This window comes from Serinus canaria, chromosome 3, assembly GCF_022539315.1.
Source record: "Serinus canaria isolate serCan28SL12 chromosome 3, serCan2020, whole genome shotgun sequence".
In the NCBI taxonomy this organism is placed as follows: Eukaryota; Metazoa; Chordata; class Aves; order Passeriformes; family Fringillidae; genus Serinus; species Serinus canaria.
In genome coordinates this window covers 5,108,252-5,358,936 of record NC_066316.1, presented here as the reverse complement: position 1 = coordinate 5,358,936, position 250,685 = coordinate 5,108,252, and the positions used below count along the sequence as shown (strand labels likewise).

At 46.2% G+C, this 250,685-nt stretch overlaps 4 protein-coding genes and 2 long non-coding RNA genes across 7 annotated transcripts; 4 read left to right on the top strand and 2 right to left on the bottom strand.

Annotated features, from left to right (window-relative positions):
* Positions 1–24,474: 24,474 nt before the first annotated feature.
* On the bottom strand, positions 24,475–35,795 carry CRNKL1 (crooked neck pre-mRNA splicing factor 1). The gene is made up of 14 exons (XM_009093743.4): positions 35,663–35,795; positions 35,319–35,471; positions 34,747–34,838; positions 34,488–34,646; positions 33,974–34,140; positions 33,343–33,521; positions 32,649–32,819; positions 31,317–31,508; positions 30,246–30,305; positions 29,113–29,193; positions 27,554–27,793; positions 26,284–26,385; positions 25,215–25,466; positions 24,475–24,727 (listed from the first exon to the last, which is right to left on the bottom strand). Exons 1-14 carry the CDS (start codon positions 35,708–35,710, stop codon positions 24,560–24,562), a joined length of 2,064 nt encoding a protein of 687 aa, XP_009091991.2. The 5' UTR covers positions 35,711–35,795; the 3' UTR covers positions 24,475–24,559.
* Positions 35,796–36,383: 588 nt separating this feature from the next.
* CFAP61 (cilia and flagella associated protein 61) lies at positions 36,384–125,654 on the top strand. Its single transcript, XM_050972031.1, has 27 exons — positions 36,384–36,578; positions 37,906–38,061; positions 38,692–38,842; positions 40,858–40,934; positions 41,353–41,420; positions 42,459–42,600; positions 46,653–46,785; positions 48,728–48,881; positions 52,449–52,540; positions 52,882–53,048; positions 56,114–56,153; positions 57,323–57,462; positions 61,081–61,207; positions 61,541–61,618; positions 62,744–62,950; positions 64,787–64,921; positions 77,151–77,278; positions 86,346–86,444; positions 89,811–89,976; positions 91,759–91,915; positions 96,779–97,068; positions 100,927–101,254; positions 101,479–101,570; positions 103,249–103,454; positions 114,840–114,930; positions 117,334–117,469; positions 124,825–125,654. Exons 2-27 carry the CDS (start codon positions 37,919–37,921, stop codon positions 124,905–124,907), a joined length of 3,630 nt encoding a protein of 1,209 aa, XP_050827988.1. The 5' UTR covers positions 36,384–36,578; positions 37,906–37,918; the 3' UTR covers positions 124,908–125,654.
* Positions 118,882–120,320, top strand: INSM1 (INSM transcriptional repressor 1). The gene is given in 2 exon segments (XM_030236248.2): positions 118,882–118,939; positions 118,942–120,320. Coding segments are annotated over 2 exon segments (1,437 nt in total).
* Positions 125,655–125,673: 19 nt separating the features above from the next.
* Positions 125,674–132,668, top strand: LOC127059365 (uncharacterized). The gene is made up of 5 exons (XR_007777058.1): positions 125,674–128,076; positions 128,422–130,085; positions 130,303–130,387; positions 130,752–130,958; positions 131,766–132,668. It is a non-coding gene; the product is annotated as an uncharacterized LOC127059365 (long non-coding RNA).
* RALGAPA2 (Ral GTPase activating protein catalytic subunit alpha 2) lies at positions 129,671–222,196 on the bottom strand. Of its 2 annotated transcripts, none has more exons than XM_050972029.1 (40): positions 222,008–222,196; positions 217,251–217,361; positions 216,721–216,770; positions 209,697–209,754; positions 208,407–208,450; positions 207,750–207,924; positions 206,787–206,902; positions 205,434–205,572; positions 204,813–205,012; positions 202,573–202,809; positions 201,741–201,914; positions 200,772–200,909; positions 200,025–200,173; positions 199,737–199,848; positions 198,835–199,072; positions 198,157–198,321; positions 195,464–195,601; positions 194,864–194,946; positions 193,954–194,044; positions 193,645–193,824; positions 191,430–191,623; positions 190,859–190,957; positions 190,469–190,624; positions 182,503–182,631; positions 181,101–181,229; positions 180,363–180,421; positions 179,957–180,065; positions 179,334–179,444; positions 178,918–178,986; positions 178,613–178,750; positions 177,975–178,161; positions 176,429–177,200; positions 176,093–176,164; positions 174,997–175,120; positions 174,075–174,230; positions 167,519–167,677; positions 163,429–163,556; positions 139,192–139,313; positions 132,032–132,070; positions 129,671–129,817 (listed from the first exon to the last, which is right to left on the bottom strand). In XM_050972029.1, the coding sequence occupies exons 1-39, from the start codon at positions 222,111–222,113 to the stop codon at positions 132,066–132,068; spliced, it is 5,622 nt and encodes a 1,873-aa protein (XP_050827986.1). In that variant the 5' UTR covers positions 222,114–222,196; the 3' UTR covers positions 129,671–129,817; positions 132,032–132,065. The 2 variants fall into 2 exon arrangements, with proteins under 2 accessions (XP_050827986.1, XP_050827987.1); XM_050972030.1 differs by lacking the exon at positions 132,032–132,070 and adding an exon at positions 196,871–197,011 and having other exon boundaries at positions 129,672–129,817.
* A 145-nt stretch (positions 222,197–222,341) lies between these two features.
* Positions 222,342–234,305, top strand: LOC108962562 (uncharacterized). The gene is made up of 3 exons (XR_003945647.2): positions 222,342–222,532; positions 223,564–223,672; positions 233,866–234,305. It is a non-coding gene; the product is annotated as an uncharacterized LOC108962562 (long non-coding RNA).
* The last annotated feature ends 16,380 nt before the right edge of the window (positions 234,306–250,685 follow it).

Genomic DNA, 250,685 nt, shown 5'->3' with positions numbered 1-250,685 from the left:
TGCTCCTTCACACAACTTTAACAACACAGGTGTCTCTGTTGGCCCGGGGTAGGCAGAGCCAGCTCCCACCCAGCCAGTAAACGGAGCTGAGAACTGGCCTAGGATATAACTATGGAAGAAGGTTTTTGTTTTGGTTTGTGTTTTTTCCGGGTAGGATACACTCCCTTCCCCCTGGCAGGGCAGGTTTTATCCCATGGTAAACAGCTCTGAATCCTGCAGCACTGTCAAACACTACAGCAAGTCACTCCAGCTGAGGAAAGGGATCCTGACTGTCACCGATTGATGCCATGGGAAAGCAATCAACCCACTGCGGAGTGAGAGGGGCCTGGGGGTGAAAGCCCCTGTTGCTGACAGGGCAGAACACTGTTACAGTGCTCCTGAAGTACTCTCTTTACATTTAAATGTCCCTTTGAAGTCTGTAACTTCTTGAAAATGTGACCCTGAGAGTCACTGCAAAATCATTATTCATGCCTCCATCATAAGCTTCTTCTGGTCACTTTGCAGGGCTGCTTGTAAATACTAGGTGAGAGCTCACTGTCTTGGGAATGGAGACTGGGACTATCCGGGAAGCTCAGGAACAAATTTTCCACTCAGAATCACAAGTTAGTGAATGCCTTACTAGTGTAGTGAGTACTAGCTCCTGAAGCATGTGCATTTCTGGGGAGCAGGAGACAGGAGAATTCCCTCTTCTCTCCCACTGATAAGCTGGTGTGTGGGTGGAGCAGGCTTTGAGCGGCTCCGTCTGCTGGAAGAAACAGAAGGAAGGGAACCATGGTGGATGCTACTCTTCTAAAAGAAACACTCTATATTTACCTTCTACAGAAGTCTTCTGCACAAAAAAAACCTGCTAAAGACCAGATGTGACTAGCATGCTGATGAGGGCTACAGGATTTGCTTTGTGGCACCTCTGCCATGCTTGCTTGGTGCCATGCAGAGCTTTCTCCACAGAGGGCCACGGTGGCTCTGGAGAGGGGCCCTTGGAAGATTCCCACAGAGCTGCCTCTCAGAGGGGCAGAAAGATGCTCTTTTGTTCCTTCCACAGTGCAAAATCACATAAAGCACTGGGACAAAACTGTGTAAATCACAGGATACAGATGTGCAGAGATGACAGCCAGATGTGCCTTAGCGGAGCTGAGGAGCAGTCGTGACTGTTGCAGGGAGAGCAAACAGCCCTCGCGTACTTGGCATCTTCCCCCACAAGCCACGCCAAGTTCTGAGCTTCAGACCAAACAGAGATTTTTCTTCTGTTTGGACTTGCAGATTATGCTCACAAAGAGCTTTCAACCCTGGAGAAAAATATTTGGGATTCAAGCAGAGCACAATCGATGTACATTGGCCGGGCAGAATCCAGCTGCCAGCGAGGGTGATCCCCAGCTGGCAGGCAGCACCCCAAGCCAGTTTGAAGGGTTGAAAGGAGCTGCACTTCAGAGTGCCAACATGGACAGGGGCACCATGAGGCTGGGGCTGGGCAGTGCTGCCCAGCAGAGAGCACCTGCATGGCAGAATCACCAAGTCTCACTGCTGCTGCATTCCACATGCAGGGAACTGCTGCGGAGACCCACCTGCGGCACTCCGGCTGGGTCACAGAGGACAGGGGAAGGGTTCCCTGCCTTGGGTTCCAGTCCTGGGCCCTGCCTTTGCATCACAGCTCCTGTACCCTCCCTGCCAGTGTCTGCCTACACAAAAAGCTGCACCCTCACCTCCGGTGTGTGCTGCTGGATGTGTTAGTTACTTGTTCCTCCTCCCCAAGTGGTTCGGTGCCAGGGCTGTGGCTGAGCACAGCTCCAGTTCCAGCTTAAAAGCAGCAGCAAGGGTGGCTTGGCATGGTTGCCTCTCCTGTGAGGTAAGAGGGGCTGGCCCAAACCAGCTGTTTAAGCCACAAACCTTCGACACACACATGCATCCTCTGCAAGGCACAGAGAGGATACAACTAAACACGCTGCTGATTACTACTGCTCTTTCCTTCCTGCCTGCTCAGTGAGCAGAAAGCCTGCCCAAGTGCCCTGCTCCCAGGTCGAGCTGTTAAAAATGGGAACAGACTCCTGGTACTACAGTGATTTCAGCTTTTATTATAATAAAAAGAAAGGCCTAAAGCATGGGGGCTTGCAGGCTGAGTGTTCCTGTCGAGGATGCTGCAGCGCCAACAATGGGCCTTCTTCAGCAGCCATGTCCCTGATGTTCCAGGTAGAACGGCACTGCTTCCCTGGATCAGATGCCTCTTTTTATCCTGTTTCCTGTTACTTTGGATTGGTTTCTTTTTGGATCCTTCATTTGCATGAAGGTTTTAGGCCCTTGATTCACCCATTACAGTTCTGTCCAGGTTGGCCTGAGTCGTGCACTTTACTTGTGTGTAATATGGTATGTACCATAATTCTTATAACTACCCTTTTAACCCCTTTTACAATATAACAGCCAAACTAACAGTACATGCTTAACAGTTATCAACTGTTTTACAGCAGTTTCTAACCTATTTTTAACAGAGCTGCCCATGAGAATGAGCTGGTTTCAGCAAATCCAGCCAGCCGTGCCCCGAGGGAGCCCAGGGATGTCATTGCAGCTGAAGGAGGGATGCTTTTGGTCAGCTCCAGGCAGTGCCTCATGCAGTGAGGACAAACCTCCTCCTCCCAGTCACCCACACCCGTACTCCAGGTTCAGGCTGGTTCAAAAGGCTGCCCAGCTGATGCAATTTTAATGTAAAAATAGTTTACAGGAGTTTAGGCTACGCCTGCTCCCATTTTATTTAAGAACATTTAAATAAGTTTGCATCTGCTTAGATAAAACAGTTTGAGGTCACAGCCTTGGATAAAGCTGGGTGTCCTCCTCCTGAAGGCTGGCAGCTCTCTCCTCTCTCTGAAAAGCTTGAACTAAAGTGTTTGTACTTCCAGGCTTTGTGGTGAGCTCAGGGTTTCAGGGATGCCTGTGGTACGGGAGGGAGCAGAGGGGACACACTCACCATGTTTCAGCTCTCTGGGAAAACAAACTGGGCTGTGACAGAGCTGGTTTCTGGCTCTCCTTGTGCCACAGGGTTTGGGGGTCTTTGGCTGTTAAAGGAAAGCAGCAGCATCCAGCTTGCTCACTCCTTTTCTGGTCTGTACCCTTTCCCTAGGGTACAGATTTTTCTAAAGCTTTCCACGTCCTCTCTTCTTGATCCACAGCTAAACACACACATGAGCAAACAGACTAAAGAAGCTGTGTACACTGTATTTGTATGTGTATTGGTCCCTTTTTTGAGGCTTGGAGGTATTTTCTCCTGCAACCCTGTTTTTTGAATGCTGTTTTCTCTTACCAAGGCCAGTGGGGTGGGAGTCAGTGAGGCAGGATGGAGCAGGACAGCCCTCCCCTGTTGGAGCTGCTTGTTCCAGCAATTAACTCTCTGCTACTGCTGAATCTTTGGGAATATCTTGTGCTTCAGTGGTGAGAAGCAATTACCAAATTGAGTATGCAGTGCATAAAAGCCAACTAGGGTTCTTTCTGGATGAAAGAGGCAATAAAAACGCTGGTATTTATAGAAAAATATTTATTACTTCATGGGATATCAGGGCTTCCTGTGGTTTGAGGCTGTGCCTTGCATAGCTCATTGCTGAATGCCTCAGGATGACACTTTCTTTTTTTTTTTTTTTTTTCCTTTCAGCAGCAGCCTGTTTGCTCTCCAGTCAATGGTCAGGTTTACAAACAGAGTGATTCTGTGTCCCCTTATGGGCTGTCCTGCCCTTCTGTGGGCACAGGGCAGGCTGGTGATGTGTGGGTGTGGGTGTGTGTACATCCCACCTTGGGAAAGTCCAGGGAATCACAACTGCTCCAGAGAAAAGCTCTGCTCTTCTACCTGCCTGACGGCACTGGAAAAAAAAAGCAACACTTAATAAAATTAAAGGGCAGACAATTCAAAACAAATGCAAATGAAACCCCATTACATGCAGTGAAATTGCCCTGGAGGACCCTTTGCCACAGGAAGATGTTTCTGAAGCCAAAAAGAAATTCAGAAATGGAGAAGAAGGATGGGTAGCTCTGTAAATATTGAAAATAGCAATGTCAGAATGAATCCTAACATTGGTCTATCCAGAGCTCACAGTTTACAGCTTGTAAAAGTCTGAGAAAACAAAAAAAAAAGACCATGAAATCTAATATAAATCTTGGATCATCACCAATGCTTCTGCCCCCCTTTACTGCTGGACCCCTCCCCAGTGGCCTGCCTGTGAGGGATGCTGTCCTCCAAAAAGCACCATCACCCTGGGCTGCTCTGGAGGGTGCCATGGCAAGCACATGGGAGGGCTTTGCCCTCCACAAAAGGGACACATCCAGCACTTGGTTCCTGCCAGCCCACTGCTCCTCCTCGTGCCCTGAATGGCAGCCCTGCCTCCTTCCTGCATTCTGGTCAGTTCCCCAGCTTGGGAATGCCCTTGGGCTTGCCAGGAGCATGCTCTGACCATCCCCAGGTCTCTCATAAGGACTGAGCAGCACCAGCCTGTGAGCCTGTGACCCCTCCAGGGTCTCCATCGCCTCAGCTCTGCAGAGGTGGCCCTGGGGTGATTCCAGTGGCCTCTCCCAGGCCACTCTGTGTGCCTTCCATTCCTCTCCTCCTTCCCCTCCACCCTCCCAGCAGCGTGCCTGGATTGAGGGAAGGCTGGAAAGGGCCACTGCCAGCAGGAGAGGAGCACAGGGTTTACAGTGGAGGTGCAAGAGCCTCCAGCACTGTTTGTTCCCTTAGCACTGGAAGGACCTGTACAGAGCTCCCTGAGATCCCTGGGACTGTCTTGGGTCCCCATCTGAAACCAGCTCATCAGCACTTCACACATGAGCTGATGCAATCGGAGTGCAGGGCTGCAGCTCCCTGAGATAATTCACAATTACAAGGAGGAGAAGTGCTGCTGCTTGGCTGAGGGAGCTGAACTTACTGGCCCAGCCACAGTGGCTTAATTAAAATCATTGGAAGAGAAGCTGTGATCATCCTTTCTGTGAGCAGAGATATGGTTTATTGCTTACCATTTATTTTTCTCATTTCCAGATAGAGAAGATGGAGGGGTGGTTTATGTAGAAAGCTTTGTTGGCATCCTAAACTGTGAGTGAAACCTCCCTGGGTTGACAGAAGACCAAGAGAGAGTTCACTGGGATGTTTCCCTCTGCCCAGCAGGGAAAGCCTAACCCTAACCCTCACTTCTCTGCCTAAATGTGTTACATGACAGAATTTGTCACCAATTCTCATCAACAAAGCATGCTGCAGAGATGGGTTCTCATTTCCAGAAGAGGCACTGTCAGCATGCAAACAGGCCAGCTCCTGCTTGGACTCAGTTCCAGCCCCGTTCCAGTCCCGGATTTATCAGGCGGTGAATCTCAGGTTGCTCCTGGAGACATCTAGTGAGGCATCAGCGTAATGCAAACCAGCACAGCCACCCAAAAATGTCCCTGGGGGGAGGGAGAGCTGCTGTGGGAGAGCTCTTGTACAATGCTGGTGAAGCAGCTCCATCACTTCTGGTCTCTGAGCCCTTCAGCACCCCAGAAACAGCAAATGCCAGTGTCTCACAGCCACTGTTTGGGCATGTCATGGAGGAAGGAGAAGGAAGGAGTGATGAATGAGGTAATGATGATGAAGGAAGTAAGGAATAATTTACTTAAGGAATTAGTGTAATCCATTACTTCCGTTAATACTGAAGTTCCCTGCCGTCCTTCCATTCCTTCCCTTCCTTCCTTCCTTCCTTCTTCCTTCCCTTCCTTCCGGCCTTCCTTCCGTCCTTCCCTGCCGTCCTTCCTTCCTATCCTTCCATGTCCTAGTCCGTGTTCCTTCCTCCCGTTCCTTCCTTTCCTCCCTTCCTTGCGTCCGTTCCTTCCTTCCTTCCTTCTTCCTGTCCCTTCCATTCCGTCCTTACCGCTTGCCTTGTCGCTTTCCTTCCTGTCCTTCCTGTTCCTTCGTCCTTCCTTCCTCCTTCACTTCCTGTCCCTCCCTCCCTGCCCCCTCCCGCCCTCCGTGACCCCCTCCCTCCCCTCCCGCCCCCGCCCCCTCCCCGCCCTCCCTCCGCCCCCGTCCCGTCCCGCCCTCCCGCCCTGCCCTCCCTCCCGCCCTCCCGCCCGCCCTCCGCCCTCCCTCCCGCCCTCCCTCCCCGACCGCCACTAACTCCCGAAGACACGACAGCAAGAAAGAAGAAAGAAAGAAAGACAGAAAGCAAGCAATAACGCACCAAGACAGAACAGAATAACGACAGAACTCACGAAAGAAAGAAAGAAAGAACTCTCTTGCTTCTCCTCAGCGCCCCCTACTTTAGCAAAACTATTGGCCCAGGTTCTGACACACAGTGTGCTTCAGATGTCAGGAGGTGACAGTTTGGAGCAACACTTTGTCACTTTCCTAAATGGCGTGGCCTGACCTACATAAAACAACTACACTCTGACATACATTACTGTTTTGTTTAACTAGATTGACACCAGTTCTCAGGCATAACTGTATCTGCAATTTAGCCAAATTAATTTCAAATCTTTTTCGTAAAATTAAATTTTATTTCCAAAGTCTCTCAGAAATTAATATCCAAGTGCAAAAGCTGTGCTCTGTTTTCAGGAGTTCCTGTTACCAGCACGTTTTCAGCATGCAGCACAGCCCTCTGGCACTTCTAGCCACAGGGAAGAGGGCAGCAGCCCTGAGAGGAGCTGATAATCCCGGGCTGGCTCCCAGCCGGCCAGCACCACCGTTCCCCATTCCCAACACATTATCACGGCCAGCAGGAACCAGCCAGCACATCCAGCCCAAACAACGAGCTCTGCTGCCAGCCAGGGAAGTCTGTGAGCCCTGGGCTTGTTCCTCGTATCCCTTTTCATGTAACAGCTCTCACAAGCTGGGCTGTTCTGCCCAAGGAGCTGTGGCACTGAACTGCCCAGGGCTGGCACTTGCCAGGGAGACCCTGATGTGACACAGCCTCAAGTTCTGCCAGGGGAGGTTTAGGGTGGGTATTAGGAAAAATATCTTCATGGAAAGGGCTGTCCAGCCTTGGGATAGGCCACCCTGGGCAGTGTCAGAGTCCCCATCCCTGGCAGGATTTAAAAGCCATATGGATGTGGCACCTGGGGACATGGTGGCCTTGGCCATGGTTGGGGGAATGGTTGGACTCGATGGTCTCAGAGGGCTTGTCCTACCTAAGTGATTCAGTGTAAAGAAGCTGTGTTGGAAAAGCAGCACAGTCAATCCCTACTTCATAGAGGTTAATTTGTGGTGAAATGAACTCCTAATGAAGCATCCAGGATCCCACTTGCTTGCACTACTAAACAAAACTTCTGCTCACCTGAAGGACAACACTTTTACCATCTCCTGAGTGAGCAGCCCCACCAAGAAGAAAGGCAGCCACATCACCCACTTGTGCTCTTGTTTGTTTCAGTGACAAATTAGCCCCAGTTCTTCTGGGGGACCTGGAACAGCCTGCCATGCAAACACCACGTGTAAGGAGCTGGCACTCATCAGGACACTTTTTGTATTTTGTAAAAAAACAGATAAAGAAGTATTTTGAAGGCAGGTGGGACCGTGAAATCACTTGAGACCCTTGCCCAGCTGCTGCAGTGGGTACTGCCTCAGGGACAGTCTCTGGACTTGCTTCAAATTCTTCTCCTATGTACTGCATTTTTCCCCAAATAAACATGTGCTGTATTTCTACTGGCTGTTTAGAAAGGAGAGAAATAAAACCTCATCCAGACCATGACTTCATGCTCCCAAATTTATATTTTGTATTTAATTTCACACTTTGGAAGCCAGCACTGTGATTTGTGTACGTGGATTTCATTCTGCTGGTGGCACACAGCTCCACCAGGGTGAAGCAGGATGGGTTAGAAAGCACTGCAAGGTCTTACCTAGACAGACTTGCTCAGGAAAAATAATCTAAATTAAGTCACTGCTTGACTTTAAGTGGATTAGTTAAAATGCATTCAATCCCTCAATGCAAGTTCTTATTCAGAAGCGAAATGACCTAAATTTGATTTACCTCCAGTCATTTCCAAACTTAAATAATATTAACACAGCTTTCAATCAGAGAGGACTGACCCCGTGTATGTTAAATTCAGTTTAAGCAATCCACTTACACAGACAAGAAAAAAAAACAAAAACAAACCAGAAACAAAACAGGAAAATATTTCCAAGCTCTAAGCATTAAACTGCTAATTGCTGGGCCTGCTTTTCCATGAGTTCAGTGGTTCATGGTGGGTGCTGAACAGCCTTGCAGATGTATGGCTAGTGTCATGTGTGGGTTGGGGTGAGGAGAAGGCGTTGGAACTTGGATTATTCCTTTGTCTGGGACAGAGATGGCAGAGCAATTACCATATTTGGGTCTGCCTACAAGCTTGCTGCTGTATTTTCTCAAATAAATGATGAATGCTGCAGAAATCTAAACATGACTTTTTATAGTCACTCCTCCAGGCACACAGCTATTAAATGCTGAGCTGTCAGCCCCAGCTATGCAGAAATTATTGTCAAGCCCCCCAAATCCTGGGGCTCCCTTCAGGGCTGTGAGATTCACAAAGCAAGGCTCATTCTTCATGTTCCACAAGCTTTAGAGGGAGGGAAGGGATGGGGATAAGTGCTCAAAAGCAACAGAATGGATCCAGAAAAGGAGCACCTGATCCCTGCTCACTCCCAGGCTGGTCCCTGGAATTATGCTGATACAATTTCCTGAGTGTCTCTTTTCCTGTTAATCTTCTCTGCTGAAGCAAAACAGCCTTCAGAGAGGGCAGAGTCATTACACACCTTAGGGTTTTGTTCTCCTTATGCCAAAAGAAGCAACAAACAGCTTCCTGTTTGGCACCAAAGAAGAAACAGCAAATCTTTCTAAGAAGCAGAGGTGCCATGACCCAAAATCTCCCCTGCCTGCAATAACCAACATGCCTGAAGCCTTGTCAGGGATGTGCTGCTTTGCCCTGCAGCTCCATGAACTCCCTTCCCTGTCCCACTTCCCAGGACTAAATTCACTTGATTTGTAAAGGAAAAACAGATCAGCTCAGGCTGATGTGTTTTTCCATGGCCAGTAGGCATGGCTGGAAAAGCTCAGGGATCAAAGCCACAGGGTCAGGAAGGAGAGGGTGAATGTTTATACCCTGCCACAAGGAACAAAGGACATTTCCGCTGCTTGGGAGCACAGGGAGCAGCCCAAATAAGTGAAGGCATCCATGTGCTAGCTCTGCTCCTTATGTGGCCAGCCAGCTACATAAGGGGACTTCATTTTACCCCTAATGATCTCTCCAGCCAGTGTCTCAGGGCTTGACACAACTTGAGGCCGTTGCCTCTTTTCCTGCCACTTCTAAGCAGGAGAAGAGGCTGAGCCCCACCTGTGCTCACAGCCTCCTTTCAAGTAGCTGCAGAGAGGGAGAAGATCTCTCAATGTTTGGAAAAAATTACGAAATTTGCTCTTAAATCTGCCCCAAGCCTTATTCCAGCCCCTCACTGTCCTTTTGTTTATAAGCCTTCTCCTTGTGCTTAACAAACTGCCTCAGGCAAGATCCCAGCCCATCCCATTCTTTCCCTACCCGCAATAAAAACTCATAGAAAACAGCAGTGTTTCATTTTGGAGCTATTTTGTAAAGGAATGTAATCTCCAAGGAACAGATTAATGTCAGAAAGTGACCAAACAACACCATAAATTGCACTTAGAGCTCCAGAAGTGTCCAGGCTGAGCACTGGGCTCCAGCAAGTCCCTGTGAGCAGTGACACAGGAAAACTTCTTGAAGCTGTGGCTAACACTCCAAGAGCAGATTTTAACATTCCAAGAGAAGATTTTAACACTGCAAGTGAAGATTTTAGCACTCCAAGATCAGATTTTCAGGCTCCTGGATGGGAGGCAGCAGTGCAACAGGAGGAAATGGGGCTGCCTGAATTCAGCAGGCATTTCCCTGCCTGCCTCCAGAGCTGCTCTTCACAGTCTTTAGGGAACTGAACAACTTCCCCACAGCCTCTCTGGCACTGGGAAGGAGTCTCCCTTGGGATCACTGGACACACTCTGGGTTTTTATCAGTACAAACAGGGTTTAAGCCTCTACTTTAAATCCCTGTTTGCCCGTGGAAGTGGCCACGAGGCTGGGCAGCAGTATGAGCTCCTAGAGCTCAAAATCCAGGACTGTCTGTCCTGGGAGCTTCCCTGCTTGGAGAGCAGCAGGATCTCCAAGCTGCCCACACTGGGAGGCACCAGCTGTGGGGAAACCCCTCAGGAAGAATCCTGTGGGAGAGGCTGGGACTGCAAGGAACATCCCTCTGCTGGTCCAGGTTTGTTCACTGCTGTCCTGGATTGCCAAGCAAACTGTATTCTGTTTGCCATCTGTGTGGCAGTTCTCTTCTGTTCAGTGGGCAGTTGTCCTTATCTCTTCCACACCCACTCCTCCCTCCAAGGAGACACCAGCTGATAAGAGGCCATTGAATGTCACTGCATGGCTGATAAGAACTACAGCATCCCATTGGGAGCTGTGAGCCCAGAGGGAGGAGCCAAGCATTCCTACCTGGATATAATCTGGAGGTCCTGGAACACCAGCACAGCTTCTCCACTGGATTTCCCAGAGGAACAGCAGCTGCCTCTTCTTCCACTGGATCCTCAGAGGAAGACTACACCCTTTTCTACAGGATCCCTGCTCCAGCAGAACTACACCTGACACTCCAGGAGGGCTGCAGCCACAATTCCAATGGGGCTGCTTCCAACACCCTGATCCACAGGGTGTCAGGTTGTGTTCTGACTCTGTCAGTGCTGTTTCAGTTTACTGCATTGTTGATTTTATCTTTTTATTTTTTTCCCTAATAAAGAACTGTTTTTCCTGCTCCCTTATTTTTGCCTGAGGAGCCCCCTTAATTTCAAATTTATAACAATTCAGAGGGAGAGTTTTACATTTTTCCATTTCAGGGGAGGCTCCTGCCTTCCTTAGCAGACACCTGTCATTCCAAACCAAGACAGAGACCTTGCTCCAAGGGTGTCACTGAAACTGAGGCTAAAAACAAAAACTCTCCAACAGCAATTTTTAGAGTTAGAGAATGAAGGCATTATTTTATTTTGTCCAGGATGTTTTTCTGGCCAGGATGTGCAACACTAATCATTTAATCCACACATTGCCTGGGTTGTGCAGAGAATATCATTCCATCACACGGAATTTTTTACTAGATCTTTCCCATACTTACACAGTCTAAACCCAGAGAAATTAATTGGTTCATTGCTCATTGATCCCAAGTTACACAGTTTGTACTGTTTGGTTTCCTACTGGTTATTGATCCCTTTACCTTTGATGTTAATTAGGTTCTCATTCTTCTAGGACAGAGGCTCCAGAGTAACAGCCAACCTGGAGCAGCTGGGATGGATGCAGTGGGATGCCCAAGGCCTGTGTGTTCCCTAAAAACCTCTGCCCTGGAGATGAGAGTCATTTCCATCAGCACATGTACTTTTCTTGAAGTTCTTTTCTTGGGAAGAGTAACTCACTTGCAATATCCATCTGAAACGGAAACGTTCTCTTGAGGTATTTTTAGACAACAGTAGTGGTGGTCCAGTGAGTCATGGCTCTAGCACTGCCCATTAATGCAGAAATTCCTGGGATCCAGGGCAATGGATTGCTGTCCAGGGCTGCTTCCATGGAGCTCTGCCTCACCAGTATGCCAGCCTTCCTTCCACTACCGTGTTTGAATATATTCCTATTCCCAGCAGGGAAGATGTTTAAAAGCCCCAACAACCTCTCTGGACAAGCTGGACAACAGGAGGACAGTTCTAAAGGAAGGAGCAGAAGAAAGGAGCTCATGGAGACCTGAGATGAGGTGGTGGTGCCAACCCTGCCCTGGGGCACTGGTTCCTCTTTCCCATTTCCATTCCCATTCCAGTTGCCCTAAAGCAGCCAGAGTTCTCTCTGCACTGCTATGCACCCTGGGAACACTTCATTTCAGCAGGAAATTACAGCATGCTTTCAGACAAACAGCTGCCCTGGTTTAGGGGAACACCTGGAGATTGATTTTAGGGCAGTGCCACAAATGAAGGTGAGACAGAAACCCATTTGTCACACAGCCACTGGTGTGGGATGGAGAGGGGCAGCTGATGCTCCCAACAGGGATCAAACATGAGCCACACCTGTGGCAGCAGCTCTCTGAAAGGCTGTGAGAAGATCAGAGAAAAGAGTGATGAACAATTCTTATCTTCACTTGCTTCACCTGTTGCTGTGAACATGTGGAATGTGCTATGGAGATTTGTTTACCAAAGGCTGGTTTCTTAATTAGCCAGTGGTAATGGTGTTTGGATTGGAGGACCAATTGGGTCTACCTGTATTGTAACTGTCTATAAAAGCAATGTGTTTCTTAATAATAATAATAATAATAATAATAATAATAATAATAATAATAATAATAATAATAATAATAATAATAATAATAATAACAATATAAAGAGAGATTGATCAGCTTTCTGTGAATCATGGAGTCTATGTTAACTATTACCCGGCCACTACAATGCACACCCTGTGTAAATCAGACCATTTTTTAATTCCTTGCTCACACTGTCCTAAGGATTGGAACCTGCAAACTCATCCATTCCACCTTAATCATGGCACTTGGAGATTGGTCTTATTGACTGAGAGCCAGAAGTTATTTCCCTTTCAGTCCATCAAATTAATTTATGGATCAAATTAAACACCTCCAATCCTTTTTACCAGTATCTTTGGCCTGCCAGAGCAACATCATTTCTTCATGCTGTTCCACCCTTAAAATCCTGCTTTTTGGAGCAAAATGGCCCTTCAATTCAGCACCTGGACTGAAACATTTGGGAGATACCAACTGATCAGGATTTTTTACTGCTAAGATTATTTTCTCTTCCAAGAGTCCATGAAAACCAGCAGCACATTTTCATAGGACCCCTAACATAATCTCTGGTTACCATGGAGATTTCCTTGAGGAATTTTCTATTCAGAAAATAAAAACAGTTTTTAAAGAAAACTACAATAAATTGCACAAGCAGGAATGCGAATGTGAATTTCAATAGCAGTAATTTGCAGCCACTCTGTGGTTTGCCAGCACTTAACAGAAGTCCTAAAAAAGGTTTGTATTCAGATTGGCACTGTGTTGGTAACTGGTGGGCATTTCCAGCAGGAAAACTGCCTGCCTGGCACACGTGAGCACCACAGGGGCTCACAGACACCCCACCAAGAGGCCCTGTCAGAGTTTTAAGAATGTGAAAAATGCCTATCACTTGTTTTTAAAATTTTAAAAGTCTAATAGTAATAAAATAGTTTATATAATAATAAAAATTATTATATAAAAATAGTAATAAAAAATAACGACTGTTTCCAGACTCTCGACACAGCTTGGCCCTGATTTGCCATTGAGTCAAAACAACTCCCAGCAGAATCCAATGGAACCATCACCTATGGGTAAACAATCTCCAAACACATTCCACATGTGAGCACAACACAGGAGAAGCAAATGAGATAAGAATTGTTTTCTTTTTCTCTAAGGCTTCCCAGCTTCCCAGGAGAAAAATCCTGGGTGAAGGGATTTTTTCAGAGAATGTGAATGGCACAGCCCAGTGATAACCCTCTGCATCCAGAAACGGCCACAGGGACAGGCAGGATGTGGCACTTCAGAGTGGGACTCGGCATGGAGTGTGCTTGGCAGTGCTCAGGATTGAAGTTTAAGGAAAAACTGGGATTTATGTCTGAAGCAGAGCATGTGCAGCAGGAGCCCTTCTCCCAGCAGTAGCTGCCTGCAGACATCTTCTTGCTGCTCTCAGCCATGAGCCCGTGAGAAATAGCTACTCAATTTTCATAGTTTTGGAAGGTTTATCAAACCTTATCAAAAATACAACGGAAGACTGAATAAAGAAAAAATGTTACAGCACTGGGAGCAAAAGATTTTCCCCGCCATGTGCTCAGCCCCCTCACAATGGAGGTTTTGCCTTTTTAACCCTTTAACCCCTCCCAAAGTTCTGTCCATCAACACCTTCTTCGTTGTCCAAGGATGGAGATCTTTCCCTCAAATCCTGATTGGAGGTCAGATGTCACCACAGTGACAAGCCAGCCCTCCTAGATGTCCCAACCCCAGCTGTCCCTTGGTAACCACTTGAGGGGGTAAAACATAACTATAAACCTATAAAACTTTTCTTAACCTACATACATGCTATTTGTCCATTAATTGTGAGAGTCAATCATTGCATTGCTCATCTATCACAAGCCCAGCACCTGGTTTGGGGCATTCCAGCACCCTGAGAAAGGTGTGGCCTTCTCAGATCCTGCTGCTTCCTTCCTCATTTTCTTCTATCCCTTTCCAAAGGGCCCCTAGGGGAGCAGTGGCCAGGCCTCCTGCCAACCCTTCAAGGGTCCTTTGGAGATCCTGCATGAGGAAGAGCTGCAGAGAAGCAAACAGAAAAAGGGGGAAATGGGATTATTTCAGCTGAAAAAAAGCATCTTATTGTCATGGCATGAAAAGCAGTGCTGAACTATTACTTAACATTCCTAAAGCATTCCCTGTTTCCATGCATTTAAATGCAGATGGGAGGAAGAGCCTGATGGCAGTGCTCTGTTCCCAGCAGACATCCAGCAGCAGTGAGGGAAGCCCCAGCAGCTGCTGAGCAGAGGTGCCTTTTTCCCCTCTGTTTTCTGAGGTAACCTTCCCCTTCCCAGCAGGACCCTGGCCTGGAGAGGAGCACAGATGATCCTGCTGGCTGCAGAGCACAAAGCCCACGGGAGCAGGAGCCCATGCAGCTGCTGTGTTACACAACTGCAATGCCACAGCCAGTCCAGGGAATAAGCAGCCCTTCCCAAGTGGCCAGGGCTGCTCCCTGAGCCTAAGGAAAACAGGAGCAGTGGCTTGGAAGTTGTCCTGATTCCTTCTGAAACTCCATCCAGAACAAGTTCTTGCCTTCCCAGAAGTCCACTCAACACCTTGTGCGAATTCATTCAAATTGATGCCACACAGAGATGACCCCGTGTACAAACAGGCATCTCCCCCCCCACCATCTCTGACTGCCAGGGAGGATTTAAAAAGGAATAAAGAATAAAATTCCCAGCAGCTTTGTGAGCAGTGTTTGATGTTGGGCTGTGTAAATCACAGCCCAGACTGAGCTGCACGTATGGGAATAGGAAGGAAGGGTTTGATGAGCAGCTCAGTGGAGCTCAGATCCAACTGTGCAGCCAGCTGAGAGTTTAATTACCCAGATGAGAGAAGCACTGATCCCTCAGTGCCTGGCACCGTTTCCATGCATGTTTGACAGTCTGAAATCAGGGATGTTGTAGCAGAGGACGAGGGGCTGGAAGGGACCGGGGGCATCCTCAAGCAGCCGGGAGGCATCGGGCATAGTGCAGGAAGGGCTGCCTCTGCAACCCTCACAAGGGTTTCCATTTTGGTTCCTCATGTTAGGAAAATTAATCCACAAACATCAGAGGTTTATGTCCAAAAAAGGACACAGAGGAGTTCTTTTACTTTATTCAAATAAAGGGAGAGGCCATGGGGCATTCCCCTGGGATCTCTTGAATTTTTGGAGGACGCAGCTTCCCTTTTATCCCAATTTCCCAGCCACACTTCCCTTCTCTCTTTCCCCATTGGCTGAGGTACTTGAGAGGTACAGACTCCCTGACATGCCTGATACCAGAGATTTCTCTCTAATGTTTAACCCTCCCTTTAATTTTTAATTCCTTTGGAATTTGGAGGCTTTTCTTCCCCATTGTTTCTTTCATCTTTCATTGTCGAATTTTGTTTATCAGCAAACCTAAAGTTTATATGTAAGACCAAATATCTTTTTCCATTCATCAATCAGTGGAATGCTTCCCATTGTTTCTTTTATCTTCCAGAGCTAGTTTTATCTACCAGGAGACCCACAGCTTGTTTGAAAAGACAAATCTGCTATTCCTCTCACTCGGGAAGGACAGAGAGCTGGACAGAGGGCTGGACAAGTCACCTGCCCAGACATAAATGCTGAAAGCACAGGGAGGTGGAACCAGGTGGACTTTGGGGTCCCTTTCAACCCAAACCATGCCATGACTCCATGGACACCTCCACTAACGAGGAGCAGTTCAAGTCCAAAGGACACCAGACTCAGGGGGCAGGAATTGCTTTCAAAAGGAAAGGGGGGTAGTTATTAATTTCCAAACATCAAACTTAGACATCTGAGGAACAAAAATATAGGGCTCCCAAGGATTTCCAATGATTTTGAAAGCAGCAGTACTGTAACACCCCAGGGGCTGGAACATGAGCAATATTCCCAGAAGGAGCTCCCAAATTGCTCTGATGAACAGTGGGCTGTTTACTGCAGGCTTTCTGAGCTTTTGGCATGAGTCATCTGGCAGAACTGAAGCCAGATGAGGGAACCAATAAGTGAAAATACACAGGCATCCTTAGCAAAAGCTAGGAAAAAGGAAGATGTTCTGCTTTCATGCACTTTGGGGAGCTGACAGACTTTTTAGAGATTGAAATACACAGCTCTCCTTTACTTCCAGAGATCATGGCACCTTCTTCCAGGGGGGTCAGGAGCAGCCCACCCTGAGGCTTGCTCTGGAGTCAGCAGAGGAGAGGCCCACTCAGGCATCTCCACCGGTTTTAGAGAGCAGGTGGGAACAAGTTTAACACCTAAAATTAGATCGGAGCATGGATGATCTTCAAATTTGAAGTTTAAATTACATTTTGAATGCCCAGGTTTAGATGTTCTGATTCAAGAGAAAGCCTCAAATCCATACAATTCATTACCTCTGAGCCTGAGAAGACAGCCTGGCACCTGCTGAATGTACAGGTGCTTTTCAGCTCTCTTCCCAGTCTGAAACTCTCACGTGCCAGCCCCTTTGCAGGGGCTTGGTTTCCTGAACACAAAAATTGTACAGACAGAAGTCACCAACAACTCCTGGGCGTGTATCAGCAACATTAGCAACTTAGATTGGGTAGTGAAGGTGTAAAGGTAATACCTGGCCTTGTCTGCACAGAAACACTCTCATTTCACCCTTAAAAATGTCAAAAGCACATTAGAGAGGAACAAGACGGGGGATTAAGTGTTCTCCTGTAATGGTCCTAGACTGTGTTTGCTTACATTGCTGGCTTAACAAGCAAGATTAATGAACTGGATTTCATTACATGCTTGAGAAAATTAATACAAAATTAAATGAATGCCATTTTTTACAATACTGAAACAGAGCAAAATGCAAAAGGAGCAAAGTTTTTAAGTGGTAAAAGGGCAACGTATTCCTTCTTCAAATACAGAAAATTATAGTTAGGAAACCACTTAAATTGGAAAAGACATCTCAGACCATAGAGTCCAACTATTAACTCAGCAATGAAGTTAAAAATAAATCATTTTAGCTCCCCTTTAAATGAAATTCACATCAGCCTCATGAAGGAACAAGCAAATTTATTTCCTGCCCACAGCCTGTGGCAGCTTAGACATCTGAGTTTGCAGAGATTGTCCTGGGACTCCAAAACATTATGTAAACCAGGAAATAAGCCAGTTGGGTTCTAGACAGCCATAAACCAGCCCCACGAGCACCCCCCCAGCTTTATATGCTGGCATTTGGATGAGGCACATCCCTGATGAGGAAAGGGAAGAAGTCCGGGTGGATGACGTGGCGTCACAGCGTCATTCCCAGCGGGGACGCGCGCGGATGCAGCAGCTGCCGGATAATCTCCCTGATTAATGCCCAAGAGCCCTTGTATCCAGCTCTGCTGCTCTTACAGGACACAACAGCCACGGGCCAGATCAGCAGGACCACTCCAGAGCACAAGAGATGCAGTTCTGTCCTCTTCCCATCCCTTTGTGAAAAATGTGTATTTTATGATTGGCTTTTCACAAATATTAAAATGAATGTTACATGTGTTGTGTTGGAAAGTTATGCTGTATTAATTCTCTTCAGTAGTGTATTAAATATAGTTTTAGGTTATAACATAATATTAAAACAGAAACTATGCTATCTAGGATACTTTTTTCTAAAGAAAGGACTCGCATGGAGACAGCAGCCACAGGTCACCTGAATCTTTCCGAGAAAGAGAATTTATTGGTCCATTATCAGCAGAAATGAACTTCTTCCTGCTTCACTCAGCCCTGAAGGCACCGTTTAGGATTAAGAGGAAGAAGTTGACACTGACCAGACAGAATCCTGTGTTTGAATGGAATTTTTGCACCATGTTTGAGGTGTATGAACATGCAACAGGCTGTTGCTTTCAAGGGTTAATCCTCTGTTAACGTGGGACCTTTTTCAGGCTTATTTTGCCCAGAAAGAGGTTCCTGGACTGTCAGTAACTCTTTGTTTCTATTGTCTCATATTGTCCTAATTCAAATTGTCCAAATTATTATTACTCCAATTGTATTACTATTTTTATAACCATTTTATTACTATTAAACTTTTAAAATTTTAAAAACAAGTGATTGGCGTTTTTCCCACCTTCTAGGGGCAAAAGACACCCAGGTTTTGCTGCAGTTTAACCTCCAGCTTGCATGGTTACTTTGAAAAGAGAAATGTGTAAAACTACAGACTTTTATTTCTAAAATCCACTTAGTATGTGTTTGCTTTGACTTCCAAAGGATTAAGCAAATGATGTTGTGAGAAATAGCTACTCACTTTTCATAGTTTAGGAAGGTTTATCAAACCTTATCAAAAATACAACGGAAGACTGAATAAAGAATAAAGGTTACAGCGCTGGGAGCAAAAGATTTTCCTGGCCACGTGCTCAGCCCCCTCACAATGGAGGTTTTGCCTTTTTAACCCTTTAACCCCTCCCAAAGTTCTGTCCTTCTTCTCTGTCCAGGGGTGGAGCTCTTTCCCTCAAATCCTGATTGGAGGTCAGATGTCACCACAGTGACAAGCCAGCCCTCCCGGATGTCCCAACCCTGGCTGTCCCTTGGTAACCACTTGAGGGTGTAAAACATAACTATAAACCTATAAAACTTTTCTTAACCTATATATATGATATTTGTCCATTAATTGTGAGAGTCAATCATTGCATTGCTCATCTGTCACAATGTGTTGGACTTTGGGCTCCCAGAGCTGTGCAAACCCAACCGAGGATGCTAAACTAGCCCCGCTGGTGGCCAAAGCTCTGCTCCTGGTGAAAGCATCTCCTCATCATCTCCTTGTCCATAGTAATGCCCCAGAACTGAGCCTGAAGCTCATGGGGATCCTGGAGCCTGCTCCAGGAGCAGCCCAGCTGGCCCCCAGCCATGTCCCTCAGCAGCAGCCAGGTTCTGGGATACCTGGCACGGATGTCCCAACCCAGCTGCATGCTGCAGGCTCAGGATGCACGGAGGGAGGGAGCTCACTGTCAGACGAGCCTGCTGGAATCAGGACTGGCTTTCTACAGTGGCTTTCTAGGGATGGCTGTAAGATGGGCAGAAAAGCCCTCTGGGATTCCAGGAGCTTTGCTACAGCCGCCTCAGCACCCAGTGCTTCAGCCTTTGTTTATCCTTCAATGTAGCGCATTAATTCATGGCCAAATTAAATCAGTTTCAGTTAAAAATTGATTTTTATGTCAAGGAGTTTTTGGGTTTCCAAGAGGTTTTTGGTAGAGCAGTGGCCAGCCCAACAACATCTGCTCTAAGATGTTTCATCAATAGCACACACACAGGGCTGGAACACAGATGTATGGATTGAATCATTCAATAATTTCCATAAAGAACAAAGGCAACTCACACTGGAGCAATAATCAGGCCTTCAGTGAAAGCCTTCCTAAATAGTTCTGTAACTCAGGAACACTTTATTTTTTTCCCTCTTTTTAATTTTGAAGTTGCCCTTGTTTTCTGCCATTATTGGTTCTCACATTGTGATTCCCTGAGCCTTCCACAGAAAGAATGCTTGATCACTTCTTCTAAAAACCACCAATAAGAAAATTAAATCCCTTTGGCATCACTGCACAGAGTAGTTGCATAACAAACCGAGTATATATAGAAATTCCTTTCCAAGTATTTACATAAGAGCTTGGAATAACACAGATGTAAAAAAAAAAAAAATCCAACTAAATTTACAAACCAGCCCTGCAGTGCTTTTGTGTCTGATAAAGTGAAGTGAGCGAATCAGCTTACCAGTGGTACACAGGGAATATTAGTCTGGTGCTATTTACATAACTGGAAAAGAAAGATTAAAATGGGGCAGACAAGTGTGTATGAAGGGTGATTTCCTTATCTTGGAGAAGATCCTCTGTCTGGTCAGAGACTGGCATAGAAGATGATGCTTTAAAATACCCCAAGCAGTCCAAATCTCCTCTGGTCTTTCTGTGCAAGTTGATGCCCATTCTGAGATCAGAACTCCACAGACACGTCTGCAAACTCTTCTCAACAGTCTCAGTCACAACACCCAACAAGAAACCCCAGGTTTGTTCTACCAAATCTCTAAAGAGTGAGCAGCACAGTCATTTGTCTCCAAAATGTTCCCATAATTCAAGTTCTGGGACTTGGAGCATGCTGGACACCAGGCACATCAGTTCAACCAAATGTAAAATCCCCTTATGGATAAAAAGGCTCCTCTTGAGGACCTTTAGATTTTGAGCTCAGCCTAAGGGTGCTGTGCACACTCCCAAAGGAGAGCAGCACTCACTGGTGCTGGTTTTAACTAAGCTGCACCTTGGGCATGTTATGTTGGTGTCACCCCAACATCAACCCTCTAAAACCCATCTTTCCTTCTCCTGATCTCTCCCTCTGCAGCATCTGGGTCCAAATAGAACAGAACAGAATTTAGAATTTGATAGAATCTAATTTATTTCCTTCTGGACAGTAATGGAACAAACAGGCCTGTGGAGATCAGTTCAGCCTTCTATTACTGTCCATGCATTAAACATTAGAACTGCTATACTCCTCCTGGCAGGGAGATGAAAAATGCACAGAACATGCCCAATTTGAATTTCACAGTTATCCATAATGCTCTCAAAGGTTTCTATTCTTTTCAGATGTCACCATGTCACTTTCCTGAGAAACCTCATAAACTTCTCCCTCTTCCCTTTCTCACTGGCTGCCTCTCACCAGGCACAAATTCCTCACAAAACAGACAGATTCCACCACTCCCAGCCTCCCCCAAATGGGAAGAATCAAAAATCATTCTGGGCAGAGCCAGCCTTAGCTGAGCCCTACGTGGACATTCATGGGGAGAGCAGAGACATTTGCTACAGCCTCTGGATCCAGATCCCATCCCACAGCTGCTGCCCCAGGTCCTTGCTCTCTCCATGAAAACCAGCATTTTCCAGTGTTATCCAAATGGATACTCCCAAAAAGCATTCTCTGAACCCACTTCACAGAGTAATGCTGGGAGCTGCAAAGCTGCTGCAGACCATTAACAGACATGTGACATTTTCTGTATCACAGCCAGGAGCAAAAAGAAATCCCTGATCTTCCCCTCTCTGGAAGATTCTTGGGAATTATCCTATGGGGATTTGCCCACCCTTGTGCCCGTGGCACAGGTAGGAGGAAACAGCTCAAATTACCCTAAATTGCCACCAACCAGGGCTCCAGAGTGACAGAAGCCCTCACCTCCCACCTGCACAGGGCTCAGCTCCCACTGAGGAAGGATATTCCATACTGTCCTTGGATTTATCTCGCTCCTGAGCTCTTGTAGCAGCAGATAAACCACCCACTAATAGAGCACAACTTCCAAGCACAGACAAGCATTTATCTTCTTTCAAGTGCAGCATTTTATTGACCGATGGTATCTACAGAAGTGGAACGAACACAAACACTTTAAATCCTTCATGAAGAAGGATATTTTTTCCATAAAAACAGGTGAAAAGGCAGCTTCACAAAAGATACCGTGCAGAACAGAATCAGGAAATCAAAAATATGCTCCCTAAAAACCCAAGGGTGGCCTGCAGCCTGTGAACTCCTTAATTTCCAGACCCCAACACAGCAGCAGCTGTTGCTCCGTTGGTGGGAGACAGGGACAAGTTAAGTTGGGCCACACAAGTTCCAGAGCATAAAATCTGTTTACTCCTTACTTAGTGATGGAGTCAGCCCTCTCTTAAACAAGCAATTCTATGAACAAATCTGGTTTGAAATAGCTGTCCCAGAATAAATACATCCTAAATCCTAACACCTTTCCATTGCCCACCCTGTGGACCAGGTAGCAGGTGAGCTGATCACATTTCCACTACACAAATCCAGTCTCTATTCCCTCTTCCACATGAAAACCTGATTTTTGCAAAAAATCTTGATTTTTGCAAGATCTAAAAGCATGCCATTCTCCCAAAGCCCCTCAGGTATCAGGCTGCTGCAGGGTTAAACCTTTGGGTGCCATTTCCCCAGTGGGGTGTCCCCCTTCTCCTCTCCCTGCTGGAAGCCTTTCCAGCAGGAGTGTTTCTCTTCCCCCCAGCCTGGTGATAAATCCAGGCAGGCCAGGCACGAGCCAGGAGGGCACTGGGGTTTCATAAGTTAAACATGAGAACAGCAGCTCTGCAGGAGAGAGGCAAATGGACATCAATCAAATGGGCAGGAATATCTCAGCACCTCTTAGAGCACAAACTCAGAGAGGACAGAGGCTCCAGAGAGTCAGCAGGGCACAAAGCACTGAGAGAGCCCCACAATGGTTTGGGTGGGAAGGGGCCTTAAAACTCATCCAGTGCCACCCCTGCCATGGGCAAGGACATCTTCCACTATCCCAGGGTGCTCCAAGCCCCATCCAACCTGGCCTGGGACACTTCTAGGGATACAGAGGCAGCCACAGCTTCTCTGGGCATCCTGTGCCAGGGCCTCCCCACCCTCACAGGGAAGAATTCCTTCCTTCCTCAGTTCAGCAATGTAAAGTCTGAGTGAGGGAAAACTGTTGCTGCAGATCCCTGGAAAACAGAGTTCCACTGCTGAGCTTGGCTTCCCCATCTTGGAAGTGTGCAAAAGATTAATGCTGAAATTGTTCAGAGAGCACCTCAGGTTCATGTTTGGTCTAACAGAGGCATGAGTCTGGGCAAGTGCTCCTGGAGAGCAGGGCATCTCTGGCACAAAGCTTCTGCTTCCCAGGTGCCTCACACATTCCAAGGGAAAAGAGGGCAGACATCTGCATCCACTATCACTCCTGAGGTAATGCTTCAACCACGGAACCATTCACTGCCCAGAAGGCACAGGAGCAGATATGTTTTGTTTTACTTGTTATGGAATAAAAAGCTCCTGTTTGCCCTTTTCAGGATGGGCTTGTAACGGGAGGGCAGAGGGAGAGAAATGGGGTGGGAACATGGCTGTGGAAGGAGAAAAATCCATTGAACCCCCAAGTCCCACTAGTGCTCCAAAGGGGGAATAGTTTTACTCCTGGAACTGCTGCATTCAGGGTGTCAGTCCAGATCACTCCTCACAGGAGTTTCAGGGCTTGAAAAGGCAAAAAACCCCAAATCCTGTTCTTACAAACAACCACCCCACGATAATCAACCCAGCTTGAAAATCCAGAATTCTTGGGTTTTTAACTCAGAGTAACAATGGCTCTTCCCCTGCAAGACCCTGTGCCTTGCAGCCCTGCTGCTTTCTGGAGAGCTGCTAAGGCTCTCTGTGCTGGCACAGACAAGATGCTCACCTGAGCCCCTGCTGACAGCCTCACTATTGGCCTTATCAAGAGAGATAATCCCAGCAACTGGCAGAGTATGCAACAAAGCTGGCAAAAAAAGAGACAAGGTTCCACCTTCAAAAAATGAAGGAATTCCTGGCAAATGCCATGCTCAGAGAATGAAGCAATACAAGAACAGAAACTAAATAAAAGCCATCTAAAAAAACCTCCCCAAAATATACACAAGAAAACAATCTTAACACTGCTGAAAACTCCGTAACAAATTCAATGAAATGAAATTAAAAAGCAGAGATAGGGAGTAGGACAGAGGGAAACACCAAAATGAAGTGTGAAAAGCAATGGAGCACAGAGCAGCAGGAGGGATTGAAAGACGGAAAATAGAAATGGGATTTACAATGTGATGGGCTGTGGGTCAGCAGAAACACTCAGGGATGAGAGGGCAGGGGAGGGGAGACACGTGTTATTAGAGCTGCAGCTGGGGCAGAAAAAAGTTGCTCTGGCCACAGCTGGACAGGCCAGAGTGATGCTCAGCCCAGAGCAGTGACACAGTTCTGCTGGGGTCTGCCAGCACATGGAAGTGTTCAAACACAGCCTGACTGCGTGGTACTGATCTCTACAGCTTTGTTCTCCAGGGCCTGCTTTCAGCGTATGAAACTTCTAACATTGTCTCCCCTTACAGTTTTCTGGGATAAAAGCATCCTTCCTTGGATAGGAAGTTGGGTTTTTTGTTTCTAACTATTCTCACAATAGTCATATTAAACAGAATTACTGGAGAATTCATCAGGGATGATGGTTGGAGAGGTCTCTCTCACTCCAGGTCTGCTGCCCTGGCACATACATGTCCTTGAGCAGTGCTGGGATAGGCTGTGGGAGCCTTGGACAGGTCCTTGTGCTGGAAGTGAAGTCATTGCCCAATTCTCCCAGTTCTGCTGTCACTGGTGCCAGCTGCAGAGCCCTGCACTGCTCCCAGGGCCTCTCCTTTAACTGATGGACACCTGCAGGACTGTTAAAGGGAATCCACCCCAAGATGGTGCTTGTCTTCCACACAAAATCCATCACAAGTCAGTAATACTAAAACTCTCCAAATACATTTATTTATCACCAATGAAAATACTGTACAATGGCCCAAGAAAGGGGAGGGAAAAGGCAAGGAATTAAGTCTGGCTTTCATCAATGTCCTTGTCAGGATCCATGGCTGCAGCTTCGCTCTCCTGCTGCTGTTTCTTCCAGAGCTTTGCCATAGCCAGGAGTTTGAGGTTGGGCTGATTGGCAGTGTCTTCTGGGAAAATGTAATCATAGTACTCCTCCCATCCAGCATCAGACTAGAGAGGAAAATACCACAAAGTGAGTTTAACTTGCATGTTAACGTTGGCTATTAGGAGGTGCTTCTAACAAGAAAGAGAAATTAGAGTGTCACTACAGGACATGAAACAATGCAATGTGCACACATGGCTGTTCTCAAGGTGAAAAAAGGGAAGTGTAATTTCTGACTCTAACATTTACAGATTTCCAAAAGTGACAGTGGATTGGAGGGTGAAAGTGCCACCACTCCAATGACACTAGACAAACCAACAGTGCATCAAATTTCTCTTCTTCTATAAAAGAGAAGAGAAATTTGATAAAACAATAAGTTCTTTACAGAAAGTGTGTGAGAAAGTTTGTTACAAGAATGTAAACATCAGAAGGCTTAGAAAATCTTAAAAAAATCAGGGTGACATGAGAGAAATAACAGAAAATTAAAGCCCATGTTTGCACACAGGCACAAAGCCACAAGGGCTCACACCCACTACTGCCATCACTTTTCCTTACCCCATCTTCAGCCTGCAGCTTCCTCCTCTTCTTTATTTTCTCAGGCATCAGCTTATCTATCCTCTCCTTCGTGGCATCATTGCCAAACTCCTCCTCGAAGCTCCTCCAGGACTCGAGCAGCATGACCCTCTCCTCCTTCTCCTCGCAGCTGCGCATGGCCTTGTTGGCCTCCTCGTAGATCTGCCGGCAGCGCTGCAGCCGCTCCCCCTGCCCCGCCGCCGACAGCTCAAACTGCGCCAGGCTGATCCACACCTGCGGGCACAGCACACAAAGACCAGCTCCACCTCTGCTCTGCGCCACCACAGACAGGGCAGAGGCTAAAAACAACAAAGCAGCAAAGGAAAAAAGCAAAGGTCAACGGCAACAGGTGCCCAGAAAATCAGGGTTTCTTCACATGAGTGAGATTGGCCCTGCTTCAGCAGGACACAGCATCCATTTAAGGCATGTATGTGGATACCATGGGACAGAGAAAGAGAAACAGCAAGTTTCTCACAGGGGCTTGTGAGAACTTCTAGGGAGTTGTAAGGATGTGGTAACTTGTTAACTATAAGCCATCTGCAGGTAGTGTTTCTCTACTTTGTCTCTCTGTTCTCCTCAAGGATGGAGTATGAGGAAGGATTTTTGTTAGCCAGCCAATCAAACAGAATCTATATCACTCTATAAAACCACGTGTTTCTCTTGATAAAGCCTTCTTTTGCTCCTTCTACACTACTGCCTCCTGCCTGTTCCTGTGTCATTCTCGGCACAAGAGTGACACATGTGGATCAGTTTCTTGTGGCTGTTCCAAGACATGAGAAATCTGTGTGAATTTTGTCAATGACAGCACCAAGCGACACTGGAAAAGTCAGTTTTCCTTGCAATGTTTTAGCAACCAAAGCTGCTCAGCAAAGAGGGCTGCTTGGAAAAGCTCCTTTCGCCTGAGATAGGCCTGTTGTGGTATGGAATTCAGGAACTTCCTTCCCCCCTTCAGAACCTGAACCTGGGCTGATCTGAGCCAAGGCAGCTCAGGCTTTCCCTGCCCAGGGGCCAAGTCCTGGGCTGGCTCAGAGTCCTGGGTGCCCACACACACCTTGACGTGCTGCGTGCGCTGCAGCAACCGCCGGTAAAGATTCCTGGTCTTCTCATACTCCTCTTGCTCAATCTCAAAGTCAATGTAGGATTTCCAAAGCACCTGCAACAGAGAAGCCTCTCATCATGTCCATTCCTTAGTGCAATGGGAGGGGAAAAGAACAGATAAAGGTAAAATTTCCAAAGGAAATGTCACCATCATATTTTCTGAAAAATCCCTTTGCCAGGATTTCTTCTCCTGGGAAGCTGAGAAGCCTCAGAGAAAAATGGAAACAATAGTTATCTGATTTGCTTCTCCTGTGTTTTGCTGCTTTGGAATGTGCTTTGGACATTGTTTACCAACTGGTCATTGTTTCATTGGTTTCATGTGAATTGTATTAACTTAATGACCAATCACGGTCAGGCTGTTCATTATTATCTTTGAGCTTTCTGTAAGTATCATTTCTCTATTCTTTAGTTTAGTTTAGTATAGCATTTTTTATATAATATAATATAATATAATATCATAAAATAATAAATGAGCCTTCTAAGAACATGGAGTCAGATCCAATAATTTCTTCCCAATGATGGGGAACTCTGAAAATACCACAAGAAAAGGTTCAGGGACCAGGGTGTTTGGTGGCACAGGATGGGATTAGTGCTGAGCAGCACCAAAATGGTGCCCATCAACCACTCAGCTTTCACTTCATGTTTCATCTGGTGGATTATTGACATTGAGAGGAATAGCAGATTTGTCTTTAAAAACAAGCTGTGGGTCTGCTGGTAGATAAAACTAGCACTGGGAGATAAAAGAAACAATGGGAAGCATTCCACTGATTGATGAATGGAAAAAGATATTTGGTCTTACATATAAACATAAGGTTTGCTGGTAAACAAAATTCGACATTGAAAGATGAAAGAAACAATGGGGAAGAAAAAACCCTAAATTCCAAAGGAATTAAAAATTAAAAGGGAGGGTTATACATTAGAGAGAAATCTCTGGTATCAGGTGTATCAGGGAGTCTGTATCTCTCAAGTACCTCAGCCAATGGGGAAAGAGAGAAGGGAAGTGTGGCTGGGAAATTGGGATAAAAGGGAAGCTGTGTCCTACAAAAATTCGAGAGATCCCAGGGGAATGCCCCATGGCCTCTCCCTTTATTCAAATAAAGTAAAAGGACTCCTCTGTCTCCTTTTTGGACATAAACCTCTGGTGTTTGTGGATTAGTTTCCTAACAACACGTTCATCAGCCCCACTGCAATAAATACCTTACACTCAGTCCCTCCCTGCTCACCTCAGGCATGTCCAGCCGGGGCTGGCCGATAGCCAGCTCGTAGATGGCCCGGGCACGGTCAATGTCCCCAAGGATGGTCTCCAGCTCAGCAAACTTAATCCAGGATGTGCAGTTTTCTGGAGCAAACTCCAGGAATTTTTCATACAACTTTCGGCAACGGTCAAATTCACGCAGCTGTAACTCCAGCTCAATGTAACCTTTAAACAGTTTGTTTTTTGGACATTTACCTATGGACGTCCCCTGTTGTGCATTGAAAAAAAAAAAAAACAAAACAAAACTTAGTGATCTTGCAGGAATTAAAACCCTCACTTGGTTTTTTAAGTGTTTGAATTACATTTTGGTTTTTTGCACAGTACCAGTCTGTAGCAGCAGAGCAGTTCCCAAGCCTCTCATTAAATAAATGATACCAAACAAACTGTGGTCCCACACTGTTCCTCCTGGCACAGAGAATGGCTGCCCACCCTGCCTGCTGGCTGGCAGCAATGGACAAGTGGAGAATAATGTCTTCACAAAGTACTTCCTTCCTGATGCACCTCAGTCTCTGAAGAAAACTGTCTGTCCTGAGCCAAGCTGTGAGAGGAAATTCTGGATTCTTAGTGTGGGAAACTCTTAAAACAAGAGTTAAGAATGGGCACACCTGAGACAGGCTGTAGTGAGCTTGGCCTTGGAGTCACTTCTATAGACAGGTATTGTTTACTAACCAATGTGGCTCCTGCTCCGTCAAGCCAATGTGAGGAAGTCCCTTCCCACAGTTCTCCTGCACAATGTTCCTACATGTTTAGTACCTTGGAATTTATGAAAAATGGAGGAAACCACTGCTTGGGATTATCAGTTTGGTCACTGTTATGGGCCTCCAGCTCTGCAGATGCCTCTGGTACTTCAGAATATGCTCAGTTCTCCTCCATGTGCCCTCCATCACTGTTTGGGTGGTAACCCCATCAGTTTGCTCTTGAAAGTCAAACCATCTCAACTGCTACCAACACTGGCTATCTCTGAGCTTACTAAGAATATCTGAACTGAAAGAAAAGGAAGTTTTTCACTTCAAAAGGTGCCATTTCTTGCTGCCTCATCACACCCTGCTCTCCCCTCGTGCTGACATTCAGAGTGAACCTGCCCAACAGCTCCTGAGCCTGCCCTAAGTCCCTCTGATTGCTTTTGTCAGCAGCTGGGACTGGCACACAGTTTGGCAGGTCCTTACTTCCTCGAGGCAAACCTCCCATTAATCTACAACGCTTTTAAAAACACTATTGTTAGAACAAGTATCACTGTAAGCCATCAGCAGCAGCTAAGAACTTGTAAGAGCACTGAGCTGATGTGGGTGCTCTGCATTCAGAGCAGCACTCTGTCGTTTCTGCCCGGGGCTAATTCATCAGAACTAGCTACATTTCTTTTTAAATCATACATGACAGTAAATGCTGGCCCCTACAGACTTCTTGGATGCTTTATTTTAAGTGGATTAAATCAGCTATTTAAAAAGGACAATTTAAGATCTTTTAATGCCTGTGTTCCTGTGTTACTATTAGTTAGTGAAGTCAATTATGGCTCTGACAAAAGCTTACCAAAGCTCTTCTGGCAAGGGGGAGGTTTTTCTGGCGAATTTCAAACTGTGCATACAGCAGCCACATTTTAGCAAATGTAAACTGGAAGAAAAAAGAACAAAGTGCTATTTAGGCTGGAAAGTCAGTATATAATACTGTACACGTTGCTTAAAAAAATAAGCATTCTGTCTATACAAGATATGACTGCTACTGCAGGTAATCTCATTTGATCTCAGTGTTTTCCTGCTGAAAGGTTTAGGGTTCATTATGTAAAACAGCCTCTACGACAGGACAATATATTGGGATGAAAGCAAAAATGGCCAGGACAGAATGCAAAAAATAGTTTAAGCCAATCATCAACTGGCAAAACATAAGCTATTGCTGAATCAATTAATAGTTAATCAGCTCTTAATAACTGGAGATTAATCTGACACTCAAATGACACAATAGATGACAAACTAGAAAAAGAACGTGAACAAGGATTTTCCAACATTCCAAGGCAATACAGTTGTAAGGGTTTGGCCACACGGATATTTTAGTTAAAGTTCACAAGCAAAAAGAAACCCAGAAAACCCCAATCAATCGGCCTTGAAGACCAATGGTAATAGCGAAGACAAAGCTGTTTTGTCAAACTGCCTCAGGGGTGGTGACCATGGAGGCCACTGGATGCTGTAAAAGGTGTTAACCCAGTTAAGCAGAGCCTCAAGTGCCCTACAAGAGCCTGGGCTGTGAGCAGCTACAAACTATCCTGCCCAGAAGGAATGCAAGCAAGCAAAATCTACGTGGTCTGCCCCAATTTCTGACTATATGTAATGTTATCTTTTTAAGGGCTACTTAGTAATTTGAAAATACTGGAAAAAACCCTTGTGCCTCATGCGTATGTGGGCATCCTGACACCAGTGCTTGTCCTGCAGTTTCCCTCTGTGATGAAAATTACAAACATCTTGCACTCTAGCTTGAAAACCATTTTGGAAGGTGGACGTTTTGAGAAACTGGAAGGGATACTTGAAGTTTCAAGCAAAGTCTTCATCAACCCACTAGCAGCCGTTTGAAGCTGCTTACACCCCTGAATGTAGCAGGGGAAGAGAACTAAAGGATCTTTATCTGGGGCACTTTAACCCAAAACTCAAGCCAGACTGATGGAGGAGCCATACCTTCTTGTGGGGCAGGAGCTCAAGGCATGCCTGGTACACCTGTCTGGTTCTCTCTGCATCCTGTAAGAACAGGCAGCATGTAAAACACTTTGTTAATGCTGAGATCATGCTGAATTTGAATCTTGCAGTGAATTTGAATTTGAAACTGAAGTCAAGCTGGTTAGAATCAGCAATGCTTATCTACTTAGTGTGCACAGTTCAAAGGTGGTAGCTTCTGAATCAACAAGACTCACTTTCTCAAAGCAAGGTTCAGTGCTAGGAACCCGACAATAAAACGAGGAGTGTCCCGGTTGTGGGAGGAAAAATAAGTCTTTTCCTTTAACAGACACTGAACTCGTTTTCTGTACTCAGAGCAGCTCTAATGTTCCAATAAATACTTGTACAGCCTCTGAGGTCACAATAGCAACAATGTGGCTGCTTCACAAATAGTTTTTGTTAACTATAAAACTGTTTCACAAGCTCAGGTAACAGTCTGCCATGGGCAGTTCAGCCACAGCCACCAGAAATCCCCACTCCTGCTTTTGTTATCAGTGTGTTTCTGAATGAATTGGGGTGCCACCCTGTTTTTTAAAGTTTTTCTACGCCTTCTGATGTTTCTTGTAACAAATTTTCTCAGGCACTTTATGTAAAAAACTTACTGTTTTTCATTCTTTTATGGAGGAGGAGAAATTTGATGGACTGTTGGATTGTCCAGTGTCATTGAAGAGGTGGCACTGTCATCCTCCAATCCACTGTCACTTTTTGGAAATCTATAAATGTTGGGAGTCAGAAATTAAACTGCCTCTTTTTTACCTTGGAGAGCTGCGTGTCTGCATCCTTTTATTTCGTGTCCTATAGCAACACTGGGATAAAACAAATTTGTTTTTTTCCCTCCCTATGGCCCAGGAGGGAAAACTGGAAGGGGAAAAATTATCTGTATTTAAACAGTAAATCCTGTAACATGTTACACAAAACTAGTAACACAGAGAATACTTAGCTCTTGGTTTTTACTATTAGCTCTTGGTTTTCCTGTTAAAATACCAGCAGCTATTTCCTATAAGGAAAGGGAAACCTGGAATTGTCACTACTTGCCTTTGCCTCCAGCTCCTCATAGAGAGCATAGTTAATCCAGAGGTAGATGTACCTCTTCCAGTGGCGTTTCTCCTGGATGGGGGGCACGTTGGCGATGGCTCTCTCGTACACCTCCCGCACGGTCTCGGCGTCCGTGTCGCTCTCCACCAGCCGCAGGTAATCGAACCACGCGTCGTAGTTGTGGGGGTTTGCCTTCCAGAGGCAGGGGAGGGGGGCAACAGCAAACAAACTGCAGTCACTACAACAAACAGAGCCTCCATCCTTTACTTAGAGAAGTAAATTCCCCTTTCAGTTTCCCCTTTAAAACGGATCACTGGAATATTAATGAAAACTGTCAGTCTTGAGGCAGCTTTGCTTTAAATTTTGTTTTTATGTTGCCCTCAGCATTGTCTCAATGAAGGCAATCCAAGTGTCAGAAGGGATGAGGAATGATGAAACACACAGTGTGGACTGAACAGCAGACAGGTGTGATAATAATAGGTTAGAAAATGTTGTGAAATAGTTGATAATTGTTAAGCATGTGCTGTTAGTTGGTTATTGTAAAAGGGGTTAAAAGGGTAGTTATAAGAATTATAACTATATATATAGTGTATATATATATATTCTAATTGTATATTACACCTAAGTAAAGTGCACCACTCCCCAAGCAAAAGGAGCCAACCTGGAGAGAAAGGGCCAATGAAGTGCCTAAAATTCACGCAAATGACGGATCCAAAAAGAAAACAATATAAAGGGACAAAAAACAGGATAAAAAGGGCCATCTGACCCAGGAAATCAGTGCTGCTCCACCTGGAACTTCAGAGACATCACTGCAGAAGAAGCCCCAGTGGTGGACCCTCAACAGGAACGCTCCTCCTTGACCCACAAGCCCCCATGCTTCAGGCCTTTCTTTTTATTATAATAAATGCTGAAATCACTTTAGTACCACAAGTCTGTTCCCGTTTCTAACAGGTGTGGCACTGGTGTTTTCTCACAAAACGGTATTTATGCACAGGTGAGATGTTCTGTAATGGATATTCCCTAACTTAAGTAGTAACTACAAGCTAAACTGCATTATCCTTAAGGATACCAAGCCTTGAGTTCAATCCATAACCCTCACCTGCACAATCTAGATCAGAAAGCAGAAACAAAAAAAGCAGTAAATGCAGGTATCATTCTCTTCCCCAGAGATGGAATTCTGGCTCTAAAATGAACATTCCTTTGTGGTTTTTTTGGACTGACTTTCAAGGGTAACTTGAAACTCATCAGCCTCATCAGATATCACAAAATACTTGTGTCCCTTAAGCACCAGCTGGCCATACAATGAGCCTGGAGGGTACCTGTCCCACATACCTTCACCTCCTCCTCATACTGGAATCTCCTCTTGCTGACAATGATGTCCTCAATTCCCCTCCTGTCTCCAAACTTCTTCTCAAAGATGGTGTAATTCTTGAAGAGATTCTGGGCATCCTGCTTTGGAATTCTATCCAAGGCATACTTGTAGATGACCCTCACTCTTTCAAACTGAAAATATGAAATATAATTTGAAAAATATTTACAAAGAAGTTTCTGTCCTCCCTGACAGTTTTTCAACGAGCTTTTGGCAATATTTAATAGAATACAGAACTGTGGGACATTCCAATGTAAGCAATTGTTTTCGAACAGGACTAACAGAGATCCCCCTGAAGAGTAAACTTTGAGGGGGGAAAAAATAAACCTGAAAATGCCAGCCCCCATCATCTCTTATTCATTTACAGGTTTAAAATATTTAAACCAATTTAAGAGGTTGTGGTTTGGAGTTCACAGAATGCCTTCAATTTCACAACAACCTGGGAACCTTAGAGACTGTGAAAAACATCTGGACCAATACAGTTTTGTATCATGCAGGCCCATAACCTCTCAAACCAGAGGTGAGCAGAAAACTGTCCCCCTAACTCAGACTGCAGTCACGAGGTGCTGGGAACTGCAAGTACTGCAGTGAAGGTTAAATGCCTTCAGCTTTGATACTCAAGGAGAAACACTGGCAGGACTCAGATGAAGATCTTACCTCTTTCTGGTTCTCCTCAAACTTGGCAAAGGCCACGTACAAGTGCTCATCCATGTGCTCCTCCCCGAAGAACTCCACTGCCCTCTCGTACACCTTCCTGGCGTGGGCAAAGTAGCTGTGCTTCTCCTCGAAGCGTGCATACTTGATCCAGTTCTTCACCTCGGGGTGAACCAGGACAAGTACAGCTCTTGTTAAAGAAACAGCATTGCCTGAGTGGCACATCCCGGGGACATCTCCCAGCATGGCACACGTGGGGAACACTAAGTGCAGCTGGGAAGAAGACACTGACAGGTATAAGCATGCAAAAGGTTTTGTGCCTTATTGTGAATTTAAAAAGGGATAAGGGTCAGGGAAAATCTGAGGAGAAACCTGAAACTGTATGAAAACTGCATGAGCAGTGCAGTTGAACAGACACTGTTGTGCCAGGACCAGCAGCCACTGAACTGCACCTGGAGGCTTTCACTAAATATGCTTTTTACACCTCCTCCTGGCTCCCAGGGTGGTGGCTCATTCCCAGCACATCACAGAGAAAAGGAGTACAGCGACCTCGCCAGACACGGAATACTTGGGAAGAAAATAAAGAATGGAGATCTTAACCCAGGCAGGAGTCACAAGGTTCTGCAAAGGATATATCTCTCGTAAATGCTTCGTGCTCTGTCCACCTCCTTGTATCTGAGCTCAAAGTTGATGTAGGAATGCCAGGCTTGCTCCTCTGGCTGCCACTCCATCCACCGTTCAAAGACCTGGCGCGAGCCAGCGACGTTCCCCAGCATCTCCTCCATGTATGTGTACTTGTACCTGGGCAAGGGAGATGGAGTTTCTGCAACCACGTGGTGAACACCTCCACTCAGGGATTTCTGGAGTGTTTCCCAAGAGCATCCCTGAGCTCCCCTCACCTATTTCCTCCCACCCCAGAAATGCCTGTTAGCACACCAGTGACAGGCAACATCCAGGCACACAAACATCCTTCTCTCCCAAGGCTCTTGCCACTTAAAAAGTACAAAACCTTTCCAAAAATTAAAAAAATTCAGCCTTCCTCCATTTTTTTCCAGACTAGCCTGAAGACTTGGAGATGCAGGATAATCTGCATAACCCCAGGGGGGTCTTTGGGTCTAGAAGGGGATCTCAGTGCTCAGCCACCATACCAGAACTGGTTCACCCTGGGCAGGGTGGTGATGGCCCGGTCCCAGATGTTCCTGGCGTGGTTGACCTGGCGGTTCTTCATCTCCATCTCGGCATATTTCAGCCAGAGGGTGACGTTCCTGTAGTCCACATCCAGGGCACGCTCGTAAATGGAACGGGCTCTGGAAAACACAAGCACAGGGCAGGTAAAATGTGCCTCCCAGACTTTGGTGTGTGTCTAAAAAGGCTTGTAAGAGATGCCTGCAGCCGCATCATCCTTACCTCTGGATTTCCTTCAGGCTTTCCTCCCATTGTGCGTACTTTATCCAGTTACTGATAACAGTCCTGTTCTTTCTTATGTTATCTTCAAAAGTCTGAGGAAAAAGATACACCTGTAAGTCAGAAATCCTTCTGCAGACCCCATTCACATCAAAAAAAGCTTATTATATATAACCACTATAATAAACATTAGGAATATGCTTGCTTTGTTTAGGCATTTTTGAAGCAAAAAGCCAAGTAAAACCATGGGTAAATCCACAGCCAAGCAATTATTTCAAAAGAAGATTTATAACTTGAAGAAAACACCTATTAATCATGTAAGTAATTACCCTTTCAGTGTTCTGAACACAGGCACGGGGGGAGATGTTGCTTGCTACCAGATTTTGTCGAGCAACACATCTGTAAATTGTAGGTTCTACTAAAGAGTAGCATGAAAAAGGGGTTTTAAAGAATTGCTGTCTACCTGGAAAATCCACAAGGAATAGGGCCTACATCTTGTTTAAGAACAAGTGGAATTGTCGTGCTTTATGTGAGTGTCGAGATTAAACCAGTTTGTTTGGGTTTTTTTACTGTACCTTCCTCTTCCGGAGTTTATAGTCATTTAGCTCTTCAACATCTGTGATCTTCTGCTGCGGAGGCGGTGGGAGAAGCTCGAGTTCCCTCTCCTTTGCCTCTCTCAGAAGCTGCTCCGCTGTGATCTGAACTTCGGCGGGTGCTTTGTTTTTCACCTGCAAGACAAATACAAGGGGGGCTCGGCTCGCGTTCCCTAACGCAGCACCGAGACCATCAAATTTCCTCCGGCGCCTCGCTACGCGCGGTGCCCGCCGCGGGCGGCACCGGAGCCCGCCGGGACGCGACGGCCCGGGGCGAATGGGGATCGAGGGGGATCGAGGGGTGGCGGGGGGTCCCCGCCGCCCACCTTGGCCACTTTGGGGATGCGCTGCTTCCCAGCCGCCGTGGACGCCATCTTGCCGCCGCTGCGCGCGCAGGCCCCGCCCCGGCACCCCTGACCTCACGCAGCACCGCCCGAGCGTCGTTGCCGCGGTAACGGAGACGCGTCCCCGGGCGTCGGCGGCGGCGGCGGCGGCGGCGGCGGGACTGTCCGTTCCGTCCGCGGGGTCGCCTGTTCGGCCTGTCTCGTCCGTGGGCTCGTCTGTTCCATCTGTCCGGTCTTTCCTGTCCTTGGGAGGCTCTGTGGCCGGGGACAAGGAAGGTGAGTGCCCGGCGCTGCGCCCGAGCGGCGCGCGCGCTCCGCGGGGCGCCCCCTGGCGGCTCGGCGGTGCCGGTCTGTCCGCGTGCGGGGGCGTGGCCCGCCTGACTGAGGGGGTCGCTCGCGCCCGGGGGTCCGTGAGGCCGCCTCGGGGGTGTCCATGGTCATCCCCCTGTGTCCATCCCCCTGTGTCCATCCCCCTGTGTCCATCCCCCGGTGTCCAGCCCCCGGTGTCCAGCCCCCGGTGTCCAGCCCCCGGTGTCCAGCCCCCGCCCTACCCCGCGGTACCGCCCCTGGCCCCACCCCTGCCTGGTCCGCCCCCGCCCCGAGCCACCGGGGGTCCCCCCTAAGAGCCGCAACCTTCCGCGGCTCTTCTAAGCCCTCCTAAGGTATGTGTGCGTTCGGTGCGCTCTGGGCTACAAACAACAACAACAGGAAAAAAACCCGCGTGGAATCTTGCTTATGCTTCAAGAGAGTGTTTGCATGAGGAGGAGGGAGGGAGCTGCTCTGAGTTCGGGAGGGGAACGCCCTCCTCTGCTCGTTCTGTCGGCTGTCTCTGGGATACTGCTCCGCGGGACGAGTACAGGAGCTGCTGTAGGAACAGAGCATTTTTTTTACGAGAATGGTAAAATTTTACTGTGAAAATACTGGTTTTTCTGCCTGCGGGAGCGTTTAGGGGAGCTGGTGGAGAGGCGGGCGTATTTTTGTTTTTTTGCCTTAAGTTAAACAATTGACTGAAAGTGTGGCAAGCGGTTTTCCACAGTTGAAATCGTCTTGGTGCGCTAAACCTCAGTCGGTGAATGGCCCTTTAAAGTTCGTGTTAGTTTTCGTTTTTTAAATTGACGCGTGTTTGCAGAGGATGTGTCGCTTAAGGTTAATTTCAGGACCCGCGCTGGAATGTCTTGTTTGTCTGTGAAAGATGTAGGAGTCTATGTGACTCTATCTGTGTTTAAAAGGTGTGAGAATCTGCGTTTCTTTTGGTTTTTCGTTTTAGTTCGGAATTGCGCTGCCTAACAACTGAGCATCACATTAGCATTTGGAGTCACTGTTGGAAGTGGCTGTTGTGTTTGGCAGAATAGTGAGATTGCTCTGCTGGTCTAGGTGTGTTGGTTTAGGCTTTTTTTTTTCCTAGTTAGTACTACTCTATTTTGCACATATATTTTAAGAAATTGCGGGAAGCCATTGTTTGGTCGCTTTATTTCACGTGCCTGATTGTTGGCTGCTGTACTGAGCAGCTAAAGGGTGTTCGACCCGAGGGGTTGGTCACAGGTGCTTTGAGAAGCTGCTGCCCCGTGTGTTCTAAAGTTTCTGGGAGGATCAACAAATCAGCTGTGCCTGGCACATTTTTGTCAATTCGGAACCACAAAAAAAAAAAAAAAAAAAAAAAACACCCTTTTTTTTACTTCTTAACTTTTTTTTTTTTTTTCTGCGTAGGAAAGCAGTAGAACTTTGAATAGCCACAGAACTTTGAATTCCTTTAGAAATTTAAGCCCTGCTGTTGACCTCAACAGAAATTCGATGAGTTGTTTCGGACAAAGTACAGTTAACTCACCTGAAGCTGCTGATTTAATCAGCTGTTGTGTCCCTGATTGTTTGCAGCTGAGCCTCCTGACTGCCCACAGCTGAACCTCCCACTGAAGGGCTTTGAGTTTGAAGTTCTTGGTGATGAGCTGGTTAGCATGCTAATGAATAAACAGGAAAGCAGCTGTAACCTGTTAAAACAATTCATTTGCTCTGTAGGATCCAGACCTCAGGAGTGATTGTCTGCTGCATTTCAGGTGTGCACTGGACAGGCAGTGCATATCTATGTAGAGGTATGCAGGACCCAGACACCCAATCCATAGAAGCTGCCCCAATTTAGAGTTGTTATGAAACCCCCCCTGAAATAACTGTGTTGGGCAGGGGGTGGCAAGGGGATGGCTGGAGCCAGCAGTGTTTTCCTTGGTTCTCAGGACAGCCGATGGGATGGCCGTGGTAACCTCCTCAAAGGAAAATACAGATGTGTTCATTGTCAGAAGGACAGAGTCAGGTGATGTCCCAGGCATTATCAGCCTCTTCAGCCCTGTCACAGAAGATGTCTTTGGAAGGATTGACGTCACTTATCTCTTGTAAGTAATGGTGTTCTAGGTTGTCACCTTTCGGGGAAATTACACTAAAAATAGCAGAAAACATTCTGAGCCTTGACATGGAGTGACATAATGACTTTTTGTGCTGTTTCTAAAAATGGAAAGAAAATCTACTTTCATGTCTGTCATATGCATGACTTTGCAAACCTGGGTCTCTGCCATGGTGAACAAGGTTTGATTCTATAGTAGCTTCCTTTTGTAAAAGCTCAGAAGAAATGCTGCAGGAAAACCACTATCAGCAGACAGGCTTGTGACAGACAGGTACTGGTGGGTGACTGGTTTTTCCCCCTTAATAGCAAAAATCCCAGTTAGCAGCTCTTTGGGGGAAAAGAGATATGTGAAGAAACATAATGGAAGGGAATGTTTAAGTCTTGCTCTCAAATTTACTAATACGATTAAAGATTTGAAAATTCACCTGAATTTTTATAGTGTTAGAACACAAATATGTGGAACTGAAGCAAAAATTCCAAGTTATGAAGTTTTATTGAGGTCTGATCCTGGGAACCCTCTTGAACATGACTAATTTTGCTGTTCCAGCAGGCTAAATTCACAGTCAGTCTCTTTTCAATGTGGAGTTTCTTCAACTTGTGCAAAATTAAATTGTTTTTATAGAGAATTATCCAATCTTGCTTTGACACTCTGCAATGAGAAGAATGAGGTTATAGCCCATGCCGCCTTTCTGGACTATCCAAACTGGAATATCACCGATCAGGCTGAATGGGAACCATTCCTGAATGAAAACTATCCTGACAATAAGTGCACTGTAAGTTGAGTTTTAGTTGATTTTAGTTGAGTTTTCATTTAAGGCTCAGGTATGGCAAGTACACATGGGTGTCTATAGTCTGTTTCCAGTAGATTTGAGGCATTCAGGATACAGAAGGTGATGGAGTCCTTGTCCAACCCTGCTGACAAGGGGAACCTTAGTTCTGTAGTGGACTTGTTCAGTGCTAGTGGGGAGGCTGCTACTTAGGCAAGATTGTGACTTTCTGGTAGGATCTACAGACTGGAAACAGGCCCTTATGAGTTTAGCACTCAAATGCTCCCCTATCACCAAGTCCAGCTGGGAACTAGATCGTGGGATTGTTAAGAAAATACAGAAAATGTTGAACCCCAAGCACCCTAAGGTGTGGAGCACATGCCATAATAAGGTGTTGGCCGTGCTGCAGTTATCTCTGGGTGTCTTGTTCATCAGTTTCCCAGGGTCCTCTGTGATGTTAAGCAATGGCTTGGAGGTAAACTGACAAAAGCAGTGTTTGAAAATGTGTGCTCTTAAAGGAAATGCCACCAGTACAGCCAAAGGGAGCATGCAAAAAGGACCTGTGATTTCCTTGTCATGGACTTTTTGTCCCTTGAGCAGCACTTGTGGGCAGCCACTTAATTCAGGGTACAGCTGCAGCTGCTCTGCAGGTTCTGCTGTGCTGTGATCTCCCTCCCTCAGGCTGTCTGGTGGCTCTGCAGATCTGCTGTAGGGGCCTACAGAGAAAAGACAAGAAAAATTAATTACTGCTCAAAACCAGTAGTGAAAAACACTGTGAAACAGACAGGCAGCATTCTGTTTTTCTAGAATTAAGTTTATTTGCTAAAGTAGCTGTAGAAGATTCAGTGTTTTATGCTTCTGCATTGGCAGAAGCTCTGAAAATTTTCTGGGGTATAACTTGATGAGAGGATGTTGGTGAACTGTAGGTTAAATCCATGCAGGAGGGCTTTTCAAAACTGAGGTCATCTGAACATAGGATTCTGTGAAGTATAGTTGACCTGTCTTTTTCCTAGTGTACAGAAAAAATTTCAGAGTCTGAAGTGGGAGTTGACTTGTGCAGAAAGAAATAAGTGAAGATGCTTTACTGGATTGTCTGGTTACCAGCACTATTCAGAAACAGTTGCAATCCATGTCTGGCTTACTTGGTGTCCTCTCAGACCTCAACAGTAATATATTTTTTCATTTCTTCCCTTTACTTCTAAGAAAACAAACAAACTGCCCAATGTTTAGGGCTGTCTTTAGATGTTTGTTACAATAGCTTGTTGTCCTGATGCTGGTCCATGTTCTGCAGCTTCTATTGAAATCATTGTTGCTCTTAAATTGCTGAAGTTTGTTGGTGCCTCTAGCTATGGTGTTTTAACTGAATATTATACTATTCAGGAGATCTCAGGTTTTCCATTTTAAGTATTTTTATCTACAGGCAGACCTTCACTGACCCAGCGCTTGTAATGAATATGCTAGAGAGCAGCTGATTTAATAGCCCTTGCCACTCCAGCACAGGGGTTTTCCATGTTTACTGGAAGGTGCACAGGATTAAGGTGTCTGTTAGTCTGCCCTGTTTCTGCCTGGTATTTGTGTGTCTAATGATGTCATCTTAAAATATGTAATTTTTCTTACTACCTTTAAAGAAAAACCGCTTTAGGATTATGAGAAGCAGGTCAGCTTTTGGTTTGAGGTTACTTTTTTAACCCTAAAAGAATGTCAGACACCTGTTGAATATTTAATGTGGTTGAATGTTGTCAGTCAAGAATTAACAATGTTCAATGTACGAAATGTACAGTGTATATTGCAGTCAAACAATAATAAACTGAATAGAAAGAAAAAATGTTGCAGAATCACAAAATTTTATGAAGCAATTTAATCACATAACTTTACCCACACATGCTTTGAAGTCACTTATGTGTATTTTGCTCCTTGAGTGCAGATTACATATGTTGGAAATGTATATGTGTACTAATACTCGGGCTGATGGAATGAACATGAGCTGCATGGTGTGTAGACTTTCACTCCTTATTTTGTAGCCCTTGAACACGCTCTTTGTGCATCTCTTTGTGGCAAAGGAAGGTTATGCAGCTGGATGTTCCCAAGAAATTGTTAGGTGAGTTCCTGTGTAGCCTTGGGTAGTGAGGCATGTGCCCTCTCCTGCTGTCAAATCACATCTGTCAGGTCAAGCAGTCTCACCCAGATGCCCTGATCTCTGACAGAGATCTGCCAGCAGAGGCCTGATATCTTAAATATTTCACCACTGGGAAGCTGCTAAAAAAAAAAGAGGATGTTTGAAATGTAAAGATTGGGAAATATGAAAGAAATAAGGTAAGAAAAAACAGTCAAAATTACCCAGATAAATTTCACATGATATTGTTTTTCAGAAATGTTTTAATTGTTGAGCCATGTGGTCTTATGAAGGAAGGTTAGAGACACTGGAGGAAAAAAAAGTATATATTAAAAAAGATAGCTGCTGTCTGTGATTGATGGGTGTATTAATGAAAGACTGAATATGTTTGTTATTTGTCTAGGAAAGCTTTCATCTTACTACCAGATCTGCAATTTATACTTCTCTTTTTACCAGCTGAGAAGAGGTTAGGTAAGAGCTTAAAACTGCTTTATTCTTGAAGTGAGAGCAATTCCACACCTAATTAATATGCACTGACAGCTTGTTGTGGTGTTCTCTTTTTTAATACTGAGAACAGTTATCAGTTTCAAGACATGTGAAAAACATTGTCTAAAAGTATCTTCTTGTGAGGATCCCATGTGCAAGAGGTACCTGTGGTTCCATGCTCATTCCAGCAGCCATTCAGCAGTCTGTCCATTCCCTGCAATCTTTATATTTGCCAGAAACAGGACATCAGAAAAGAGTAAAGATCTCAAAAATCAATACCTACAGGTTTTGTGAAGATTTCTTGTTGAATAGAGCTAAGAGACTTGAAATTGGGCATCTTCTCTTACTTAGCCAAGCCAGTCCAGATTGGAAGAGGACCCTTTGGTGAGGCTTGGGGGGTGGCTGCTGGAGACATAGAAGGAAACTCAGATTATTTCCTCTAGAAGAGATGTACAAAAGTAGAGAATACACAAGTTAGGCAGAGAACAGCACCAGATGTGGAATTTAGAATTTTGGTCCTGAATTCTGACTGATAAACCAAGCATGCACTTGATTGAGCTGAAAAGGGAGCTAGAACTTTTCTGGTATGCTGGCTCCTATGCATTGGTTCCAAGTCACACTAAAAGACTGTAGTGGTGTGTCAATTACAGAAAACAGGTCTGGAATTCAGGGTTTTGTCAAATCCACCCTGGCAACCAACATCAGCTTTCCTTCAGTATTGTGAGTCCTGAGAGAGATTCTCCAGAGGCGTAGAGAATTGGCTGTATTATTCTTATAGGGATTGTTTTCTGCCAATTTCTGGTTGCTTTGAAGCTTATTCAGGTTTGGATTGCTGGGTTAATTAGATGACTTCGGTGACAATTCTCACACATTTATGCTGCTGTCATTTAAGTCTCATTGCCTAACTTAAAAGACGTGGAATATTTTGCTATCTGTGGTTTAAGTTTGAAGCTCCATTTTCCTCAGACAGTTTTGCTGCTAATTTAAAGCTTGCATAATGAAGTTTCTCTGTTGCCTTGACAGGTTTTTGTCATTCAGAGCTGGACTTGGGAAATGTCTTTGAAAGGATCGTGCCTGTTCCACGCTCACAGGTGGAGAGACATTTCACCTTGCTGGCATGCCCGAGGCATTGGTGTCACCCACGGCTGTACGTGCGCCAAGCAAGGTAACACAGCTCCTTGCTTCTGCTTCCCTGAGCACATCTGGCTGGGGGAAACTGAAGCAGTTTCCTTCTTTGGTTTGCAGCATCAGTAGCTTAGCTTGGCTGCTCTAAAACAGTTAATATGCTTTTGCTTTGTGTGATTGGTCAAAAAACTTTTAGAGTAAGTTGTAACGTTAAGGTCTTTGCTGCCTGGGATGTGAGCTGATGGCATCTTCCCATTGTCATAACCATGTAATGAGAGCAATGCTGGAAAATGAAACAGCTCAAGGCACGTTCCTAGCAGTCCCGTCCTGCTCATGGTTTGTACACTGCCCCCAGCTAGAGATAGTTTTCTGTGACAACCAAACTAGGTAGTTCTAGGATTATGCTGGTTTTGTTTTATTTCATCACAACATGTATTTTTTCAAATGCTAGTTAGCTATGTAGGAAAACTATTTTTTTGTCAGTGATATTTATTCTGTGATCTGCTGGCTGAACTAGACAGCTGTTGGCACTCTTGGTTTTTCCAGCCATGTGTGTTCTGCCTGTACCAGTGTTGCATCCAGGACGTAAGAAATGCTAAGTTTCTGACCCAGGGGCCTGGAGATTTTCCTGTTGTTGTAGCTGTGGAGATGCTTCCTTGTAGTGTGGTTGAAATAGAACATGAAATTTTGGGTTACTTGCTGCCCTCTTCACCGTGGGAAGACTGCTGGTAGGGTAATGTTTTAGGAAGCAGTGGTTTGATTTAACTCTTATTTATTCAGGAGTTTTTGCAGGTAGTAAATGTAAACGCTAATTTAATCACCACTCTGCTACCTATGGCTAGGTAGCAGAGTGGTGATTAAATTAGCGTTTCTGATGCCTGCCGTGGAGACTGGAGTTTGGGAAAAAACGTATTCCTTGGAGACTCTAGCACATGGTATGGATTTGGGGGGTTCTGTACTGACCAGTGCCTGCAGATGGTGATGCCATGTTGAGTGTGTCTAATTGGTAAAGCCACGCTGTTTGTTTATGGCTGGTTCATGCTGCCAGCTTGGGCTGCATTCTAAAAGAAGCTTGTCTCTGAGGTGCTTTATTGCATATATTGAATTTTCCCACATGGGTCTGAAGCAAATCTGCAGCTTGTGCTCTTCCTGTTGCTTGACTTTTGAGCATTTTAAGAAAAAAGCATTAGGCCTGACCTTTGCTGCTTTGCATCCTCCTACTGTAGCTCTGGATATTTCAGTATGTTAAAAACCTCTCTCATACTAACTAGATGTACAGTTGTTAGGCTTTTTGAGTATATCACCTATAACTAAGTTAATGGACTTTTATACAGAGAAGGTATCAGTAGGTGAGTTAATGCCTGAAGATTAAAAGTCTTTCCATATGTCTTAGTTCTGACTATCATGTTTGTCTTTTTTTTCAGTTTAGGCTGGGTTTTTTTTGGTTTGTTTTTTGGTGGCCATTGGATATTGTCAATTCAAATGTTCTTTTGCATGGCTGGAAATGTCACTTAGGCCATAGCAATATTCCTGATAAGAGCTGCCATCTTGTCTGGGATTTTGGTAGTTTGTTATAAAAAGTAAAAATTTCTTCAGCTTTGGTGTTAATAGAAAATTAACTGGGAAATTGGTTTTCCTCTGAAATTATACAGTGGTGATACAAAATTTATACTTCAGTGTTGCCCATCAGTGGATAACAGGTAAGGCTAATTTCTGTTTGCAGAAGGAGCTCTGCCTTTCCCTTTCCTCTGCATTCACCTCTGTGCTTCACTGGCATCCATAGTAACAGTCAGTGGGAGCCCTTAGAGACTCCTCTGTGGATGTTGTCTGCAGCCACCTGCCTAGCAACATATTCTGGGGCAGTGAGAGGAGATTAGCCTAATCTCTGTCCCCTCTTCCCTTGCTTACAGAGGGGAAAAGCAGCTGTAAACCGATACTTTGTTTAGCCATCGATTTCCAAATTACTCTGTCTGGCCTCTATAATGTGAGAATGTGTCAGAATACAGCCCACTAAACTTTGATATTTAAGGTTCTTGCTGGTGTCTTGTCCATATCCTGCTGTTCTTGGGTTTGTGCCCTGTAGGCAAGAGTCAAATTTGCAGCTCTGTGCTTGCACTCGCAGTAGAAGAATTTTGTGGCATTTTTATATTGGAAAGCTTACTGGGGTTTGGAGGGTTTCTTTACTTTGTTTAATATTGTGGTAGTGGTGGAAGATACTAAAAGCAGAATAAACAAGTTAAAATGGTTGTGTTCCTACGGAGTAGTGTGCAGGGAGATGAATGGGGGTGTGGAGAGTCCCATTGACTGTCTCAGGGTCAGGCTTCAGGAATTGTCATCTGTACCTTTGTTTGGGATCTTGTCCTGTGTCCCACAGAGCAGAATGACATGGGGCACTCAAAACACTTGGCACAATGTTCCATTTGGAGGAGGTGTGCATCTCTTATGGACTCCACGAAATAACAGGGTTCAATTAGGTTACAGTCTCATTTTGTTACCCCTCTTTTTTTTGTTTTTTGAGGTTTGAGAGCTTATTAACAGATTTGCTGTACTAATTAATTGTGCTGAGGTGGTGATGTTCTGATAATAGAAAACCTCACTGCAGATTTCCTGTGAAGTAGATGAGGGTAACCATTTTGGTTTGAGGGTAAGGAATTAGTTACTATAAGTTTTTATGGAGCTTTCATTGCTGCTGGAGCTTCATTTTAGTTGAGGGGGGGAAAAAAAAAAGCAGAAACAAGGTCAGAATCCAAGGGCTCCTTAGCCTTGGTTACAAAGGTGGTCTTACGCAGAGGTTACATCCATTCTGGTGTGCAGGAGCAGAAAAAGCATCCAGAGACCCCCTGACCACCTCTCCTGTGCCGGAGTCAGGCAGTGCTTAGGAACTTGGACAGTGTTTGATACAATGAGAAACAGAACCTCTTTTGCCCGGCTGTGTTTTCTTTAAAGCTCCTTCCAAATCCAGACACACATAAAGAGTAGCACTGAGAATCTGTTTATTGTTTCTGGGTTCCTGCCTGTGAGGAACAATTATCTCCAGCTTAGAGGTATCACATACAGGTACTTCCCTACCTGAGCAGTGGGACCCTGGGAACACAACAGGAGTTTCCCCCAAAACCCCGGGAAGTTCTTGAGGTTCCTGGTTCTCCCTGGCCCAGCACGTTTGTGCATCCCTGACAAGCGAGGGAAGCGCCGCGGGCCGGTCCCGGTTCCCGAGCAGGAAGAGGAGGAGGTTTGTGCATCCTAAGTAAGCGAAGGAGCCGCTGCCCTTGCCTGGCGGGGCCGCCGGGTGGCGGCAGAGACCGCGCGGGGCTCTGTCAGCCCCGGTGTCGCCGCGCGGGGCCGGAGCCGAGCCCTACTCGTCGGGACGGTCAGCGCGAGTGTTCCTGGGGTGTCGGTGTGATAGCCGAGGTAGCTGCCCGCTCCCGGCCCAGAGCGGGGAGGGTTTTCCCTGCAGATTGTTGCAGTTGTTCCTTCTGGCAGCCCAATGCAGCCGAAGTTTCCTCTCTGCTGCTTTTGGTTGCACCACTCAATTCCGGCATTTTTCCAAGAGATAAATACAAGTGGCTTCATGTTATTGATAGCAGTTGAGTGCTAAAGCTGGTTTGCCACCTGCCTTTGTGCCATAGTCTCAGCATGGGTGACTGATGAATTCTGCCACCGTTCTGGTAAAAGCGCTGGATTTTCTTATTCAGAGTTATGTTGAACCTGGCTATAAATGGGAAAGAGTCTCTGTTGCCTGTTTAAATAAAAATACATGTAGGTTGGGACCTGTATGAGTGCTCCACAACAGTTGTAGGAGAGTGAGGCAGGAGAATTTTGAGCTGGGGTTCCCATATACTTTCTTAGGGCAACAGAAGCATCTCCACTGAGCAGTATAGATTTTGGTGGGTTCTGCTGGCTTTTGGGTTGTCTCTCTGGTGCTGGCTCTCACTTTAGTGTGCACTGGGAATGTGTCCTAGGTGAAGCGATTTGTGGGTGCAGGCTTTGAACAAGTATTTGTAATATTTTTCCGTATGTTAATGGAGTAGAACAGAAGTATCAGGGCCTATTAATGGCAGAGCCATAGGACATTACCTGATCTCTGTTTTGTAGGATGGAAGATTATGATGATCTCATGCTAATCTGGACACCTCAAAGTGAGTCTCTGAAGGAAACCTATGGTGAATATCTCCTTGTTGATCTCCTAGAACGTGAAGGTGAAGAAAATCAGGCAGCTGTTTGTGAGGTCAGTCTGCCATGACCTCTGGTTTTGTCTGATTGTAGCCTTAGTGATGTCCTGTGTGACAGCTTACTCCATCTCAGGGCATAAAATCAGCAGCCCACCTGTGAAAAGAATTCATGCTCTATACCCACACAGTGAGTACCCTTCTCAATGTAGTTTGTGTCTGTCCTCAGGAGTGATGTTTCCAGTTCAGAAATGAAGCAGCAATTCCCAGTAATTTTCAAGTAATTTGGACAGACTGTCTTGATGAAGCCATGTTGTCATTTCAGACATTTGCGTTATAGCTGACCTGTTTTCATTCCCAGTGAAAGCTAAAATTGCATGTGAAAATGAGTAGCCAGTAATCCTTTCACAGTTTTAAGTCCTCTAGATAATTTTTCTTTCTCTTGGATCAAACAAATTTTTGCTGAAATGTAGACAAACCCAGGAATTAATTTAAATAAGAAAAGAGTGGTAATAGTTCTCCTGAAAATTCTTAAGATTTTCACGTGTTGGTAATTGTGCATGGTAGTGCAAGCTGATAGGCAATATAACCTCCTTAATTCCTGAAATCTGCTTTTTGTGGCAAATGGTTTTATAAAATTGCAACATGTAATCACTGCCATTGGGAGCCAAATAGGAAACAATGCACCATTAGTGTAATGGCACATTGCAGAAGGCTGTTGCTATAAATAAGATATTCCAGCGGCATGTTCAGAGCTCAAAGTGAGACCACCAAAAGGTGTTCCAAGCCCCCAGTTTATCCCAGCTGCTACTGCCATGGCGGGCTGGGAAAGCACCTCCACGCAAACCATGATGGATGCCAGCTTCCCCTGCAGAGAAGGAAGCTGGCAGCCTCTTTTTGCACATATGGTAGATGGATTGGTTAATCAGCCTCTGCTGAGCCTTGGGCCTGAAATTACACAGCAGCCAGGCAACTGTGGCACCCTGGCTTTGTTGGTTACGCAAACAAGGCAAACAAACAATCACTTGTTGTTTGAGGGCAGAAAAATTAAACGTCACACTTTTTCAAGTCTTTATTGATGTGCTGATGGCTTGATAAAACAGCTGTACAAATCCAGCATGTGAGTTTTCATTAGGTTTATAAAGGCTTTCATTATGTGTATTGAGGAGGAACAAAAATATGTTTTGATAATGTGTTTCACCAGAAAGTTGCATACACTATTAAAAATTTAAGAGCTTCCTTCTTCTAGACTTGTCCCAGGTTAAAGCCAGAAGCTCTCCAGATGCCAGTTCTCCCTGGTCCCACTGTGTGTCATGCTGAAAGCTCCAGCAGCAATCAGGCATCCAGAGTGCCATGGGTGCCAGCATTGCAGGAATCCCATCACTTTCATGTTTGCCAGAGCATTTGGGTTTTAAGACTAGCTCTTGGATTTTTTTCAGAACACAGACATAGTTGGGGTTTACAAGTGCTGCAAATAATAAGTACTGCATTAGGTACTCCTTATATTATACATAATTGATTTCTTGAGTTAATTTCTTAGGAGAGTTAAATACACCCTTCAGTCTGACCCCAATTTGGGTCCAAATCAGTGTTCAGTAATGAGCCAACTATTATAGCTAACTGAATGCAGGTTCTACTTCAGCTGCACTGTAACTTTTTAAACAAAATGATACATTTTTGGAAGTATATTGTGTATTTGGCCTAACAAATGTTTTACTGAAACTCCAGGTCATTATTTGGCCTTTATATATAAACCTAATACTCTTGCAAGTCATAGCAAAAAAAAGAATTAGAGCATCTGCTCTAGAAATCCTAGTACATATGTTACAGGAAAAAATAAAAGAGGATCTTTAACTTTTGCTGAAATAGTTCCTTTATAGTTTTCCATTATGCACAGTCAGAGATGAAACATAACATAGAAGTTGATGTTTCAGATTTGTTCAGTTTTTTTTGCCCTTTCCTAGAATGACAGGTTCATGTGACATGGCTTTTATCTTCCAGGTTGGTGGCACTGCAGTAGGATTCATGAGCTTATGTTCTGACGTGAACATTTCCTTGTTTCAAGAGTGTTTTGACTTGGGGCCTTTCCATGGACTCTGTAAGCCACATCCTGAGGATATTCTTGAAGTGCCACGGAAGCCAAGCATTCAAGAAGGTATCTATATTCTAAAGTGCTAAATAAATTCAAGGTGTGTTTGTGTCGAACTTGTGAGTAGGTTTTGCAGAAGGTTGGAAAAGGATATATAGGTTTACTAGGAAGAAAACAGAAATTAACATACCTGGTTTTGAAATAGGATGCCTGGTGTTTTTTAATTGAGGAGGGGAATTTTGATAGCCCCTGGTATCTGACTCAGAAGTGATTGTTTGTGGGGAGTTGGCCTATACCAATTGTGGGATAAATGTGGGCTTGAAGTTTCAGAAAGACAGTATATGCCACACAGCAGCTATCAGATAGAGTTGTGCTGGTAAAGGAAGCTGTGATTGTAAAATCTGGTGGTGAGGTGAGGTCTGTTGGTAGCTGAGCAGCTGGCTAACTGTGCCTGTTACATTGTCCTGTTGACTTATGTCATCTTTTTTCCTTGTGGTTCAGCTTCTGCTCTTTGCTTATTGTTTGCAGTCTCCTGGGTTACAAGATTTTGGGAGATCAGGGAACTGTCTCTTTATTCTGCCTTTATATTGGGCCCAATATAGCAACACATGTGCAAGCCACTTCCTGTGAGTGATAAAAACCAGGAGCACAAATATGTCACCTGTTTGTAGAACAGAAGTGTCATGTAAATGATTTACAGTTGTTGTCTCTTTTTTTCAATGTCAAAGGGCATTTTGTGCAGAAGGGCAGCATCTTGCTATCTACTAATTATTAGTGGAATAAAGCACCTCCACCACTAGGTTATGTGTCTGCTTTTCTGAATACAAAGCAGCAGGCAAAAAAGGCAACCAGGGTGCTGCAGGGCTGTCACCAGCTGTTACCTCGAAGCTGGCAGTCACAGAACAGACAAGGGAGAGAAACAGGTCTTGTAGCTGCTCCTGTGGACTTCCCCTCCCCTGCAAGGAAGCATCTTGCATGTAGGAGATGGAGGAAGCTGCCTGTCTCCTGTTTGATCCTGTGCTCCTGCAGCTCCAGGAGTATTAGTTCAGAAGAGGTGACAGGTAGGAGGAGGAATGAGACTGAGGAGGGAGAGAGATCACTCAGGAGCCAGAGCCCAGTCCTGGGCTGTCTGCTCTGGGTGACCCTGCTTGAGTAGAGGCTTGGGCAAGGTGACCGACCACCAGGCTTCAATGTCACAGTGAGTCAGCTGCCTGGGAAAGGAAAAATCTGCTTGCAGTGTGAAAGGTCTCTCCCATACCTTACAGCTATCTCACAGCTGCTTTCATGGGCTTTGTCAACTTATTAGGGTGCTATTTTAAGGATGAGCTGTTCTAGCACAAAAACAAGAGAGTTTTTCCCAAGCTTCCTTAGTTTTTAAATGTGCTTTTCCACAGGGGCGTGTTTAACTCCTTCAAGTGGTGTAACTGGATGTCAAATCTCCAAACTTAGCCAGCTGATTGGCCCTTCAAAACCAGCCAGTTCATTAGCTCTGACAGATCCCCACAGGGAAACAGCCTGCTCCTCCCCAGCTGAAAAAACAGGATTTTGTTAAACCATGACAATGATCTTGGATGTGTGAGGAGAAACTTGAGTATCATAAGATGAGAGCCTGACTGGTGCTATTCCTAGAGAGAGACGCTAGAAACCTAATAGCAAAGTTGTCTATTCACTGCTCAGGAACATTAATTCTGTTATCGTGGAATAGTAGTTAAAATTTTTGTTGTAGCTTTGCACAATTTAGAATAGAAGAGTTGCATCCCTGTTAAGCCTTTCCAACATAAAGGCCAGCCCATGTCCTTCAAATCTGTTGTGGTGTTAGTCCCATATAATTTGCATTTGTGGATATTGCAAAGCCATGCCCGTTCCATGAAGACTGCTTTAGTGGCTGCATTGAGAACTTGCTGCTGGATGGTGTCCTGCTGTGAGAGCAGAGCAGGTTCAGTGACCTAACATCAATAGAAGGTCTGGACTTGGCTTTATGGAATCTGAAGGCTGGAAATTTTAAAATGTAAGCTGCATTCCTTTGTAATTTTATGTTCCTACATATAAAAAGGTTATTTTTTCAAGCTCTTTAGCTTTAAGTAGAGACCACAGGTTGATATTTTTTTTCCTTTCAAAATGTAATGCTGAATAATAATGAAAGAGTGTACCACAGTCTGTACTGATATGCCACTTAGGTTTCAGGGTAATTACAGTAATTTGGTTGTTACTCTATATGGTGTCATGAATTAGTTGCTAGAAAACATGATGCAGTGGGAATGATTCAAGGGCTTTTCATCAGGCCTCATGGTGAACTGGCTTCTTGATCCTGATGACTGTACCTCAGCTAACAACCCAGCAATCACAGAATTATTTTAATTTTCTTTGTTTATGGTCTTTACTTGATTTAGTGATAGTATTGCAGTTCTTCACATCACTCGTGTACAGCATGTCTGTAAACATCAATGCAGCCATGTCTGACAGAAATGGATGGTGGAGCCATTAAGGATTTGCATTTTAGTATAAAGTCAGAAACAACATATCAATATTTACATGACAACAAGAGAGTTGTATTAATTAACTTCTGACACCTGCAAGGCTGTTGGTAATGAGAAATGGAGCTGGTTAATCAAGACGACATTTGATAATTTCTGTGAAGGCTCACATCTGTGATACCCCCAGAGAATCCATGATTCCTAACCCCTGCATTTCTCCTTGCCCTGCATGTTGCATCTGCACTCTTTTCTTGACAGAGGAACAGATTTTGAGACAAGATTTTCTTTTTTCTAATTACTGCTGGCTAAATTATTTTAAACCTTTGAGGTTTTGTTTGTTTTAAAGTGCCCATTACTGTGTGAAGAAATGCTTCTGTCTATGAATGTAGCTTACATGGGTGTCCCAAGGCAGAGTTCAGAGGGAGAAGGGATGAATTCTGTTGTTTTCTGAAGCTTATTTTGTGTTCTTCTTGGAGCTCAGAAACGTTGATTTCCTTAATGTTACTGGATTTTCCAAATGCAAGTGTGTCCCTGATTGATGTGTTTTCTTCAGCAGTAACACTTACACCTCAAGAGTTTATTGTGTAAAACTTGCAAAGGAGTTACAATCCCTGTTTCTTGTCTCTTACTGCACCAGTAGGAGCTCTGGTTTGACTTGGATTTAACCTGAATTTCAATTATTTTAGGAGAACTAATCTGAGAATGAAGAGCCCTTGCTTGTCCTTGTGATCACCAGAAAGCAAGTTAGCAACACGTGGGATTTAAGATATCAGTCAATACACTGGCTCCTGTTTTTCAGTTCAGATGGGGTAAAGATTTGACACAGGGATAAACACAAGTTAGGAATTGCCTCCAAGGTTGTTCAGATCTTATTTTACAACCAATTCCCTGGATTTTTGATGGTTGTTTGGTTTGGTTTTTGGGGTTTTTTTGGGGTTTTTTTTGGTTTTTTTTTGTTTTTTGGTTTTTTGGGTTTTTTTGCTTTGAGATCAAGTAGTCTAATGAAGCTCTAGCCAAGTAACTGTAGGAGGGTCTGCTTTAAATGTTAAAATGAAACCTTTCAATAAAGGTAGCCTGGCCCACTCCAGCTATTACTGTGATTCTGAGAGTAAAGCTCACATTATTAAACCTTGTGCACTTTCTCTTTTACTTTACTCAGATGAAGATGAAAGCAACCAAACAAGTCAAAAGCCAGACCCTGTTTCTTCTCAAAACTTGGAACATGTTCCTGGTGCAGATGCAGCACTGCAGGTAATGCTGCTACACCCAGCAGTGCTGCTGGCTCTCAGCTGATACAGAGCAAGGCTGGCGGAGATGAGGACAAGCAAATACTGCTGTTTTTCTCCTGCCCTGTCCTCTGCTCTGGCCCATGTGTGCCTCTGCTGTGGGGCATGGGTCAGAAGCTGCTCTGGCTGGGGTCTGGAGGGAGGGGATCAGAGTTATTGGTCAGGGTGAGTTTACTCATCCAATTCCCCATGAGCAGCCATCAGGGTGGGAAGAAAGGGTCACAGAGAGGAGAGAGAGGATGGGGCTTAACTAATGAAGATACATTGTCAAGTGTTGTAAGTGAGCCCTGTCTGTCATTGTTGCAGAAAGATGGAGCTGTTACCGTTTCCCCCACTGAACCACTGGTAGGTAATGTCATCAACATAGGCTCAGCAGCACCTCTGCTGGAGACTGAGGAGGGGGATTTGAACGGAGGAACTTCAAATGTTTTCAGTATCCGTCTGTTTTGTATAGATAAGGAGTATGAAACTAGGTAAGTATAGAGGAAGAGTCACTGCTTTCCCATTAAAAACCATTTTTAAAGTTTTAAGGTCAAATCAGAAAGTGACAGCACCTGCAGTGGTTAGAGGCCAGAAAAAATCCCATCTTTCTTGTCTGCTTCTTTTATCTTCAATAATAATGTTTCAACCTCCACTTGCAACTTCCTAGCTCTGACAGGTCTATAGGGGCAAAATGTGAAGAATTAATTTTTGTTGGAAAAAATGTGAGTTGAGGTTGTGGAAAAAGGCTGCTGTTTCCTTCTATGGAGACACTCATTGTGAAGCTGGCTAGCTGCAAGAGGAGCTAGATGTTACAGTAGTTTTCATCTCATTGCATGGGGCAATAAAACTGTTCTTAGCTCTGCAGGTAAATGTTCCCATTCTAAACACTGTCTCCAGTCACTGAAAGAAATTGTTGTTTTCTAGAATTCTCTACATCTGGGGGAGACAAAGGGATTTTCTCTTAACATGATTGCTGCTGCTGAACTCACTCTTAGATCCTGGTGTATTAGGATAGGGCTGTAAATGGGTTTAGACTTTTTTTTTTCCTAAAATTTCTCTCCACACTTGAATATGTTCAGCCTTATCAGCAGAAACTTCTCCAGGAACTTTTTCCTTTTCAATGTGATGGTAGAAAGAAAGATACAGGATAGATGAAGCAGCTGAGCACACCCAGGATCTTCCATGCTTTCAAATCCATGTCATATGTGCAGACAGCAGGCATCAGGATAAGGGCTTGATAGATGAGTTGAACATGTGTGGTACAGTTTGAAAAAACATCTGTCTACTCAGTCATTGGTGAGTAGCAACTTCTGAACTCTGGCTTAAAAGAGGTGTAAGAGTAAACTTCACTGAGAAGAAAAATGAGAATTCCTTAAAAACTGGTTCTACTTGTTGAGCAGTTTCTTGATTAAGGAGGGCACCTACCCAAGGGGATTAAACACTGAATCTGCTGCAAATGCAAATATACAAAGTCACCAAATCAAAGCAAAGACACTGCCTTTTGTGTACATATTTCCAAAGTGATATACCCAGTAACAGAGCTCAAGTTTAAGAACTACTTTAATTAGTGAAGTGCAGGAAGTCAACATAGAAGATCTGTGTTGTACTTAAAAACACTGACCAACTAATGTGTGATGAGAACTGTGTGATGCACTGCTGAGAGACTGTTCCAGAGCAGTTAATTGAGGGACAATCTAGTGTAAAAAATCAAGCAAGATTAGTTATTGCAGAATAATAAAGCTTTGTATTAAAATATTAGTGAGGCAAGGCGTGTGGTCTGTAATGATTCCATTGTACTGAAACAGCAGTTCAGAGCTTTGCTAGAGATTTATGTCAGTAAATAATCTCACTGTAGGCTTCTTGAGTTCTCTGCTCATAACTTCCTGTCCTAAGGATCTGCCTGTTTTTTGCCTCCTGAGCTCTGTGCTTTGTTTGTGTTTCTGTTCAAGACATTTCTCACTGCATTTATCATTCAATGCTGTGCTCTCAGGTTTTTTTTTACCTGGAGACATCTGTGGAGCAGTGTGGATTTGAAGAAGGGTATCTTGAGGAGGCCACATTCCTGTCTGAAGACTTTTCCTAAGATTACCTCATGCAGAGTTGAGGAATCTGTAGATCTTGGTGTTTTCAAACATTTTGCTTGTATGCTTCTCTGGCTTGCCTTTACTTGATCCACCTGCCTGTAGAAGAAATATTAGCAAAGCAAATAGATGTAAAGGAGGGCACAAGGTGATGCTGGCTGCCTCCTGGAATCTTGTCCTGAGGGAGTTCCTGCTGGCCTTGTGCAGCATGGACCCAGAAATAGAAGCTGGCTTGAAGTGTAGGTGTGATTACATTTTAGCCCTGAGGGAAGTTTGCTCCTTGGGATTTGTTACCCACTAAAGCTGCTAAATATTTCCATCTCCTAAACCCAGAGCTGTTATGTGGCTGGTCAGAGCATTGAGAGTGAAATGGGAAGGAACTGAACTGCTGGTTTGTCTGGTGATACTTGATGCTTTTCTAAGCCCCTTGAAAAATCTCCTACCTCAATTCCTGTGGTCAACAAGGTCCTGGATGCCAGAGAGAAAATTACAATTCAGTATAGTTGCAATGTCATTTTCCTTTCTCCTGATAAGTTATTCTGTTAAGTAGTCTTAGTTATGTATTATAAAGGTGAATATATAATGCCCACATCCTGATCTTTACTTGCAGCTTTAAGTTTACATTCAGGCATGGATATTGCAACTAGAAATTATTTTGCTTTTAAGTAATATTATTAAAGAGGTAAAAGGGAGCTTAATTACAGTTCTGAAAGGAGAAGATGATTTATCAGTATTTATAAGGTAACATATATCTGTATGAATTTCTTCAAAACATACATCTTGTGTGGTGGAAAATGTTTTATGAAACTTCAGCATAACTGGGTTTTGAGCTCTTTGATAGCCTTAGACATGGGAGAAACAGCAGGGCTTTGGTGAGATTTCTCTAGTCTTTTTACACTGAAATGTCACAATTTGCTGTCACCATGGAGAAGAGACTGGGACAGCTCTAAGTCAGTGGGTGAGAAGTGAAAAGAAGTGTTTAAAAACAATTCTAAGTATTGATGTTCCTGTTAGTCTGTCAGAGCACATCGGGCAGGTTTTCCTGAGTGGAAAGTCACAGAGCCCTTGGTGCTGGCTGAAAGTACTGTAGAACATAGCAACAACTGTTAGTAACCTAAAGTAATATTTGCTATATACTAATGCTGCTGTGATAGTCCAAGAATGGCTTCTGAAGAGGAAGGAGTCAGCAACATGAGAGCCAATGTTTTGTTAGTTCCTCCCCCTACCCTTTTAGTGAGGAGCCTCATGTATTATATCAAACATCCTGGTTATTCTTGTTAATAACAATGCTTTAAGCACTAGAAGTCAGAAACTGCTGTGCAGCATGCAACATCAGCAGTTGATTATTGATGATTTATTGGGATTGTCTGATCAGCTCTGAATAAATGCTCCTGCACTTGCAGGGATGTCAATATCATAGTGTACCAGATCATTCTGATATGTGCTTTATTTGCCAACATTTGCTCTTGTTGCAGGTCACTGGATTTTTTGCATTATGCTTTCAGTGTTTTCCCAGTGAGTATAACAAAAGTTGGAATGATTTTGTGCGGTGGGACGGCAGTGTGGCTGGCAGCCGGGGATGTGGGTCTACTGCTCCAGTGAGTCTGTCCCACATGACTGTGCTGGGCCTGGTTACCCTGGGCTGCTTCTGGACTTCATGGAATGCATACCTAAGTCCTCTGTTTATCCTAGAATCCTGGAATGGTTTGGGTTGGAAAGGAACATAAAGATCATCCAGATACACCCCTGCAATAGGCAGGACACCTTCCACTAGACCAGATTCCTCCAAGCCTTTTCCAACCTGGCTTTGGACACTTCCAGTGATGGAGCAGCCACATCTTCTCTGGGCTTCCTCACACTGACAGGGAAGAATTTTTCTGTACCATGTAATCTAAACCTGCTCTCTGTCAGTGTGAAGGCATTTCCCTGCCACTGTGTGCTCTGGTAAATAGTCTCCCTAGTTTATGTTCCATAGGGACTTTTCTAAGATGCAGATTTAGAAAAAGAAATGCTACAAACTCCTTTAAAACCATGTACAGATCCAGACTGTACCTACATTAAAAACAAATTCAGCAACATTTATTAAAGGAGATGGAGTAAAAAGCCCTATAAAACAATGGTAATAAGGAGATTCATAATATTTACCTACAGACTGAACAGTGGCACTGTGGATTCACAATGCAGCTGCTATTTCCCATTCATGCCCTGTGTGATCACTCTGAGGTAATACAGTCCACTTTGAGACTTTCTTAATGCACACCAATGTTGTAAAGTCATGTTACAAAATACTGCATGGCAGTGTGCCTTGGGTACCAGAGACACTGTCTTGGCCCTAAGAAGCAGCACACTTAAAACCACTGCTTACCACCAAAGAGAGTTCCTAGAGAGAGCCGACCCAGAAAGCATTTCAAATTTACATGATCTATCCATCCAACAATGTCAGTCGTTGAAATAAAATGTCACAATGGAATTACCAGATGTAGTAAGGAATGTTCATCCCATAGTTTGCTTAAAGTGAAGCCATTTCTGAGCTGTCAGTTCCTTGGTGCTGCCCAGGCAGAGCAGTGCTTGGTGGGGTGTGGTGTAAACCCCCCATTCAGGGCTGCCTGTCCCCTCAGAAGACTTTGGGTAAAGCTTAGAGAACACTTCTTCTGCCAATTTTATTGCCTGCCCTTATCTTTCAGGACAGAGACTTGTGTGTCATCCTGGTGCCACATCATGTCCCAGAGTTCCCCCTGATCCGGCGCTTTGTTCGGGCTGTCCCTTCCTGCACGTCCAGGCTGGGTCGGGAGCTGTACGTGTTCCATCGGGCAGGATTGCTCACGTGAGTCATGCCTTGGGACAGCCCTGCTGTGCTCTGGGCTGCTGTGGGACACACCTGCCAATGTTGTAGGGAGTGTCTTCTCAGTAGAACCCAAGCAGTTCCCTGATTGTGGGCCAAGGCCATCAGAGAAGTGTGGTGCTGTGTTTCGCCTTGGGGATGTGGGTCAGGCTGTGTGACACTGGCACCTGATAGCCTGGTGTGGGTTTAATTCTTCAAAATCTGTTGTAGCTTTCTTAAGAGAACTGTAGTCATGTGTTTATGGGACATACAGATCACAGCAGGAACACTGAGTATCTGTTCTATAAAATTTCTTTTTTACTTTAGGTGTTGAATAATTGATTTCACACCTTCAGTTTCTGTGATCCTCTGAACACTTCTGTAGGCTGAGATCAGTTAACTGCAACACCAAACCTTTCTTGCTCTGATTTCTGTTACGTGAATGAGTTTTCCAAAGCTTTGCTTGTATATCAAGCCTATTCTGGCCCAAAAACCAAGCTTAAATTGTGGTATAGTTAGAGATCTTTTTTTGGTTTTGGTCCTAATGTACCTAAATACTGTGTGGTTTTAGCGAAGTACTTCTAGGTTTAATTGTGTACCTAATCACCTCTGGTGGTACACAAATACTTCATGCAGGAGTTGGCCAGCTTCTCTTGGACTGAGGTAGAAGCTTTTTGCCCTCGGATGAAACTTCTCCTTCTGGGTCCTGAGTAAAAATCCAGCTGGCTGGAGAGAGAGCTGCTGGAGTAATTCCTGGTAATCTCAGGCCCAGCTGCTCAGTAATCCACCAGTAGAGCTGGGAGTCATATGTCTCTTGCAGTTTTGGGCAAAATTCAAGTTGTTATCAAGGCTCTTTTAAAAAAAAAGTTACCATCCTGATTACATTGTGCATATTCCAAATGACACCAGTCCTTTCATGGAAACAAAATAGGGTCACCAGTAGACTTTTCCAAATCCCCCTGCAGCTTTGCAGGAAAGTAAGGGAAAATAGCTGCTCATTGAGGTTCAGGATCAGAAAAGCTTTGGGAGAAACCAGAGTAAGCTTTTGGAAAGTTTCTGCAGAACAATACCCACAGGGTGCAACAGCAGATACCTTCTTAGAAATAACCAAAATCTGTGAAAGTGAAAGATCAACACACTGTACTTGCACCTACGGCTTTCAAAAGCATGTGAGTGAAAAGGAAGTCACAGAAAATGGACTAAAAAAAAACAGGGTAAGAAGAGAGGAATAGGAGGATGTGAAAGGGTGAAGTCAGAAGAGGCAAAGGCACAAAATGAGCTCTTGATTAGTACAGGTAGTAAAAAGGAATAAGAAAAAGTGTTAAGTACACAAAAAGCAAGAGTGCAGCAAATGGAACTATGAGTCTTCTACTTAACACTGAAGGAGAAAAAAATAACAGATGACAAGGCATAGACTGAGGTTCTTAATGGGTACTTTCCCTCAATTTTCACTAAAAAGCATAATAATAATGGTGTCCTTGTTTCTCAGCAGTCAAAGGACTTGAGCATCTAGAATGAGTTAATTCATTGCTGGGAGAGAAACGAGTACAGACCTTGGATAGTCCTTCCTCCTGTTCCATAATCCCATTGGAGCTGGTGGATCTGCTTATTAAAAAAAAAAAACAACAGTTTCAACTTTTCACATTTCTGTTTTTGTCATGCTGAAGATGCAGTGCCCTGTAGGCACAGCTGCTTTCCCTGGGTCATGGGTGGGGCAAAGCTGCTGGGCTGGGCTGGGCAGGGGTGGGAGGAGGGCTGCAGAGTGTGAAAAACACCAATCACTTGTTTTTAGATTTTTAAAAGTTTTATAGTAATAAAATGGTTATAAAAATAGTAATATGATTATGAGTAATAAAAATTTGAACATTTGGGGTTAGGACAATATGAGACAATAAAAACAAAGAGTTACAGACAGTCCAGCTACCTCTTTCTGGGCAAAATAAGCCTGAAAAAGGACTCACATTAACAAAGGAATAACTTTTAAAGGCAATAACCTGTTGCATATTCATACGTCTCATACATTATGCATAAATTCTATTCCAACAAAGGATTCTTTCTGGTCAGTGTCAGCTTCTTCTTAATCTTGATGGTGTCTTCAGGGCTGAGTGAGGCAGGAAGAAGTTTGTTTCTCCTGGTAATGGAGCAATAAATTATTTTTCTCTGAAAGATTCAGGTGTCCTGGGGCTGCTGTCTTGGTGTGAGTACCTCATTCCTTTCTTTAAAAAAATATCCCACATACATAGTTTCTATTTTAACTACAAAAGTTACATTTTAGCTACAAAACTACATTTACCATACTATTAAATATTAATACAGCACTACTAATCAATACAACATAATACCTATAGTAAATATCTGCATAGAGTCATATAATATGTACTTTACACAAGAGTGAGCTGCAGCTCTCAGCGCTGTTGGGTCTTGCAATCAACATTGGAAATGTGTGAGAAGCTGCAGAAGCTTGGCTGATGCTCGCTTAGGTCAGGATTAGTTTGTAATTTAGTAACCAAATGTGTGCATTTGAGCACTCAAAAAATGGTCAGTGAATTCAGCTGTGAAATTTCTCATAACATACCAGAATCTTCATTTTTTTAAGGTACCAGTGCCATTCATTAAGCTTGTGTTCCACAAGATGCCTCTCAGTGGGACTGAGGCTGAAGAATAGCACATCTGCTTTTAAATTGAAAGCCAGAAGAACAGGAATAAAAAGATTATACTACATGAATCACAACTTTTACTCTGTGGGTGAAATAACTTATTTCTTCGAACTGAAGCTGTAGTTCAGCTTCTTGAACAGCACTCCACAAGTGTGGGTTGACGAGCTGTGTGTATCTAGGAAGGGGTTGCTGCCTTTGACAGATGCTGGGAGAGCTCCTCAGCTGCTGTAGACTGTCAGTGTGAAGTGAATTTTCTTCCTAACTGCTAGGTGAGAAGATGTTTGCTAATAGTCTGTAAATGAGCTAAGTGCCATGTTACTGCTGTCTGTAAGTAAGGTGTTCCATGTGTGGCACAGGCATTCTGGTACCAAGTCACTACTGTGTCATTACAAACTGGCACTCCACACCTAGCAGAGGTGTTGCAGTTGTGTAAGTTTATCCTCATGTGTTACTGCTTGAGGCACCAAGGCCTAACACAAAAATTAGTAATTTTTTTCTCAGAGAAATTATGTTCCTGCTTTGCTTTGTACCATGGCAGCTGGTTCAGTTTTATTTTTTCTCTGTCCTTTTCTCATTTTTTCTTGCCTTTCCCTGTTTTAATCTAGCTCTTTTCCCCATGTGCCACAATGTGCAGCTAGAGAGTCCACATTCATTTTATGGTTCTTTGCCTCCCTTTATTGCTTACTTTTACTCACTTGAGGAAGGTGGTACCTGGGGTTATAGATTGGGCTGAGTGTTTAAGAGCAGATAAAGCAGGATTCTGGAGTTGTCTCATGTAGATGCTCTAATAATTTCTATTACCATGCAATAATTCATATCTGCCTTTGGAACAAGTGTCATTTAGCAATCAGTTACAATTTCTGAATGGTGTTGTTGGTGTTTGTGAAGGGTGTGTTGTCTTATGCTTGGCAGTTGTCCTTATTTTGTCACAGTCAGCTTTAATTCTTTTTTTGTCCTATTTTAGGTCATTTAATGTAAGAAAAGCAGCAACCAGTGACTTACAGGGTGTCAAAATGCTCATTGAAACTCTTAGCTTGAATGAAGAGATGTGGAATGACTCAAAGATATTCACTGAGACTCGCAAGGATCCAGTGAGTATTTGTTGGTGATATATGTTGAATTCTGTCCCAAGATCAGGACTTAACCCAGGACTGAAGCAGTGGCTGAACTTGCAGCACTCCTGCAGCAGCTGTACCCAAACAGAAGTGTCAGTGAGGTAAGGTCTGTGTGGTCCAGAGTCCAGCCACACACCTGGCTCAAACAGGGCCCTCTTGGGAAGCAGGCTGGCTAAACTGGGATGGTGCCTGGGAGCTGCATGGGGAGGAGAGTGTTTTAACTGGGATTCTGTAGTGAAATACACAGTTACCATTAGAAAAAGATTCTGCTGAAACTGGAAATGTGCATCTGTTGCCTTTACCTTGCAGGATGGGATGCCAGTACAGGCTTTTGTAGCAGAAGTTTTGGATCAAATCGTCGGTGTTTCTGTCACCAGGGATGAAATGGTAAATTCAGTTTGTGTTCCATGAGCTCTGTGGTGCTTGGTGCTCACAGTAAGGCTGAGTTTTGTGCTGGGCACTGTACTTGTGCCTAACAAAGTGTCTGTAAAAATACTGCTTTTAGAAGCTGTCTAGCCTATGCCCACAGTATTATTTCTCTGCTCATAGATAATGATTGACATACAGATGAAAAAAAAAAGATCCTGTTACTTTCAAGAAGCTGCTGCTATGTCCTGAAAGTTTTCCTCCTGCACTTTTTTGGTACTTCAGCACAAAGCCATTCTGTCTCTAAATAGGTGTTTAATCACCTCCTTCCCTTCTACTTTCCAAGTCAATAAGCAGCTTTGCCACAAATCCTGCAAAGAGCAGTAATTCTTCTTCTAGATTTGCTTTCATAAGTTTTTTATCCAACAGTAGAGTCTAAGTGATTGTGAATCATGTACTTGTAAACAAAAGCCTATTCCCTGATGGAGTAAAAAAAGACATTGCCCATTATTATTGAATAGTAAACATTCTCCAAGTCTTGCTTTTGTGGCATTCTGCTAGGACTGAAAAGGTGGATTTTAGGTTGTTCAGCCGTTCTAATGCTTAGTTTTCACAATGGAACAGTCATTCCTGTTTCTGAGAGTAATTCTCTTGATTGTATTAAGAGCTAAGAGGATAGATTGAGTGAATCAATGTGCAAAAATATCAGCTTATCACTTCAACAGGGAAGACTTGTCAGAGGGCATTTCTTACACAGCTCTGCTCTGTGGAATTCCCTTTTTCAGCTGGAGTTTGGTGAGAGGGACAGCCTGGGCTTCTGTGCCTTGAATGCAGAAAAACAGTTGGTTTTTGTTTTTTTTCCTTCCACCTTGGATGTCTGTTAACTTGTATCAGGCATTGTGGGGTAAGGGTCGGGTGTGCATTCTTGTAAGGGTAAGCTGCAAGGAGAGGTTTTGATACAAGATTTTTGAGAAAAATCTGTTCAGTTAGTGCCCTTCAATTGAGGACAGCTCTCAAAGACACTTGATTTCAGTTTTCAAATGTAGTTCCCTGATTGATAGGTTGTAACTCATTGGTTGGTATTTGCTAAACTGCTGCCAAGGTAGCTGCTGATCACTGCTGACTCACAAATTCCTAATTTTCCAGGATACTGAGTATATTCGATCACATTATGATATTGAGGACTTCATTCATTTTAATCACCACCAGCAAGAGGAACATGGACATCTTTGCCACTTTGTCTTGAATCCTGTATTTCATCACTATGCAAAGTACTTTCTAAAGGAGATTCTTCGCTTGGGTCACAAATCTTCTCTTTACTACCCTATTTATCCAGAATATGTGGAGGACAAGGTAAGGAGAGTGATTAGTATTTCTTGTATTAAATATTGCCATACTTTCTCACTTTATTTTTTCTTTGCTTCCATGAATGACTGCAAACAGGGATTTTCTTGTCAACCTGCAGCAAACTGTACCTTCTTTTCTTCCTGCCTGACATATTCTGGACCCATGGACACAGCTCTTGCATAGCAGGGCTCTGATCCGTGGTGTCCATCAGTGTCTTCAGGAAGTGTGGTGGGGAGCAGGGAGTGGAAATGGCCTTGGCTCCCTGCCTAGCACAAGTGCAATGCAGCCTGAGTAAATGCAAGGGGATCATCCTGAACACCATCCACATGGCATATAAAAAGCCTTCCAAAGTGATTCAGGTACTCTAGACTGTGTTTTACCAAAAGTCAGTGGGACCTGGGCACCTCATTGGCTTTTGAAGGAGGGGACTTGCAGGAACACAAGTGTCATGCGAGAACTGTAAGAACTGAACTTCCAATGGAGAAAATCCATTTCCAAGAAGAATGTAATTCAGAAGCACTCACATATGTGTTTTGTCATCAGTCTCAAGTCAAAAAAGCAACACAAGGTAAAATTTGCAAGCTGTCTGAAGCTGCTGTCAGTCCTGAGCAATCATGTGGGCTCCTGGCACCTCTGATGGAAACACACAGTGCACCCCAAGGGCAGTTCATCCCTCAGTCATACCTGGCTGTTTTGAGACAGATGGAATTTTCCCCTGGAGACTGACCACCAGCTCAGGCTTCTGCCAGCCTGGCTCAACTGGGCACCTGGTGTTTAGATGGTGACTGAGATGAGTTCTGTCCTTGATGACTTGGGTGGTTTTGAAACCACCACTGGCTTTCACATGGGAACTCTTTGACAGGTTAGACTTGGGGACATTTGCAGAAGGATGTGTTTTCCCATGCACTTTTGTGGAGCTCTAAGTGTTCCCGTGAGGAACCAATGTTCCTGTGTAACATTAGGCTCTCAGATTCTGAAGAGGCACTCACAAAAATGCAGTTTAATGGCACTGGATGGAAAAGAAGCTAAATCTTACCAGTGATTCCAGTTTTGACTGTTTCCAGGCTACCAGGCTACAGAGTTACTCTAAGTTACATAAGCTTATCTAATATTATTATCTAAGAAGTGCTAAGTGTGATATTTTACTTAGTTCTCAACATAGTAACCTCAAGTTTTTAGTATTTGTGGATGGAATGGCACTTGAGTGTAATTTAGTTTGCATTAATGTTAATTCTGTATTTCCTGTAATTCTTCTATTTTCTTCCCTTTCATGTTGTCAGTTTTGCCAGAGGCAGTCATGGTGTAATAGACAGATACAGCTATTTCTAATGATCAAGGCTGTTCAGATGAGCATTAGAGTTTTGTTCATTTCAAATTTCTGACAGTTTATTAACATTTATCACTTGGATGAACCAGACATTTTAGTCGGTATAGAATTTCTATATAAATTCATCTCCGTTCCTTGCCAGGCGAGCAAAGGTTAGCAGTGAGCAGATAACACAGCTTAATGAGGTCAAATCAAGCTGATTCATGATCACTATGGAGAAAAATATCCTCCTGGGGAAAATACTTGTGCTGAAAAATCCCATAAACCAAACCACTTGTTTATCTGTCATTCCCACAGAGATAGTAATGTAATTACTCTCATAATTATCTTCATTAGTGTCAGGAATTATCTGCGATTCATTTCTCTGCTCTGAGTATGTTTGTTTATTTGCTGATTTTTGTCTCAGATTTAGCCAACAGAACTAAGAATCGTGTGTTTGTGAAGCCATGCAGCAGACATCTGTGATGCACTGCTCTGACATTCTCTCTGCTGAAATATGGATTGCTGTCTTTCAGTTCCAGCATCCCTGTGCTCATTCCCTGACATCTGCCCTTCATTACATGGCTCCCGTGCGGCCGAGACGACAGATTGTCTATCCTCTGCAAGAGCTTGGCGTGAGCGCTCCATCGGAGCAAGTCTCCAAGGATCAGGTGGGTAACAGCAGTGGCAGCAGGCGGGAGGCACAGTGCCAGCTCGTGCAGGACCTGGCAGATGGGCTGGCATTAACCTCCCAGTGCTCACGGGCTGCTCCTTAATTACAGCAGCCGCGCTGGCTGCCCGATCCCCATCCCGCTCTGCTGCCACGCCCGGCACACGCGGCAGCCGCTGGAGCAGAGCCCTTCCCGCTCCGCTGCCCACCATGGCAGCGCTTTGTCATGGCCTCCCAGCGTCTTCTAAATGCTCTGCCTGCTGCTGAGCCCTTGCTCCTGCTGGCTTCATTTAGGTGTCGTGCTCTGCAAGTGGAAGAAAGAGTCAACAGCATGACATTGTCTTTCTGTAGAGATTGTTTTGGTACATTTTATTTTTCAGTCCCAAAGTCAGGTTTCTTCCATGCATGACACCCTTAAAACACCAAGTGATTTAACAGCAAAGGAAAAGGTTGTTTTCACTAGCAAATGGTTTACTTGCACAGAACTGGTGCAGCCTGGAGGTTCTAAATGAAAAGTCTCTTTAAATTTCATTTCTTAAATAACTTGCACCCCATTTTCTTACGTTTTTTAAGTAACTAAAATTTGGCGTGAAGGTGATTCCTCAAACAAGTAACTAGTGAAGCTGAAATATTAGGAAAAACACGATTAGTGATGGATTCTCTCAGTAGGTAGTCGTAATTTTGTGGAGAAACATAATTAGGGAGCTTTATGTCTGTCTACTAACTTCCAGTTGGCTGAGATGGGCTTCCATATAATATTTTTAGAGCTGTCCTTTTCTCAGTTAGGCAGTAGGTTTTGGCACCTAAAACTCTTAATTAGGCAGCAGCTGGCAAAGCGAAATCCAGAACATGGCTAAGGCTGTTGGTTTGGGTTTGGCTTTGTTCAACAGTCTTCCCTTCACATGCACGTCCCTGCCTTTCTCTTCTCTGCAGAATGAACTCTGATGCTTTTCTTTAAACTGCTTCTTATTCCTAATCTCTAAAGTGATTGTTCTCTTCCTAAAAGGGCTTATTTTTGCATTTTTGTTGAAGCTGGAAAATCACAGACATCCTGTGTTTGAAAATTTGCAAATCTTTTCTCTGCTCATGTTCTTCCTGAGGTTTTCTGAGCTTCTCTGTAGTTAGTGGCATAATGGTTAGAAATCTCAGATTCAGATTTCTATTTAATAGAATGTGTGAAATTTTTGCTAAGAAGTTAAACTGGAAAAACCCCAACTCAAGGCCAGCCAAGTATCCATGCATCTGCCTCTGCATGAATTATAGATTGTTGACAGACTGTGCTCTATCAGAATGGACATCTGGGGCTAAGTGCTGGGTCGTAACTTGAGGATAAAGCTAGTCTGCTGCTGCTGCTGGCTTCTCTGAAATACCAAGAACTTGAAACCATGTAAAGCTAAATTGACTCTTCTGCAGAGTGAATGAAGCGACCTTTGGCCACTCTACGTTGGGAAGCTGTGTAACATAAGGAGCAGGCTGCCATGGGAAACTGAGTGTACTCATGAGTAAGGAGGTGGTGCTGCTTTTAGACCTTGGGTTGCAGCCAGGCACAAGACACTTGCCCTCTCTCTGCTCAGATGCCTCATAAAGGAAGATTGATCCCCATCAATGATCTTGCACTACCTTGCCAAATACTGTGCTGAAGTTACAAATAAATTGAGGTGTCTTATAAATTAATATAACAGAGTTTCAGAAGGCACAATATTATCTTTCTGCCTTTTTGTAGAGATTAAAAGTCTTCTCAGAGCTACTGTAAGCAGTAAGGTGCAATCTGTGAGGCAGAGAAGAACCTGTCTCACCAAGGAGGTAAATGTGCTAGCTCTGCAGAATGGAAAGCCTGAGAAGTGTCACCTTATGAAATACAGTGAGCCAAGGTGAAACACATTTTGGTTGTAGAAGATGCTAATGGTCTGGGAAGTGAGGGAAAAAGGACATGGGAGAACAACATTGTGAGGAAACTGTGGAGAAGAGAGGGTGAAAGGTAGTCTGGAGTAAGAATTGGTGAGAAGATGTCTGAGGCCAGCACCTGCAGAGGAGTAAGGAGAAAATGTCTCCTATCATCTTTGTTTTGGTGGTTTCAAATGAGATCAGGGCAGGATCTTGTGAGATGTTTAGACTGGGCAAGCAGGGATTCCAGGCATTTGAGACCACTTCTCATTTCTTTATCCCATGTCTCTATCCCAGCTCACCAAGCTGGTTTAAACCCAAGGGAGCATTGCCCTCTCCTATTTGAAAGCAGCTCCTCTAGAGGTGAATCTGTGCCCACTTTGTTCCCCTGAGCTGGAGGGCAGGTTATCACTGTAATTGCTGCTTTAGAGTGCTCTGCAGTTGTGGCAGGAACTACAGGATGAGGATTGTAAATGCAAGTTGATTTCAGAAATGTAAAATTTTCATTGATTGCCTGCCCTAATTGGTTGCTTGAGTATCTGTTGCTGGTAATGGGGATAATTGTGGTGATATTCTTGCTTTGATACCCACAAGATGCCCCTTGATATCTAGTAATCAACAAATCAACATCTGCCTCTCATCTGCTGCTTCTTCAGTTGCCTTCCTCTTGTTCCAGCCCTTCTTGAGCTCTTACTCCCCTTTTCTAGCTGCATAGTGTCTTTTTTGCCCAGTAAGAGCTTGGGGCTGAGCAGCTCAGCAGTTCTGTGTGGGGGCACAGCTCCTGATTTGTGTGTGGATGTCTGGGGGCTGTCAGCAGCTCTGAATCTCAGCAAGTGTGGGTGGGAGCCCTGGAGCTCTGTCAGTCATTGTCTCCCCAGGACATTCCAGCCTGCTTAGGGCACAAAGGGAATTCACTCATACAGATCCAGGGCATGCACAGGCTCTTTCCTACTTCCTTCTTCCAAAACCAGAAGAGAAACCATCTATCTAAACCACAGGAGCTCTGCTCTCAACTAATTCCTGAGCACTGCCAGTCCACATGGATCTCGTCTGTGCTGGAGAGGTGCTTTTCCTGCAGGTCTGGATCAGCTGAGCACAGTGTGTGGTAACTTGTTCATGTTGTCCGTCTGTCAACTTTCTCTATTTTCCTGTGGTGTCTGGAAAAACCACCAAAGGGGAAGTGCCATGTGTTGCTCTCCCATGGATTCCTGGCCTGCTCCCTCCTGTCTCATGCAGGGAGCATGAGCTGTTTCTTGTGGTTTTAAAGGAAGCATAGATCCTTCCTCCTTCTCTCTGGCAGCACTAGATGTCAGCTGGAGAAAGGTACTCCTAAACTCCAGGAACTTGCCCTATGACTCCATAGCCAGCTGTTACCTGTGTGGCCATTTACCTGCAGTTCTCCACTCACCCTGTTCTCTCCAGGCCCTTGTGGCATTTCCCCTGGTTCAGTCTTGTTTCTGGTTTGAGACAGGCTTTTGGTGTGTGTTGTGACTTATTGCTAAAATGACTATGACTCCAGAGAAATACAGAGCATAGGAGCTCTCCCTGCTTCTCCCCTATTTGCCACCCTTTTCATTAATGCTTTGCTGTAGGTTTTAAGGCTATCACACGTTTTTTCACTTATTCTCTTAAACCACAGTTCTGTGCTGCTTCATCTTTGCCTCAAACCCCGTCACCCCCAAGCAGTGGCTCAATTTCCTGAAGGGCTGTAAATTCTTCCTTACTTTGAGATGGGAAGTACATTTGGAAATGTATTTTGCTGCTGATTTTGTGTGTCTGTTCCTACTGAACTCCGTCTCTCATTGCTCTGCTGGAGAGATTTGGGTAAATTGGGTAAGACTAGTCTGAGAAGGCACAAAACAGGAGATGTTAAACTTGCCTCCCATTAAGTCCTGCAGCCCTCTGGAATGACACAGTTGATGATTTGCATCTGGTCTTGAGGTGTCCAGATTTTAGGATACCTGTTGAGCAGCAAGTGTGGCAGAGGTGCCACATCCTGGCTTAGAATTGCATCGGCCACACATCTGCTCTTCTGGGGTTCAGGGCACAGACCTGACAGAGCTCCTGCCTACTCATTAGATCAAACACTTTGTACAGCTGTGCCAGAGCAAAAGGAAATCTCTAATTTTTGTATTCTGGATCAGCAACCAGTGCTGGAGTGCCAACTGGCAGGAGATCCAAAGATCCAAACTCTTAATTCCCTCAGTGTTAAAACAGGTTCGATTATTATTCTGGTTTGCACATCTGTCAGTCACTGCAGTCATGTTACATGAAAAACAGTTGGTTTCAACAGAATCCTGAATATCTTATAAAGTGCTCCTGGCCTTCACGATGCATGTCATTATTGGTGGAGTAGAAAGCTATAGGTAATGAAATAATTCTTAATTATTTCTTCATAAATAAACAATTTATAAACTTGTTTGCTTTCTCACCATCTGGGAGCATTCTGTTCTCCATCTGCTTCATGTAATTATCAATGTAAGGGAAGAATAGGTGATATAATTAACAAGAATAACTGATCCACAATGAAGAACAAAAATGGCACACATCTGTTGAATTATTTCCTTGTTTTTGCCCTTTTATTATTTTTCATGCTATTGGGTTTATTATGTTTTTATTTCATGGCTGCATTCAAGCTGTCAGGCTCTATTGCACCGTTTAGAATTGTTTTTCCTGCTCCAGCTCATAAAAAGACAGAACAGTTGCTGAAGCCCATGAAGTGTTGTATAAATTTAGTTAGTTCAGTGTGAGGTTCAAATAGAAAATGGAGGCCAAGGCACTGTAAAGTCAACAGTTTCCAGGGCAGTGTGGTGGTATTTCTGTGTTTTTGTCTGATTCCATGATGATGGTTATGGTAAAGGCTATGAGTAAATGGCCTGAGAGCAGTTTAAAATAATAATTAAAACAAGAACATGAGAGGAAAATACATCCTTGCTTTTAGATTCATCCTAGGACTAGTTCCATTGCAGTGTATGTTCACAACTGCATACTCAAATGTGAATGTAGGAGCCATCCTGGAGGATTCTCTGTTCTCTGAGCTTTTAATGTCCATTATAAAATTGCAGGACTTTAAAAGAGTATATATTTACCTTGCTTTGTAAAAAGAAAAGGAGAAATTAACTATCAGGTAAAAACAGAAAAAAAAAATCTGAAATGTTTTTGAACTTGACAAACTTTCTCTTCTGGGGAAGCTTGTTTAAAAACAAAAATGAAACTGATCTATAGGAGTGTCTCTATAGAAAACTCATCCCTAGATGCTGGTGTCCCCTCCAACAAACTCCCGGGGCTCCACTTTATTTACTTACTCTCTGTGGCTTCTACTTTCTGGTGTTTAGACCTGTTCATTACCAGCTGTCTGAACCTTTCATTAGTGTCCAGACTGTGCACAAGCCTTTACCTTGACCTCTGCAGGCAAAGGAACAGAAAGGACTCAGAACTGATTATTTGACTGTTATCAACACCTTCCTGTCCAGTCCCAGCCAGTCCACAGTGTACAGCCTGAAAATTTTAGTTCAGTTGTATTCAAAGGTAATAAAAACAAGGACTTAAAATTTTAAAACATGGGGGACAGGCTGCTCACAGAGACTGCCACAGAACAATCTGTTCTGAGCAAAAGTTCTCTGCAGCTGAGAGTGCAAACTGCATGGTTTGTCACCTTATGTGTCCAGAGAAAAATGTCAAGAAGGTGGAGAGGGAGAGGCACAAGTTCTGTGAAGCAGCAGAGCCTCTGCTTTGAAGTGTATGCCCATCCTGGGCACTGGCCATTCCCTGTTCTGGTCTGCAGGCACAACCACAGGAACAGCCAACTCTGCTCCTAGAAGTGCTTCTGGAACAGCAGTGCCTGAGGTAACACAGGGGAAGCAGTCACTGCTGTTTTACCCTCTGTCTGCCTTGGAGCTGAGTCTGTGCTAGCTTGGTAGAATACCTGTAGCAAATAAAGGTTGTTTCTGGCAGTTTCAGTTCTATTTATTGTAGTTGAAGCACTGGAATGTACTGAATATTGGTAAAACACGGAAGGTTTTTCAGGGTTTGGGGTTTATTTTCATCATTAGGCCTCTACTAAGATAAAAAGCAAATATAGCAGAGAGCTTAGGGAGGATGGGCAAGAGAATTCCCTGCATTTTAAATATCAAGGCTCATGTATCAAAGTTAAAACAGCAGAGTTCCTTTGTGTTACAATTTGTGTGTGGACACTGGGATTACAAACAAAGGCTTGCTGTGGATAGTTTTCACTTAACCAGGGGAGTAGTATTAATTTTTAAAGTGTAACTGTTGCTTAAGATGTTCATGTGCTTGAATAATGAATTTTTAATGCTTTTTGTAGTATGTGCATGGATGAAAATCCATTATTTATTGTTCTTCCCCTTGACTGGTGAAGGTGATGGTTTTATGGCACCAGTAGGCACACAAACAGGCGTTCTGAAGTGACTCTGATAACAAATTTCCTCACTGTAAATGTCAGTGGGGTTTGTGCAATGCTGCCATTACATTTTGTTTGGAAGGCTGAGTGTCACACCGTTGTGGGAGGCACCAGATGGCATCATTAACAGGAATGTTTACCACTTATGTGCATGTGTGAAATTAAAAGTAAGATGACCTATCTTTGTTTTGAAAGCATGGTGTCAGTGCTGTACAGGTGTTAATGACATTTGCAGTAAACTGAAATAGGCACTTCTGCTTAGAAACAGGTCAGACTTGGCTTAAAGCTTTTTCAAAGCTGTTTGTTAGATTGATAAATCCAGTTTATAAGGAGGAAACAGATATTTTTGCCACAAAAGGTAATGTTTACCATTAAAAAGTGGAGAAGTATGTCTGCTTTCACTAAAACATGATTTTCTGACCCTACAAATCAATCTCCCTTCATAATCTAGGCTATTATTTGTTACCTCATGTCCATTATTTTCAGTATGAAATGTTAAGATTTTTATTCTGTTTTTTTCAAGCTTTTCACTTCATACCTCTCTTATGTTTTTCAATGAGTTCAGTATGTTTGAATTGCTGCCTCTGTTGCCTTGAGTCTGTACATGAGGTGCCTGTGCTTTCTCTTGCTCTGGTTCCACTCTGTCGCTGGTGTGTGGGCAGCTGCCTCTGCAGGCTGGCTCAGTGTGCCCAGAGACCAGTGCAAGCTGCCCCTTGTCTGCTGCTCCTGTGCTCAGCCCAGGAGGGTCCTTGTTGGGCTCCTTTCCCCAGGGACTGCCAGGCATGCTTCTGTCTCAGAGGGATGTGGAGCTAATGGAGTCAGTCCTTGGCCAAAGCCCAAGTTTGTATTTGCCACTCTCTTTCCTCCTGCCTTGAAGAATAAGTCATAGAGAGATGACCTGGGAAGCAATAGCTGCTGTCAGAGGACTGGAGCCAGCCATGTGCATTACCCCCTTGCCAGCTTCAATGCTTTGATTGAATTCCTGTGCCTTCCCTTTCTTCCCAGAAGAACAGGGGAGAACTGACCTCTCTGAAAGTGGCGCCATTCTGAGTTCATTTCTTTGAAGCAGAGCAGCAAGCAGTAGTCAGGTCCTTACGGGAGTGTGAACTGCCCAGCTCTCTTTGGGCTGGGGATCCAAATGTCAGTGCTCAAAGGGAAAAAGAGCATCATTTTACCATGGTAACAGTGGCTCTGTGAGGAAATTAAATAGATGTGTCCATGCTCTGCTCTCTTCTGCTGTTGGTTGGAGTCGAGCAGGAAATCCCTGGTTTCATATGGAGCCATAGGGACTGGCATATGGTTGATCATGAATATAGAGGTGGTGTTTTCCAGAAGTTGAAGATCAGCATTTACCCACAAAGGCATAATAATGGTGTAATTATACTGACTTCAGTCATAAAGGCTTTGGGCATCTGTGGATGGAAATATTCTGTAAAGGTGAGCTGTTATCTGTCTGAGCCACAGTTCCTAAAAATGAGTTCTTTGATGAAGACAAAACAATTAAGGCTGCACTCTTCATCACTGTTTCTTTTACTTCTGTTTCTGGTGTTAGTGTAAATCTGCGAATGCTTGGAAACAGTTTTTGAAAACATGTTTGCAGAGATTTCTAATGAGGCTTTTTGGAATGTAGCTAGTATTTGGAAAACAATTCCTAATGCAGGCTGGAAAAGCATGCATTTTCCAATCAGTCTTGTTCATATTGTCTTGGTAAACATTGATGTTTCTTTTTTTAACTTGTGGTTCAAATGGAGCTTGAAATTAAAATAGCTCTGTTTGCTCACCTTCTTGTTTGCCTGTCACTGTTGCTGAGCTCAGCACTACTCTGCTAACAGGTTTGTTAATTGCTTTCACTGCTTCTGATGGATTTTGCAGTAACAGTTCAGATCATGTGGATCCTCTAGAGCAGTAACAATCACTGGGATTTCTCAGTAACAAGTGTTAAAGTAAAACAAAAGCACTGCAGGCAGATGTAGAACCCCACAAGCCAGTGCTGGGAGGGCCCCTCCAAGCAGTAGTGAGGGATCAGTGAAGGTGCCAAGAACATAACAAATGAGGCTGCCCTGTGTTTGCCATGCAGTGCCCCGAGCAGCCCTTCTGAATGTGGACCACTGCTAGGTACTTGAACTGCAGCCAACACTTCAGTGCATTTAGCTGGGCAAAGTCCAAGTCCTCAGGGGCTAATAAAGTCAAGTCTAAGTTTAGTGGTCAGTGTTGATGGCCTTAAAGGTCTTTTCCAAATGAAAGGATTGTGTGATGCTGCAAGTTCTGCAGCATTATGGAGCCTTTGCATGAGGAGTCCCAGAGAGGACTGCAGCAGCTCTGACACACTACTGAGTGTTACTGGGATAGACTTTCCAGTGCCCAGTTCAGAACACAGTGCTGTTTTCTTCCTGTCAGGGCTGAAATACTTAATCTAAATTTTTGGTTTTGTATTTTTGGGTGTTCAATTTCCATGGTTTTGTTTGTTACAATGAAGCTAATGTAAACCCTGACTTATTGTAGAACAATTATTATAAATATATGTTGAAAACCTATAGTTATCCCAAGGTCCAATGTTTAAAATCAGAACTAAAAGGAGCCTCAAAATATTCTGGATGTGAGTTTGTACCATCAACATCTAATATAAAATCATGGATAAATGTACCATGAATCCATTCCCAAGGCATGTGCAAAGCAAACAGAAAAGCTGGACGTGAAGCTCTATGTGGTTGGAAAGTGCAAAGGAAATAATGTGTTTGCTGAAACCTAATCAATATTTCATGACTCTTTTTCCATTGGTTGCTTGGGATAGAAGGATGTGTGAATTCTGGATGCCATGGATTAATCCTGCTCTGGCCCATATTGTGTTGTGAAATTGTAAGTGAAAGCCATGGTTCCATGCAGGGTGTGTGCTGTCAGTGTCTGGGGGCTGCATCAGTGTTTTAACAAGGTCCAGTGGGAAGGCTCAGAGTGATGGCACTGGCTATGTGCAGGAATAGCTCCATGGGCTGATGCCAAAGGGCCACACCTGCCAGCTCCTCTGTCCCTCTACACCTCTGAACAACATAGGGGGTAGGGGTGCCTGTACCCCAAATAATCATTTGATAACCAAAGAAAATCCTCCTTTCTCCATATGCCTTTTCTACCAATGGCAATTAATGCTTTTTCCCTCGCATTAGTTAATGATTGCTGGTTTATTTAATAGATTGGATACAAAACAAACATGTTAGTTTGCTATTGACCTATCAGTTATGATGTCTCATTACCCCTCTGGAGAGCACAGGTAGCTGTTTGTCGTGATATTTTGTTAAAATAGGTGGTATTGTGGGACCAGTCCACCTAATTCCTCATTCCCTGGGGCTCTTTAGTGTACTTAGCTGTAGAAAGGTGATTTCTGGAGCATGACAGCTGTTGGTGCTGGGGCTGTTGTGTGGGGAACAAACCAGGTTATATTCTGCTTGTAGGCTGCCTTTGTGTCACTGATGCAGGAGCCGTTTTGTAAATTAGACAACTCTTTCCAGGGAAATTGTATTCCTGCTTTCATTACTGCAGTGCATTAAAATAAACCACCAGCACAACAGCAGAAGGAGATGTTTGAGCTTGGTATTGCCTTGAGGGTTGGTTTGTTTGCTACTGGTATTCCTGCCTGTTTTCATGGATTGGGTACATTTCTTTTCATGGTTTTTACCATTTTATTAATTTATTAAGAGCTGCATTTCAACACAAATATCACTTAAACATTTTTCCTCCAGAAGGAGGAAAACTCTTGCTTTTCAGTTGCAAGTCAGTGTGTGCAGCAAAAAACCAGCCTGTCAGAATTTCTATCTGCCAATCCCAGGAATGTGGATACTGAGGTGAGGATGCAGAGTCCTCCATGGCTGATTGTAGGACTGGGAGAGCTCCACACATGTCAGCATTGGCAGAGCAACAGCTCCTGTAGCTTGGGCATAACCATTTTGCATGTTGTAAGAAACACAGTCTGAGTTTGATTTTAACTGATGGGGGATATCTGTAATACTTGGCACTGGTTCTTCTTGTTTCCTAAATCTCTTCTAAAGATGTACACTTGCAGGGAAATACAAAGGGCTTTTTCATCTTCTGAAATGTGGAAATGTTACAGGTGTAGTCTGTTTTATTTAATTCATGATTAAAACCCTTTTTGCTGGTGGATCCTTGTGTTAAGGTGTGTTCAACCATTTCAAGAGCACTGGCTTTAAATGGGATAATGGAGGTTCTCTGTAGGGACTTGCCTGTGTCCTGTGCAAACCTGGTTTGGAGTAGTAGGATGGTTCTGTCCCTCACCCAGGCATTCTTCACTGTCGGCCTGTGCTGGCGGCCACACAGCTGGCCACCATTAAGCAGCCATCCTGGGCTGGCATACCTTTTGAGATATCTTCTGGAATTTTCCCAGGGCAGTCCAGTCCCTGAGATGAATCTAGCTCACCACTGGATGTCATCGTTGCACTGTGGTGAACTGCAGCTCAAAGAACATTTATCTGGCCGTAAAAAATAATGTTGCCTGACCAAAGGTGACATTTAATTTTGCCACATTCTGACTGACTTGCTGTGCAGTCATGACATTGGGCAGGGAATTGATCCATAATGCTTCCTTAAGGGAGCTGGACAGCACTCTAGTGAGTTATACAGTGTAGCGGGGCTGTGCTGAAACCTCAGCTGTGGAGCTCTACCAGACATGGTAGAGACATGGCATTAAAGACCTCTTGGGGATCTCAGTGTGCTATGTACTTATTGAGAAGGCCCATGTAATTACCACAGCTTTTAAAGAAAGTACTCTTCATTGAGTGAGTTCCTCTGTCAGCTGATATATAGAGAATATATTTCTACTGTACTTCTATAGGAGGAATTTAGAGGACTTAATTTTACTGTGCTGTCTCCAATTTGTAGTAGAGTAAAACCTGTTAGAAGCCTTAGATTGCTTCCTTCTTGAGTGCCACAGCAGGAATTTATAGAAGTGTCTGACAAATAACAAAAGTGGCTCCATTTTGTATTGGTCTTCCCAGTGCATTTATGAACCTGCAGTTACCCATTCTGTGAAATGGGAATATAGGCAACCCGTAGCAGTAGGAAAAATGCAAAGTGTGTTGTACTGTGAGATGGAAAGTATTTCCTTGTCTTTCATCAGAAATTTGAAAGCTAAATATAGTCAAGGTGAAAAAAACCCCAACCTGTCAAATGCAATATCTCTTGTCTCTTAGCTGTGTATTTGTTTTGAGAATCTCTGTTAGGTAGTGAGACCCAGAGACACATGGAAAAAACCCACATGGAGTTTATTCCCCTAGCCAGAATGTGCATGAAGTGATGTGGAAGCTCAGATTAGTAACTACCAACATGATAGTAAGATTTATGACTGGAGTACTGGTCCCAGTGGCATTGAGCTTTCCTTTTACTTGTGTGGCAACCTGGCTTTCCAGGTAGCTGCTCTGTACTTAAGAAAAGAGAGTGATAATTTTGGAAAGGGAGTTTTAAATTAAACACAAAACCACTCAAAACATAAGTTCCTAATTAATTTGCAAGTAAAACCATTTCCATAAATAAACCAGCAAGAGTAAAAACTGCTCTAGGAGGTATAAAAATGGCCTTAGCAGTATGTAAATACAAGTTCTTGAGGTGTTTGATAAATGGCAGTGAGTGATAGCAGAGGCAGTGTTTTGTCCTCTCCTGCAAGGATTAGAGAGCATCTTACTCAGGAGAAACCAGACCATTCAGCTCTTGTAATTTTCTGTGACCTATTAAACATGCACATATTCCTCATATTTTAGTACCACTTATCTGGTGCTGTGCACAGAAAAATGGTATTAGTCATGTCAGTGAGCCATAAGAAGTTTTGTGTGAATGCAAGGTAATGCATCACTGAGAGTTTAATGATTCCTAGCAGGCTTTAACTGTTTTTTAAATGCATTTCTATGTCTTATGTATTTTTTAACAGCTGAAATATTCTTTGAACCACATAAATCGAAAGCTGGTGCTGGAATCAAAAGTGTGTATCAACACTAGAATTGTGGTTGTTGGTGCATCTGATGTTGGAATCTCTTTTCTGGAAACACTGATTTTTTGGTAAGTTTTTAATTTTATTTCCTTTGCTGAAGAGGATGTGCTCCCTTTTGTATGAAGGGGGTTGTTTCTTACATTTAATGCATTCCTTGAGTCTTTCTCATTGTACTGGGTGTTAAATGTCTGAGCACGTGTGGATGGGAGAGATGGGTGCTGGCATCCTGGATGCCTTGGGACTCACAGGATTCCAAGCAACTCGTGGACCCTTTAAGGTGAAGGCATGCTGAAAATGTGTGTTGAAAACACCTAGAGTTGCTTTGGCCATTGTTCTTAAACTGCAGTCTTGTGAGGGGAGGTGGAGTCAATGGCACCAAGCAGTATTGTCCTTTAAAGCCAGTTGTCCCTGGTGGAATTCCAAACCTGTCTGAATCCCCCTTTCCCTAAGTCTAAGGCAGGGAAACCTATGGATGAGTTCTGCTGTTTAACAGCCTTTCCAACCACAAGGACAGAGTGCTCTCTCTGATGTCTCACTGTTGTACTCCCCAGGGGCTTACTGGGCAGTCAGACTGTGAGAATGCAGTTCCTTTGATGCAGAGTTTAATCACACATACTAAAAGACATGTAGAAATGAATATAAAATTCAAAATCTGAACATGATTCTTACAAGATGCAACAAGAACAAAGAGAGTTGTCTGGTGCTTTTATGAGGGATGGAGAATGGAAAATTCTGCCTTTTTTTTTTTTTCAGTTAAGCCAGGAGTTTGTATTTCTACAACAACCATTGATAACATCACAAATGATATTTTCAATACATCAAGAGAGAAATAAGTTTAAGTGCTTTATAGATGATGTATTGCTGGAGCAGTGTAGAAGAAAATTTCTGCTTCTTGCCCTTCTCTTAGTTCTTGAGTTCTGTAAGGCATCCCATTTCAAGGTAAATAGTTTCCCCTCATCTTCTTGCTCTCAGCACCTTTTAGCTTTCAGTTCCACCCCAAATTCAGTTAAACCTGACCTTTAGAGCTGAGTCTGTCTATAGTGAACAGGCCTTTGCAGGTGTTGCCCTCGGAGCTCCCTTGGTCGAGCCTTTGCATCCAGGGCTTGAATTTGAACCAAACTGTGGCAAAGTTGCTGCAGGATACATCCTCCTTGAGCTTGTTTTGGCACCCAGCCTCAGACATGGGGTGCTGCTTGGAGAGCCACAGAGCCAGCACTTAGTGTAGTGTCACAAAATTTATATTAATAGAGGGATAAATTTGCAAAAGATTAGGTTTTAATTTTCACATCAGCTGCAAATAGCCTCCTGATCAGTGTGAAGGCCTTTTAAAACAATTTAGTTTAATTTACTCATAATTTTCTAATATTCCCTGCAAAGGTTACATGCACTAAAAATAGCTGGACTGAATCAATTTGTGAGCCCTAATCCTTAAAAAGAGGAAGTAGTTTTCTCATCATTATTCTTCATACTTAATTATTTTACATTACCAGTCACCATGGAAACACATAAATGTAATTCACTTACTGATGTGGCAATTATTGGAACTCGATCTTGCAAGTGTTTTCAACTTCTTAGAGACTGAAGAGATCCATTTTTCATTAAGCAGAGAAATGACCCTGAGAGTGAGCTCTGCTGCCCTGTGGCAGGACACCTCCCGCTGTGCCATGGGCAGCACATCCCAGGGTGCAGTGCCACAGAGCCATGGCACCACTGCTCACCCACCCAAACTCCAAAGGAGCTTTAGACTTTTCCATGCTGCATGTGCTGGTATATGTTTTCAGCTGTAGAGCTGCTTTTCTTGAGGATGCACAGGGATTTTTTGGGTTTTTTTGCTGGAGGGCCAGGTGCCCAGTGGAGGCAGCAGTGCTGCAGTAGCAGGGGCAGACCCGTGGCCTGGCCAGCTCTTGGTGTGACAGCAGCTCTGGGGGTGCAGGTGTGACAGTGGGTGGGTTCTTATTTGTTTGGTTGGTTTTGTTTTGGTTTTTTTTTTCCTTCATTCCTTTGCTGGGTTCAAAGGGATGGGCAGGGCAGCAGGGTTAGACCAGAAGGACATAGGGTTACAAACCCCAATGTTTCTACTTAATCCCAATGCCCAGTTCTTGGAGCAGAATGCAGGGATGGAAGTGTGGCTTAAGGATCGTGGAGCTTGCTCCCAGCTCTTGTCGCTGGTTCCAGTGCAGGGAACCCATTGGTTTTTATCCACGTCTTTGCATATAGCTGTGGAAATTACTATTGTCTTTGATTACAGGGAAAACCATATTTAATCTGTGGTCTTGAAATCCAAACCCTGATGCATACAATGACTTCTTCTCTGAGGACATTTGAATTTACAGAACATGCTCCATCAGATAGCCATAAATGAATGGTGCCTAAAATCACAATATATAATGTGAAATTGTTATGAAATTTATTTCCTTCTCCCTATGGGCACATGAAAATAATTATTGCATTTAAGAACCAGACGGAATTAAGTACATTTTTATCAAAGGCCTGATTTTTTTTCTCAAAAGTAGAATTGGAATCCAGCACAGTAAGCCTGAGTTTTTTACTGCAGGACAGTGTCTCCTGCTGGGAGCTTGGGGTACCCAGGATCAGCTCCGAGGTGGCAGGGTTTGAACAGGGTTCCTGTCAGAGCCCGTTATCTGGCAGCACTGGGGCACACAATATCCCACACATCTGGCCTGTTTGGCTGTAGTTAGCATAATGCTTGATCGTTAATTAGGCTTTTTATCTTTGCATTTGTCTGGGAACATCTGCAGCCTTCCATGTTGCCTGTCACTAATTAGTTGACTAATTAAATAGTTAGTGCTTACTTGCTGATCACAGAGCTAACATGCAATGAATGGGTTAGTGATGCCCACTGTTTTGTCCTGTCTTTGCCACATAAGCTGACACACATGTGCTTCCCTCTGCCTTCCCTTCAGAGCAAGGCGAGCCCAGGCCATGTGCTCAGTGTCACCGAGCTGCATCTCTCAGTCATTGTTGCCTTCCATCACTTCTGGTGAGCAGAGCTCAAGTTGTGACAGAGATAAATCAGATGGGTCAGAGCTGGCCTTGTCACACAGTCGGCGTCACAATGAACGCTGGCAGTGACTGATACAAGCCATAATCAGGGGGGAGAGGATGTGGGTCAGGAGCAGCCTCTGCCAGAAAGTGCAACTCAATTAGCATCAATATGGCCTCATTTTATAGTTACCATCTTGCTTTTGAGACTGTCTGCAGTTTTAAATAAGATTATTTCTACTTGAAATATTTGCCCTTGGAACATATGCAAACACGTCTCTGAGCCCAAACTGTTCTTTCACACTTGAAATTTGTAAGTATTTGTAGATTTTTTTTTTCTTGTTACTATTTATATTTGACTACTCCTTACTTCTTGGTGAGTATTAAAGCTGATCTTGGAAATAGTAGTTTTCTTATAAAAAGCCTGCTCAAAATTGGAATGAGTCACAAGGGTTTTTATAGAATGCTGGGCTGCATCCATCATCTCCTCCTGGTGACTCAGCAGGACATCCACAGCTCTGAGCCTGGTAACCTGGTGCCTCTGATTGATGCAGTTCAGAGCAAATACAGCAGCATTCCAAGTGCAAGCCCTGCACTGAGGTTCTCCAGCTGTCTGCTAAAGCTGTGGAGGAGATGTCACCACTTTCTCTTCTGTTCATTGGTTTGAAGTTTGTCCCCAGAGCTGTGGAGAAAGTGGAGTGCTGAGCCCTCCAGAGCAGTCTCCAGGCTGCCTGAGGGTTGGCTTGGAAGCACAGCAGACTGGGCAAACTGCTGCAGTGGAGAAAAAGTGACTTGTCTGACTAAGCTGGGATCCTTCTCAGTAGTGATTACTGTGGATTTGATTCCTGTTTGTGTGTGTGTTACTCACTGCAGCACTCGCACAGCAGTGGGTAAAGTGATGAAGTTTCTACTACACTTTAGTTTTACTGCCCAATTTATGGTACCTTTTGTTTGTGGGAAATGGTGTTGATGTCTCTCAGCTGTGGTTTGGAATCTGCAAGGTGATTAAACAGCAAGAGACTGTAACTGCCAAGGCCATCATCAGATATCCCTTGTTTTCTGTCTCGAAAAGTAATTGCCATTTTTGTAGAAAATGAAATGCTGGAACACTTGTGGAAGGGAAGTTGTAATTTTAGGAAGTGCTCTCACTGAAGCAGTGGTTGGATAATACTTTGATTAGGTCAGACTCAAAGCTAACTTAGATTTGGGATGGCAGGGCTGCCCTTGTGAATGCTGTAACTGTGGAAGGATATGGATGGGTCTGATTTAGCTGTATGTTTTCAGTTGGCAAGGAAAAGAGCTCTTTAGTTTTCCCTGCCCTGTTTCAGAGCAGCTCATACTGTAGAAACTTTGCCATGCTGGTTTTAGTAACCTAGATTTGGGAAATGCCACATATCTTGAGTGAATGCTCTAGTTTTTGTAAGCAAAACCAGCTTCTGGGAAGTGAGAGGTGACTGGAAGGGACAAAAGCAGTGAAGCCACAGGAGGGGGCTGAGGTGTTTCAGAGTAATGAGCTATAAGTATAAGGTGGATGGGAGTTCAAAAGAAGAAACTGAAAAAAGACATGTTTGGTAATGTTCAGCAAGAAATCAAGATTGTAGACTGATGTAAAGCCATCTAAAAAACTAGGAATTAATAAAGGAATTGGAAGGCAACAGAGTCAGAGTTGCTGGTGTTTTTAATTATATTGCCTAGGAAAAGGATCAGCACAGAGGATGAGAGACCAGCAATATAACCACAGTAAAAATAATCACAGAGAAGGAAATCTAGGGCTAATCACTTGAAGGGGGAAGAGTGAGAGGAGTAGACCTAGCAGGAGAATCCAAATTTAGCTGGAGAGGAACAGCTTCTAAGACAGGATTGCCCTGGGTTTGGCTGGGATAGTTAATTTGCTTTCTAGTAGCCATGTTTGGATTGAGTATGAGAATAATGTTGATAACTCACTGATGTAATTGTTACTAAGTAGTGAACCATCAAGTTCAAAGTTTGGTGAGAGACCCAGCTACCAGTGGTGGAGAGAGAAGCATTCCCAAGCATCCCTGAAGGGCATTAGTCAAAGGGTGAAGGAAATGTTCTTTAGCTCTTCAATGGATTCTTGGCTTTCATGGCCTGGGCTTAGAGGTTGCTCTTAGGATGACAGCATTTGATAAAATTACCAATAAACCTGGCAGGAAGTTTCTGAAAAAAAAAAAAAAAAAACAAAACCAAAAGCACTGTTTCATCAAAATAGAAGTTTTTGAAGGAAGCGTGTTGTTTTAATACCAGGAGGAAGCAGCTGGGGCATGATGAAATATTTGGCTGAGAGAGGAGGAGTTTTCATGGGCCAGGTTGTGTGGAAAGCCCCTCTTTGACCCTTGCATTGACAAGTGTCCCAGTAAACACTGTGCTGTTATCCCTTCTTTTGTTGAGCAAATTCATTCCCAATTTAAACACTTTTTCCTAAGGTCAATCCAAGGGAGAACTGCCCAATATTTGTTTACTGGTAGTTGAAGAGAGATGTCTTGGAAATGAACATCTGTTGGTCAGCAGTGAATCTGGAATCGTGCTGTAATTGATGCCCTCGGAGAAGGTTCTTGAGAAGAGGTGCTTTTGGTAGGTGTTGATACAAAAACAAACCCTTCTGCTGCTGCAGCTGCAGCTAAGTGTGGCTGTCTGGGGAGGCAGAGGCTGCAGAGGGAAAGGAAAACACTGGGGCTGGCAAAGGAATTCAGTGGAGAGACAGCATGGGAGCACATTGCTTGGGGAGGGGCTGCAAGCAAGGCTGTAGTACTGAGTAGCACATTTATCCTAGAGGGACAATCAAGTGAGGGGGGTTTCTTTCTAGATATTTGAATGGGCAACCTTAGTTAAGCTGTGTGAGTTTGGTGTAGAGCTTGGAAATCTGTTAGTATACCCTTTTCCTTTTGGAGAAGTGTCTTCTCCAACTTACATCCTGACTGCTGTGTTCTTGAAATGTTTTCTTAAAAAAAAGTCCTGCTTTGGATAAATTGTTACATTTGTGGGGGAAAGGAGACCTGTCTTCATCTGCCTTCTACAGTGAGTGTGACACCTGGACATGCTGAGTTCCTGTGCCTTGACCACAGGTTATGGCCTGATGGGACTCTAATCATCATCTCTGCTTCTGGGCTCTTTCCTTCCTGCAAAAATTTAGTGCTCCTTTTTTGTTTCAGGACAGAGAATTTTCTGATTTCAAAGTTTTGTTAATGCAAGACTTTATCACATCTTACTTTTCAGTGTTGAGTGAAGTCAGATTTTTTTTTTTTTTTACATTTTCAGAATGATCTTGAGCTGCCATTTTTATAAGGGCTCTGCTACAGTGAAGCTGAGGATCCAGTGTCATTAGGACTTTACTTTTGGATAGGTTATAATTTCAGATATTATTGTTTAAAGATTATGTACACAGGAGAACAGTTCACATAGTTACCAACTTTAGGAGACAGATAAAGCATTATCTTCTGTCACTCCTTTTAGTTTTTTTTTTGGTAACTGGGAAAATAATCTGATAAAATGCAAGATTTCAAATAAATTGAGATCTCGGGTTCATGGAGACTGCTTTGCTGCACTTTATTTTTTGTAAAAAAAGTGGTTTGACTTGTGATAATGAGGGGTTAAATGAAAGCAAGTAATTAAATTATTTGCTCAGGCAGTTTCCACCATCTAAGCCTCCATCATTATGCCACACACAGAAGGAAAAAAAAAAGCCCAGATAGAAAGACATCAGGCAAAAAAATCCAGCAAAATAAGCAAGGAATACTCTTAACAAATTGACAAACACCAGGATATATGTAAAAACTGTACTAAAACTTTTCTGTGTCCTTTTGATTATGCTCAATCAATTGGTAACCCTGTTTTATTTTGAGGACAAGAGTGTTGAGATTCTTTTTGTAGCTGTCCTCTAGAGCTCTGCACTGAAACCTAACACCTTTTACTTATTTCCCTAGATACTCTAATCCCTCCCTGCTTTACCAGTATCTTTGAGCTGTTCTTCCCTCTGTATCCACAGCAACGTGAATCCCTGCTGGAATTATTTGCTTCTAAAATGCAGGTGCACTTGTTTAACGTTGCACTGGTACAGGCTCTTAACTTGAAGACTTTTTTATCGAATGGGAATCTCCACTTTGTCCTGTTTCATGTTGGGCATTGTTATTAGCAGCATCTAAGTCAGTCCCTGTCCTGAAACCACTGCCCATGTCCAGGCCTTGATTATTTTTCAGTTAAGAGCTTTTAGGCACCGCTAAGGAGACCAAAGCTGTAGTAAATGAGCCTTCCTTTTGTTAGCCTGGAAATAATAAAGCACAAAATCCCCCACCTGTCACCCTGTGGTGACTCTGCCAGTGCCAGCAGGAGCTGCAGCTCCCCTCTAGTGCTCAGGCTTGTCCTTAAGTGCCTGTGTGTGTGTGTAAATGTATTTTAAATCCAGGGGTCACACGTGCCAGCTACACTTCTGGAGCCAGGCCTTTGGAACACATGATACAACATTTGTTACTTATTCAAAGGTTCTGATCATTTGCACAAAAACATTGACCAAATTCTGACAGTTAGCAGCAGCAGGGGTTTGCCTCTGTGTGTGGAGATGGGGCTGTTGTTTGTGTGGGGCTGCAGGGGCCACCCCAGCAGCTCTGCAGCTCTGTCCCTGAACCACCCTGCCCTTGGGGAGCTGCCAGCCACCGTGCTTTGTGCCTGGCTTTTCCTCAGTGTGAAGGGGAAATCAAAGATTCGACTCGTTTTGTCTCATTTCATCCAAGAAGATGCTAATCATCATTTTGATGCCTACAAGATGAATGAGTGGGAAACATGAATTAATATGGGGATGCCATGGGAGTGCTGAGGTAGAAGTAAATCATTAGTTAGTAACTCGTACTGACTGAAAGGTCTGATTGAAGCCTCCCACTCAGTGGGGAAGAAGGGAACAAATACCATGTGACTGGGGAAATCCTGGATGTCTGTGTGGGGACTCAATAGAGGTAGACCATCTGCAGAGGAAAATGGTATGTGACCAGATCAATAAAGTGCATCATCGTGCAGTCATGCAAAAGAGGCACATTGATAGTGCCTAGAACTTTGATTATGCCATATTTTTGATGCTGGCTCACAAGGTTTCCATCCTAAATATTAACAGTACTTAAATGTAATGTTAGTGTAACCCCTGGATGTGAGCACCTGTTGGTAAGAGACCATGCAGCATGTACAGATGACTCCAGCTCCTCACTGACATGAGATCTCCTTGCTGTCAGGTTGGGAGGATGTCTAGGGTGTTTATGTAATTGATCCCATGTAAATAAATGCCAAGGAGCTGTGCTCTGTTGGTGTGTGAAGTTCCTGTAGTTGTTGTTCACACCCCACGAGCGACATTCCCGGTGTGCAGATGGCATCACTTTAACACTCTGCTTTCAGCTTTGTGGATCAGGCTCACTCTCATTTACATGAAGACCATTTTGTATCACTCAGGCAGCATAAGGTGGCCATAAATGAAAAGCAAATTCTATTTACATCCACCTTTTCAGAGTGACCTTAATTTAAATGAGAATCAGGCCCATAATCTGTATAAATATATGCACTCTGTTACATTAAGGTTATTTATTACTTTGTGTTTGGCCTGAGTATGCATGGAGATTTACCACAGATAATCCATAATCCAGAATTAAACTATTAATATGCATTTTGAGAGGGGCAGCCATAACCTTGAAATTCCTTGGTTTAAGTATGACCTTTAACTTTGTTTGAATATATTTTTTAAATGTATGAATAACAAATTAACATTGGTTGATAAAAAACATTCTGATTCCTTTGTACCGTTTGCATCAGTCCATCCTTAACTTACAGAAAGCCTTGAAGATTAGAAGGCTTAATCACTCATCATATTTACTTGTTTTCAAATGTCAGATCACATTTAGTTCAACATGCTGTCAGTCTTGTCCCCCTCCTCGCCCCGGCATTACTGAAACTGTGGTGGAAATTATTCTTCTCTTTGTATCCGGAGACACCTGCATCTGGGCAGAGTGAAGCACTTTGACCCTGTGTAAAGGAATTGCTTTCTGTATCCTCCTGAACATGGAATTCTGAGCTATACTGTTCCTTGGATGTGCCCTCCAAATTTCTTCCAACTGGGGCTGTTTGCTTTTCTTTCCACAGGCCACGTCTGAAGTTCAACAACCTGACTTTGATTTCCATTCACGGCCTTCCAGGAAAAGACCCACTGAGCTCCAAGTATAGAAGATTTTTAATTAACAGGTTTGACTTCATGTCTAAACACTTCCATAACTCCTGCAGAAAACTTAACACTCTGTAATTCTTGTGAACTTGTTCTAAATTTTAGATACATCCGTAGAGAGCCCCAAAATACTCCAGTCTGTCTATCCAGCATGCACTCACCTGCAAGAGGAGTTGGATAGAATTAGGAGTAGGGAAATAGTGCCAAACCAGTAACCTCAGGACAGCAATCCACTGTGTTATACCTGGACAGTGGGCCCTGCTTTCTGAGGCTTTTTAGATTGTTTAAATCTTCAGGCTGAAGACAAATGACACAAGATGTCTGCTTGCTTTTTAAATCTTGTTTGGTTTTTAACTTTCTAAAATAATGATGAACCAAAGAATGCACAAGAATTAATGTTGGTAATGTGACAAGGACTGACTTAGGGCAGTGTGTGGTGGGATGCAGAGCCCACCAGTGCTGGTGGGGATTTTGCTGGGTATGAAGGGAATTGTTGCTGTTGATCAGTTTGGCAGAACTGTTCTGCATCAGTTCTGCTGCTCATGGGCTGTGAGTGCCAGTCCCTGGGCTGTGGCAGTCTGTCCCCATTCTCAGCCACAGCGCTGTCCTACAGGGCTGTGTACAGCTGGAGGGAAGCGGTGGAAGAGCCTTGTCTATGGACTGTCAAACACTTTTCAGGCATCCTTGTTTGCCAGTAAATGTAACAGCTTCCATTTAGTCAGATAATATCTTACCTCTTTAAAATTCACAGTACATAATTCTCATTTAAATACAGTAGTTTTGGGTTTTATTTGGACTAAATAGTTGCTGTGGACTTGAACATGACTGTTTTGAACATTGAGAAGCATAGAATTAAAATGAATCAGTTATTGTGAATAGCTGGGGAATGAACTTAGTATAAGTTATTTAGATTTGGCATGTGAATCTTTGGAGCCTTTACATTGTATTTTACCAAATCTTTTCCTCCATGAGCTGCAACGCACTAAAGGGCAGGCTCTCTAAATGACAAAACAGCTCCATGTCTGCTTGCTGAAACTTACAAATGGAATCTCTACAAAGATGTGAAAATAATGTACTGGGAACCTGTTTAAAACCATCTGATCTCTTTTTACCCTGACAAGACATTTTGTAAAAGTAGTTGCATGTATTACTTTTTGTACTGTAGAAAGGGGTGTGCTCAAGTGCAAATCTAGCAAATGAAGGAATTATATGCTCGCATAAATGCACGTAGTCTCTTTCTGAAGTTCACTGTAGAAAGGAGTTGTACTAACAAAGCATCCTTCCTGACAGAAAGTTGCAGTTCAGAGCCACCTCAACAGATTTAGCTGTTAAATTCTGAAAGTAGATTAAGAGTGAAAATTGAACTCTGCAGGGTATGATTTCTAAAAGCATCTCTGTGATTTTGGAGTGTCAGTCTCCTGGGAGCTGTGCACCTCAATTATAGAGGTGCTTTTGAAAACCTTCCTCTGTCCTTAATGTCCATTTTATTTATAGATTTTTGCATTACTACAGTTCAGAATTGTCAGTGGTTTTCTTCCCATTTTTTTCCCCTCTTGTATCTCTGAGCACAGAGGATGCAGAGCATCACAGAAAGCTTGGCAATTCAATCCTAAAATTCCCCAGGTTGTGAAATCAACTGTATTTGTTCCTGTGGCACCCTGAATGCCAGTTTTGGGAGTTTGGTAGCAACAATTAACATGGAACCAGAAGCTCATGTGTGTCCTGGTATTAACAGCAGAGCAGCAGCTGTCAGTGCTGGTCTCTGTCTGCACTCTCTGCTGCAGCTGCTGGTGCCACAGAAAAGCATCAAATGCTTGAGCATGTGCCCAGCCCCTTATGTTTAATCACTTTGAGGCCTGTGGGAGAAAGTGGAATATTTTTCATCACTATGTCTACATAGAAAGTAAAGTTTTGGGGCCTCTAAATGGCCATGTATTTTTCATGGTGTCTTGAGCTGACAGCCTGGGTGAAGCCCAGGGTCTCTGTCCTGGCCATTCCCCTCCTGAGGTCCTTGCAGGGGTGAGACTCAACTTTTTTTGCTAGATCCTGTGGCTTTGTTGCTCTATAAAGCTATAAATGGGTTTGTCCAGTTCTATTGAAAGAACCTAACTTATAAGATTTGCCTGGTGCAGGTTTTCAGTATTGGGGAGGGATGGAGCTGAGCCCAGCTGGATCTGCACAGTTGCCAGCAACCTCTTGTGCATTTCCATGCTGAGCCATTGCCAGGCTCAGTGGCATTCAGAGGTCATGATGGACCTAGTTGGGAATGTTCTCCTCATATTTTATAGTGATGTGTCTGTTGCACAGCTGTAGGGAAGTATTTTATCTTCAGGAATCTTTGTCCTCTTTAAGCAGAGGGTGGTACAAATGCAGTAATAAGTAAGTATCTTGGTATTTACTTGGTTGGGCATCCTTGGTGGAGACACATTCCGAGCCTTTGGAAATAATTGTAATTTTCATTTTTGAGGCATTTAAGGAGGTTTTGTTCCATTTGGATTTTGCTTTAAAATTGGCTTTTTAAGTAGCATCTTCCAGATCTTTTATACTTTTCTCACACATAGGGATATCCAATGCTTTTTGCTTGGATCAGGCTGTAACACCACTAAAACATGAGAAAAGCAAACCTTGTCTGAGACTGTCAAAGCCAACATGTGATTTTTAGGGTACTGATTTGGAATTCACACTGTCAGAGCACCTTGCTTGTGTTGTGTGCTCTGTGCACACCCAGAACATCTTGGAGTGCACCACTCAGGACCAGTTTACTGTGCTTTCAGTATTTGTTATTCTTGCATTGTGGAAAAGTTCTTTTGGAAAAGGGCCACCAATAGGAGATTTGAGATCTCTGCCCTTTTGCTTCTAGCTCTAACAACTGTTTTCCTAACTATTTATTTTTAAACTTTTTGGACTAATACTTTGGAATACAGATGCTAAAATGGTAGGGTGCATTCCCTGCATTTGTGTCTCACCTTAGCTACGACTGGTGAAGTTGAATAGCAAAGGAAGGAAAGTTGAAGAAAAGCTGAATGAAAAAGTCTTGTCTTGGAGAAAGAGTTGGACTGTTGAATTATTTTCTTTGGAGGTTCAAAAGCTTCTACCTCCCGTCAGCCTGCACAGGAAAAGCAGAGTAAAGCATAGATTTCTGATTTTGTTCTTAAATGACATGATTGTAAGGCCCAGTGCTGGAAGGCCTTGTTTGGGTTCAGCAGAAAGCTGTCAATTTGTAACTGAGTATTTCCTAATGCCTAATCTTTTACCATAGGCTGCAGTAAACTCACAGCAAGGGAGCAGGCGGAACCACTGGGGGCCTGGGCTGAGCTCACCAGATGTCTAATTAATGCCCGCTGTCAGCTGCCGAAATGTCACTTACAGATATTTTTTCTTTGCAGCCACTGTTTTAATGATGAAGATTATGCACAGATGTCACTTTGTTCCTGGGTTAATGTTGTGGTTGGTAAAATGACGAGCATAAACCGCAGTGCCAAATATGTTGTTGTATCCGAGGAGAAAGTGCCTTACGATTACCTGGTTTTGTGCACGGGACAGAGCTACCAGGTGAGCTGTGTGCAGAGTGAACAGCACAGTATTCCCAGGTTTTCTACACTGAGTGGTGTTCCTGGGATTAGGCAGGGCAGCCTTAGCAAGGGTAGCACCAGCAGCTGGCAGCCCTGTAGTGCAGCAGGTTGTAGGGCTGTGTCAGTGGTGCTGCTGAAGCTGGAGGAGAGGAAGGTTGGACAGAGTTTCCCACCAGCAGTTTACTGCTCAGGGTTGGGCAGGAGGCAAAGCTGCCAGTGTTTTTGCCACCATAACCATTAAACCTGCTAAGGAGCAGGCTCAACTGACATGTGGTCCCAGCCACAGGAGACTTAACTCCAGCTGGTCTAACACCATTTGACCTAGTTTTGGAAATGGAGAGAATTCCTTATCAAATTAATTACTCATCTCATGTGATAACCATGCCTAGGCACATCCATGGTGCTGCCTGGTATTGTAGCACCCAGTGAGTTTCCAGTTAGATTGAAGCAGACCCTTAGCTGTGTGTAAGATGTGGAATCAAGTTGAGCTCCAGCCCCACAGGGTCAGCTTCCACTCAGACTCCCTGGGCAGGCTGGCTTCTGCCTCCTGTGTCCCCATGAGGCCATCAGGCCCCATAACCAAACGGGCAGCTTGGTACAGCCCCTTTGTTGCAGGGCTTTGTCTTACCTGGGTAGCTTGGGGTAGAAGTTGTGAGCAAGGCATTTTGTCTTTAAAATCAGGAGATGGATGTGAGCAATGTGTGCAGTGTTGTACCACATCTCACAGCAGTGTCTGGCTGCCTGTGTGCAGCAGGCTGTGTGGTCTGTGATCCCTTCTCATACCAGAGGCACACTTAGCAGAGATGAAACAAAAGCTGAAGTGTGGGCTGGAAAAGTGCTCCTAGGAAAATGTGTTTGGAGGTAACTCTGACTTGCAAAATAATTTATGGCAAGTAACTGCAGTGGGGGAGAAAGCTAAAGATAGCAAGGGAAAAGGCAGGTTTTATCTGCCTTTGAGAAGAAATTCCATCATTATCTATTCTCACTTTCAAGCTATACAAAAGGATAAGAAGAATTGAATAGCTTCTGGTTTATTACACAGAGGTTTAGTCCATTCTTTTTGTAAGTTGTTCCTTACTTGGTAAGCAGTCAAATTAATGTTCAGTAAAACATTATGTGTTATGATTTAGAGATTTAGTCATTGAGTAAAATCTTTTGGTGTCATGCCAGGTTTTATATGACCCAGCAGTATTTCAGTTCATCTGGCTGGCAGTGAGACCAGGATTCAAGACATGGCTCAGTGGTGCTGAGGAAGTCAGAGATGAGATTCCCTTTTTGCTTTGTACAGCTCAAACTGAGTTTGTTATTGTAAAGCAGCATTACACAGTGAACATGTTACTGAATCTTCACATTTGAGCTGTCAAGCAGGTTTTGATCCCTTTCTCTGGGACAAAATCTGTCATTTTAGAAGGTTGACTTTTGCCCCCAAAAGGTGGAGGCAGAGCCATTAAAAGTGATCTGTTATTCAGAGAGCTGCTGAGATCCCCTGCTGATTGTTGGGAGATTTCTGCTGTTTGCTGGCAGTCCCTGGCGTTTGCACTTGCACTGACAGCACTGTTTGAAGTGGTCACCTGCATCCCATAGGAAATAGGGAACACAGGCACACATGTACACTCCATGTTCCCCGTGGCCATGGGTGTGTTTGCTGCTGCTGAGTGTGACAAAGGATTGGAATGTGCTTGGGTAGCTAAAGGTAGAGTGTCATTGAGTTTTAACATCTCCAAGGTCTGTGCCATATCCACTCACCAACTCATTTCTCCAGGCCTTGGCTCCCATGGGAGAATATATCAGTGAAGTCACGAGCCCGTGGCCACAGAGATACACAGAGAAAGTCCCTTCCAATCACTTCACTCTCAATGATGCCCAGGACTGCTTGGAGGCAGCACTCTGGATGGAGAAAAACCTCATGCGCTCCACAGGTAAGGGACTTCGTTAGCACACACACTTACAGAAATGTTTCCTAGGCTTATTATTTCCTTTATGCCCTGGTATAATTGGTGCCTGATGAGTTCTAACAGTCTTTCATCTGCTGTGCTTTGTTTTCCAGATTAATTTAGAATTTTTCGTTATTTTTGATACCCAGCATATTTAGCTGGGAAAGAAAGGTTTGAGATAGATTAATTATCTGCAGTTATTATAGAAAACCAAATGAGTCCCAAATGCAAATCTGTCTGGAGTCATTAATTCACCAGTGAAATAATAATTTAATTAGTGGATGTGGTTTTCTACTGTATAGAAAAATATCTAGATTTGTGGCATCACGCAAAGAAAGTAAGCCTAAATTAGGAAGTGTCTGTCAGCATTGTATTCAGTTGCATCAGTGACAGATTTTCACATAGCACTGCAAGCTCCTGGTACTTTTTAACCCTTAAAATCAGACATTTATGCTGATGTGCACCATCCCTATATTTCCTCAGCCTTGTTGTGTGTGCTGTGTTTGTACATTCACTAGTTCATCCACTGTGTGTGCACTGTGGGAAATACCTGGGACCATCCAGGTTTCTGAGCCAACTTTGAACTAGAAAAACAGAGACCAAAGAGTCAGTGAATTAATGAAATGTCAGTTCCTGCTGGCTCCGAGTCAGGACAGTTCAGAGCAGAAAAGCTGTCCTTGTGGGGAATTCCTGCTGGCAGAGTGCAAGAGCAGGACTTTGCTGAAGATGTGTTTTACCTGCCTTGTTTGTGGAGCGTGATGAGATTTGGCAGTGTTTTGGTATGGTGCAAGGTTCACACCTGTTTGGCAGTCCTTTAGGGAAGTTCAGAAAGCATTGGGAATTCCTTTATTGTCCTCCAGGTCTTGCTGTGATCAGCACAGGGGTTCATAAACATGGCAGTGTTTCTAGGCCAGCTCCACCTGTCCTCCAGCTGGTACCAGCCCTGCCCACATAGCCTTACCTGGTATCCAGCTGCTACAGCAGCTGACTTTGCACAGGCAGATGAGGGTGTTAGCTTTCCCTGCTTCCTGCTGCTAGTCCTTCATGTAACTGCCTGTGTGCCCAGTCCTGGAATGTGCTCCAGTGCCCCTGTGCAGGATTGTGTGTGGGAGCAGCCAGTGGCTGGGATGCACAGTGCCAGGAGGATCAGTCACTCTGGAGCAAATGGCACAATCACGTTTTCTCACCTGCCTTGGCATGGGTGCAACTGCTCCAGCAGCAGTGCTGGAGTCATGGGATGTTCATCTTCACTTTGTTATTGCTGCTGGCCTTGGCTGCATCCCTTAATGAGGCCCTGGCCCGGCTTCATGGGTAGAGAAAGTAAATTCACACCACCCTGAGGTTGGTCTGGAGGCACTTTTGGAGATATGGTCTAAGAGAGATATGACACCTTCCCCTTTCCCCCTGCTCTGGCTTCAGTTCCCTCTCCTTGCTCTTCCCATCATGTTCTCTACTGCTGTGCAGAGTGTCCAGCTGGAGAGGTCTTCCTCCACTGATCTCAGTTTCTCTTATTCCTCACCCTGCTTCTTCTTCCAGCTGTGTTTCTTACAAACATCCTTCCTTCAGTCTTGACAATTGTGCCAGGGCTCTGGGAGGGCTCTCTGCTGCTGAGGGCCTGGGAGCAGGACAAGCAGTGGCCCCATGGCTGCCACTGTGGTTTATTGATGAAACCCAGCCACCTAATGCATGGAACCTATTACAGCTGTAATTGGGACTAATTGAAATTCATCTCCTATTTGCTCTGCACTTTCCATGAAAATAAAAGTAGGATGGAAGTAAAGTAAGGAACAAAACTGCTTTAATGGCCCAAAATGAAGCAATTACTTTTTTTCTCTTCACCTAAGCATAGTTTACTGCCTTATTAAAAGTGTGTTTTTAGTAATACTCTTGCATTAAAATTCCAGTGCATGAATCACTGACTGGAGTGTGTCACCAATGCTTTAGCTCATACTGGGATTCTCCTTTAGCTTTTGCAAACTGCAAAGATTCAGGTCACATTAAGGTCACTGAAATGTTGTGCTTGTTACTTGTGGAAAATTAATGAGTCTGCTCTGCAGCAGGACACTGACATTCAGGTAATAAATGATAAAACTATTGTAATGATCTTTATTTATGGCTGTTTTTTATGTAGAAGGTTATTATGTTTACTCACAGATACATACATTTTCATGTAGTTAAATAATAAAAGCATCCTGAGGAACTGCTCTCTGTTCAGTGGACATAATTTCAGTCCATAATGAATATCTGCAGTTCCTAGACTACTAGCACTGTCATCTAAAAAGCCACTAATATTGTAATAAGTAGAAGCAGTAAATTGTTGATTTACAAGAGGTCAATAAAGGAGCATTGCTTTCCCTGATCTAATGCAGTTGTATTTAATATTACCATATAAACAAGAATTTTAACTTTCCTTGAGAAATGTAGGACTCTCATCTGAACTTGTCCAACCCCAAATGCCAGTGTCTACTGCAGGAACTGAGCTTCTCTCTGAGGGGGCTGTGCTGCCCAAGGGTGAAGGGTCTCAGCCCAGCCTTGCCCTGTAGTCAGAATGGAGCTTTTCTCAGCTGTGCCTCAGGGAAGCCCTTCTCATCCTCCTTTTCCAGGCACAGCATCCTCTTCACTCCTCATATGTTTCACTCCCTGCAAGTTGAAAACGTAAATGTACCACGAGGCTGTCGGCACCTGCACACCACATCCTGGCCTGCACTGTCAGCACATGGTGTTAATAAAAATGAGTATAGCAAAGCTGGTCTTTACCCACGGGTTCTGCTAGGCTGCTTCTTGCATTACACCCAGCTGTAGCAGGGAAAAAACAATCAGGTTTACATCTGTCTTCTCTTTTGGCACTCTCCTGAGGCCAGTGTAGCTGCAGATAGGTGTCCTGGCAGACACAAGCTATGGGATAGATTCTTCTGGTTTGGGAAGTCAGGCCAGTGATGGAAACACTGGAGCATTCCTGTATTCTATATGATATTTAGGGAAGTAGTAAGATCTCTTTCTTCTTATGTTTCCAAATGGGTACATTTGCAGGTAAAATGGTTCTGTCCCTTGGGTCATTGCTGTGAACAGTAGAAACATGTTTTCTGTCACTGGTGTGCAGTGTCCTCATGGGGCAAGTCTTTTCTCTGGCAGCTATGAAGAGAGATGTTTCTTTGGCGCCTACAAGTAGCCAAACTGATGGGGACGAATGAAATAACCTTGTAGTCAAAGGGGTATAGTAGAACATCTGTTAACATTTTTATCCTTAATATTCTTGGGAGCTGGGACTGTGTGCATGCTCAGATTAGTATTGCCCTGCATCTCATGCAGTAAAACATGGTCCAGTGAGATTAGTTTAGCCCATGGAATAGTACAGTTCAGGGCATTGGGGATGCTGTCACTTGTGGCAAGACAGAAATGCCACCGCTGAGACAAATGTTGGTTGGTTGCAGCACTGCCAAGGTGAGAGGCATGAAAGAACTGGGAAGGTGATTTTTGGGCATCCTTGTACTGACAGGACACATCTGAAACACAGGAGCTGATGTGGGCACGGGCAGGCAGGTGGAGGTGTTCCTCCTCCCTCTAGACCCTGCCACTTGCTCAGGGCTGGGGCAGTTGAGTGTGGCATGGCTGTGAGGTGTGTGGTGCACGGAGAGCTTGCAGGTCTGGGCTCTGGCCCTCACATGAGGGTCCTTAGCACCAGAAGAGGAGCTCATTTTGCCTGGGTTGCTTAAAGGCTTAGTGAATCACACAACAGACAAATGCTTCCTGCTTCAAGAAGAGGGCAGAGGGAATGAAGGGGAGAGGAGCACATCTCAGTCTTGCACAGAGGAATGTCGGTGTTTTGTATAAAACCATCCTGAGATAAAACACACAGCTGCTCTGCTGCTTCCCAGCTCTGCCTCTTATTGTCAGGAGGGCTTTAGCCCTTAGGCTAGAGAGCCCTATCATGCTCACACAGAACAGACCCTCCCCTCCTCATGTTCCTGCTCAGCTCTGACTGTACCGTTTTAAGTGGCAGCAGTTCAGAACAAGAATGAGCAGGGCCCTGGCCTGCAGCTGTGCAGTGCCAGGCAGGAGGGATTGATCAGGTCTGAGCTCCCTTTGCCCAGGGCAGGAGGATGGAGCTGGGTTCAGGAGTTGTTTCTGTGCTGGTGCTCAGCAGAAGGAGCAGCAGTTCCTACATGCTGCTGTCATGGCAGCTGCTCGGATGAATGGATGGCTGCCTGCAGCTTGCTGAGCTCCCAGCAGTGAGCAGGGATGGAACTGGCTCTGGGCTGGGCATTGTGCCATGAGCAGCTGCCTTCAGAGTTGTGCCGAGCTCTCCTCACCACCAGGGACAGGTACCTCTGTGGGGCCATCCCCATCCTCTGGAGATCAGGCTTTGGCAGAAGGGAGTGGCAGCACTGGTGACCTCCATGTGGCACAAGGGCTTGTTTTCTATAATTTGGCCTTTCCATGGTTTGTGGGGGTTTTTCTGAATGCTGTATTGAATTTGATTCTGACCACACCCCCCTCCATCAGCCCTTTGAACGAGCAAAATTAGGGAGAGGGGGAGAACAAAATAAAAATGGTTATTTATTTATTTATTTACCCCTAGAGGCTTTTCAATCAAAATAATTCAGATTATGGGGTCAGGATGAATATCATACTTCTGTGTTAAGTACTTGCCTACTTTGTGGGATGTTTTGTACAGATTCTTCACTAAATTATCTTAGCTGCTGTTGCTAGGTAACATTGTTTGCTTCATAGCATCAGAGAAACAAGAGGGTCAAAGAGTGCAATTCCATGTTATTATCATCTGAGTTATACTAATAAGGTTTTCATTGTATGTCTTAGAAATCTTTCGCCCTTTTTTTTTCCTCTTAGGGAACATCATTGTCTATGGGAATACAATTGACACATACACCACGGTAGAAGCCCTCTTATCCTCTGGGATTGATGGCTCCCGCATCCATCTCGTGCGGGCTCCACTGGGCTCTGCCAGCCCCTGCCTGCCCGAGGCCGCCCTGGAGTGCGTGGTGGGGGAGGTCCTGGCAGGGGCAGGTGTGACCGTGCACCCCGACAGCATCCTGGCACAGTGGGGCCAGGGGCACCATGGCCTCATCACCTGGGCTGCCTTCACCACTGCCTCCAGCCTCCTCCACCTGCAGTGCTCAGTAAGTACAAGCTTCCCGTGCCTTTCCTTCAGGCTGGTTTTTTAACGCAAAAGCTGTTGCGTTGTGATTTCAGGGTTTACCTCAGAACCTCGGGTCCCTCTCCTGAAGATTCCCTCCCAGGTGTATCAGTCACCTCTCCTTTGCACTCCCTGACCCCTGCCAAGCACTGTCTGTCAGTCCTAGAATTCCAGAAGGGCATTGAGTGACTGGTAGATTCAAAGGATGTCCTCTACCCCTAGGGGGGGCATTAGGCCATCCAGGTGTCCTTTGTCCCTTGAGACCTCCCCTCCTGTACCTGGTTGGTGGGCTTCCTACCTCTTCCCTCCCCCTCCTCCCTGGGGCTAAAAAGAACAGCAACCCCGAGGTTAGGGAGTTCTGTTGGATCCATTGCTGGATTCAGAGGCCTGTGGGCCAGAATAAAGCTCTGGATGGAAACCCTCCATCAGAACCGCCTCCTTCACCATCCCCTTAAAGCTTCTCCGCCAGAGGGAAACCTGAGGAGCAGACCCTCTTAAAGGAGGAGGCTCCATCCCACCATCCCCAGAGCTCCTGCATGCCTGGACTTGTCTCCAAGCGCCCAGCTGCAGCATCCAGCCAGCCAAAAGTGTCTCTGGGGTGAAACACCCCAGTGCCGCTCTTTGGTTCAGCAGCGAGGGCTGGACAAGCTCAGGCACGTCCCGTCCGGCTGTATTGGTAAATTCCAATAAAAAGCCATCACATTTACCTGCTCCCTCACAGATGTATCTATTTCCTCATTGTCTCTAGGATATTGAATGTTCGCTTGTTAGTCTCAATGATTATTTTTTTAAAAAATCCAAATAACCCTATTGTTAATGTCCTGACTGATTTGGATTAAAATGTATTTTAGTCACCTGACACACAAGTAATTGTGACTGCTGAGTGACAAATAGTCTTAATTAATTTTCAAAGTAATTCTAGAAATGCTTTTCTTATTTAAATGTGCAGTTACTCCTGTCTATAGTTATGTGCATTTAATTGTCGTAGTAGAAGCAAAAAACATTGGGATAGCATGTAACTTAATGAAAATATATTTTAAGTGAGTTCCTTTCCCTCTACATCAATGATTGCAGTTTTTTTCTCTTCCAGTACCAATATCTTATGGAAGCTGTCAACATGTTCACAGCTGTGGCTCTGCTCTGAGACTGGGGGCAGGTTCTAGCCTTTCCTAAGGGTCAGCATGGTTCTGTTTACCTTTATCTGGCTAATACACAGGAATGAGTCACTTCAAAACCTGCATCCATAGGGAGCCACCAAGACTCTCCACACTCCCTGCTGTGGTTGCCCTCCTCTGTGCAGCTGTTGGGGTTAACTGTGGAGAGGGTGAGCCCTGTGCCTCTCCCAGAGAGCTCCCCAGGTGTCGGGGTCCCTGCTGGCCCCCCCTGCTCTGTAGCCCTTTTCTTTTTCACATAGGGATGGCCCTTTGTGTTGGGGGTGAAGACCTCATACAGCACTTTTATCCATAGCTGTCTCCTGACTTTTGTCTCCATATCAGTAGTGATGTTCCTCCCACTCTCTCCCTATATGCAGCTTTTAAAATTCTCTCCTTTTTCCTTGAAATCTCAATTTTTATCCTTCCACAAAGGTCTCAAACGTGAGTCTTGCTTTTGCAACTTGTTATCCACTGACCAGCTCCCCTCCAGCCCCCTCCTTTTCCCCACCACTTTGTCTGCATGGCCTACACTGTTCCTTCAGATGCCTCTTGCCTTGGGGTTTCTTTCTCCTGCCCATTTGTGCCCCATGCTCCTCCTTCCTCCATCCACAGTCCTTCCTTCTGGAGGTCTCTCTTTCACAGCCTCTAAGATGAAAGACCTCAATTGCTTGTGATGTCAAGGGCTTTGTATTCTCCAAAACCAGTTCAGCTGCCATGCAAGGCTCCTGCGTCTGCCTCCAGCCCTGTGGGAGGCTGGACTCAGAGGAGGAGCGGGCTCTGGAGAGCAGCTCCACCAGGAAGGCAGCTGCATTCATGAGAGACCAGGCTCTGCAGGAATTGACTCTGCAGCAGCTCTGGGCCTTTTGGGATTTCAGCAGTATCAACTGTTGATTGGCAGTTCTTGGCGACTTAATTTGTTGATTCCTGCAGAATAAAAACAACAGGAGAAAATCTCTTCTTTCCCTAAAGCATCAGCCTCCCTCTTCCCTACCTCCTGCCCAGGCTGACAGATGGCTCCCACCTGGAGGCTGCAGCCCTCTCCTCTAGTGACACTGTCCTGCCTGTCAGCCAGCAGAATGTGGGGCTGTGTGGTCCTCTTGCCCTCATGGGCAGAGCTTCCTTGATTTTTGGCTCCCTGAGATGGTCAAAATTCCCTTAGCTGTGCATAGTTTATCTATGAACAAGCCCAGGGGCTCTGGCTCCTTCACTGCTTATGCCAGTGCTGCTAAAATTTCCAGCTCCCTCTGCCTTTTCTTTCAGTCAGTCGAGTATCTGACACTTGCTCTTAGTCCCCAAGAAAGCTCTTTGGGGGTACAACTGGGTAACAACTTTACCCCAGTCACAGATTTGTCCTGAGCTGGTGCTAAGGGAATGACAGATTACAGATGCTGCTTTGGCCTGGCACAATGAAGCCTTGGGTTGCTCAGAATGAAGGCAGCAAGGGAAAATCTCATCTGAGATCCTTCCACCCTTTCCTCAGCCAGCAAAGGAATATTTCTTGCTGGAGGGGCAGCAACTAGTTGTCTGATGGTTTTAAAAGCTGAGGGCACACACAGTATGTGTGCTGAGTGCACTGAAACTCATTCCTGTGAGTTTCACTGACATGGGAAAAGCTTTGTGTGAGGGCTCTGGGACTTCACAAACCCTTGGAGCAGTGGGACAGTCAGTCTTCATCTGGGCCCTTTGCAGACTGTGGTCTTGTTCAAAATATCTCTCAGCCTTGTCATTCTTACTCCTTTGACCCCTCTGTGGCCAGTGGGCACTCTTGACTCACACTCATTCAGGGATTGTGTTGTGCCAGCTCTCAGTTTATCCTTTGCCAGAGAAACCTTTGAGGATGCTGCTCATGGTTGTTGCTTCTCCCCCATCTGCTGTCTGCTCCCAGCACCACCTGCTTTGCAGTGCTTGTCATGCTGTCCCAGCTACTGTGGGGGGAGATGAGCTCTGCTTCCTTGTGCCCTAGGACAGGGACTGTGCCCATGCCATGAGAAAACAAAAGGAGAGAATTAGCACTTGATTTTATATTTTTCTTTGAAACTTAGAGCAGGAATTTATGGATTTAGGGTCCTTGGCCTCTGCAGTTTCCGCTGACTGAAATTCTGCTGCTATAGCTGGAATTAGGATGACATTTCCTTCTGAAAAAGTTTAATTTCTGATCTTTCAATTCATTGACTGTCCCTGTGCTGGTTAGCCAAAGTAACTCAGTTTGTTGGTAAACAGGCTCGACAGTTGGGAAAACACTTGTAATACACAATTATCCTGCTGAATTCCAGATACATTGGTGCTTTTCTGTTCCTGGGGGTTTCAGGTTGGCTTGAGTATTTGAAAGAAAACAAGCTTCACAAAAGGTTCTTGTCTATGTTCCATGCTTGGACTAACACAGAAAATATGCAGAGCCACTCAGGCTGTTTGATGTGGCAAATGTTGGAGTTTTTAAAGTATCTAATAACCAGAAGCAGATGAGTCTAGTTTAGTAATTCTTCTTTCTGCTGTCTTAGTCTTAACTTTGGTAGTTGTAAATGCTGGATCAGAAGGATCTCTCTGCTGTGACAGTGTGGCTAAAATCACACTGTATTTCAGATTCTTGTTTTGTAAAATAGCATTCGGAATAAGGTCTGGGTTTTAATATATGAAGTCAGCCAATAAGTGACATTTAATTATCTTCACTTATTTGCATCTCTTTTTAGGCATTTTTTAGCTTTGCCTACAGGACACTGGATTATGACATCTTTAAGGCTGTCAGTGATGCTTGCCTTGTTTTTGATGGAAGAGTTGTGATTGATGCTGAATTCCACACCAATGATGCCAGCATCAGGGCTGCAGGTCCTCTGACAAAGTTCTCCAGGAGATACTATAGGGATGAATTAACACACAGCAACTTCAACTCCAAGGAGATTGGCTTTGAGCTTGCTGCTTCCATGCTGAGTCTCTTTGAGTCAGCCCCTCAGCCCAGTTCCGCGCCACCAGAAGGCTCAGACAGACTCATCCCCATATACAGCAGGTGTAAAGTTCAAGGTAAGTCCAGCTGGATTCCTGTCACACTTCCATCCCTTCTCAGGTATTTTTGCTCTTCTATAGTACAGGCAGGTCTATCTCACCTCAGGTGCCATCTCATGGCAGTACAGCACTCAAGGCTCCTTATGTACTGGATAAAGATAATGGTAGAAGGAGGACAAACAAATACATTATTTTCTTCATTGTTAATGACTTAATAAATCTCATCTTTTCATTTATGGCAGGTGGTGTTCTTCCTGGAGGTTATAACTACTTGCACATTTCCAAGCCTGGAATCCCCGTGCCCTTGGATGTAGAACTTGACCCGTGTGATCGTGTAAGTTAAATAATGGAGCTTTTCTTCTTTTGTTCTCCCTGTTTGTTTGAAAAAATGTTCCTGTTTATGGTAGCTGGTTCTGGAGGCACAGTACACATCAGGTTTAGCTGGAGAGAAAACCAGGAGCAGTCACAGAGCTAACTGAACCTCTTGGGTGTTCCTTTCCACACTTCCTGGTATTTGGCTTTCTCCAAAGACCCCTGGTTTCCATGCAGAGGACACAGGGCAGTATTAGCATCATTTCATGCTTTCAGCCTTCTTTGCTCCCTGCACTATGGTGCTGCAAGTGCATACAGATGATGGCAGTCTGGCAGGGAAATTCAGCTGATTTCTAGAAGAGCAAGAAGTATTGTTAAAGAGATGCTCTATGCTGCTAGAAAATAGCAAGTCCTGCAGCTGTGAGAGCTGTCTTGGAACAGGGCACAGGGAAGCACTCCCCATGCTGGGCGACATCCTGGGAGATTTTCCCAGGATACAAACAAGGGGATGTTTCTCTTACTGGAGAACCCGACTTGAGTCAAGAAAAGGACTAGATTAATGTCTTTTAAAGCCAGAGAGGACTTTCCACCTAGGCAAGATCCACTGTCACAGAGATTCTATTCTTCCTTTTTCCTTGGGAATTTTGCATCAAGCCCATTTTTGCAGTTGATTTTAAGAGCAGCTTTTAAAAAGCTACTTCAGTGCTTATTCTAAAACCTGAACAGCAGTGAAACAAATGGGCTTTTTAAAAAGAAAATGGTTTAGGGAGAGGAATCAAAGCATGGCTCACCTTGCTTTTCAGATCCAGGATGAGCCATCCAAAGCAGCATGTAGTGGAGAGCAGAAAGGACTATCAGAGAGAGGAATTGATTTTGATATTCCAAATTGCTAGAATATGATTAGACTTCTTTTGCTGCCACTCTGATTACCTGCTGATTACCTGAAAAGGGACGATATTTTTTAAAGCCACTCCAGAAACTTAGTGTAAAAATCCTAAAAGAATTTTCTAAGAAAGAAGTGAGAGAAGCTAGTGAAAGGTACTAGCTTAGGTGTGGAAATACTAAAGGTTCCTGTAGCCTAGCAACAGGTTGTAGAAATGTATAAAACTGTGACAGGAATACAGCTGGAAAAAATAGCTTCAGGCTATCTGATCATCCCACTGCAATGTGAGATTTGAAGGAAATTTTTACATTTTTGTCTGAGTGATTTATTTAAGTGGCTGAAGCTAAATGCTCCAGTTTGAGCATGAACATCCAATATTGGTGTTCTTTTATTGACAATAAACGTGATATGTCATGTGTGTGCTCTGTGTCATAAAGGAGGCTGAGCAGAGTTTAGCTGAGTTACCCAAACGGAGCTATCCAGTGTTGTTTCCTGACTCCAGCTGCTGCTCCAGGAGGTCACAGGTCCCTGTGGATCTGGTGTCACACTGCCAGCACAGCCAGAGGAGGCCCCCACGTCTCTGCAGTGACAGTGGGATGGGCAGTAACCAAACCAAACCACGTGGAAAATCTGTGTCCAAGCCACAGCAACATGCCCAATGAAGTGCTGTGCCAGGAGTGGTCTCTCAATTTTAACAGCAGGGTTGAGGATTTTAAGCAGTGAGAACTGTGGGCTGAGAAGCCCTCGCTGACCCTGTACGTGTGCCAGGTCAGGGGTTCTTCTGTCTCCACAGCTTTCCTGGTGTTTTCTTTTCCAGGGGACAGAGATTGTAACTGGGGAGGCCAGTCATGGGAATTACTTCAGGATACACTTCAGCAGATACCATATGGTGGACAGCATCACCTGCTTTTCCAAGGAACCCTTCCCTGTCTCCAACTACATCTGCTTGTACGGACAGCACGAGCGCCTCCTCAATGACCTGTACTACCGCTGGAGGGCCGGGCAGCTCACAGACCTCTACAGGTGAGAGGAGCTCACTGTTGTGCACAAAATCTCCCTTCTGGCAGAATTTAAAGTTTGTCTTATTGTGCTTTGTCTTTTGGCTGTTTTCCCTTGGAACAAAAAAAGGTAGAAAAACAGATTTAAAGATATTTTCCATTATTTAGCAAAATTGCCTGTAAAAATACGAGTCCCGAAGACCTTCCTGGAAAGAGCTTTGTGTCTGAGATTTACTTGGAGGAGCAATGGTTTACTTGATTATCTTTCATCTGAATGAGCATTTCAGTGTCTTTATCACTTTTGTTTAGAATATTCAGTAGGTTAATCATTAAGCTGAACCTGAACAATCCTTTATTACTGAAGACTCATATTCAAAAGTCGCTTTTAAAAGTATTTTTGCTTTGAATCAAATTTTTAAGTCAGAGGCTTGTAGGGAGATTTTAAATAACTCATGGTGATAGTCACACTCAGCAACTTGCCTATTTTTATCTGGTGAGAGAGACTGAAGGGCCTGGTTAGTTCTAGTCATGTGTCATCTCCTCTGAGAGAATGTTTCATTGCTTTTGATTTTCATTTGAAGAAATCCCTTACGAATGGTGCTTTGGAAGATAAACTGTCACAGATGGAGTAGTGAAGTGCTGCCTTACATCAGCTGGGTAGAGACAAAAAGCCAGGCTCGGGAACAAATGATCAGTTTTTATTGTGATACAAAGCTGATAGTGGTACCTGAAACATTTCCAGGTATGATCTTCTTCTACTTACAAGTGATTAGAAGAAAGACACAAATGGTATCAAAATTTTCTGATTAAATGTTGTTATTTAGATAAGATTGTAAAAGTTTGCTGTGAAGGGTGTACTGTGGTCCAGAAGATGCTTGTGAATATTGCTGCCATAGGGCTTGATTATGATTTATAGCAAATGTTGGGGTTGTTTTACAAGAGAGGAATGGGGCACAGCAGACATGAAATTCACCTGAAATTCACTGTCATTGAGTGTTAAAAGAGGAACTGAAGGAGGGTGACACAAGTGCATGAGAGATGGGCTAAGCAGTTGATTTCCTCTCCTTGTCATGGCTCATGTTGATGGTACATTTGGAGCACTAGAAGAACTCCTTAGGCTGTGCAAGGTACCATCAATCCTCTAGGGGGGCATTTCAGTGTGCACACACATTGTGAGCTCACCTTTTCTGTGAACCATGCTGAGCTGTGGTCAGGGGCATTTGTCAGATGCACCAGCAAGTTTCACACCAGCAGTAACATCTGGAAGAATAAATCATCCTGCTTTGGGATTTCAGCCTGCAGCACAGGTAGCAGTATTTCCCTGACCTCAACCAAAGGATCACTAGTGTGCTGCACAGAGGGATACCATGTATCAGGGCCTCATCACATCCCTTCAGCTTTCCTTAATTAGTGATGATGGACTAATTTTGGACTTGTCTTTTACAGCCGTTAGACAGTGATGTTGTTTGGGATCTTTTGCCTCATTATTTTATCTTGCCTCTCATTAGCCTGTGGCAGAATTCCTGAATTACAGTTGCCAGGTTTTTCTTATCTGGTTTTTTTTATTGCCTCCAGTTGTTTTCAGTCTTCTTTCTACCTTATCTTTAGATAGATTTGTTCCTTCTCTTCTTGCTCTTTGGTCATATGAATGAAATCCCATATGTTGCTCTGCAGCAATGAACATATGTTGCTCTTTAATCCTTGCTTATGTGGTTCTTGTAGCACTTTAACACACACACATAGAGAGACACTCCCACTCATCCCAGCTTGGTGTTCCTGTTACTCATATCCATACTGTGAGGAGGGAGCATTCTCCAGCAGGTGTAACAGGTAAACTCCCTGGCATCCCCATGGAGAAGTCCTGGCACACAGCAAGCTGGCAAAGAAATTTGATGCTTTCAGAAGGAGATGGAGCAACAGAGGAAGGCTGGCAGTATAATGTACTCTCATAATATATCACATCTGCAGCACATCTACCTCCCCACAGTACAGTGTCACATAAAATGTGCATACATGTGCATGCAGTGTGCAATAGACACTGTTAAAACCAAACCATTAATAGACTGTTAGAAAACCCACTGAAAAATGGTTTAGCATCTCTTGTGAGTTGTCCTGAGACTTTTATGTAGAGAAAAAGTGGTGACTGGTTGGCTTTTGGTACAGAAAAGGAAAATGCATTCACTTATTTCTATGTGTGTGATAAAACAACTGGTTTTGGCCTTGTTCATGTGGTCTGTAAGGATCCCACATGAACACAAACCTTATGTTAGGACTGAGTGCCTGTCTTTGGATTTCAAGACCTTCCTTTTAAACTAGTACCTGTTACAATTGTATCCCCATCTACTGGCAAGATGAGAAGTGCCCTTAGTGAAATGAAAATATAGACTGTGAAAATGTGGTGTGCTAGTTCAGCTTGTAAACTTGATGGTTGGAAACATCTGTTCCCCTCCTCTCTTCTTTATGCCTCTCTTTTGGGAAGAGCCTTCCTATGAGGCAAGAAAATGCAGTGTTTTAATCTTTTGGTCTGCATTTAGATTTCCCAGCATGGCATCTCGTTCCAGGAATGGACACAGTGGAACAGCTGTCACCTGGGAGCTAATTTATTTCTGTGTAGCATGCAAATTATCTTTTAAATAATTAGAGACTGCACCTAGCAGTGAATTTCCTCACTCATTTGCGTTGGGTGTAGGAACTGAAAGTTAACCCCATGTACTGGATTTCCTGGCCAGAATGTGCCAATGCCACTCTCAAATTAGCTTTAACAACAGGCCCCTGAGATCTAGCAAACTTGACGAAGTCATTCTTTCTGGTTGTGTGCCTGGAACCATGGCTAATGGGAATAATGAGAGAAACAACATTTCCTTTTGTCTGGAGAAAAGTTCCATTGATTTAGATATGAGTTTAGCAAGATTTAAAAGCTGCAGGACTTGACCCACAACCAAAGGAAGGATTGGTCACTGCTCTGCCTCAGTACCTGGGCTCTTGGAGGAGGTGAAGCAGTGGGCACACATTGCCCTCTCTTCTAGTTACCTCATGCCATGCAGTGGTTGCTCTCCTGGCAATTGGACCTGCAGCCAGTGCATTTCTCAGCAGAGGGGTTGACAGTGCAGTTCTTCTATGCTAGAGCAGGAAAAAATTTAGGAGCCAAAGACTCATCACCTGTGAGTTGAATGGCCTTACTGACTAGATTTGGAATCCACTTGAGGAAGGAGTTTTCTGCAATTTTTATTCATTTCCCATCAGGCTGCATCTCAAAAAGTCAACTAGAATTTGAGTCCCCGAGAGCAAGGCTCTTTCTTGAAGGGAGTTTTCTCCTGAAGAAAAAAGAAAGCAAATTCTGGTGGTGTGCCCTGAAGGGATACCATGCTGTATGCCATGCTCCTGCTCCCCCTCACTGCTGAAAGGCCTTCAGATTATTTCCATTATTATTGCCCTAGCACCAGATAAAAGAGAGGGGTGGAGAGAGAGGTCTGAAGCTTTTTTCTTTTCTTTTTAAGTTTATAGATTTACTGGTCATCAGTCCTCCACACTACTTCACAGAGGAGGAATGCAACCAGCATTCCTTTTGTGTTCTCCTGAGCTGAAGGCAGCTGCAAGGCAGTTGCCAAGTTATGGAACATGTCCACAAAGCAGTGGAATCTCCCTCTGCTGCATCTTAAGTACAAAACAGATAATTAGAGGGGTCTCCTGATACTTAGCAACCAAACGGAAGCTCACTGGCATCATGCCTTTAATATGAGATAGAAGTGCTTCATGTAAGGTTCATTTGGCATTAATGAAAATCAAATCTAACATAAATGCATAAAAATCTGACCCACTAGTTTCTAAAATACTTAAGGAGCTTGTTTTGCAAATGAGGCGTGAGTGGCCCTTTTTACTTGGGATTTTGTAATTGTGTATTAATGAACTCGTTGGCAGCCATGACCTGCAGAAGATGCTGGTTGTGTCTCACTCATGTGGCACTCACAGCAGTGGTGAGGTGAGGGCAGCACAAGACAGGGGCACAGGGTCAGGCCTGGGGAGCAGTGCACAAAAGCAGGGCATGTTTTAATGAGGGATGAGCAGAGAAACCTCACAGGCATGGTCATCCAGGCAGAGCTCAAAACCACTTGGTTATTTTTTGTTTCAATAGCTTTGTTTCCAGGACTTGTCAGACTGGAAAACTCCTTTGCTCTGCACAGGATTCTTGGGCACCATGAGGGGGGAGAAGCCCCCAGCAGACATAACCAGGGCTCTTTGGCAAAGTGCAGCTGGAAGAGTGGGTTTTACGGCAATACTTGAGCCTAGGACAAAATGCACAGGGGATTTAGGGGAATTGTAGTCCCAAAGCAATGTTTTTCCCCCAGTGCCAGAATGCAGGTAGGATTCAGTTTTCACTGAGGAAGGGAACAGGTGATCCATACATGGATCTGTGGAGATCCATGCCAGGTGGTTCTCAGCAGGCCTGCATGCTGCTGTCCAGGAGCTGGGCACCCTGAAGAAAATCACACAAAGTGACACAGCTTCAACTGCAGGCCACGGAACATGAGGCTGCCAAAAATACTGCAGGAATATGTGAAGGGAGTCAGGCTCCCTTTCCCTGAGAGGCTATGGAAAATCCACCCAGAAACTGTAAACATGGATAACAGCACCAGATGTTTCCCTGGCTGCTCTCCTCAAGCCCTGTCTTTTATTTTCACATTGCATTTTCATATTTGCTGTACAAGCTAAATGCCCAAAAGTACTTTGAGCTGCATGAACTGCATTCACTTATTTTGAAGTAACCATTTGGGTTTTTCCACTGAAGTTCACCTCCTACATCCTGGTGCTGTTAACATTAGGTTGAAGGTAATCTGTTAAGTAGAAACACCACACTGGACTGTTTATTGACTCAATGCTAATAAAGCTCACAGTATAACAAATGCATTAAGGAAAAGAAGAACACTTAATGTTTTCAGCATTATTGTTGAAAGGTAGAGAGAATTTCATTACTTACAGGCTGGACAATCAGTGATTATTAAAGCATGAAATGCATGCTACATGGAAAAGCTGGTTTTAACCCCAGCTTTCTGAAATGAAGAGTGGTTGTTTGTTAAGAGGAACACTAGAATGCCTGCTGCTGTCTGGAATCTGCTGGATCCCACACCATTAGCACACTGGGATTACATTTGAGGGACTCCACCTTAGGCTTTTGTTCATCAGGCGGACGGTGAGACCTTTTTTCTGCAGGGTTAAAAAAGACCAGAAAGGAACTGTAACAGGTAGTGAGCATGACTGAGAGGGACTAGTGCTGCTCTGTCCCTTCTGCAGCCTAATTAGAGGGAAATGTGTATGCTTTTGCTGAAGAGAGAGAGAGAGGGTAAGGAGAGAGGAACACGTTGAAGGGATATCAAAGCACTAACGGCTTTTTTGCTCCCAGAATTAACTGCTAACCCCGCAGTGCACTGCTACAGCTGCACTTACAGAGCAAATCGATACAAATGGCTGGAGATTTCCAGATATTAAGTAGCTTTAAAGGAGCAGCTAACTTGCCAATGAAGAGCCATGTTACTAAGAAACCCCACATTCAAATTAGGAAGTTAAAGCTTGTCAGCTGAACCCTGCCACATTAATTTGCAGCCAAACCTTGCTGATTCATACTAGTAATTATGCAAACCATTATGAATGATTGAATCCATAAAAAGTTGCAGAAAAGCAATCATACTCCTGCACACAGGCTGTTTGATGGTTTTGTGCCTCAGGTTTAATTTCCTTTAAATAATTTTCCATAATACATTATGTGTGAAAAAACACTATGTGAAAAAAATGCTGGAAGCCTGATTTCAGGGTCAGCCACAAAGTGCTCATAGAGAGAGCAGAGACAACAGCTTTAAAAAGCACAGAGGTTAGAAAATTCAGAGAGCAGTTCGATGAGTTGGTACACCACAACTGCTGTGATCTACTAAGGTGTCTAAACTTTACCAAATACCAGTGCTGAAATAACAGAATCTCTCCTGAGGCCACTTAGGAGAACAGGAAAGAGCTGCATTATCTCAATACCAGGATCTGCTTTCTGAAGGTGCCTCTGGGTACAGTGCTGTAACATTTCCAGGATATTAAAACTGCAGCAGAGCTGATTTATCAGTCATGATGGATCACCAGCATATTGGGAGGGAGGATGCTGGTGAGTGGTGCAGTGTCACCCCCTGACGTCAGCAGGTCCTTGCAGCAGCCCCGGGGAGGCTGGGTCTGGCCAGCAGGAGCAGTGTCACCCTCAACGAGGTCTGGAGTCAGTGGCCATTTTTCCAGAACAAGAATTGCAAGAGCAGTTATCCTTTGCTCTGGTTTGCCATTGCAGTAATGTTTAAAAGGGGTTTGTAAAGCATGAGTTTTAAACCAGTCATCTTCCAAAGACAAGACATTGCAGGTTCTGTGAGAAGAGGTAAAAAAGCACAGGGTTCCTCTTCAGGATTTGCTTCTCAAAAGGGACAAAGGAAATGTCAGCTTGTGAATTTGTGAGCACTGTTGTTACTTTGTGAACCTGCTCGGTGGATTCACTCACAGATTTGTTGTCCATAAGGCTGTTGGTTTCACTAATTACTGGGTGAGAGCACTAACAGAGTCCCGGATCACTGAATTTAACAGGAGCTATTCGAACACCTGGACAAGCAGGTGTTCAGGGAGCAGAACTGCAGAGCAAGGAAGTAAAGACCCTTCTTGCTACAAACAGGCTGTTGGTTTGCATTTGCTGTTCAGCAGTTGTAGGTGAATGTTAGGAAATTGCAGGTCAGGGAATATGTTATGTCCTTTGTGCTGAAGAACAATGCTCTCAGGTGGTGCTCTAGGGGATTTTACACAAATTGGTCTTGCTTTTTACCTATGTAAACAAGCTGTCTTTTAAAATTATTGGTCATATGAATGCAGGAAATGCTCAGTGGAGCATTTATTTATATTGTCTTTAAATTAACACACTGTGATTCCTGGTCCAGCTATCCAAGGTATATCAGGAAACATTTTGTATATTTTGTTGGTATTAGCGTATCTTTGTAATTTAGAGTCTTAAAGACATGCATATCTTGTTTTCAAAACAACACATTTTGAATTTTCCTGGCAAGATGGGATGTTCCGTCTTGTGTGCTTTTGTTGGAGAAAAGACTTTTGTTCATCTGCAAGCTGTAGTTGGGAAGTATTGTCAGGATGGCCTGAAAATTGAAATTGCATTGCATCCCATCCTTCCACAATACTTTACTCTTCCCACTCCTGAGAAGTGGGAGTCCCTGCTCTGTATAGGCACTCCTGGCGTAATTGTGTTCCACTTGAGCCCATGTCAGCTGAACAGCTTCAATCTCCTCCGTGCTTGTTCTCCTGGGGTGATTCCTGGGATGTGTGAGCAGCAGCCTTTCCCTGCCTGACTGGGCTCTCAGCCATCCACACATGCTGGAGAATGACTTTTTATGTCCTGAACTCTGAGGATTTCAGAAGGGATAGAGTATCTTCCAGATGAACAGCCTGGAGAATTTTGCATTTCTTTTTAGAATAAAATTTCAGCCTAGGAAGGTGAATCTCTATCTTAAAAATTCCTCATGTTGTACAAAGCTTGGGAAGCTACAGAGAGGGAAGGAGACTCTCCACTCCTTACAGATTACCAGGAGATTAAGTTGATCAGTGACTCTTCTTGTATTGTGTACTAAAAGCCATAGTGCTGCTCTGTGTGTGCTCACAGTGCTGGTGCTGAGGGCACAGCCATCATCAGAGGGCCACTGGGCTTAATGGCACCGAGGGCAGGGCACTGGTGACTCGTGGATGGCTTTGGGAAGAAAGAAATGGGATTTCAAGAGATCCGTATTCAGGATTGCTTTGAGACATTGAGAGCTGCAGATTCAACCCACATCATAGGCTGTCAGAGTTTCTGAATTTCCCTTGAGTGTGTGTGTTGGTGGAAGAATGGGTAGGAGGGATGCAAGGAGTCTAATTTGGGTTTGTTGCTTCCATCCATGCAAGTTCTGAGTAGCAAGCATAAGAAGAGCCATGGACACATCATTCTCCAAACCTGTAGTCACTGGCACTCCAGTCTGCAGAGGGATTTTTCAAAGGCACCATCACAAGGTGCCACTTGCCCTTTGAGCAGTGGAAAATCCCCTCCTCATCCCAGCCTCCTTGCAGCAAGAAGGCACCAGATCACAGGCACAGCTCAGGGGTCAGGACTGATCCCTGGAGCTAGACCCTGGGCCAGAGCATGGGGCATTTGGCATGGACAAGCTCCCCTGCAGGTAGGGGATGTACCACAGAGCTGAAATCACACATCTCTTTTTTTATCTTTGTAACATCCTTTTTGTTTCATCCTTGCACAAAACAAGGGTGTTATTCTGAAGGTTTTTCATTCAGTTTTTAAGATTTTCTGGTTTCACACTTTGCTGCCCATGCTACATCCCCATGCCACCAGTCCTGACTCAGGTGGCAGGTCAGTGTTGGGTCCTCACTGCCAGGACGTGGAACTATCTAACACAGGGGCAGAAGCTTCTTCTCCAAATGTGGTGTGTTCCTGCAAATGAAATGGAGAGTGACTCTAGGCAGCTCTCAGATGGACAGCCATGTGTACACTCATTTTTGCTTGCTAGCACTGCCCAGCTCTGTCCATTTTATTTATATCTCTTGCAAAGGCAAGGATTCTGTGCCTTCTGTACAGGATAGCACAAAATATTTCCTGCCTCCTTGCCTCTCATCTAATGTAGGCTACACTTCACAAATGAGGCAGAACAGACTTGAAATGTTGTTTGTCAATGAAAGGTGAGACCAGCTCCTTAGCAACGCAAAGGATGTTGTTCATTGTCTTCTGCAGGAGCCCATTCCATCCCACCCGTCACAAACGCCTTCCCGCAACCGCTGTCATCGCCAGAAAGGCTTCCAGCAGGGATCCCCGCTAGGAAGTGACCAAGTTTGCACACCCCTTATGTTCCTGGCAGACACTGTCATCTTGTACATATTTAGCCTGATCACTCTGGCAGGTTATGAAAGACTAAATGGTGCAAACACATGTGGCAGATGCCGTTCTTGTGATAGCGGAGGAGCCGCTGAGCCCCTGTTGGGAGCGTGCCAGCTCCATCTCGTACACTGAAGAGCTTTATACTTTGAAGCCTTCCACGGCTTGCCCTGAGGGACTGCTGCTGAAGTGGTAATAAAACTCAGAATTAGCCTCAGAAAGTCAACTTGTTGGTTTCAAATGGGGTTTTTCATTATTAAGCTTCCCTTTAGCAGCCATATGTAGAGCTGCTCTGTCAAAAGCACTGTGTACCCCCCGACAAAGGTGATTCAAACTGAAAAGATAAATAGATGGAAGCACAGAGCTGGCAAAGAAAGTGAATTGTTTGTGTGAGCTGAATCTCCAAATGGCCCCTGGTGTTCTTCAGGTGAAAGGAAGTGAAGGAAGTCTGGGAGTAAATTTCGGTTAGTAGGAGCTCCTTTTGGCAGTCTATCTAGAGAATATGGACAAGGCATTCTCTGCTCCCCAAAACCAGGCATTTTATTTGCATTAAAGATTCCAAACTGGGTGGCTCATTTCAGGTTTTGAGCACCAAATCTGTGGATATTGACCGGAACAGTAAAGTTGTGGTTATATGTGGAGCCGGTGACAATAGCAGGAATATGTAGCACCCCTGAAACATTTATAAAGAGCATTAAGTGCAACACCTCAGTGAGGCAGGCGAGCCCCTTAACTGAGGTAAGGCAGTTGGGAAGGTTGCCCTCAGTTGAGAGAGGAAATCATCTGCTCAGGATTATAGTCTTAAAATGCCAGCTTGAAGACAAAACATTTGGCCAGCGGAACATGGCTTTTTATCAGTAAAAATAGTCTTTAATTACCTTAATGTATTCTTGTGTAACACCTACCTTTCTCTCTTTGCTATTTATTATCAACAGTGAGTTAAAGGTTTCTGTTGGGTGGGGTTCTTCTTCTGAAATTGAAGAGGTTTTAAATATTAGGGGATATTGTGTTTTTCTCCAGCTCTCTGCCCACCTTTAGGGTGTGCAGTTACTGAAACAAGGATCCTTAAAGCTGAGCTCATCCTAACCTGCATATCCAAATGAGCAGGCAAGCATCAATCCCAGTAACTCCTGGGCTAGGCAGCACTTGCTATAGCAAGGATCTGATGCTTGGAATGGTGTCCATAAATATTTATACTTTGAAAAGGTCTGTGGGGGAGAGGGAGAGCCCTGCTGTGCTGCAGACCAAACAGATTCCAAGAGGCAGCCCCAGCCAGCCTGGCACTCAGAGGGGAATGAGGGTGCTGGGGCAGAGAGGGGCCAAGCACGTGGACATCCAGCCAAGCTGTGCCAGGTGCACAGAGCATTTTAATGGGTCAGAGGGAGAGCTGAGGTGTCTTTCAGAGCAGGAGGGGGAAATCCTGCCCTTGGATATGGAGGAAGTAATATCTGCAGAGAGGAAACTATACATTAGTTCTCTGTGGACAGATCTCTCAGGATTATTAAATCTGCGTGGCATGTTTAAGCTGCTTTATGCAAGTGCTCACTTAAAGGCCACCTAGCTGAACCAGGTGAGAAGGTTCCTGTGCTCCAGAGGGCAGTGCCAGGGTCCTGCTGCCATTCCCAAGGCATGAGTGTTGGTGGCAACACACAAATGCCCCCCTCTCTCATCTTCCCGGGTGAGCCTGCTGACATCTGCTCTGTCATTATGAAGATGAGCACGGGGCACCTCCTGACCACTGTGAGCATTAACAAGAATTACACTCTGAGTATCTCACCCGAGCTGTAAAATTTATCTTTCATTATAGAGAGAAGTAAATCACAGCTTTGTAATGTGGCTGCCCCCAGTTATATTTACAGCCATAAAGGTCTACAGGGAGCAGTGCCCTCTCCATCCTTTTCCTCCTTTTTCATGGAAGAATGCTGCTGTGAATGCTGTCACTGAAAGAAAAAGTTACAAGAGCTTCCTCCTAGAATCGGTTCAATTTAGCTTCATCACACTAGTGCAAAGAACATATTGCAGCGCTGTGGTGGCCTGTTTTTCTGGCTTTTATTAATCCAGAAACCTTAATGATGAACAACATTTGTGTCATTGTCTACACAAATTTAATTTGTTTATGCAGTAGTTCAGTTAATCCTGCAATCTGCTTTTCTCAAATGAGGACAGATAATGGAGACACCGTTCTTTACAGGTCTTCAGGCTTTTAAATTCTGATAAAATCAGGATTCTTCACTGGGTCTTGCCACAGCTCTGAATTAAGCCACTTTAAATGTAATTACTGAAGCTGGCTGTACATCAGGAACATCCATTAAAAGAATTGATTGACCATGCTGTTACAAGGAGGCATTTTATGAACAAACGATCACGATGGGTCCAGAACTGTAATTTATAAAGGCAAAAAAGCAGGTAAATACTTTATTAGTGGTTAATGAGAGGTTCACAAGATAACTAAATTTCTTCTTTTTTACCCAGCTACTTCAGGGAACCTTGGTCCTTGGCCATCTATCACGATCGGTTTATTGATCTGCAGAAGGAACTGCACCAAATCCTGATGTCAGAAGAGGTAAGAAAAATGACTGGCGAGTGCATTTTATTATTTAGGTAATTTGTTGGTGTTGGTCACTTTGATTTCTGTTCCCATCTGTATCCTGAAGCTTTATGTTTCTGTTTACCTCTCTCTTTGGGGAAGCCAGAGCAGACTGTGTACTTCACAGTGGGGGTCACCACGCACAGCACAGTGTTCAGTTTTCTGCTTTGGGTGTATTCTCAAATCTGCCAGTAGACTCAAACTTGTTTTGGTGTCCATGACTGCATTTTTGGTTTTTTGCTGTAATTTTGTACAAGTGGAATCAGGAGCCTGGCTTATCCATGTATCCCCCTTGGGTTTAGGAGTGTTCCCTAGCAGGAATATGCTACGGGCCATCCTACACCTCTCTCAGCTGAGCCTTGGGTAGGTTTTTCAAAACCTAACCACAGGGAATGGTTTTTGAAGTCCAAAGGGTGAAAGCAACTGGCTTTTTCAGTGATAAGTGGATTTCCTGAATAAGGGTGGAATTAAAATGTTTACTAATGCTGTTTTACAGCTTTGGCCCTAGCACCATAACAGAGGCATAAAGCCTCAGCAGCCGGGAACTGCCTGCCCAAAATCCAAAGTCACTGTGCTCTCTGGGGAGAACTAAAAACAACAGCAGGTGTCAGGCAGCCCCCAGAGCTGCCTTCCCCATCTCCTGAGGAGCTTCTGGCTGGTCCTAAACAGTTTGTGGTCTGATTTCAGTGCTTCCAACCCAGTACCCGAGACCAGTTCACCCTGTCCCTGCTCACACTGCTTTGCCTTTGTTTAACCCCGTGTGGTTCCAGATGGTGGCACTGGCTTTTAAACATGTGCTTACTGAGTTTTTAACTGTGCAGAAAACAAATGGAATTGAGTGTAAATGGAGGCAGGGTGGCAGGAGGAAGTGGAGCCCATGCCCACCCATCTTCAGAGCCCAGTGCTGCTGCATCCCAGCTCCAGCCATGTGTGCTCAGCCCTGCCTTGTCCCCAAAGTGCTCAGAGCTATTTGCCTCCTGTCATCCTGACCCAGAAAGAGCCTTGGTTCAGTTTAATTTGGGTTTTCTCTCTATAAAAGATCACCAAATTAAGTTCTGTGCAGAATGAGGGGCCTGATGTGAAGTGTTTTTCTTGCCATCATTAAAACTTATTTGTCATGCTGTAAGTGTGAACAACTGAAGAGAGAGGGGAATTTGTGCCCTACAAATGAAGGACTTATTGCCTTACCTTGTCTTTGTGGCAGCAGTCCTGACACAGTCTCTCTGCATGGCCTGGAAGCAGCTCTGTGTGAGTCAGGATTCCTGGACATAGGTGGACATAGGTGATGGTATCTCCATCTGAACGAAAATTTGGCATTTTGGACTCTTTTTTCCACAGTGATTTTAACTATATTTACTAAATGTCACAATTTATGTTTTCATTGGGTGTTCATTCTGGGCACATTCCCAGATCCAGAGCTGGTACCATGTGCTCTTGGAGTGTCTCTTAAATGCCTCAGAACTGGTTGTATTTCTGTATGAAGTAAGAGACCTACTGTCTTTGCCTCCTGATGCTCATATTCTAGCTCATTTCAGCATGCAGAAAAATTACACTAATGAAGTGTAATAATGAGGGAAAGAGATGTTTAAGAGCTGTGAGCATAAATGCACAGAAGTCAGATATTTCTGGTTAGTTTCCAGAGAAACTGGCAATCATTGTCCTGCAATAGGGGTAATATTTACAGAGATATTTGCTAATCAAAGTACTACTGCACAGAAAAGCCAGTTATGTTCTACGGACAGGGGCCATGCATTTAGCCTGTGTTGAAATTGTCACCCGAGGCTGCCCTGGCAGCGCGGGGCTCTGGCAGGGCCGCTGGCACGGGGCATGTTTACCCCTCGGGGATCGCAGCCATGTGTTTGTGGCGGCGTGCGCAGCTCCGGCGATGCAAACATGCAGATGGCAGGGCTGGGGGCTGCACCTCCATCAGCTGCTGGATGCTGCCGCACGCCCTGGGCACACGTGCCGTGCCAGACCTACCGGAACAGCACTTGTCGTCCATCAGGAATAATGGCCTGGTGCTCTGGCTGCAGCTGGGCCGTGCTGAGACTCGGTTAAAAGCCATGGTAAATATAGGGCACGGAGCAGGGGGAAGTGTGGAATTCCTCTGGCAAAACCCCTCTGACAGGGGTCCCACATGGGTTTGTTCCACACAACCGTTGCACCTGTGGCCGGTTATTTGTGAGGGAGAGGTGAACAAACAGTCGAGCACCACTGGCCCCAGGGTGTACTCAGTGTGAGCCCCATTCCATAGCCCACTGCTGCCTGTATCCTAGCCCCGACATGTTTTCAGGCTATTTTTGGACCCCGCTGTCACGCTCCGTGTCTCCGGAGTGTGCCCCGAGTCCCGTTTGTCTGTCTGACAGCTCTGTCCTGCAGGTGCCCGGGCAGCAGCCTAGGCAGAAACCCGGCCTGCCATCACTTCGGGAACCTGTCCTGCGTTACCTGCGCCACCACCGCGCCCAGCTGCCCATGTACGCCCCGACCGATGCCTACAGACTGGTCTCGGCTGCAGGTAAGAGAGAGGCAACGGGGTCTCGGATCGCAGCCTCCGCCGTGGGCAGGGGGGATCTCGGTGTGCAGCCCCGGCAGTGACCGGGGGTCTCAGCCGCACCAGTGAACAGGTAGTCTCGGTGTGAAGCCCCGTCGGTGGAGGGAGATGTCGGTGCGCAGCCCCATCGGTGAAGGGGTCTCGGTTCGAAGTCCCGGCGGGGAGGCGGCGGCGGCGCGTGCCCGCGGGGCCGCAGCTGTATGCTAATGGTCCGCGGGCCGCCTGCCCCGCCCCGCCGCGCCGCACGCCTGTCCCACCCGGGCGGGCGGGGCGGCCCCTCGAACCCCCCCGCCGCCTGGCCCGGCCCGCCGGGGGGGTGTCCGGGGGAGCGGCGGCCCCCGGCGCCCCCCCGCTCGCCGCCCTTTGTGCCGAGGGTCGCGCAGCTTTATGCTAATGACGCGCACAAAGGCGCGCGCGGGGGGGCCCCGCTCGCTCGCGTGCCGCCCGCGTGCCCCGCGCCCCCCACAAAGGGCCCGGCGGGGGGCGGGGAGGGCGCTGCCCGCACGCGCCCCCGGCCTGACGGCGGCTCCTCTCCCCCCCTCCGGTCCCGCCACCTGCGGGGCGGCCCCGCGACCCCCCGCGCGCAGCCCCGCGCTGCCGCGGACAAAGGGCTGCGCGAGCGGGGCCGCGGCCCGGGGCTCTCCCCGCCACGGCTGCACCTGCCGCATCCTCGGGGGTTTCGGGCGTGTTTGCTTAGACACCGAGCGCGGCGTGCGGGAGCGTGGGGACCCTCTGCCCGTTCCCCATCGCACCTCGTACCCGACGCGCAGCGTTTCGGGCTGAAGCCGAGGTCACTTTGGCTGTCCCTGGTTATGCTGGGAACCGGGCCTGACCCGTTAGGGTTAGAGTAACAGGTTCGGTTACCAGCGGGCCGGGGCTGTGGCTCCGCCTGCCGCGACCCCACAGCAGAGCGGAGTTGTTCCGTTCGCAGGGTTGCCGGGCTCGGCCGGGCCCTGATGACCCGTATTCCTCCCGCTCGGACAGACCCGTCGTTGGCCACCTGCTGCCGTCGCTGGGCAGCACCCCCGGCGGGCAACTCCGCTCCCCTCTGTGCCGCCGCCGCCACAAGCGCCACTTTCGCCGCCTCCTGCGCCGAACCCCCCGAACCCCGGTGCCGGCCACCCCCGCAAACAGTCCGCCGCCGGGAGCGGACGGTGCTCCGTGCCGAGCTTGCCGGCTGCGCGGCCCGGGCTGGCGGGCGGCCCGAGAGCACCACCCGCTGCCGGCCCCGCTGCCGGCGCGGGGGGCGGCACACAAAGGCCGCGCGTGCCGGGCGGGCGGGGGCGGGGCCGGGCGTGTGCCGGTCCGGGCTCAGGTGCGGCCGCGCCGCCGCCGCCGCCGCTGATTGGCCCGTCCCGCCGCCGCCGGCCCGAACAATGGCCCCGGCCCGCTTAAAGGCGGCGGCCGCCGCGCCGCGGGCAGAGCTAGGAGCCTCAGTCGTGGCCGCCGCCGGCCCGGAGCCGGCGCGAAGATGCCCCGGGGCTTCCTGGTGAAGCGCAGCCGGCGGCCCACCCCCGTGTCCTACCGGGCGCGCTGCTGCCGCGAAGCCGCCGCCGGTCCGCCGCTCCCCGCCGGCGCCGCCCAGCCGCCCGCCTGCCCCGCCGCTCCGCCGCCCCTGCCGCGGGACTCGCCGCCGCCGGTGCCGTTCGGGACGCCCGATGCCGCCGTGCAGGCGCTGTACAGCCCCACGCGGCCTGTCAGCAGGGACAAGTACCTGGAGCGCGGCTTCAGCCTGGGCTCGCCCGTCTCAGCCGAGTCTTTCCCTGCGCCGGCCGTGCCCGGCACCATGGACCCGATCCTCTTCGCCCCGGCTGACCTCAAGCTCTGGGCCGCTGCTGGCCACGCCGAGCCGCCCGCCGCCCACCCCGGCCCCGGTGGAGTCCCCGCGCCGCCCGCCCCGGCCGCGCCGCCTGCCTCGGGCCGACCGCTGCCCGCCAAGCGCCCGCCGGGTGCCTCCGAACCTGGGCGGCAGAAGGCCCCGTCGGGCAAGAAGACGAAGGCCATCCGCAAGCTGACATTCGAGGACGAAGTGACCACCTCGCCCGTGCTGGGTCTGCGCATCAAGGAGGGCCCGGTGGAGGTGCCGGCCAAGGCACGGGGCGGCTGCGCCCGTCCGCTGGGCGAGTTCATCTGCCAGCTCTGCAAGGAGGAGTACGGAGACCCCTTCGCGCTGGCGCAGCACCGCTGCTCCCGCATCGTCCGGGTGGAGTACCGCTGCCCCGAGTGCGACAAGGTCTTCTCCTGCCCCGCCAACCTCGCCTCCCACCGCCGCTGGCACAAACCGCGTCCGCCCGCCACCAAGAGCGGCCCCGAGGCGGGCCGGGCACCGGCCGCGGGCCCTGGCCCTGCTCCGGCGGAGGAGACACCGAAGGAGGCGAGCGGTGGCAGCGGCAGCGAGCGGGACACACCGAGCCCTGGCGGAGCCTCGGAGGCGGGCTCCGAGGAGGGGCTCTTCGAGTGTCCCCGCTGCGCCAAGAGGTTCCGCCGGCAAGCTTACCTGCGCAAGCACCTGTTGGGGCACGCTACACCGGCATCCACGGCTGCCCCGGTACCCGCACCGGCCCCGGAGCCCAGCGCCGAGGAGCTGCCTGCCACCGAGTGCCGCCTCTGCCCCGTCTGCGGGGAGACCTTCCCCAGCAAGAGCAGCCAGGAGCGGCACCTGCGCCTCCTGCACGCCGCCCAGGTCTTCCCCTGCAAGTACTGCCCGGCCACCTTCTACAGCTCTCCCGGCCTCACCCGGCACATCAACAAGTGCCACCCCTCGGAGAACCGGCAGGTCATCCTGCTCCAGGTGCCGCTGCGCCCTGCCTGCTGAGCCGCCCGTGCCTTCCCCGCCGCCCCGCGCTGCTCCCCCGGGGCCGCCACACGATTAGCTTTAATACGGCTTGTGACCTGCTGGAATCTGGCTTTACACTTACCTTCCCGGGGTCTCGCTCTTCTTTTTTCTTTTTTTTTTTTTTTAATTTTAATTTTTTTTTATTTTATTCCTTTGCTCTGTTTTTTATCGATGTGAACAGATCAAACTGCTTGAGAGAAACAAGCGTTTCCTTTAGTGTAGCCACAAATGCCTTGACTCTGCTGTTGATGGTCTCCAGAAAATGCTGTAGAAACTGCCTTAACTGTGACATGCCAACTTTCTGTTTCTGTTCGTTTGCCCTTTCTAAGGTAGCTCATGAGTTGTCTATCTGTATATGTTGGTTTGAGTAATTATGTTATTTATTCGTTATTTATTTATATTAATTATGAAGATTGATATTATTTGATTGCAGATATTCTAATGCGCTTTTTTGTCTCCCCACCTGCCATTTCACTGTGCGTTTTAGAAGATCTTTTTTTCTTAAGAGATCTGCTAAAAAGGTTTTAACTTTTATACCTAGAATAACACATGATCTTAACCATTTTATCCCGTGCAACCAACAGCTCTTACTTTTAGATGCAATCTCTTTTTCTACACACATTATTTTCTTAACTGTTAGCTATTTATAGAGTGCTTCGATAGAACTGTTTCGACTGTATAATTATTTACTATTCGAATAAAATATTTTCAAATTCAAGCATGCCCCCACCCCTCCTGCTTCTCCCTGCCGGGCTGGCCCTGGGGGCTCGGGGAGGATGGGGTGGGGGGGGCTGGCACCCGGCTCCGCACTGCAGCTGGCAGGATGCCTCCATAGGCACCAGCCTGCTCTGTGCCGTTTGATGAGATTAATTAAAAAGGAATTAAAGGGAGGAGAAGAGCAGGGTGCAACATAGCTGCTCTGGGGGAAGGCTGCCCCCTGAGCAAAGGGGTCCCCTGGCCGTGGGCTGGAGCCCCAGCCCTGCCCTGCTCTAGCCACCTTTGGGCACAGCCTGCCCTGTGCTCTGCTGCTGGGGAGAGCTGCCAGATGCCTTCCCTGGAAGGTATTGCAGGGAAAGCTGGAGGAGAGGCAGCACCTGTAAGTGGAGAACTTGTAGAAATCCCTGCCTATGAGGGATGTGCTGTTTGCTGGGTGGCTGCTGCGTGTGCTCAGCACTGAGGTGTGGGGCTCGGCAGAGCAGCAGCACCCTGCTTTGGGCATGAGCTGTGGAGCTGGTGCAAGGAAGGCTAGGCATTTCTCTGCTTCTTGGCAGGGCTGGAGCCAGCTCCTGCCTGGTCCTTTGTGCCCTGCAGTGGGGTTTCTGCAGCAGCCTTTGATAACAGTATATATAGATATATACAAATCTGTACAGAGAGATCTATCTCCAGGGCCTGTGTTTGTATGTGGGAATCTTGACGGGTTTGGTCAGAATTGTTGTAAAATCTGTGTAAGTGGGGAAGGTGCATGCTGGGTTTGTGAAATCCCTCTCACAGACAGATGTTCTATGCAGCTGTATGATCTCCCCCTTTGCCAGCAGGAGCACGTACAGAGCCAACTTCATGGCATCTGCTTGGCAGCCCCAAGAGCAAATCCCTGCTCCCCAACTGGTGTGTGGAGGGCCAGGGGGCTGCGAGGGCTTGGTGTGGACATAGGGGCTGCTCCCTCTTGGGGTAGCAATGGCTTTGAGGTTTTGGCTCCCTGGAAGAGGTTTACAGCCTATTCCTGCCATCTTCTCTCACCTAAGGATTCCTAAATCTCATCCTAATTCACTGTGGGAAAGGCAGGTGCTGGAACGTCCTGGAGGAAAGTTTCCAGGAACGGGCTGAGTATTTTATGATAAAGCAAAGCTCGTAGAGAAATAACATCTTTCTAGAGAAAGATTTGTTTGGGTTTTTTTTTTTTTTTTTTCTTTTTTTTTTTTTTTTTGGTTTTTTTTTTTTTTTTTGTTTTTTTTTGTTTTGTTTTGTTTTTTTTTTTTTTGGGGGGGGGTGTTTTTTGTTCAGTCAGGCTAAACAGTACCAGTGTATGGGTATGCTTCTGTTGTCTTGATTCTTTAGAAACTGACTTGGTAGTACCAGGGCTGACTTCAGGCCTAGGCAATGCTGTGGTTTTAGCTGTAAATCAATACACTGGAAAATAACACAGCCAGAGAGACACAGGCAGCAAAGCCTGCCTGGCAAGGGGTGCAGTTTGGCCTTTCCTGGCTTCCCTGGCCTTGGAAAGCCCCAGATCCTGGGCTGTTGCAGACGGTGTTGCAGCTGTCTGTGGAGCAGGCTCTCTGCTCCCCGAGGGGACTTTGCCAACACACATGGCTGTCCTCTCAGGCCACTGGACACCATTTCCAGACCATGCCCAGCACATCCTCTGTAGAAGCCTAATGGCTCCATCCACACTGTCACAGCAGTGTCCCTGCTGAAATCTGTGCTCAAAGCCTGTGGCACCAGCAGGCCACAAAACAACAGCTTCATACTGCTGTCCATTTCCTGATAGTCAGATAAATCCATATCTCTCCTGCTAAGAATCAGCTGAAATTTCTAAGGGCTAGAATTCCCCAGGTTTTTAGAACTGTCTGGGTAACCTATGGCACTGACGTGTTGCATCTCCTGCTGAGCAGGAAGGGGGATTAGTAGAGACTCTTGTGTTGGGGAGGAGTAAGGAGAGGTGACAGTGGAGCTCACTGGAAATGGCTCTGTTCACAAACATCCTATAAAAGGGACATCATTTGCTTTTGACATCCCTGGGCTGCAGCAACCTGGGCAGAGCTGCTGTGCCTTTGTGTCTGCAGCCTTTCTCCCCTCATCTGCACCACTGGGTCCATGTGAGGCTGAGCCCTGACTCCCCAAGGGGTTTCTGGAGAGGTTCCTTGTGAGGGTGAGCCCCAACCTGAGGAGTTTTGCAGGGAGCCATCAGCATTACGTTTTGCATCTCATGCCACCTGGCAGTGAAGGGCATTGTACCACTGTGACAGGTTACAAAGCCTCCTGCTCACACCAGTATCCTTTGGACAGTATTTCAGGGGTGGATTTGGGGATGAACTCACCAGTTCCTGCCTTGCACTGTCCCACTATCCAGGTCCCCAACACTGGGGCTCTGTTTCCTGCTCTGTGTCTGTGAAGTTCCAAGCCCACTGTGGCTTGGTGGCCGTCCCAGGGGCTGAGCAGTGTGGCTGAACCCAGAGTGCTCTCAGCACACACCCTGGGAATGCAGGTGTTGCCTGGTGGATGCCACGTCCTGGCCACCTGGCAGCACGGCTGGCCAGCGCTGCGCAAACAAAGCCTCCTGCCATCAGCTAACAAATCAATTGCTGATGGCTCTCAGTGCATCCAGCAGGAACAGGTCTGGGCACCATGGAAAACACTGATCCTGCCCCAAATATGACGCAGTGGAGGCAGCTGGTGCAGAGGTTGCTCATGGTCTCATGCTCTGTGCATCCAGGCAGAGGGGTTTGCCTGCTGTGCTGGAGCCTTCCTCCTCTCTGAGCACGCTGAGAGCCAAATTGTAGTCTGGGACCGAGTGTTGTGAGCACAGGGAAAGCAGCTGGGAGATTAGACAGAGGAACCTGCAGGGTCCTGGGAAGTACAGCATGGACACTATCCCTGTCCCATGGGCTCAGAGCTGGTGGGGAGCTGGGGCAAGCTGCTCCTGCCCACAAGGGAAGACTCTCTGGAGGATGCTTGTCCCCAGGGAAGGTTTTTACAAGTTTTGGTACCAACACCACGGTCCCCCATAGCCATCAGTGCAATAAGGCATCTGTCAGCTGCCTTGCTGAATGCACTCACTGGGAAACACAGCTGGGCACAGCTCAAGGTTTTGGGGGATCCTGCCCAGCACCTCCTGGTCTCTTTCTGGAGTGGGCAGCTGGGAGGTATCCATGGAATTGGGGCAAGCCTGGAAACAGGACAAACATTGGCTTTTGCCTTGGATTTCACTCTTCCTCAACACAAGCCTGTTTAAAAAAAAGGTATTGCTGTTGATGAGCTGGGAAATGGCTCATGGAGTCACAGCTGTTTCTCTGGGGTGTGCCATGCCTGCAGGGTGCTACAGGATGCTGTGGTGTGCTGGTGCCAACTTACCTCCTGCCCCATTGCTCCTGGGTCAGGAGTGCTGGGTTGTGGTGAGTGTTTTAGGCTGGGTGGGACAACAGCTCCCTGAAGCACCCAGGCATCTCCCCATGGTGAAGGATACGGGTTTGCAGGTGCATCCTTGCAAATGGCATTAAACACCTCAGATCCTTCCATGCAAGTAAGAAGCCTCATTAGGACTATAAATGGTTTAAATAAAATGTAATTTACTGTCCACATAACACAGGTCTGCCTCTGGCAACATTTGATGCATTAATCATTGAGATGGGACATGCCAAGCATGGGCTGTCCTGTGGTACCAACTCCACCCCGGACACTGCCAGGCTTGGTTCTTACCTGTGCCATTGGATCCAAGTGCTGGGCTGCCCCCAGCACTGTTCTGACCGTGCTGTTTTCTCCTCAGCAGGCAGCCAGGGACTGAGGCTGGGTAGAGCTGGGCACAGTGGCAGCAGCAGGAGCCCCACACTGGCACAGGAGCCCTCCTAGGAGCGCATCCTCCTGACACGGTAATTGGAACATCATTTGCAGCAGCCAGGTCCAGCTAAACCACCTGTTCCTCTTTAAAAAGAACCACTGTTTTAAGCTCTAATAAAGCCCCTCGCAGCTCTGAAGGCGAGGGCATGCACAGCCCAGCCTGTTCCTGCCTGGCTCTTGTGCTGTACCGCTCTGCTGAGGCTTTTCAGCCTTCCTTAGGGAATGGGGAAGGTGAGTGAAGGGAGGATTTCACCAGAGCAAAGGAGCATGGTTCAGCTGCAGGTTAAAACAGGTTCTGCTTTCTCAGGGTATGGGACCACGGTGTTTTTATTGGCTCATTTTTACAGTTTTTTAGAGGGAAATTACCTATAGTACAACACTGGTTCAATTACAAATGGGAGGAAAATGATATTCTGTTGGGGGTGTCTGAGCTGGGAGGTTTTGGTTTAGTTACACACACAGAAGAAAATCAGAATTTATTACATACAATAAATTAAATTTTGCATTTACCCCTGAATCCTTGGAAGTGTCCAAGGCCAGGCTGGATGGGGCTTGGAGCAACCTGGGATAGTGGAAGGTGTCCCTGCCCATGGTAAGGGTGGAATGAGATGAGCTTTATTGTGCCCTTCCAACCCAAACTATTCTAGGATTCTGTGATAAAATAAATATAAAAAATATATTCCTTTTATAGCAGCATATTCAATATAGATGATTTATATAAGTAAACTTCAGAATATGTAGGTAATAACACAGGTAATGTAATGGGTAATAATAATAGGTAATATGTAGGTAATTAATAATATATTACAATATATATTAATGTAATAATATATTATATCAAAGCATATTATATTATACAATAGATACTAATATATGTCTGGTTTATATTGCCACTTAGACAATGCATATGAAATATATTATCTACAGAACATAATATTATCTATGCATTATACATAATTACTAATACGTTACCAATGTTGATGTAATGAAACACCCTTGTCTGACAGGAGGTTTTGTCAGCTCTGCAGCCAGGATTTGTGGAGGACTGTAGTGCACTGAATACTCCATGATGCACATTATATATGTGCCAAATATTACATGTTCATTATATCATGTTATATAGAATTCATACATTGCTGATATGATTTATATGATTTTCTTATATCCATTTTAAAGAAAAGTATACTGCATGTATTTGCCCACAGTATACAGTTAGCAGAGTAATGTTATAGTTTTTGTCATGATATGTACATAGAGCTGAAATATATCCCAGGGATGTGTGCATATGTAGATATACTTGTATATGTAAAGGTAATATGTTGTATTTATGTAGCCTATAACCAATTTTTGAATAAGATTATTACCCTTATAGTCAATATTTAATATTCATAACCAGGTATTAATAGGATAAAAATATAGTGCATATATGATATAATACATTGTATAATATATAATGCATATCACATTATATATCTTGTATTATACTTATATTGTAGATCACAGATTGCATATATTTTCCTTAATGTAATAATATATGTCCATTGTATCTGTGTGTATTTAATACCTATAACACATACTCTAACTAATAGAAGCATATGGACATGCATAACATCAAATATTAGATATATATTTTGAAATACTGTAGCATACAATATATAGAACATAGGATGAGATCCCTAATATATTTTCTGTAGTTAAAGAGAGCATAATAATAGGTGTAGGAATAAGATAATACCTATACAAATGTTTGTAAAAAATGTTAGGCATCCTTCTAAAGCTGAAGGAAGGTATAACTAGAGGGGATATTGAGAGGAAATTCTTGGCTGTGAGGCTGGGGAGGCCCTGACAGAGGTTGCCCAGAGAAGCTGTGATTGCCCCATCCCTGAAGTGTTCCAAGGCAGGTTGAACAGGACTTGGAGCAACCTGGGATAGTGGGAAGTGTCCCTGCCCATGGTAAGGTTGGAATGACATGAGCTTTGAATTCTTTTCCAACACAATCCATTCTGGGACTTCATGGTAAGTATAAACTAGCCTTTTTATTTATTTATATATATTTATATATTTTTAATATATATATTATTTAATTTAGTAAATTATTTTTAGTGCCATTTTTGCAGCTGCTGCCATTGGTGCAGAGCTGTGGGTGCCTTGGGCCCATGTTCGTGCCCCATGCTCGGCTGGCATTGGCAGTGCTGCTGCAGCCCCTTGGCTGTGGCTGTGTCCTGCCTGTGTCCCCAGTGCCCCCAGCGCCTGTGGGTGCCAGTGCCAGGCTGGGCATGCCCTCTGGCCAGAGCCTGCCCTGGCCTGACTGCTGCCAGGGTGCCAGCCCTGGTGAGGGGCATGGCTGGCTCAGAGTGTTGCCAGCACAGCCCCTGAGTGCACAGAGCAGCCAGCCCCAGCCTGCTCTCCACTCCCTCGAGGGTGGTGGTCCTGGGCCTGGGGCGGGGATCCTTCTTAGGAAAGGTGGGTGGAACTGAGTTCCCAACAGCTCGTTAGTGTGTGTGCAGTTACTTCTGCAAAGGGAGCTTGATCTGGAGCTAGCTGGATTCACTCTCCGTTTCTGGTTAGAGCACCTGAAAGCAATTTAGGAGAGGACTTCGCTGTGGCTCTTCAGCCAAGGAAGGGAACTTTCCTTTGTCTTTTCAGACATCATTTTGGCTGAGTGCAGCCCCCTGCACAAGCCCCCTGCTTAAGGAATGTCGCTGTAGAGTACAAAATTACCACTAAAAACTTCTTGATTTTAATGTGGGTGGTTGGGTTGTGAGACATTGCAGGTAAGCAGGTTATAGACAGTGGCTTCTGGGGGCCCCAAAAGTCTGTCTCTCTGCTTGGCACCGCAGGCAGGGCTAGGCTGGCAGGAGGTGCCACCCTGTAAGGTGGCAAAGGGCACTGCTGCCATGTGAGGTCTTCATGGCATGAGCATGGGTACCCCTGTGTCAGTGACAGTGTGATGAAAACTCCTCAAGAGCACTCCGGTCTGGGAATGCCACTGCCTGCTCCACACCTGGCAGCTGTTCCTGCAGAGAGGGACAGAATCCACATCCAGCAGGGACTGTCCCTGTCCCTGTGAGCCAGCCCTGCACACCCATGGCACTCACAGCAGCCAGGCCAAGCAGCACCACCAGTGTCGTCGGGGTTCCAGCCCCAGCACCTCCCACCTGTCGCCACAGACACCACACAGGTACTGCCTTTTATTGCTCTGGGGAGAAATTTTATTGTGAGCAAAGATTTATTCATCTTGTGAGGGGTAACAGAGTGGCTTTGTCATCCAGTTCAGGGTGCAAAACCACAGTGGAGTTTATACAAATTAATAGTTTTTTTGACATCAGAAAAACATGATTTTCATTGATGTCTTAATTCTTCCCTGAATTAGAGGTATATATTGCTCTAAGGAGAAAGGGCTCCTTATTCAGAAGGATGCCTTTGAAATTGTTTCAGACCAGCTATTGGATACCTAAGTGCCAGACAGTCTTGCCTGTCCGGCCTTGAATGTAAAATAAATTAAAATACATGTTTTATTTTCTAGGTTCCTTCACTGACAGAAAATCAACAGAAAGCAAAACCCAACTGTGGGGTGAGGCAGAAAATCAAATCAGTTGTCCAAGCCCTCAGTGACAGAGGCTCCTTCCTGCAGCTGCACCAGGTGAGTTCCTGTGGGGCACCGAGGCTGAGCTGCTGCCCCTTGGGCACAGAGCTCACAGGCATCACTGGCCATGGCTGGAACGTGCCCCACAGGCACAGGGTGGCCTCTGGCCAGGTGCTGGCACTCAGTCGGTCAGACAGACAGATGGCTGTAACACCAAGTGTAAGTGCAAAAACAGATGGGGGCCTAACGGCACATTTCCCAAAAAATGCAATCCCTTTCCTTAAAGCAACTCCCATTCTGTTGGGAGGTGTGCATGTGTGTGCCCAGGAGCAACCAAGCAGCAGCAGGACAGGGCTCTGTGGCTGCTGCATCTCAGATTTCTGTTGCTTTAAAATACCTGGGACTTAACTATAAAAATTTTCACCCCATCAAACTACGACACGTGGTAAACCAAAACAGATCAGCTATGGCCAACACGAGCTCTGCTCACTACAGCAGGTGCCAGGAGGACACCCTAAGTCCTCAGAAGCCTTCAGCTGTGTTGTACTCTGGCTAGAGACAGGTCACAACCTGCTGGGACAAGGTGAGGAGGTTACCCACTTCTTCACACTGTGCTGGGAAGGGGTCATGGCAGGAGTGTGGCTTTTGTTCTTCTAAAAGGGATTTGCTTATTTTTGTTTCTCTAGGGAGCAGTTCCAGTGCACAGCCATTGCACACACCAGAGAAAGGCCACGGCACTCCTGCAGTGGGACAGCACCGACTGGAGAGCTCCTCCCTCATCCACCTGTGCTCCAGCAGGGAACATTTGCTACCTGGCCAGTCACAGGAAAACCTCTCTTTAGAAGAGAGTCCCTAATGCACAGGTAAGTGCTGCCTGGAATGACTAAAGCAATGCTCTAAGGGTACATTAAATAACTAGTTTCAGTGCTGGTTCACCTCTGGCTGCAGCACCTGCACCCAGGGGCTTGGGGCCCTTGCTCACCTGGTGCCAGTGTAGTGGTGATGGTGACACAGGTGGCATCCAATCCCCAGCCATGTCTGACCAGATTGGGGAAGGGCCATTTCACAGATCAAACCCCTCACCCAGCCCCTTCAAGACGTATTCACCCAGACTGCCCATTCTGATCTGTGCTTAGGTGCCGTGGGCTGCCCCAGCCATAGCTTTGTTGTCCAGGGCCTTGGTGGACACCTCAGATGGACACTTTGCTGAGGATGCTGGCAGAGCAGCAGAGCTTCCCCGAGACCCTGCTCCTGGAGGCACGTGGCAGCAAGGGCGAGGGTGGCTCCACCAGCTCGATGTCAGCGAGGTCAGCGCTTGCACTTGTGGTGAGGCAGCCTGGAAAACAGAGCAGGCAAGGAGAAAACCCAGGTCAGGAAAAACAGCTGTGTCCTTAGAAAAACCGTGTGGCACATCTCAGCCCCTCCCCTGGCCTCTTCCCAGCCTCTCCTGAGATCACTCAGGTGAACTTGACCTCCAGAGGAGGAATTTGCTGTAGGCAGCTGAAGAATTGCCAGACTGCACTTCCCAGAGAAAGCAGGGATTTCTCTTTGTCAGCTCCCAGAAGTGAGGAGCAATGAGGTCCTGAGAGGCTGTCAGTATCCAGGTGAGCACTGAGGCCCCCAGCATCACCCCCTTTTGGTCTGCACAGCCCCTGCAGCCCCCAGTGGCTCTCAGGGCCCCAACAGCCCCATGGGAGGGAGGTGGGAAGCTCCTATCCTGCCCACTTGAAGCTCCAACATAAAATACTTCTGTGTGGGTGATATGAAACTGTTTTTTGCAGTGTGTTGTTAATTTGTTCTTGTGTATTTGGCCTGTTACAGAGAACTGGCACAGAATTCTCCCTGGAAGGTGCCTTAACCTCTGGAAAAATTCGAAAGAATCACAATTTCTTCCATTACATAACAGGTACCCTTGTTACTGGTGCTTATGGTCACCACTGGGAAAGAGTCCTGGGGGGCTGTGGATATGGGGGGGGGGGTTATGCTTTGTTGTTGAGTGGAGTCACCTGTTGGTTATTCCCTGGAGGCCAGGCCTGCCCAGGCTGGCTGAGGGGGAACAGGTGAGCACATGGTCATTAAACCAGACACTAATGACCAAAACCAGGCACAGCTTCTGTGAGGGACATGCCCTGCCCTGCTCCTGAGGGCTTGACCTGTCCCCAGGCATTTCCCAGGGGGAACACTGTTTCATCAGCTCCCTAAGGAAACAGTATTTTTAAAACCATGTTGCAATTCTCTCCCAAAGTGTAAATACAAGTTTTTTATTATAGGTAGGAGGGAGGAACAGCCTTGGAACAAGGCAGGGGGAGCACAGGAATGTTCTGAACCTCTCTGAAGGCTGGCACCATTGGCACCCCCAATGAACCTCCCTGAGGCATGGTTGTGATTTGAGGCATAGACCTACTTCCAGTGCAACAACTGACTCCATTCTCAGCTGTGCCTGGCCAGACAATCCTCCCTTCACCTTCCTAGCCCAGGTAAATCTCAAACGTGCACAAAATGCCCCAAAGCACAGCCAGGGCCTTGGGTGAGCTGGCCCTCGGGTACAGGTGAGCAGGGCACTGTCCTTGCAGGACAGGTGGGGACATGGCCATATGTCAATGTGGCAGCAGGATGAGCCCTCAGCTGCTGTCTGAGGACAAAGACTCACCCTGGCTCTGGGCTGCACTTCCAAGGTGAGGTGTAACCTGTGCTTCTGCTTGAGCAGCTCTGGGTGTTTGAGTGACTGAAAGCAGGAGTGGAACAGCAGCAGCACAGCCCGAAGTGTGAGCCCCCTCAGCCTGCCTGCAGCCCTGCGTTTGCATCTCAAAGACAGCCCTTACTTACCAGATTGGTTCTTTGAGAAAAGTGACTGAGGGGAAATAGCACATTTTAAAAAGGTGGAAAGTGTGACTTAGCCTGTAAAGGCATTTTCTGTGAAAAATGGAGAGCTGTCAACTTTGGATTAAAACAAAACCTGTGGTGCTATTGGCTGGGGAGAAAAGCGTGGGGGAGGGAAGGGCTTCGAGGGAGGTGTTGTGCTTGACATTCCTGCAGTGAGGCAGAATGGCAGATGGTGAAAATAATAGTTTTCTCCAAATGGACAAAGCTGAAGCAGCTTAGAAGTAAAAAATAATTACCAGGCACGTATCGCAGGACGTATTACCGCGTGTGGATCACGGGAGGCATTACCTGGCACATACAGAGTGTTACTGTTCACAGATCATGGGAGACATTATTGGGGCCATTACTGTACACATATTGTGGGCATTAATGTACACGAGGCATTATTGTGTTGTTTGTAGGAGGCAGAACTGCACCCTAGAGGCAGAACCACGTGCGGAGCGCAGGAGGCGCGCGCCAAGCAGAGGAGGCAGAACTGCACGCGGAGTATGGGAGATACAAGGTGAACACAGAGCATGGGAGGCACAGCAGAGGAGGTGTGAGCTGAGCAGGGAGCACAGGAGGTAAAAGCTGAACACAGAGCAGAGGCAGCAAGGGAGGAGGAGGGGAAGGAGAGCTGTTACTGATGAACAGCAGCAGAGGGGCATGCAGGAAGCATTGCTCTTACCTGTGGCCATTACTGTACCGAGAGCATTAACACTCTAATCTAAAGGGAGAGAACAAAACCATGTCAGTGAAGAACCAAAGGGGGGAACAGGACCATGTCAGTGCAGGACCAAAGGGGGGGAACAGGACCATGTCAGTGCAGGACCAGCACTCTGTGACTGCTGCGCTTGCATCAGCCTGACACAGCACACCCTGCTAAAGGTGGGAAAAGGAAAAGGAACTCCCCTCAGGGACCTGCAGAAACACACACCCCATGCACTCTCTCCTGGGATCTGAGGACTGAAACAACCAATGGAGGGAATGTTGGCAAAAATTGGAAGGAATTATCATTGTGCTTCATCTTCTGTCAAACCTGCTGCTGTGGGATGGTGGTGTGCAGCTGCTTCATGCCTCAGCTCCACGTCCAGCACTGTTGCTGGTCACACCATTTGAAACCGGCTAAAATTTGAGGCTTCATGGAGACCTAGATGTCTGTGACACTACAGCCAGGTTAAAACTCCAGGAAGTGAGCAGCATAGTGATCCTGGTGCCAGAAGAGGAAGTCTTTGAATGCATAAAACCTGTCCATGAGCAGTCACACACCTGCACTCAGACAAGATACACACACACACACACACACACACACACACACACACACACACACTCACACTCACACACAGTGGAGGGCCTCTCACAGGTGAGGCTGCTTAGAGAGCATTAAGCCTTTAAAACACATTTCTTGCAGGAGGGATTAAAAACTGAATTAAGATATAGATGATAGCACTTTAAATGCAAAGTTACATTGCAGGAAGGCAGAGAGAGCAGGTGTATTGCATCTTAAATCCAGTCCAAAGAATAAACCTGGTTCCTTCCCCAGAGCATGTGCTCTAAGAATGGCATTTTAGCCACTGCTTATGAAGCAGCTGAACACCACTGAAAGCAAGGGTGGGTATGACCATGACCTGTAAGGATGCTGAAGACTGGTACTTAAGAAGAACCATGAAGTTTTCACATGTGCTGTGAACTGTTCCAATCCCCTATTAACCTTTCAGCCAGACAGGTCTGTGGAAATCTTTGTTTTTCTTCCTAGTAAATGCAAAGGTAATAAAATTCCAGAGAGAATCATTGTCATAAATCTGCACAGTGTTCCTGCTTCCAACTCCCAAAGACAGGCCCCAAGTACACTGTAAGCAGCATCCTGAGCCTGCATAAGATAACCCATGGATAACTGAAGCTGGGTTAATCAAAGCCACACACTTCCTCCAGTGCCCTGGAAAGCTATAAGTGACACAGTAAAGAGAATCTGACACTACAGGTTAATAACTGGGGCAGAACGGACCTTAAAACAGCATCCACAGCTCCCAGCTCAGGTGGGAGAGCCTGGCACCACTGTGGGCCTCCATGGTTTGAATGACTTGGAAATAAGCCTGAAATGTACACATTGAAGTTTAATTACTCTCAAGTTGGAGCAGCTGCTGATTAGTTTTGCAAGGCTCAGCCTCAGGCAGGGGGACCCCACCAAGTGCTGGGGGTTCTGTGGGTGTCACAGGTAGGGCAGCCCAAGCCCTCAGCATGAGGCTGCAGGACAGCTCTGCCCTGGTTCTGCTCTGCCTCTGCTGCAGGTCTCTGCCTTAGTGCAGAGGGAAAACGGGAAGGGGCCGCATTGCCTGGAGCCTTCTGCGAGCTGACAGCTCGAGCAGCTGGAGCTGTCACCCGGCAGAAGAGACGGCCCATCAAGCTCATATTTTTGCCCATCCCAGCACTGATTGCTAGGATAAACCCTCCCTCACCACCTCCTCTCCTGGAGAGCGTAGCTGGGGGAGCACCCTCTGAGCCAATTAATTACATGAAAAGGCAGGGGGCCAGGCTGAGAACACTGATGTGGCTCTCACACCCCCTGCCCCCCGCTGGAGATCCCGAGGGGAACATCAGGCTTGAGAGGGAAGCAGTCCCAGCACCTGCCCAGCCTCGGGGGACAAGTTTGGACTGTCCACCCTCAGTGGTGGCACAAGGGACAGCCCCAGCACACTGGGCAGGCAGCCACTTCCTTAGGGCTCTGCAGGGATCTGGGCTCCTGGGCATACACTGCATCAATGAGCCTGCTTGGCCACAGGAACTGGAGGGGGACAGAGCTCCTGCCCCAACACTTTGTGGTACCTCTGACCATGCCCTGCTTAATGCCAGACCATTCCTGACCCTCATGGGGACAATAAGGCAGCAGCCCTGCCAAACAGGCAGCAAAATTATGGGCGAACACTGATAAGCAAGAGCACATAGGCAAGGAGCAGCTCCCACATCTTCTGGTGCACTGCAGGAACTTCCCAAGGGCAGCCCAGCTATGGCAGGCTCCAGTCTGCTGAGGATGAGGAACTACCTGGATTAAATAGATGGGGAAGACAGGTTCCCTTGCTTCATCCTGAATAGTCCTCACAGGAAAGGAGGAAGAAGAGAAAGCCTATAAGTCCTGCCTCCTGTGGTAACTGTCCTGGCTCCTCTGCTCCACTTCCTTCAGCTTTTCCTCTTTGTTCACTGCCTGGACAACCTGCACCACCATGGCAGTACCAGTGACTGCACAGTGTCCCACCTCACCTGCTGAGCACCACGCCCAGCAGCCCTCACACATGCTCCATGCTAGCAGCAATTCCCTGTTCTGCCTCTAACCAGGACAGTCAGGAATTTCCTAAATCTCATATATTAGAAACAAATACCTCTGTTTCAGGCAACACTGACAGATTAAACTCAACCCCTGGCACACTGCATGTGCTCCGATACCGTGGCACAGCTACTCAGTTTCAGATGTGTATGTTTTTAATATTCCCAGGAAAATAGGCAAAAATACTACATACACACACACACACACACACACACACACACACACACACACACACACACACACAGAACATGGACACAGATCTGACAAAACACCCTACAGAGCTTCAAGGAAAAAGACAAAATGACAAAAACCCCAAAGTAGTAAAAAAATCCCAGAAAAACCAAACTAAAGCAAAATTAATCCTTAGCTCAATTACTGTTATAAAAAGCATCAGTCCTGTTTAAAACAGGAATTACTCTTGGTTTGGTTTTGTTTCTGTCAAAAATATTTTAAATCTGCATGTCCAATTCAAATAATCCTTTTGCTTTAAAGTGGGAAAGATAAAAAGCTCAGCATTGAACAAAAAGTGATTTAAAATATACCAGATCTTGTTTGCTGTACATTCAAATATTTTCTACAAGAACTTTACGCATGCAAAAGTCCAGAGACAAAAGAAAAGCATGTGTCACCTTTGCAACAAAAAGGCTGCAAAATCTCGGTTTTATGTAAATCAGCAGGCACAGCTCCCAGGGCTTTAAAACCAGGGAATGCTGAAAACCTCAATAGTTCCTCAACTCAAGTGTTGCGCTTGGGCAATGCCATAATATTCATTTAAGAATCCATTTATCAACAGATACCACATGTCCAAGTTTTCCAGCACAGTTCTTCTGATGATCTACTGAAAAGGATTCTTTAAAAACATTAAGCTGGAGAATCCAAGATGCTTTCTCTGCCCATTCCACACTACCCATTAGCAACTAAAAAAGCCAAGATTTACACTATATCCTCCCTGATAACGCTGAGCATTGTGCTTTATTTTTCCAAGTCATTAGCATGCACAAGAATGACCTCATGGTGAACAGATGCACTTGGATATGGCAGTGATTAGATCAGTCCTCTCAGCAGTCAAGTGTGCCCGTTCCCATTAACCCCTGAGGCGCCGGCAGCGCTCCACTAGGGGGTTCCCTGGAATACAGGAACCTGCCCTGGCCAGCACAAGCCCCTTGGACAGGATCCTTGTGGTGGGAAAACTATGACTGCAGAGTTGTCCTGGAATATCCAGCAGCTCCTTTCACTTCTAAAGGTTAACACCGTGCTTCTGGCTGCTGATCTTACACTAAAACAGACCAAAGCCCCAAGGAGCCACAGAGGCAGATGAAGTCAGGGTGCTGTTCTGCCCACTTCGGCTTCACCCATTTTTTTTAAAGAACACACAAGTATTTTGTTGAATAACTATTTCTGGTTTTGGCTGAGATAGCAAGAACAGCAGCTTAAAACCATTCCACTAAAAGGAGAGAAATCTACAGAGGGAAAGAATGAGAATAATTCAATAGTGTTGGATTATGGAGGATTTCCTGGGCTGCCTCTCAAACCCTGCCTAATTAAAATACAGCATGTAATGCACCAGTTTAACAACAAAGGGCTGTATTCCCAGCTTTTGTTCCTAATCTGCACATCCCCTGCATGAGTTTGGAGATGGCCATTCTGCCAATGAGGCTGCACTTTCAACACTGAAGGTATCAGGGCTATCTATAATCCATACAGGGAGTTTAAACAGCAAAGGACATCACTGGACAATCTTCCTGCAGAAAATGCAACACCTGCAAGACTGGTGACAAGGAGACTCAGCCAGGGCAGGAAAACCACATCCCATGTGAGTCTGGGGATGCATCCCCAGGGGCAGCATCAGAAAACACAAAATCATCCAGTTCCAAGAATTATCTCATAGTCAGCAATACCCCAGTATGTCACTGAGAGCTGTGTTTGATTTCTCCCTATGCTGTGGTAACTCCTGAGAACACTGCACTGTGATAAGCGGCAATTTACTCCCTGTCTGCTGCACACACACATTTGCAGCACTGACAGCATCACACCTGAGGGGCATTATAAGAATCAGGTCAGATGAGAATTAATCTTTAATTTACCTGAACAGTTTATGCTCAGCAGAGTCAGCAGTACCAGCTGGCTTGTACTGCCACCATGCATCCCACAGAATCATCAAAGCTGGAAGAGATCAACAAGTCCAGTGGCCAATCAAGCACCACCATCATCACCCCAATATCATGTCCTGACACCTCCTGAACACTTCCAGATATGGGGAACCCAGTGCCTCCCTAGGCAGCCTGTCAGTGCCTAACCATTCCTTCAGGGAAAAGTGCTTATTTGTATTAACTGCTCCCTGACTCCTTTTTTTCTGTTTCAGAATAGAGAAATGCCCCTGTATTCCAAAGGGGCAGACAGGTGATTTCTGCAGGTGCAGGACAGGTGGATCTGTGCCCGGAGCAGGCCTGGCTGGGGAACAGCAGAGCTGCTGCCAGGGCTGCATCCAGCCTCCCTGCTGACTGCTGAGGGGCATCTGATGGAAAACACATCCCCATGGCCACAGCTGACACTGCTCCTGCTCATCACTGACTAAATATGCAGGAGAATCAGCAGGTAATGTGAGGAGACTCTCTGAAGCGGAGATTCTGACACCAGAAGTCATGGCCGGTCTCCAGTTCATGAGCAGGAAATTAATTCTGAGGTTCAGAAGTCTTTAAATTGGGACCTGACTGGGGAAGGCTTTGCACTTAAAAGCAATTAAAATAATGAAATCATACCTGGGTACTCCTATTTAACAGTGTTCTGAAATCCTTGGCTACTGGGAAACAGTTTAACTGTGCTTGGCATACACAGCTTATCCCTCAGAAAGTGGGGCTGGGGAGGGGTCTGCCCTGTCAAACCACATGTGACACAGCACCATGTGCTAAGAACAACATGAAAATGAAACACAACTATGCACAGAACAAAACCAGATCACTTTATCTACATTTCTATTTGCTGATACGTCGACAGATAAATGATTCAAGTGCTAACAACCAGCCCTGGGCACGAGCCGCGCTCCTATTGAAATGGGCGATTTTTTTGTCTCAGACTTTTGGCAGAGTGTATAAAAGAATTTAATGCACAGCTGTTCTACTTTTTAATGTAGGAAACATTAATCAAAGCTTTAAGTTATAAGCTTTCCTAGCGTTGTTTAGTATTCCAGTTCAGCAGAGATCAATAGATCCATCCCATGTTCCCTGACGCCTCTCCAGGACGAAGAGGTGCGATTATGTAAATGGCCCTGGCTTCCTCCCCCCTCCTGCCAGCGCTTATCTCCAAAGCCTTCTGCCTGCTGCTCCTGGCCACCACTGCCCGGCCAGCACAGCCTCTTATCTCCTCACAAAGCTCCAAGCACGCCAGGATTGGAGCCAGCAACGCCAGACAATGCTGCACGGCTGGTTTTATTCCTAAGTGATTTATGTGAGCAAATTTAATTTCTTCCTTCAGTGTTTCAGTTTAGATGGAAGATATCTGCTAACAAGTCAGGCTAAAGAGAAATAGAGCAGATGTCCTGCAACGTTTATACAGGTTGGAAATAATCTATTCAGCAATCCAAAAGAGAAGCAGGGAATGATGAGAAAGTGCCAGAGTCACCCTAAGAGTGTCAACGACAGATTAAGGAATCTTTGTAAGAGTCCAGCACACAGTGACCAGATACTTTCTGGATGCTGGAAACAAACACATTTTGAAGGCAATAGAAATGTACATTTCAGAGCCAAAGCTCCCTTTCAGGAGAGGTTCACTTAAACTTAATCAAACCAGCCGGACAGCAACTGTGACTGCACACCAACCTAACCCTCCCCACAAGGCACATGAGGAGTAAATTCCCGGAGTTCGGCACAATGCTGTCACCTCTCAGCAGGCAGATGACTGATGAGCACTGATGTGCGTGCACACACACACACACAGACACCACAAACTCCCCACACACACCCACAGCCCCATCACAAACCCTGCAGAGGCTCCAGGCCAGGTGCTGCAGGGCAGCCTGCAGCGCACTTGCCTGCATTGAAGGGACGCGCTTGCATCCTGCACACCGCTGCGATTCCCTAACAGCACCCTGGTCCTGCGTTTCTTGTGCATTAATCCCTGACCCTGGTAGCTCAGCAGCATAATCCCCATTTAGCATTAACAGCAGCTTCCCCTGCAAGGAACTTATTTCTGATAAGTGAGCCCCGATTCAGGCCTCACTTTTGAACAACATATTCCCAGCTCAGCAAGAACCCGGAGTTCTGAATGAGCCCGAGCCCATCACTGCGAGAAAGTTCATTAACCTTGCTGGAGTTGGAGGTTAACAGGATAGCTGAAGAAAGGAGCAGTGTGAATAGCTCTGATGCAAAACAAATTAAAATGAATGTCATCATTCCTTTTGATATTCATTAGTTGATTCAGAGGAAGAATAGTCGTCTTTAAATTTGCAAGCATTTATCTACAAAAAACAGGTGTACATCTGCTGCTCAAGTGCTTCTTTGGGGCTACAGAGAAGAATAATGTACAGAACTCACCAGTTCCACCGAGGGAGTAGCTGGGAGAGGGAGAGAAGACCTGAGCGGCGAAATCCTCAAACGTCATCACTTCCTTATGGTTCTGGATGATGGCTTCGAGGTACAGAGCTCTCTCCTCGTAGCTGTGATGCCCCGTTAAGGAAAGGTGTGTGCAGAACTCAGGGCTGTCCCACGGCATCCCCAAGCACCAGCCCCCAACCCCACATCCACACTGACCCGGCTGGAATGGGCAGGGAACTGGACCAGAACTGCCCAACGCTTCTGAATGGGAGCAACAAGGAGGGGATACATTCAGGGCTGGAAATTCAGGATATCACCTCTTGAGCTTCCTGACTCAGAAGCTGGGAGCTGCTGAGTACAGGAGCAAAACCCCAGATCAAAACCCACCATCACAGACAGGCTGTGGCACTATGGGAAGCTCCGGGCACTCAATATTCCTCTTCCAATGACCAGGAAAGTAACTAGATTGGAGAAAAAAAGCTACAGGACAGAGGAATACACCCCCCTCCCCTCACATTCATTTGATCACCAGACTTCTTAGAAGAAATTAAGCACAATAAACCAATTCCAAAAGCATGACGGTTGTATTTAGGGCAGGTGCTAGAAGGTGCAATCTTATGTATCCCAAATAAATGATGCACAGTGGACAAACCCAGCCCACAACTTGCATGCATTATGGCCTGAATAATGCTGACAACAAAGCGAGCTAACATCGAGACTATTGCCTTTTAATTAAAACTCGGCAACCTGGAACACACAGCATTCAAATGTGTAATCAAAAACCAGTCACCAATAAAACTTACAAGCGTAACAAGCTGAAGCAACTTTCCAGCTGTCTTAATAGGACCCCTGCTTGCTGCAGCCTTTCACAGCGGAGAAAGCAAATCTTCCCCTTTTGTGTGCAGCTTCTGTCTGCTCAGAAGGTGAATCATACACTTCCAATAACAGGATAACGCCTGGGACAAACCTACAATGGGCTGGAGAGCCTCATGTATGACTTTATGAATTAGGGCTCGCAGGAGCCAGGATGACATCTCATTCTCCGTTTCCTCAGTGAAAACAAAAGTTTTCAGAGCCTCATTGTGTTTCTGTTATGGGGAAATGCACTCGAGCTCTGCAAGGCTGTTCGGTGGGAGCAAAGGCCAAGCTGAATTTAGAAATTAGGAGCAGGAGAATAACACCAGTGACAACAGAATGCAGGTGAGGGTATTTAGAATTGAAAAGCATTACTAATTAATATTGAAGTGCCATTTGTGACTTGCAGTACATTAACAAAACCACTCTGAAACACTACTAAAAAAAAAAATCAGAGAAAAGCAGTGCTTAAAGCCAGGAGACAGTGGTCTAGTGTCGACCTCGAAGGGAATAAGCAAAGCACTTTCTCATAGCACCGAGAGTTCCTGCAGGCGTGGTGGCAACAAAGGGAAGAGAAAGAAAGGAAGAATTTTGCATTTAACGCTCGCAGAGGACGATTGATATGTGATAAATCTTCTTATAAACTTCCCGTGGAAGCCTAAAGAAAGAAAATCAATAGCCAGCATTTCAGCGTTTGCACCTGCTGACAGCGTTATTTGCTCAGTTTTCCTGCCTTGCCCGAAGCCGGGGAGAACGCATTCCTGACAGCGCCAGCCCGCAGCGTGCGGGGCTGCCTCCCCTTTATGGGCTGAACTCCTGATGACTCTTGTTAATGAATAGGCTGCCAAACTTCCTCGGAGAGGAGGCACACGCCTGGGCCCAATTCTAAAGGGACTGATGGATGCCATTCACTCCTCATTATGGAGATGCTGATTCCTCGGCGCTGGGCTGTTGCCAGGGCCGTGCGGAGCGCGCTGCCGGGCGGGCGAGCGCCGGCCGGGGGTGGCGGGGGCTGCGCGCCCGTCTGGCAGCAGCCTCTGTGACATGGAGCTGGCACGTGCTGCCGCAACGGGAGCGGACCCGGCCGTGACAAATTGCTGAAAGGGCTCAGCGACACCGGGGGCTAGCGACCACCTGAGCCTGCGGGCCGGCCGGCAGCGCTCGATTCATCGCTCGGCCCCAGCCGGGGCTGCTTCCAGCCAGGCTGGGGGGGACGGGAAAAGGCTCTGCCTGATAATGTCCCGCTGGGTCCCGAACGGCTCGGCGCATCTCACACGGCAGCCGGGCTGCCTGCTTCAGATAAATGCTGCACGGCAACACTGCCCAGGTTTGCTCTGCGCCTGGTAAAATCCTATTGATGAGCTGGAGGATGTTGCTCACCACACAAAAGACTGGGAAAAACCGCCGGGACAAACAGCTGAGCAGCTACGGGAGAGACAGCTGAGGAAGAACACTCCAAGATGGGGAGAGCCCTGCAGATCCACCAGCGCTTTGGAGGCACGCAAGGAAGACCCCAGCTCAGCACCTCTCCTGCAGGCTAAAAAGCCAGAAGCAGTGGGTGCACACACCCCCAGTGCAGCGAGGCCTCTCCTGCACATCCCAGCTTCACCCACCAGCCACCTTGGCTTGGCAGTTCCCGTGCCCTCCTGGGCTCCCTGGAGCAGCGGGAGCACAGCAGCTCCTGCCATACGGGCAGCGAGCGGGATGCCCGTGCTTGTTTGTACTCACGGCTTAATCAAAAGGGAGTTAAGTGACGGCAGCAAAGTGAAATTAAACTCCCTGCTATCTCTGTCTCAGTATACACATTTGGGAGAACAGTTGGGATTCATTAAAAAAAGAAAGAGTCAGCTGAAATTTTACTGAAGTTTAGGAATTTGAATGTGGAGGCATCATGAACAAGCTGTAAAAAAACCCTCTGAAAAATACCTCCATCCTGTAAAAAAAGCATCACAAGGTTTCCTATTTATTGCCCTGTAGGAATGACTATCCCAAAAATCTCTGGAGCAATACTTCTGTCAGGGTTGCCCCACGGAAACGTGCTGTGCCTTCAGCCTAAGAGCCAACCACAAAATATCACTGAGTTACAAACATTAGAATCTCACTCTGAACCTCTTTAACCTGACCTTTGTGTCACAGCTCTACTGCAAACTCTGTCACCAAGGTGCCCCCAACACCAAGCAGAATTTAGATCACGTGCCACACAAACTACTGGTTTTAAAATGCAACCATGGATCAGCAACCCCTCAGCTCTGAGCAGAGCTGGGAGGGAGCCCCAAGTGCCTGGCTGGCTTTCCTAGAGCAGCCTCAGGGCTGGAGTGCTGCAGGGAACACACAAATCCACTGCTGCAGCAGGCCTGGATGCAGAGGATGGGGCTGTGAGCTTGAACCCTACCCTGGTGGAAAGCTGGACAGCTGGCTGCCCTGATTAACTAAGTCCCCCATTATCTGGGGGCTTGGGGCGTCCCCTGAGATCTGCAGATAAATGGAGTTATACCAGACCCTCAAAGAAGCTGATCAAAAGCTCCTCTTTTAATATGTACGGCAATTTGACCCACCCCTCCACGGCTTCATTATTTTACATTTTGCTTCTGCCAAGGCAAAACTCCAGAGCAAAATGTTTTAGACAGACACAAACAGGGTTGGCTTTTTTCATTTCATATGAAATAATGACAAGGTGTGAATTATTGATATATATTGACATACAAAACTGTGGGAGAGCAGGAATTTAGGTCCTATTTGAATACAGCAATCAAATCTCATTATTTGAATATTATGAGCTTTTAGTAGTATTTTATCAGCATACCAATTTTAACATTTCAACAACACACTGAAGGCTGTATGAAAAAAAAACCCAACATATTAAAATCAGCTATTTGCAAAAAAACCCATCTTACTGTAGCAGCAGGATGACCTGCAAAGTGAAACACACAGGACATCCTTCCAGATGGAGGATGCAAAAGAAGACAAAAGGCAGAAGCTTTTGAAAATTCACTGGAGAGGCAGATACCAGCCAGCACTCGGCTCTTACCCACCAGCATCACTTCCACGTTTAACCTCTACAACACAAAGCCAGTTTCAGACACGCAGTTTAAAACATAATGACCTTGAAAACCCTTCAAAGTCCTCATAATCTGGGTTCTGCAGGTGGCCTGAGCCATCCCAGGGCCAGGATCTTCCCACTGTTTCCCTTCCTGCACATAAACACAACACTAAACCATATCAAACTGCCATGTTGAAAAACAAGGAAATATAAAGATGTTACTCAAGCAGATCCTGAAAATACAGAACTTTTGCTTATTAACCTTAACTGCATGCTGACCTCGAGCAAAGCTCTCAGGGCCCCACTCCTGCTGACGGCAATGGCCAGCCCATCCTGCCCCACGCTACTGTTTGAAAATAAAAACATTTTGGCAACATTTATTTACTATCACCAATAGGTGGAAAGAACAGTGCACTCTGCTGACACAGCGGGCAAATAAAAGACAGGAGTGTTTGTGGGTTTGAGGCCAGGCTGGGGAGAAATGCCTGGCTGCTCTCCATGGCCCACAGGTCGTGCCAACACCACAGGGCACCAGTGCCATGACTGGCACCCAGGACACCGCCAGGGTCTAAGGGAGCGCTTGCTGCAATGCCTGTTCCTGTGGCTCCAGAGGGACCCTAATGCGGCCTGCTGGCATGGACCTGCTGCAACTCCCATCTGCAATGTGCAGCCCACCCAGAGAAGGGCTTTTGGGGCATCAAGCCAGTGGAGAAGCTCAAAGTACAGAGGGAGACAGCTCTTTCCAGCCCATTGGACATCAAGGCTAGCTATACGTCCACAATGCCAATTCTTTCTTTATCCAATTAGAGAAACCTGCAGAAAATCTTTGAATTTACTGTTCACTGCAAGAAACATCTATTTCAGTTTCCTCCTGATTGTATCATAGGGCCCAAAGATGGTTCACAAAAAGGGTTTGCTCCTGATACTACGGCAGCGGTTTGGAAACAAACAAGAACATAAATGTTTGGGACTTACCAAAGCAGACTAAAGTCAGGACCATAAAACTGAGGTTAGCAGAGATGTGTTGGCTGATGACCTTTCTGCATCTAATTGTCCTCCCCAGCTCTGAAGAGGATGGAGTTACTGTGCTTTTAAAATGTGGTATTAGGCAGTCTTGGTGTGAAACTCAATCTGCTTGATTGGGCTCACCATCATTTACGGTCTAGTGACCACCACCACCGCACGAATTTCACCGAGAACTTTTGGGGGAATTTTAGTAACATATATCCTTCACTAAACAGGTGCAGTTAAACTGTACCTGTCAGCCACCGCAGACTTACGTGCTTTTTATAAACCAAAGCATCTGAGATGGAAACTTTCCAATGACGCCTGCCTTAAATCGGTCCGTGTAACACACAAGACATGCGGGAGCAGAGGCTGTGCGACCAAGGGGGTCTGTGGGCCCCCTCTCCCCAAGGCCAGCCCCCATCACGGCCATCTGTCCACACTGCAGCCGGGGGAGCCAGGGCTCCCTTGGCGGAGCAGGGCCGGCCTGTGCCAGGGCTGCTGTTCCTCCTCCTTATCCAAAACGGGCAGATGATTCTCTGCTGCCAAAACCAAGAGCTCATCCTCTCTGCAGCATAATTTTCTGCTGCTGTGCAACCAATCACACTGACAGGCAGCCCTCTGTGCTGGGGGGAATGGCTGGAGCCCAGAACACCCCAGTGTGGAAGAGACATGACTCTCCCCGAGACCGACAGGTACACAGAAGTCTGCAAATGGATTCTTCGTTGGTGGAGTGTTTGTTTTCCCAGCGCCTCGGCACGGTGCCTGTAGCTCTGCCACCTCCCTCCCAACACAGGACCTGGGTCCCTCACCAAAATCACCAAAGAACCTTGGTGCTGACTGATGGAGGTGGGCCTCAGGTCCCAGGGAACCTGCGAGTGCTCCAAGTCACAGGGCACGCTGCCACAGCATTTCTCAGCGCGCACGGCGTGAAACGGCAGCTCCCACGCAGACGGTCGCCAGTAATTGCTTTAAAGGGGAAAGTGCAGCAAAACAACAATAGGAACACGTTTCACATGGTTTCAAAGCATCTCTGTGGAAATCAAGCAGTGTAGCAGCAAAGCCATACTGAAGGTGCCCTGAGGCTAAAAGCTCCAGCTCACTCTTGTCTGTGGGGAGCTCCATGCCAGCGCCTGGCTCCTGATGCTGCTGGGCAGCGCGGGGCCCAAGGTGTGCTGTGAGCACCTGTCTGGCAAAGGACTTTCCTACCGCTCTGGGATAGCAAGAATATGTGGCACATTAGTCATGCCAAGTGCTTCAGGGGAGGATCTTGCATTTATTATGAATAAGGCAGAAAAGAAGCTTTCATCTTAATTTCCAAGCACTCCTGCAGGCGGGAAGCCCTCGGGAGCAGACACACGTACCATTACAGACCCACAGCTCTGCAGCAGGAGCAAAGGGACACCAGGTCACCCCCTGTTCCCACACCACTCTGTACTGTGACAGCACCAGAGCTCATATCTACCAAAAGCGTTGTAATTCTACCAGAGTCCCTGCAATGCTCTCTCCCAGCTAGCTGTGCTTGTACCTGCTCTGTTGAAAAAAGAGCTGGGTCTGTGCCTCATTCCCTTTATTTAGTTTGTTCCCATTAAGCATGTTCCTCATGTGCTACAGAGGTGATGAACCACACACAGTTGTGCCTAAAACATGGCACTCTGCATGGTGCAACCAGCCCTCTGCCCATCCAAGGTTCAGCTGGCCACTGCATTCCATGCTTACCACTGTAGTAACATGGCTTGGATGAAAATGTTTGACATAATGGCCTGTTACCAGTTCAGAGCCGCAGGAGCCCTGACTGGTAACTCATTCCGCAGGGCACACTGAGATCTAACCGCCAAGAGGCTGCTTATGAAAGAGTTCTGTTTTGTGACACCAGGGCACAAGGTTTTCACCAGCAAATTAGTGGGGCATGATTCCCCCCAAATATACTTTCTCTGGAAGTAGCCATACAGTTCCCTACTCAGTCCTGAGAGACAAAGGGACAGGAGTTGCCCAATTGAAAGCCACCTTCCCAGTGCCCCAGAGCAGTGATGCTGAGCTCCTCTCCCCTGAGGGCCTCAGGGACAGCAAGAACCCATGCTGGGACCACAGCAAGCAACTTGGCGGGGATCCGCACTGTGAAATTCCCAGTGGAGCTCACAGGGATCCAGCCAAACTCCAGATCCCAAGGTGGTGCAGCCAGGACAGCTGGGCAATGAGATTCTCCCACCATAAATGAAGAGGAGCCGCTGGCAGGGGGATGCTGGGCCAGCTGCACCTTCCTATCCTGAACCCACACATGCAGGAAAGGCAAGGACTTGCCCACAAGGTTTGTGAGTTTATTTTATTAATTATATCTGTTGATGAAAAAATGCTGTTGGTATTCACTTATACCTTTAAATTTTATAATTTAAAAAAAAAGCCCAGAAAAGCGAAAGATAGAGGGTTATAAAGGTTTTTGAACTGGTGCTGTTATGCTTTGGTCATTGCACATACACAAACACACAGACTTGCAGTGTCTCCAGTTTCACAGCCATGTATACTTAACATTCCTACACTTGTTGCCACTCCTCTCCCCAAACACAAGGATATTCCAAAGCCAGAAATGTCACCAAAAGAGTTCACATGCCTCACAAGATCTGTTCTACAGTGTACCTGGAGACAAGGAACAGGTCAAGCTCTATCACAGCAGTACCCAGGTGAAGGTACAGTTGGGAATCTCCTGGGATAATGCCATACTCCAAACCATTCAGAACCTGAAGGTGCCAGCCTCTGCAATTGCCAGCTTTGAACCTAAAGTGTGAGAGACAGGGGAAGGAGAGATAATGCCAGATTCTTTCTACATGAGAATATGCCACAGAATTGTTTACATACAGTCTAAAACCAAATTGTTTGCACTGCCATTCATGGGGTGTGATTCCCACCCCGTGGAACAACTGCAGTGACACTAAGGCGGCTTTGTGTGCTCAGGAGACCAGGCTCACTGAGCTGCTGCTGAGCAGCACACAGATACAGGGATTCCTGGAATTATATAGAATATAAAGGCACATGCCAAATGAATTTGTTGCTAAAAGAAGCTCAATTTATTTAGTTTTAACTGAATCACAGGCAGTGGAAAGACATCTCAGAAAGGGGCACTTCTGTGCCTTGGATCTAACTGATGGACTGTCAAACTCACTCATTAAGGAACAAGTCTTTTCAATTTATAAATATATTTTATCACCTACTAAATGTTACCAAACCCTGTCAGTTTGATAAGAGTCTGATGATCTGGCAGCTACAAGCAGAACAAAATACAATTACACAAAGTAATTTTGCCCCTTCTAGTTTATTACAGATCTTTTCATTATTTCTAGGTCTAACACTAAATGGCTCAGTTTCAGGTCTATTATGGGTCTATATATTACATTTATTACAATCAGGGACAAGTAACTGGGGCTTATTATCACATCCATTATGAGTGACACCATTTGCAAGATACTTAACGTGAAACAGACTTGTTGCTGTGATGAGACAAGCTGGGAAATTGCTCGATATTAGAGGGTAGGAAGGAACAAATCAGAGAAAGCCAAGCAAGAAACCAGCAGGGATTTCCCAGCTTCAAATTAAAACCAGTATAAGGAGGATGGAGGTTTAAAATTGTCACCTGACACATTTGTGGATATTCCAAAGTAGGGACTGAGCATGGGCAGGCAGGGGGCTGTGGGTGGCATAGACAAACACCTCCCAAGGCTGACCAAGGGCTCAGCAAGGGCTCCATTTTTAGTGTCCCTTTCCATGCTGTACCTGTGCCCCCCAGCAGGTTCCTCTGGCCACGCTGGCCAGTGGCTGGCATGGCACAGCAACACCTGGCGCTGCCTCCAGCCGGGCCCTGCAGCAGCTGAGGCCAGAGCACCCTGCCAGGTGGCTGCACTTCAATGACACTGACTGTCATTGTAGGGTTAACAAGGAGCACGGGGAAATCTTTTATTCATATAACACAGAATGCCTTCTGTTGATCTTTGAATAATGTTGCTTAAAATCCATTAAATGAACATGCCCTTCCAACAGACAGCCCACAACAGGTAGAGCAGCACGCACTCGCTGCCGGCTGCCTCGGCCAAACGGCATCCCCGAAAGCAGATGATTAGGTCAGCATTTAAAATAACAATTTTTCCCCTGAAAGTAACCTCCCAGAAGGGAAACTGGATTCCACTTCCACAGCACAGCTCAGCCAGTGTGTATGGTGTGATGGCTCCCCATTTTCCCAGAGGAGTAAATTAAAATTCTGGTGCATATTTATAAAATCTGCTTTTTTTAAACTTATGAGGTAGGATGTGTGATTGGAGTGGGAGCAAAACTGAAAATAAAAGTGATTCCTTCACAAAAAGGCAAGTCAATGCAATGATTTCACTGCTGTTAACTTCCTCTAAATGTTCTACTGGTTCTGAAAAAATTTCCCTGTAAGTTTCAAGTAACTCAGGGTGGCCATGAAGTCTTATCATTACAATTAATTACAGGATAAGTTCCTGAGTGAGTGGTGCAATACACTATTAAACAACCAAGTTCTAAATCCAAGCACAAGAGAAATGATGGTGGAAGTGGAGAGAGGGCAGTGAGGAGGGCTGCTTGGCTGGCTGCACATCTCAGCTGACAGCCTGCTTTAGCACCCAGGACTGGCTGGGTTCAAACAAGCTCTGAAAAGGAGTGAGAATGAGATCAGAAACCAGACTATGGTATACAGGAACATATTATATACAGGTATTAACACACAGGGGAAGGGGAATAGAAGTGCTGAACCCCAGAACAGTGCAAAAGAAAAACTCCTGACTATTGGAATAAATATGGCAGAAACAAGAAGCGACAAAACACGAGGTAGTCTCACAGAAAAGCTGAGGTGCTGCTGGAGCCCTTCAGCTGAAGGCATTCTGTATTCAGGTAAAAAGCCACTGAAGAGCAGTGCAGGTGCAGAGCAGGCTGGAGCTGGGCCCAGGAAGCTGCACATCAGCAAGTGGGAGGTGCAATGACCTGTGCCCATGTGAGACCCCCAGGTGCTCACAAGGTTGGGGATCACACAGACCAGGAAGAGCATCGGTGAGCAACTGTGCTGTGCAAGCACTGGGGCTATGCACTCCTGCATCTCCGAGGTGTCTGGGTTATGGAGCACCCACTTCCACCCCAATGAGATTACGGCCGACTCGCAGAGCGGCAGCACTTTGTTAAAATGGACAATTAATCTGATTTAAGATGGCAAATGAGCGAGCCAGTGCTGCCGCACAGACAGCTGTGATGGGAGGGGGGGAATCCTGCAGGAAAGTCACCGGTCCCTGCAAGCCAGCGCAGGCAGGAGAGGTGGATGGCAACTGGTGACATGTGAGCTGCTCCAGTCATTTTTTCCAAGGCTACCAAAAACCTGCCCCGGAGCCCCCGGCGACAGCCACTCTGCTCCGCACAGCCCCTTCCATCTGCTTCCTGCCAGGCCCTTGTGACACGTCTCATTCTGCAGCCAGCACAGAGACGCTCCTTTGTGAGGGCACCACAAATCACTGCACAGGCCGACCCTTCCCCGGCACGTGCCTCCAAGCACCGTCTGCAGCTCCACACAGCACAGAAAGGAGCCTGAGGCAGCGTGTGTGCCCAGCAGCTCCGTCCCGCTGCCCAGGTGGCACAGCCTCCCCACAGACCCAGCCCGAGCACAAACCTGGGGAGCTTCCGCTGCAGCTCATCGCTTCCTCAGTGCTCTCGCTGCTGCTTCCAGCCAGTGCCCTTTAAGCTAAACTTCTGAAGTTCTTTGACATCCTTAACTGCTGAGTCATGTCGGGTATAAAAGGAGATTGTGAGGATCTCAGAGAGAAGGCACGGAGCACAGGATGAATTTTTAATGAAGCATCAAAGTTGGTGGAAGGAGGAGAAGGGGGGATATGCAGCGACAGCGACCCAGGGAAGAAGCTACACAGCAGGAACACTGTATGCTGCTGTCAGGTTTTCCTGTATTCAAGTTTTATTCCAGGTTTTGTTTAACTTACTGTCTCAAATTTCATCCAGTTTGAAAAGAAAGGCTTTTATCATTCAAATACTAACTAATCCGTCTTCTGCAGGACACAACCAGCGCTCCACTCGCTCCTGCCCACAGCCCACACTGTCTCTTCCCATACTTACATTCTGAGGAACTCAGGGAATCATTTCTTCCCAGTCAATTACAAAAGGAGAATTGGTGTCTTTTGGCATTAGAAAGGCTGCTCATTCTCCACACACCTTTGTCACTATGACTGTCCTCACCCACGTCAGGCCCCTGCTACATCAGCTCAAGCTGGGCCTGTGAGCAGCCTGCAGAATTTCATCCATTAGCTGGAAAATGCCCACTGCAACCCAAGATGAGGCCATCCAAATAATTTCACTTGCCAAATAACTTGGAAATACATGACAGCCTTGTCTTTGGGTGTGATTTCAGAGCCTACAGTGAGCGCCTCTTGCACTGCCAAGCTTTCCAGTTTGGACTTGCGGCGTGTGACTTGGTGTAACAGCAGGAACATTGGCACACAGAAGTGGGATATTGGATATTAAATATTTGGCTTTTTTGGCAACACCTCTCCTCAGTGCCTGCCCTGGTGTTTATCTGTGCAGGCACACTGCTATCTGATCCCCTGGACAATGCCAGCAGTCTCACTGCAGATGCTGCTACCTTGCGGAGGTTGGGCTCTGGGGCGTTAGAATCTGCCTCTCTGAGGCAGACACTGCTCTGCAGCCCGAAACAATGCCCAGCACTTCGCCATGAAAAGAGAGAAAGTGAACATTAGCACATCAAAGGCCCCTTTCTGAAAGAGGAAAAATTGCACTATGCACACTTTAATCTTTCTGACAATCTATGCATAGCCTGAGCTGAATTCTATTTTTCACACAAATGGGAATGCTCCATACGAGCACTTCTGTACTAACAGCAACAAGAACAGAGAAACATGAGCTACCACAGACTTTGAACTTTTAAAATATGGATTAACATGCAATAATATTTAACAGCTGATAGAACAACATCCCTCTTATCTCTCTTAATAAACCCAAATAACATCAAACATTTTACAGGCAACCTACAGAAAGGCTGCTAAAATATTTTAATCTAAAAATAAAAATAAGTTATTATTAAACAAAATACAGGTAATATTAAAATCTTAATGTAAATGGCTATTGTATCAAATCAGTTACCTGACAGAGAACAGCCTTAAGTGTAATTCCCTTAATTAGCACTTCCATTTAGCTAACTAAAGGTGGAATGCAACCCCGCTTACAAGATTTAAAAGAAAATATTGCTAAAATACATATGCAGCATCTAAACTCATTCTGTTGCATTAAAGTAGAGATTTGTGCCTGTAGGTGTCCTTGGAGTAGGACTCACATCCATCAGCCCCGAGAAGTAAACACTGGGGACATCTCTGCACATCCAGAAAACCAGAGCACAGGCAACAGCACGATCCCACCAGGGAGGGGCAAGAGGTCCCTGCTCTCATTCCTTCACCTGAATGCCCTGTTTGCTGCTCAAACCTCACCAAGATTGTCTTGGTGTGTTAAACAGAGTCCAAAGGCTTGTGGAGAGCAGGAGAGGGACTGCCCAGGAAGAACATCCCAGTTTTTTTCATGTAAACACAAGTGCACCCCTTAAATTTTAGCTGTAATGGAGTGGTATGATTTACAAACACACCTTAGTAAATGCACATGCTGAATAGATTTGTTTCTGACTAATTCTCAGCCAGAGGAACAACATGTTGGAATAACTTCAACAAGACCCCAGCCTTGGACTTGCAGAACATCAGCAATGGAGCAGAGGCAGCATCATGACTGAGCCCCTCACACCTGATACTGCACACAAGCCAGCACATTCCCAGATAAAACACCTGCACTTCCCAAAACACTTGAGAAAGAAAGCCATTTTTCTTGCAGATCTGCCAGTAACTTAAAACACTTCAGTCCTAAAAAGGAGCAGGGGAGCACACGTGGATTTGCCAAGCGGACTGTTTGAAATGTGGGATCAGTGGTGAGACAACGAGCTGGCACACAGAAATATTGGAAAAGTAATTAAAAGTAGCTGTTCTGGAAATCTCTCCACAGAGAAGCCTGCCTGTGCCTTAGACACCCACCGTGCCACAGACCAGCACACTGAAATACCACAGAACCACAGGCTCTGTGCACTTGTTTCACAAAAATTATCTGCAATTTACAGGGTTTGCATTGCTAAACATGGCCCCAGGCCCAAGACCTTTATTTCCCTTCATATTTTGCTTCTTCAGGATACAGCCTTGCTCAAAGCACTGGCTAAAGCACATACTGGGGGAGGAAAGAATGGCTGGACCGGACAGATGGTTGGCCTTTGGATGCTGAAAGGGATTTTGAGGGAGTTGAGCAGTATGACTTAATTCTTGTCCTGAATATTGAAGGTAAACACAGATCAATCCAAATGAGGCAGAGCACAGCTACAGCCCTACACCACAGTCCTGTGTGCAAAAACCAGCAGCAGATCACAAATGCAGCAATGCACAAAAACACCAACATTTTCTTTAAACTCCTGCCACTGGAAATGCTGCCTCTCCTGTCTGCTCAGCGAACAGAAACTGAATGAATTTTTAAAAATGCAATGGTTTATTCTCTGCACACAGATCACTGACTCAGCATTTACTGCACAGTCAGTGATCTGTGTGCAGATGGTTGCACAGAGGTGAAGCAGAGAAACTCCCAGAAGCTTGGGTCCTGCTGATTTCTCCCAGTCCTGGCCCACAGCAGTCCCTCTGACAATTCCAGCAGCAGGGATGGATTCTGCTCCATCCTAAAAATCTCCTTCTAGGGAATGCTACATAAAACTAGCAAAGCTGTCTCGGGCATGATGCTCAAAATGTAACAAAAGGATGAAATATGAGGGCAGGCAAATGTGTGTCTGTAGGTATCATGTTTCTAATGCTCTTCCAGTAAGTACTACCATGAAAAATGAAACATTTGGTTTACTGATGTCTGTGTATTTTCTTCAGCAATACAACAGAAGATTCAAACCCGTTGGTTTGGGCAGTAAAGAACACTGGAGACCCTGTGAGGCATTTGTTTGCAAACTCCAGTTTCACAGATACTGTAATTGATGCACAAAGTGGGAACAGAAAGTAAAATCTCTCCACTTTGCTTTCCGAGATCCCGGGACTTTGTGTGTTGACTTTTGGGATTCCAAACTGCACGTTGCTGTGGCATTTGAAACAAACGGAAATGCTGGCATGCAAATCCTATTCAGCAACTTGAGAATACTGAGGGCTTTTACAAGGCAAAGAACACGTTAAAAGTTCATTAATTAACCAGTGCTTGGGAACAGATGGAATGGCTATCTGGGCTCTAATTACTGCAAGTTGGGACAGAGGTTCACAGACCTTAATGAGGTTCAATAAAATGAATGATTACACATCAATCACAATTAGAGAAACCTGTAAGATGAGCTGAATTATCATGGCAACAAGTCATAAAACATGGGAGCACAAAACCCAACAGGTTCTGCAAAGGCCTAGAAAGGAAAGGTTTCTGAATTCAAACACTTCTCCTGGACTGGAACAATCCCTCTCTCCTGCCAGTCTCGGGGAGTTAATGATGAGGGTTGTGCCCTCCCTCGATTACTCAGCCTGGCAAATGTGGGTGTAACTGCTGTTCCTACAACTTGAAACCTTCAGATAATATAGACTTGTGTTTAATAGTTTAAGGCAGAAAAATCTTCTATTTCTTACCACTGGGGCTGCCTGTGAGAAAAGGTGTTTTCAGAGCCTCACATTTCCCAGCTTTGAGGCTGGCAGTAAGAAGAGGAAGGTGGTGGGCTGGACACAGAAACTCAAAGTGCAAAGCCCTGTTCACTTATGATCCGGGGACTGTCAGAGCATCAGCCTCAGGGCTCGTTCTCCAAAGTGCTCTGGGTCTCTGTGATCCTGCCTGCACTGCCACACTGCCTGAAGGGTGCCAGTCTGGCAAGCACAGTCCTCACAAGCCCGCTTTTCAACACCAAGAAGCCAGTCAGGGTCATAGGGATGGCACAAGTTCAGGAAAGAGCTTTCAGAAACACAAAAAAGCAAAGGGCCTCAGAGCTTGAGCTCTCTCCCTAAGCTGCAATGGATTCACTATCATGGCACATTTTTGGTGTTGAGGCTTTGCAGGACTGAGACAGGACTGAGCTAACCCCAAGTTTGTTACACAGGTGACACTAAGATTTCAGAGAAATAACTGCTCCCCAAACAACCCTTCAGGGCTCCCAGCTGGAAGGTGTGCAGGGGAAGGCCTGTTTCACTTCAGGAAGCCACAAACCATAGGCTAGCAAGGTGTCAGATAATCCACACTGTCTCAGGGGTGAAAATCAGCCAGGTGGGTGACCCTAAAGAGGTGCCACAAATCCATCTGCTCAGCACAAGTTACAGATATAGTTCTCCAAAAAACTGGCCCAGGCCAATTCAGAGAAGTACTAAAACCCAGAAATTACCTGAGACTTGGTTTAACAGGAAGTACTGTTCATGCACCGGATTGTTACTAAACACTAGGTTTAAGAAATCATCAAAAGCCATCTGCTCCTATTTATACAGTAGAACATGACAGTTAAAAGCACTGGGAAATATACCCAGAATTATGATGCTGAGGAGAAAAACCCATAAATTGACTATGCCAGCCAGAAAACCTGCCACAAAAAGTAGCTTTCTCCTATTTCTCTCACTTGATATCACCATGATCATGTCCCCAGTGACAGGATACTTTCAAAGCTTTTCAAATGCAGGTGGAGGGGAAGCCTCCCCTCTCTAAAGGGCAATGTAGGATTATGGTGCTGCCCATCAAACTATCTTTTATACAGCAGGCACAAAAAATTCGGTGCCTGCCTCCTTTGGTATCAGCTGCACAGTGCCAGTCAGGCTGGAGGGGACTCAGATCTGTCTCATCTCCTCAAAGCATGGCCAGCACTCAACTCAGCCACTCATTTTGAATAACAGCGAAACAAAGTCATAATGAAAATACAAATCTAAGCTTAAAAATGTTTTTCCTATTTAGAAAGTTAAGGAATAACTTTTTACTAAGCAATATCAGCATGCATGGCTGATGAGAACCATGGACTGAAGTCAGAGTCTCTTCAAAAGAGAAGAAGAGAAGTTTGAAAAATAACATAAAACCTGTACTGGCGATCGCATGTTTGTGTTACCACCAGTCCCTGGAGTGTTGGGAAGTACCCATGGAAATGCCCACATGTGGATCTGCTCTCCTGCAGCCTTTGAGCCTTCCCACCGCTGTTTCTGGGACAAGGGAACAGCCCTGCTGGATGGAAATTGCCTTTCCAAGGCCAGCACCTGGGCTTTGGCCCTGGCAAGGACACAGTGCATCCCACCAGAACCACCGCAGGCCACCGTGGAGCGCCCCAGCAGCCCTCAAACCATTCCCTATGAAAGACCCTTCCTAAATCCCTGCCGGCAGGAGCCTTCACCTGCTGCAGCGCTGCCCACAGGGGACCCTGTAACAAGTGGCTCCTGGGGAGCCTGAGCAGCATCCTGGCCCCCTCGGAGCCTGGCCACAGGTCCCTTTGTTCCTTTGTTCCGCCGGAGGGAGCGCTTCCCGCAGCGCCGCAGCCGCTGCCCCGCACTCCTGCCTCCCGCACGCTTTTTGTCTCGGAGCACTCTGCGCCAGCCTTTTCACGACCTACATAATTCCACAAAAAGCAACGAGGATCTGCTTCAGTTTTCCCTGATTTTCGCAGTTTAATTTGATGATTACACTGCAAGAGCTGAGATGCAGCCTTTTAATCTAAATGACTCGGGGTAATTTAACTTGATTTTATTAAAACATCGGAACGATCGCCATACGTTCCGCACAAAGGAATAAGACTGGAAGGTTAAGAATCAGCATCAGGGATACCAGCAGCTCCCTCTAGTTGGAAAGTGCATTATTATTGTCCCTGAAGAGCCAGTAAATAGCAAAGATCCCCAAATACTACAAACTGCTTACACCAAGCGGCTTGGCAACTTGTGCTGGAATATGTAATCCTTGTAGATCCACTGGCTACAGTGCTTGGATTCCCTCCTCTTAAATGAAAATAACCTTTTATTATCTGTGGTGGTGACTTCAGATTAATTTTTTAATACGTTAACTACCAAAAAATTTAAAAACCCCAGCATTTGACAACGAATCCACTTTCTAACAAAAAAACCTGCCGCACGTTATAGTGGCAATTTGCAAACCGGCTTTCACTGAAATTTAAAATACGCGTTAGAGCGTGCATATGCTTTAAATAAATATAGGGTTTCAGATATTGATCCAGAAGCCACCTCCTTACATTTCCATGGCTTTGAAACTAAAGAAGAGGCTTTTTAGCCTGAGGGGTTAAAAGTGTGGGTGTGGAAGTGGGCTTTTGTTGGAAAAATTAGCAATGCTATGAGTCATTGTGCATTAGCGGCAGAATAGTTTTGCATCTTGTATGAATCCAGACACCATATGCCATGCGAGGCCGGCCGGCGCTGCGGTGCCACGTGGGCATCCCCAGCGGAAAGGCTGTTGGAGCGCAGCGGCGGCCGCGCAGCGCGGCCAGCCCGGCCCGCCGGACATTGTCGGGAGCAGCAGGAACAGCTGGTAAGCCAGCAGAGCCCCGCTCGCCCGGCCCGCATGCTAATGAGCCGGCCCGGCCGCACAAAGCCCCGCGCCCGGGGGAGCGACCCCGGGGCCCGCGGGAGCCCTGCGAGGGCTCGGCCCGCGCCCCCGCCGCCCGCTCCGCCAGTGGCACCGCCGGTGGCACCGCCGGTCCCGCTCCTGCCAGCGCCCCTCACTCGGCACAGCCACAGAAACACAACGCGCTCTGCTTTTCACCGACCTGTCTGCGACAAAACCCTAGCGGGAATTCACAGTAAAGTTTCTGAAAGACACAATGGAGCTTTAGCTACGCACATCCCCTCAAAGTTAATGGGTGGGAAACAGCAAAAATTGCTTTGAAAAGACACAAGAGTGTGAACCCCTCGCAAACCGGCGAGAACCACCACAAGATGGGATGGAGTATTTGTTAGTAACCTGAATATACCTATTTTGCTTCTATCAAAGAACCAAAGAACAAGCAAGTGCCTCTCATGAAACACAAATTGGAGGCTCTTTGTGTAACCCAGGAGAAAACATGAAGCACTGTGGGACAGGTGTTTGCACCTCTGTGTACTCCGCACCTTCTCGTGAAAGGGATGTTTATACTGCTCATACACAAAGCCCTGTAATGCTGCAAGTTGCTTGCCTGCAAGGCATCCCCATCCCGGGCTCCTGGGAAGGGCCTTGGCAGAGCACAATTACACCACCCAAACCACACCATTTGCAGCAAGGTCAGAACTTCCCAGTCTCTGGCAGGGCTTAAAGAGGCATGGCTGTGTGGTTTAGGAGCCTTGTTTGCAACCAGCACACACATACTAGTACACATGTCATTTAGAAATCCAATGTTGAGTTTGTTTTGCTGGGTTTTTTTCCCTTGACACATCCTACAGTGAACTCACTTTTCATTTAAAAACACGTTATATTCTCAATGTCACTTAACTCCAGGTTTGTTTTTGGAACTCTCCATTATATCAGCCAGCAAAGAAGAGCCTCTACTACTGCTGGGGTTTATTTAGTGCTACTGAAGAGCACAGAAACTCCGAGTCAGAATCAGCCTGGGACTTTCTTAACACCCCTCAGCAAACCTGGCAGCTCCCAGCCGTGGGGGAGGACAGTGGTGCCTCACGTTATAGTGACAAATAAACGGCATGGTTGCTGTGCAGCCCCCCGGCTGCTCCCTGCCACCCCAGCAGTGCGGGTACAAGCTGTGTGTCTAACAAGGGCCCGCCAGCAGGTTCAGGAAGGGACACGAAACAGAAAATAGAGAAATGTGATCCCATTGTGTCTGCACAGTGCAGCAGCATGTGGAGTTTAGACCTGCAGAAGCATTTCATACTCTTTAGATATGCACCGAGGGGACGCAGTGGATTCTCTGCGAGTCCATGAAGAGCTCTATGAATGAGAGCTGAGGAGCCGCCTCCACAATCCCATGTAATGCCACCTAAAAGCTTTGCCTCGCATGACTTATTACAGGCTGGAGCAGATTAGAGGCATCGATCGCTGCCTGGAGAAGGTTCTGGCTGTGAGGAGGGAAGGCAGAGGAGACAGCCAGCCCTGCCATTGATCGGCGGCAGCAGGGGCCACGCAGGATGAAGGGCAGAGCTGCCAGTGCCTCAGCCCCCCTCGGGCCTGGGCACCCCTGGCCAAGGGCAGTGAGAGGGACCTGCTGCTCCCCACAGACACTGGCCACTGACAGGCACTCGTGCCAGCCAGGGCTGGCCGCTCGGCAGCAAACCGTCAGGTGCCATGTCACATAAATTGTCACAGCTCCTGTGACACATGCTTTAGAATTTCATAGCCATTTCTATCAGCATCGATATAGCTGGAGGGCACCACTTCTTGGGATGAAATAAAGGGGACAAACTGTGAACCCTCTCTGAAAGGAATAACAGGCTTTCCATCTCATTTCCCCAGCAGGATCAAACACTTCCTTGTACCCACAGCAGAGCTCCAAATGCCAGTGCCACAAAACACACACTGAGAGGGACACAAAACGTGTCTGACACCACACGAGCCTCCAGAACATCTGACAGCCATTCACACAATTAGGTCCATCATAGCAAATACCTTTCTTTCACAGATAAAGCAGGTAAGCAGATTGGGCACTCTCTATTAGGTTAATCAGAAATTGGCTTAAGCCAAGAAAGGGATTTAATTCAGAATTTGAAGCTGATGTTCTTGGCTTAATCTTCTTGGTTCCAGATATTAACACATCTAGGGTATATTAGTATGTCAATATCTGGATGAGTTGTAATGAATTAAAGTTATGGATGTCTTTTTTGTTATGTGTTTAAATGGAGTTTTGGCTTTACCCCAGTGAGTTGCTGGCTGGCACAGGTCAGCAGGCACAACACTGCCATTACAGTGGAGAAAACTGTGAGAGAGTTACTCATGTATCAAATTACTTCTCCAGGGTAAGGGCTGTGTTTTCCTCAGGTCCACAAAAAAGAGTGCAAACTGTGAGCTGGGAAACGGTGACATCCAGTGCTCAGACATCACGCAAGGAGCTCTCATCCCCACCGTGCTCGTTTGTGCTTGTCCCGATGCACAGGCACCTCCAGAGCCCCATGTCACAGCAAAGCAGAGTGCAGGAATCAACAGGCAGCAGATCAAACCCCTCTACTGCCCATAAGAACAAACAACTCATCCCAAAAGCGAGATTGTGCACAGAGATAATTTCATAATCAGTGCCTTAATAAGACCCAACAAGAGCTAGCTCCCTTTTTACCCATTCACAGGAAGTACATGCAGTAGCTTGAATTGCTAAGAACGTAACTTGGAGACTACCAGAAGTCACTGAAAAACACAGGGAAGCTGGTGCTGGCACACAGGACACATTCCACCCTCCCCAAGACAGATTTAAAAGAGCTCCTCAAAGCTGAGGTAATGTTTCAGACATGCTGGGGTATTTCCTACTTTTCTCTAAATTCACTTAGCGTCCCAGTCAGGAAGGACAAAGTACAGGAGTTTTTTGAAATGGTGGAGGAAATAAAAAACCCAAAGTGGTAAGATACTCAAAATAACACTGAAACAATTTTTAAATTAAACCAATTAAATCCAAGGAGAAAAGAAATGGCTCCATTTGGAAAGATAACCTGGGCAGTGAGAATTGCATTTCCCTGGGCATTCTAAGAGAAGCTTTTTGCTCAGACATCAATATCTCCAAATCCCAGTGTCTTTCTGGAGTGCAGGACTGAATTATGGGTCAACCAAAAGCCCTGATACCTGCCAAACTAGCTACATTTTCATGTCTAAAGGTTGACTAGCACCTGAGCTTAGGAACTGTCAGCTTAGACAGCAGTTGCCAATCAGACCTGTAATACTTCAATCCAAACCCTGTTTTCCCCCAGTATTTATCCTCAGACAAGAGCAGCTCCCAGAGAGGAGCTCTGCTGCAGCTTAGTGCCATGGCACTCCAGATCACACAAGTGTTTAGAAATCCTTCCCAGCACACAGCTTGTTTCACACAAGCTGGAAGAGCATTCAGAGATGCACTTTTACAGCCCCACTCCCACCAGTTTTTGAAAAAGTCAGCATTGCTAGAAACAGAACAGACCCTTGCTTAGTTATGATATGTAATTAATTGTTTGGGAGAGAGGTTGTTCTTTCCTTTCCCCAGCACATAAAAAGAGGCTCAGATGCACTCAAAAACCTGCATAAATATATTCCTTTCAATATAACAATTGTAGTAAGATTAAATATTATTTTCTGTTATTGTAAAATTTAAGTCATCTTATTACTTATGATTTCTGTAAGTCCCAGTCACATTAGAAGTCAGACACTGCCTGAAAAAGCTGCCTGGAGAGGCTGCTGGAGGCTCACTGCCTCATGCTCAGCAGTTACTCAAGGATGGCAAGAGTCCCAATTAGCAGGGGCTGCAGCCACTCAGCCTCTCTGCTCCATGGCACCAAGGAGGAATAAAATGGGAATTTGGAACATAAACTGATGCACAATCATCGCCGCCCATGGAAGCACTGCGGCAGTGGCAGAGAGCACTGCTCCAAAGATAACTGAGCTGTGCATGCAGCACCCTGGGAGTGCCATCACGTGCCCTTCAATGGACACAAAGAACCTGTAGCCAGAACGGCTCTAAACTGAAGTTTAAATACAGTTAATTGCTTTTAAACGAATCTCTTGCCCTAATGAATTCCTTAAAACCAAAAGCGTTACATAAATGTAAAAAAAATTTTAAAAAATCTGATGTGATCTGCTGTAGTTACCTTCCTAATTTTCACAGAGATTTCCAACAGAAATCTGTATTTGGGCACGGCAGTGGAATTTGTGTCATCATGACCAAGCGGCTGCGGGCAGTGAGATGCTCCCGCGGCTCTGCGGTCCCGGTCCCCATGGAAACCAGACTCAGATATTGTCCTCCGCTCGATGGAGCACCAAGTCGGGAGCCTTTTGTGCCTGATGAGATTTCTTCCACAACCTTCCAGCAACAGACCCTACAGCTTCCTCCTGACTCTTTCCTAATTGAGATGCAAATTAATCTCTGTGGCTGATTACACTTCCCTTACAGCCCCTGACAAGTGCAGCTGTAGCCGGAGTTTACAGACTTTCCAACAAGTGACTTCAGCTGTCACTGCTGGCAAGATGCTGCCCCGGCTTCCCAGCACCACCAGGGCAGAGCAGGGATGAGTCCCTGCAGGTACTTCACACCCTGCCACTGCTCCAGCACTGCAGCACCTCATCCCCATGGAACCCACATGGACACCGGATGAAGTGTTTGATCCGTTTGTAACCACACCAGAGTCCAAACGTCTTCAGCTACTGACCCTTAGCAGGGATGGTGCCTTTTGACATGACCCACGTGCCAAAGAGAAGCTGCAGATCCTCCTCAGCTCTGCCTCACTCCGGCCTGCAGCCCTCATCCAACTACACTAATGACTGGTGTGTGCCAAACACCATCCCTCACTTTGCTAGGAACGTTGCTTTCTGTTTCTCCCTCTCACTGACATTTTTTGAGTTATTTCCATCTCCAGTCTGATAATGGTACTTCCATTTACTGCTTGCACTGCTGGGTCTGCTTGCCTCCTGTCCTGCTCCCAGCAGCTGGCACAGGAAACACTGGACCTGAGTCACTCACCCTTTGGGAGCTGCACTGGACAGGCCCAAACATCACCTTTACACACCTACAAACTCACATTCCAGCTGCTGGCTGTAGTGTATCTCAGAGTCTGCATTATCCAGGGAATGAATTACAGATAGCTTTCTCTCCTGCTCCAGTATGGCCCTGAAGGGATCTGCCCACCACATCCCCTTTGTGCCACTTCAGGAGTTTCTCAATCCACTTTCATTCATCAGACAGACAAGTGGCAGTTGATTCACTATGGACAGCACAGGTGCAAAAGCAGACACAAAAAAAGGCGGAAAAGAATGTGGGGACAGATGCTGCCTCAGACCTGTGCAGAGCAGGGCCTTGTGCTGCAGTGTCTGTGCAGCTCTGTCACCCCAGGGATGCACAGGGACCCTCAGGGACACCCCCTTGGACAGCAGGAGCACGGCCAGCTGGTGAGTGCTGCTCACTCACAAAATGCTCAATGCCAAAACATGGGAGGACTCCAGCTGGGAGTGAGGGGATGGGATAGCTTCATTCTTATAACTGCTGCTACTTATGTCTGTTTTAACACACTGTTACTTTAGTATTGAACACCGAGAAACAGACAGATTAAACTAAATTCTGCACAGCACAGTTTCAGGAATTTGTTAGATTTCTCTCAAGAAACAAGAGGAAAACACAGCGAGCCTTGACTCACCTGTCAGGCATTGCCACAGTTTGCACAACCACCACCATTTGCCTTAAAATGAGTAAACAATTAGTTACTAACACAAATCTATTTAACTGCAATGATACTTTTAATTTCTGATGACTTTTGCAAAGCATACTGGATAAAATTTATTTATTTTAGTTTAGGTTTTTAAAACAAAACCCCAACGAGTACTTAGAGGATATTCCATGTTTTAAAAATGTGCATCTTAAACTAATTCCTCAATGTTCTTTCAAAGGTCAAAACATTTCACAAACTCTTTCTCAAAGTCGTGTGATTAGAAAAATACTCAAATCAAATGCTCCCCAGAGAAAGCAAAGTGCAGTGAGTGTTTGTCCTGAGGTAAGTGATGTGATTAGCAAAACAAGCTAGGAAATCTATGATGGCATTATGAGAAGATCCCAGCATGGATGCAAACCAGTGCTAACACTGTGTAGTACCCAAGAACCACAGTCTGTGCCACAACTCCTGTCCCAGAGAATCACATCCTCCAGCCACCTTACAGCCACTGGAAAACAGGTTCTGAAAATACCCAAACACAGGCATGACTGGAAAGAAACTGAAATTTGGGACCTGAAACATCTGTATGTGAGGACAAATCCCATCTGCCTTATTACTCTAATAAGTCCAAGTAAAGTTAACTGGCTAGGATAAGAGCATGGCTGAGCTCTGGCTACCAGCCTGACACACACAGTCCACCACTTCTATCAGTGTGAAAGCAAGCTGGGAGTTACCATTTCTCACAGATCAAAGCCCAAACCCACCAGCAGTGAGGTGGAAGCTGCTGGTGAGAGACTCCTGTGCCGTTACCATTCCAATTTGGAAAACACCGGATGGCAGCTGGGTGTGAACCACTGAGAACATCCAGCTGCACGCAAAGAAAGCTCTGACCTTTCCCAATGGAATCAAACAGGGAGGATTTTCATCCCAGCCTACCTCTCTGCAGGATGAGGCTCCAAGTGAGACCCCTACCAAGGGGAGCCTTGCCCCCTGGAGAAAGGATACAAGCTCTGGTAGAGTGGGATGAGGGACTTGACGGCTCTGCTGGCGTTGATGCACGTGGCACAGATCAGGCTGGGCAGCAGCTTCGCCGTCACGATGGCGCCGTCGAAGAGGGGACCGAAAAACGGCACCTGGGTGCCCCAAAACAGAAAAGCAGGCTTCAGAACCACTGCAGGAGAATGGTACAGCATTTTGCCTTGAAAACAGTGTGACCGCGTTGTTTCCCACACTGAGACTTGCAGAGTGACATTCATCTCCCAGGCTGGTGAGTGTTTAAATCCCCCATGACTGCCCTCAGCACACCACACAGACACACACAACTCAGAACGTTCTGCTGGCTAAGCACAAGCTTGGTACACGGAGAAACTGAGGCCATCTATGAATCTGCAATCTATGCAATCTAGGCCGTCTATGAATTTGAATTTGCAATGCCTTTGGCAGTGAATATTAGGAGCTGTTTTCCATCTGGGATCCCAACAGGAGACCCTGATTCACTGGCTGACTCCAACATTGGCAGGAGGCTTTGCAAAGACTTATTTACTTCAGATAATCCTCTATAAACTCCTTCCATGGACTTCATAGAAGAGAAGAAAAACCTTGAGCTGGTGCAAGATAAGGAGTGTGGGTCAAGGTGCCCAAATGCTGCTCCTTCAGGGCCACCTCCACAGGAAAGCCCTGTGTGACATCCTTTGGTGACCTAAGGCTCTGCAGATAAAGACCATACTACAAGAGATGCTTTCTAAAAATAAACCATGTCCAGAAGGGCAGACACAAAACAGACCTGAGTCTGCCAAACCCAGAAAATTTTGATGTTTAAATGCACAACTTTCAGCACTTGCAAGTACTCAAATTCATTTCCCTCTCAGAGACTCAAAATGAAAAATCCAACCCCCCAACTAAAGCCCAAGACAGAAGCCAGCAACAATTATCAATATTTAAGCTACGGATTTTTTCCATCTGTAGAGAGGCTTATCACATAAATAAATACCCTCTATTATTCTTCTCCAACTGCTTGTGGGTGACTGTGACAGTCATTCAATAAATGGACAAAGGGAATAATATAAATCCCCTGCATCTAGGGAATTCCTCTAATTAGAAGTGGCAATGAATTACAGAAGAAATTTTGGTTTAATGTAACATCTGGAAATGACAGCTGTCTCTGCACACATTTATTCTATCATTCCTTTACTTAAATAATTACCCACTCCCCAATAAAACAGAAAAGTGTAAAATGTTTCCATCGTGGTTTTGCCTTCTTTTCAATTTTTTTTTTAATTTACTGCTAGCATTACTATCCAGGCAGTTGGAAGGGAAGGGGACAGAGGAAAATCAATGCCACCAAAATGATAACATTATGGAGCATCAAGTTTTGCCTCTCTAGGCAGTAATGTTTTTAAGTGAAATTTTTATCCCATGCTCTGTCTAGAAGCATTGACAGCAAGCGAAAAGAATGCAAAAGTACAGATAAGGAGGTTAAGTACATACTAGTATTGAAGTGATACCACCACACAAATACCAGATATGTAAAGTCAGATCAGCAGATGCTGCCGGGGCAGGGAAATTCCCTGCTGGGCTTTTTGGACAAGTAGGTTTTGCTTACAGCACTTGCATTCACGGTTTCACACTCACCAGGAGCTGGGGAGCGGGGCAGACTTTCTCACCACTGAACCACAGAATTTACAGATGTAACCCAGGGACAGGGTGAATGTATCCTGGCCAGGGAGACCTGCAGCAGAGCCGAGGGCTTCGGAGCCCGCCTCGATCCGAGCCGGATGCTCACAGGGCTCAGAATTATTCATTCCCCAGCACACACAGTGGCCTCGCCAAGGGTCATTAAAGTCACTGGAGCTGCATCTCCTCAGCTTCCATCTGCACGGGGGCCCTGCCCTAACAAGGGTTGGGGGGAGGCCAGCGGAACGTGCAGGGCGCGCTCCCCGCTCGGCTCCGCTCCGAGTCCGGCACCCAACACCCCGGCCGGGCCAACAGGGCTTCGGTGGCCACCACAAACAAACAGCCTGCTTTGACAGGAATCAGTTAAAAAAAACAGAGGGAAAGATCCCCTTCTGCGAGTACTCCAAATGTCACTGCAAGTTATCCGTGAAGCAAAAATTAATATTCAGCCCACTGCAAACACCTGCTTCATTCCAATTTCCAACAGCAAAATCATTATTTTTTGCTGCCCGCAGTAAAAGTAGGCAAGGTTAAATAAACCTTCCAAGCACAAAGACTTCCCCTCTACAGCAAGCAGCACTAGTTAAAAGAGTGGGGAATGGGTAAATTATTGTACCAAATGGCTGAGAATTAATCTCTGATGACGAGCTGCAATCTAACGAGGCATCTGTGTCCCAGGGAACCCACAGCATGTCCCTGGCGGTATGTGCAGTGCGGAGCTTGCCTGGCATGCTTTGTCCCCTCTCGCAGGCAGCTTTTCCTCTCATTGTTCCCAATATCCTCGTGCATCTGTGACGCGTGGAATGCATTCACACTAACAGACTTACTATTGTCTTCCCTCCCAAGCTTTGTCGGGCAAAGACTGCAGCACAGTTCCTGATAATTATATTGCTTAATTAATCAAGACAAAAAAATTTGCAAATCATTGCCGGGTTGCCAAGCAGGGAGATCAAAAATGAAAACAATACAAGCTGAAGCAATATAACAAAAGTAACAGCTATCTGATCAGAAATTCTTCTATAATGAAGCTATTAATGCTAAAGCGGTTAATGTTAACATTGCTCCAGGTGTCTCTACTTGGCTGCAAACAAAAAGGCTAACATTATGGATATAAAAGGCCAAATGTTGCCATGGATTCTGTAACCTGATAGAGAGGACAGCCTTTTCATTCGATTAGGGAATGCAATTTAAATGCCAGGGACTGAAGCCAAACAACAGACATTTCTCTCTGCAAGGCTCGTTCATTCACCCTGGGGTCAGTAGCTGGTGAACAAAAGGTCAGCCACACTTGCCCTGGAAATGTCTGGATTAATTTTATTACATTGTAATGGTTTGTACTTTAAATGTAGGGATAACGCTAAATTTCCAGTTAGCTCTTATTCTGGCTGCCCGTCGGGTGGTTTTGACTAATATGTAAGATGACACAGCTTTTCTCCATCGCTCCAGAGAAGTCTCAAGCGTGTTCCTAACGCTAAATTCTCATTTCCCTGATGGAACATTAAAAAAATCTAAAAGCTAAAATGCTCAAAAACTAAATTGCACAGCTCAACACCAAGCATAAAAAAAACCCCAACAAATCACTATTAGAAAATTTTCAAGTTTGAAATGTCTACTGACATAGCACTGGTTGTCAGTATCCAACCACTCCATCACACACAACTCAAAAAACAGCATCTACACCTGGTCAATACGGGATATGATGGAGGCATTTACCACAGTTGGCTACTCCTTTGGACAAATACTGTCCCTCCTATAAGGAAAAGGGTATTTATCACAATTACTACTTTCACAAAGTATATTTTATGCATATTTTTGCATCCATAAAGTACCAGACGAGCATTTACTGCAGTGGCTTTCTCACACACATGCACAGATGTACAGACACACACCTCTGACATTTTGCGAAAAAATGCATTTTTTTCCAAAAAATGTCTTGGCTGTGAACCTCCCATACTTTGTTTGATGACAGGATGCCCAATGTCTGCATCATCCCACCCAGTCAGGTGGCAATGACAGTCCCACAGACGTGTGAGGTTCTGCTTGGTGCCGTGTGTAGAGCAGTGAGTGACCCAACACCACACAAGGAACTCAAACCATGAATGGTTTGCTTTCACTGCCTCAGGACATTCACAATGGCTTAAATACTGTTCTTTGCCCAGTAACTTCTGTGGGTTGAGTGTTCTGGAGTGTTTCACTCAGCACTAAGTATGGCTGTAAAATGAATGAGCAATCACTCTGATCACCATGAGTAAATCCAGTTTTAAAGTCAGCTCATTGCTCAGCTTATCCTTCCCCTGACACAGACGGACTGATTTGGGAAAAAACAACCCCCAAACTCTAAACCACTGAGCCCTGCTGAAAGCAGCAGAACTGCTGCTCCGTGGCACGGCCCAGCAGAGGCAGCGAGGCACCCAGCACGTACCTCGGGCTTCTTCATGATCTCAATGAAGAACATGTGGTTCTTCATGGGGTAGATGACGATGAGGACGTCCCCGAAGTCGGTGGGGATGATGCCCCTGCGGTAGTTGCGGGTGTGCTCGGACCACACGATGTGCACCTCGTCATTCCCCAAGTGACGGAGCTGCAACAGCAAATTGGCTCTTTATTAATCCCAGTGATAACCACGCTGCACCAGGGGTCATGGCTCACAAATTGAATTACAATGCTCGATAGCAGGAATATTTCATTACAGAAAAGTTAAAATATTGTTTTTCTCCAGTTGCTCATGAAAGCATCGGCTCAATAATTTGCTTCATTTAGAACTCATTGTTGTCTGATGGCTTAATTAAGTCATTATCAAACTAGCCATTAGCATGATATGTAAATGTACATTACCTACAGTGATTTAGGATGGAAAACTGAATTACTGCAACAAAGCATTAACCAACGGAGCATTGTATTCCAGCTAAAATAAGGCAGCTGTCACAGAAATATGAAATGCCTTGACTCAGAATGTCAAGAAACTGCCTGTCATGAACCACTATAACTGAATTTATTATCCACAAACATCTCCTCACTGACTGTGTCTGGAGGGGTCTCCGGCCTGAAACGTCAGCAAAATATCTGGGCAATGTGAAGGACAGAAAAATGGGAAATACTGAGGGAGTTACACCTTTTCATTTGGAGCAGAGCTGCAAGAAATACATATAAAATTTAAACATGACATAAACAGAAAGCATCTGAGAGCCTCTGTGCGTGTGTGTGTGTGTTTGCTCTGCTGCTGGAGGAGCTGGAGGTGATCTAACAGATGGCAAAAACTATTTGGCAATCACGTACAAGCCTCACACAATGGTTTCAACTGTAAGCTTTAAAGTTAAAATGTAATCCACACACACAATGCCAGCTCCAAGCATAAAGAGACTTTAAGTCCCACTTAAAGCTTAAAAGACACCCCCCCTCCTCCAATTTGGTGCTACCCCTGGAACAATGTGCACAACAGACCGAACAAAGAAGCCAAAACGAAGCTCTGCTACTTCACTCTGTGTAGGGGGAGAGAAAAAAGGGAAAAGAAGGTGGTGATTTTCACTGGTAAAATACAACTAACCCCAACACGCTTTGGATCAGCCTACACTGTGCTGATGAGGCTTCCCTATTCAGAGCCAGGCAGTGCCTTTAGAAGGAAAAACTTCCACTCCTATGAATTGGTGGCAAACTGGACCCCTCAGTCACAAAAGAAACGTGGCAAAACCAACACACTGTGAAAAATTTTGAAACGTTACAACTGTGAACTTGGCTTACATTTCATGTTCCAGCAGAATGAAGTAAAGCTCAGTTCCCAGAAGGACTGAGATTCTCAGTTTATTTTAAATTAAACAGAAGATAATAATTCTGTTTTATTTACACCCATGAATAAAGTTAATTTTAGTTCTGTTTGAAAAAAACATGAACCATTTTTATCTTGGAAAAACACAGGAACATGAACAACACTATTACTAGAGCTTTTTATGTACAGAGCAAGTAGAAATTGCTATTCTTGTGGTCACCTTGATATCTGTGCAGAGGCTTAGTAAAAACAAAGCAGCACACAAGAAAACACTCATGTTGGGAATGCCACAAACGGACATGTACCAAAGGCAGCAGGAATTCACACACAGGACAAAACGCTGATCTCACTCTCCGTGACCAGGTGCAGCCAGGTCAGCTCCGAAGTGATCAGAAGTGAGATGCCAGGTTTAGTCAGATACACCCCCAAAATCCATCTGGGTGAGCAGACCTTGTGCACAGCAGGTCCCAGATGCTGAGGATGCCTGGCCAGGCTGTCCCAAAGCCCAGGACGGGCCCAGCTCAGCCCAGCTGAGCTCGGGGAACCCCCAACAGGGATTTGGAAGTGCCCACGTTTGCCAGGCTGAGCCCAAGCCAGCTCTGGCACTGGCTTCCCTGCACAGAGAGCCTACAATGGTGGCACTCAGCAAACCTTCCTCTGCTGAAGGAAGCCCAAGAAATAAATGTGAACACAAAATTCCATAAGGCAATTCCGTTGCCCAGGTGCAGAGGGCAATTCACAAACCCAGCTCAGCTCTTCTGAAGAAAAGACTCTGTGCTGCTGTGCCTCCTGTGGCTTCTGGGGTGAGAAATAGCACATGCTGCTATAAAAACAGTCATCAAAATATGTCCAAGTACTGCTTGAGGGACCCTTTTTAAAATCCCAAGGAACTGTTCTGATAATAACCAAACACTTGGTACTGATATTGGACTGATATTGCGCCCTTCAGAACAAAATTCAGTGAAGAAGGGAACTCAGCTGTACCAACACTTGCTGTGCTCATGAGTCTGCCACAATCCCCAGCGTGTGCCAGCAACTTGTTTTAGAGCTTGAGTTACTGCCCTTGTTTTGAAGTCACACATCCTTAAGCACCACAGTTACAAGGTATAATGTTACAAGAAAAAAAATTGGCATTAATAAAAAATATTTGTTACTGAGAGGTAACTCCATTGATAAAAAAGCCGTTACAATAATCTCATCAGCGACAATAAGCCAGCTGCTATTTTCCTGTGTTGTTTATTCAAAACAGCAGCTGTGGGGCAAACTCAGTGCCCTGAAGGACTTCAGCAAGTTGTGCTGAAATGTCCAAAGCCCCATGGCTGACGCGTGCGGAGCCAGAGCTCCAGGCTGTGCTCCCCACCCAGTTTAGGGGTGGGGGGAATAAAGAGAAAAGCTACATTTAAAAAAATCCCAAAGCAGACATGAAATCAGACTGGTTTTAGAAGCAAGCCCCAACAGCAGTCTGGAGCAATGGCTCTGTGCACACTGAGGGAAGGCAGCTCTGGCACTGGCAGCGTGTCCTTCCCGGTGCACAGGAATTTACAGTGGGCACAGGAATTGGCCCTGGTTTGGCTAACAGGGTGCTGGGACACAGCCCCAGCCCCAGGCCTGGGTCAGCCCTGCTGTCCCTGCCCAGGGCTGCACTCTCCAGCCCTGGCAGGGCAGTTCCAGCTCCAGCTCCAGCCCTGGGAGGGCAGGGGCAGCCCCAGCTCGGGCCCTGGGCTCCGCGGGTGACACTGGTCACGGTGCACACCTCCGGCGTGACCTCCTTTCCCTCCTAATTGCATTACACAGCCAGCTGGCTCCAGAGAGGAGTCGTCTGTTTGACTGAAGAATTCCTGCTTTTGGGGAGGCATGGCTGCTACTTTTGCTAAGTAACAGTGGGGCCTGACATCCCCATTGTCTGGCTGACTGTGTGCCCATCCTAAAATCTAAGTTTTATTTGTAAATTAAGCAAGAAACTTCCTGCCAGAGCAGGGCTGCCTGGAGACTGATAATGTGTGCCTTTCATTCCCTTTCACTCTCACTGTATCACTGCCAATTTGTTTTTCTGCTGCTCGCCAGCCCGAGGCCATAAAAGCCTTGTAAGACATAAGTGCAATTATAGTCCTGGAGTCAAATGAATTGGACAAATCCAATAGCACAGCTCTGTCCCCACTCCGCAAACCCCTACAGCAGTCAGATTAGCTGCTAAAAATCTAATCTAGCCCCAGCTAACAAATTTCTGCAGCAAAGGAGCAAGAGTTCAGTATGGGGTTGCAACCAGATTTCTGAATTGAAAAAGTTCTGCTCTGACAATGGAGAAGATGAAATAAATCACTGAGAAATTCAGCAGCACATCTTTAAACTGTTAAGCACAATTTGAGCAGAATGAGACAGGGACTGTAGGATGCCATTCCTGGGATTGATTTTCACTCTTGCCACAAGACAGGCAGATAAAGTTTGGAACCAATGATGCTGAACCCTACAGCAGCAAAAGAGATCAGCTGAATTTTGTCTACTCCACTACGAAAGATTTCTGTCGGGGCCAAGACTTATTTGGAGAAGGGCTTTTCTTTTTTCTTTTTTTTTTTTCCCTTTGGTTTTTTTTTTCTTCCCTCCTGAATTAGCAATATAATGCCAGCATATACCTCAAATAAAAAAATGCAGACTGCAAGTCACAGCTCTACTGCACAAAAACAAGGGCCAAGCTCAGCCCAGTGGAAATGCACTTATTCTGGGAAATTCATACCAGAACTCAATTTATCGCTGCGTGCAGTAAAAACAAAGAACCACGATAACATATTTAAGTAAAATTACTGCATCTGCTGAATTCCCCAGCCCCTAGAATTTATGGCCTTGCTATGGCTCCCCAGGGCAGCAGGTGGTCAGTCCTTCTGTTCAGCTGGGAGTGTGCTGACAGGGATGAAGCCTCTCTTGGTCTGAGGCAAAATAAGCAGAGAAGAAAAACCCCAGCAATCACAAAGATTTCAGAGATTAGGGGGACCTTAGATCCCAGAGGGAGGGCAAGAAAAAAGAAGCTGTGGCCCCCATTGCATCCTGATGAACTTCTCTCCTCCCAGCACCACTATCCTGTATCAGGTACAGTTCAGCTGTAGGAGCAGGAACTGAATCAATGCCATGGGCTTCCACCTTTTTCTCCCACACTCCCATAAAACAAAAGCATTGATGGCAAGAAGTAATAAATATGAAGAAATTATCTTTTTAACCTGGACATTCTGCCCCAACAATGTGAGGCAAGAACCTAAGCCCAGAGAGTTGCCCACCTTCCAGAAAGTGCAGTGCTTCTGAAATGCACCTTTTCTCCACTCACAGCTGCAGGTGTGAAAGATCTGTCAAGAATCCTTGCTGATCTGCACAGAATTGCATGTCTGCTCACAACAGAAGCTGTGACAAACTGAATGAAACTGTTGTGAGTGGAACCATGGATGAGTACACACTGAAAAGCCCTCTGGAAATCATCTGGTCTGAGCCACTGCTTGCAGCTCCTCGGGTCCATGATCCTGCTCAGAGATTTGTCCTTCACTGGAATTCCCAGCTTGATGCCTGCAGGGTTCCATTCCTAGAGCAGATCTCAGGTTTTCTGAAAAGCTCCCAGAGCAATTCCTTTGCAGTTATTTTCTGCAGACAGCATGTGCTGGAGCTGGCCTGGTTTCCTGGCACTACAAAACTTGGAGACTGACAGCTACTAAATGCTTTTGGTTTCTGTTTCTCACAGAGAAGGAATTCTCTTAGAGCAAACACAGGGAAGACAAATAGAATAACGAGACCCTCAGTGTCTGTGATAATCCAAAACACAGATGAAAATAAGGAGAATAAGTGGACTGTTTGCAGCTAAATCCCATTCTTCCCCTTGTGGTAGCTCTGCCACACTGTGCTCTCCTCTCCCAGGTGATGAATTACTCAACAGCCAGACCATATCCCAGTGTCTTTGCCAGGCTTCCACAAAACCCAGGACTAGCAAGGGAAGGTTGGACTAAACAAATGGCCACAGTTTGTGCAGGAAAACTAAGTCTGGGAAAGACCTGGCAGCAGTTCTCAGACATGCATAAGTGTGCTGCAAAATAATCTGCCCTTCATATCCCTGTGAAATAGGATAAGAATCAATGGGCTTAAATTGAAGCAAAGTAGGCACTACCAGAGATTTTTTTTTTTTTGTAGTACAAGAAATGGAGCATAGGAATATGGAATATGTTGCCTAGGGCAACTGTAAATCATTCATCACTGGAGTTTTGGTCTAGCAGCTGGACAAATACTGGTCAGGAACAATAAAAACACAAATAGTCCTACACTGGTATGGTCACAGAGACTCTACAGCCCTGACCTACACACCACTACCCCACTGCTCCATCCTGAAGCACTCAGAGTACTTTTCTTCACAGCCATGCATCCATGAAGGTAGCAAGTTACATACAGAAAGAGAAACATGTGATTTTGCTGATTTTCCTTTTCTTTAAATGACTGATATCACAATAAAAAAGATAAGGTCTGACTTTACACTGGGCAATCTTTCAGAACCAGTAATCAGAGATTCCACCTTTATATTTCAAAGTAAGGCATACATCATTCTGAAACCAACTGGATGACTGCTGCAGCATTACTGATGCATGCTAACAACCTCTGCAGGACAAGTTGCCCATCCTAATTAAAAAGGCAGAGATTTTGTATGCCCCAAAAATCTTTGAGTCTAAGCAGCAGCTCGCAAATAGCATAACCTGAAATCGCTCCTTGCTAGGAAAGACAAACCACTGAATACCAATAGAATTTTAGGCTGGGTTCAGGCTATCTGAAGCAGAGGCTGCTTGTCAGACTTGTGCCTAACTGGCTGCTGTCCTGAACTCTGAGCTGGCTGCTTGGGCTCCTGAGCCTGTCAGCCCTCTTTTACTTTGCTGTTCCACACAGGACGGTTTGATGATGCTGCATTTGGTTGCTTTGTTCTACCAACCTACAGCAGTTTTGGCTGGCAGACAATGTACAAATGAAATTATTGCTAATATTATTACCCATGGTGGCATTTGAGGCTACCATGGAAATGTTAATTGTGTTTCAGAACCCAGAATTTAGATGCCATTTAATTCAGCTAACCCAGCTGCAGAAGCACCACGTGGCCACGCAGGGACAGCCAGGGCCAGTCAGCAAAGGCTGCTTCCAGCTCAGACTCCGATGGACACCCTTGGTGACTGCAGTGCTGTGAAACACTCTGCAAAGCCTTTACCTTTTTGGTCAGTGAGTCGTCCGAGTCAGAGGGCATCCTGGTGGACACGTGGAAGATGATCTCCACGGTGGAGGTGGCGTAGTAGGGCGCGGTCTGCCCCGTGCTGCCGTTGCGCTGCAGGCCGCCCATGAACCCGCCGTGCGTGGACAGGTCGACCTGAGGGAGCCAAAGGCACAGACAGCAGCCACCTGAAAGCACTGACACACCATCAGGATTTGCTCCTAATGAAATCACCACCCTAGGTTTCCATAGCCATCCCAGACAAAAAGAAGTCTTCCCCTACAGCTCTGCGATCTTTCAGTTAGATTTGTCTTTCCCGTGCCTGTATTTGACATTGACTAAAAGTAAATCTCTCTGAACTAGGTTCTGAGTCATTATCTACCCAGCTATTTTGCCTTCTTCCAGCAAACAGATTCTGCCACAGACTGCTGGCTAAGGGCTCTGTGGGGCTCTGAGCTCCCGCTGCCAGGAGCATCACCAAAGGTAGAGGAAAAACCAGAAAAACCACGGAAGAAACTGAAGATTTTTACAGAAAAAAAACCCTTAGAATAAATTATTCCAGAAGTTCATTCAGAAGAAACACCTCTCTGAAGTCAAGCCTGAGTCCAAAGGCTTGTTTGTTTTCCCAACAGCACCAGCCTGAGGATGCTGCATCTCGGTGTGGCACTTGGATCCTTAAATGTGACACGCAGCTACTCTGGATTTCCCAAACATCAAAATGTCCATGGCATTTAGATTATGACACACCATTCTGACAAAGCAAATTAAACCCACACATGTCATAAAGAACTCCTGTGCTGAATGTGCTCTGACCATGGCAAGAGCTAAAAGCAGCTAAGCATCAGTGTGTAGCAATTTTTTTTTTAAATTAAAAACTGTGCAGTGCCACCAGCAACAAGGCAGCTTGTCTAAATTATGTTACCTCCCAGCCCAGCCCAGCAACAAAATCCTCATAGGCCTGGCTTCCCCTGGCGTTGGCCAGGATGGAACACTTGTCCTCCTGTCCCTCAGCGATGTAGAACACGGCGATCTTGTGAGTCTCACGACTGCCACGGGATGGAAAAAGAAATCAAAATTAAACAAGTTTCAACTCAAAATTATTTTTCAGATCCCCAGCACTCCAAACATATGACCAGATGCCCACATTCAGCTCCATGTGTCGATTTTTTTTATGCACACAAATACATCCCTCACTTTCAGATTTCCCCCCCTTTTTTTGCCTCCAAAACCTCACTGCAGAGACACCCCAGTTCTGAGAGCAGAGTCAAGCCTGCTCCTCCTGTACATCAGCCACAGAGCTGCTGCCCAAATTCCAATTACAGGGTTAATGACTCAGATCTGTGCAGCACTGCAGAGACAGTGAGGTGGCACAGGTGTTAATGGGAGCATAATTTGACCTACAGAATTTTAATTACAGGGTGATGACATACAAGGCAGAAGAAGCATTATTGACTTTCAGACCCTGGGCAAAGTTTTACAAGGCTGACAGGGACAGTTGGCTTATCTGAAAATATGCAAAGTGCATTTGATGTGGAAACTGCTGGGATACAAGAAACTCAGAACTCTGCAATGCTGCAGATGTTTTTCAAACAGCTCTATGTCAAGTAATGAAAAAAACTCATAAAATTCAGAACTTCTTTCTGCCACTTCCTGGCTGGGGAGCACACCTGGGTGGATCACCCCTCAAAGCACTGCTCCTGACACAGGGATCACTCCATACAAAATACTGCTTTGTATCAGCTGTACCCAGGTCACAATCAGTTTGATTCCCTCACCTCTCAGCTAAAGCAAACTTGAAAAAAATCTCTTATTCTTGCCACTGATTTGGAGTTCTCTGTACACAGACAATGTGCCAGCAGAGGTGGATTTTGCATTCAGGCTACAGAACTGGAGAAACAAACAGTAAATTTTCACACCAATATTTGGATTCAACAGGAATGAAGTTTTGGTTCTGGTGACTCATTCTTCCTTGGGAAACACGAACCTTATCATTGGTGTGCTCAGTACACATCACCTACCATTGGCGGGAATCCAGATTTTTCAGTTCTCGCAGCAACTTTGAATTTTTCTTCAGCAGATGAAAGCTTTTTCTAAAAATAAATAGGAAAGGTTTGAAGGCAAATGCAACACAGTGGAGACACGGTATTTCAGGATCCAAACAGCTAAGAGAATTAACAAGATAGGATTTCTTAGAATTATTGTTATACACAATCTATCGGTGTGTATTTCAAACAACCACTGAAGTTCAAAACTCTGCTCTTACCCCCAGCTGTATGATCCTCACTTTCTTAAGTGTGTTAGGGGTAAAAAGTGGGGAGAGTACCCTAAGCACGTTCTGGATCCTCTCTTCCTACCTTCTGTCCCAGGAGTTCATTCCCAAGTCGTTCAGCAGCAGCCGACAGAAATAAAAGGAGGCTTGGGGCTGGGCAGGAGGCGGTGGCTCCTGGCGGGCCACGCTCATGCTGCAGTCCGAGCTGCACTTGAGGATGAACTCCCTTTCCTGGGCACTCTGCTGCAGCAGGGCCTCGGTGATGGCACGCTCCTGCTCGGCGCTCATCCCGCAGGGTGGCGGCGCCGGCTCGTTCAGCTTGCGCTGCGGGTGCGGGAGGCACTCGGGGCTGCTGCTCCCGATCCTCTCCAGCAGCTGGTCCAGGGCGTCCTCTCCCTCCTCCACCTGGGAGCCATCGCTCTGGGAAAGGCCATGCTGCTGGAGGTCGCTGGAGATGGTGAAGGCAGCGGCCGTGCTGCACTGCGGCAGGCAGCCCTCCAGAGGCCCGTACAGGACGTGGCCATCCCAGGAGTACTTCCCTGAGATATCCCGCACGATCACCCGCACGTCCGAGGGTGCCGCAGCCGGCTCGGTGCCTGCCTTCTTCTCTGCAGGAATCTGGAGGTAGGAGATGAGGGTGCTGTCGTTGAACACGAAGAGCTGCAGGTTGGGGCTGCGGAACACTTCCGAGCACAGCTCGGAGGACTCCACGTAGGAATTGTCGTGGTTCTCGCTCAGGAGGCTGTGGAGGATGGCGGGGCCCCCGCTGAGCGGGTAGTGGCTCAGGTGATTCACCAGGTGAGTCATGACCATCCTCGCTGTGAGAGGGATCAGCTCCAGATTCCTCCTTCTCTTCTCTGAAACCATCAGGGAAAACACAATGGATCAGTAAGAGCAGCAAGAGGCAATACAGAAGGAGCACCTGCAGATTTCTGCCACGTTGCAGCAGCTTGCCCTATGTGACCTGCTGATCCTTCCTGTTCAAGGAAATATTTCCAACAGCTTTCCAAGAAATCCTACCTAGTCCACAGTTTTATTTTGCTTCACCACATCCCCAAAGCCATCAGAAGAGGAGGGTGACATGGCAGAAAAGCCAAGGCAAACCAGAGATGTCACTGCAAAGCAATGCTCCTCCATCCCTGGCAGGTGGGAAAGTGAGGCAGGGAGAGACTTCCTGGATACTCAGATGGTCCCCTCAGCACAGGCACATCCATCAGTTATTTCATAAAGTTACTATGCTCTGAGTTACTGCTGTGCCTCCACCTCTCCCATGGGAATGTTATTCCTTTTATGGCCAGAAACCTCCTCATTTCCAGGTTTTTTCATATTCAGCATAAAACTATTTCTCTGTGGTTTATGTTTAGAAGATGTAAAGGGAAGGAGTTTCTCTTTCCCTTTACATCTTCTAAACATAAATTTGTTCTAAGGAGCAGCATTGGCAATGAACTCAAACATCCTATCACAGAGGCAACTGGAATTCATCCAGAGAGAGTTGTGCTCAATTCTGAAGGAACAGTTGCTACATGCAGGAAGGAGAAGCAAGTTTCCAAGGCAGAGATGGAGCCTGGAACACTGTTTCCTACTGCTGCACACACACACTGGCCCAGCCCACACTCTGGGCACGCCCTTACCTTCAGCCACGGTGAGCAGGTTGCCCAAATCGGTGGAGGAGGGGCACTGGGCTGGCTCTGAGGAGCTCCTGATATTCCCCAGGGGCAAGAAGGGGTCGTAGTCAGAGGAGGAGAGGTCGGCCAGGCTCAGCACATAGTGGCTTTGCTGCGTGTAGGTGCTGGAGCCGTTGATGCAGCAGTGCAGGACCTGCGGGGACACGGAGCCAGTGACAACCTAGGACAGTCCCCAACACACCCAGCGAGCAGAACCCCCCCAGTTCTGACACACTACACAACCCACCCATGTCCAAATTCAGCATTTCTAAATTAACAGTCTCCATCTGCACTGATTCTGTGCTTGTAACAGCTCACTTCAGGGCTTGTTCTGTATTTTTACAGCCCACTTCAAATAATCCAAATATTTCTGCAAAGATTATTTTCCCTGGCTCATTGTTTTAAGCATTTTACCTTTGTCTTCATCATCCCCTGTCTGTTTTATGTCTCTAATCTTATCTTCTTAACATTTTGCATTTGTAACTTCTCACCTGGATGACATGATTTTCTAGTGCTCAACAAAGCTGCTTCTGTGCCTTCTGGGTGTGTGAAAGGCATCTTTAAACAGCCAGGCAGAGTAAATCACCTTCCTTCCCTCTACTCACTCTGTAAATATAATCCAGCAAAGGAGCTCTGGATGCATGTTGATCCTCCACAGCACCAGCAGACACGGGCTCCAGCAGCATTTTCATGGGCAGTGCCATGCACCAGTCCAGCAAGCAAAGCAGCAGTGAAACTATGAACTGAACAAGAAAATGGACCACAGTGTTTGGGTACACTCTATTAAACTCACCCATATCTTAGGGTATGAATGGCAAAGTTTAAAATTCAGCTCTGGTTTGGGGCAACCTCATTTAAAACCCCCCTCAAACAGCACAAAGAATGGAGACAGGTCTTTGCAGTGACACACCTTCTTATCCGCTTCCATGGAGGAGTGCTCGGCACCGGGCAGGAGGAACGCGATGGTGGCCACCAGGATCTGCAGCCAAACAAACCAAGTGTCAGAAAGGCACTCAGCTTCTTCCTCTGCAGAGACAGACTTTCCACAGGGTGTGGAAGACAGCTCCACAGGGTGTGGAACAGGTTAAGTTCTCCTAGGTGCACCCAACTGCCTGTGCCAATCAACGAGAACATTTTACTGAGCATTTTGCACACAAGTCACTACAAACGAGGGACATACACTGGTCCAGGGAGTGTAGCAAGTACCTCGCTCACAATAAAAAAAAAGAAGGAGGTAACAAAATCACAGCAGCCCAAGGAAGGGATAGAGACAACTTTGCATATAACTTTGATTTCCATACAAACATTTTAAAGAATCTGACATACTTCTGTAATTTTCCGGCACAGGGAGGATTCGTACTCCTGAAGCTTCTGCCAGTAAGACACCAGCAGCTGAAGGATGTCACAGGCCACATGAGCTACCACCTTGTTGGAAAACTGGAAGAAAAAAGGCGATTAAAAGCCAGATAAAATATTCAGGTACAACACACTGCATTCAGTTTTTTCTACATTTCATTATTTTACATCTTTGCAAAGAATAAAAAACGTCAGTGTTGTGAGATCACATGGTCAGCATTAGAAACCAGCAGGTTTGACACTGTCTGGGAGATCTTTTCTGTGAGTTTGCTGGGGAAGGAGTCTATAGGCACACAGGCTATTTTTGCCAATATTTTGCATGCTTTCACAGGACACCACAGCAGCAGCCTGTGCCTCAGATTATCAGTGGTTATTTGCAAAGTGGAAATGCCTTTTTTTCCCCAAAGCACAGCGATCAGAGCCCGCCACAGCAATACCTTCAGTGTCACACCTATGACATTGATGGCTTTCTTCACGTGGGGGTGCCTCATACACTGAATTATTTCAGTGCCTCAGATTATCAGTGATTATTTGCAAAGTGGAAATGCCTTTTTTTCCCAAAGCACGGTGATCAGAGCCCGCCACAGCAATACCTTCAGTGTCACACCTATGACATTGATGGCTTTCTTCACGTGGGGGTGGCTCGTGCACTGTGTGAGCTCCTCACAGATCCACACGCCGAGGCCACAGATGGCTATGCATCTTTGTGAAAAGGGAAAAGGGAGCTGGTCAGGAGATTTACAGCAATGTTTAGGGGACAAAAAAAAAAGGAAAAAAATGCACAAAGATGAGATCTCTCTTTCCCCTCCAGCACAACAGGCCAGCCCCTTCATGGTGCAGAGTCAACTTCACAGGACCAAACCACAAGGCAGCAGCAGAAGATAAACAGCAAGAAAGATTTTTCCAAGCCATAAAAGGTTGGACTTGATAATGTTAAAGGTCTTTTCCAACCTAACCAATTCTATGGTATTTTCCCATTTCTTTTACTTGGTATTTTACCTTGCAGCTTCACATGGCTCCTCTGTGGCATTCTTCAATAAAATATTTATGAGGCAACACTAAAATAACAAAATAAATTAGAATAAGCATCTTTTTCATACATCTACCTTAAAGTTGTTTAATTCTGACATAGTTACAAGTGAAGTCACTTTAATTCCCCATCTGTTGTTAAAGCATCTTTACCTCATGCCAGTTGTATTTTGTCAAGGGAGAGACATTGATTACAACTCAAACATACAGGCCCTTGAGGACAAATCAAATCAGCTTACAGCTAATGTACAGGCAGCAACAGGAAATCAATTCATTTACAGTGTCAAGGGGCAGTTACAAACAACAAGTGGTGGTCACTACATAGAAACTGTAGTGTTTAGGTTCAGACCAAAACGTTGTGAAAAATTTAGTGTATTATTTAGTACAGAAAAGACAAAACTGTCTTAATTTTAGAAGTAAGACACCTCCAGTGACTCTCCAAGGCCTGATGAAGAAGCAAGAACAGGAGCCAAGCATGTGAAGGGATTTCTGCATCCCCTTTGGTTCTGCCTGCTCAGGCCACACATGAGGAACTCAGAGATTCCTCCCCAGCCATCCGTAATTTTGAGCAGTGGATCACTGTGTTGCCTCACATTTATCAAAAGCAACAGAGGCTTGCATAAGGGCAACCACTTGGGCAGGAATGAAGTCACTGCATAAGGAAACCAGGTTAGGCTACCTAAGGATTTACAATAAATGTGGCTTTACCTTCAAATCTGCAGCTCCTGTGATGCTCTCACCAGCTTCTGAGATGGGTCCCAACTGTGGGATTCCTTGATAGGTGTTTGGAAAGCACACAAGAGCACCAAGGATGGTGTGAGCTTCGGAGCGGGGAGCCTGGAGAAGGGCAGGCAGGCAGAAATAGTCACTAAAAAAAAATTCCCTAAAATAGTCACTGAAAACCCTTCACTACATGTGGAGATGCCTCCAGCTCTGAGGCCAGTGGGCAATGCCACACTCAGCCTGCTAGATTCACAATGCAGCATCCAGCTGTCCCAGGGAACACAAGCCAGGAGCTTTTCCTCTGCAACTCCAGCAAGAGCTGGGTGTGAGCAGTACCTAACACACACCTTCCTGCCCCTGCTTTCCCTGCTGTGCTCCTCTATTCTCCTGGTGAGGCTGAGCTGGCTCCACTCCTGAGCATACCATACATCCTTAATACGTCCCCTCATTACCCAAGCTGACAATCAGCCATTTGATGCCAACAGGAAGTACAGAACCCCCTGAAGAACAGCTGAGAGAGGAGGTGAAGCACTAATCCAGCACTGCTATGAGGTGATCCTGCAGCACAGAGAGGAGTGGGTGCAGAACCCACTCACACACTCACTGCACAGGTGATACCAACATGCAGAGAGATCCCTGCTCCAAGAGAGCCATCAAAAGCACCAGAGCAAGAGCTATAAACATATTAACTACTGTGTAACATTGAAAATGCAACATACACCCAGTTCTATGGATACAGGAGAAATGGAAGAGGGTGTTTTGGTTTATGGCTTTTCCCTGGAAAATTAAGCATCCATTTCTTATTAGCATTTAAGCTTTGGATCAACAGTGAGGCTGACCAGGGTCTTTGAGGGCTGATGGAAGAAGCGTGGCTGGATAACCATTCCAGCTCTGCTGAAACTGGAGGGGGCTGTGGCCCTGCACAGGGTCACCTGCTCAGCCACACAAATGTCAAGAGCAGCAGCAAAAGCCCTGAGCCAGAACAGACCAAAAGGTCTCCCATGAGCTGGTGCATCACATGCAACAGAGCTTTCCTGTTTCTCCTAGGACTGCCAGACCTTTACCTTTATTTTGGCAGCCCCTCACTGACTTGCTATTTTACTTATCCTTCAATAATTTAATGGTTTAGAGTCACATTTCTGTTAGTGCTGACATTTAGTGCTGAGATGCTGCATCACCCAGAGAGCTCCCTGCTCTCTCTTGCTGTCTGCTCGCTGCAGTGGCGCTCATGGCACTCTACAGGTGAGCGGGACACGCTTTCCTCACGCCTCAGCCTTTGGATCAAACACCTCTGCAGCACCAGTGTGTTCCTTCTCCCAGGATTTCCCACCCCAGTATCCCCCAAAGAGCCCAGTCAGCGTGGCTGTGCTGAGCCAGCCGCGCTCACCTCCGGCGTGTCCGTGCTCAGCACGCGCGCCGCCGCGCCGAGGAAGTCTCCGATCAGCATCGTGAAGCCAGGCAGCCCCAGGAAGAAGAACCATGGCAGGCAGTGCTTTATGACGGTGTTCAGGATGTCCTGCAAGAGAAGGCACCTGTGAGAAAAGCCAGGAAGCCCAAAAGCAAAAGGGAGAGTGTCAGAAGACTTAACTTTGAGGTTTGAGAAGATTTAACTTTTGAGGTTCCCTGGTCCCATACTGAGGTGCAAATTCCCAGAGCACTGTGTGCAAACTGACCTCCACGGAATCACCACCTTCCACTTCAGGGGTGTGGAGTCACCAAAGTGCATTTGGTATTTTGGAAACATTTGTACCCCTAAATTCCTGTTCAAGGCTCATAGCGCCATTCACGTCTCTTCGTGCCTAAACAAAACCATTCTGTTAAACAAGACTTCGGATTCAAGCATCCAAACATTGAATGGGCTTAAGATGAAGCTCTGCAGCAGTGCAAAGGAGTGAGTTCCTCAAATCTCTCAGAATTCCATGCCACAAGAACACGAGCTGCCCCCTCAGGCATGCTCCCTGCTTCAGGTGCCCTGAAGGGACAGAGCATCCTCAGCTTTGCTTTGTACCCTGTGGTACAGAACACATTCCAGACAAGCCTTTCATCTCTAATCCTTCCACATTTTAAGTCTTCACAGTCTCTCCAAACCAGAGCAAAGTTCCCATATTTGAGTTAAGATTTCTTCCCTGCAAGCTTTCAGCAGGTTTAAAATTAGGCCTAAAATCAATACAATCCTTTACCTGTGACACTGTATTTGCTGAAGAGTTACATCAAGCTATTTCTATCCTGAGTAGATAATTATTTTCCATTCAATAAAATTTTGAGAAGTTGCAAAGGAAAACCCTTTTCCATGTCCATCCTTACTGGCTTCACGATGTGTAAAAGACAGCCTGAGCTAGAGATCCCCATAATGTCCTCTCAATCTCACACAGAACCTAAAGCTGTCAAACACATGCTCAATCTGCAGCAGAAGCTAAAGCTGACAAACCCAATTTTCTCTTCACAAAAAGATGCTTGAACTTCTCCATTGTTTTCTCAAAGCCCTCTAAACACCTGCACAGCTCCTTCTTAGTGTTCCACTAAGTGTTTGCAACACCAGTATCCTATGAAGAAACTGCCATATATTCAAATAAACAGTATTGGTTTTTAACATAGTAGCAGATAATGCTTTCACTTTCCTGAATAAGATAAAATGCCACTCAAGTTAATGTTTAAACTTGTTTTAATCACTTCCTTTGATACATTTCAAGTCAATATGGGTCAATGCAAACATTGAGAAGCAGAGCAGATGGATGCAGCCGCTCATAAAGCGGGCGGTAAACTCTCGGTCGGCGCAGAACAAAGGACATACCTTGTTATAATTAAGGGCTGATTAACGCTCTGTGCTGGTCCAGCACAGCACACCTGTACAGCAGAGCCAGGTAAGGCTGGGCTGGCCCTGAGCAGGGCAGCAGATGGGAGCAGGCTGCTGCTGACATGTGCCACAATAAAAGAGCCCAGGCTAACCTGGCCGGGGAGGCGGTGGCACAGGGAGCTGCTCCAAACAACTGCATTAACTCCTGTCCTCACCCCAGAGCTCCCATCTGTCACACACCAGGGCACGGATCCCTGCACACAGCACTTCCCGTAGGGGGGCAAGGAGAACCACAAAACATTACTGTCACACACGAATGCTGTGACAGCACACACGGTCCAAAAGGCTGCAGGGATTTACTTGCCAGTTACGAGATGTAGTGCTACTGAAAATAAATCATTTTCCATTGAGAGAAACCTTTCAAAAATCCCCTTTGAAAAGCTCTTGAAGCAGTCCTCAGCTTCCCTTCAAATTCCCAGTGCAGGCTGCTGGCTGTGGTGACACACACCCAGGAGGGAGAGCATGACACAAACCTGCTCAGCCGGGCTCACCCCAGGCACTGAGCACATCACCCTGGGCACTTTGGGTCACTGCACTTCAGCTGGGCTGGGCAGGCTGTCCCCTGCCTGGGGAGGGCCAGCACCAGCCCAGGACAGCACTCACAGGTAGCCTGCCAGGTTTGTCCCCTTTCCCAGACAGCAGAGTGCCCAGCTCACAGCACCACAGGATTTGGGGCAGCAATCTGGGGGCTCAGGGAGCTTATCAGCAGAGAGAGGCTTGTGAGAGGGCGAGGGAGCCAGGACATCTGTGCTATCAGTGATAGGGCAAAATCAGGTAATTCAAACAGAGCCGGGCTTCCTTCCCTCCCTGCAAACGTAAACTCTGGGTAGCAGCTCCCAGCCTGGTCAATGAATCACTTTAATTGAATGCTATGTACACAGCAACTGGAAAACACAAGCCATAAGAAAAACATATGGTGATGGCCGTGGAAATTGGTTTACTCATTCTGCACAGTGTTGTTGCTTTACTTCTTTCATAATTGACCTTTAGAACGATAAATGTGTAAAATAATTTTGGTTTATTATGGCTCCAAACCTTTCAGCAATTACACAAAATGAAAATTTAAAAGGAAGTATTCATTCTGGAAGCATTTCCATTGTTTACATAATTGCACAGCTATAATTTAGTGTTCATGTTGTTAAAGAAAAGTGAAAAAAAGGACCATTATGGACTATTTCAATTCAGAATGATGCTCTGCGGTGTTAAAGCTGGGGAAGAGGGGAAAGGAGGAGGCAATTGCCTGCATGTTCTTCTCAAATGCATTAACCCTATAAATGGCATCATATTTCAGTGCAGGTTAATCTAGTAATTCAAATTATAAGGTTGTAAACATCCACTGAGTAAGCAAAATAAATTTATGCAAGTTCACTGAAAGGTCAATTGCAAAAATATTCTTCACCTAATTTTTGTTCAAGATTTTGCAGATTACAGGTGTAACCAAATAGCCCGCCAGCTGCCCTCCTCATGTTTCCAATTGTCCCTCCACAGGAACAACATGGATTTTTCACTGAAAGTTCACTCTGTTCCTCACCAACAGACACCTCACTGGTAGCTGAGATCTATGGGATGGCAAAGATTATTAATTTACAGAAGGCTTAAGACTTCCCTTTTCTGCTTTAAAGGAACAAATGCTTCCATTTACTTATGCCAAGTCTTCCTACCTACCATGAAGTTTTAGGTAAGAGTAAACTTGTCAAAAATTAAGTTGCAACAGAAATTTATGAAGTATTTTGACAGCCTTGAGAGATCCAGGATTAATTTATCAGAAAGCTTCATTTTAAGGTGCCAAGTAAAACCTAACCCCAAACCAATTACATTTTATAGCCCAAGTCCCTCAAGGCTGGAATACAACAGAGGGTTTTTTTTAAATTTCTCCCATTTTGGAGCATGTCTGATACTTTCACAAGTGGGGAGAGCAATAGGATAAAGGACTAGAATAAATATTTTGGTTTGTGCACACACAGAGCACGCAGTGGATACAGGTACAAGGGTGTGGGTGCCAAGGCACTGCCTGGAAGGTGGAGGTGGCTTTGTGTCCCCACACAGATCTCTCCCAAGTGCCTGTGGCAGCACTGCTCTGAGCTCTGACAGACAGAACACAAAAGCAGAATTTGGGTGGGATGGATGCAACTTAGGAAGGGCAAATGAATTACAACAGAATAAACAGAAAAGAACAAAACTACCAAAATCACTCCTAAACGCACAGCTCCTGCAGTTGGCAGGACCTGGCTCCCCCTTGCTTCCAGTCAATCTTCCAGCTCTTTTATCCAGCACTTCCCACTTAGCCTGGTCTGGGCAAGCAGAGGGGGATGTGAGAGTTCCTATGAGACCCTGGCATTTGGACTTTTGTTTGTCCCTACTGGAAACATGCTGTCTGTTAACACTTTCTCAAAGCACTCAAAGCACATAATGGGAGCACACAGGCAAATTTTCCACAGGAAATGAGATAAGGGGTGGATGAAAAGAGGGAGAAAATCATGGCAGCCATTGGAAAGAAGTCTCGAGAAGCTAAAATAGGGGAATCTAAGCCTTAATAGACTACATTAAGGTTATTACATTTTAAATGGCAGTTTAAAGAATCTCAACAGCACGATGGTTTCTGTACAACTAAGAAGCCTCCTGTGCAACACCATCAGGTAGAAAGCCAGGCAAGAAGCACCCATTCCACAGGGGACAAAAGCAAAGCTACTCACTTATTGCACCTTTACAGGGCTGCTGCTGCTCCTGGCTGCTGAGTGACAACTGGGCAGATGTAGGCACTCAGTTTGTGGTGACTGGGAGCAGGGCTGCAGCCCAACCCCATCCCCAGTGGGTACAGCTGTGAAAAGAGGTGAGCAGCACTGACAACAATGAGCCATGGAGTGCCCAGGTGTGCTGAGCAGCCACCAAAGGGAACACAGGGCACACAGGGGCAGTGCAAGAGCATGAGTGGGATAAAAAGGTTCTACTGAAGAACAAGAAAATGCTGATGCTTGAAGCCTTCCTTGCTGTCAGTTGTAGCCCCACCATCAGGCAGAAAGATACAAAAGCCCACAAATGCTGGTTTGGTTTTTTTTTTTTTTTTTTTTTTTTAATGTCAGACCAATGTTAACACAAAGAGGTAATTAATGACTTCTCTGGTAGCAGCTCTGCTGAGAAATGCTTCCTATTACAAATTAGCCATTTTCCATACAGAGAGCTCCAGTGGGTGGTTCTACAGAAGCTTAGAGCTGGTGTAACTTCGTTTCTATTATCACCTATAATGCTTTTGGAACAAATAAGGAGGCTTTGGGACAACTTTGGGACAATGGGCACTGGTGCCTCAACATCTCTACTGACAGAGCTTCTCATCCACAGCATCCTTGCACTGCCTAAAGGAACTGAACTAAAACAAAGCTGCTGAGTGCCCTGGCTGCAGCCAGGCTGTGCTCCACAGGCAGGCCTGCTGCTTGTGCTGACATTTAATCACCCAGGACATCTGCCAGCTTGGCTGGACTGTGGTGATTTCCCTCTTATTCCATATTTAAAGTTTGTTCTGCTCTTCATATCACTGAACTGAAACAGCCACCAGCAGAGTCTCCTCCCTTAGCCATCCATTGTCTTTTCCACAGAGAGCTCTGAACTCTCTGCCTTTGATTATGTTCTCAAAAAACACAAGTGTCCTCCTCCAGAGGTCCTCTGGCAAGTAAGCATGACTATACTTTAAATTTGTTAAACTCACTCTCAAAGTCAGGAATACAAGTGACCCCCTTGCTCACTTTGCAGGTAACCTCTGAGCGCCAGGTGACACCTCAGCATTGGTGACAGGTGGCACCAGGCACAGTAACTGATGCTCACCATGGTAATAGGGTGAGACTGGCCAAAAAAATGACACTGAGCAGCAGAGGGTTGAAACCTGAAAAAGGATTGAAAACCTGGCTCTTTTTACAGTGTCCCTACAAGGTAAGCACCTCACCTGCACTTCCTTCTCATCTCAGACTACGAGCAGAAATTTAAACAGAAGTTTATACAGAAATAAGAAAAGGCAACACAAAAATCCACAGAATTCTTAGGAGACAACCATCAGCAACCTCAAAGGATTATTTAAGTGCCAGAAAGACTCAAGCTGAAGAATCCCAATTATGCCATTTTCTGAGAGGCTATGGTAGCTTTTGGGATTGTGTTTAGGTCCTTTTGTTATTCAGCAAAAAGGAGGAAGCTGTGGAGCAACGAGACGCTTATCGACTTTTTCAGGTGAATGAAGCAAAAAGTACTGTTACAGTAAGCAGCCAGCAACAGTAATAAAACAGCAACAATAAAACACATTTCTATTCCTGGTTCAGGTATTTGCAAAACCTGTGTGTTAGAGTGTCAAATTTTGGGTTGATTAACAAAGCTGCATTTATTACCCAAACCAAAAGACACACCCGGTTGCAGCTGCTCCAACAGGAGTTTTCTGACCATCAGGCTCACCTGGCAGCAGAAGGCAGCTATGCCCACCCAAACTGCAGCAGTCTACCCCACAGCATCCCTACCAACCACTCCCCAGGAACATTTCCTGATTTTCAGCCCCTAACCATAGGTAAAGTAAACCCTCAGCATGGCAGTGAACATCCCAGTTCTCTTTCCTTCACGCTGGAGGCCAGAGAGGGAAGGCTGTGAGCCTAAATGAATGTCATTCATAAAAAACACAGGAAAAAAGCCCAGACTAGGCCAGCAGCAGAGCAGTGCCACAGGCTGGAGCAGTTCAGGAGGGAGGCACCCCACAGATGGTCACTTGGCCCTTGACCCTGGGCCCCTCCTGTGCTCCCTGACTGCAGCTCGCTCCCTGCACCCGGCTTCTCCCACCTGGAGAGGTGATGCAATTCTTGCAGAGAGTTGTTCACTTCTCCAGGGATGTTTGTTGTTAGACACTTCCACATGGACAAATTAGCTGCAGCTCATTACCCTGCTGTCTCCTCTGCTGAGCTAATTGCTACATTCCGGGCTCGGAGAGCCGAGGGAGCCTCCTATAACATACACCCTCCTCACACTGCTCTTTTAGGCACCCCCCAAGAGCAGGCTGCAAAGCTGTACTCATTTATAGCATATTCAAAATTGGATTATTTTGTTTTTCTAGCAGCACCAAAAGCTACACAACGCAGCAGCAATTTCCTATTTTCACATCCTTAAGTGAGTGAGGAGTGAAAAGAGAAATACAGTTCGAAAAAACATTTTGGTCACGCAGACCAAAATATTGAAAAGCATTCAGGTCGAAGAGGTTCCTGATTGTAATACTTTTAATTATGTAACCACCTAAAAAAGCTCTTCTGAAGTAGCCAAGGTGATTGCCTGGAGCTGGGGTGTTTTTCTGTGGCTTTCCCACATAAATGGTAGAAATTGCACTAGTGATCCATACAGAAGGAAAATTCTTCCATGAGACACCTCCTACCATTCCTTCTGTGAACACTCCTTACAAGGGAGAAATTTATGCCTGTGCTTAGCAGACAAACCCACTCTGTATTAAAAAGGCCACTCCACTTTTACTTTATTTCTGAAATCCTGGAAAGCATGCTAGGATCCCTGTTCCAGTGATCCTGTTCCCTGTGATTCCACACATTTCTATGATAAAAAGGCTCCCACTCTCCTGAGCACCCAGCAAGCACCTTGGAGCCAATGGAGCTGGAAATACAGCAGCAAGAATAAGGATCCTGCTTCCCATCAACACCTTGCTCCAAGGCACTGCCAGTTAACACCTCATCCAGTTCCACAGCTAAGGAAAGCAGGCAGGAAGGACACACACAGAGAGCAGCCAACCTGTGGTCAAGTGTGCCACCAAGAGGCAAATGCAGCCACAAGAGTGGGGAGCAAGAACAAAGAGCAGCAGCCTGCAAAACATCCAGGGAAACCATGGAGGGATTGCAGTGGGGGCTGCAAACTACCCAGGGAAACCATGGAGGGATTGCAATGTGGGGGATACAAAATACCTGGGGAATCCTGGAGTGATGGGCAGCTGCAGCAGGACTTCCAGGATTTTCCAGGAGAAAACCCCTGTCTCTATGTTCTTATCTGTTTAAAAGGAGTGTTTTCCAAATGCTCTAACTTTTCAGGAGGGAAACCAAGGGGCAAGAATCTGGTAACAATTCCTTCTTTCTCTCTATCATCTCAGAAACAATCAAACCTGTCTGGTTTCGTAAAGGCACAATCTGTAACTCCCAGAATTTCCTGAGCGGTCCCTGTGCCCTTTTGTTGCCAAACCCAGCAGAGCTGCAAGCCCTTGCTCTCATTCCTACAGCTACAAAAACATGCAAGTGCTCTTAGACAGTCTTTATTTTGTCCAAAGAATATTTCTTAGAGTTTCCATGAGCACTGAGCTGTTTCTGTGAGACAACCATCATTCAACAGGCCGATTAAGTCTTTTCCTCGCCTCGCACCAAATGCTTTATTCCTGAGGACAGGGAGACCCGGAACAACTGCTGTGCCCACAGCAGCAGCAGGTTTTGGCAGCATCTCCTGCTGCCCTGGCACGGTTCAGCAGTGGGACAGGAAGCAGAGCTCGTACCTGGTCCTGGCTGGTGAGCCCCAGGCGCATGACGAAGTAGAAGTGCACCAGGAAGTCCGAGTTGGGCAGCAGGTCCTGGCGCCGGCTCATCATGGCGCAGAGCAGCCGGAACGCCTGCAGCTTGCCCTCCTTGTACTCGCTGGGCAGCATGGCTGCCTGCAACAGCAACAAAGCCTGCATCACTCCTTGCCTCCCCCACCAGCCAGCCCATGCCATGTGTGCCCTGCAGCTCTCCCACAAAGCGTTACCTCAGCTCCAAAGAGCCTTTGGAGAGCACATGCTGTCTTGGCCAACAGTGACGGCAGAAGTTAAAAATAAGGCAACTAAAGGCACACCCGTTCAGCCCTGATATAGAAGAAAACACTCCTGTGTGAGAACTTCAGAACTGACCTTGAACAGCCATGATGCAAATATCCTGAGAGGAGGGATCAGGACGGGAGGAGAGGGAGTTGACTGATTGTCAACGCTGATAGCGAGGTTGTCCCGGATCTGATGTTTTTAAAGAAGAGCGTTAGTAAAACCAGTATCTTTTTTTAATGCTCTTTTTTTTGCATTATTATGTTTTACTTTTACTTTATTTACATTCAGGTACTACACCTGGGGCTATACAGAGCTCCCACTTCAGCCAAAGCCACCAGGAAAGCTTGGTCTATGCTGCTGCTCTCTGGCCAAAGCAAACATTGCCAGTTTGAGTCACACTGTGGGCCTTTACACAAATACCAAGGTCTGTACTTCTTTTTTCTTTGCTACAGTTTCCTCACCCCATTTAAATTCTCTTGTCATTGGACAGGATTCTCTATTGGGAGTTTGCTGCTGGAAACCAAACAAGACAAAGCTTCCTTTACAACAGAGCCCTCCCATGCCATGTTCATGCTCCAGGTGCTAACACTAAATCCCATTTAATAATGATTTCCACAACAAAAGAAATGTGTCGTTATCATTAGCTCTAAGTATCACATACCTTTGCAAGTTTAAACCATAGCTCATAAAGGTAGCCAAAAACTTTTGCATGGATTTTCGGTGACTGTATGTTGTTCACATCTCCAAGAATTCCCAGGATTCTCCTCCACAGCACAGCAGCAGAATCAGGATGCCAACCAATAAGGCTTCCACCAGCAATTATACTGCAGTCATCAGCCAGGAACTCACTGCTGTCTGTAAATTTAAAGTTCCATTTCCACAAGTTAGAGATGCAGCCTAAGCATGAACTTGGTCAAAATCTGGTCATTACTCCTCCTAACCATCTTCCATCTCACAAGAATTCTCTCCCCCAAATCTCTTTCATTGCTGAAGCTGCTTTTGAGTCAAAGGAAAACATGGCAGCAGACGTAGCAAAGGGGCTCGCAGGTGACAGCAGCACAGGGCACAGCACTGCCACTCCACAATGTCCCCACCCTAGAGGGCTTTTCAGCAAGGAGGCAAATGCAGCTAAATCCAACATTCAGGTGCCTGAGGGATGAATTCAATCAATAACTGCCTCTTACAGGTAATATTTCTGTATTTATAAAAGTTGGGGGTTTTTTTATTTTTTTTTTAAGATCATACAGTGTAGCAAGACCTGGCAATGCAACTGGACAAAGGAATAAAAAAACCATGGCTGAAGAGTCTTGAGGAATGAGCTTAGGCATCACCACTCATGCAGAGCAGCTCCTGAGAGAGCAGAGCTTGGAGAAGGCTGTCAGGGTAATGGGATTTATGCTCTGAAACAGTACAAATCCACACTGAAGTGCACATTTTAATGACAAGAGCTGGTAGCTGCTCTCCTGTCGCAGGCAGCAGCACAGCCATGCTGCTCCAGGCATATCTGCAGCAACCAAGGCATAGAAGGAAGTTGCAGGAAACTTCTACACAGGCAGAAGAAAATAACTCATGTCCTCTGAGGACTCAAGGAAAGTTAGTGAAATAAAAGGCATTTTAGATGCTTTTATGTTCGAATATATTTAAGAACAACTTTGGAGATTTTTCCTCCTTTTTGTTTTGTAGCATTACGAAGTCCCAAAGTGCTAAACCACATGTTATTTATTCAGCACATTAGAATGACCTGCTACAGATCTGTGCTCAGGGAAGTGGCATCTCTGCTGCTCATGGCAGTGGCAGTGCTGTTCTGCCTTACCCTATCAGGTTTCCACAGCAGAGCAAGCTGTGACTTGGCTGAGGCAGGAATGCAGTCAAGGGCACTTTGGCTCTGCTGGGCAATGACACATCTGTTACCCACTTCTCCTTTCACTCCACATTACCTGCCAGGTTGCTACATGTGGTTCTTTCTCTCTGTACCCCCAAAGGAGCAATTCTTGCACCACACCAACAGTGAATTTATCATACATGATCGTTCTTACCATGGGCAGTATTACCTTTTTGTACAGCAGCAGTCCCAGCAGTTGGACTAGGTGTGCTGGTTCATTAAAGCACAGATATTTCAAAGGAAAAGTCAGCATGAAAAAGTACCCTTGAAATTGTGTATCCATTAGGAAGGCAGCCTCTAAGACATCCCTACATTACTGCATTAAGCTCCTGACCTAATACCTGACTCGCACTACCAGATGAAGGGTACCTTTATAAACGGTAAAGAATGAACCACTTATTTCCTACCAGTCAGAAAATACAGGAAGACATTTCCCCAGACCACGCTGCTATGAAATAAAACCCGCTCACTTGATACATACATTAGTGTGCTAATGGGCAGATCCATGAGTGCCCAGGCACCACAGCCTGGCTGGGCACAGTAAGAAGCCCAGTTATTTTCAGCTGGGCAGGCGGTGGCTTTCTGGATCATCATTTACTGGCAAATCAATGGATGATCCAAACCGCTTCCACTCTGAGCGAGCAGGATGAAGGGTCCTTGGTGCCCTGTGCCACATAAGCCAAGAGAGGGGCACAAGCTCCTCTTTAGAGGACACAGTCTCATGTCAGGGAAGGTATAGGTTGGATATTAGGAAGAAATTTTTCACCAAAAGAATAACAAAGTACTGGAATGCTCTTCCCAGGGAGGTGGTAGAATCACCATCTCTGGATGTGTTTAAAAAAAGACTGGACATGGCACTTGGTGCTAGAGTCTAGTTAAGGTGTTAGGGCACAGGTTGGACTCGATGATCTTAGAGGTCTCTCCCAACCTCATTATTATTCTGTGACTCTGGGGCACAGGTGTGAGCTCACACCCAGTGTGGGGCCCGTGGTACCTGTGAGGTTGGAAGGCTCCTGTGAGGGGCTGAGCTGGAGCCAGCGCGGTGCCGCAGGATCCCCGCCCGCTCCCGCGGCCGGCCCCGCCTCGGGCTCATCCTCGGCCGCCTGCCAGGCCACCAGGGCGATGTCCACGTCAGCTCCACAGCCCAGGGACGTGTCACTGCTCACGCTCTCACCTGCAAACAGCACAGTGCTGCTCACACCTGCAGCAGCAGAGTGCCCCAGAGAAGGGTCTCGGCTGTCTGCAGCGAAATCACAGCGGATTTCAGGTGCTGAGCTTGGCAAAAGCACTCTCGGGCACTCACTTTTCTCCCTCTCTCTGTAATACCCGTGAGATTGCTGCAAGTCTGCTTTCAGATCCAACTCAGCTGTACTGCTGCTCCTCTGCATCAGCACCTGCAGGGAAAGAATCCATCTCAGCTCATACAGCTCTGAGCACTACACCACACTACAGCAAATTTCACACCCACACAGTCATTAGAAATTAACCACAACCCGGTCAAGACATTCTCATTCAGAGTACCCAAGAGCTTGTCAGTGTCCTTAGGAAAACATCAGGCTTTCCATTTTATTCTTTATCCTCCCTTTCACCACCTCAGTTTTCACACCAACAAGCAGGATTTTTTACCTATGTTTTTCAAACACATCTGAAATAATTTGTTAAGGTATAAAAAAAGTCTTTCAGCCTTCATATTTCACAGAGATGATCAGGCTAAGTCATTTATTGTTTCAACTGTTCAGTCAAAAGTTGCCATTAAAAATGTATGAAGTTTGCCTGTGCTGATGTCAACTCACACTAACATCTGCCATGCACGGCTGGTGATAGGAGCTGTGCTGAACAGAAGCATTTTCATCAGTGCTTTAAACCATCAAACATTTATTCCAGTGTACTGTAGCTCTGTAATCGCCATGAATTATTTATCTTTTAAAAGTTACAAACTTCTTGTTGATATTTCAAGAAAAGACCAAAGCCTTGTGTAAGACTAGAGCAGAGATACAACTGCAGAAGCAGCTGATGAGATCAGGAGGCACAAACTATCACACCCAGCTAGACAATAACCTGCTACAGGGCTCACTTCCAGATGCCACACCAGAAATGGGATTAATCACTTTTCACACTTTCACCTCCTAGAGTTTCTGAATGCTAAAAGGCTTCTGACTAGAAAGAAAACACTGCTAGGATCTCCACAGACATTACTTTTAGGTTTGCCTTACTTGCTCGGCTTCATGCTCCTTTACATATCCCTTATTTTCCTGAACTGATTTGGAGTCTGACGTTGAATTTCCAGTGTTTTTACCTAGAAGTTTCAGAAAGGAAACAAGAACTATAAACATTTGCAGGGCCAAAACACACAAGAGGTTTCACGTAAATTTCACTATGTTTACCGTCTCGTATTTATAGTTAAGGGCCACAGAACACTTAAATGGGATACAAGAAGCTTTGAAAGATCCTTCAGAGGCATAACATACTTACAGGAGAGGAAGTAAACTCCAACTGCAGCTTGAATACACAAAATTCAAATGCAAGTCAGGTGAAAAGTCAAAAAGTTACATACAAAGTGCACACACATTCCAGGTTTCATCTTTAGCATCCCTGCTTTACAAAGGTCACATCCTGCATTGACAGTCTCTAACTTTTTTAAAGAAGTTCTTTCAACAACTTACCAACTATGCAGCAACTAAGAAAATGAGCTCAAAATACATTTTAGAGGAGAGCTGGAAACCAAAGTAATTAAGAGCACCATTTGTGAGGCTGAACTAATCTCAATTTTTTTCCTTGAAAAACACAGTATTGCTGCACTTTATCAGAATTACCTTGGAAAAAATCAGATGGAATCTGATCTGCAATATCTGAAGTGCTGCTGCTTCGAGTTAGCTGCTGCTCTTGGTCTGCAAATGGGCCTGCAGCTTCTGTTCCTTCTGAATTTTCCAGCTGTTGAGATTCTTCGACTTCTGTTGATTTAATTACAAGACAAAATATTTGCAGGAGCTCATATGTACATCTGTGAACTCCTCACCTAAGCTCTATGAAAAAGAGACCCTTGCAAATATTTAAAATTCCCAAGATAATATTTACAAGTTATAACTTAAGTTCTCTGAAATATCCTTAGAAAAACTGTAAAGTTTAGAGATGCATGAGCAGCAGAAAAGGTCTAGAAAAGGAGAGAAGTGGTTTTGGGAGTTAACCAAGAGGAGCAGGTTCCATGGACAAAGCTGGGATTTCAGGTTGGAGACCCCATTTGGGCCCTGTTCATTCTTGAGACAGAAAGAGCAGAGGCAACAGAACTCCCTTAAATGCAGTGTGGGCAGAAGCTGGCTGTGCTCCCTGAGTGCCTCCAGAAAGAGGGGAAGGGAGGAGGAATAAAGAAAGGCAAAAACTTAGAGTAAAAAAAAACTCTGAGCTACATATAACTTGGGTTTAGCTTGTGAGGACAAACCCAACCAGGCAACTCTTGGTTTGGCTGTAACTGCAAATGAGAAACAAAAAAGAAGAGAGAGAGGCATGAAAATTTCCAAGAGAAAATAAACTGACATGCTGGGGAAGGAGCAACAGGAACTCTTGAGAGCAACACAGTGCTTTGAGAAATTCGTTTCTTTTAGCATTTGTGAAAAAAAAAAAAAAAACCAAAAGAAGCTAGTAACACTCCAGTGTTTCCATCCCATTGTGCAAGTTTTAATATTGCTTTACTACTTAATAAACACTGTAGGTATTTCAGAAAGTTATCTCAGGAAGCACACGCACAAAAATGAATATTTCTGGTATGGACTGACTTCAGCTGACTTTCAATGTTTTACAGAAAGCAATAAAATAAAACATTCAATGCAATTCACCAACTGGAACAATTTCAGCATTCCCCCCAAAATAACTTGAGATGAAAACACAAAGTTGTTTCACTGAGCAGGAATCCCCTGAGGGCCATAAAGCACCAAGTACAGAACTCTCCTTTCTCTTGCTCCTGCAGGTAATGAGTCTGGGCAGGACTTAGGAGTCACAAATCCCTCCCAGGAAGCAAAACACGGGAATTTTTACTTTAGTTACTAGGCAATATAGATCTAATTGCAATTGATGGCAGTCTTTAATATCAACATGAACAAAAATTGCTTTGCTTGCAGTGCTGCAAACATTCTGAGAAGAACCAACCAGACAGAAAAAGAACAGACAGAGAACAGTTTAAAAATATAAAGAACACTGATATCAAAGATGACTTTAAAGTACAGTACCTGACAGTCTGTGAGAGCAAGAAGTGTAAGAGATACCAGGGAAGAAAGAGCTCACAGTGTGAAGCAGAAGAGGTACACTTTTAGTGGCTGGCAAAGCCTCATAAAGATGGACACAGTTGCTGATAGACTGGCTTCGCTTAGCTTACAGGAAAAAATAGAGCAATAATTACATCAGGAACACAGTGAAATATTGCAGTTCTGAGTGTCACAACACAACAAAACCCAGAGTTTTGGGATAAAGCTTTTCAACAGTAAGCCCAGGGGCCTCTCCCCTGAGATGTAAGTTAATATTGTGCAACACTCTCTCACACTGAAAGGGTAATAGTCAGGAATTTCTGATCCACAGCAAGTGTGGAAGTGCCTTTTATTTGAACACACACTAACAAGAAAAGCCGTGGATCAACACTTCCAGGTTCTCCCTACTGCTCAGGCAGGGTGTCAAAGGGGAAAATACTGCAGCAGTAGAGAGAACTCTTCACTGGAGCACAAACAGGCACTCACTGAATTTAGAAAAAAAACTCAAGACTGAACTGGCTCTACTGCCAAAGCACTCTGTGACCCAGGCTGGAGGCCCTGGCTCAGCCATGGAGCCACAAACCACCCCGAGTGTTCTCCCTCCTGCCAGCTCTCCTGGCAAGGAACTGGAAAGGGAGCTGTGTGGCTCAAAGCAGGGGGCTTCCACAGGAGTCTGCCCCAGCAAACCAGCACATGGAAACATGCTGACATGATATAAAGAAAGGCCAGGTTCAGGTGCTGAAATGCTTGAACAAACCGAGATCTGCTCCATGTCTGGGGTTTCAGTCATTACCCCAACATTCCTCATCCCAGTCTCCCTCCTGCTTTCCTCTTTCCAGAAGTAAACATGATGGGAAAACCTCATCATGCCAAGAAAAAGAGCACATAAAGCAACTATCAAAGGATAACATTATTTATTAAATATCTGGTTTACCTTGTGCTCCCAGGAAATAGTTGTATACTATCTGCCTGACAATAATAAATGCTCTCTTACGAACTGATAAAAATAGCCATGTACCTCTAGAAAAACCCCTAAAGTGAACAGGTTTAACTCACAATTCAATGTCCTGTAACTAAAAGCTTACATAGAGAATTTCCCAAAATACTTTGTGATTCACACTGGCCAAGACATCCCGACACAGACATGCAACATCTCCGTTGGGGCAGTTAATTACTGAATTGCTTTTGGCAGCAGCCACCCCTCAGAGGCAGATTTAAAACCTGGGTGTTACTGAATGCCTGGGTACCAAAGCACCCAGCTGTGGTCTAACCTGTGGCTCTCTGACGGACAATGTTTCTTGCTTTCTCCACTCCCGGGGCCCCGGAGGTTGTGGCACTTCTGAATCTCATTGGCTCCACAACTTCAGGGTGACTTTTCCAGCTTAAGGAAAAAGATCTTCCTACTACAGCTGTCTTCTGAGGCTCTAAAACACCACCTTAGGACAAAGAACACAAAATTTTCTGGCACTGGATGCTTTGGTGTGTATTTTTGCTGAAGTACAAATGGACTCAAACATGGCAAATATTAATACTTTAAACAACACAGGTTAACTTTTACTATTAATCAAAACCAACTGGTAGTTCAAACTATGTGCATCGATCTCAAGGTGGCATGCAAATGCAGCTAAAATACTGTCAATTAGAAACTTGACTAAAAATACACAGAAAGGAATTTTTACAGAGTTGCCAGTGCCAGCCAACAGCACAAGAAATCACATTTAATCTCCACCATCCAAAAAACCCTGCCTGCAGGTGCAGACCCCATCCTGCCCCCAACTACCTCTCCTCCCCAGTGAAGGATGGCAACACACAAAAATCCCAAGTGCTTCACATTTAAACAGGTTCTTACACCAGATTAAGTAGTGTTTAACATTAATTTAATTTTTAAGGTTAAGCTTCAATATTTAACCAGTTTGATACAAAAAAAGCACTGGAGCACAAAGACAAACCTTTGCCTCTCTGCTTTTTTTCCTTCTGCTCACTGAGCTTGTCCAGGGGCAGGTTTGTCAATTCCACACCATACACAGTCCTGGCCAGCACTGCTGTCAGGGAGTCCATGATGTTGGCCCACTCATTGATGAGCTCCTCCCAGTCCGTCAGGGAGGACAGGACACTGAGCAGCTCATCCCACAGCTCCCGGGAGATGTAAACGCTCAGGTTGGCTCTGATCCAAGCCACAATGAGGGTCTGAGGGAAGAGACACTGGTGGCACCTCAGGCAGGGCTGAGGAGTTCAGCACACCAAGCCCAACCCACAGCTCTGACCTGCACATCAGCACAGGCTCTTGGTGAGGCACAAGTGATGTGCAGTGCTATTTTTCCTCAAAACCCACTCCCAGAAATAATGGGGGAAGTTACTAATAAAGGAGATTTAAAAAAAAAAAAAATAAAAATCAGGCTAAATGTTGTCTGGCAAACTGAAATAAGACACTCCATAATAACAGCAGAATGAATGACTGTCCTACACCCACAGAATGACTGAGCCCTGGGGCAGCACTTCACACCCAGTTACACTATCCAGGCTGGAAGTATAGTAGGAAGCATAAATGTCTCTTTCACTCAGTGTGACTCAGTTTTGACTTGCCAGCTGGACTTTTAGGAAAACAGTTACTTGAGTCTTACACTTTAGAGACACTCACTGAAAATATCCCATCTGTGCTACCACAGTTTGTAACAGAGCCCTGAAAAACAGAGCAAACCCAACTCTCCCTCCATTAGTAACAGTTTACAAAATAATTACTAGCAAAACATGAGAAACCCCTCCTTCACAGTAACACAAGTAGGTTCCATAGTACTCAACTAAAACTGTGGGCAGTTGTGACAGAGCAAACCAAGCAGCCCCACTCACTCACTCGGAAGAGCAGCCCCGCCATGCTCTGAGCAAACATGTCCTTTGTCTGGTTCTCCTTTGGCTTCTGCATCACAGCTTCTGTTATTCTGAGGAGTATCTGCAGCATCTGCTCCCTGATTCCAAAGCAAAAGGTGTTCCATTAGTTGTACCTGCTCATTAATCCTGCAGCAAAGCCTGGCTTATTGAGAATGCAGTCACACTTTGGAATTCACAGATCATTCGTAAAATAGCTTGGTTGGTTGTGGACTGTAACAACGTTTTCTCTTAAATGATGGTATGTTAACCTTACCACGTCTTTCTGTTCATGGACAGCTCCATTATCATGCGCCTGAAGATGCTGAGAACAGCTTTGCAGGCATCCACCTGCTCCTTCAGCAGCAAAGGGACCTCAGTGCATGGCTCCAGCAGGAAAACGTTCGCAGAGTTTGTCAGGAATACCTGGCATTGACAGTCCATTTGCACAGTGTTAGGATTGAAAACAGGCAAGACGTAGAACAAAACACCTGTGCTCCTTCAGTTAAACCTTCCCCCTTCCTTAGAGGAAGTTTCATGTTTTACCCATCATTTATTTTTCTGTTATTCCAGCAAGGAGCCAGGTGGCTCCCATGAGACACCCACCAAGGCTCAGTATGTGGTTTGTGGGGGTCTCCTCTGCTTGGGCAGGCAAGAGGACATTCCTCCAGCCACTCATTTCCTGCCATCATATGCTTAAACAGCCACCAGTATTTTCAATAAATGAAGCTCAGAAAAAGTAAATGCATGGTTCTGATTAATTCCTAGTACTCACAGGAGAAAAAAAATTACCCTTCTGTGTTAAAATACACATCTCTGGCCTTAAGACATGGATGGTCATGTGGTTTAACATGTGTTTCAGAGTGACACATGAAGTCCAAACAGTGTCTTACAGAACCAATCAAGCCCTGGTAGTTCCTTTCCTCCATCTCAGAGATTCTAATGGAATTTGCAGTGCAAGTTCTGTGGCCAGGCAGGTCACAGCCCCATGTGTCCCCCTCCCACCCAGCTCTCACCAGCTCACCTGCAGTGCAGCCTGAGCTCCAGCCTTCACATCCCTGTCCTCATCCTCCAGCACGCAGCCCCTGCTGACGGCGCTGGTGAAGGAGTAGGTCCTGCCCCAGCTGGAGGAGCGCTTGTGCCCGCAGGGCTCCGAGGAGAGCTGCCAAACACAGCCTGGTTAGAGGCAGGGCACAAAGGAACACACCAAACTGAAACAAAACCATCCCTGAGGTCAGCAGCACAAGCAGGGGAAGTGGCGTGGAATGCACTCATTTCCACAGGGAATTCCTGGCTATTATTTCTTCATTTCCACACGTGGAATTTGAAGGCTCATAAAAGTTTTAAAAGGTATGTTTCTCAAAATATTTTTCATAGTCACTGATTGTAGGAACACGTGAATTTAAGTCCAGCAAAACTATAAATTCTCTACAAAACAAAGAAAAACCCTATAATTCTCACTGTTTTACAAATCAAACCTCTTATCCAGTACTAGCAAACTTCCCTTTAAACAGTGTTGCAGCATCAACAGTGTCAAAGAACTTTTACTAATGGTTCAGAACAGGATATTAAAAGATGATGCACAGGAACTGTATCTACAGGTAAACGTTCTAGATTAAGGTGTCCAGTTACAACATACAGAAACTAATACATATTGTCAAGTTTTTAAGCACCACCAAAATGAAACAGTTCTCCCTGCCTTAGGCCAGCAGGCAGTCAACTTCAGCACTGCAAAACCCATCAGTGTTTCTTTCATGAAGTTTCTGCTGTCATACTTACACATGCAGGGAATAACCACAAATGATGTTTCTCAAACCAGCTGCAACCCTCCCCGCACTCAAAGTGCTACTCAGTAAGTATTTCAACTGTGAGTCCCTAACTAAAAGTATTTTTAACCCCTATTTCCCCCACTCTTTAAGCTGTTACTCCTCTACAGAGTGAGGTGAAAAGCCCCATATTGCAGCGGACAAAGTAAGGAACAGGGATACCATACATGTTTACCGTCTGTTTGCACTGAGGAGTCTTCCAAGGGAGCAACAGCATCCTGGCTGTCCTCCTTCTTGTCTGGCTCCTCCATGAACACAGGTTTCTCCTGCAGTATCCACTTCTGGTACACTTTCACCACCTTCCGTGTTGCGGAGATATCAGAAGGCGGCAACAAAAAAGCCTGAAAAGGAAAGTGCACAGATTTCACTCCACACAGGACACAGATGTGCTGCATACAAACACACACACCGCCACCCACACTGCCATCTTAAGCAGCAAGCTTCAGTTCCCTCAACAATTCCATAATCTGGGTCATTAAACTAGACTTAGGGAGGAGCCTGACCTCAAAGGCTGCTGCCGTGACCAGTGTGGTATTTGCTGGGGTCCCTGAGACGAGTGAGGAATTCATGAATATGACTCCATGTTCTTAGAAGGCTATTCTATTTCTATTCTATTTCTATTCTATTTCTATTCTATTTCTATTCTGATACAGACAGAAGGCTACAAAGCTACAAAGAATGATAATGAAAACCCATGACTCTCTCCAGAGTCCTGACACAGCCGGACCACGATTGGTCATTAAGTTAAAACAATTCACATGAAACCAATCAAACAATGACCAGTTGGTAAACAATCTCCAGACCACATTCCAAAGCAGCAAACACAGGAGAAGCAATCAGACAATTATTGTTTTCATTTCTTCTGACGCTTCTCAGCTTTCCAGGAGAAGAATCCTGGGCAAAGAGAATTTTCCAGAAAACATGACAGCGACAGACCAGCACCCAGGGTGTGTCTCCCACAGAAACAGGAAGCAGGGCAGCGAGTGGCCGCGGGCAGACCTGGCGGAACACCTCGTTGACGAAGTTGACGTATCCGCGCGTGGAGAGCAGGATGCCCTGCACCATCTCGTAGACGCCGCGGTGCTGCTCCTCCACGCTGCACAGGCTGCAGCTGCTGAGCCTCCTGTCCGACAGGCTGCTGCTGCTGCTGCTGGAGTGGCCGCGCTCCTGCTCGCCCGCGGGCACCGCTGAGCCCGCCTCTAGCTCCATGCTCTTCTCCTGGCCCGCGGCGACTGTCTGCAGGCACAGCACAGCACAGCCCGTCAGAGTCACAGAATCATGAGGCTGGAAGAGACCTCTAAGATCAAGTCCAGCCTATGACCTAACACCTCAACTAGACTCTAGCACTGAGTGCCGTGTCCGGTCTTTTCTAAACACATCCAGAGATGGTGATTCTACCACCTCCCTGGGAAGAGCATTCCAGTACTTTGTTATTCTTTTGGTGAAAAATTTCTTCCTAATATCCAACCTTTCCCTTCCCTGACGTAGCTGGAGACTGTGTCCTCTGGTTCTTTCAGCTGTTGCCTGGTGGAAGAGACCGACCCCCACCTGTCTACAGCCTCCCTTCAGGGAGTTGTAGGGACAATGAGGTCACCTCTGAGCCTCCTCTTCTCCAGGCTAAACAGCCCCAGCTCCCTCAAACGTTCCTCACAGGGCTTGTGTTCCCAGCCCCCCACCAGCCTTGTTGCCCTCCTCTGGATGTGCTCAAGCACCTCAACATCCTTCCCAAACTTAGGGGCCAGAACTGGACACAGCACTAAAGATGTGGTCTCACAGCACCGAGTACAGGGACAGAATGACCTCCCTGTTCTTGCTGGCCACACAATTCCTAATGCAGGCCAGGAGCCATTGGCTTTCTTGGCCACCAAGGCACACTGCTGGCTCACGTTCAACCAGCTGTTGACCAGCACCCCCAGGTCCCTTTGTGCCTGAATACTGTCCAGCCACACTGTCCACAGGCTTATAACTTTGTAGGGGATTTTTGTGGCCAAAAATGTGATTTTTGTCATCCCCCCGCAGCAGCACCCACCACACTCTGGGATCCTCACAGAGAGCTCGGGATAGCCTGTCTGGCACAACACTCAGGGCACGACAGATTTCACTCTCCTGCTCCATCCAAGAATTGGCCACACCACGCTACGAGAGTAAAGGAAGGCACAGTGGAGAGGAATTCCCAAGTCCCTTTATCTTGGGGAAAAGATGGATTGTAGCACTACACATTATAAGGCCCAACACCTTTTTGCCAGGTTTTGCTCTGGCACTGCCTGCGTTTTGCAACCTCTCAAACTATAGGAATGCGCTCTCTGATGACAGAGTGACAAAACTATCTTTTGTCTTCCCAAAAAGGAAAGAAGCTCAGAAGTTTCTCTCTTCGTAAGACTTTGGAGACTTCACTTTAAACTTAAGGATAGCTAATTAGACAGAAGCTAAAAAGTCCTGCTTGGCAATTTACTAGAAAAAGAAGAAAACAAAGAAACTAATTGCTTTTGTGATGTGTTTTACCAAGAGCAAAAACCTCTTGCACCTGGCTCAGTTTTTCTGTTTGTTATTTTACCTTTTTAATAAACCTTTTTCTTCCCAACACTACAACAGAAGCCATCCTGCTGATTTTATGCCTCCAAAGGTAGCTGAACTATCTTGGGTGAGAAATAGACCTCCAAGAGCTTATGAAACCTGGCTCAAGAAGGCTACTATTGCTTCAAACTGTGTTGCTTCTCTGCTGAGCCCGCAGCTGACACTCACCTATGGTTCAAGACCAAATGTAAGCTGAGATTGACCCTAAATTCTTAACAGGAAGCTGGAGAGTCTCTCAAAATCATTGATTTATAAAATTATCTGCGAGGCATCTCATCTAACACCAGAGGAGTCTCAACCATGAGTTTATAAATGAAGTATTTTTTCAATATCTCATTGTAAACAGCTGCTATAACTGAGAGGAAAACAAAGCAGCCTTTGATGTCACTGGGAAATGGTCCATGGAACCACCAAGTATGGCAGTTTACAGAGTAAATTCCAAAAGTCTAAATATAATACTGCTGAAGCTGGTAATGAAATAAGTTATGAGGGAAAAAAAACAACTTTCTAGTGGGTTACCAAAGGGTTTTGCTTGGAGATTTCCTCCTCCACCAATGAAAAAGAAAATCAAATAAACAGCTCCATCATTTATTCACTGTCAGTGCAGTGAGATCACCTGCAAGGTGAGCACACATATAATAACGGAGGTAAACTTTAAAGCCCACCTGAATAATTTTAGGGAGCATTTCTCCTCCATTTTTTGTATTCTGAACAGCAGTTAAATACTTCTTTTCAAGGAAGAAGGTAACGAGCCACTTGATAAAAACCACTCGAGCTGCCATGTAGGGGATTTTGGTGCAGTAGACACTCTCATTGTTCCGTGTTGCAGTGACATACACTGGCCTCGGCCTGATATCAGGGATATCTGAGGGGACAAAAAGGAAGAGAGAATCAAAGTGGAATCTTAGCAATTGCTTCCCAACTCTGGCTAAATGTACTGAACACATCACTAAAAATTACAGATGCAATGACTGACTGCTTTTATTTTATTATATTCTATCCTAACTTTATCACTCCTCAGGAGAACATAACAGCACAGCTCTTTCCTGAGGTTATCACTTGTATCACTCAAAACACAGGAAAGCAAAAGAGAAGGGCTGCAAAAAGAAGGGCAAAAGCTGAAACAAAGAACCAGCCCTGCTAGAGTGTAAGTTAGTTTTACACCAAACCAGGGAGAAAAAACTCCTCATCCCACAGAGCTGTAGCCATACACCAGCAGGTAACAGAGATGCTGCCAAGAGCAGGCTCTGGCTTTTTCTTCTTCAAAGGCAAAACCCACTACTTACCCAGCACAGGTTTGTAGAGGTTGGTTAGCTTTGTAAAAGATGGGAACAAGTGAGGAAGATAGTATTTTCTGAACAAAGTAAAGAGAAACTTAAACCCAGTGTCTTGGTTCTCCTTGTTCTTCCACTCCAAGCTGGCAGCCTTTGTCACAGAGTTAGAGAGAAACAAACAAACAGCTTTAAGTTAATGCATTATACTGACAATTGTTTCCCCCGAACACAAAAAAACCAAGCAACTACACTTTAGTAAGAAAAGAAAAGCAGTACAGCCCCAAAACTACCTTTACAAACTGCAGTAAGAATGGAAAGTAAGAACAGAGCATCCCCCCACAAAGCCAGCAAGCTTAGTGGAAGCCAGTGGATTTGAGCTGTTCTAACCAGAGGAGGACAGCAACTGTCCTGTTCTGCTCCCAATAAATCTGCTTCTTACAAGCACATTCTGATAAAGTCACTTTGAGTTCTGCTTTTATCATTAATATTTTCTTTGTCAGAATAAACACAAATAAACAAACACTGCAATCACTAGGCAATGGGATTTGTAGAGTAAGCAGGTTTGTTTAGACCCCACACAGGTAACAAGAGTATAAAGAGAAGAGTGACATTTTTGTCTTTAACTGAAGTGTTGTGAGACTCTGATATGTAAAACAAAGGGTGCTGTGGAGGAAGCTGATAATTTCATACAGCCACTTTTTAAAATAAAGCATTTATTCAAGATGACAAAACCCTTTCCAAATATTATTTTGGTCTTGCCTTTTCATACTAGAAAGTGTATCTCAAAGTATTTAATTATAATTTATCTCTTTTTAATAACAAGGCTCTTTAATGTTCATTGTCTGCACAGCTTCCACTTTATTTCAAATGTTGCTTAATTTGTACTTTTAAAATATATACATTATCTTAATTTATTTCCTGTACAGATTCATCTGATCTACTTCTAATTAAATTTTATGTACATGTTACTTGCATCCTTTTAAAAACATCACAGAAGCCATCTCTCTTTATCTCTTCCTCCAGTGGTCCTTTACATTCCTTTTCATCTAGGTATGTGTCCAAAGAGAACAAACTGAATCTTTACTTCACATCAATTTTCTAAACGCAACCACAAGCACATAAAACAGTCAGTTATTCTGCAAGTTTGGATAACATTCATTAATTCTTATCACAAAAGTGTGACAAACTTCTTATTTTCACCAAAAATGGCACGAGAAAATACCTTTGGGATGATTTTCCACTTAAGAGTAAAAAATGTGCTGGGGAAGGGTAAAGTCAGCTCCACACAGATGCAGCGTAGGCTTAATTTTCTACCACAAATATATCCTCCAAATATGAACATTTTCAAACATGCATCCTCCTCACCTGAATTACCATGTATTTTAGCAGGAGCTGGAGAAAGTAGCAGGTCTGGTCTTCTGCAATTTTCTCTCCAGAGACAGCTGGCAAAAGCGGCGTTATTTCTTCTGGAAATATCTTGGCTAAAATAAAATATTTTAAGCACAGAACACATTAAAATACTGAAATAAATTATTTTCTGTAAAAGATTGATTTGAAAATACCCATTAGAGCACTACCAAGCTGTGCAAGTTCAGCAGCTGCTCAGATGTCTCAAGTCCTGGCACATCTCAGCGAGGATGACACCACATTCCCGGTGGCTTGGAAGGGCTGACACCAGCAGTGAGCCAACAAGGAGGAAACCTCCACAACCTGCTTGAGGGGCAGAAAAATGCCCCTGCTGCTGCAGCATCTGAATTAAAACCACCCCAGAGCCAAAGACCAAACCCTGACAGCTCAGAAGGACAAGAGCAGGCAGCTCTAGAGCCGCACCAGCCCAGCAGCCGGACACACACTGCAGCCAGCTTGGAATTCCAGGGGCAGCTGGCAGTCCCCATTGCCCCCTCCTCCAGGAGAGGCACCCCAGGAGAAGGCTCCCCAGGAGCACCCACTGTTCTCCTCCTCCAGGAGAGGCACCCTATCATTGAAATTTCGCCCAACTGGCAGGAGGAATGATGAGGAGGACTCCATTGATATCAGAAGGCTAATTAATTACTTCATTATACTATTATTCCGTACTATATTACACTACATCTAAACTGAAACTGAGCAAGAACTCAACTGAACAAAATCTGCTGACCGACAGCCTGGACACACACTTGGCCCTGACAGGCCAAGGAAACAAAACACCATCGCTCTGGGTAAACAATCTCCGTACTGCATTCCACTTTGGCACAACACAGGAGCAGCAGATGAGCTAAGAATGGTTTGGATCATTCTTTTCTCTGCTTCTCTCAGGTTCAGAGGAGGGCCCCCCAGGAGCAGGCTCACCGTCGGGCGCGGCCGGGGGGCTGACCAGGCTCTCCAGCGTGCAGGGCCCACGCGAGGACGGCAGCGGGGGGAAGCCGGGCACCAGGCAGGCGAACATCAGGATCTGCTCCTCGCCACAGTTGGTCTGCAGGGCTTGCAGCCACAGCAGGAACAGGCGGATTCCTTCACACCTGAGCTGCAAGGGGGGGTGTTTGGGCAAAAAGGGCAGTGACACAGGTAGGTAAGCGCAGTAACACGGGTAAATAGTTCACAACAGGCAGGGCGAGAGCTTCATCCCAGCTAGGCGCTGCAAGGTCATGCCATCATACCAAGGGTATGCACATTATTAATATAATCCTGGCCCTACTGCCAGAGAAAGCTCAAAAAATTATGTACTAAGCAATATCAATACCTAATTAAGCAATTGGGTTTTAAGCAAAATTAGGTATTAAGCAATATCCTTCTCCAGGTAACTTCACAAAGGTCATGAGAGCAGCAAAATGACTGAAAACACACATTAAAATAATCAAGGACCACAATAATAAAACTTAAGTTTAAAAGATGAATTAGAAAAAATTACAAAGCCTAACAATCTGGAAAACACTGCCACTGGAAAACTGCAAAGTAGCATACTTCACAGGAATTTAAGTGAAAAGAAATATGAAATCAATGTGATACCTTGAGAGAATTTCCAGTGTGCAAAAGCTTCTTCAAAATCGACCCTGGATTAGGAAATTTAAGTAGACATCATCAGACACTTCCCACCACAATGTTTTCAAAAATATTTATGAAATCCTACTTTAATTTATTCTGGGGCCACTGCACTGGGTTTTAAGATAACTATGGGGGGGGAAATCCCCAACTGAATCTAGCTACAATCACCACCACCCAAGATTAACTTTAACATATCTTTCCTCTGGGTTTCCTTCAGAGAACCATATCTCAAATTATTTTCATTAATAGTAAGAGCTGTGAATTACACACATTCCTTAAATGGGCTCCTTCCCATTTAAGGAATGTGTATAATGGCAAGATCTTGCCATTTCACAAGATTATATAGAAATTATTAACATATATAGAAATTCACATTAATGCACATGAATGTTAAGCAGAAGGAAATCACAAGGCAGAGGTGTAAATAAATGCTCTGCCAAATTTTGTACATCACTTTTTGGACACAGATAAAAAAATTCTGTCACTATGACCACTCAAGAGAAGCATAAAGAATATATCAGCTACAGAGCAACCAACTGGAACCAATTTAGTCTGGACTAGGGCAGCTGAACCGTTATGAAGTGGCCAGGCAGATGTCTCCTCTTGTTTTTGTCAGTGCTGAGTGGAAATGTGACAACAGCCCTTCCCTTGACCTTTAACTTCCGCTCATTGTTCTTCTGCAAAAGCAATTCCTTGTTCTGATGACAAAAATGGCAGCTGGTCAGACAGCGCTGCAAACCAATCCCAATCAAAAAGTCCTACTTGGAAGGAATAGAACCCCCCATAAAATTTTAATAAGCAGCATAAAAACCCATCGGTGCCACACTGGTGGCATTTGCAAGCAGAATTTGAAAAGCACTGACAAATCCAAGGCACCTGACTCAGAGGAAATTATCAAGTTAAACCACTTCACTGGATTTCAAGGTGTTCTGGCCACCCAAGGCTGCTCTCTGCCAGACTACTCCTATTCTCTCCCTTCTTCCAGAAGCTTCAATACCACCGGAGTGTGGGGAAAGAACAGTCTAGGTCTGAGGAAGCCACCCATGAGTATCTTGTGTCTGTCATGGCCAAGGCCATATTCTAACAGGATGCTGGGAAAATCCTCCCTTTCATGAGAATCTGGGAAAGACAGCTGGGGCCAAACTTGCACAAATACCATTCATAACTCTACTCATATATCGCTCATTGAAAGAAAAACTGATCTGAAAAAACTACTAAAAAGTCCAAAATTTTTTTAAAACAATTTCTTCTTACCTATACTGCGAAAATGCCATCGATAAAATATCCTCTCTGGTAGTAGCTGCAATATTTTCTGCAGGAAACAAAACCAGTCAAATTTTCTGTAATAAAACTGGTTCATAAGGGGATACAGAGAAACAGATGCACAACATAAAATGAGATGGGAATAAATATAGAGTTTCTTTTTAAACTGCTGGCAGCATGGATGAGGGCTCAGCCACGGGTGTGGCAGTAGCACAGCTCACTTACTGCTGCTCCACCTCACAAAGGTCTGGCAATACACAGGGCTTCACACAGGTTCCACACAAAAAATGTCTCCAGCTTACAACTTTTTAGCCATTGAAATAATCAGGAAGATGTATTTAAACAGGAAACTAGTTTTGAACACTTCTGTTTGGAAATCAAATGAAATTAAACAACGTTCCTTGCAATTATCAAACAAAATGACTGGCACGAGAGTCTGCACAACAAAGCACCTCTAAGTTCTCAGTAATACCACATGCAAGATGCAAATGGATGATAGGTCACCTAAGCAACAGTGACACGTTTGAGGATGTTCTGCACACAGAAGCTCACAGGAAAAAACAAAGCATCACAGCCCAGAAAGCAGCTGGCACTGTGGGCCACCCTTGGGAGCCAGGTGACAGAGTCACCACTACTGCCAGAGCGTGTGCTCGAGACATGGAGCAGGACAGACCTCTTGCTTTTGACAATAAAGGGCTTCAGAAATTATATTCAACATTCAGAACAGTGTTTTTGGACATGGAACATTCCTTTCTCCACGGCAGAGGATGGTAGTCATGACAAGTTCGTGGACACAGGGAGCTAGACCTCGGGGCACAGACAGGCTGGTTCTCCTCCACACCTCCACCACAGCATGTGCTCCCCACACTGTAAAGAGCATTTCTGAAAGGTTAACCAGAATAAAAATGCAAACCAGGCAGGTCCTTTCCATGCTCCTTGTACTTTGTTTCAGTGTCATTCCCACAGCTCCCTCCCCAGCACACCGTGGCAGCGGGACCCCAGGAGCAGAGGGTCCAGAGGTCGAGCTCCCTGTCCGTGGGCAGCAGGAATGCTTGGGATGAAGGATCTGACTGGCTAAAAATGAGGCCATGACTCACATTGGGGCTTTACCTGTCAGTTAAGCACCAGGCTTCTGCCAATGAGATTGCAGGATCCATGGACAAAGAGTTATCGTTATCCATCTAAACATTAAAACACTGGCAGCCCACCACTCCTCCAGACTATTTCTGGCATTAATCATTACTTAACTTGGCACGGGGCAGAAAGGAGTCCTAAGCTAACCCAGGAGCACTTCTAACCCAGCCTGACCCAGGAGCTCTGTGTGGGAGCTGGGTCTGTGCCCAGGCTCACCACAAGCTGTGTGTCCAAGGTGTGTGAGGAAAAGCTCCAGGAAACAAAACCCTATGGCAAACCAGCAACAAAAACTGGATTCAGGTGTCACACAACACACTGCAGGAAGGAAGCTTCACACATTGGCACATTTATCATGGAAAACCAGACAAAACCACACATATTTTGTTTCCATTGTTTTAGTCTGTTACACAGTTTCATCTAAATTTGAACACGAAGTTCCCTTCCAGAAAGTGAGCTGTGATAAGGTGCAAGCTGTGTAGGCAGGAAAGGTGCAAAGCTCCATAATAAAGACCCATTTGAAAAAGAATTTGGTAACAATTTTCACATCTAAGTCTCAGAGAATTTTAGGTTGTATCCAGAGAAAAGCAGAAAAACAAATGCTGCTGCACAGTTCAACAACGAGCAGGAAAAACAAGCCTAAACCCTAAACTGCACAAAACTGGGGGGGTCAGGGCAGAAAACAAGCTTACCATTCTTTTGTCTTTACAAAACACAGAATCCAACACCCTTGTCAGGTGACTGAATCAAAACAATTCAAGGGTTCAAACCATCAGTAAGAGAACAGAAGTTCCTATCTGAGAAAAGCTCCCATATCCCAAAGTCTTTTCACACAGCAAAAAAACTCCGCAGACACATAAATCACTTCCCTTGTGTTCTCCTTTTCAGCATCTCAAAACCAGGAAAACAATAAATATGTGTTTTGAAAAAATGCAAGGGTGTGACTGATCACCTGCATGGTCCTGCCCCACAGCAAGCAGGCATTCTCAAAAAGCAACCTTGTCCCCCTCCTGCACTGCAGACAGCACAGCTCTGCAGCAGAGCAGGGCCACTCTAAATGATACCAATGCAGAGCCCACCTCTGCTGCTGCAATGCAACAAGTCACCCAGGTGCAAAGTCTACATCATTAAATATAAACTCTGAAGGTTTCAAGCTAAGCCCCAGTCCCACCAGCACAGCTTCCAGCTGGTGATTTTTGCCCTGAACACTGCAGTCCCAGGCTGAGGAGGTGCTGCAGCATGAACATGAGACTGCACAAGTCGTGAACCAGCTCCAGTTGTTCCCTTTGCAACTTCACGTTTCCAGCAACATTTTGTACACCCTCCCCACCCCTGGTGTTCTAAAGAACATGCACTGCTATTGCTATGTAACAAATGAGAGTTTCTTCCCCTCCAGCCCAGGCTGTCAGCCACACCGCTGTGAATCCGAGCTGGCTATTGACATCTTGTTCCAAGTTTCACACTACACTAATAAGAAATATTTTAAGAAACCCCACAGTGCAAAATAATATTGCTTTTTCAGAAAACACATAGATCTATTTAATGCTTAGTGCTTTGCTGCATCTATATGGTAATCCATTATAACACACTTGAAATAGAAATTAGGTATTACTACTGATCAACACATCAGGGTATCTGTCAGTTCTTTTAACTGATTATCCATAGTTCTTTTTCGTTTGGACTTCCTGCATGACTAGGAATAATGTTAAGTTTAAATCTTAGTTTACACAGAATGCTGCTTTTTGAAAGCTGTGTCTCTCTCTTTTATTGAAGCAAAATAAAAACCACTGAGGCTCATATTTCGACAGACTCCCTCTGACTTAACCAAAACTGCTATTTCTTTTTCAAAGCCTTTTGCTTTTGCCCCCCTGGCTGAATCCTGCCGTGACTAGCAGCTCTGTGCCCATCACCTGCTGCAGGACACAGGGCAGGCTGAGGCTGGGCCAAGCCTCACTTGGGATCCCAGAGGACGTTTCCCAGCTCCACGGCCACAAGAGATAATGAAAACTGCTGCTCTGCTGCTCTGGGTGTGCCAGGCTGCTCTTGGATCAATGACAGCCACCCCCAAGGTGCCCTCGCTGGGCAAACCCACTCCTGGAGGCAGAACCAGCAGCAGTGCCAGTGGCAAGCCTCCATCACATCTCCTCCAGGGGAATGGATTCACAATTTCCAAGAGTCAGTGGCAGGTGGATCTACTTCAAGCCAAGTCAAGGAATAAGAGCTCTCCCAGGCCTCTGTGCTCAAGTGCTGCTGGTGGTTTCAGGGTGTTCAACTACTAAAGCTTGCATCAATTTCAGAATTTTCCATTTCCCACTCGCAGACTCAGACAAGCCAAGAGGCCAATGGAGTCAGTGTGCCTGCAGCAGCTCAATCTCAATGAAGGGATATTCCATTTATTGCATTAATAAATTATTTACAGTTAGTTGTTGAGGAAAAATGTCTGCCCAAAGCACACAGGGCACTTATCATTGCCCCAGGCATAACGAGAAACAGTACGATCTCTGAAGTAAAACATGTAAAACATAGAGCTAGAATTTACCACAGAATGCTGTAAGAATAGCAGCAATGTTATTGGAATTATGGTAGAACAAACTGCTAATGGTTCCAAAAGTAATTTTCTATGTGCAGAAAAGTAGAGCTACAAGCACTTTTACTGCTATAAACAAAAAGCCCATTTGTTATTCTATTGAGCTTGAGACTCGGCATTCACATCTGCACCAAGAAACCACAAACTCCACACTAAACATGGACTCAATGAAGCTTTTCTACATCTGAAAAATCTGAGCTTAAAACACTTGATCCAGTGAACTTGTTAGATCAGTGGAATGAATTTTATGACACCATCAGCACGAAAGATGTGGCTGCTCTTAAGTAAAGAAGCGAAATTATAGAGAATGGGAAGAAATTGATTTATGTATCTCAAAACCATCGATCTGCTTTTCCTTCATTAGGGATTAAAATATCACAGTGTCAAGAGGAATCAGCACCTGATTCTGCAAGAAAGAAAAAACACTTTACTATTAAAAAAGAATCCCCAAACTTTCACAAACAGATATCTATATATATAACCCACAATACTGTTACTGGGGCCAGAAAATGGACATAAACACAGTGTACCTCCTGGCAGGCCCTGTGACACACAGGGCTCAGAGCTGCCCTCAAATCTGAGGTTTTGAGCTGCTCCCTCAAAAAGGAACAGGGACACAAGGAACAACAGCAACCTGTTCTGCAAATAGAGAGAGCCATGCCTCAACAGAAAAAAATTGTGTGCCACATAATTCTGGGCTTTTAGCTGAAACAGGAAAAAATAACAGTACTGCTGCTGTATCACTTCACAAATATCTATCTGGGAAAAGACAAGGCCAAAGCACCTTATAGAGGTAGAGCCAGGCATTTTGCAGGATTAATTGCAACAGTTAACCCTTGGCATTCCTCCCTGCTGGCTAACATTTCTTCTTTGAGTAACATGTTCTTTGAAGTTGTTGCTGTGTGGCCAAGCTGTGCAGCTTATGTGTAAAATTAGAACTTCCACAAATTACTACCAAGCCAAGCCAATTTCCAGAGGATTTGTGGGAAAAGCTTTGCTGCCCAATACACACACTAGGTGTCACTCCACAACAGCAGCACAGTCCCACTAAACCTCCAGGAAAGGCAAAGGCAGCAATTCCCTCATAAATATTTTTATTGATTTTTAAGCTGTTAACCCTCAGCATGGGGACTCAGCATTTGTTAATCCTAAGTAACTACCCATTTAGCTAATTAGCAGAAAATGCAGCATCCCCCTGGCTCCTGCTGACATCACACTAAATATGGAAAGCTTAACAATCAATTAGTTCTGTTTCCTATGGCTTAGAGCATGAATGTTTCATCACTTGGCATTTCTGACTCCCTGTCCTGTGCTGAGGCTCTCGGGCTGTTCTCACCCAGGGTTAGCTATCCACGGACTGCACATTCAATCCAGCAGACCCCCACCATGAAGGGAATCACTCTGAATCCCACACAAACATTGGAAGGATCTCCTCTCCCCCAGGGTGACCAGGCTGTTGCCCAGCTCTCCTCCACTGGGACCCCAAGCAGCCCCTGCTTCAGACACAACCATCCATTTTTTCTCCTTCAGACAGCAAGTACTCCCACTGCTTTTAAGGAGTATTAAGGGGTGGTCATTGGCCACCCCTTTCCAAGCCCTGGGAATGCCCAGTTATTCCCTCCACCCAGATGAGCAAGCACTGGCTATTTCCTATTCAATGGCACAGGCACAGAAATGTCATTCCTTATTCAAGGCCCCAGCGTATTAACGAGCTTCCATTAACCTGCACAGCCTTGCTCAGCTACACAGCAACACCTCTGCTGGGCTGGGCACTGAGGAGGAAGAGGAGGAGGAAGAGTTTCTCCTGCCCCAAACAGTCCTGGCAAATTTGTGAGCTCGTGTTCTTTGCCACTGCCTCTGGCACAACCCCAGAGCAGATCCCTGCTAATGTCACAAGGAGCAGAAAGCACAGCTCGGATCTCAGAGTGAAAATCCGGTCTGACAGAGGGGGAAACAAGGGAGAAGAGGAAAAGGGAGGCAGCAAAGTGAGAATTCCAGACCACAAAAGCCCCAGGATTCCATGTCATTATTCTCATGGCCATTTTTCCCACAACAGGCACATTAGGCTAAACAGCATCATTCTTCTTGTCACTATAAATACCATTTCAACCACAAACTACTCATTAATGCAAAACCATGAAGGCACATACTTCTGAGGGTCTGGGGATGTTTCAGAGGGAGTGAGAGGAGTTTGGAACAATTAACCTTTAGCTTCAATTTCTAGAGTCCTGCTGAAAGTTTGAAGGGCTTTTTCCTACCAAACAAACCCCAAAATATAAACAAAAATGACGTTTCTGTGATGCAATACTCTGGTAAAAAGTTAGTAGTTGGAGTAACAGAAAAAGAAATAAGAGAAAGAAATCAGTAGATGATGTGTGTTTAACCTTAAGAGAGAAATCTGGCCAATTACTGACATAATTAACTGCCAGAGCTTTTTGACTAGAGACAGGCAGAGCTAAAGCTGAGAATTTCAGTGTGCATTAAAAGAACATTTTTATGTGTCAGGCTTTCATCTGGTCCAGTGATATTTTCTCACATCGAAATACATTTAGATAATAACTCCAGGCAAAGAGGTACCTTGGAAAATAATCTATCCCAGACTATTCTCGCTTAAATTAAAGCAATCCTAATTTGATTATGCAAAAGTTAATTAGGAAACATTTCTTCCCCAGACACTGCCAATGCTCTGATGGCCAGTGCTGGGCAGGAGGGAAGGATACGGAAATTAAAGATGTTATACTGAACAAAAAAAAAAAAAAATCAGCATTTCACGCACTCAGATCAAACTGATATGCAGTAGCTGACAACTCCTGTCCTTTCATTTCCCTCAAGCTGCAAGACCCAACACTGCAACCACAACAGATGCCTCCAAGTGAGGGGAGCAGAGCCCAGCCTCCTGCTGTGACACAGGCAAAACAAACACAGAGGAGGGGGAAAGTGCTGCTCTTCTAAACTGGCCCTCCATGAAACACAGGAACAAACTCTTGTTTAATTAAAACAGAAAAGAAACAACAGAAAGCAGACCTCCTGAAAGCCTTAGCCTAACAGAGCCAATGCAACTACTGGTTGCAGGAGTGCTCCCAAATTCTACCAAAAACCCTGGCTGGTTTTCAGAGCATCAGCTCCCAAATGCTCAGGACAGAGGTGTTCTTGCTGGATTTCCAGGGCATTTTGATAACACCTCTTAACTCAGGTGACTGACACCGGGTTTCACCCCTCACTGCTAAGCACTTAGTAAGCACAAAATGACAGTGAGATTTAAAACACAAATTAGTTTTCATGGTATGGAAAACTTACTTCAAAAAGAAAGAGGATGGAGTCCAGCTCCTCCCTTTGTGATTTATTCCCTGCAAGACACAAAACAACATTGTTTGCCAGAAACATACAATGAAAGACAGCAGAATGAGGCAGTTCCTGTTCAGCTAAAGTCAAAGATGACACTCAATTTATTTCTCATCTTAAATAAAGATCCCAAGTGTGAGCTGTGCCCAGGCTGCAGCGCCTCTCTCTGCTCTGGCCATGTCTCAGCTGAGCACAGGGAGCTGCAGGAGCCTGGAGCAAGCTGAGAGGATGGGTATGTAAATGCTGAAATGAACCCAGAAATGTGATCAGCTGCTGCTCTCATTTCAGAGAGTGATTTTCCACGCTCATCTCTCCTGCTACCATAAAATTAAAGTGATTAACACTCACACTGTACTGCAGGAAACTATTAGTGTAAATACAGAAAACTGAGCACCAGACAACCATTGGACAGGCTTTAATGGAATGCCCTGGAGCACAGTTATGGAACACTGACCAACAGCTGCTGGAAAAACTCTAAAACTTACCTTTTTGTTTCAAGCTGTTTTCCAGTGTTATGAAGTTTTCATAGAATATAAAATAAATTTGAGAATAATTGTTGTCAAAAAACTGCTTCAGGTCACTTCCATCCACAATATCTGAAAAGAGGAACAGAGCAATTACACAAGAGCAGAAAGACAAGAATTTCAGGCACTCTGCAACTTGAGCATTAGAGAATGAAATAAATGCAATACAAAACTATTTTAGTGAGTTCACTGAGTATTCTGTACTAAACAGTCGGCCCATCCTTGTAAAGAATATCACTGAATTTATGAGAGTCTTCAGTGGGGCTTTGGTTCATTTGCTTTCCACTAAAAAATAAAAAAAAAAGAAAAAAAAGAAGAAAAAGGAAAAAAAAAGGAAAGAAAAAAAAAAAAGATGGGTTAAGTCTTAGCTGTGTAACCAAATGGACTCTATACCATCAAAACAAGCAGGTACTGCTGGAGAAAATCACCAGCAAAATTTTTTTGATGTAAATTCAGCTCTTGCATTCATCTGGCAAGCAGATCAAACCAGAAAACAGCACATTCTCAATTCATTTCTTAGAATAATGGTAACTTGAGCACATAGCACTTTCCTAAGTTTTAAACTTATTTCAAATTTCAGACCCAAGTTATTTTCTACCAAGAAAAAAGTCCACTGTTTTCTAAGCCTGACACTTGCTAAACACAGATTAATTTCCACCCTTTATTCTTTACTGCAACTGATTTGGTCAATGAAAGTTGGGTCATTTCCCCCAGAAGAGAGTGGAGGGCCAAAATTAATATCACATCTCTCATTGAAGCCTCACCTTGCAAGAAACCCATTTGTTATCCAAAATAAATCTGATTCCAGCAATAATATCTCACAGCTATGAAAGAAACAAAAAGTTTAGCCCTGGACAACCTGATTTTTATTTAAATTAGTACCTTTCCAGCAGTAAGGCTCTGCTTGGCTGCTTGTACTATGGAAACAATTAGAGCAGGGAAACTCTTTAACATGATATTTGTTTCCTGCAAACTACTGGTCTGAATTTGCAAGCTAAGTGCAATTATTCCTCTCCATGAATGCATCCTGTTAAACACAACTCCAGGGGAAAACAAGGCTTTCATTTACAGGGATTTCATATGAGGGAATGAGGTCATTAAAATCTAAACAAAAAGGAAAGTTTCCCTCTAAATTGCGACAGGAAGAGAAAGGAACTGCCTCACCAAGAAAGCAAATCCTCCTTTTTTTCTAAATGTGGCATCTTGGTGGTGACTCAGGGGTGAGTGTGATTTGAGCAGCACCCCTACAGCCACAGCCCTTTCTCACAGATGTGTTTAACTTGCAGCAGGGCTCATTCCTGCTTCCTACATGGAAAACATCAGGGAAAGTTTCCTGTGCTATTTATCACTTGAGATAACAAGATAAAACCCTGACTTTGGGGAAATGCACTGCCTGAAGGAGTATTTAAAAGCACTGAAGGAAATGAGGCAGCAAGCTCAGGGCTGAACTGCAGGAATTTGGGTTTATTTTTATATTTACTCCCAGACAGCTCCCAGGTTACTACAGCTGCACACAGGCACCCAGCACTCACACCTCAAGCAAGCACCAGCAGCCATCCCAAACCCAAATAATTTAACCCTGTCCCACACAGGACAAGCTCACAAGTCTAGCTAACACCTGACAGTGGCTGCTGCAGCAGCACTCAGGAAACACTGAGACACTCAGCAGGGTCACACCCTATTTCTTCTCTATAAATAGGACATGTTGGCTCACTGGATAACTGTCAGTCACACTGACTCACCTTACTATTAAATTTAAAATTTAGGGCAACACTTGGGTACCACTTAGTAAGAGCCTGAGTCTATTGCCAAACTCTCACTGCTCTTCCTCATACTAAAAAAAAACCACAGAGGGGACACTAAGCCTGTCCTTAGCACATGGACTTGCCTTTTATTTTCCTGTTAACTGCCAAATGCCATCTCAGGCACCTGTTAGAAATCATCCCTTAATTCCCTGAACTTCCAAAGTCACTTTATGCTAGTTTCCCAAAGCTCTCTTAATCCTCAAGTACTTGAAAAATTAAAGGAGATGAAGAGAATTTTGCAGCCACACCCTGGTTAATGATAAACTTTTATGACCAGACTCACCCGAGAAATAATGCACAATTCTTGCTTATCTTCAAAAAAAGTATGTCAGCATGAAACAGCCCGTTACCAAAACAGCCCTCCAACTGGAACAACTTCCAAAATGATATTAACACCTCAAATTTCACACAAGCTCTACAGAGCAATACCAGCCTTGAATTCAGCAGGAAGTCTGCACACATCCCCTCCTGACTGTCAATAAATGAAAGTTCCTACCCAGTCAGCATTGGTCCTGTAGCTGTACAGAACCTCGAGGCCAAGCAGTGCCAGAACCAAAACCCCACTACTGTCCTTTGTCATCCCATCTCTGATCAAGGCAGTTCCATGGAAAGCATGGGCTTTCCTAACATGTATGTTTTAAGGGCAACAACTAAGGATTGCACTTGGTAACCTTACCAATTTCACATTTAGGCTTAACTCTGTGTGTCTCCCATGTATTTGCCCACTGCTCAACAGAGAAAAGACTGAAAGCACTGGACAAAGCAGCATCCCACATCTGTTAGCAGCAGCACTTCTGACTCCTCTGCCCAAGGAGAAAACACTATGGAAAGAGAAGTTTCAATACAAAAAGAGCCACAGAAAAAATTCTTAAGGCACAGTGATCCATTTTTGTCCTGACAAAGTGCCACAGAAACTACTCTGGGAAAAAGCAGAGGCTTCATTTATGGCCAGGCAGTGGGGAAGAACCAAATCTGTACATCCCCACCACTCTTTGTCAGGCCATTGCTTTTTAAGTCTATCTTAAAAAAAAAAAAAAAAAAAAAAAAGCCACACTACTGGCACTTCCACAAACTGTATTTAGAACTTTACTAAGTTAACAGCAGTTCTGGCCACGAGTACATCTCCACAGAAATAAAGAAATAAGGGAAACGTTCTGGTCATTTCTCAAGCACAACTGAACACCCAATTTTAAGTCCTGTTGTTGATCTGGGTAGCATTTTGCCCTGACACATGGACACAGCACCCCACAGAGCTGGAACTCGGATCCTAAAGGCCACTGGAGGCTTGAGAGATGTCACAACCAACACCAACCTGAGTGGAACCTTTTCTTTCACTTTGGGCACTGGATAAACTTAAAGACATGCTACTAAGGGACCTGAAGCAATACAAGGCTCATATGAACCCTTATTTATGGAAACACACACTTCTTTTGCTCATCCCTCCCCTATGATCATCTTCCCTCTGATCTGTATCCTCCTGCTCCAGTGGGATCACAGCAGAGTTACTGACATTTTGTTTACAATGAAATTCCCGTGATTTAAATTAACAGAGGAAGAGGAGCTGGCATCTCCCAAGGAAACAGGAGACCAGGAACTGCTATTTGGGGAACATGTGGCACTGTGGCCCAAGGGAAGCAATTGAAGAGAAAGACACATACATTCCTACCTCTGGCCAGGGCAAGGACAGACACATCTGGGGAGAAGGGACAAAAAAAGAAATCCAACTACTTTTGAGCCTTTATACCAAAAGCTTTACATGCTAGAGGTTTTTTTTTTTTTCCAACTCCCACATGTAGAGTTTTTTTCCGTGCTGAACAGCACCATGGAAGACACTCTGGTGAGGATTTCTATCAAGAAAGCATCTTCCAGAAGCCACTCCCGTGCTACCTCGAATGTTTACACCGGGGTTGCCAAGAGCAGACATACCCAGAGCTGCTCAGCCAGTGCCTGCACTGACCACTCAGCCAGCTGGACACACGACATCCCCTGCCAGCCCTTCAACAGCCTTCACCTGAAACCAGCACCCACAAACACCTTTAATTGAGAAGTCCAGGCCAAATCTACCCGATGCTCTGTCCCCCAGCAGCTGCTCCCAGTCAGCTCCTTAAGGAGCTCACAAGGAACAAGTGCGGTACATCAGCGATGATCGCTCTCCCCTGGAACAAACCAGCATCACCTGGAAACCAGCAGGGTACAGCACTAACCGGGCACAGCCTCTTCCCCTCAGGAGACCCTGCTCCTGCCGCGTGTGAACAGCGAACAGAGGCCACCCAAACCCTCCCGAACCGCAGCTCACAGCTGAAACTCATCGGCGGCTTCTCCACCTGCACCAGGATCACAGCTGGAACTCGTCGGCGGCTTTCCACGATGACCAGGGTGGAAGCCGTCACCTGCAAGGTGCCCCTGGACGCGTCCAGCCTTGCCCCAAACATGGAGTCACCACAAAACGCCACACCGCGACTTCTCTCAGAGTTTCAACACCCAACGAAGAGCCCCGAGCTGATGATATTGACAAGAGCAGTTTCTGCGAGCGCGTCTCCGAAACTGACCAGGGCTGCGCATTTCCCCGCGGTTCCACACCCAGCCCAAGGCGAGCCCCGGGACAGCGGCACACGCGACTTTCCCCGGGCACCCCAAACTTTCTCCGGCAGCGCCTCACGGAGGGCGCGCACCGGGGCCGCCTCTGCGGCGGGGAGAGCCCGGGGCTGCCTGGGGAGGCTCCCTGCCCACAGCACGGAGAGCTGCTGCCCCGGGCTCGCTGCTGCTGCCCCGGGCTCAATGCTGCCTCCCCGGACACCGCAGCGGAGGGCGAGCAGCGCTCGCAGACCCGCCCGCGGCCGCGGCTCTGCCCGGGCACCTCCGAGGGGCTGAGGGCCCCGGGGCCGGCTCACCCCGCGCCCACCCCCCGCTCACCCAGCAGAGCGCGGAGGTGCTTCAGGCGGGTCAGCACATCCCGCTTGGGGTCCAGCGCCTTCTGCGTGGATTTCCTGACGTCGGCATGGCTCTTCCTGGAGAACATGCTGGCGGCACGGCGAGCAGGGATGGAGGCGCAGCGCCGGGCGCGCTCCCCAAGCCGCCGCTCCCACCTCCCGCCCTGCGCGGGGCGCGCCGGGAGCTGCCGCCCGCCCCGCTTCTGACGTCACCGCGGCGTGGCGCTGACGTCACCGGGGCGGCCGCCGGGAGCCCGCGCACCGGGACCCACCGGGAACCACCGGGAACCCCCCCGGGAGGAGCTCCGGGACCGCCGGGAGCAGCTCCGGGACCGCCGGGAGCAGCTCCGGGACCGCCGGGGGCAGCTCCGGGCTGAACCCCCGGCACGGCGGGGCCCCGCGCGGCTCCAGGGACCGCCGCGATGCGCAGCGAGCATCCCGGGAGAGCCGCGGGCATGCCCCGGGCAGGGCAGCTGGAATGGAGGCGCCGTAGGGAGCTGGCTCCTAGGTAGGCTCTGGATTTGCCATAGTACCCCTGAACCACCGGTTTGGGTGGGAAGGACCATAAAGCCCTTCCAGTGCCACGGGTAGGAACAGCTTGCACTATCCCAGGGTGCTCCAAGCCCTGTCCAGCCTGGCCTTGGACACTTCCAGGGATCCAGGGGCAACCTGTGCCGGGGCCACCCCATCTTCACAGGGAAAAAATTCTCCCCGATATTCAGTGCAGATTTCCATTGGAAAACATTCAGGTTTTGAACAGTCACTTGCACTTTAAGTATATAAATATAGAAGTATATAAATAATATGTCTTTACACATTCTTCCCTGTCTTTACACCCAGTGAAGGTTAAAGAGCAGGCTCGTAGTTAGGCAACAAAAGCACAATCCACCCCAGAAGCAGAAGCCAGCAGATGCTCTCAGTAAAATTCCTGGGCTAAAAAGTAAATTCTAGTAAGTTTCAAAGCAGGCTGTGGTCCTAAAAAAGAAAACAAGCAAGGGGTTTCAGGGAAATGCATATGTGCTTCTTAGTTTTTAACAAAATGGTGTAAAAATCAATTTACACATCACATAGAGATTGTTTTTTCAGCCATGAATTGGTGTAGAAAATAGAACGTCACAGGAATTACTATTGTTAGAAGCAGAAACCTCACTTCCTCTGAGCCCTCTAAGCGATAGTTTCTGCTGCAGACGGCTGAGGTCACCGGAGCAACAGGTCAACAAGCCCTAAACGTGTCCCACTGGCGAAGGGCAGTCCCAGCTCCTCCTGTGCCTGCAGGAGCAGGGAAAGGCTCTGCTTGGAAGTGGCAGTGGACAAATAAATATATAAATAAAGAAGGAGGGGTCTGCAGGCAGTGCTCCTTTTGGCACAGCTCTCCCCCTCTGCAGCACAGCTGGGTTCTGGAAGGGGCAGAGCAAGGGCTGGCTGTGCCACCAAACCCTGTGGTAAAAAGTGAGAAATCACTTGTTGGAGTCAGGGATGGGTAGTGATGATGCACAGCATTGAAAATGAAAAAATTGATTAATCCTTTTTCTTACACAGAAAGGCTGAGTGCTTGGAGTCAGAAAACTCACTGCTGTCACATCCTACCTTGCTTTGGAGCTGGGCTCAGGCTTACAGTGATTCCTGTTGCACACCCTTCCCATCCCAGGTAATTGCTATTGCACACCCTTCCCATCATTGGGAATAATTCCTATTGCACACCCTTCCCGTCCCAGGTAATTCCTGTAGCACACCCTTCCCATCCCAGGTAATTCCTATTGCACACCCTTCCCATCCCAGGTAATTCCTGTTGCACACCCTTCCCATCACACCATGACACACCATCTCCTTCTGGAGCAGTTATCATTCTCCAGCAATTGTCTCAAATTTTGGGTCATGTGGTATGATTTCAGCATCAGCAGCTTCCCGAGGAGAGTGAATTGGGCTTTTCTGGCTCTCCCCTTCCATTGGCACAAATCAATTTCTGCAGTTGGCTGAGGAAACACATGGCTAAAGTCTTGGCTTGATCTTATTTAATTTTTTCCTTCTCTTTTATTTTAATTGATTTGCAAAACTAACAGCTTCCAGTTTGTCTCTTCTGACAGTTTCTGGTTGTTCCACGTTTGTTCATGTTCTGCTTTGTTAAGAAAGGGGCCATTGCAGATTCAGGAATTGTGGTGCTACAGCTGCTCTGATGTCTGATAACTTGTGTGATAAGCAGGGTATCGTTATGGTGCTTAGCACCAAACTGCATAGCTTTAGGCACTCAGTGGTTTGAGGTGTGCTGGAGATTCTCCCTGTGACAAGCTCCAGGGAGCAGAGATGCCATGCCTGGAGTGACAGTGCTCTAGGACAGTCCTTGCTCTCCCTTTGAGTTCAACCACATCAAATACAACTTTACAAATTATTCACTTAGGAGCTGGCGTAGAGCAGCACAAGCCAGGGAATGCCAGTAAACCTGCAGCAGTGACTTCAGCCTGCGCAGGAGAGCCACTTGTGGAGTCCTGTGACTTGTGTTTTCTAACAATACAACATTTGCAATTTCCCAGAAAGTCAGATGATGCATTTCCGAAAGCCAGTGCTTAAGGGAGAATAATTTCCTGAAAGAGATTTGATCATTCAGCTTTCAGGATCTGAGGTAAAATCTATATAAAGTAGTCACTTCAGGCAACAGAGCAGTGATCACTTGTGGCAGAACTGAGCTGTTAAAGGCCCCAGCACCATGTGGTGTCCTGAGGGAGGTGACAATGCCAGCACAGGCATGGCAGCACTGGGCAGGGGTCCAGTATTCCTTGGGACAATCCCTCCTCATGCAGGACCCTGCCTGTCTGGCTGGGCTCACAGGAGGATAGACCAGCATCCATCAGACTGGGGGAGATTTCTGGGCTGTCACAGCTCAGCCAAGACTCACTGACCAAAGGGAAGGGCTGACCTTGCAAAGACTGTTCCTGCAGTGCCCTCCCTGCCAGGCTGCTGGCACTGCCCTCTGGGCTGCTCCTGCTGGAGTTTCTATTTCAGGCATTGCCTTAAGCAGTACAGGTGAGGGGCAGCACATTCCCAGTCCAAAATAGAGTGGCCTGAATTATTAATATGTGTTTGCACTGCAGGGCAGCACGCTCTCCCTGAACTGCACAGCTCATGCCCTTCCTTCCTCCCCCCCATGCTGGAAGCAGCCTGGTGCTGCAGAGTTTGTGGAAATGTGACACCAGCTGCCACCTGAATTTCGCTGGACCTGATGAACAGGCAGGGTTTCTTTTCCCATGGAGCCTGAAATTTTAATGGCAGAGATTAAATTACGGAACTTCTCCGCTTGCTTGTGTCAATATAACACTTTATACTGAGCCCAGGAGAAAAGGTAGGGGAAAAGCAAACACAGGAGACAACCTACAGGTGAGGTAATGGTTTCCTTAGCATGGAATGCCAGTACTGACTTTCTGTCCTTTGTACTAAGTGCTTCAAATTGTGTTTTGAAAGTTGGTTCTTTGTCCTCTTGCATATCCTTGGTCCAACATATCTATTAAGGTGCCTGAGCTGCTTATCCCTGCATTGGAATCAGCTCCCTGGATGCTTCCTGGCTCAGGTGCAGGGGCTTGGCAGAGCTTTGGTGCTGTGCCAGCATGCTGCATAAGGAAATGAGGCTCTGCCCTCTCTGCCCTGATATGACTAAGCCTGTGGAAAAGACTTTTCCAGTGGGCTCCGGGTTTGAGGGGTTATTTTCCTAGCAGTGTTCCTGTAGTGCATGCCTGCATGGACCCCTGCTCCTGCAAAGCTCTGCTTCAGGCTCAAACCACACAGAAAGTGCTGAATTTCTGCTAAATGATTTCTTCTGAGTCTGGATCCTGTGATCTGCTTTCCGTGGATCATCTTCTGCAAAGGTTTGGAGTTTATGGAGGCAAAGGTGTTTCATCCATTTAACCCTCACTGAGGGTCTCCTCCAGCCCTTCTCATTTGGCATCCAAAGGAGTTCTCACTGTCCCTTGGCCTGTGGAGGTCTATTTAGGAAAAACCTGGTGGAAAATTTCCACCCATTGCAGCATATGAGGCAGTCAGATGTCATTCTTATAGTAAAAATGATAGACAGGAGAAATCCACTGTCAAAAAACCCTGACAGATTTGCTTCTGACAGAATCTCCCACTGTGTAGAGGGAGAAAGGGAAGGATTTACGTCTACTGATGGAAAAAATTCCAAAATAGAAAGAACAGGGATTGCATGTCCCCTGATACCTTCTTAAAGGAAACAGTCTGGAGGAAGTGAAAATTTCATGGAGTAAAAATATCAACCCACTAAGGAGAGCTCAGAGTGCCTTTGCCAAAGGCTGAACTGCGCAAAGAAGTTTGTGGCACGTTGTGCAAGCCCGTAACCTACTGCTCCAAGAGAGATCTTTCCACGAGGAAACATTTCAGCTCAACTTGAGGCTGGTCTAAGAGATGGCTTATGTGGGAAAAACAGGAAAATCATCCCTGTGCTTCCCTGCTCCTTGTGGTGTGGAGCAGAGATAAAGTGCTGCTTGTCTCAAGCGCATTAAATCCGAGATAAGTGTTGTTTACTTCACCCCTCTCCAAGAGGAAAGGTCACTTGTGATCTCGGTGGAGCTGCAGCAGCAATTTCCTCCTGGCAGCGTTCACCTCTGGCCGGGTGAGGCAGAGCCCTGTCCCCTCCTTTGGGGACGCTGTTAACCCTGTCCCTGCCAGCCCTGTCCCCGGGGCTGGCTCTGAGCACATGGGCACAGTGTGTGGGGTCTGAAACAGCTGAGTTACTGATGGGCAGGCTTGCAGAAACACTTCTGGTCCCAGCAAAAGATGCTCAGAGGGTGAAATAAGGGTCACTTGTTCCTGCAACTTACAGAGAAAGGGTCCTGCTACCTGCAGAAAGAGTCTTGGTTTCCTCTTGTCCCCTCCTCAGATTTCTTGGGTTTATATTGCTGTGTATTTAACCTAAACTCTTTTTTTTTCTTTGACTGAACGTTATGTTCATACTTTCATTTTTCTCTCATCTTGTGTTGGGTCTTTATCACTCAGAGGAATTATGAATGAGTGAGGAAGCAGCTGACTGGGATCACCCTTAAGCTGGGCTTTGTTAGCACCCAGAATGACCACTCTGATTGTCTTAGCCCTGAGTGCAGTTTATTCTGACAAACCGGGCTGTGTGGTATCTTCAATTCTGCTTCTGAAGAGAAGATCTCAAATGCTTTTTGTACATGAGAAGGAGAACAAAAAAATCCTTCAAAATGAACCAGTAACACACAAAGTAACCACTGGCCACTGATGTTCCACACATTCTTCCTTGTTTTCTTCCTTTGCAAATGAACGACTGCAGAAAGCAGTGCAGTAATTACAGCCTGCAGAAACAGCTTGGGTTTTCCTCCGTGGACAAGCATGACAAAAAATAACAAAAAATAATTTTTTACTGACACAGCTGGTGTTCAGATGAAATTATGTGGTTGGCTTTGAAACAGTATTAAAAGAGAAATTTTAATTAACCTGTACCACTGAGTCAAAAGATAATATCTGATGCATCTAACAGGCCTACAGACAAAATATGATAAAATAATTATTTGCAATTAGATATATGCATTACAGACAATGTTGTAATTAAAATGTACTTAATGTCACAGGAGGTCCCTTATTATCAAAATAATTTGTAGAACGACTGTGGAAACAATGTGATGATTATCCATCCCTCTGGCAAAAAGCAATCAGAATTTGCCAAGAGCCCAAAACATCTCTGAATTTGGAGCAGACACCAGCATGGTCCAACAGCCCAACTCCTTTCCCCCAGTGCTCAGCTCTTTTTGTCACCAGGGTGGGCACAGGGCACCCATTTCTTGCTGTGCCTGTGTTCCTCCGTGCCCTGCCAGGAGGAGATGTCCCTGTGCTGCCACACAATTCCAGGAGAGGATGCAGTGCAGGTTGGATGAGGGAGAGATGCCCCAGGTACTGCACTGTTCTTCTGTGGGGGAAGCTGATGTCTGTGTTCCATTATTTGCTTCTTAGCTGCACTAAAAAGGAGTGATCAAATTTACTGGGACTGGTGATTTTCCTACTGTGACCCTTCCAAAGTGCTTGGGCCACGAAAGGACTCAAACCCAAGGAAAAATTAGATTTATGATTGCTTGATATTTTGCATTTACCTCTCTGGAGGAACAAGAGTGAGGGCCTGACAAGCACTAAATCTGGGGGGACTGCTCCAGGCAGCCTCTGAGAGCCCACCACCTTCAGAGCCACCTCTCCCTGAGCCTGAGCTGGTCCTTGGAGCTGCCAGGGGACAGTGCCAGTGCCAGCTGCCTGTTCCAGGCCCTGACCTCATCAGGGCTAATGAAAGCTTTGGCAGAGCTCTCCCCCTGATTAACATTTCCCTGTCAGAGCTGCTGCACTGCAGTCAGGGAGTGCTTGGCTGTTTCTCAGGCTTTTTCTCATGGCCATGGTTTGGATTCGTGCCCCCACACTTGGAAAATGCCTCTGGACATTGATGGAGGCTTTGTCTGAGAACAGAATTAAGAGCCAAGCTCGTCACAGGGTGCACCTTATCCTAGGGACACATCCTTCTGCACTTTATCCTAGGGACACATCCTTCTGTGCCTTATCCTAGGGACATGTCCTTCTGGGAAGGATGGGGGGGGGGCAGCCAACAGTGGTGTTAGTGCTTCTTTATGGAAATAGATATTTCTTCAAATCTTAAATAGTAAGGGAAATTGCTGCAAAGTGTATTAAAGTGGAAGAATGGCTCAAGGAGAAAACACCTCCCCCCCCCAGTATATCATCAGCTGTGTCTTTATCTTCCTTACGCTTCTCCACTTCCCCGTTTTCAAGAGAACAAAGGGAATGTGCCAAAGCTGCTTTGGGATTTCAATGAAAAATAATGAGAATTCATTGCTAATTAGGGCTCCAACTGAAAAAAACTGATCTTTGCAGGGACACTGTTAATGAACTTGTAAATGGAAGCTGCAGACTTGCATCCCTATAAACATTCCCTGGGTTGATTCTGTGTGTGTGTGCAGGAGCAGTAGGTGAAGGTGCCCAGAGCTGGCAGTGGTGGCCTTGGTGCCCAGAACTGTCCATGGCACTTTGGAAGTGGCAGGTGGCATGTTTCAGTGTAAGGAGTTGCTGAAGGCTTAAATGGCAATGGCATTCATCTCACAAAGCGTTGTCTTTGTAAAAAAGAAGAATGGCAATTCATTATGTATTTTTGATCAGCCTTAATCTAAATAGAAACGTCTTTATTTGTTCCTGTTGTGCACTGTTGGGAGTGGTGGACAGCCACAAGTACTTGGGGTACTCAGGTGTCACTGCAAACAGCCATGTGGTGGGGATCTGCCCCTTTATCCACTCCCAGGGCATTTTAACCAGGATAAGAGCCTGCCATGACTGTGGGGATTTCCCACAGCCTGGGCTGTGTGCTCCAGCTCCCAGGGTCGGGAAAGGAGGGACTGCTGAGAATTAAAAGAGAATGTAAATGTGCTGGGGGGAAAACCCTGTTCCTTTTGCCCAGCTGCTGATTTGGGTAAAGGCAAGCAGAGCCAAACCTGGTGGTGCTGGAAGTGCAGCAGCTACAGCAGCAAAGCCCCTTTGCCCAACCCTCCCTTCCTCTTCCTCCTTCTCAGCTTTCTGGCATTTGCAGGAGGCACATCCATATGGCTTTTTGTGCCAACCCTGTTTTCCCCTCTCCCAGGAGAACAGTGTGAAGCCATTGGAGGACAATTAGCAGGAGGGTGTAAGACACTCTTGAAACCTGATCAGAGATTGGAGATGGCAAGAAGCAGATAAAATTAATGTTGATTGTACACATTTTGCAATGAACTTACAATGAAACAGGAGCCCACGAAGTGGGTGGTGCCAGCAGGTGCCTCTGGGGATCAGCTCAGTAGGGAGCTCAGGACTGTGCCTGGTTGGCTTTTGGGATATGTCCAAGGATGGAGCCTGCACAGCCTCTGCAGATAACCTGGGCCACCAAAAAAGGGGGATTTGTATGCTTGAATGGAATTTTCTGTGCTGCAGTTTGTGTGTTTTCCTCTTTGAAGGAGGTTTGAAGAAAAGGTGCAGAGCACTAGGGATGAAGTGCAACATGAATATGAGGGGCACAGGAGGGAAGTGAAACAGTTCATCCTTGTTCTGGTATTAATTTTTTCTGTTTCATCCAAATGCATAGATTTTATTTCAGAGAGCGTGTCACAGCTGATGAGATCCATAATGGAGCCATCCAGGGCCATCTCTGAACATGCACTTTTCCCACATATAACAATGTACCTGAAATTTTGAAAAATGGAATACTCATTTGCCAATTTAAAAAGAAAATGGAGAGAACAAGAGAGAGGGGGGCTCATGGAGTTCTAAGTCTTCACAGGAGAAGGATGGAAAAACACATGTACATTTAGAATGATGTTGACATTTCTGAAATCAGAGATAGGGTGTTTTATCTAAATTACACCAAAGCCCTCCAAGATAATGTGCCGTGTAATAGCTGCAGTTCTAGGCACTATTTCATTTTCAATTTTCTGTACAAAAAGCATGATTCTTATCCACAGTTCCAGTTCAGTGTTTGACAAATTATTCTCATGCACTGCCCAGCTGCACCCCATGTAGGGAAAGCTATATTTGAGGGGAAGAGGCTGCAGCTCCCCCCTGCTCTTCCCTGGCTTTGCCAGCATTCCTGGTCACCTGGAGAGGAGACAGAGGGGCAAAACCCAGGGCTGGGCTTGGTGTGCTCTGAAGGGCCCTAAGGCACAAAGGAGTAGTAGAGAAGCTTGGGGTGCTGGGAGCAGGTCCTCAGGAGCCTGTGGAGGAGCTGCTTTGGTGTAAAAAGCAGGTAAGACCTGGTACAAGCAGGTTCTGCCACGTGCCCGTGTACCCTCGGTGCTGCTGGCTGCGAGCGCTCGTGCGTGCCGTGTGCTGGGCTCACCTTACAGAGGTGTTTCCTTCTTCTTGGTAGCTGGAAAGGTTTAAATCCCTTTGGCACCTGCTTGGCATCACGAGTGATGCCACTGGCAAGGCCTGGTCTTTTCCTGGGAGTGACCCTCCATGAGCTGTGGAGAGCAGGATGCAGGTGGAGCTCATGGGTGTCTGCAGGGTGAGGGAGGTCCCTGCAGGACTGCTCTGACTCAGGGGTCCTGTGCTGGGGTGTGAGAGGTAAAATGCCTCCCTGCCTTCAGGAGCTCCCTCCTTTCTTGAGGGTATCCACAAGAACCAGCATGTGCTGGAGCAGGATGCCCTGGAAGGAGAAATGCAATGGTCTGACCCCCTCCAGGTCCCTTGGCCCAAAGCTCTTGTTTCCAGCCCAAAGCTCTTGTTTCCAGCACTACTTGGCCAATATTCTAGAAAAGTTGAGCAGTGTGGGAAAGTTATTTCCCTTCTGCAGGTGTGCCAGTGGTGCTGAGTGAGGGAACCTGGAGCCCGAGTCAAGGATTGTGTTTGGCTCCCACACAGAGAGCAAGGTACCCTGATGGAGCTGGCAAGGGACTGCAAGTAAGTTTGGTGACAGATGCCATGTACTTATCTGAAAGGAGGGATTTCCACTCCCATCCCTGGCTGTGATGGGATGGAGAGCCTGCTCCCTCTGCAGGGAGCTCCAGCTGCATGGATTTGTCCTCAGTGTAGAGGCAGGAAAACTCCTTTCTCCTGAGAAGTCTCCTGTGAGATACCAATGAATGAAATCCAAAAAGATGTTATTTTTGGCACACATGCTGACAAGTGAGTGATCCTCAGCAAGCTGTGAGTGCAGTCCCAGGGATGGAGGTAGAAGCTGGGATCTGCAGAGTGGGAGCAGGAGGCTGCAGCATATCTTGTCATTAGCAGGAGAAGGAGGGTTTTCATGACAACCAGAAAGCATCAAAATATAAATTAAACTCTGCTAGGAAATGAAATTCAGGGGACAGAAATAGTTTCCTTGGCAGGCCAAGAATAATTCTGGCAGCACTCAGACTGGTTGCTAAGTGAGGGGGCAGAGCAAGGCAAGGGTAACAGTGGCTGTGATTATGGTTGCTGCCTTAACAAATATATGCAGTAAAGGTAGAAAGAGCCTGCTTTTAAACCATGTAGGACTTGTGTGTTTGGAAACAGAGTAAGGGAAGCAAGGGTAAGAGCCTCTGTATGCATCTCAAAGTGGTCAAAATAAACGTGTCTGTTTCAGCTGGTCACTGGGAATGAATATGTATAAATATCTAAATTGTACTAGGTTTCTGAACAAGGTGTAACTGAGTGCCTGTGCCTTGGCAATGGCGGCACAGCATCAGGAGGGGCAACTCTTGTGAGGAACAGCTCATTGCAGACAAGTGAAAGGGAAATGGCTTTCATTAATTCCTGCCTTTACATTGGGCCCTGATCCAGGCTCCCCTGGGATGGAGGCAGAGCTTCCCCTGGACTGCAGCAGGTGTGGGATTGAGCCCTGCAAAGAGCCCGCTGGAGGGGCCAAAAGAAGATGGAAACTGCAGTATTTTGGCCCTAGGTGTAAATGGTTCATGATATTTATTTGTCTTTGTCACATGTTAAGAGCCAGGACTGGAAAACCGTGGCACATGTGTCAAGTAGTTACAGAAAATGCAGTGGCCACAGCTCGTGCCAGCTTGCCCCAAGTCTGGTTTTGTGCATTTTGGACTAGTGCAAGAGCCACGTCACTGTCCACAGCCAGGGCATAGCAGAGATGCTTCTGCAGTGGAAGTTGCTGACTAAATTGAGGGAGGTGCTATTTTGGGGCAGATATTCCTTTCAAGAAGCATGACAGGGCAGAGATCCCTAGGAAGGGATGTTAAAGGTGTAGGTCCTTCTGAGCCTGCTTGGCTCACAGGCTTGGGTGCAAACTTGGAGTAAAAATACAACTGCTTTACTTGGGGAAGCTTCTCTGTCCCGGTGTGTGTTGTGATCTCTCTTTCATACACCCCCCCCCCTCTAATTTTAGGGGTAGGTTGTGCTCAAACATTCACAGAAGTAAAAAAGGCAGGAGGAGGATCTCTGGGCAAAAATGATATTTGAGTTTGTCAGGTCCTACCCCTGCACATGTCTGAGATCTCGTTGTACCTCAGGCTTGAGGGATGTTCTGAACATTTTGGCTTCAATGTTGAGCAAAGAACTTTGTGTTTAGGGCAGCAAGCTCACAGCTGGACAGGGGCATGTTCATATTCAGATTTATCTCTTAGAGAAACCAACTGGGGCAAAGCCAAGCTCACGTGTCACAGAGCTTGTAGAGCTCTGGAGAGTTTGTACCAGTCTCAGGATCAGTGATGGACTTGTTCCCATCCTCAGAAAAAGGAAAGGCATGATGTGATGGCAAAATGATTAACCCACATAGAGAACTTGCAAAATTAGATCTCTCCTGGGTCACTTGTGCAGCCTGAAAAGCTACAAAAATGGCTTACAGTATAAAAGAGGATGCTCTTTAACTACCTGCTATGGCTGGTACCGCTGTAGTGCACTATAATTTGATTTACTATTGATTTTCTGTCCTGCAGTTGTTGGCAGCAACCATGCAGACCCCTTGGTTTAATGCTTATTTGCATGTTTAATTACTCTATAATAGTGCAATAATTACCATGTAGCTACAGAGGAATTACATGGTTGTCTGTACTCTGTAAACCAATGTCAACCTCCTCTGCAAACAAATAATTATGCAGCTAACATACCTGTTCAACTTTCCCAGGAATCAGCAGAAGAACAGGAGAAATGCAGAAGATGCAATTTCTGGGGAGTTTAATTAATTATTTATAATTTTTCTGTGTAAAATTCTTTACTTGCCTGATTCTATCTCCTACCATAATGTCAGACAATACAAACTGGAAGGGGGGAAAACATTGCTGTGGAATTAAAAGCTGCCGAGGCTGAGCTCTATAACCATAACCAGCGTTATTTCAGAGCCTGGTCATTCTGCATCTGCAGGTGGTGATGGAACAAATGGAAGTATTCCCAAACGACTTCCCATATGCAGCCTCTTCTGGAAGTCAGCGGAAAGCCACGAGGTGGCAATGTGCACCAGGAAATAAAGCTGGCACTTCTCAGGGATCAGTCACTCAGCCCTGGAATGCGGCTGGATGGACACTTGGCCTCCCTCAGGAGCTGCGGTAGGATTTCCAGCACCCTTTCCATGTAAAAAATGAACATTTGTTTTCCCAGGACTCTTAAAAAAAGCTGTAGGGATGAACATCTCCTCCTCCTGCATTGTTTCGTGCTGGTGGATATACTCAGTAAGTTTGTGTGTTTGCTTCAGGCTCGGATGCTCCCTGTGGATTGTTTGGTAAACATCTCGCCTGGTGTTTCCCCTTTCCTCCCTTGGGATCTGCTTTGGTTTCTATGCATCCAGCATTGCTGGTGCTTGTGACTGGAGCTCTCCAGCTTCTGACCCACCCACCCCTCTCCACTTTCCCTGGCCTGTGGTGGGAAATGTTTGCAGAGCATGGTGAAGGAAGGAGTGCATTTCTGGGGTACAGCAGGACCTGCCAGTGTGCTGTCCAAGCAATAGTGACTGGTGATGGGGACAAACTGGTTTTATTCAGTGTGAATCAAGTGGCAGATCCAGTGTAAATCAAGATCTCAGTGATCCCCAAGGATGCTGGGAAACAGCATCCTGCGAGGTCTCCAGAAGGGTGCCAAGTTTATTTCCTGTTGTGTTGCTTTGGAGATGGCAAAATGGGCTAAATTTAAGGGAATTCTGGGTTCTCCCAGGACTGGCGTTTCCCCAGCTATGCCTGCTGCAACATCCAGTACATGGGAAGGACCTGTGAGGTGCTGGGACCCTGGAGGGTGACAGGGCCAGCCAGAGCAGCTCTCCTGTGGCCACTGTCCTGGCACAGGGTCTGCTGGCCACCAGCCGCAGCCTGAGGAACACCCCGCACAAAGCTGCTGCTCTCAGGTCCTCCAAAGCCCACCTACCTCATAATCAGTCTCATTTCTCTGAGGGAAGGAGGATACTTGGCTCCCTGCTTTTCTTTATGAAGTCAACTCATTTATTTGCTCTTCAGAAGGGCTCTTTATAGCCCCTTCAGGACCACTGGTGTGTGGCTGTGGGGTGGGCGGCTGCTCTGGGGCTGCATGCCGTGCCAGGGCAGCTCTCCAGCAGCAGGGATATCTGCATTGCCACGCTGCAAATCCCCATCCAGGGGAGGCAGCAGCAAAATTGGGAGTGACTCTTACCCCATGCTCTCCTTGCAGCCCAGCCCGAGGCATTCAGACACAGTGCTGCAGTGTGAGGGCAGTGTTAATCTTCCAGCAGAACAAATGCTGCGAGTTATTGCCTGGGGGCTGTCGGTTCCCCCCTGAACATCTCCCAAATCTGCCCCTGGCCGTTCTGCCTGTGGGCACCAGATGGCATCATGGCGGAGCGCTGGGAGCTGGCGGCCAGCACAGGCAGGAGGAAGCTCAGCTTTGAGTTTTTCTGGGCATGGTTCCAGGCAATAATATCTTTTCCTACCAGTTGTGAAGGATCTGAACTTTGCTTCACACCAGAAGCTTAAAAAAAGCAACTGTTTAAAAACTTGAATCACTTCCCCAGCTTGCGAGGTGCTTGAGGGATCTGAGGCCTCACAGGCCGTGTCCCCTCACAGGCCGTGTCCCCTCACAGGGCTGTGTCCCCTCACGTGCCATGTCCCCTCACAGGCCGTGTCCCCTCACAGGGCCGTGTTGCCTCACAGGCTGTGTCCCCTCACAGGGCCATGTCCCCTCACAGGCCATGTCCCCTCACACACCATGTCCCCTCACATGCCATGTCCTCTCACAGGGCCGTGTCCCCTCACAAACCGTGTCCCTTCACCGGCTGTGTCCCCTCACAGGCCATGTACACTCACATGCCATGTCCCCTCACAGGGCCGTGTCCCTTCACAGGGCCATGTCCCCTCACATGCCATGTCCCCTCAAAGGGCCGTGTCCCCTCACAGGCCATGTCGCCTCACAGGCCGTGTCCCTTCGCAGGGCCGTGTCCACTCACAGGCCGTTTCCCCTCACAAGCCATGTCCCTTCACAGGCCATGTCCCCTCACATACCATGTCCCCACAGCCAGCCCATGAGCCCAGCAGTGCCCTGAACCTGCAGGGTTTGCTGTGGGGCTGCGGCTTTCCCAGATGGACTCGGAGTGGGGGTCAGTGCCTGTGTCACTGTCACTGTTAGCAGGGCGCTCTCAGAACGTCCCAGCACATCCTGGCCAGGAGGAGAGCAGCACTGAGCACAGTCTGTGCAGAGTTTGGGCAGTGCTGCTCTGGGCATCTCCCACACCCAGCTCTTTCTTCAGGTGCTTCTGCCCCGCTGGCCACTCTCTTGTGTTTTTCAGAATGTTTTCATTTTGCTGTTTGTCCGGTTTTTTGTGTAGTTGCGAGGCTTTCAAATGCAAGGTGGTGTGTCCCAAATAGTATTTAGGTGTGAGGTTTTTTTTTTCTGTGGAACAAGTCATCCCTTTAATTTTGGCTCTCTAAAAAGTGCAAAGCCAGGATTTTCCCTGTGTGGCCCCTCAGAGGGACGAGCAAAAGCTGCACGCTGCCAGTGCATCCCCAGGCTTCCAGCCCCTTGATTTGAAACAATTGGTTTTTCTATGGGTTGATAAGGGTTCTGTTCAGCACAGAGACAAACAGCAAGGCTGATGTTCTCTCCCACCAGCTTTGTCCCAAGACAGGAAAGCAAGCTTCACCAGCCCAGATGATTCCCAAAGGAATCGCAGGGCTGGGTGGGGAAGCCAGAAGCGCTTCCCTGAAGAATAGAGCCCGCAGTGTCTGCTCCCCAACACTGCTGCTGTTCTGTCCGTCTGTCTGTAGCTCTTTGTTGTGTCAACATCTGTAGCTGTGAGTAAATAGCGGCAGGGCAGAGCGCAGCCTGGGCTGGGCCGATGCCGGCCGCGCTGTGCCACCTCTGTCCCAGGCAGGGCACGCAGGGGACAGGGCTCCAAAACCCTCAGCCAGGATGGGTGGTGGTGCTCTGTGCTCCCCTGACTGGCTCCTCAGCCTGTGTGATGCACAGCAGTCAGAGTTCAGGACATCCCTCTGGCTGTCCTGGATGGCTCCAGCCCCTGCCAGGGGGCTCAGAGACCTTGGCACAGAGCCCAAGACACCTGTGGCTTTGTTTATGACCCATGGAAAAAATTGCCAACCTTATATGAGGATCTGCAAGCCACGAAAGTCTAAGTAGAATAATAGTTAGTTTGTCACGGGGTGAAAAATAGATTTTTGGGGTTTTTAGAATGGGGGTTCAGGAGGCAAGATGGTGGAATATGGGTGTGTCCAGCCTTTCTCCTTCTTCTTCTTCTTGGCCTCCATCTTCGGCTGTGATGCTGGCACTTTTGGATTGGTTTTAGGTAGAAACTCACTGTCTAACATAGGTGATAGGTATTGGGAAGTTATTGTAAATAATGTACACGTAGTTTTTAGTATAAAAAGATAACACTGCCCCAAGGCAGTCAGTGTGCCTCTGTCTGACCTGCTGAGCAGACCTCACCTGGCCAGAGAAAGAAGAGATAGGAAACAATAAACAACCTTGATAATGAGAACAGAAGAGTTCTGACTCCTTCTTCGACTGCCAGGCTGGAAAAAGAGACTTTCTAATGCATCTCGGGGTCACTCTGAGCAGCAGAAGTCCTGAGAGAGAGGCTGCTTCAGTGGGGCTGAGCACCTGAACCTGTGAGCACAGAGTACCCAAGTGCTCGTCTGGTCAATCTATGGAAAACATTCCTGTTTTCTCTCGTCAGCCACCACCAGAAATCTTTTAGGCTGTGCAGTTTTATAAAAATTGTAAGCATTTATAAGTGTAGAAGTGCTCAGAACTATTAGGAGAACTCATTTTATCAGGGGTAGCTTTAAAATCCTGCTCTCCCTGCCCAGTGCCACTGCCTGCTCTCGGGTGGCTCCAGGCAGAGAGGTTGCAGGGCTGGACTTGGAGCAGAGGGTCTCAGTGGTTTGTGTGGAACCAGGCAGGCAGAGGGGCAGGGCTGGGAGGGGGTGCTGCTGTGATTACAGCCCCCAGGGATGCAGAGAGGGAGATTGACAGCCAGGGGCTCTGTGGCTCAGCAGCTCCCAGGGACCGGCTAAATGTCACCGGCCTTAGGAGGGACACAGTCTGGGCAGCAGCCTTCCTTCCCTGAGCCAGCCTGGCAGTGCTGGAATCACCCCGTGGCATTTTCCTGCTCAGGGACCTGCTAATGAGCAGGCGATGGTCTGTGTCAGTGAAACCTCAGGGCTGTTTCCGAAGGAAAAGTAAGGTCACAGCTGCTTGCCAAGGAAGTATTGTTGTGAGCAGTTAGTTAGGCTGCAAGAGTAAACTTTGGGAGTTGTGCTTCATCTTTCTTCTCCACTGGCTGCTGTTGTATCTGAAATCAAAATGCTGTTTTCCCTGAAGCTGTGTCTGGCAGCCCTGGCCTCTTGCATGAAGGCGGTGTTTTCCCTGGGTCCTGCAGTGTCCGAGCTGTTTGGTTTTCTGTGAGAGTTCCCATTCCAGGTTGGTTTGCAACATCCCAGGGCTGTCAGACAGTTCTGCTATGCAGGAGAGGGGTGGGAGGCTGCTGACCCCACAGTGCTGAGGAACACTTTGGGAAAAGGGCAGGCTCTGGGCACCTACCTAGGGCCAGGCAGCAGTGCCATGCATGGAGATGAAATGTCCAGGCTGAGGGCTGGAGCTTGGCTGGAACGTGCTCAGATCAAGTTTTGCCTAGATCTGTGATCAGATGTGCCCAGGAGCTGCCTTTGAGCAGAGCCACAGTGCCAGTGGCTGGGAGGCTCCTCGGGCAGCAGCTTGTTCCAGACACCACAGGGCGGGCAGGCTGGATCAGCTGTGCCACCATGGATCCTAGTGCCACCTGTCCTGCCTGGCCAGGTGAGGAGCCCCAGGGTCCCTCTGTGCTGCTGTGGTGCACAGCTGGAGGAGTGGGCTTGGGTAAACACGCTCATGTTACGCTGTTTACGCAGCACTTAGTGATTTTTGGTAGCTAATTAGTGTTTTCTCTGTTTTGCTGGTTCTGCATTGATCTGATACACGGTGCAAAAGACTGTTCACGTGGGATAGGGTGTCCTTCACTTTGTCAGGAGCCTTCACCTGCCTTTGTTCTGTTGCGTTCAGAAATGCTGCGCCAGGCCCACCAACCATCTCTTGGTTGCAGCTGATTTTTTTTCCTCCTTTGTAGGCTTGGCAGTAGATTTTGCTTCCATTGAGCATAAGGAGAAGACTTAAAAGCACAGAGGACTGTAAGGAATCTCATTTCACTGGAAGGTTGGGTTCCTAATTGCCCTTTGTGCCATTAAAAAAAATCTCCCCATATGTGTTTTGTTTTGTTTGTGGGCTTTTCCCTCCCCACGCGGGCAAAAAATCGATTGATCAATGTTTGTTACAAAGTTATGAACAAACGTCTCAGGGCTCTTTGCTGCATTGATGTCAGGCTCAGTGTGTTCTCCTCGCTAACAAAATTAGTTGCAAAGTCAGCAGGAGGTTGGGAGAACAGAGCGTGGGGTTTGTTTGCATAGCACACAGTCTGGCTGCCGCTTAAATAACAAACCCTGCCTCGCTGCGCGCACATCTGACCAGGGGCTGGCTTTTGGTTTTGTTTTAGGAATTGTTGTTTAAATAAAAGGTCATTTACTGCCTGACTGGGGGGAAAACAACAGCGTAAATGTACAGTGGTGTGCTGCACACTGCGGGTTTTCAGTGGGGCCACAAAGGAGACGGTGTGCGGGAGCTGTAAACAGCCCGCGGGCACACCACGGGTGTGGGGCAGGGGACGGTGTGACCTGGCAGGGGGACACCTCCACGAGGCCCAGGGACACAGAGATGGGCTCCAGGAGGGGTCACATCTCCATGGACCTAGTGACACAGAGATGGGGTGTGAGGGGTCACAGCTTCACCCATGGTCATGGAGATGGGTGTGAGGGGTCACACCTTCCCCCACTGTCACAGAGATGGATGTGAGGGGTCACACCTTCACCCATTGTCACTAACTGTGTTTTCATGTTGTTTCTAATGTATGGAAACAAACATCTAAATGTTTACATGCTATTTCTAATGTGTGGAAACAACCGTGCGCAGGGAAGCTGCCGCAAAATGCCCTTATCACTTCCTCCCACCTCTTTCTCCAGCGTTTCTCGTGGTTCTGCTGGAACAGCAGGAACCCAAAATGTGCCAAATGAAGAGATATAATTTTAATTTATGGTAGTTCTTAAAAGGCTCCTTTAGGTTCAGATTAAACCCTACTGCAGGTTCAAGGGAAAGTTTAAGAAAATCAATTTTCCCAGGCTAAAAAGAGCAAACCCACTGTAGTGTATATAGTGCCCTTTGTTAGTGGAATCAATAGCTCTGTTCCCAGGGCTGAATAATCACTTTTTTATATAACATTAGTACACACACAGACTTATCTCTTCCAGACTTTGTTGTTGAACCGCCAGTAAAATATTTTTGACATTTAACGGTTTCTTGCTCTTATCCTTGTTTAATTTTTCCCTATATCTGAGCCTTGCTCTGAGCTTGAAATGGGGCGATTATTCCCTGCTGTTGCACTGGTGTGGAGTATAGAAATGTTTCAAATTAACATTTTCCCAAGAAATCATAAGAAGTGTCAAGCATGACAGTAGTTGAATGCAGCATCGTTTGGGTCTGGTTTTGACCAGGAGTGTTTTCAGGCTGCCTGTTCCAGAGTGCTGGAGTGAGAGCACATGTGGACAGGAGCTGTGTTTGGAAGCAAATAGTGTGAGGATGAGCTGATTGCCCCTGTCCTGCCCTGCTCCAGGGGGTGTTTATTCCAGTGAACACGGGATGCAGGTGCTCTGAGGAGCTCTGTCCCCCTTGCCCTCAGCAAGGTTTTACTCCCAGATGCTCCCACCCCTGGATGGGGATGGGAGTGCTCACAGAGCAGAGTTATGGACCCATAGCAGGGCAGGTGTGCAAGTACCTGGATGCAGGGGTGGGACAGGAGGCTTTTCATGCCCTTGATCTTAGTTAGAATATTGCAAATCGCCTTGCGAGGACACGAGCCCTCCGCCAGCCTAGGAAAGGCTGACAGGAACAAAGGGGTTTGCTGGTTTGTTTCAGTAATTCAGGCTGATTTCCTCTCTGTGTTTTAAGCATCACCTTTCCCACTTACTGCCAGCAAGGCCATGATTAGGAGGGCGTTGTGCGCCGGTGGCGGTGGCTGTCGCACATAATGGTTTGACATTTCGGATCACCCACAGCTAATCAGCCGGACGTGGCAGCACATCCCAGCTGGCCATTAGGGACATGTGGCTGCCAGTCCCCTCGCTGCCAGGGCAGGGGGCAGGACCAGGAGGGTTTCCACAGGGCTGGGGAGCATCCAGCCAGCAGAGCCTGAGCCACGTGCCCTCCTCCGGGCACCCCGGCTTCCCTGCCAGCAAGGGGCTTGCTCCATCTCCTGCAAGACTGGAGACCTTCCACCAAAATAATGGGAACCAGTGCGTTCCCCAGCTTTCTGATGTTCAAAGGGATGTTCAAAGAAGCCACATGCTGTTGCCAGTTTCTGGAATCCTCCAGTGTCCAGGCCTGGGAGCCCAAAAAAAAAAGAATAAAAAGGAAGAAATAGCTGTCTTGCTTCTCAGGCCTCTTGTGTGGCAGAGTTGCTTGGGATATTTCTTAAAGCGTTTGAGCTTGTCCACTGCTGAGGAAACGAGATTTCTGCTGAGGTGCTGGCCGGGCTTGGCATCTGCAGCCAAGTGGGGAAGGGCTGGGCACCCTTTAGGAGCCACCTGAGCAGCAGGATCTGGCACGTGCCTCTCCAAGCTCTGATTTTGTGACAGAGACCTTGTTCTGCAGATTGCAGGGCTTTTCCTTTCAGGGGCTTTGCTGCTGCAGAGCATGCCCAAAACATGCTGAACTGCCAGAGAGAGATGCAGGTGAGGTCTCTGCTAATCTCCACTTAAACCTTCAAATGATTGAAGTAACCAGTGTTAGCAATGGCATGAAGAAGTCAATGTTGAGTGTGGTTCCTCCAGTGCCCACTTAAAGATAATGTGTTTTCATGGACACAGTTCAGCATATAAAAGACAAGTTTCTACCTGGTTACAGCACCTTGGAGTAAATGATGAGTGCTAGGACTCGTTTTTTGCTTTATTTTTTTCCCTCTTCAGAAACAGTGAAATCAAAGTCATTTACTATGGCTGCTGCTCCTGTCAGTAAACATTTGCTCAGCGCCCAGCTGAGGCTTTGGGGAGAAGGTGCCAGGTGTTTGCAGAGCTTGCTGGGTGTCTGGGACAGGCTTTGTCCCTGAGCAGCAGCACTGCCTGTAGGTGACACTGGGACTGGGGCTGGCTCACCCACAGCACAGGTATCCTATAATGACATTTTCCTGCTCTGCACAGGGACGTGGTGCCGTGCTACCTGGGTGATGTCTTCCAGATCCATCAAAATGCTCCAGAGGCCTTTGGAGCTTGGGCTGGGAGAAGGAAACCATGGGTGGGTGCTGAGGAGATGAGAAATGAAGATCTCTGGCGTAGTTGGTGGGAAATCCCCTCCAGAGTGCCCTGACACGTCCTATTCCATCACCAGAGGGATGCCTGGATTGCTTTTGGCCATACCTTGTTCCTTCCTCAGGGCAGTTCTCCCTTATGTGTGCCATAGGGAAATCACTTGTTAGGGAGCTGGCTGAAATCCCAGCATGTCCCTGGGGCTTTGTGCTGCTCCCATGCTCCTGCAGCCCCTCCAGCTCATGGAAACACTTCTTCCCCTGCACTGCCCTTCCATAACTGCTCGGCTTCTGGGGAGCGAACACGGAGAAAGCAGCAACGACACATCTTTGTTTTCTGGGGTTTCTCTTCATCGGCTTAATTGCAATAACATTTATATCACATAATATAGTGCAGCAGGGTTGTAATTTTCCTATCATCCAAATTGCAGGCTGAAAATGCTGTTAGGAAAGGACTGTAGAGACTGAATTGCTGCTTTCAAAATGACTCCTGTTAACTGACAATGTGACCGGCAAATGGCTCCCAAAGGCGGCGTGGCTGGGAGCAGCCCGTGGAGCTCCAGCCTGGCGTGGCTGGGCACACACTGAATAAAACATTGGGGCCTGGGAGCAGCTGTGTGTCTGCAAACACTCCTGCTCCTTGCAGGGACACCCGTGCCTGCTCCTTGCTGAAGGAAATGCAGTTAAACCTGCACTTGTGGAATTCAATTCCCGCTGTTACTTTGTGAATACTTCTCTGTCCCGTCGGCTTCCCCTGTTCCCTGGCTTTCCTGGGGCTGGGATTTCAGTGGTGTGTTCATGTGGGATGAGAGGGGCTGCTTCCCAGCAGGTGCACAGCCAGCCAGATGAGTTAGAGACTCATTTGTTTAATTTAGGTCCTTGATGAAATGCCAGTGCTTCAGCTGTGACCTCTGAAATCCCTGTCTGCCTTGGGAGGTACCGAGAGATGGGCTGCAAACTGCTGGGCCAGTTGGTGACATTTTCTTCTACCTATACCTCTGACTCCAGATAGGCTTTGGAAGTCCAAATGCCAGCAGTGTAAAAAAGGGTTTCACCTAAATTAATCCTGTCAGGTACTGAGCTTTCAGAAAAGTTTGTGGAAAGGCATTTTTGTGGGTTTTGAGTCAATAGCTTCTGGCTGGGGTTGGGATGTTTATTTTTTTTTTAACATTTTGGCTGCTAATAGAGGGTTTTTCTTGATTTCCCAGTGAACAGTCCCACCATGTGTGCGATGTCACATGTCATAATTTCTGTCTTGCTTCTAGGTTTAGTTTTAGCTGTAAGAAAAAGAAAATCTGGTATTTGAGTCTATTTTGAATTGTTGTATCCTGTTCCACACCACCATCAGGGTTTCTTTTTTCTCCTAAAGATCCCAAGCAGAGTTAGTGTAGCACAAATCATGCAGTGGCTCTTGCTCATGCTCCAACTGGCCACAAGTTAGTTCTGTAAATGTTACTTACAGTGAGTATTAAGGTCTTTTTTCTAGGCAAAGTAACTAAATGTGCTGGTAGTGAAGCCTTCTGCATGTATAATTCTGCCACAAAAAGCCCACAGAGGTTTTGATTTTCCTTCCTTCCTTCCTTCCTTCCTTCCTTCCTTCCTTCCTTCCTTCCTTCCTTTCCTTCCGTTCCTTCCTTCCTTTCCTTTCCTTCCTTTCCTTTCCTTTCCTTCCTTTCCTTCCTTCCGTTCCTTGCCTTCCTTGCCTTCCTGTCCTTCCTTTCCTGTCCTGTCCTTTCCTTCCTTTCCTTTCCTTTCCTTTCCTTTCCTTTCCTTTCCTTTCCTTTCCTTCCTTTCCTTTCCTTTCCTTCCTTTCCTTTCCTTCCTTTCTTCCTTCTTTCTTTCATTCTTTCTCCTCCCTGGAAGAACTTTTTTTCTGCACATCACCAGAGCTGAGGCCTTAAAGTTTTGAAGCGCCAAGTGAAGAAAGCAATTTCATGCTTCACGCCACCGCTAATTTGTCCTGTTGTAATCTGCAGCCAGCAAGCCCCTTCCGCTGAAGTTGGGGGATAATGAAGGGTTTAACTTTTCGGTTCTGTCAAATTAGTTTTTTTTGGGGGGGAGGACAGGAGCCCAACGAGGCCACTTCCCTTTGGGGCTGTGGCGATTGTCTGTGCGGACAAATAAGTGAGCATTACAGGTGATTCCGTCCCTGCGCCGAGGCAGAGAGCTCCCATTTATCGCCATCAAATGCATTAAGCTGCAAGTCAAAGCCCTCCGCTTTCTGCTCACAGCGAGTCTGGACCAGAAGGCAATCAAGCCATAAGGGTCATTTTCTGCATGAGCTAACCTTTTCCTCTCGTAGGGTTTGAAGCCTTTGTTGACAATGAGATGCTCAGTGGGAACATTAAATTAACACTTCATATTCGTGGCTGTAAATTTACTGGCAAGCTGAGGAAAAGTCAGGGAAAACAAACACTCCATCATTTCTGCTTCATTTAGCTGCTGAATGGGGACACTCTCACCTGCAGAGAAAAGAGGTCAGGGCAAACAGGGATAATTTTAATCTGACTCTCAGCCTAGTCTTTAGTGGAGGTGGATTGTGTTGCGTTCTGCGCTGAAAGTAAAGGTGAGAGCGAGGTGAGAGCAAGAAAATGGATAAGTACTATGTGAAATGCTTCAGAGACCTTGCCACGGGCAGGCAGGGAGGGATGGCAGGCTGGTTACTACGGAAACTAGCGGGCTAAATATTATTAATTTTGCAAACTACAGAACCAGTTTGCTCTCAGATAATGGCTGCACCAAGATTTCCTTGTGTGGGCCGGGAGATAACCTGGATAACCTAGAATTCCGCCACCAACAGCTTTAGAAACGAGCTGTTTTTCACTTCGATAACGATGCTCTGTGTGACTCCATCCAAGCCATGTGTTCCCTGTCTCTGTCTCTTTCCCAGGTCGTGGCGATAGCTTTCAAGGCTGATGGGCAAATAATGCTTGTCTGCTGCAGCGCTGACTAATGTGACAGCGCTGGGCTGTCACCAGCTGTTAATGTGTGTGACATCGCTGCCCCGGCTCCTGAAATGCTCAGGGTGTCTTAAAAATGGCTGTTTGCGAGTTTTGCCTTATTCTGTCGGCAGATGAACACAATAAATTCTGTGGAAAGGGAAACCTGAGTTCCAGAAGGGTGTTTGGAGGCACAACACGTCAGACCCGCAGCAGCGCTTGGATCTGCTTCGGCTGCCGAGGCCGTTTGTGTCAAAGAGCAGTTCATAATGGGGTTTGGATATCAGAAATATTTTTGGGGGGAGTTTCTTCTCTGGCAGGAGGTGATGATCTTGTGAGGGAGCTGAAGGTGTCATGGGCTCCCCAGCAAGGCTCATCCAGAGCATCCCACTGACCTGGCTGAGTGTTCAAGGGCAACAGGAGCAGCGGGAGGGAGGCAGGGAGCAGAGGAGAGGAGGAGATTAAAGGAGGGACAGTGACAAGCCTGTAGTGAGGAACCCTTTCAATAGTTATAGTCCTTGGTGTGCAAGGACAAACAGCACTGCTTTTGTTCTCAAACTCAGATTAACTTTTGGTTCAGGGGTAGAACTTGGAGTGACTTGCTGCAGCCATGTCTCCCAGAGGGAAAAGCACGGGCAAGTAACAGGTGAAGTGCAAAGCACAAGGTGACTGTCACCCATCTGTTCCTGTGACTCACACTGGGATGGCTTGTCATCTGCTGCAGCTTCCCCAGACTGCCTGTTCACCCCCATTGTTAGCACAGTTTTTAGGGCACTTGGGAGAAAACAGCCTTCACCAGGAGGTCAGGTTTTTGTGGACACACAGCGCTTCAGGAAGGTCTAGGAGAAGAGATTTCCATGGAGTGGGGACATTTTTGTGATAGAGATATTATGGGGAGTGGTGGTAAAGGGGTAAACTGCATACAATAAAAACACAGTAAATTCAAATACTGCTTATTTTTGGCCAGACAGCTTTCTGATCCAGTTGCAGGGGATTGCAGTACCATCCAGCAGTGCTACAAATACTTTAATTAGCTTTCCTTGCATGCTGACAGGTGGAATGAATGTCTGTGTACCTGTGCTCACGAATTTGGAGTGTGAGCAAGGAGAGGAAAATATGCTCCCCAGATGGTGAGATGGGGAAGATTTTAAGATCCTGAAAGCAAATAAGGAGGAGGAGGGTCAATTAGCTAAAAATCTCTCTGAAGGAAGCCAAGTGTGTCTGGTAATGCTGCCCACGGCCTCCCCCCTGTGCTGTGCAAAGGGCGGCTGTGACATGGGCAGCCCAAGAGCTGAGCTGCATTGGGTGGACAATGAATTCACAGATTGTCCATGGAAAAGGGTTCCTGACACGCTCACTGAGGAGGGCATGTCCCCCTGCCCGGGCATTCCTGCTGGTAGCCAAGGAGATGAGCCGAGGTGCCCTTACAGGCAGCTGCCAAGGCAGGGGAGAAGAATGTGGGCAGGCGAGGTGGGCTGGGTACAGCTGGGGCACAGGCAGTGTCCCTAGGCTGGCAGGCAGAGAGCCTCCCCTTGGCAGGGCTCCATGCTGGGGCCTCATCCAGGCAGGACAGATGACAGCCTTCCCCTGTCACTCCCAACTGCTGGGGACTCTCCCTGTGGAGGGAGAGAGTTCTCCATGGAGCAGAGCATTCCGTCCTCTCTACCCTCCTGAGGAAAGGGAAGTAGGGTGGGAGAAGAGAAGCGGTGGGGGGAGAGAAGCAGTGGGGCTCTCTGGTCCCATGCTGGACGTGGCTGGATGTTGGAGATGCCTGAGCCAACCATGGGTGCAGAGGCTTGCTTGGCCTCTGTAAAATATTTCCATTTATTTTACTGGCCTCTTTAAAGATAAGGCTGAAACACACAGTTCTGCAGTTGGGAAGGGAAAATAAAGAGGATCAGGCACGACCCCCATACACACGTGATAATTTCTCGTCCTGGCTTATCTTGTAAGAATTATAAGATACTGAGTAGGAAATAAATCATGATGTCAGGACCAAATGCCATTTTCTTGCTTGGTGTGATTTGCAGCATGGCAGTCAAACCGATAGATTTCATTGCCTGGCGTAGGGTTCTCCCCTTTAATTGAATTATACCCCGGCGAGCGAATGGGATTCATTCTCTGAGATACAAGGAAATTACCATTTGATGAAACAATGCTTTACTCCTCGCTCACCTGCACAAACATCCTTCAGGAAAACTATTATGCAGATATCCTTGATTACAGACTATTGTTGCTTTTGATCTCCATTTGCTGTGGCAGCACCCGGGGATTGCAGCATGAGTGCAGGGATCGTCTGAACGGCCCTGGCAGGGTTTGCTGCCTGTTCCCCCAGAACCTCAGAAGGCTGTTCTGGTTCCACTCAATTAAAATTCTCTCTGCTGCAGGTGGACAGGCAGGTACATCAGTGCATCACTGGGTGTGTCACAGTGTCTTCAGTGTCTCCTCAGGGGCAGGACATTGCGGAGTAATTAATGCTAATGACCCGCAGGAACCCCATTTCCTGCTGAATTGTTAACTTGGGTAATCAGAAGTGACAGAAAGATTTCTGTGCCCCCATCTGTGTTGCTGCCACAGCTGAGGTGGTAAGGGCTGCAGTTCTAGATCTGGAATATTGGCTCCTGTCCCTGCTGCCACAGGCCTTTGAGGTGCATTCCTTGGATTTGGAGTGTTCAGTGGTCTTTGAAATTAAAACTTTCACTGAATTCCCGGTGCTCACAGTTGCAAGGAAAAAGAGAGCCTTGAGTTCAAACCCCAGCAGGCAAGGGAGAGAAGCCAATCCACGTAATCATGAATTTCCAGCTGAAGCTGTGCTTTGGGAGGGGAAAGGCTGATCCCTGAGCCTCACATTCCTGGGGTCTGCAACACTGAGATGCTTCTGCAGTAGCACTGTGTTGTCAGCTGGTTTGTGCAGGAAATACATAATGCTCTTAAAACGACAGATTAATTACCTTGAATAAACTGGCCTTGACAAGCTCTGAAGGTTTTCAAGCCATTTTCTCTCAGTTCTGAGCATGTGCCCAGCACTGCAGGTCCCCCCTTCTGGATGGGCTTGCTCGAGTGGGCTTCTAGTGGCGTTTGAAATGTGAGCTGGTGACAAAATTACAAGGTGGAAGGATGGCAACTAATCAGAGCACAGTGATGCTGTTCCTAATTAATTTAGCAGCAGCAGCCACTGATCTGTGCCATTATTAGCAAACTTATTAGTGCTGTTTGCAGGAGTTGCAATAAACACATGGAGTTTCTCTGGGAAACCTCCGCCACTGCCTCACCACCCTCACAGGGAAGAATTTCTTCCTAATACTGGAACTTTTGGACCCATAAGCTCCTTCCAGGAAGAAGATTTTGAGTCCAAACCGAAGTGCACCAACCTTCCAGCTGCTGGGAGGTTCAGGGAAAAGTGAAATATTCTTCCATTTGAGATCAGTGGAGGGCACTGCTGATTGTGGTGGTCCAGCAGCTGTCCAGAGCTTTGCTGTGGTAGGGGAGAAGAGGGGGCTGTGCTAGACCTGGCATGCAGCAGGGGGAAGTCCTAGGGGCTTTGCTGGGACTGGCCAGCCCCCCAGCCCACAGCCTGGCCCTGGGATTCCAGGCAGTGCCATGTCCCTGCCCTGTGGGAGCCGTGTGCCAGGCTTGGAGAGCCACGACCGCCAGCACGCGCCAAAAGCTGCGTCTGATTCCCCCCAAGAAACCCGTGTCTGCCTTCCAGGCCAGGAGCAGCCTTTGGAGAGAGACTGGGCTTTGGCTGGGGCTGAGACATGACATCCAGCCAGCCTTCCAAGTGAGGAAATTACGTTTTGGGGCTGGATAGGATTAGAGGAGCAGGCTCATTGCGGCCGGTGCGTTCACAGAATCGAGCAAACTTTCATTTATGCCCCTTGCCTTGATCAAGGCTTAAGGGCTGCTCTCTCATCCAGGGCCCTGTGGAGCTGACAGAGAGAGCAGTGCCTTGTAGGCCTGGTGTTTTCCTGCTGTTCTGTGGGCAGCTTATTTTCAAATTTATGTCTAAGGGATGAAAAGAGAATAAATTAAATTTTGACCGGTTGCACATGTCCTGCAATTAATCTTTCACACAAAGCTGAGATGAGCGAGATCTCAGCTGAAGGTGGGATGGTTTTTAATCCCTGTTCATGTTCTGCCTGGCTCTGAGACCTTGGGGTGCTCAGATCCTGGATGTGGGTGGGCAGAGGCAGCATGCCTAGAGCAGGCTCTGTTCAGTCTCCGGAGGAATGCGAATTGCTCCGCTGCCAGTGTTTTTCCTGACCATCCAGTAACTTTGTAATTAATGTGTTAGCTTGTAATTAATGTGTTAGCTTGTTGCCAATTAACAAGCAAAACCGTCTTGGCTGCCAAAGGCTTTTCCACTCCCAGTGTATTCCCTTTTCTCTCCTGCCTTTCATCTCTGCAGTGGGGGGAATACCTCCGATCCAGCCATCTGCCCCTGCGCTCCAGGAATTGTTGTTGTGGCTCCTGGCCTCCTCCCACCTCAGAGACAGCCAGCCCTCTCTGAGCTGGCCATACTGCTCCAGGAGTTTTCTTCCTCCTTGCATCTCTGATCCTGCTTTTCTTCCCTCTTGGCTGCTTGCCCAGCTCTTTGGGACCATCTCCCTCTGTTTCAGACACCCAGATCCTGTTGCTCCATCGCAGACTCTCCCCTCCAGCTCTGCTCTCCTGCTCTGTTGCAGCACCAGCGCTCCCTCACCGCATCTCATCCAGTCACCTCTTTATTCTCTCCATATGTGGTGTGTGTGTGTCTCTGGCAGGATATTTATATAAATTCTTGCCTCCATAAAATACCCGTTCGGAGTGGGGCTGGGTGGGGTGACCCAGATGCACAAGAGGAAATGTTTCATATCTCGAGGAGCACCGTCTGTGCCCCTTGGCAGCCCCTCCCGCCCGCCTATCAGATGTAGGGCTTAATGGGCTTAAGAATTAGAGCAGCTGCTTGGTGCAGAATTTATTGACTGGCTGTGCATAACGAGGGGAATTAAAATCCTAATTGGCTGAGCTGCTCCCTGTCACCTGGAGAATTTTTTACTTTTCTCAGGGCTCCTGGGCTCTTCCCTCCCTCCTGCCTTGCTCAGGTTGATAGCCTGCCCCAGGGAATTGCAGAACCCTTTAGGTTGGAAAGGGATCATCCAGTCCACGTCCTTAGGATGGTGCCACCCTTTTCCCCAGTGGTCTCCTGGAGGAGGCAATGGTGACAATGGTGTCTGGTGTCCACTGGAGTTGGCCTCCTGCTGCAGCTTTTGGAGGAGGTGTTTTCAGTGGATTTCTTGGTGTCACCTGCACCATGCCAGTGAGGCTCTGTTGCACAAAAAGGATGTTAAAGTGTGCCTCGTGTAGCTGTGGCCACCAGGCCTTCCTGCTGCCTCTCCTGGGAGCCAGAG

Excerpts from the sequence above, each read along its gene's own strand:
- CRNKL1 (XM_009093743.4), bottom strand. The coding sequence starts at position 35,710 with ATGGCGTCCACGGCGGCTGGGAAGCAGCGCATCCCCAAAGTGGCCAAG. Across the intron at positions 34,647-34,746 it reads AGCCTGAAGGAAATCCAGAG|AGCCCGTTCCATTTACGAGC; the intron begins GTAAGGATGATG and ends TGTGTTTTCCAG. Across the intron at positions 26,386-27,553 it reads CCCGGCTGGACATGCCTGAG|GTGCTTTGGAAATCCTACAT; the intron begins GTGAGCAGGGAG and ends TCTCTGTTGCAG.
- RALGAPA2 (XM_050972030.1), bottom strand. The coding sequence starts at position 222,113 with ATGTTCTCCAGGAAGAGCCATGCCGACGTCAGGAAATCCACGCAGAAG. Across the intron at positions 205,573-206,786 it reads TAAAATACATGGTAATTCAG|GCTGCCAGCTTGGAGTGGAA; the intron begins GTGAGGAGGATG and ends TCTGTGACAAAG. Across the intron at positions 199,849-200,024 it reads TCCATGAACAGAAAGACGTG|GGAGCAGATGCTGCAGATAC; the intron begins GTAAGGTTAACA and ends CTTTGGAATCAG.
- CFAP61 (XM_050972031.1), top strand. The coding sequence starts at position 37,919 with ATGGCCGTGGTAACCTCCTCAAAGGAAAATACAGATGTGTTCATTGTC. Across the intron at positions 42,601-46,652 it reads CTGTACGTGCGCCAAGCAAG|GATGGAAGATTATGATGATC; the intron begins GTAACACAGCTC and ends TCTGTTTTGTAG. Across the intron at positions 62,951-64,786 it reads CAGAATATGTGGAGGACAAG|TTCCAGCATCCCTGTGCTCA; the intron begins GTAAGGAGAGTG and ends GCTGTCTTTCAG.